This window comes from Poecilia reticulata, chromosome 22 (assembly GCF_904066995.2).
Source record: "Poecilia reticulata chromosome 22, P_reticulata-male-v2, whole genome shotgun sequence".
NCBI lineage: Eukaryota > Metazoa > Chordata > Actinopteri > Cyprinodontiformes > Poeciliidae > Poecilia > Poecilia reticulata.
The window spans coordinates 18,642,007-18,893,582 of record NC_088851.1 but is presented as its reverse complement, the minus strand read 5'-3'; the positions used below and the strand labels follow the sequence as shown (position 1 = coordinate 18,893,582).

General features: G+C 38.8%; 7 protein-coding genes across 12 annotated transcripts; 5 read left to right on the top strand and 2 right to left on the bottom strand.

The window, feature by feature from the left end:
• Nucleotides 1-16,046: 16,046 nt before the first annotated feature.
• LOC103458496 (latent-transforming growth factor beta-binding protein 2) lies at nucleotides 16,047-122,747 on the top strand. The gene is made up of 39 exons (XM_008399342.3): nucleotides 16,047-16,857; nucleotides 22,341-22,414; nucleotides 36,056-36,326; nucleotides 57,226-57,491; nucleotides 58,682-58,936; nucleotides 62,824-63,030; nucleotides 64,958-65,241; nucleotides 66,377-66,479; nucleotides 77,000-77,074; nucleotides 82,249-82,371; nucleotides 82,485-82,649; nucleotides 84,582-84,863; nucleotides 85,669-85,688; nucleotides 85,898-85,934; nucleotides 86,786-86,860; nucleotides 87,691-87,816; nucleotides 88,783-88,911; nucleotides 89,089-89,208; nucleotides 89,487-89,606; nucleotides 93,634-93,753; nucleotides 93,904-94,026; nucleotides 94,140-94,265; nucleotides 94,376-94,501; nucleotides 94,681-94,806; nucleotides 97,721-97,846; nucleotides 98,104-98,223; nucleotides 98,334-98,459; nucleotides 102,527-102,649; nucleotides 103,261-103,380; nucleotides 108,953-109,081; nucleotides 112,483-112,617; nucleotides 114,141-114,338; nucleotides 114,421-114,513; nucleotides 114,653-114,781; nucleotides 116,299-116,439; nucleotides 116,577-116,750; nucleotides 116,842-117,087; nucleotides 117,446-117,598; nucleotides 119,413-122,747. Exons 1-39 carry the CDS (start codon nucleotides 16,463-16,465, stop codon nucleotides 119,586-119,588), a joined length of 5,937 nt encoding a protein of 1,978 aa, XP_008397564.1. The 5' UTR covers nucleotides 16,047-16,462; the 3' UTR covers nucleotides 119,589-122,747.
• Nucleotides 122,748-122,879: 132 nt separating this feature from the next.
• Nucleotides 122,880-131,614, top strand: pomt2 (protein-O-mannosyltransferase 2). The gene is made up of 20 exons (XM_008399344.3): nucleotides 122,880-124,059; nucleotides 124,137-124,221; nucleotides 124,879-124,983; nucleotides 125,074-125,182; nucleotides 125,398-125,666; nucleotides 125,759-125,865; nucleotides 125,953-126,035; nucleotides 126,902-127,011; nucleotides 127,086-127,149; nucleotides 127,327-127,387; nucleotides 127,463-127,541; nucleotides 128,302-128,453; nucleotides 128,539-128,630; nucleotides 128,738-128,814; nucleotides 128,896-128,967; nucleotides 129,053-129,112; nucleotides 129,190-129,295; nucleotides 129,373-129,513; nucleotides 130,174-130,285; nucleotides 130,755-131,614. Exons 1-20 carry the CDS (start codon nucleotides 123,782-123,784, stop codon nucleotides 130,858-130,860), a joined length of 2,268 nt encoding a protein of 755 aa, XP_008397566.2. The 5' UTR covers nucleotides 122,880-123,781; the 3' UTR covers nucleotides 130,861-131,614.
• A 786-nt stretch (nucleotides 131,615-132,400) lies between these two features.
• On the top strand, nucleotides 132,401-143,971 carry lin52 (lin-52 DREAM MuvB core complex component). Its single transcript, XM_008399346.3, has 6 exons — nucleotides 132,401-132,527; nucleotides 133,747-133,821; nucleotides 133,907-133,944; nucleotides 134,061-134,127; nucleotides 134,215-134,298; nucleotides 143,625-143,971. The coding sequence occupies exons 1-6, from the start codon at nucleotides 132,509-132,511 to the stop codon at nucleotides 143,678-143,680; spliced, it is 339 nt and encodes a 112-aa protein (XP_008397568.1). The 5' UTR covers nucleotides 132,401-132,508; the 3' UTR covers nucleotides 143,681-143,971.
• A 3,881-nt stretch (nucleotides 143,972-147,852) lies between these two features.
• Nucleotides 147,853-156,289, top strand: vsx2 (visual system homeobox 2). 2 transcript variants are annotated; one of them, XM_008399348.3, is made up of 5 exons: nucleotides 147,853-149,175; nucleotides 149,424-149,508; nucleotides 149,935-150,058; nucleotides 154,932-155,112; nucleotides 155,317-156,289. In XM_008399348.3, exons 1-5 carry the CDS (start codon nucleotides 148,752-148,754, stop codon nucleotides 155,694-155,696), a joined length of 1,194 nt encoding a protein of 397 aa, XP_008397570.1. In that variant the 5' UTR covers nucleotides 147,853-148,751; the 3' UTR covers nucleotides 155,697-156,289. The 2 variants fall into 2 exon arrangements, with proteins under 2 accessions (XP_008397570.1, XP_008397571.1); XM_008399349.3 differs by having other exon boundaries at nucleotides 147,854-149,175; nucleotides 155,380-156,289.
• Nucleotides 156,290-175,553: 19,264 nt separating this feature from the next.
• Nucleotides 175,554-187,060, bottom strand: LOC103458501 (synapse differentiation-inducing gene protein 1-like). Of its 2 annotated transcripts, none has more exons than XM_008399350.3 (4): nucleotides 186,489-187,060; nucleotides 182,787-183,322; nucleotides 177,207-177,344; nucleotides 175,554-176,325 (listed from the first exon to the last, which is right to left on the bottom strand). In XM_008399350.3, exons 2-4 carry the CDS (start codon nucleotides 183,258-183,260, stop codon nucleotides 176,167-176,169), a joined length of 771 nt encoding a protein of 256 aa, XP_008397572.1. In that variant the 5' UTR covers nucleotides 183,261-183,322; nucleotides 186,489-187,060; the 3' UTR covers nucleotides 175,554-176,166. The 2 variants fall into 2 exon arrangements, with proteins under 2 accessions (XP_008397572.1, XP_008397573.1); XM_008399351.3 differs by having other exon boundaries at nucleotides 182,832-183,322; nucleotides 186,489-187,050.
• Nucleotides 187,061-210,900: 23,840 nt separating this feature from the next.
• On the bottom strand, nucleotides 210,901-235,486 carry LOC103458502 (RAS guanyl-releasing protein 1). Its single transcript, XM_008399353.3, has 17 exons — nucleotides 235,120-235,486; nucleotides 233,947-234,122; nucleotides 225,494-225,599; nucleotides 223,308-223,370; nucleotides 223,091-223,222; nucleotides 221,925-222,078; nucleotides 221,583-221,756; nucleotides 219,757-219,873; nucleotides 217,248-217,523; nucleotides 216,774-216,854; nucleotides 215,856-215,960; nucleotides 215,627-215,736; nucleotides 215,150-215,294; nucleotides 214,996-215,032; nucleotides 214,464-214,595; nucleotides 213,506-213,831; nucleotides 210,901-213,410 (listed from the first exon to the last, which is right to left on the bottom strand). Exons 1-17 carry the CDS (start codon nucleotides 235,251-235,253, stop codon nucleotides 213,276-213,278), a joined length of 2,403 nt encoding a protein of 800 aa, XP_008397575.2. The 5' UTR covers nucleotides 235,254-235,486; the 3' UTR covers nucleotides 210,901-213,275.
• A 4,701-nt stretch (nucleotides 235,487-240,187) lies between these two features.
• Nucleotides 240,188-245,455, top strand: exd1 (exonuclease 3'-5' domain containing 1). Of its 4 annotated transcripts, none has more exons than XM_008399354.3 (11): nucleotides 240,189-240,628; nucleotides 240,719-240,784; nucleotides 240,866-240,896; nucleotides 241,652-241,728; nucleotides 241,794-241,885; nucleotides 242,368-242,454; nucleotides 242,531-242,635; nucleotides 242,721-242,801; nucleotides 243,245-243,388; nucleotides 243,874-244,065; nucleotides 244,413-245,455. In XM_008399354.3, the coding sequence occupies exons 1-11, from the start codon at nucleotides 240,499-240,501 to the stop codon at nucleotides 244,986-244,988; spliced, it is 1,581 nt and encodes a 526-aa protein (XP_008397576.2). In that variant the 5' UTR covers nucleotides 240,189-240,498; the 3' UTR covers nucleotides 244,989-245,455. The 4 variants fall into 4 exon arrangements, with proteins under 4 accessions (XP_008397578.2, XP_008397576.2, XP_008397579.2 ...); XM_008399355.2 differs by having other exon boundaries at nucleotides 240,190-240,628; nucleotides 241,812-241,885; XM_008399356.3 differs by lacking the exon at nucleotides 242,368-242,454 and having other exon boundaries at nucleotides 240,188-240,628.
• Nucleotides 245,456-251,576: the final 6,121 nt, after the last annotated feature.

The following is a 251,576-nucleotide window of genomic DNA, read 5'->3' as shown; positions in this document are numbered from 1 at the left end:
CAACAACAGGAACTGAATGGAGCTTAAATAGTATCCATGAAGGAATCCAAAGGGTGAAAACCACTGCTATCCAAAACAAACACAGACATATCGCAAAATGCCCAAATTTTTCCAAAACCCTTTTTCGAGACATTTCTTTAAACCGATGAAATAAAAGTGTAACTTTTGCAAGGTGTACACCCAGTTACAGCTGGTGTGAAATTAGTAAAATACCAACAGGGGGAGGATCTGGAACTGCCTTGCTTTTTCAGGAAATGAACAAATTGCTATAATTGATGGAACGGTGAATTCTTATCTCTAGTAAAAGATTCTGAACGTTATCAGTTCATGGCTTTAAGCTGAAGCAGGACAATGATGCAAAGCACAGCAGCAAAATATTTTGGAGGAGCCTCATAAAACTCGGATAGAAAATTCCCTTTGAGATTCTATGGGATAATTTTAAATGTGCTTTGAATGCTCGGAAACCTCATAATTTGTCTGAATTACAACAATTCAAAGTGATTCATTGCCAGTTATTCCTATCAATAGGGTGTAAAAACTAGGTATTATGTCGAGGGGCTAAATATTTGTAAAAAAAATAAAATAAGACCAGCTTGATTTGAACAGGTTTTTTTCCCCCATCAGTAAAACCACAATTTATATTTATTCAGATCATCTTTGTGTGATATTAACATTTCTTTGATTACCTGAACATTTAGGAACAACAAAGCGGCTAAAAACGAATATATTTGTCAGGAGACCTGTGTCTTTATCTCAGTACTGCATTATTGGATAATGATTTGCTAAATGTTGCTAACCAACCAAATGTATAACAAGGAGAATTTAAATTCAGAATTAAGAGCCAAAATACATTTTTGAATTCTAACTTTATGTATTTTTATGCTTACAATACAATCTGGAAGCTAAACCAATGATGTTACACCCATAAAATAACATCAAACATAACGTGTGCAATAAGATGGAATTTTCACTATTTTTAGTTCATTATTAAAATATTCGACCCAGAGTATTTCAGAGAACCCATCCCCCACCCAACGTCTTGGTTTTGTGGTTCAGGCCAATTACATTCTAAAGTTTTTATTGCTTTGGCTGGAAAGTGATTTGAAGTTTGTTTTCCCTAAGTCTAACGAGGATTTGTTCATTCATACTTTCATCACATTGAGGATAAGGTTGGAGGAGAGATTTCACAGACCACAAAGTTGCAAAATACAACAATAGTAGCCACATCTGGTCAGCACATGCGCAACCTTTCAGTGTCTACATCAGCAGGAAAAAAAACCCAGCAATGTGTGTTTACAGTCCACAGATACATAATGCCTTCACCTCTGCACTGTGAGATAAAAATGATATGATGAAAGCTACAAATATTGGACAAATCACAATTTATTTTTTTTAATTTACACACATACAGTGCTGAGGCTATGTATCGAAGCTCGATACATTTCTTTTTTCTTATTTTGCCATATTTAAATATTTCTTGTCAATAAACTAAATTTGATATCTATCAAAATTAACCGGAGTAATTTTGATAGATGACGATTATGTTTATTGAAGAAAAAAAATACTAATGAACCAAACTTTGTATTATGTGAAAAAGTAATTAAATTCTAAATCTAATAACTCTGCCACCTTTGGTGAGCAACAACTGTTGTGAAACAATCCCAACTGACAACCTGCATGACAGAATGCAGAGGAAGTTTGACCCACACCTCTCTTCAGATTTGCTCAGCGCCCTGTTCTTGCACAAATAGGACCAATATCATGTTGAATAACCCAACATGACCTTGCTTTTCTGATGCATGGCTCCTCAACATGTTTTTCAACCAATTTTTGTCCTGCTTTTCTTACTCCTGAAACTAAAAACTGGTCTTAACTGGAGCAAATGAGGCTTCAGTTCTTAAAATGTTATTCTGGGTTCTTTTGTGACCTCCTGAATGAATTGTTGATGCACTCTTGGAGTAGTTTTGGTAGGAAAGTCGGTTCTGTTCCATGTATTCCTCCAGGCTCACACTGTGGTTCATTTAGTCCAAAACTTTTTAGCCCTTTCCAGCCAAATAGATTTCAGTGTCTTTCTTATCTGTTCCTGTATTTCTTCATATGCAGGCATGATGTTTTGTTTTTGAGACCTTTTAACCTACTTCCTGCTGTCTAGAGGATTTGTTTAAGCCATTTCTTGACTTTACAGGTCTGTGATAATCATGCCTATGAAATTGAAGACAGCTTTCTAAAAATTTGGTCAGTCACAGTTCAATCACAAAATATTAGTGCGGAAAATATTTTTGGCATGAAGGTAGGTTGGTTTGGAGACTTTTTTATTTTTATTTAATTTTTTTCCCTCTCAGCTGAAAAGGAAAGTAGGAAAACTAGTCTTTGACTTGGGTTACATTTTCCTGATATTAGCACATATTTGATTAATTAAAAGAAGGGAGAGGTATGGCACACCTGCCGACAACTGCTGATTGAGGGGAAGCGTGTTCCTGTCTGCCACGGTGAACTCTGCCAAGTCGCTCCGAACGGAGCGGCTCCGCTCAACAGGGACCACCCTGTTCAGAGAGAGGAACAGGGCGAGGCTCTGTTTAGACTGACAGGAAGATCGACTGAATCCTATTAGCTGTTGCTTCCCAAACATGACCAGCTCTCACTTCAGATAATGGCTGGCTGCCGGATGAACTCTTTGAGGAAGAGAATGCATGTTTTCACGCTCATTTAATCTCAGCAATGCTATTTGGAAGCCCCAGCATAATGTGGTTCTTCTTCAAATTAAAAATTTGTCTTCAAATAAATCCTCTATGGACATCATGTGTGACGCTGCGATAATGTCGGTCAGGCAGAGGTTCTATTCCTGTTTGAGAAGACCCAGTGGGATGATGGGCACTCGGGGACAGACACAGAATCATATAAGGACACGAGGGAGGCCACGGCTTGAAGAGGAAACCAACTGAAACAAACCTCTGTTTCCAAGGGGAAGCACTGAAATAAACGTAAATTTTCAACTGCAGGTCACCTCTAAAGATCCCTCTTTTAACATCTAATTCATAAATGTAATTAGTTTTTGTGAGCATAGGAATAATTTGTCCCTTAAAGTAAGACATAGCGAGTCATGTGATACTGAAACAAAGAATGCATTCATGCTGTACATGAACAGGAAAAAAAAAAATGCAGCCGATTCTTTAAAAGGGAAAATTCTTCCAAGAAAGATCAAGCTTGTTGCTGTAAAACGTTTGCATGAGGTCAGTCAACGAACGATTCCCTGCTCTGGTCTGACTGACAGAGCCGGGAAATGCTGACACGCTTGTGATTTAGATGTTTCATTTGGACCACGCTGAAGACGAAGGGGAGAAACGAGAAATTCACTGAACGCACAGAAAAAAATGTACATTTATCACATCCTTTGCCACTGAGCTGTCGTCACAGTGATACAGATTGACTGTGAGCATGAGCTTAGCTTCATTCCTTGTTTCTTTTCCTGCATCGCCACGGCCAGTTAGTCAACATTTCAACATTTTTCTAAGAGCAGATACAATCCTCCAACTTTTTAAGGTTATCCAGTTCAGAATACTGTTGTTGTTTCAAAAAATGTACAGCATGGGCCAGCTACTCATCGTGAACAAATTCAGAGGAAAGCATTCATATCCTGTGAACATTTTCTCACTTAGTCATATTAAAAATTTAAACTTCACTGTTTTTTTCTGGGATTTCATGTGACAGACCCACACAGAGTACAACATAATTATGAAGTGGAAGGAAATGAACACTTTTAAAGTTGTTTTACAAATAAAAACTTGAAATGTGTGGCATGTGAATCAACATTTTAAATCTGATCCTGCTAAATAAAATGAATGCAGAACTCACCTTAATACTTAACAGAGTCAGTATGTATGAAATGTATCCAGTTGCTCTGTGAAGACCTCAGAGGTTGGTTAAAAAACATCAGAAAACAAACGGCATCATGAAGACCAAGGGGCAAAGGAGACGCATCAGGGAGAAAGCTGTGGAGACGTTTACAGCAAAGTTAGGTTATAAAGCAATTTTCAAAGTGTTTTACAAGTAGCTCATCCACAGCTATGAATGGCACATCTGTAAATGTCCATATGCACCAAAAGGTCAGCTAGAGAGAACAAACATTAGAGAAGCAGAGAACAGTTTGGAGGAGCTGCAGAGCTCCACAATTGGATAAAGAACTTTCTGGCAATTTATCTATCAATTATACACTTGTTGGAGTTGAGAAGATGTGCGAAGAAAAACACAATCCTGGATTATTGTCCAGGATGGCGATAACCCCAAACATGCAACCAGAGCTAGAGTAGAATGGCTTGTTCATGTTTTACAATGGCCCAGTCAAAGTTCACACCAAAATGAGTCTTAGAATTTGTTGCCAGATTCCCTCGAGCTTGAGCCATTTTCTGAAGATGAAATGACAAATTTAACTTTTCCATGTGCCCAGGCTTGTGGCTTAACCAGACACTGGACCCAACTCTGTGACAAGACATCATTTATGATGTTTTCCATCTGGGATCCTGTTACAGTCATTAGAAAGTTTAGCAACAACATTTTGAGGGCAGAATAAACACTACATTATCCGGGAAGCATTTGTGTGGAAAATAAATACATAGCACAACACTTTTTACTTACAACTCAACCACGCCCTTTATTCATTAACTCTTCGTCTTCCACCTTTATGCACAAATCGAACATGAAATATCGTATCAGGCTGTTATGCAGCTACAATGTTTCTGGTTGTTTGCAGCAAAGAGACTGAGCTATTTTGTGTTTAGGTTTGTGATTAGCAGCACCCAGGTTGCTTCCAGATGTGGCCTCATGCACACACACACACACACACACACACACACACACACGCACACACACACACCTACACACACACACACACACACACACACACACACACACAAGCACGCACGCACGCACGCACACACACGCACACTTGCGCACACTTGCGCACAGAGGGATTTTCGATCAGTTGACCAATAAATAAGTGAACCTACACAACATTCCTTGTTGGAAACATGGAATCGCTCTTTGTGCTGAATACTGGACAGAAATGCCTCTGCAAGTAATCACAGGGGGGTGTTTACCATACTAGTAAAATGGTGAGATAAAAACACTCAGAAGGTCGATAAACAGTAGCTGAACAAGGAGAAATGTCGCCATTGTAACCTTTGATAGAAGAGGTTTTGTGCAAAATCTCATCAGCTTTCTGTGTTTGTTACCTAAACCCCAAGGAATGTGTTTATTTTCGGTGGGAGACTTAACATTTTCTGGATCAATCTACATAACAACAAACCGACTGGCTTGTTTATCATGCATCAGTTACACCCTTCTGTTTCATGCTGCATTTGCCACAAATAAAACCCCTGCAAAGATGGACAAGTTTCAAACACAAAATGAGGCACAAGATGAAATATTCAAGACTTTGAGGCCAGTTTAACACTGGGTAGATGAAAACATCTCACAGGTCAATTATGCAATACGTGCAGCTTATGAGTGTTTCCCAATCATATCTGTAGTTAGGTCAGAAATCGTTGAAGTCAGGTTTATAAGTTTATTGTTTTGTTAAGCCCTATTGATGATTGTTACTGCTGTCATCTGGTACTTTTTTTTTCTATCCAGCTGTCATCTTGTTTTTATTCATTCATTAATTTACTGATTCTTCGGATAAACATTATTCTTAACTGTGCCAAGAGAGTCCACAGAGAAAATAAGAGGCTGGGGGCTGATTCTGCAGAATTTTGCAGAAACAGTTTAGGGTCAGTTGTATTTCAATCTAATGACAAAGTGATAAAGAATAAGCTTGATAATGTGTCTGTGTATTGATTTACATAATTAATTACAGTGCATTTTTTAGGAAAACCAAGCATCCAATAGTCCCAGTACAGAAATAACTAGCTGGAGGGTGTCATTTAAAACAAGTACAATGTTGAAGGTTGATAAACAGTACAGTGTGAACACATGAGAAACAGTCGTGAGAGTATCACCATCTGTCAATGTCGATTTATTAGTAAGGCATGTTTAAAACCACATAAAGTGCTGCACGACAAAGTCAAACAATGCATATCAGAAAGAAAAACAATACAACATAAACAGCTAAACTGAGGTCCAAAATAAAATAAAATAAAAACAAAGTTTGAATAATAATTCAATTCTTTGGAAGGAAATAAACCACAGGAAGATTTACATCAGGATGATAAACTTTAACTTTGACTAAAAGCCAAAGAATATAGACACATTTTCCAGAGAGTGCATCCTGCCACAGCAAAGCCAGGACCATTCCTGTTTTTGAGTTTGTTTTGAGGAACATGGAAGAACATCTGGTTAGTAGATCAGGGTGGCCCAGTTAGAGTATGGTGGGATATAGGTTCTTTAGCAAGGTTATCATTTTTCACTCTAGTAATTAGATGGGTGTTGGTATTTTGGGCCAGTTGGAAGTGACGACTTGACGGCTGATCTAAATCTTTTATTACCATCCAATCTAATGGGTCTACAATTCCGGCCTGATCCAAATTTTATTGAATAGACATGGAAAAAGATAAGATTGCTTTCTGTCTATTAATGTGAAATTTTAGTTGAAAAATAAAGGTGAAAAGAAATCCTCAAAAAGAAGTAAAATTACCCAGGAAATTGGACTTACCTTTCCTGGGTACTGATGGGGTTGGCCTTCTAAGGAAGGTTGGTCTAATCAAGCCTGATTTTTGACATTTCTTTTTTATTTCATGCTTCATTTCAACATTTTATTGGCAAGTTAAAATTATAGACTGGTCCTAAAAAAAAGATGCAATAGCTGCTCAGTAGTATTTGTAAGGTATGCTCATACATAGTTTGCCTGCAATCCTATTAAAACCTTGTCAGTAGTTGGAGCTCAAACTATTTTTGAATCATTATTGCAAGAGCAAAATCTTTTGAAAGAGAGTCTTCTAGAAGATGATAAGGTCCACAGTCTGAACATTTTTGACGCAGAAGGATCTGAAATGATGAAGTTTAACTGCCATGAATTTCCTGGGTAATTGGACATTTAAAACATGCAGATCTGTTTCTCGGTGTGAGATAATAAGATAAATGTGTCTTAGTGGTGGAATGCTGTTGTTGGTATCTCTAAGGTACATACTTCAGCTTTATTTATTTGTTTATTTTGGCAATCGTGATGGAGAAAAATTGTTTTTCTATGGCAGTACATTGTTTAAACTTTGTGAACAACCCCATGAACCTGTTCAGTCCTGTATTCCAAACTTTGTGAATTATCTAATGTAATTTATATAATTTTATCCTGATTAGGACTAATTAAGATATATGAAATTTGGTTCTTCAGTGTGTTGCTAATGATGGAAACTAAAGTCCTAAAGATCAGGAGAATAAGTAAGCTTACATCCTCTGGCACTTGAGGCTGTTCAACAGCATGTCTGTCTGCAGGCTTATTAAAACTCAGCTCCCTAATGAACATTTGCCCTTAAAGCCTGCTGAGTACTTAGTGCTGCTCCGGAGATGGGGCTCTGGGGCTCTTCAAGGCCTCTCTTCCGGCTCCCTACTGAGCACTTGGTATAAAACTTAACAGTATGAGCAAGCTTAGGAGTCAGATGAATATTTTCTACATTGCAACGAACTGGAATGTTCACAAAATGCATAATAATTAGCTTGATCCTCCGCTTTTTTTAAGTAGTTTTGCAAGCTGTTTCCTATTGTCTTGTCCCTGTCGTTTTTGCCTTGGGTGATGCATGACTTAACACTCCAACGTGCCAATTTACATGTCTGCATGAAAACTATGGCCTGAAAGCTAAGTGGGGTTTTGGATTGTAGACAGAGTTGCACAATAATGAGTCCAGCCCAAAGGCTCCCAAAGGGGTGTGATTTATGAGCTGGGCAGTGACAGAGACATTCAGGAAGTAAGGCCTATTAACAATCACAGAAACCTATCTATCTATCTATCTATCTATCTATCTATCTATCTATCTATCTATCTATCTATCTATCTATCTATCTATCTATCTATCTATCTATCTATCTATCTATCTATCTATCTATCTATCTATCTATCTATCTATCTATCTATCTATCTATCTATCTATCTATCTATCTATCTATCTATCTATCTATCTATCTATCTATCTATCTATCTATCTATCTATCTATCTATCTATCTATCTATCTATCTATCTATCTATCTATCTATCTATCTATCTATCTATCTATCTATCTATCTATCTATCTATCTATCTATCTATCTATCTATCTATCTATCTATCTATCTATCTATCTATCTATCTATCTATCTATCTATCTATCTATCTATCTATCTATCTATCTATCTATCTATCTATCTATCTATCTATCTATCTATCTATCTATCTATCTATCTATCTATCTATCTATCTATCTATCTATATCTATCTATCTATCTATCTATCTATCTATCTATCTATCTATCTATCTATCTATCTATCTATCTATCTATCTATCTAAGATAAAAACTACTTTCACCAACACAAATTATAAAATTTGATTTCACATTGTGAGTGTGTGTGTGCATGGTTGTGTGTCCTGTGTGTCTCTGTGTTGCCCTGGCGACCTGTCCAGGGTGACCCCGCCTCTCGCCCGGAACGTTAGCTGGAGATGGGCACCAGCAACCCTCCCGACCCCACTGAGGGACAAGGGTGAAAGAAAATGGATGGATGGATGGACTTCACTTCAGTTGTGATATTTCACTTCACAATTTAACGCCTTTAAATTGGGCGTCTGTCTCTTTAAGAAACTCCTGCTCCTTAAAGAGACAGATGTGCTCCGACTTCAGCTCCTCATCATAACATTTGCTTCTAAGATTTTTATTTATTTATTTATTGTATTTTTTTTAACCAGAAGTAGCTTATATAATGAGCTGAACAGACGCTCAGTTCCACCAGGTGTTTGCTAATTGCTGCTGCTGTTCTTCTGGCGGACCAGAGTGGGGTGCTCTGTGGGGCGGAAACTCACCTTGGAAACTGCAGCCCCGAAGAAGAGTTTCGTGGAAAAGGCAGCGCCCGGTGAGACCATGGAAGATTGAACAATTTCTCTAGCGTGGATGAAAAAGTCAAAGAAACACCCCAGGTATATTTTTGATGAGGGAATTACATTATAGCATGATGTACAGCTCAATTAAGTCAATTTTACATAATGCTGCCCCTTTAACGTTTAATAATCAGCTTGAACTTGGCTAAAAAAAAAATTGGAAGCTTAAAAACATAAGAAGGGATTTATCGCTGTACTGCCAATAAAACTGGAAAGATAATTAGCTACATATTTTATGATGGCTAGCTAGAATAATGAACTAGAATTGAATTTAACAACCTAGAACTCCCTATTCTTTTCTATATATTGATTAGTTTTATCAGACTATTTTATAGATATAGCTGTCTTGCTGTGTTGCTATTAGCCAGTTGTCTGTCAATAATTTATCCGTTTATGCTGGAGATAAATGATACACAAAATGTAAGAGCAGTTCAAAGAGATTCCAACAAAAATGTCATGATGAATGGGGCTGTTTTCCCTAACATCTGTAGGAGGCCTTAGCTTCTGTCTGCCCTCGGGGCTCTTTCAAGCAGGTCATAATTGTCAAAGAGACTTCCTCCTTGCCTATTAATCTTCTCTTTATTACTATTTCTTGTATGCCATGCTAACAGAGTTTCATTGGCAAAATTAATTTTAGTTGAAGCATGATGCCTGCTTTACCTCATTGACCTCTGTGCTTGGCAGATTGCCCACCCAAAGTTGGGGATGGATATTTAGTTCAAGTATGTTGGAAAAAAAAAAGAAAACAAACCTGGAAGTCGTCTCAACTATTTTTCTGATTTTCTTGGTCTTTTTTTGTTAATATTTGCTTGATAAATAGAACAGGCCAAGGGGGGTCTGTTCTGATTAAATGGTCTATAAGAAAATGTTTAATGGAATGAAAAATAACAAATTTATCATGCTTAATATGAAGCAATTCAGGTTAAATTGACCTCATGTGGAGGGTTAAATCACATCAAAACTTTCTGGGCACTTGATCTTCACAGTTAATTGGGATCTTCACAGTTAATTGGAGGAAGTGAAGAAGATTATTTATTCTTAAAGCTGTTGCTAAAGAGAGCACATGATTCCCTGCTGGAGTTTAGTGCAGTGGGAGCAGAAGAGAGTGAAAACAGCCACTGCATGAGCAGTGGTAAAAGCCAAGTTAAAAACAGTACTAGGAATCACTTTGATTCAGTTACATACCAAGTAGTAATGTCATTTCAAAGACGCACGTGTCAGTGGTGAGTCATTTCTCAAATGAGGTTCATCCCTCAACTGTTCCCAGAAGTAGCAGAAAAATCACACACCAAAATCTGTGTTGCTCAACTGTCTGCAGACTAATAGCAAAACAACTGGCTCTTTGGCAAATCCCTTCTTGGTGGGGTATGTGGGCAGAGTGGGTGGGTGGCTGACTTAAAAATCAAACAAGCAAAAAAGCTCTGCACATTCCACACTATTAAATGTTCAATGAGCGTTTTGCTTTATTAAAGTCATTCTATTTTGAATGTGAAAACAAAATAATTTTAAAAACACATAAATAATGCATTTGCATATAAATTGTGGCACTCCTTTAGTAATTACTATATTTATTGGATGCTGCATAACTCAAAAAATTAATCCAGTGGAGGCTGTTCCGAATCCTAAAAATCTTGTTTAAAATATGGTTGAGTTATGGTAGAGATTTTATACATAATAAATGAATAACTGTGTAGAGATGTTTTGTGCCAGAAGCCTTGCATAAAATTCTTTAGTGACTGTAACACCTTTGCCCCAATTTTTAAATTACAGCTTCTAATGCTTACTTGGCATTAATATTGCTGTCTCTTATGAAAGAATGCTTAAGACAGTCATCAATTTTTGGATATAATGTGTGTTTGGCAATTAGTTTGTCCATGGTGGTTTTGTGGGAGGAAGAGTAATTGCTGCATATATCAATTTCTGTCCTCCTGGTGAAGCTGCTAATGTGGAAAATGCTTGACCCTTAACTTTCCAGAGTGGGCTGGTTCAGAACCTATGAAAATGACACAATGTCCAGTGGGTCTCTATTGCCAGGTCAGAGCCAGGCGGTTGAGGAGGAAGAGGATGATGCATGTTGGGAATGGTTGGTGAAAGGATACAGAATTAGAAACTGAAGTGGAGTGAGGTAATAAATAGGGAGAAAGAGGGAAAACATCTCTCGCTGATCATAAATATTAACTTTATCATACAGGATTCTCTAAATCTTTCGTCCACGTTACAGTTTTCAAACTTTAAGACAGCCTTTATTCAACAACTCACACCCAAAAACTGTGACTTGATCTCTTAGCCTTAAAAAGGCATGCAAAGTGGACATTTTGCCAGCGTTGTGACATGTGTCAGAGATGTTGCCAGTACTCCTGAAGCCAGTTTGAATCTGACAAGTTTTTGGATCTCTCTTCTGTTTGAAAGATGAATTGTTGCTTTGTTCTGTGTCTAATAGTGCTGTGCAATGCTAGAATTTGCAGTGGTTTGCAAAATGTGTTCACACTTTGAGGATCTTCTAAATATTCATATTTAGATCTATAATGAATTGATCTAAATACAGATACAGACTTTACTAACCTGTCCATTGCCTTCCTATGCAATTCTTTTCCAGCACAGTCTGGGCTTTCTCCCCTTGACTTGGGTTTTCTCCGGTCAGTTTTTGACCAGACCAATCAGTGAACAGAAGGAGAAGTTGTGAACGATGTTTTTGTTTTAGAATTGTAGTCTGGCTGTAGTTTTAGCAATGGCAGTGGAGGAAGGGAACAAAGCCATTTAGCCTGTGTTGTCTAGGCTTCAAAATTGAATTAACATTAACAGCCGCCTCGTAAGAACTTCTCTCTTCACAGAGGATGCTGGTTGTTTACAGGTAATTTTTGGTAAGCTTCTTTTCGTCAAACTGGCGCTTTACAGGTGTCACAGACAAATGTTAGCGATTGGGTAAAATTTTAAATATCCACACAGTCCATGCCCCCAGGGCTAACTCGATTCTCAACATCCAAGAGACCAGGTCCTCTGTGAGAAGCAAGTAACATAGGACAAGGGACTGTTTTCCATCAGGCTAAGACTGTAAAATAGAGGTGTATTACTGTCTTCATTCAGGCTTAAACAAGCCTCCAGTCACTAGGTGGCAGCAGTGCTCAAACTAATCAACAGGCTGCCTGTTCTACCCAGTAGAAAAAGTACGACTGGGGCAGAGCTGAGAAGGAGCTCGGTATGCCTCTGTGTTTTCACAACTTCAAGTTCAACAAAATATGAGATGGGGGTAATATAACATATGCAGGCACTTTTATTATTTTCTTATGTAAAATAATTTGGAAAGGTTTGAATTCATGGCAGTCTGCCTTTCCATCCCAAACAAACACTTTCTTGAAAAAAAATCTCACAAGAAAACAAATAACTTTTGCATTTTGCAAAGTATATCTATGCCAAAAGTAATTTCTTTTCCACATTTCCCCCCAGCCTAGAACAAACAATGTCAGCATTATGTTAGCTCCAGGAAAAAGAAAGGAGAGCTTAGGGCCTTTGATACAAACAGCGAAAAGGTAATGAGGAGATTGACATTCCTTGTTGGTGCTCTCCATTGAAAGTCATCACAGAGACTGATTCACACAGGTCACTTGAAATTCTGGTGGTGAGGCTAAAAATGTGCTGTTGATTTGTACTTATAATAGGAGCCCTACATTCTGGCTGTATTGATACTGTTTGGCTTTCTAATGGATACGCTCGAACTATGACCTTCTACCTGCTCAGTGACGATAGGCCACTTTGTCCAGATTGAGTGGATGTAAATGTGAGAGTCACATTGACAAGTAAGCAGGTGGTGATTGTTCCAGCTTCAAAAACTCTGCATCAAATGACTCAAACCTGTCTAATAAAATAAAAAATGAAGGTATTATAATCAATGGACACAAAGCCAGTCCAACTTTAGTTGTTTTTGTAGCAAACACACACACAGAAATTTAAAGCTTAAGTTTTGTTATTGTTACTGCGCAGTCCTTTGCCTCGTGAGAAACTGTGCGGTGTAATGCACTTATATTTCTGCAGCGTTTGAAAAACGATAGGAGTGGCTTAGTCGTCATGCCAGAGTTTTCAAAGACCTCTTTGTGTAGAAGTGTTGGTCATGGCCAGAGACATCCAACTAGCATTTATTCTAAAGTTCCTCCAGATGCTGCAAATTGTATCAGCTGGGACTATGTTAATATGCATTTTTATAACATGGATGGTTGCGTCACAGATCATTAGTGATTCCCAAAAAAGGCGTACTTGTGAATGAAAGGTAACTCTTGAGCTTTTCAGTAGCACAGTCAGGAATGTCGACCAGCTGCATTAGTTAGTCTAAGAAACGTTAGTACCTTTAAATGATCCTCATCTCAACGTGGCAATATGAAATACTACATGGAGCAACAATGTTTTTAAGAAATGGATTTTGTAAGCTGTACTGTTATTAAATGTTTGTTCATGTGTTTCCCTGCAGCTGCACTTGAGACCAGGAAAATACCCAAGTTCATGTTGCCAAATACATCACATTCTTTGGCAAAATAATCCTCATCAAAGGGACAAAAACCTTCAGAATGAACATAGATGTAGCTCTCCAGAGCATTGGCCCAACAAACTTATTTAAGGATACAAAGTTATTTTCCTCCCAGGTAATTTCTTTTAAGGTCAGATTTTATTTCCAGGGATGCTTGTAATAGCTCTAAGGTAGTTTAAGGAAGAATGGAGATTTCCAAGTTATGCCAATACTTTCACAAGTTAAGTAATATATTGAATTAAATAAGCAAACAATTGGTTATTGTTGGAAGTACTTAAAAGCTGAGATGAATCTTGAACCTTTTCACATAATTTAGTGTGTTTTATTGGGATCTGATGTGATATACCAACAGTTTTTTTTAAGTTATTAGTCTGTTAGAAAACTTTGTCCTTCTCAAAGTATCAGCTCAAATTAGATTTCCTGATTTGTAGAGTAAACACACATATCTATCCTTAGGACAGACTCCCCCACTTAAGCTCTTGATCTCCACTGCTTCTCCAGAGTAAGGTCTCAACTTTTTATCATGTTTTATTAATGGACTATAAAGTGCTCTGTGGCATGATAAGGGAAAATTGCTCAACATATTACCACAACACAAGAGTAAGCCTAAAACTTTTCTGTAAAGCGATTATTATTGGGTCACACTGTAGACAGGTTTTCTATTGGACAGATGTTAACACCAAAGTTCTGATTATTGTAATGAAATATTCTCAGGGCCGGAAAACATAAATCTTCCTGTTGAATGTTGTTCTTAATATGACTGTTCATCCATCTCAGACCTTAAGAGTCTCCTTCACTTATCACCTCGGGATCCTCCAGAATGAGCTGGAAAGTGCTGGTGTGGAAAGGGATGCTCGGGTCTCCAGAACTGGAGATGTCCGATATGAGAATAAGAGTAAAACAATGGATGAATGGATGGATCCAACAATTAATTAATCCCAAGTGAATAGAAGAAGTATTTCCTAAAAGTCAGACGACGTGACCTGATATCTCTAAAAGCCCAACAGAAAACACAAAATTTTAGCTCATTGTTAATAAATGAAACTCTCTTGTTTTAAATAAATAAAGTGGCAATGGAGTGTGAAAATTTTGAATTTGTCAATTCACACTTGCGGGGAAAGCTACAGTTACTGTCCAGGTCACAGGTCTATCATTTTGAGCTTATGCGCACTAAATTTCAATTTGTTTTCAGAATGTATTGGTGTTAATCTAAGTGTCTAGGGGCTGGATCGCCGAAATCTCCACGTTCGACTGCCACCCCATCCTTTTGGCACCGGTCTTTCGTGGATATCCCTGCAAATGGTAGACCCACTGAGGATAGCCTAACACCATTCCTATTGGCTTGGCCCTGTGAGGAGTGGCCAGATCACCAGCCACTCATGACAAACCCCAGTCCCAGGACTGGCTCCAGAGTGGGGTTCTGGCTCCACCGTACTGGGTGATGTCTGATGTCTCCGTCTTCCGGTTATCATGGGGAATGTTGAATCACTCTTTGTCTGACCCTTCACCCGGAGCCTATTTGTCATGGGAGAACCTAAGGGGCAATTAAGATTGCAGCCCTATGTAATAGCGCACACTGATGATGAGTACATGTAAACCTCTGACTAGCCCTGTGCATCTTTAAGAATTATATTGCATGGTCACTCTCATGGATGTTGCAGTTTAGCTGACAATTCCGCTTTCAAAGGCAAGACCACTGCAACCTCAATATCCTGTGTTTGTTTTATTTTGTATTTTACTTTTAGAGATATTCTTCTCAGGATAAGTCACCTTGAAAGGTCCACTCTGTGGGATTTATTCAAGTGAAGAGAGAGAATGGATGCAATACATTTTGTGTTTTTAATCTGATAAAAAAATCTGATAAAAAAGAGAGGAAACCATGCGTCTTTGTGGGCTAAATGAAAGGAACATGCCAATTGTCTCTGGGCTGTTTATGATCTTGTGGGAGAGGAGAAATGTGTTGTTTCCAGTCAGTCAGAGGGAAAATGATGATGCAGCATGGATGAGAGGGGATGGGAAACGTGATCTGTTACATAACTTGACCAGTTTTCCAACATTTAGGTTAGAGTTTGATCTGTGTGAGCTACCAAAATACAGTATAAAGGTATATAATAAAAAAAAGAAAACCTCTGATAGCAGCGGGGTACATTTGTACATAAAATCCATAGCCTTACTAAAACTAATCCAGCAATCAGAAACGCAAACTCTCACAGGGAAACATCTGGAAGTTGTGGTAATCTGAAATTTTATGACATTGTAATAGTTTGTCAGTTCAAATATAAATTGACGGTAATGATCGAAGCAGCTGCATCCGCGCTCATTCCAACTGCGTTCAAAAGAGTTGCAGTAAGAAACCCATCATGTAACTTGGCAGAGGGAAAAATGTGTGGCCACATGGACTTGTGTGTGGATGCAACACAAGGGGGTGTTACTTCTTGCGGAGCGCATGCAATCCCCTGCAAAAAATTCCCAGTGACTTCAGATCCAAGGAGGAGGTGATATTCATGGGAGCACGGTTCAAACTCTCACTTGGAGCACAGCTTCAGCAGCCTTTCAGCCGCTGCTCTCTCTGCGCTACTTTTCCTCTTGAACATAACCTAAAGCAGATTGAATAATGTTTGCTTAAAATAATAATAATAAAAAAAAAACATTCTGGAGAATTTTTTTCTACCCTTGGACAGATTTCAGGAGGTGATTTGAGAACTTGAAGACATTCTGTATGAGTGTTACCTGGGCATTATGAAAAGGTATCCAGGCGTCTTTCACTGCTGGGAGAGGATGCTTGTTTTGTAAAAAAAAACAAAAAAAAATTATAATTGCTTATATTTTTGTGACTCTTGATAAAAACTGTAACGCGATCTGCAACATTTTTGCGCGCTACTTTTAAGACTTTGCATGACCGAAATGGAGCGCACCGGATTAGCTGTTTTAATGGTTTTAAGTTTTGCGCTCATGCGGGTTGGCGAATGTCACCAGGACGGAACAGGTGGGAGGACCGGGGCAAGCCAGGTGGTCCCCGACCAGCAGATCAGTCAGGGTCACTCTCCCAAAGAAGCTCTGGACCTCTCGAAAACACCTACCACCGGCCAGTCGGCAACTCTGCACCGCATGTCCAGGGGAGCGTCAGCATCCAGAGATGAAACGGCTCACGCTGCTGGCGCATCCGGGGAAGACTTCGTCTCATCGTCGCACGACAGAGCGCAGCGCACAGCTAGACACCCGCAAACGAGCAGAGTGAACCGCAGGCAAAGCAGCAAGCCCGGCTCCTCCAGCACAAGACGACTGGCTGGGTAAGAGTGACAGCTTTCTGCTCCATAATAAACACCCAAACATTTTGTTTTCAAGCCATGCGGAGCAACAGGAGCAGGAATTTGAGTGACCTATTTTACTCTAGCAAGCATGAGTCCCTGTGGTTTACAGCACTGCGGTTGTGGCCCGGTTTTGCAGATTTTTTCTTCCAGTAATGGAAACCAGCAAATGATGTAACAAGAGCTACGAAGTTTTGTGTATATGCTCTTCAATATATTGCAGCTTTGCTGCGAATTTAGCTATGGAGTCAAATCAAAATAATTCATTGTAATTTCATTGTGTGCTAATACAATGTCCTTCCAAATGATTGAAATGTGAAAAGTCCATTTATTTCAGTACGTCAGAAAACGCACATATAGATTTCACACAGTGATTTCAAGTATGCACTTCTGTCAATCTAGATGATTTTGGAATTTGTCTGGTAAAACCCCAAATTATAGTGTCTTTGACATACAAAATACAATAAAATGCCAATAAATAAATGAATAGACAATCATGGGGAATACCGCTGACTTGACAGTTTTTCAGCAGTGATTGCTGCCCTCCATAAGGAGAATCGAGTCATTGCTTTCAAAACTGGCTCTTCATAGAGTCATATCCAGGAATATGAGAACGTTTAATGGTAGGAAAAAATATGGTAGTAAAAAGATGCACAGTCGATAGGAAAACCCTCAACAATGAGAGAACTGTCAAACAATTCCCATTCAACAGGAGATTTACAAGGCGTGGACTGCATCTGGAGTCATTGCTTCCAGAGTCACCACTCACAACGTAGCCAAGACATGGGCCATCTGTAGCACTCCTTGTGTTAAGTCACATGATATTGTCAAGTTTCTCAACTGGATTCGGGAGAAAAGAAGATTGTTCTTCTACTTTCAAATGGGAGTACATTTTACAAGTCCCACGGGGAATCTATGTGGCGTTGTCACGAGCAAGATGCCAGACACCAAACCAATCAATTCAGAGAAGCTAATGGATGTTATTATAGAACTTGGCCTTCCTTAGGTTTTCAACAGAACCACTAACTGATCACGCAAATGCCCCAAAGCACCGCTCCAGTAATTCATCCAAAATGAGTATAGCAATTATTGGGTGCATATACTGTACAGTACATGGGCATATATTTCAGGAGGCAGACATTTCGGTAATAAATTGTTACATTTTAAGAGAAACTGAACCACAAGATTGTCAAAATGAACAGAAATAAATGCTTGAAATATATATCTGCATAATAAGAGTCGATCAGTATTTTAATATGTTTAAGGCAGGAAGCTGTGTGTAGTGATAGTACAGTTTATGGTTGTAAGGAGTGTCTATATTCCCTCACTATCCTTTGCAGAACCTTCTTGTTTTCCGTAGTGTAACTTGAACACCACACTGGGTGATGGCAGTTTTTTTTTACCAGCTATCGGTGTGAAGATAAATGGATCATGTGTGTTTGTGCTGTTTGACATGGGATTATCACACTGCCATTACTACACCTTACTATATATTTACATTAATCACAGCAATAGAGCGGCAGCACTTCTGTAGTCTGTGGGCCTCCGTTCTGTGTTCCTGCTGTGACCATTTATTATAGTTGCTCAGCCAGAGTTTTGGCTCATGAGCATTTGCAAATTTGCACCATGATCAGAAACACCTGTTTCTCCAGTGGCTCTTTCTTTTTTGGTTTCTGCTTAACTCTAAAAGGATGATGGGTTGTTTCCACAATGGAGCACTTTTCATTTTGTTAAATGAAGCCTTCTGTATCCTCTCCTCCATGCTCCACAGGGACATGGCTTGAACTCAACTAGATGGTGAATATTTATATAATAATCAGAACGGGATTATAATGGCTCACCTTAGGCTGCAGACAGTGAAGTATAAATGTTTCATTACAGAGCTGTTTTTGGGTTGAGGAAACTGTCTATGTGACTAGCTTATCGAAGGTTTATTTTAACAGCAAGCAGGAGGATTCAGATAATAGGTTAGGAGAAACATGAATATCATGCTTGGTTTCAAGCTAAACCTTGACAGACGCAGCTCCTTACTTTAAAAAATTTGGTGTGCATAATGTTGCGTTTATCTCTGTGTTTTATTTTTACGTAGGGACTGGATAACTGGATGATAACATGTGACCTAAATTATTTTAAAACTAGATTTGAATGGACAAGCTTACATTATGGATTTATTGTGAATTTTGCCTCATCCACATATGGTCTTAATCAGGGATGCCCAAGTCCAGCCCTGGAGAGCTACTGTCCTGCAACTTTGACGCAACCCTGAAAGTTTGCAACACAACCTCGACACACTTCTGTTACAATTCTGGCAGGATTTTATTTAATTTTTTTTTCAGAATTACTTTCATTCAACAATACTAAAGTTTTTTTTTTTTTCCAACGTCACGGCACAGGATGTCTACCGGATTTAAATTATAATCCTCCTCTAGATCATTTTCCTGTTGAATCCTCCAAGTGAGCTGACCTCAGGTTAACAAACTGATGGTGGACATTCTCCATCAGGTCTTTCTGCTAGAGAATGTCAATTCAGCCAAATGCTGAATCAGCAAATCAGCCTCAGATCATCACAATACCACCAGCATGTTTTGACTGTTGGTATGAATTTTTTTCTGGAATGCTTTGTTAATTTTACACCAAGCCTAACTCTATAACAAGACCCACATCTTCCTAAAAGCTCCACTTTCTTCTCATCACTCCACAGAATATCTTCCCCCAACTCTTAATGAGATAATCAAACTGTTCTCTTTTTTGGTTTGCAGATCTTCGCTAATCAGTATTTTTCCCACACATACTACTTTATCCTCTGTCTTTAATGTTGTTCTGGGTTATTTTGTGACCTCCCAATTGAGGCATTGTTGAGCTCTTGCATTAATTGTGGTGGGGTGACCACCTCTGGGGAGGTTCACCACTGTTCCTTGTTTTCTCTGTTGAGGATAATAGCTCTCATCGTGGTTAACTGGAGTCAACAACACTGAGACGAGGGTAGTGGTTAATATTTTTTAAAACAAGGCTTGGATGCACAAGCTTGCATTGTAGATTTATTGGAAATTTTGCCTCATGCACATATGGTGGACTGATAGATGTTTATACAGTGTGGAACAGACATTAATCAGTTTGCTCCAGACTGATTGACTTTGATTCCCGTCTCCTCTGTTCTCTAATTTCGTTAGATCAGATCACATTATGTGGCCTTTTGAGTTTCTTTTGTGTACTTTATGATGTCACACAGCTTCTATACGTGATTTCTTGATTAATTGGGATAATTAGGTGTAGGTATGGCTACTGAAGTTGATCGCAGCTGTCTAAAAAATGTGGTTAATTAAAGCAAAATCATGATTCAGTTTTGGAGTGATTTACTTTTTCACCAAATCAGGCTAATTGAAAAAATAAAACAACTTTATTTCCATTAATAAACTGCTTTCTGTAGTTACGCAGGTATTCTTCACTTGATAGCAACATTTTGTCGATAATTTGAAACATTTAAGTGTTATTGCAAAGCAAAGTCAGAGGAAAATGGTTTGTACTCTTACAGATTATCACAGGGCAAACCATTTTTCACACCTCTGTAAACACTTGAGCCAGCATGTGTCACTTTAAGTCTCTTCAGATTAGAGAAAATCCACCAAAACTTTAAATGAATCCACCCACCTTCACTTAACTTGGTCATTTTATAGTAATGCCACCTCTCAAAAAGAACTGTATCATCACAAGCTTAATTAGTTAGATATGAATCTATGTGTGAACCATAGGTTCTATAGTGTGAATTAAAGTTATTTATATTCCAACACAGCCAATAAGGACAACTTTCTTGAACTCTAATTACAATGAGGCATACTTAAATTATCTGTCTATTTCAATCTCTGTGCAAAGTAAAATACCCAGCCTCAATATTAGATTCCTCAAAAAAAAAGCACATCGTAAGCGTTTTGCTTGATTTTCTCCTCAAAAATACATAGAATGAACGGGTTTCCTTTAGTCCTGGGAACCATAAAAGAAGTGTTACATAAATCTGGGAAACACTGCCTTAAAGTAGTCTGCACGGTGAGTTTTATGGTTCTTATTCAAGCGTTTTCAGATGAATCATCTGCAGCCGGTTAGCAAAAGTGAATGTGTGACACATTTCCTCTTGGAATTCCCACTCCAATTCTCCTGTTTACTGGATTTCATACTCTGGCAGATCTGGGTACACTTAACTCTTAATCACATCCAAGTTGACTCAGTTGGACTCATGTTTTTTTTTTCTCTCAGCGCACATTACAGATTTCAGGTTGCTTCGGATAGCCCTCCACATCAAGTATGGAATAGGTGTAACTGCCTATACATATTGTTCCGTGGAGCCTAGTAGTATTGTTGCATTAGCGTCTCTATTACATACAGAAATCCCTTGATGGAATTTGAATGTGATGACTGATATCTTTGGCACGGGCTTGGCCTGATGTGCTTGATTAATGACAAAGCTGAGCTTGCCAGAGGGCCCAAACGACTGCATGTTATCCCCGTGACGCCTCAGAAACACTTGCAGCATCTAATAAGCGCAATCCATCTGAGGTCAACGAGTCAATCCCTGTTATCTTCTCAAATCACCATGAGTCAGACATCCACTTACTGTAATATCTTGTGAAAGGATGATGGGGCGCAGATCCATCTCAGCACGTTAACTGCTGCTCTGGAGTTGCTTTTGCGGTCTGGTGCCTTTTTAATCTGCCTTGCTACAAAAATTTGGCCTGGGCTCCAGGTGTGGATTAGAGAGTGCAAAGAATCCAGTTCAGACTGTTTAAAACTTGCCATCTCTTATTTGCTGAGTGATTTATAGAAAATGTGAGGTGTTTTTCATGTCCCGCGTGTCTCAGATAATCCCTGCAAGGTTCAAATAACACTGTTTGTGTTCACTTTGGATTCTCATCTAATAGAACAGGACCTTGTTGGTCCACAGTAAGACAGGGATTTCTGAAAAATTAATTAAAAAAAAGTTTGGTACAGCTTATTCTCAAAAGTGTTATAGCTGCAGGCCAGTCATACCAGAAGGATTAGAAGTACATCATTATTAAAGAGACATTTTTTTTTAGAATCCTCACTAACTCACAGTTATCCTTTGACTCTGTTGCCTCACAGCAAGAAGATCCAGTCTGGGGCCTTCTGCCTGGAGATAGCAATGTTCTTCCTGTGCATGTCTAGATTTCACGGATGTTCAGTTAATTGGAGATACTAAATTGTCCTTAGGTAAGAATTTATGCATGGTTGTTCTACTTGTTTGTCTCTCTTTGATGGACTGGTGACTTCTCTATAGTGTACCCCACCGTTTTTTTCATTTTCTGATGGTGATTGGGACTGCTACCCCAACAATCTTGCACAAAATCAACTTTGCACTAAAGAAAGTAGATGAATTATAAAGTGTGTAAGGGGATATATTTCTTAAGTACTATCAAACTTTTAAGTCACTCTGTTTTTTGTACATGTGCTTTCAGGCCAAATGTCTGTGGAGGTCAGCAGTGCTGCTCTGGTTGGGCAGTGGCTCCTGGAACCAACCGCTGCATAAAACGTAAGTATTATTCACAGTTTTGCACTTTATGGAAACTTTAAAACCTTTAAAGTTTATCACTGTATGAAAGTTGGTTTTCATCCCAGTCTGGGTTGAAAACCACAGTGAGTTGGTAGAATAATGATTATTGTTCAAATTTGTTTGTGAAAGTTTTCACATCAGTATTTTTTCTATTTGAACTTTTTCCCATTTTCTAGTTACAACACTGCACATATTTGTAAAAAGAAACTAAATTACCCCTTTCCAAATGTTTTTACAAATGACAATTTAAAAAGTATCATGCGCAGTTCCTGTTACCCTCTTCGTCCTCAGCTTAGTTATTTGCAGAACCACCTGTTGTTACATTTAGAGCTGCAATCTTTTCTAGAGAGTTTGGTTAATTTTTATTGCCATCTGAGTCAGGTTGGATGGAGAGAGTCTGTGGTAAGCAGTTTAACTCAGGCTGTTTGTTTATAGTCATTCTTCTGTTGGAAGGTGAAATTATGCCTCAGCCCAAAGACTTTACTAAGATCCCCTCTTCAATGATTGCCCCATCTTTAGCTGCATGTAGCTTCTCATCAACTGTGTTCCAGAAGACAAAACCTTCCTCACATGAGAACGTGGGGGCAGCAGCTGTGGACGACTCTGATGATATTTGCAATGACACTCAACAGTGAGGTTGTGGTTCTGATGGACTCAAATAAACCCAGATATTTCATTTTGTCTTATAGACATTTTTTGCTGGCTAAAATATGACAAAGACTCAGATCAGCCGATTATCTTGCTTTACCTATAAATATAATTATATTTCGGCCCTTTATTTTTTTTAAATGTACAACCTTTGAATTTAGGTAATGCAGTCGAAAGATGTAAACCAATACCCATTAATGAACTTAAAAAAATATATATATATGCAAGCAAACAATAAAATGCACATCATACAAAGCTAATATGTATTTTCAGTGTTTCACACCATCCGAGTAAAACTGCAGTTCCAACAGAAAGCTGACCACAGCTGCACTTTTTCTCTCTTCTTCATTGCTGCTCGTTCTGCAGCGAGAGACAGACAGAGACGAGATACTTGCAGGTCTGCTAAGTCACGGTCATTCCGCTCCAAAACACAACGCATGTGTTCCTGGTGCTGCTCATGATTAAACTCATATAATTACACTCCTTCACACTGAACGACTCTCTGATAGCAGTCGGCGTGTCAATGGTCCACTGCTAAACTATATGAGAAATGTTGTTTGGAGTTTGCTGTGTGGTACTCATGAGCCAATCAATAAATGTAATCAGCTGTAAATCAGATCGTTCCCACGTAGTACTCGGATGTACAACAATCTGAAAACAGCCAGGCTGAGCCAGGCTGGTTCTGCTAATGGAAACAAATCTGGCTGGTGCGAACGGAGACCGAACCTCAAGTGGAAAAGCGCCAGTAGTGTTTTGCATGTAGGCCAAAAAGTTCAACATCTAACCAGACTCCATTAACCATGTGTTTGATGTGTCCCTTATATGACTTTTGACAAACTGCAGATGGGACCTCTTATGAATTTATTATTTCTTTCTCTTCCCACTCTTCCATATAGGCCATTTTTTGTGGTATGCATGACTAATAGTTGTCCTATGAAGAGATTCTCCCACCTGAACTGAGAATCTCTGGAGCTACCTTGGGCCTCTTGGCCCCTTCTTTGGTTTATCCTATGGTGTATAGCTATGTGTTACTTTGTGTTGGTCTATTCCCATAAGACGAATTGCATTAAGCGTTGGTTTAGTTCTTCAACATAGGCATTTGTGATTTCACTTTCTAGACCTATCTAAAAAAACTGATTACCCAAGGGTTAGTGTTTGGATGCCATGTTTTAATTTTATGTTAAACGCCGCCATAGTTTTCTGTAGACTGTAATAAGAGGTTGAAATAAGGACATTTTTCTCATTAAAAGTTATCTTTGAATTTTACAAGTGAAGAAAAACACTACACTGCAAGCGACATCTCTGTTGAGCAGCAAGAGAATGTGCCTACTGCTTCTCCGGTCCTTTTCAGATAATTATTTCCTCCTCACACATGCAAACACTTTTCACACACACTTTTTCACTGGTCAATTACACAATAGGCTTGAGTGACCCGGCAGTCTTCCTATTAGGCCTGCTTCTCTCTTTCACAGTCCATATATTGCACAATCTCACATAGACATGCTGCACAAACTGTGTATTGCATCCAACATAAAGACACAGACTGAAAGAGTAAATTTCATCTACCTGGACAAGTTCTGCCTAACGCTTCTGTGTTAAGGAAGAGAGTACACTTTAGTAGGCCAGGGGTCTGTCCAATCATCCGGGCCCCCTTAGAGCTTGGCCGTCACCAGAGTCTGACTGGAGGCTATGTTACTGGCTCCATTTTTGGCAAAGTGCCAGAACGTAGGCCACAGACTGGAATAGAGACTTGCGAATACCCCACTTAGAAGAATTTAGTGGACAGCTTGATTCGGTCCCTCCCCGAGTCCCAGGATACTTTTTAAGGAGATGCCAGTATGGGAAAACATTTTCACAGTGGGGGAAAGAAAAGGAACAAATCTGTCACATCTGAGAATAAGCGAGAACATAAATTTGCTGAGTTATATTTAAGAACTTCCTACTTGAGTGGATGATGTAATGTCTAACGTCCAAAGTGTCAACTGTGGGCTTTATAGCAATGCCTTCCTATCTAAGCAAATATATGTGAGGAACTGATTGCTGTTTTCTACCCAGGAAGCCCGCCGGTGTTTCTATTGAAACACATTTAGTAAAATGGAATACATCCGTGTGCGTGGGCTGATGCTGAAAATGTTGTTGTTGAGAACTTAACCCCCATGTATGTCCTGACAAGCTGAGGATAGATTATTACCAGACGTGTTTGTTTATGAAGTAATTTCTGAAAATAGCCAGTGTTGCCAAATACTATAAGTTTTTATTTACTTTGATTTACTTGACTTTTCTGTCGTTTGGTTAAGTTATGATACTGATTAAGGATTAAAGTTGATACGTTTATGTAATGTCATATATTTTAAGTGGCTGAAAAACAGTTTTTCTTTTGCCTTGTGTCGGTACATGAATGAAGTGTTTTGGCTCAGCCTTAGTGTTTCAGTTTTCTATATTATTTTAGGTTGCTTCAGATGCTTTGCAAAAGTATTCATACCACTTGAACTTTTTCACATTTTTTCACAATATAACTACAATCCTCAATGTGCTCTGACTAAAATTTTACTTTTTAGCCAAAAACACTGTGAGGTGGAAAATAAATACCCTAAATAACTCTGAAAACAAAATCCCATTGTTGAAATTTAGTGTTGGCAGCATCATGCTGTAGGGGTGCTTTACTTCTGCAGTGACAATGAAGTTGTTAGGAAGACAGATGCATCTAAGTACAGGGCAATTATAAACCCTGCTAGAGGCTTCAAAAGAGTTGAGTCTGGATTTCAACCTTTCAGCTGCACAACAATCGTCAACATATAACCAGAGCTACAATGGATCAAATTCAATCAAGTTACAATTGTGTGTTGGAATGAGCCAGGCAAAGTCCAGGCCTAAATCCAACTGAGAATCTGTAAGACTTTAAAATAGATGATCATAGATGCTCTCCATCCAGTCTGCTACAAGCTTTCTCTATTTTGCATAAATAAAACCAGTTGGAGTTTAATATGTTGACGTTTGTGGTTGCAATGTGACCAACTTTTAAAATGTTCAAGTAAAACACATTTAAAATCGCTGTATGTTTACCAAACATTTGGTAGGTTTTATAACATCAGATGGTTCAGAAACGGGGTGTTCTGCTATCTGCGCTAATGTTCATGCCAGTGTCTCAAAGACATGCTTTTCTGGAACACTGCAGATGTCAGTTCATTATTAGTTTAGATAACATTAATCACTAGATACGATTTAAATACATTTTATCCTGCCAGTAATGGTTAGCCATGGGATGTTGTACAGCTGCCAAAACAGTAATTTTCCAAAATGAGGAAGCGGTACGTTGGTTTACTACCAGCACATTTTCTATCAATGGGCAGCTTGTGTTGAGGATGGCTTCTGTTTACAAAATAATAATTTACTTAGATGTGGAATTGGAGTGTAAGTTAAAATTTCTGCCCTGTTTGATGGTAAATACAGTAACCATCAATTATGCGTCTTGTACATCAGTATGTAATTACAAATTGGAGACTCTTAAAACTCCTATTACTCTAGAGAAGATTTAGATTATATATTTCCTCATTTGTATCTGCCTGCAGAAAATTCCTTAAGATGTGTAGACTCTTGAATGAGGCTTTCAGTCACACCAGCATTAGCTACGGGTAATCTCACCAAGGGATCTTGTTTCAGTATCACTATTCATAATCTGAATTACAATTACCCACTGATATAGCTCACTGATCACATGAGTCGTTTTGGATTTGGTTGCCTAGACACAAAGCCTGTGACTTTGACCTAATGGAAAAGGCCCAACTCTCAAATCTTTACATCTGGTTTTTGATCTGATTTTTTTCTGATCAGGAGTTTCGGTTTGTGTTTCTGTTGAATTGGCACATTTTTCAGGTTTCTCTTGTATTTTAAAAAATCTTTCCTTTCTTTAATCTAGAAAATCTATTTACTTTGATTGTCATATTTAATATACTTTGCCTTATTTTTGATGAAGTCTCATGCTCATCTACACCATGTAGAAAGTAAATCAGTGGAATTTAAATCAGAGAGAGACAGAGGGCTGTTAATTGTTCATCTGAGAAACAACCTGGGGTAGTAAACTGTTCCCATGACTGCTGGTTGCTTTGAGATACTTTACTGTGTCATAGCCAAGATTTGTTGGGTCTACGGTGATGATAGCTGATGCTCGAAACCAGACAGTGATTGATTTGCGCAAGACAGACTGAATATAATATGTACCTGTGTATTCACACCCATAGCTTAATATTTTTGGAACATCTTTAGCATTAATAACAGCCTGAATTGCTTTTGAGACTGTAGGTTTCATCATACATATGGCCAATTGATTTCTGTCATCGCTACAAAACCGTTCAGACATAATTTACCTCTACCCCGGTTTTACCCTCTATTTTTGGGTATTTTCTCCCTGCATATCCTCTCAAACTTAATCAGCTTTGATGGGTATTGTTGGTAAACAGCCATTTTCTTTATATTTTTCTGAGGTAGTTTATTAGGCTTTAAGTTAGACAAGTTTGAAATAATCCAGTCCCCATTTGAAGGTCTGAGTTACAAAACCCTGTTTACTGTGCATATTTTTTGGTTTTTGTGCATATCTAAGTGTAAAAGGCCCCACTGGCAAAAAATAAAAGCTATTTGGAAATACTCTGCAATAAAGGTTGCACAAATCAAAACTGTTGTTTAAAAAATCTCTATTTGGTGTAGAAGTATCCAATTCTGGTTCAACTAGTTCATGTGTTTTAGACAATAAACCAGAGGCAATCAAATATGGTCCAGACTCACAGTAGATTCCAACTTTCATCATTAGTGACTAACGAGTAGCCAGTAACAGTATTCTCACAGTGCCGCATATTGTATCTGATGTTTCTTTTTCTTGTTGCATTTTGAATATAGGAACTAACTGTATACCTTAAAAGGTTGTGTATGGTTACATATGATGGAAAAAAGTGAGAAATTTAGAAAATAATTCTATTGGTGTGCAAGTCTTTTGCTTGTAAGTTTAGCATCAGTGCTGAGGAAATGTTGAAACACAGCTTTACGATTTCCTCTCTGCCTTTGGACATCCTAGTGAGTGTTAAAGGGTTAATGCCCACATTTTACTCTTCCATGTGGGAGGCAGCTGCAGAAGTATCATAACATGTGTGAGCATTTTCTGACCTCAAAAACAACCTCCAAATATTTAGGTCCACCATCTTATAGATGGCTCAAACCATTTCAGTTTACTTTTTCTTCCCCATTATGACCACACTATGAAACATAAATATTTTGACGCTATCTTTTGCAGTCTTTACTGTGACCAAATCTCACCAGTCAGCCTTCTAAATTCATATTCACGGTGCAGGGATATTTTCTCCTTCTGCATTTTAACAAAAATCACATGGATTGAGAATATTTGCTGCTGGAGACTTTGACGTGATTTGATAAATTCAAGGAACTGACCTTACGTCAATGCGAACCAAGTCGACATGGCTGCATTCTCTGATTTACGAGAACAGGAGGAGATTTTAAAGAATCTGTTGTTTCTGGTGATGTCATTTAGCCAGAGCTGAAAATCATGCAATGAAGACAGCCGCTGCGTCCTCCTTGGCTTTTAAATGTCCAGTGTGGATTTGTAGGGGTTGCACAGTTTACAGTTTAGAGGTCTTGATACTCCTTTTGAGAGAGTTATAGTTTATTTGGCAGATCCTGTAATCAATACACACTCTATAGTTTAAACCCCATCATTAACACAAAGGTTGGACAGTTCTTTCTGGGTTTTCCTTCCAAAACTAGGAATGCTACTTTCGACGCTCCAGCTGGTGCGTCTGCTTGTAGGTTGCAATTGAGATCTGTTTTGATGTCCTGACCCACATATTTTTCCAATTGCCACTGCTGACAAAGACGCATTGGAAAGGAGGTCTATAATTAATAACAATTAAATGTAAGACCTTTTAAGACCACACAGAATCATGCATATAAGCAAAACTGTTCAACGGCGGTTTTGAAGTTTCAAAATGCAATCATTATTTTGAGAAACCAGCTTATTAATTTAAGAATCCAATGGGTAAATAAAGTGCTACATTTGTACTTGACTAGAAGTATAAAACATTCTTTGATAATGTTTTTTTTATTTTTTATTTATTTTATAAGCTCTTGTCTAGGCAGCAATAATTATGAGCAGAATCATCTCAAAGAATCTCTAGAAGAAGATCAAGCTTGATTGACACTTCCTGTGCAACATAAACAACAAGCAACCTTCTCTTTCTGCAGCACATGCACTCACCCAGGCCTCTGTGTTGTTAGGGTACCATATATCATCACGCCCTTCTTTTTTAAGACCATATGGAAGCTGTTGGGAGGTGACCGCCCTCTTCCAGCAACCTCCCCCCCTCTAGGAGGATGGGATTTGTGGGGTTTTCTGGTGAACACCACTTCTCTCAGAGTTGAGGCTTACAAGTTTGTCGGCGCACTCCCCCGAAAATCCAGATATTATCCATGGAGCGTCCCAGCATGTGGCCCATTAAGAGCCAAATGCTGGAGTTTGTGGGTAGTGGTGGAGGCACGGTATGGAATGCCTGAAAGTAATGTTATGTGTGTCATGGGTCGGATGTGGGTTATCAAAATTCCCTCACAGACATGAGGTGGGTTCAGAGAGTAAAAACTCTGACTACTGTATTGGACCGAAAAGCCTATATTGTTGCTGCTGACAGAGACATCTTAATTTGGTAAAACATCCAATTAAACTTGTGAGATTTTCCACAAAGGGCAAGTGAAAGATCACTCAAGCACTCAAATAGTGCCTCTTTTCTCTCTGGCTCTGATTAGAAAGAAAAGCTGTGTTTGTTGTGGAGTTTTTGTGTGTGTGTGCGTGTGTGTGTGTGTGTGTGTGCGTGCGTGCGTGCGTGTGTGTGTGAAAGCTTGCAGAGTTGCAGACAGTAAAGTTAATATTTTTCTGGCCTGAACTGATAGTTCTTGCGCTGCATGCCATGTGGAAATCACATGTTGGAAAGAGATTTATACTCACTTGAAATGATTAGCATTGAGGAGCAATTGTATTAACTGCTCAATAGACCAATTCTTACTTCCTCAGTGGACAGTGTGCATGGATGAAAGGCAAATTTTCGAGCTAGTCTCTCCGCTTTGCCTCCCACAATCCTGAACACTTGACCTCCTTCTTGAGATCTGTCAGGTTCTTTGGTGACCCCTAAAGAAAAGCTCCTGCTGTCATCGCAGGAGGTCTGCCAGACTTAATATTCTGCCTCAGAACCTTTTGCTCTCTCATGTTATGTTTGACTGTGAAAGTTTGAAAAGCATATTTATGTTTGCTAAGTAAATATATTTACTTAGCACTAGAGTTCCATAATAACCCAGGTCATCCATCCATTTTGAGAAATCAATAATTTGAACAATAAAACCCCAGCTTCATTGATTTTAACGCACTCTTTAGTACAAACAGTCTTAAGATATTCTGTTGCCTTTTGTAATGTCACACTGGAAATTTTAGACAAATGAAAGGTTTTTTATTTTGATCATACGTTTTGTGGAGAATGTCTTTCAGCATTAGAAATATTTTTTGTCACTAGAACAATGGAGCCAACAACTCGTAATCTATAATATCCTGTTTTCTTGTTGCATAGATAGGATTTCTTTTAGCCGCTCTTCGAAATGGGAAAGAACACGATATTCAAGTTATGGGGTTATGCTACTGAAAAAAAATACTTTTGATGGTAATCTTTACCAGTAGTGGCAAGAATTGTGGACTACCACCTGTATAGTTTGTAATGCAGCTCAATCAAAATACCAAAAATCTTATCTTTTACCTGAACTTCCTGTTTTGGTGTCAAGGTTTTGTTGCCATAAATCACACCTTCAGTCATATTCAACTACATTTTAATCTCTAGAAAAGCTTCTAGCTGCTAAATCTCATGAATATGTGCAATGCATTCAGTCAGAGAAGAGATCTTTGTTATACTTTCATGAATAATATAATTTTCAGAACCGCTGAGTTACATTTGGCAGCACTGGTGACATATGGGGTATTTCTGTCCAGGTTTGAATTAAGTCTGGTTTTGGTTTCAGATTGCCCCTTCCTCAATGGTCGGGCTGTAAAGATTTTATGGTTTGTATTACCTCTGACTCAGAAAGCAGGTAAAGGAAACCTCTGGTGGGCTGTAATGAAGTAGAAACAAGTACAAGTACAGAATCAGAATTAGAATCCAGTGGTAGAGGGAAAGATTTGAAATCTTAATTGGATGCAAATACTTCAACTCGGATAACTATAGCCAAATTGAGAAATGTGTAAATATTCCAACAGTAATAAAGCCCAAATCACTGCCGCGAGGTAAACACCCACTTAACAAACATTGCCCAGTATTTATTATTAATATTACCTGTGTTTTGCAGAATGTAGACATATTTGTATCAGTACATCTCAGGGTTGGCCTGAACAATGATACTTAAGCGATAAAGTGTCCCATTTGTATTTTAACACAGACTTAGCTATTAAGACTAAAAGCAAAATTATGTTCATTAGAAAAACATTCACTATAAAATGTATCCAATTTTCCTACAAATGACTAGGTCTACACAAAGTTACATTATTCTCATATAGATCTTAGTCATGCTAAATTAAAACAAAAAAATCTATTCCATTAATTTCAGAATACAGTACATATGTAGAATAAACTGACCACAAATGTCACATCAAGAAAAGACATTGTACTCAAAACTCCAATTCAAGTAATTCACTCCATGCAGTTAATGTGAATCAATATATAAACGTTTAAACAACTGAACAAATTCAGCTCATTGTCTAATGCCGTCTGTATAAAAGATTTATATTAAAGGCAGCACAGCCAATTGCATTGCACTGCTGGCTCTGCAGCAGTTCCTCATATTGAGGAATTGTTGGTAAGAATAGAAAGGGACAATATGAAGAAGCCTCCAACAGAGCAAGGCTTAATGAAAAGGAACAAAACAAAGCAGCTTTAAAGCTGGTTTAATTTGTTTAAACCTGATATCAGCCCAGTTTGTCCTGACATGCTTTGTGTTTCACGTAGGCTCCTGTAGGTGTTTAAAGTTGGATTTAGCAGTGTGCATTTGTCTCGAGATGTGAAAACAGATTGGATGTTAAAAAAAGGATGCAGTGGCTTATTATCCAAAGAGAAGCTGCAAAGTGAAATAACTCAGCGCTGACTCCAGAATGTCTCAGACTTTATTACACTATATTTAAAAAAACCATAAACTTTTATAATGGAGTTTTCCCGCTTGTCAGAATGATGTCATTAGCTAGATTATGCTCTCCTCCGTGTACTGGTTGGCATTTTTAATAACCATCTGTGGGCATAGACATCCTCTATAATGTAGACATGAGCCTTTAAATATATGCATTTTTGTTGAAACAAAATCATAATTATCGTTCTTCTTCTCCACGTTTGTAAAATATTTCCATTTTTACAGCAGAAAATCAAGATGGTAAAAAGGTTGTTAGCATAACAATCATTCACTGAGCTTTCTTCCTTATGGATGATGAAAAGTGTGCTTTTTTCACACAGAGAAGGAAATGCATACTTAAAGCTTCTCTTAGCATATTTATGTTTTCTGAGAAAACGGCGATTCCCTCTACAAGAAGAGGCCAGCATATTCTAATGGGTTTTCTGGAGAAGCCTCACTTCTAACTCTGGATTATTTTGAGAAAATACGCATTGCAATTTTGCGATAATACTGTAGGAAAGACAACTAAACTTATAAAAAGTAATCATCTTCCTTGGTTATGTGAAATTTTATTTAATCTTTAAACAAAACAAGTGTAAGATCTGATATAATTGTGATGTATAATGCATCACACTTAAATGCTGAATTAAATTTTTACAAAAATGTTATCAGTATCAGAATGTTGACAGAATAAGGAAACAGTCAGGAAGTTTGAACTTGTCGGTCTTTAAAAGTTTTATAGAAAGATCACTGTGGTTATTGAGAGGGCACAGGGTCAAAAGCAGGCATGAAACTAAGGCCTAAAATAGAAAACATATTGTCAATGTACATTTAGGTATTTCAAAACAATCTACAACAAATGTTTTGGACATTTGATGTAGAACATGTAAATCATTATGTTGGCAGCATCATTATCTGGGGATGCTGTTCTTCCCATTACACCCCTAAAAGATGATGCCAGCGAAATAAATAATTATTGAAGAATGAAAGATTTAGATATTTTTGTGTAGTTATTGGTCAGTAATGAATTGTTATTGCCACACGCTTATGTGCTGAGACTGAACTCAGAGTTTCAGTCTGATAGTCTCCTCTTTTCAGATGACTGGATGTAGCCTTCTTTCCAGAAAACGTAGCCAATTTGACTCAGTCATAATTAAGGCTGAAGTGGCAATGCCAGGAATGTTTGCCATTTCTCCTCTTTTATTTCTGATGGATTTTCATTTTATGATTACTCTTGCAAAGTAATAATTGCTGCACATATTTCTGAAATGGGTGGAATGTGAGGCAATTAGTTTTAATGATGTGCAAGACAAATCTGCACGACAGCAATTACTGTGACAATGTGTTCAGCAGCCCAGAGGCAGGACCCAGAGACAAACAGAGATAGTCAACGGCAATGTACGCCACTGGCGCACATGCTGCATGTGAGGCCATATGTCAGGCCTTGAGTCACTGACCTGTCTGCTTAGTTATCAGCACAGGCGACATGTTTGTCTCCTGTCATCACCGGGACTCACAGATGAAACAGGTCATTGAACATATACCATCGCCGACCAGTTCTGGATTGTTTCTCACTTCAGTTCGGACAGTTTTATTGGAGGAATTCGTTCTCACACGTTGTCCCCCTTTCACCATAATACCCAAGGAATCTATGACCTTTTTGATCTAATTCTGCATTTAGGGCTTGAGTTTGAGCAGACATCGGGTTCAAGTCGGCAGCGTTTAGACAGCCCATACTTTAGCTAACTAGGGTATTTTACTTCTTGCCAAAACAAAATACAGGCAATCCCTACTTTATCCCATAATGGAAAATTCGGATCACTTACCAAGATGTACAATTCCCAACCACATCTCTCTAAATGTGTACAATTAATAATAATAAAACAAAACAAAAAAAAAACGGTTATGTTTCCAAAAGTGTAGTTAAATGTCATATTTTTAAGACTTAGATGATGTGAATCATGTTTGCTTATTACATTTCTTTTGTCATAGGTTGATGCTGCACAGAAGAAGACTTTAATGTAGTCATAGAAGGGAAACTTATCTGGCCATTGTTTGTAGGATCCATATCATAACAAGCGACCAGAGTCTGAGCAGCAATGCAATAACAGGAAGTGTTGGGCAGGTATGGAGTGCTGTTCTCAACCAGTGCAGTCCCTTTTGGCTGCCAGTTCGAGCCGTGGCAGCGATCCTGCCTGCGATCTGTCAGCGTTCACAGCATCTGTGTCAATAGCATTCCATAGCTGTTGACAGAGCGCCGCTGTTTGCTTTAGCCACCGCAGACCAGTGGCCTAATGTACTGTTTGAGGACAGTGTCGTAAATCCTCAAGTGCTGTACGCTCCAGTCATTGGTGACACTAGGTCAGCTTGCTTGTTTTAAAATGGGTGCCACAGTGTCTTTTCTGATTTAAAGTAAATGGAGTGTAAAGGCAGGCCCCAGTAGAGAGATACTGATTATCTTCCTTTGGCTGTGAGGTACCTTGATCACTCTGTGTTTTCAGACAGGTGGACATATCACACACTAAGTACAAGCTTTGTCTGAGGTGCTTTATAAAGTATTCTTGAAAAATCTTTAGACATTAGGAGTATGGAAAAATGACCATCCTACCAACATATGGCCATTCATTTCAACTAGCAGGCTTGGTAAAGACTGCATAAATCAGAGAAGCAGTCAAGATGCTGATGGCAACTCTGGAGGATAGGAGAACTCTTCTATGTAAGATAATATATTGCCATTATAACTATTAGTTGTGCTCTCCCCAAATCTGGTTTTTATGGAAGAGATATGTTTTTCTTGTCTGGGAAGCTGGTTAGAGCTGAAGGGGGAAACATGAATGGAGTCAATATTGGGATTTGCCAGAAGAAAATCTGCAAAACTCTTGAGAATGGAGCAAAGATTAACTTTCTAGCATAAGGCTACTATTAAATGGTTTAGCTCAAAGCTTATTTGTGTTTTATTATGGTTCAGTGAAAGTCCAGATCCAAAAATCCATTCAAGAATCTGTAGCATCCATCCAACCTGACTGAGCCTCAATTACTTTGCAAAGACAAATGCGAAACCACTCAGTCTCTAAACGTACAAAATTGATTAAGACGCCAAAAGACTAACTGAGGTAACAGCAGTGAAGGGTGATTATACAAAGTATTGTTTCGGGGTTGTTGAATACCAATGCATTCCACACTTTTCAGAGTGTTTTTGTGCATACTTGTAAATCACATCCATTATTTCCCCTTTACTTCACAATTTTGTGCTGTTTTGGATTGGTCCTTCCCATAAAGTCCCATTAAAATTCCTTAGGGTAGTTGGATATTCTGAGTCTGCCTCCAGCAAACAGTGTTACTTTTTTTAACCTATTTATGACCTCTGTATTTTTATGGCCTGTTTTTAAACGGCCATTCATTACAGCGAAAGAACGCGCTTTATTCTTGATTAGAAGCAAAACTGACAGAGTAGACCTGCCAGCAGCAATAAACTAATCCACAAGCTTGTTTTACAGCTGTACCTCCTGCAGAATTAATGTAAGTGATCATTTACATTTAGACTAAACAAGGCTGGCTAAAACCTCAGGACTAACAGAACCAGACAACCCCGCCATGATCTTTACAAAATGGAAAGCATCAAAATGACTCAAAGGTTAAATAAGAGGCCTTTTTATTGAATCACCTCACTATGAGACACCATGCTGCGATCAGGAAAAGCCATTTCTCCTTCATACAAGGGGCCATACGCGCCGATGTGTGCTGCTGAGAACATGATCCCCCTCTGTGCTCTCTCTCCCCCAGCTGACTGCCAGCCCCCCTGTCAGAACCGCGGCTCCTGCAGCCGACCACATACTTGTGTGTGCCGCTCAGGCTTTCAGGGTCCCCGCTGTGAGGAGGTGGCCCCCGAGCAGGTGTACATTCGTGAGCGGGGCACTCTGAGACGCATTCAGCCAGGCACCAAACCCTTCCAGAGAGACCCACCACAAAGAAGACCCTCGGAGAGGAAGGCCGCAGACACCACCAAGCTCCAAACCCCGCGACCTGTGACCACCAAGCAGCCTACCCAGACTGTGTAAGTAGTTCCACAAATGTTTCTCGTCATACCCAGAAGGGCTTTCACACTCGTGTCATATATGTTGGTCTATGTAAGTTGTCACAATCTAAAGTGTATTTACAGAGTACGTAAAGCTTTCTTTTGGTAAATTGCTTTAATTTGCTTCCTAAACATGCTGTATTTGTTAACTCTGCAAGCAAATTCACAGATGGGAGTTATTCCACTGAAATCAACAGATTTTTTTTTTAGCTGTTGAAATTGGCTGAACATTTGTGCTTTCATTTGCTCTTAATGAGAGTTTGGATTAGTTCTGATCCAAAAATATGATGAACAATCCATTTCAACGTGCAGTTTCTTTTTATTTTGCATGATATATTCATTTTTATAGCTACCATAACTTTTCATGAAATGCTGTCATGCTGAAAGAAAACATACCATATGAAACAAAGTTTTTATTAAAAAGTACTGCAGGACACTTACACTCATGATCTGCTTGTGTTTATTCCTTTAAATCATAGATAGATCGATCAGAATTTTGTCTCCCATTTCCATTCCCCGGCCTTTGTACAAAATTTTACCATCCATGTATATTTCTGAAATTATTTTAGTATAATCCTGTTCTTCTGTTGGGCCCAGAACTCCGTGGAAGAAGAAATGTTGAAAACCTCTCGATATGGTTTGAATGTTATGATTCCATACATTTTGCGCTCCAATGTAAAATAAAACATTCCACAAAGCAGGTAATCCTTCGCTGCTTTTAAAAAGTTATACTTAAAAATCTCTTAGTTTTAATCTTCAAAACATTAAAAAATGTTGTGGCTTTCCAGACAGACATACTAATCCATGCTGCTTGATGGAAAAAGTTGTTTTGAAATGCAATTTTTTTTTGGTTTATGACTGCTACAGTTTTTCTTTGATTTTTTGGAGCAATGGTGACTGTTATGTATCCAACTAATAATTGCCCAGACAAAGGTTTCTTTCAGTGCGTTCAGCTTATTCTCCAAAGACTGCTAATCAGACAAGCTTAATAGTTTCTTGGCCTGGATGTCTGATTGTTTAAGATTCAGTCTTGTTGGAAATTGCATTTTTGGTTTGATTAATAACTCTGCCGTGGTCACAACCATATTTCCGATTAAGGAAAAGCCAGGGTAATTGATTTCGGAAGTATTTTGATGGAGATTCTTATTGCTTACAAGCCCTGACTTATCTTGTCAAATAGTTCTCTGTTTTGACCTCGGGCCCAGTGGTTTTCTAGTTGTTTATGTGCTACAATTTATTTATTTATTTACAATTTATATTTCTACCAAACCACAGACACATTTTTAATTATTTCTGACATTTATGATGATTCTCCTGCTAATTAGCAAAAGTCTTATGTCATTTTAAGCTCTTGCTGGTGTTGTGGAATGATGATGGCAAAGGCAACCACGTGCTTGTGGTAGCTCAGTAAAACGCGGCTAAATATCTTGGCACCCGCTTCACAAAAATGCATTTTCTACATCCTCCTTTCCTAAACAATTATCTCGAAGTCATAGTAAATCTTCTAATCAATACAAGATCTCTGGAGAGTGCACAGTTGCTATGCATATGTTTTCTTTGTTCTCGACTCACAGGACATATTTGTGTTCTGAGTCACGGATCTGGGGTAAATAGAAGTAGACTGGACTGCAGGCATAACACTCCGAGGAGCAGACAGTGATTCTGAATCACAAATACCACCACAATGACTCTGTTTGCTGTCATGTTTCTGCTGAAGCTGACTAATCCCGTAGTCCGTCCGATTCAGTCTTTCCAGCTAACTGAAGAATAAACTGCAGTAATCAGTGTACTTAATCATTTTCAGGTCTGAGTAAAAACTTCAGCTCAAATTGTCTGCACTTTAACACTAATCTGATATTTATTTGAACACTTGCCCTGCTCTTTCCAGTAAGGTACTGGAGCCCTTGTGAACTACCGTGGTTTTTTTTTTTTTTTTTTTTTCACATTCCCTCAGTCCATAACGATCTTTCAGGGGTGGAACCGTGCTCCCTCGGGGTACACAGCGGATGCAACCCGTGGTTTCAAATATCAGGTTGAAGATCCACCGCTTCCAAAGCCTGGAAAGCACGAGCGATGTGAGGTCACGGAGACTAAGAGTCAGAAAGCGAGACCAGTGCCAAGACCTAATAAAGGAGTCTGAGTAGGCGATTAGGGAGGTTAGGTGCTCGAGAAAAGATAGATTATACTGGCTTTGCATCCTACTTTTTTTTTTTAATCGACAAGCAAAAGTTGCATAATGTATTCAGCAACTATTTATTTTCTTTTGTTCCAGAGACACTAAGAGGTACAATGCATGTCTTGTTTACAAGAGAATTGGTTTATTATGTCAGCAGCATTTTCAAAATTACTCAGCTTGGCAAGTGGTATCAGGTAGGTCACAATAAATAGTGGAGTGAAGGACAAACCAGAAGGAAGAAAATAGAATGATGACATGTTTTTTTTTTATTTTATTTATTTATTTTTGATCGTGTGGGTTTGTTCTGCTGTTACATCTGAATTTCCTCAGTGTGAGACAATAAAGGACATTTCTTCTCTGTTCTATTGGAACATTTTGAGAAACTATTCTGAATATAGTTTAAACTATCTTTTCACTCTTATTATATCGTAGTTTTAATCTTGACTGTGGAGAGGAAGTCAGGTTTTTTAATCAAGCTTTAGGTTTTTCTTTGTTGATGAAAAGGTTGTCTCAACCTTAAGAAAATTATTCAACATCATTTACTCCTGATGCAACAAAAAGTAAATGTTTTAGTCCTTTTAGTAAGATGTGAGAGAAATTAGCTGAGTGATTTGAGTTTTCTCTAGTTTAATGAAGCATAGTGTGAAACATATTGTTGCCCCTCCTCCATTTGTGGCTCTGCATACAAATCAGCTGACTGAATAAAAAGGCAGCTACACTTTTACCTCAGTTTCAAGAAATACAATTTCGGCTGTTTGGTAATATTTTCAATTAGAGCTGCACAACCTACTGAATCACAATCATCAAAATATATTTTTTGTCAGTATATGAATCGGAGAATACTGACTTGACTCCAATATTTGCCTTGAAGTCATATTTTTTAAGTTTAATGCATTTGCACTTTCCATGCAAACTACATATTTGAATGGTCTCAAACCTCCTTTGCTCACAGTTTACAAAAAAAGTGGAAAATCTGTAATGATGGAAAAGATAGAAAAGCTAAGGAAAATGTAGGTTGGTCATAATCAAGATCATCATCGCGATATTCACCATTATTTTTAGGCTAAATGTTTTTCTAGCATTGTGTCACCCTGTTTTTGGTGATAAAAATAAGGGGCAACAATAATTTAAAGCTAAAGAATTGCCACCTAGAACTGTGGTTCAGAACTACAGCTTGCAAGCTATGAGAGGCATTTCTGTTCATCAGCCAACCCAAGCCGAGAGAATGACTGATTAACTAGTTAATATCAGCTCTTAAAACTTATTTTGTACAGAGCATAACAGTAAAAATTGATTATATTCTGTGCACTTGGAAATGACCTCAAAATTCACATTTGTTCGTTATTTTTACTTTTTACCTCTGTACCAGCATCAAAATGCTAAATAAAATTGTCATAACTAGCAATTAGATCATGGTATACATTTTAAGTGCTGGAAGCTAAACAGTGGTGAATGAGCCAAACTCATTCTGATTCCCTGACACCAAACAAAACCAGGATTCACAAAAAGTAACACAACACCTCAAGTCTTCAAAGAAAAGAAAACAAAAATCGAATTTCTTTTGAGATTTTAAATCAGTTTCTCCTCTGGCTTCTTTTATGTTTTTGTCAGTCGTCCAAATATGCTTGTTTGATCAATGAGGAACAACAGAATGATTTATAAGGAAGTTCCAGGCCGGAGTTTCAAAACCCCAACAAGTGAGGAACAAGTACTATGAAATTCTGAGGCATCGACTTTAACTGTTTTTCCAGTGTCACACGTTGTTTCTGTGATGTCTTTGATGTGATTTAAAAAAAAATCCTTTTGATGATTTACATCTGGCCACCAAAGAGCATTTTTGACCTTCGACTTAAACATCTTGTGATTCCTAAAGCTCAGCAATAAAGGGTTTGTGGTCCCTGTCAACTCCAGATCCTGCAAAATTCAGTGTGAAGGTCGGGGGTTAGTGGTGGACACTCCTGGTTCAGCTGAAACGGTGATAATTCACACAGGATGTACTCGCCACCTGAGCCCCTCATATCATCTCCACTCTCCCCGCTGTTCTCTGACATCAGCTCTCTGCAGGAAACAGAAATGGGCAGAACAGGATGTGTCAGCCTGCTAAGGTCATCACTGGTCTTGCTTACATAACCACTCAGGACGGCTGCCAGCTGGTACCTGAATAACAGAGCCGTGCTTCTGATAGTTGATGTTCAAGTCATTACACTAAACTTTGACTATCTTTACTATTTTCTGTGACCTCTCTTTGAATACTGTTTATTTTATTTGGTTTGATGGAAACAGCATTATTCAGACAGGGAAGCTTGAAATTGTCCTACATATAAAACACCAATCGCTTTCAGTATCAGAGTCAGCATGTTCCAAAATCAGATCAGTGTGTTGGCAGTTGTTTGCAAAGTAGTTCTTTGGACATTTTTAGTGCTACTGCCACATCCTTCACTGCTGATAGTTAAACAACTGATTGAAACTCAGGGTTATAAAAAGTTCATATGAACATGGGAGTCGTGGAAGAAAACCGTTTTTCAAAGTTTCTTACAAATAAAAACCAGAAAAGGATGGCGTGACCTCAGTCCCCCATACAACAATTTGCATTTCTTTGGAGTTACAGCCATTAGTCTGTGACTCTATCAGCTTTACTCATCTGTAAACTGAAATTTCTGCCAAAGTAGTTGGAGTGTGACCATAGGGATCAATATTTAAGTCTTTTCACAGATTAATGAACCTATTTACATCTGGGCTTTGACTAGACATTTCTAAAACATGAATAAGGTTTGATTTAAATCATCCCATTGCAGCTCCGTCTGTATGTTCAGCATTTCTGTCCTTTTGGAAGCGGAACTTCATCTGCAGGTGTTAAGGTTTTCTTTCTTAATTTTCCTGTATTTAGCTTTATCCATCTTCTTGTTAACTTTAATCTGCTTCCTTTTCACTGCTGAAGAAAAGTCTGGTTGAGTCTTTTTAATGATTTGCCAGTGGATTCAGCGTGGGCTGCTCTGTCAGCTATGGATCTCTGGCGTTCCTCCAGAATCACACAGGGCTTCTTGGCTCTTGCCTAATGTTCTCCTTGCTCAGACTTTCAATTTAGGTGGACAGCCAAGTTATTTATACCACAATCTGACCGTTTTCAAAAGATGAGTTGAACAGCGCTTTATGAGATGTCTAAAACTTGGGACATTATTTTAAAGTCGAAGCCTGCTTTAAACGTCCCCATAACTTCCTCCAGGACCAATGTAAAATTACGCTCTAAATTTGCAAAAACAATGGTTGACTTATGCTGATTACATCTGTAAAAAAAATCCTCCATCAGTTTAACATCTGTGACCAGTTTCATTTGTCTCACTTGATCTCTTCTAACACTTAATTTTGAGGCCTACTCTATTCTTTCTACTGACATTGCACTAAAGTGTCTGTGAGCAAACATACACCGAGAACATGCATCTTCATTAAATGGATGCAGTTTGCAACATTATTTAAATAGGCTTCCTAGTTATTTAAAGTGAACTTTAAATAAGGCAGCTTCTGTTTCATCTGTGAACAAGGATGAAACAGAAGTTGTCTTGGCATTATAACCAAAGATGCTTTATTTCCAGCTGAGCTGTCTCTCTTGATACATTCCTTATGTGTTTTTCAAACTGTGTGCTGACACACAGTGGCGCAACTACACATTATTCAGGTGGATGCGAAAACATAGATCGGCGCCCCCCTTCCCCCCGAGGGAAGGAACGTCAGGGTGAAGGAGCGACGCTCACTCAACAACCCCCCCCCCCCCACCCCCCCCGAGGCGACGATACGTGAAAGGTAAAACTCGCTACATTTACCTCGTTATGTGCGCGAGGTAAGGCGCGCTGAAGTGTATGGGAGAACATTGGCGTGCCGCCCCCTCCAGACGGGGTTTTGGCGCCCCCTCTGGTGCTGCGCCCCTATGCGTTGCATTCCCTGCATACCCACTTTTTGCGCCACTGCTGACACATCAGACTGCTGCAGGCATGTTGCTGGTGTATAGAGAGGATGTACATACTGGTGCGTTCGTTGCTCCATAGACCCGGCTTTACTTCAGCTTGTATTTTAAATCAGACGTTTCTTGCTCTTGGTGTGAGTTTGCATATCTCTGGAGAGTTTTTATTTGCGCTGATTTCCAGTTTTACTTGTGTTGTTTCACAAGGAAAATTGCTTCCTTGTGGGTCACTAATAGTTACTAATTACTAAACTATCTAATAATGCCAGCTTGTCAAAAAATTTTACAGCAGGTTTTACTGAGCCAATTAATAGTTGGGAACACTGACTTTTATATAGCACATTATATGTTCGAATGGTAGCAGTTAACAAGGTAAAATCCTACCAATGTTCACTTTCATCTCATCAAGGTCTCAAACTAAATTATGGAGCTTTTAAAGATTCTAATTGCCCCTGACAAATATGAAATTAACCAAGTTCATTTCATATTTGAAAGACTAAAACATTAGTCTACTTTTCCTCCCCATTGAAGAAAAAAATCAAGTGCAGAGAGATTCTGTAAGCCCATTACATTTGTATCACTCAGGGAGGTACACCAATCAGGATTTTGTGAAACATTTCTGAAGCTTAGAGGAAATCTGAAGCAGGAACAAAGCCAAGCTGCAAAAGAATACAGAACTGTCATTTTAAATTGTCTTTGGTACTTTAAGCAGTTAGAACAGTTAGCTGTATTCACCTAATCGGAGATCTTGGTGTGCATTTGTTAGACAAAAATGTTAGTCCTGACTTCAAGACTGAGATTTCCAATTTCCTTTTTTTCCTGCATGCTCAAAAAGATAAAGCGGCAACTTTGCTATATACTCTTGAGCCTTCCCGGAATCTGCTGGAAGTGTTGATCTCTCTCACTTTCCTGCAGCCTGATTGAATCACAGATCTAAACCTGCCATAGAAAAATAATTTCAGTATGTATCTGCAAACGAGTTAACTCAACCTGTTAGTACTAACGCATTGTGGATTCTCCGATTGAAAATGTTTGGATTTATGAGTTTGTGACCAGCTGGTCAGTGGGCAAACTCAAAATGAAAATCATTTGCCAGTTCCTCAACGAATCTCGTCTTTTATTGCTGATCCCAAGTGGCAACAACAATGTGAAATGCATGTCAGAGTTCACACACTGCCATGTTTTTTGCTGGGTACTTTTTCTAAGACTTGAACAACTGTGTCCAAAGTTTGTCACAGAACTCTGGCTTAAAACCACAGCCAGAGAAACGAAAGCATGCAGAGAAATAGGAATAAAAATTGATTGAACCTGGCCACACAAAAAAACAATAAAAAACACCCAGTTAGAACAACAATACACGCAGTTTTCTCTACATCAACTGTTATGCTTGTGTCAGTCCTGCCGCTTTACTGGTGACTAATGCGGCTGGTGGTTCTGCCGCTTGTTGACTCAAGGCTTTGCACATAGCCACCCAGCTGTTTTTCAGAGGAAACTGTGGTCATGGTGGGAGTTCTTGATGTTTATCATGGATCACTAGTCACTTTCAGACAAACCACACCACCGTCTGCCATGGGCTCAAGTCAAAATGTTTGGCAGCAGATGATCTTTGCACCTGCAGGATTTTTGAAGAAGCAGTGATATTACTCTTGGTAGCTTTGATTAAGATCAAATATACATCTTGTACTCTCTAAAATTAAAGTTTTCTTACGGTACTAGCTGGCTGCCTGGTTTTCTACCCAAAAGTGATGTCCAGAATCATCCCCTTTTTTTTCTGTTTGACTGCTACTTAAACAGAGCAGGTCTTTGTTGATGAAGAGGCTGGTAAAGGGGAAAAGGATAAGGTAATTCCCCAGGGTCGTACAGTACTGTATGCTCTTCTCTGAACAGGGCTCTATGCTTTTTATAAACAGTTATAATTAGTATCCTTGCATTGATGGACTGGGAATGAACTGGAACAAGGTCAAGGCCCTAGCTTTGGTCGTACTTGAACCAAAGAGCCTTACTTTTATTTATTTATGTTTTGAGCAGCTTCTTTTGTGACATTAACAAGATTGTGGCTGGAAGTTTTGCGTCCTAAATTTGTAGCAGGGGTGTAATCCGGTACATTTTTTTACCTTGGGCTTACTATCAAACGTCGTGTTGAGGATTTACAAAAGCTTCCCTGTCCTTAAGTGATCTGTATGTTGGACAAGAAAAGGAAATGTTGGGCTTAAGTGTATCACATATCACTGAAAAAGCCAATCAAGTCTGAGTACATTTTGTTTTTAGTGTGAGCCTAGATTTACTATAGAGTTTTGAATATCAGCAAAGTTAATACTGACTGAGCCTGGTATCCTCTTAAATAGATAGAGCCAAATGAGTCCCATGAGTGTTTGGCTTCCTGCGAGACCAGGCGAAACAAAGGAGCATAGACATCTCCGGCCAAAACATTGGACTTATATGTCTGTCTATTGAAACTTTCTTAAAGCCTCAGCACAGTCTGCATCCAAAGCCAAATCCCTCTCACCGCCAAGGATTCTGCAGCTGTTGTACAGTCAAAATACTGCACAATGCTTTTAGACGGTAAGGTAGCTGTCCCAGAATGCACAGCGGTTTTAGTGCTAAGGCAGATGGATATGACATTAATCAAACTCTTGAATGAAGCACGGTGCTGACATGAATCAAAGCATGGCTGTGTGTGGGACCATTTTGTTCATTCTAGTTTTTCAGTGCAGGGTTCCCTGTGAGGATGAACTCAGGAGTGCATTTGAAAAAGGAGTCATCCAACAAGCTTAAGGAACATGCATAAATAATTTAGTATCTCTTCCACTTTTAGTTTACTTAAAATTTTTTTATGCTCCTTTTGGGAAATTGATTTTCTGGCCCGACAGCAAGGCTTCTTACAAATCACTATCACAGACATTCACAATATTTAACACACCTTAGAGAGCCTATTTTGAAAATCATACAGCTTTTTCTTTTTAATTGTGCTTAAGTTTATTGTTTTATACCTACCTCTTTAAGCGAAGTAGTCCAATGTGCTAAAAAAATGACAGAAAAGAGATAACAGGGCAGTTGAGGACTCACGAAAAACGTTGACAAATAATGTTAACAAACGTCAGACTCATACAACATTACATAACACAATGGGCCCCCAAACACAATTTAGAGATTTCAAAGTGCAATTTAATTTTATGATCTGGAAGTGAAGATTTATGGCGATATATGTAGTGAGAAGGAAATAGATCTAACATACTGGCACTCTATAGAAGAATTTAAAAGCTCTGTGGTCTGTTTGTAATTCAACACAGTGATGAATGACTGCTTTATTTCCAAACTCTGCTTGAAAAATATTTTCTAGCAGTTTGTTACATATTGCAATTCTGGCATACTTAGTTCATTATGAAAAAATTTGCATCAACTTGCCAATAAGTGTGGCACCAAAATTATCTACTTTATCTGTGCAAAAATGCAATGACTGTGCAAGCCTAAACTTTGGCCACATAGGGTTAGGGTTAGGGTTACACAGTTTAGCTGTGTAAATGTTGAAATTTAGGGTTCAGCATTTGCACTTGCATGAAATGATGGAACATCTCCTTGGTCTTGACTGTATTTAGCACAAGGTTCACATCATTCTGAAAGCAACTACAGTAGTGTACTTTGTTCTTACTCCTTATCCTTGCATCAGCCTACTCTGTGCCTTCACTCTGAGCCTTATGTTCTTTGTGAAACTCTACTAAAGTTTAAAAATCAGTGCTTTATCCCTCTTCAAAAAAGAAATCCCTCCACCTACTCTCTTGTTGGAAGCTGTTTTTGGCTTGCCGTCAAAGCAGACTGACACATGACGCTGACCAGCAAATAGACATAGCCTCAGTCAGCACTTTGTAATGGCTCTTCCTGCTGACCTGTCTTGTGGCATTTCACTAAGTGAATGATCAGAGCAACTACAATAAACCGGAGAATATTAAATGGCCTCTCTGCTAACCACGTCTCCGGGCATTTTGAATCAAACCCCTGAACCGCAGTTACCACAGTGTGCTGCTTCTATCCAGAATTGAAACTTTCTGGGTTCCTTCAACTTTGAAAACCAAACTTTATAAATACTTAGGTGAAAATAGACATATTAGCAGTATATTTTATCCCTTAGAGATAAGAAATGGCCTGGTTTATTTATATATTTTTTTACAGTTCTTTTGATAGACTAGAATGTTTGGGCATATGTTTTGATCATGTTGTGTCTGCTAAGCTACGGGTGGTTAAATTTACTGCAAATCTGTTTTCATGCTGGTGAGGAAAGCAATACCTTCAAAATTAAAGGAAACATTATCTTGTGTTTTGTCTACGTATCACTCTGCCAGATCCAAATAACAGTCGTTGGTTAGTACATTTCTAAAGAACGTTCTCTGTTTTTCATTTCCATTCACTGTGATTTATTTCATCCATACTTTAGCTGCTACTAGCCAACTCTGAGGGAGAACAGACAGGGAGAACATGATTTAGTCCAGTGTATGTCGTCGGTGCGATAAACCCTTGAACACACCCAGTTTTTCACAAGGGGGAATATTCTGCCAAGACCCACAATTAAACAAGTCGTAATGACTGGAGATTTTATCAGAGGCTTGACCTTAATAGCTCTCTGATGTTTGACCGTACAAGACCAGATGTACAAGGAAAGCTTGTTTTAGTGGAGTCCAGTTTATATAGTTTAATGACTGTTTCTATGACGAGGAAAGTTTGTTTTATTCCAATTAAACTAATTTGAGAAAAGTGACACTAGGTTTGTATGTTATGTCTTTGATTTCTTCAAGTGGCCAAATTTTTCTGCAAAACAAGTGGTGAGAAAAGCTCTGCCAGAGATTACACATTTACCAAAAGTTGTAATTTAGGGTAGGACTTTAATGTGTCAGTGGCTGCTGTGGAGTTATTTTTGAATTTTCAATAAACACAAACTTTACCACTGCCATCCTGTTGCATGATCTTGTTGCCATGAGGAACTCACAACAGTATAGCCTAAGTCTCCCTGCCACTGGATATTATAGTTACCGGTGCATGCTCTGGATCCGTCTTGGGGGTTTTATTGGCAGAAATGCATGATCTATGGATGTGGTTGTACTGCATAGAGCCAGAGGAATGAAATGACCACTTTGGGATTTGACCACAGGTGGTACAGATGGTTGAGTGCCCTGACTGAGTGAAAGGATTTATATTCTTTTTCTTGCTGAGACTTCTTTCACTTACTGAAAACTTCAGTTTCTTTTTCTTTTGGTATAGTAGTAAACAGAAACCTCAGATCTTAATTTTCTTTCACAAGAACGGCTTTTCACTAAGTAATTTCAAAGCATCCTTCAAAGACCACATAATTAGTCTCTGCAGTTCTAGCAGTAAAAAAAAACTTATAAAAGAATCCCTAATTACTTCATAAACAGTTCACTTTAAATGTTGAGGAATGTGTTGACTCTGAGCATGAATTAGTCCATAAATGAGCAACATGTTTGAAACCTTGAACATGAAAACAACTTCTAGTCGAGAGTTTTGTGTACCAGGATAGATTGGTTACTTCTCATGTGTCTCTCTTGTTGTTTCAAGACTGTGGTAAAACACAAACTGGAATATATTTATCTGTGAATGTACAATGCGGTTTAGGCTGGATGTTGTGATGACTTCTCCTGGAAAAGCCCACGGGTCCCAAAACAAGTTCTGAGACTCAGAAAATGGCAAAAGTCAACACTAGAATCAGCAGGAAGTTATTCCCAACTGAGTCAATAACCTAATCAACTTGTCAAGAGTAATATGAGACATGTTTCTGCTTGCATTATATTGAATACCGCTCTATAATTTGATGTAAAAATCCTACAAGATGTCTATGATTTCCTTTGTAACAACTGGTTCTGAATCCAAAGTAGGGAATCTTTAATCAGCTGGACCAGGACCACCAGCAACCAGAGTTAGTATAGTTAACTAAAACTGACAAAATAATGAAACCTGAAATTGAGAAAACATTTTTGTTAATTGAAATAAATAAATGATTATTTATTACCATTTATAAATAATTACAAATGGTAAATTGTAATTACAAATGTTTTCTCAATTTTAAACCTGAAATTGAGAAAAAAAATTAACTGAAATAAATAAATGGAAGTAATGGGAAAAAAAACTGACTGAATCTATATAGTGTGTTTATAAATCTAAAACATACTGAAATTATGGATATTATATCCTTCGTTTTTATGAATTTATTTATTGGCCTTTCAAATTGATGTGAAATAGATTTTTCTACCTATACAAGCAGTTTACATCAGCTGTGAGCAAATTATGGTACTCCATGCTCCTCCTGGCAGCACTTCCACAAAATGGTGACAGCAAACGTTCATTCTGCAAATCTTTCTGCACATTTAAATGATCCAAGGTATATATATAGAAAAACTAGAATTACTATTCCAACTAAGAAAAATGTAACAATATTTAACTAATAACTAATAAAAACTAGCAAGCACACTCTAAAAACAAACTAAAACTAGATAAACAAAGAGTCACAATGAAATAAAACTAAACTACAATGAAAAACCCCAAAACTAATATAACCCTGGCAGCAACCTGTGGGAACATGTCAGTCCTGTAAAGTCCCTTCTCCACGGGTGTGGTTTTTACCGGTTCCACCACAGTCAGCCCCGGCCACATCCATCTCCATTTGGAGATTCTGCGTGGTTCCTCACCCTTTTTCGTGACCACTTCAAGTGTAATAAAACCCTGGCCAAGCCCTGTATTGCGTCCAAGCGTTGTGATTCATAGTAGACTGAATTTGTTGATTGGATTAGGCTGTAATCTTAGATACTTGACAATTTTGGCTGTTAAGACTAAATGAAATATCTAGGTTTTATTTGAGTCAGCCATGATAACACCCAGACAGAAGATGACATGTATCATAATTTTAGGCTTTAATCTTTAATAATATTAATAACTGTCAAATGACTAAATAAAAAAAGAAATATTGCATATGCAGTACAAGTGCGCAAGATAATGCGTCCTGAAGCCTGAAGCCGCCTTTCGGATGCATTTATCCATATTACTACTCGATATAAATACGACCTCAAAGTTCTTCATTATTAAGTGTTGCTACTGCACTCTTATGGCCCGCAAATGTTTCTGCCCATGTTCACACTCACAATAATGAAACACTCAGAATAGAAGTAACATTAGCAGTTAAATTTCCGCCAGAAGCAGAAGTTTCAATTTGGATTGATGCTTTATTAATGTTGATTTAAAAAATACACAGGACCTCTTTTTTAATTCAGTGATACGAAATTCTTTTCAGGATAATTTTTAATTTCTACTAAAACTGACTTATTTGTTTTTATGTAGTCACACTGGTACCACCAAGAAGGAAAACAAGCAAGGTATAGATAAAACATGTTTGGTTTTTAGTGTGTGTGCTGTCTGGCATGTTTTTACTTTTAAAAACTTCACTTTTGTTAATGTCTTGGACATCATAGAGATTCATAACACCACTGGGCTTTTGATAGCATAACATGAACAAGAGTCAAGTGTGTATGCATTTGTTCATGCTCTCAAATAACGCCTGTGGGGAAAAGTTTCAACAGTCTGCACTCCCCCTGCTTGTCTGCGAACCTCGGAGCTCCATCTGTTGCTGAAACGATTACAGAGGAATATCTCTCTTGTCATTCATGAACATTAAATCTTGAGTAATAGATGAACTGCCTCTGCAGATTTCACGTTTCCTGGTTTAACGTTGTCTATCCTGATAAATTCAGGTTTTTTTGGGGGTTTTTTTTGCAAATATGGTTTGTTCTTTCACAATAAACCCTCTGGATCCAAACCTCTTAACTGTTGATCATCCTCTTTGTAGGAAATACCTAAAATCTTTGGAACAGTAAAATATTAATGCATCCAAATTGCTTTGTATCCTGCACATGATGGTCCCTCACTGACTACAAAAGTTTGCGTCCCAAATGCATTCGTAAATCTCGACTCTTCAGTCTTGCCAGTGTTTGCAGTGATTGAGCAGCATAAGGTTTTCATTGTTTCTGCTGCTGTTTGCAAAGTTTTTTTTTTTTTTAGATTTCTACTGTTCACCGCAGTTAGATTGATGATACGCCAATTTAAACAGTCTTTGTAGCAAGCAACATTCTCTTTGAAAAAGAGAAATGTGTGCAAACTTTAATTTGCATTTGGTGTTTGATTGCTATCATTTATGCACCCACAAGCAAGACTTAAATTGCTCCTAATGTGTTCAGTTCTTCTGTAATTTAGAGTTTTGGCTTTATGCTGGAGAGACAATAAAGAAACATTTAAGCATTTTACTAAAAATAAAAAAGTAGGTCTAATGAATCAAAGAGTTAAATGATGGTCACGTTGATTGGTTGTAAACCTTTCAGTGCTTCAAAGTTTTCCATTTGCCATTCTGGAGGTTGTGACCAGTCCAACACAAAGAAAACTGTGATGGATAAAGTGACAAGCTGGGGAGCTATCAGGTGTTACAGTGCGACCCAGACTGGGATGCTTTACGCCAGAAACCTGCCTGCTGTCACAAAGTTCTGTTTAGACAGCTCGTTTGAAGCCACATTGCTCCATCCAGCCACGTCATATTAGTCTATTTTCGGCTTTAGCCACTATAAAGAAACAATCCAAACCTTTGGATGGCTGTTCAAACTTCGCTTTTCTCAAACAAATCCAAATGAAAAATGAGCTCTGTATAGCTGGAACTGTGCTGGGCTTTAGGTGCTGAAAGAGCTGGTTAAAAACCATTTAATATCACTGTAATGACCGTTTTTGTAGGCTTTAAGGTATTCTAAGCCCAGAAGTAGGTTCTCAGCTTGGAATACATCAAATGTCAAGAGTGCTTTATTTCTTTGCGAGATTTACGCACACTGAGAATCATAAACGCACCTCAGAGACAGAACTGTTAGTGAATGAATCAGCTGTGGCCCATACGTCTCTGAGCAATGCTCCACATAAACACCGCTCTGGCCTCGTCATGCAGAGTGGGCTAAGGAGACAGTTTAAGATGTAAACAGTTCCTTAGGATCTGGGTCACTATGTGTGTGTATGCATGTGAGGTTGATCTGATAAATCCAGAATTCCCCTGTCTGTCTGAGAAGTACTAGCTTCCCAGTGGAACGCTTACAGGAACACCTCTTAAACGATTGGAGTTGGTGCTTTCCAAGTCTCCACTACAGGGGTTTATTGGCGGTTAAACGAGGACGCCTTACAAAATTTCACCCAAAACCCTGAAGCTTCAGTGTGCACCTGGCATTTTGCTTGGCAGTGTAATTCAAAGCTCTTAAGATCAACAGGGTTTATGTGCAGCATCAACAGAAGTACAGACATCAGAGGATTTCAATTCCTTTTGACCATCTTCCAGCTTTTTATACTGACTTGTGTTTTTGCACTTCTCGCCTGTGTGCTGTTTGTGCTCCTCAAAAGTCCCCCTCTTCAACTCATCTAGATCAACGTGATGTGAAGTTGGAACTACCGTTCAAGCTGTCTTGTCAGAATTTTTGGAGAATGAATGCTCGCGTGTTGTAATGCAGAAAGGAGTTCATAGATTGCCAGCTAAATGCAAAGTAAAACTTTAGCAATTCTTGGAAGCTTTTTTTTAAAAATAATTTCAGCTTGGTGTCGATTCTTGGCCATGGCTTTTTGTGATTGTAATTTTCTCCATTGTGGTGTGATGAGATCTTTTTCCACATGTATATGTGAAATGAACAATATTAATGGGAGTTGTTTTGTGCCAGTAACTTATGTCTTACTTGGAAGCTTCTATTGCTGATGCTTTGATCAAACATTTGGCCTGAGATTTATCAGAATGTGATTCTTTTGGGAAAAAAAATGTTAACATGTAAATGCTCAGTAGGAAGATTTCTTATATGAAACTAAATCTTTCTTATGCAATAAATATTCCACAGTTTTATTTCTTTTTTTCAGTAGGAGTCCCAGGGCCTATCCGGGCGCAATATATCACAGTCACAAAAATTAATTGGTACTTTTTCATATCTCCTTTGTCTTACACTAGAGTGTTTGTCCTTGAAAATATCAGCCTTAGTCAAACCTGACCAAAACAAACAGTTGCAGTTAAAGCTCACTTGTGTGAGGCAGTTCTTTACTTTTATGTGTGTAACGGTAAGTTGAACAAAACCGGTTGTTTTTGCTCTGGCAAGCCTCCAAAACAATTGGTTGGGGTTTAGATAACATCTGTTTGTTGTTATGGAGACTTCTGATTGGAACTGCGCAGGTTGGTGCAATTCAGTCAGCAATTTTGTCTGTTTTCACAGTAGAAATGGTCCATATAACTGACTCAGACTCCACTATTCCTGGGCCCCTTTCAGTTGTTGGTCCATCAGACAATGAGACTCTACGGTGAAAGTGGTGCTACCGGCGTAACACAACACAGTTCATTGATTGGGGCAGCGAAAAATGTCACGGCTCGCGACAAACAAGATATACTATTATGTTACTTATTTGTACCTGCATGATTCCACATAAAGTGTTAGGGTTCAACCCTGGAATTGGAAACACTTTCTGGAATATGCTAGATAATAAACAAGTGTACCGAATCTGACTGGAAACAAGGCGTGCCACTCTTTACTGCAGTTTTCTAACAGTGAGGGTCTTTTTTTTTTTTTTTTACAATTCTTATCATCCTTTGTCTGCTTGTGCAACTTTATTTTTTACAGTTTTAGTTCATTTAAACTTTTAAACTATCAGTAGCTCTTGGCAAGTAGCAGTTTTCTTAAACCTTATTTTTTAGAGTATTGAAGATAAATTCACATCTGTCTTGATTGACATGTTCTGTTGAGTTTCCCAATTAGGGAAGGCAAATAGAAATGTTAGATTTTGTTAAGACCTCATAGAAATACTAAAGGGGCATTATATATGGCAAACATTCAACTGTGCATAAGCCTGGGTAGGCCTTTGACGCACTGTTCCTCCTCTGAGTTGCAGCCTCGCAGAGTATCCCTCCATCACGACATCCCCACTGAGCTCCTTCAGACTAGCCAGCATCAATTAGCAAACACCTAGTGGAACTGGCCATCAGCTGAGCTCATTATCCAAACTGCTTATCAGTGCAACTCTGGTAAAAATTTTGTTGAAGTGTTGATGGAAGAGCATTGTTGTGATGACTTCAGAAAAAGCTAGAGTTTTAAAAGAGACAGAGGCCCAATTTTAAGGCATTAAATTATAAAGTCAATTTTCTTTTAAGTCATATTTGATAGTAATAACATTTGTGCAGCAGCTGAAGGTAAGATAGTTACTTGATAGTGCTATAAAATTGCACTATGTGCCTGGAAAGTACACGGTACTGCCCTTTTCAGTCATGATTCACTATTTTACGATTCAACCATCAAAAAACATATAAAACACTTGAGTAACTTTTAGTTTAGAGAAATTATCAGTGGCGTCACCAAGTTGGCCAAGGGTGATTTTGTTAAAAACAAGTTCTAACATTCTTTTTTTTCTAATTGGAAAAGTACTCAAGTCAAAGATTGGATTTCTATAAATATTTTCATGATAGATTTAGCTGCTGCAATAAAAGGAGAATGTATTAAAAGACACCTTTTTGTTCTGCCCTGTCCAAACGTTGGACGGAGAGGTAAAATGTCAAGTCAAAAGTATTTTTTTGTGTAGATATAGAAAATAAGCCTGTGTCTCAGCAAGTCTGTCGTTTTCAGTGCAACATCTTCATTTTATTCACTAAACATCTAGCTTCAGTTAGAGGTATATAACATGGTCCATATTCACAAAATACTAAAGCAAAACTTGTTTTAATGATTAGTTTCTGACTAAATTGTTCCTCTCCTTAAAGTGAGCTTTAAATTCTTGTTAAGATAAAAGTAATTATCTACACATTAAAGCCCTCAAGAGAAATCTGAAGCTGAAAAACCATTGGGAGTGGCTATTGGACTTTTATGAGGCTTTCGAGTTTCTCGAGGAAAAGGGAAAATAGGGAAATTGCTTCAAATTAGATCATGCTGCAGGGATCAGGTTTGTGGTTGAGCTCATTAGATATGTTCTCACATCTCCCACCCAGTGTTATAAAGCTTGAAATAAATGTGATCACAGCACTAATACTTTCAGCATATGGAAAACTGCAACACTCCACATGTGGGACTCCCCTCTTACATATATCATCAGTTTTACAACTTCTTTTTAATTGTGTTTAGGCTTGTCGCACGTAATAGGTAAAATCATTTACTTGACAAGAAATGTGTAAAAAAAACACAAAAGAGTAAACATGAACAACGCAGATGAAAACTCAACTATAACACAATTTTTACCTAAGATAAGAGAAAAGTTTTTTAGTTTAAAAGAGTAAAGATTTATATCAAGATTTTTCTTTTGAGAATAAAAGCTTTCTTAGAATAATAGCTTGAAAAACTAGCCAAATAGCACCCCATAAACCTTACATGATGCTCAGTGGTGTGCAGAGTCTGCCTTGAATTAGTCTCTATTGTGCAAGTCTCACTTTTCTCCACATAACCAGTCCCTGTTTTAGTAATTACGTATAGTAATGCAGTTCTCAAAACATTATGATGACACACTCGATCTTACCAGTCACTTCAAGCTAATGAATCTCAAGTTGAAGGGACATTCTAATTTTGACATAAAATCACAATACAGCCCAAGTAAAATGGTCTCCTTTCTTTGGCCTGGACCGAGACAAAAACATTTGCAGCTGAAGCTAATTACATAAATGTAGAAGAATTGTTTGGAATAAGCCATAATTGATTTAATGTGATCTGCAGACATCAGGAGACGTTTTGTACTAACTGAGAACACAAGAAGTGAAAAACAGAGCACCCAACTCAGCTCCTCCAGAAGAGCAGCAGGAGTGGCAATTGAAGGCAGCGAGTCGGAAAGAGCAGAAGCTTCTTAAAGAGACAATGGCTTTAAAGTCAAATGCCTTTGAAGTCATATTTGATATATACAGCATTTTCATAGCAATTGAAGATGACATAGTTACTTGATTGTCCAAGTAACTATGACTTAGGTTGTCCAATTCAAATTGACTTACTTTTTTCTCATCTGAACCCATAGTAGCTCTTTTTGGCAAAGTCATTTGATTATTTAAAGCTGTACATGTACCACTTGACACCACACATGATGTTTTCCATTATACCATAGTATGATGGAAAACATCACCAGAGGACTCCCAAATGCCATCTAAGTAACCCAGAACCATTGAGGGGCTAGATAATCTTTATGAATGTAGGTGGACAACATCATCATATCCCTACTCCTGTTTCCCCTGCTTGCCTTCTGATCAAAAGTCTGGGTGGACAATGATGAGCTCATGCTGTGCGGAAGTGACTTTGCCATTTGAATGCGTCTGCATCGGAAGGAACAACATCTGGCTAAGCCCAGGAAGCCAGGCAGGATGCTTGCAGGCCAGGTGTCAGCATTAGCAATGGAACTGAGCCAACCAAAACTTGGATTGGAAACTGTATCTGGGTTTAGTATATCTGTCCATCCTTTTACCACCATAAACATCAGAGCCTCTTGTTTCCTTGTCATTCTAAACGCTTAGGACCGACCCTTTAGACTCAGCATCTGGGTGAGCAGCTGGCAGCTGTGTGTGCTGCCTGGAGTCTTTTGAAATGATGACGTGACAGACCATTATCAAATGTTTGCCTCCTTTTCCCCCTTTTCATTTGGTGTCCTGTCTTTATTAACAACAGGAATGTTCTCTTTAAAAAAAAGAAAGACTTGCACAGGCTTGTGCACAGCTGGGACGGGGTGTGTGTGCGTGTATGTGTGTGTCTACTTTTGTTTTTGAAAGTGTGTGGGCATGTGGATATTTTTGTCCAATATGCTTATTGCCAGAAAATTGCTTTGTGTCTGTAGTTCAATTGAACGTATTCACTGTGTACATATGTAATTTGTGGCTTCATAACCACATGTAATAAAGTAATGAATGGCTTGTATCCTCACTTGGGCTTTGATTACAACTTTAAGTAGCTTGTAAGATCGCAGGTGTGTTTTGTGGACCGGCTCCTCTGATCTGTCCGGCAGGGTTTGTCTTTGTCTCACTCTGTCTGTCAGGGCAGATCACTGTGATCCAGATGTTTTGGCGTGGGGCGGAACCCCGCATTCCACAATCAATCCCAAACTCCAGGTAGGCCTGTCTGCCTCCTCCTTTCAGGTCACATGAACCCGATCTTCGAAGTTGTGCAACTGACCCAAAATCAAATGCTCACTGGGACACAATATGCCCTTTTCGGCATATTGTGTTTAATATTTCCTCCCCTCCAGTGGAAGTTTCAGGACGTTCCCCTTTAGGTGGCCACAGGAGTTCCTAATCTAGACAAGCATACCCTGGGGGTGATGGAACGATCTAATCCAGACACCTTTTTAGACGCACAAGTACATACACAGACAAAGTGGGAGTAGTAATTCTTTTCCCTTTTGGCTGCCTGTTACGGTGTACTGTCTAGTCTTGCGAAATGTTGTTACTGTCTAGCTGAGTCTCAGTGATTGGTGGGGCTCTTTGCAGCAGATGTCCTGTGAGCTTAAAGAATTTTATGGTGTTATTAAATTCATTAAAACAAAAGAGCCTTAAATTTGTTTTACCTCATCTATAAAATCAGCTTGACAATGCTATGACCTATGCAGCATCTCTCAAGAGTTCATTTAATTTGATTTCACAGAGATCAACATACAATACGTTTTGATGGGTGTGTCTTCCTTCACTGTGTTTATTTGTTGGAAGTTAATCAGAGTTTTTTTTTCTGTTTTGATTATGTGATCTGCAGAACCCAAGCAAGACAAGGACCTGCGTACTCCTCGCCTCAGCAGAGCGGGACTTCCCGTACCGTGAAGCGTTATCCATCGTCCTCTGAGCCCATAACCTCCAATGCTCTGCCCAACGGCAACGGCTTTGCAAATGGCCACGGCAGTGAGAATAGAAACTGGTACTCCCACAGGAACAGACAAAGCAACACCCCGTCCCTTAACGGTCAAAGGTCTCCTAGTGACAGCCATTTGCAGGGACAGTTCAACCATGTGTTGCATCCAGCAGGTAAGATCAAGAAACTAATCATTTCTATACCGTTTCTGTTCTAAGAATATTTCTTTTTAGTCTTCCTATTTTACCAGGTTATTAATGACCAGAAAAAAGAAGCAACATCATAATGTATGTGTAAGACACAGAGGAGATGTTTTAGAAGGAAAAACTAAAAGATTACAGAGTCAACATTTTAAACGGTGTATTCTCTTGATAATGGAGATTCTTACCTCAACTGTGACGTTTGCAAAAGCTTTCAAACATTTCCAAATTCATCAGAATTCCTAGAGACGTGGATCGAAAGCTCCAAAGGATAAATTAGAGCAATTTTGCTGAAATATGTGCCGCCTGAACATTTAGACGTCTCACAGAAAAATCTTTTTAAGAATGCTTCTTCTGATTTCATTTTAGATACCTTACTTAAAATAGTCTTCATCACTCAGCTACAGAGTCCACAGGGAAGAGTGTTACTGTCAACAGCTCTTAATAGATTTGTTTTTCTAAGTTTAGAACAGGCTAGAGCAAAGAGAGCTAAAAATCATCTTATACTGGTCTCCAGACAACTTTTATAAGACAAACACACTCTCATAAACTGGAAGCCCATTAGCCTCTGTGGTCTGCAGGACTCAGGCAGATGTTTTGTATCATTGCTGCATTCATTGTATATCTTTGCACTAACCTCTCTGTAATAACAAGCAATGATCTCTGGTGCTTCTTCTTGCAGCAGAAACAATTTGACCTTTTTATTTCTACTTTTTACTCTCAAATATGTTATCCAGTGCAAACAGCTGTCTGAAGATCTGGCTTCTGTTCTTTTTCTTGTTTTGTGCCAGGTCTGCGGCTGTTGAGCATATTCCCACCATTACACCATGTTCACATGCACTTACTCTCTCTTTGTCTCCATGACACATACACACATCCACAACACCTTCTACTAAAGATAAAGTGCTCTGGAGCCTCGCCCAACACCTAGCAGTTCTCTCCTCCAGCCCCTTTCCCCGGCTTGTGCCACATTGCTCATTCGCCTGTAGCGTGCCACTGGCCGACCGTCAGCACACACCCTTTCGCTCTTAAAAACCGTCTGTTTGCCTGGATGAAGAGTGTGTCTCTGTGAGGCTGGAGTGGAGGAAAGATGCAGCTCTTCTTAAGCCCATTTCATCTCCTGTCGCTGCTTTTTCTCAAGCAGATGTGCTGGTGTCTTCCAGGGGCTAATCTCACCTCCAACCTCGACCGGATTAAGATCGTCTTCACACCTATGCTCTGCCGAAGGGTGTGCAATGGCGGGCGCTGCTACAACAGCTGCGAGAAGGGAGATGTTACCACTGTATACAGCGACAACTCGCAGCAGCAGCAGCAGCAGCAGCACCAGCACCAGCAGCAGCACCAGCAGCAGCACCAGCAGCAGCACCAGCAGCAGCAGCAGCAGCAACAACAGCCAAAGAACCAAGGCTTCAGACTCTGTAAGTTTTGAATCCCGGGCCTCAACTCCTGCGTCTCTTCTCTCTCATATACGTGTTTTGTTTTTGGGGGTTTTTGGGGTTTTTTGTTTCTTTTTTCTTTTGCCTGTCTCTTTCCATTACACACACACTTTACATGTGTCTCCATTCTGATATCTCATTCCTCTTTTATGAGGTGGGTTTGACAAAATGGATTCGCAGTAGCATGCTGTCTGTTCCGAACACTAAGCGCAAAGAACAAGGAGAGTGGCGTAGATTAAACTTGAGCTCTAAATTAAAAACTTACTTTAAAGGAGAAAAAAACTGAGAAAGCAGTAGAAAAGCACTGTAAAATGGGGCTAATCTCTCTTCATAGACACACACGTGGAGTTGGTGGTCCCACGCTCCCAGCACTTAGCCCCATCTCTCTGTGGTTTGCACCTTGTGGTTGGCCCTGCTGTTAACCATTTAACGTGCTCCCTGGGAGAGCAGAAGCGAGTGAAAGAATCAACGGAGAGGCAGAAGGAGAGAAAGAGTAGCAGCATGAACAGGATTTTATGGGGATTACATTAAACCTGCCATTTATCCAGAGGGCTTTGTTCCAAATTCACACAGAACGGTGTCCATGGGAAGGGAGGGGGTGGTCAGTGCCAGCAGGGCAAGGGAGACCCAAACCCTGCAAGCTTCTTGTTTTTTTTCATCAGTTTTAGGGATCTTGCTAAGAATAATTTAGGAGGAGATTAGTTGAAAAAGCTGTTTGTGTCTCAGACAAGTGGTATTTTTATTTGTGCCACGTCTTAAGTTTCTGAGTTCAATTGATTTTTTTTCTTTGTTTTATGAGTATGCAGTCATCTGGGAGTTGGTACACCCATGTGTTGACTAGGTGTCCCCTGATTGATCTTGATAATAGTGAGAGTATCTTATGTGCTTTGTGCAACACTGCCCAGCATTTAATCTCTCGATTTGTTTTTTATTTTAATTGGTTGGAGGAGGAAGGCAGCACATACTTTATGTTTTACTCACCAATTTCAATGTATTTAATCAAGATTTTGTGTGATGGATCAACACACAGTTGTGTATTATTGTGAAATCTGAAAAGTGAGGCTTCATAGGTTTATTGTATGTCTTTAGTCTATTAGGTTTGCACATTATTTTGCTCATTTTTGTTTGCAAAAATGGCTTAATCCCAGTCAGATTAAATGGAGCACACCTCTAAACATTAGATTTCAAGTCTTTCCATGGATTCATTATTATATTTAAGCATGTACGTGGCATTCTGATATTTATGGTGCATTTATTGGGGCCATTGTCTTGCTGGAAGGTGAACCTTCACCCCAGTTTCAAGTTTCTAGCATCCTCGACCAAGGTTTCTTCTAATACTGGTATTTATATCCATCCCCGTCTTTTCTGTATTGATCAGTTTACCTGATCCCTAGCTGAAGAACACGCAGGATCCTGTTGCCCCGTTTTTTTATGATAGTGATTGCTTGGTCAGGAGGATGTGTGATTAGTTTTAGTCTCATCTGACAAGATCACCTTCTTCCACATGTTTACTGTGTCCTCTAAGTGGCTCATTGCAAATTTCCAATGGCTTTTGTTAAACAATAGCTTTTTTTCTTTCCACTCTTCCATGGAATCCAGATGTACTGTGTTTGGGTCGCAGCCAATGGTTCTACTATGAACTGATTTGTCTGCCTGAACTGTGAATCTCTGCAGTTCCTCCAGACCCAACATGAGCCTCTTGACAGCTTTGCATATCGATGATTTTCTCTCCTTTCCCATCCTGTCAGTTCAGGTCGATGGGCTTATCTTGGTATGCTTACAGAGGTGTCACACTCATATTCCATTATCAGATGATGGATTAAACAGTGCTATTTTATAGACGAGCTTCCCTTTAATCTTCTCCACAACTTCATTCCTGACCTTTCTGGGTGGTTCGTTGGTCTTCATGAGTTACTTATTCACTAGTGTTCTCTAGACCTTTGACTTTTGAGGTCTTCACAGAACAGCTTTAATTATAATAAGGTGAAATTACACACAGGTGGACTGTGAAAGCAATTGGTTACACTTTTGTTCATGGGTGTCATTGTCAAAGGGACTGAATACAAATGCACATAGCAGCTTTTTAAAAACGTATTTTCAGTTGTTCAAAAATAAAAAAGAAAGAAAACCATCAATATTTTTCCATTCATTTCACAATTATGGACTACCTTGTGCTGGACTAACATACAACTGGAAAGAAGGATTTTTATTTGAGAAAAATAATAAATAGATCAATGTTTATTAAGGGTTTCGCAATGTGTTTAATTTATGCAAACAGGTAGTAAACCAGTCCTCAATTTAAGATCTTAACTGCAAATCTTGCTGGCTTATGAAGTACAAACAGCCTGTTGCTGTAGATTTACAGTCCCATTAAAAGGATTATAGTATAAGGCATTGATATTCCAAATACTTTTAACAGAAGCCTCCCAAAATATTACATTCCCCACGCCTCAGCAACCTCCCTCAACAGTGTGCTTATATCCGCCCCTGCCGAATTTCCAGAAATCTCCTTTGATTACATAAAGGCACGTGTTAAAAGAGCATAAGCTCAAATGCTGTAATTACTTGGGGTGTGCATGGATGTCCAGGAATGTCAACTATTTCATCTTGTTGTTATGTTTGATGCATGGTGCAATAAACTCTGCTTGCACAATTACAACAGGCTAACAGGCTTTCTTGATTCATTCCCTCTTCCTTTAAGAGATAGACTCTCTGGAAATCTGGTTGAAAAGTGAAAAGTGTTTTTGTTTAGAGACTCCTGAATGGTCAGACAGAGTCGTCAGCACTATGTTGGTCCAAAAATAGTTAATGCCAGGCTGGAACTGGTCTGGCACAGAACAGAGCAGCACAAACACATTGCCTTTTAATGGCCTCCTTCAGCTGATAATTTAGCCAGCATGTTGAATCGCAGGAGGCCTTCCTGTGTGTCTGACCTGCGTTAGCCTTGACGTCTGGCTCTCTTTTTGACTGTTGTGAATTTCCTAACGCAATGTTCTTTTTTCTGTTTAAACATTCCATTCTAAGCCCTGATATTTGTTGATATTTTTCTATTTTTATGCCATTGCCCGCTCTTGGATACCCCTGCAGTGTCACTGCTGTTAATCTTGGTTGACAGGGAGCTCATTTCCCTGCATGCCATCAAGACTGTCCAGACTCTCTATAGTCCCTGTTTACACCTTGTTAATGTGGGACTGGCTGCCTCAAAGAGACAGAGAGGATGCGGTTCACAGCAGGATTCTGCTGCAATGAGACTCTTTCATCTCGTAATATGTGGATACAGTCCTTAAAGGCGACCCACAGATTTCCTTACTGTAGAACTGAAAAATGTCCCTTTTACACTTATTTATATCCTAGTTTGTTCTTTGTTCATTATGGATGAATGGATTTTTAAATTTTGACTTTCTTTGATGTTTTGAGGTTGTGTCAGAGCAAATCTGTAGGTGGGAGCAGGTCCGGGTAAGCAGAGGGTTTACAAGGCTCTCATCCCTTAAGCCAAAAGACAAAAGGGTTTGAGAAAGAAGCACATCTGGCAAGGGCTGGATTTTTTTTCTCTTCATGAAGAATTGCAACCAATAAATCAAACTGCAGACAGAGTATTATTCAGGATCCTATACGAAAGGAGAGGCATGAGGGACAAAGTTGAGATTTTATAAATGTCACCTGAAATGAGGCGCCTGGTGGGAAACAGCATGACTACTGCCTACTGTTTGCAAACAAATCCTACCAAGTGGAAACCTTAGGAACATGCCCTTCCTATTAGTGCTGCCCCTTCCCTTTCCTATTACCTAATCTTTGTGGTTGAAAATCATCCAATTAAAATTTAGAGTGTTGTAATTTCTTGTCATTCACTTTGTGCTCCTTCTCCGCAGTCTTCTGTCAAATCCCCTGCATGAACGGAGGCCGATGCATTGGCAGGAACCTGTGTTGGTGCCCATCAAATTCAACGGGGAAGTTTTGCCACCTACCAGCACCGCCGCCTCCCAGACCCTCTCCTCACAGCCGCAAGGATGCGAGCCGCCAGGCAGCGAAATCACCTTCCCATTCCACGTACACTTTGCCACTCTCCAATCAGCATGGTAAACATACTTTCAAAAAGATGACATTGTGTTCTGTTTGAATTCATTTTAAGATGGACTTCAAAGAGATAGTTTTGAATCTTTTAAGCAAGAGTCTGTTTAAAGATTATGACCAGTTGATATGTAGTAGTAGACTAGTCTCTTGGCATCTCTGTTTAGTGCGATTACAGTTTATCTCAGCGGCTTTATTGTGAACTCTATGTAATGAACATTTAATCCAATATCACATCTGCATTGGTTGGTATTTTGAGATCATCTAATGGTTCTTTCCATCGGAGTTGAAAGAGGATAACAGTGAGATACCTACTGTGAACAGAAAATATTAAATATTTCTAGTCAAAGTAACGCTTGATAAATGGAGATACAAAGCAAAACTTTGATAGCAGTTGAAGACAATTATATTTCTAACGCTGCCTCACTTTTAATTAGAACTGTTAATCTGACTTAAAACACTTTCTTGTTTATAATTGTCCAGTTCAAATCAAATTGTGGCTAAAATAAAAACTTTTCTTGGTGATTTTCACCAGCAGCACTGAGAGGAAAACTAACTGTAACATCAGGAAGCGACTGAGTAAGATACTGTCAAATAGCTCAAAGGGAATTTGCTATTTCAGTGTAAAGAAAGTCAAGTCAAGAAATACCTTTTATTTTACATTTTCCAACAGATAAAGTCAACAAAATATTATAGCTGTATTTTTAAAAACTGTTTTAACTACTTTTATTGACAATTATTGCTCTTATTGAGGTTAAGAGCTATATAGTATCCAACTCTTGCTGAATTTTCTATTTTGCAAACATTCGTTACCTTAGAGCCATTCAACATTTTGTGATGTCACTGCAAACGCCCAGCCACACAGGGCTATGGCATCTGGACCAGTCGCCTTCAACCCAATATCTGATCCAGGAATGACATCAGTCTGGGGTGCAATATAATATTGGATCAAATCGGTCGTATCTCGGCTATCATCACTAAGTTTGACGCAAACACTTCTCTTTTAAATTCTCGGAGGGCTCATTTTTGATTTTCAGCACTGCTTACAGTGTGGAGCTCTGCTTCTGTGGGACAGCTGTGGAGGCCAGACTCTATTTTAAGCAAATGAACTAATGGATGACTCAGTGGAAGTCCTCACATAGTTTGGATAAGGCTTCTTTTATCATAACAGCAGTGGTTATCAGTAACAGAGCTGAGACATTGTGATCTTTTAAATATATAAATAAAGATTTGCTTCTTCACTATCCCCTCTTTGGAGTTAGGAGGGTTTTTTTTCTCCCCCATTTAATAATGTTATCTCTGTTGGTATCTCAATCTGCTGAACAGTAAATAGAAGCATATTAAGTTAATTAAAGAGACAAATGTCCATGTTGTTTTGTCACTGCACATAAATTTTCCATTTTGTGTGTGCGCTTATTCAAACAGAGGCAGAGGCTTGTTAAGGACGCTTGATAAAATCTGCGTCTTTTACTTGGACGTTGCACTCTGTCTGGAAGATTATGATTTATGAGAGTGGGTCAGGATTCTGGGAAAAAACCCTGGCACTCCCTGAAGATAGATGCTTCCCCTTCTGTCAGAAAGACAAAAGGGCTCGTTCTAGACATTGCAACGTCTTCTAAGCTCTACAGTAAATCTGTTTTTGGTATTTAAATTGATTTGATTTAAACCAGAAAATCCCAAACTCTTTGTGTTCTCCTTGTTGCGTAGTTGTTCACTGCCAGAAATTCTCGGTCTACTCTAGATCTCATAATTTGCAGATGAAGCAAGTGTTTGTTGAACAAGTTTGTGGTCGATGTTAGCTTATAGCTCAAAAATTGGAGAATGTAAATACAAGTGGTATGCTTTGGATGTTTATGCTTCTACTTATAATATTGTACATTTTAAAATGTAAACTATCCAATCTTTTGTGTAAACTCTGGGAATCTCTGTCCCAAGTGTCTCTCCACCCGTCGCTGGTGAACGTCCACATACAACACCCGCCAGAGGCCGAGGTCCAGGTTCACCAAGTAGCTCGAGTCCAGCCTGGACAGAGACCAGCCACCACAGATGGAGCTCACTCTGTCCAGCAGCGCTCCCAGCCTGGAAACGGACACGAACACACGAGTGAACATAACGGCAGACTCGCCCACGGCAATGGCCACTGGAATGGCCACAGTACAACGTCCATCCTCCAGAATGGACACGTTGGCAGATGCTTTCAGGAAACAGTAGATGGACAGGTATTATGTTAAACCTTAGAAAAGCAGTGTTTAAACTGTCATCACTTGGGCATCTTGGAGCATTACCCTCTTGTTGCAGAGGTCAGAAGGGAAAAATTATTTTATTTTCACATTTTTTTGCATTCTCTGAGATCTGTGGAATGAAAAAGACAGACAACCCATGAGAAGGATTTATTTTGGTTATCAAGGTCTTATGTACACTGGCCAATAACTTGGTAGACAGGAGATGGCTTGAACTTTGTCCTTCTCATTCTTCTCTTTGGTCCTCCTCTGCATCCATGAAACCTTCGTTAGCTAAGAATGAGAACAGCTAATGGTTGAACAACCTTTTGCAAAAATGGAAATCATTTTGGTGGGAATTGTTACCATCAAACATAGCCGATGTTATTAGAATTGAACAATTATTGAATTTTATGTTAACCATCTAATAAGCCTAAAGTAAGAAATAAAGAAAAAAGCCTGAAAAGCCTAGAGCCTAAATAAGAATAAAGTATGGAAGTTGCAAATGTAACCCAGATAAGAAAAGTAGATGCATTACTATCACTATCTAATGTGATGGCTAGTATAGCATTTATTCACTTTGATGCACTTTGCTTTGTAGCTATGCAGTTGCAACAAAGTATTGGTCCATAATGAAGTCTTTTCTTTTTCTTTTTTTTTTTCCCAGTATTAGATCCCATTTTCTCTAATTGGGTTTAATGGGAGCTTGAAATTGAACTTTCGAGTCATAATGTCAAAAAAGAAGCAGAATCTGGGCATAAAAGAAGCACAAGAAAGCATTTGAATAAAGTTTTCCCCTTCTTTCTGCCAGAAAGAAATCATGTTTCCCAAAGGAAATCTTCCGTGTTACATCACAGGTATTAGCTAAAAATCTAATAACTACACTTTGGGAGTCTCTCTCTCTTTTTTTTTTTTTACCAAATACCTTAATGAGGCACACAAAGAGGTTCATAGATGGCTTATGTATCCAGTTCACTATGAACTTGGAGAAATGTTTTCATCAAGCACATTCTGAATCAGATACACATATAACCTTGCCAGTGCACAAACACGCAGGCATAAACAATCACGCATGCTCAAACGTGATCCTATCAAACTTGCTTCACAGATCTAACACAGCTGTATGTCATTGCAGTGTGGCAAACCTCTGCCAGGCCTAACCAAACAGGATGATTGCTGTGGAAGTGTGGGGGCGTCATGGGGTTTGAACAAGTGCCAAAAGTGCCCAACCAAACCAGGTAATCCTTTAGTTTCAAATAAGTCCAAATGACAGTGTTTTCATTTTTAGAGCTTGGTTGTATAACATGTTAAAATCTGATGCATAACCTGTTTTCTATACACTTTCTATACTCCTGTTTGTCTTGCTTGTTTCTCTAGTTTTCAGAAATTAACTAACAACTATTTTTAATAAACTTTTCGATGCCAATGTCTATCCTTCAAAAATCGTTTATCAAAACCCTTAATTTAATATAATATAAATTAATGATAATTGAGTTTAAGTCTCTTAAATAACTTGACTTTGATTCTAAGCTTGAACTTCTCCCTCAAGGACTAAAAACTTGTGTTGGATTTGTAGTTTAAAGACTTGGCACATGACTTGGGCAAGATTAGAAACCAGATTTGGACTTTCCACTAAAGACTGAAGAATTGACCGCTAATGGACTTGGTGTTACCCTTTAGAATTGAGACCATTTGAACTTAGCCATCAAAAAATTGAGACTTTACTTGGACTTGCGCCTCAGAGACTGGAGACCTTACTTTGACTTGGCTTTTAAAGACTCATAACTTGACTTGGACTTGCCTCTTAAAAACCCGAGATTTAATTTGGACTTGTTCATTGAAGAATTAAGTTTTGAAATCAACCTGCTCTTCAAAGATGTGAGATAACTTGGAGTTACCCCTTCATAACTTGGGACTCAACTTTTAACCTTAGACTCTACATGTATTTGCTCTTTAAAAATCAATTTTCAACTTTGATTTACCCTTCCTCATCAGACTTAAGACTTGACCTGGACTTCCCAGACTTGTGCTCCACATACTTGAAATTTGAGTTGGTCTTCACCCTGAACAGGCTGTAACTTGATTTTGACTTATTCTTGAAAGACTTAATTTGGACTTAGCCTCTTAGAGTTGAGATTTGACATGGACTCGCCCCACAAAATCATGAGTCTTAATTTGGACTTACCCTTTATATACTTTAGATTTGACTTGGACTTATACCTCGAAGATTTGAGACTCAAATTAACTTTGATGATCATACATAGAAAACAATCTTTCTGAGAACGGTTCTCACTCTTGCATCCAGGGGTTCAAACTGAAATGGTTTTCACTTTCATAAAACCAAACCCTGGCTGCAAATAAAAACACATTTAGCATACTGATGAGGTCCTGGCAGGCACACCACCCATCTTGTGGGCAGAAAGATCCAGTGTGGCCTTTAACAGTGAGGAAATGAAGGACTCTCCAACTCGAGTTGTGGTAGGTTTGAGGAAAAGCAGCTGGGTGGCTGCATGCCGGCACACTGGGTGGGTGGCAACTCTGTCCACATTAGACGATTGCTGGCCACTCGATCTGACAGCTCCAAACGGCATTGGGATTCACTATTTGTCCTTGCACTGGAGATTCATTTGTCTTACAGTAGTCTTAATCATATGGCAATGCCCACATATGCACCATGCTTGAACCGTGTTTGACTGGACCTTAATCAGAAGCAGATACACACTCTCTCAGTCTCCTCCATCAATAATAGATGTCTATCCGTTCCTTTTTGGCTCCCCCTCAGCCTGCCTCATTCCCGCTCTTTCTGTGTCTTCAGTGTGATCTCTTTTGGCTCCCAGATGTTTTCCTCTCCCTCTTTCTTTGATGTTTTGGGGGTGAAGAAAGAGCGAATACCCTGATTGCTCCTTTTTGTGGCTGTTTTTGGGGAGGTAACATGCTGTAGGCTGAAGGGTCACACGCAGGAAGACACAAAAAGAATAAAGGGAATGTTAGAAAGGAAAACATTTAAGTCAAGATGAAGTCATGTACCGTGTCCCAAAGACCTTAAAGGAAAATTAACATGATAAATACTTTGAATTTCCTCTGTGTTATTGCTCTCAGTTTAGTGCTTGGATTTATTATTAAGCTCTGGTGCATTGTTCTCGAACCAATCAGGGTTTTTCAGAAATTGTGTAGTTTGGACACTAGAGCAGCCTCTGAAAAATGATCATATTCCTTTGTTTTTTTTTTTTACTCTGAATGTGTCAGCTGAGCTGTGAGCTTTTAGCATTGAGAGAAGTCTTATAGCCTTATACAAGCCTCATGCGTCTCCCATTGAGTATGTGATAATTATGCCATAAAAGCCCAGCTTGTGTCTAGGCGTGCAATGCTGCCATTGACCAGTTTATTGCCAGTCGCAAAATGTACCACTGACTGAGGGCACATCATCTTTTTATACGCAAAGAAGATGCCGGTGTAAGCACAGTTTAATAGAGTTTGGGGATTTAGTTCTTCTTTCCTGTCTCCATATTAAAGTCTGTATATTTACGTGGGTTTCATTTGACCCACTGTTAGAAACTCATTGCTTCTGTTGCAGTCTGGGTGTGTCTGGGAAGTTTTGTACAGGCATTTCACTGCTCTTTGTTACGAAGCAGGACATTTTTCACCATTACAGAACAAGGATTTTATGTTGTATTTGTGGCAATTGCTGTGGGTTTGTGTACGTGAAGGAGAGTGGCCATTCTGGAGGTAAGAATGCCAGTCTGTCCCGTCTTACTGGGAGACGAAGCCTTCAGGAGCCAGGACCTTTAAAAGTCACATGCTGAGGATTCCTGCAGTAATGAGATCCAGATCAAGCAGAACAAGCTGTAGTTAAAGCCATCCTTCTGGCTGACATGAAGAGGTGGAGTAACAAAACAGGCCTGCACTTAGTTCCAAGCTAGTTGTATAATTGCAATTTATGAAACTAGTGTAGAGATTCTTGGACTTGGATACTAATAAAACATTTTTAGCAGTACCATCAAATTGCTTTGGCCCAAGTCTGACCGAGCCTGACTTCCTGTAAGCACACTGGCAACCCCTCCCTTACTGTACGTTATTGGAGCTTCACAAGCTATTTGTTTCTGCATCTGTCAGTGATGAGTAGCATCCTCCCTGTGACTCTCCCTGGAGGAGAGTCACAGCATTAGTGGGAGGTTTCACATCAGATGTATTCAAGGCAAAAGGTAGCGTAACCTACCCACAGGAGCGCTCGATTTTTCTAGCTCTGTAACTGAGAGTCATGGGGTTTATATTTTGCTCTCTTCTTTTTGTGCCTTTTTGCAGTGAGGATGAAGTAAATTGGCTCTTTTCCAATTTGTACACTTCTGTCATACTCACCCATTGTTGTTTTGCACCTAAAAATAAAGATTCTTATTGTTTCTTGTTCTTATGTAAGAAAATATCTGTCAATATGAAACTTTCTGTCAACATTTCAGAGGAAAAATCTGTAGTGGGGACTCTGTTCACTATGAGGTTCAGTTGTGATCAGTCAGATGAAGCTGATGTAAGGGTCAAAGGAGTGCCGCCACTTCCAGATTTTCCCCATGAACTTATCCTTATGAGATGTTCCATCAATTCCCAAAACATCCAATTTACCTCCACAGAGGGCCAGAGCTTGTGCTTCCTAATTCTATTAGCTATGATCAAACATGAATACTTGTTAACAGCCAAATAAGCTAAAAAAAAAAAGAAGAAGGGATTACTTGGCCTCTGAAACAGAACACATGCGTTGGAACAACTCCACGACAGCTTCTCATTGTAATTTGATAGAGACGTCACATGCCTCTGACAATATTTTATCCACTGATGTTGACATAGTGACATTCCTTCACAGCTCGAATGATGAGGCTATTAGCTGGGCAGCAGCATGGCTAATCACGGTTGAGGAGACCTAATCGAGATGAGAAATTAATCCCAGTTGGAGGAAGATGAATATGAAATTTGCAAGCCATATCTTAATTGGAGCCAAGCTAAGTTAAGGAACAGGAATGCACTGTGGTATGCTTTCTCCTGGAAGGATCCCAGGTGGTTAATATTCCACAGTGAGTTGGAGATTATAAAGGAATGTGTGTCTGGTTCAAATGTGTTTGATGTGGCTCACACTGTCATCAGTATCTCTGATGCTCTTAAACTAAATTGTCAAACTATGTGCAAAAGGTGACAATGCATAACTTAATAAAAAGAAAAATAGCATGTTTTAGGTAAAGAGTTGTGTTGCTTATCAAAGACCGTTTGCTTATGTCGTACATGTGTTGTAGGTTGACTCCACTGAATATGTTAGTATTGAAATGATCAAACTAAAGTGGCCTTTTGTAGGTTTTAGATTGTCAGTGTCATCAAGGTTGTTAATGTTAACTCCGTGTGTTTATTCAACAGATGAACCTCAATTAGTTTCATTAGCAGGGACTCATTAAACACATTTCATATTATGTGGCTCCACCTGTTTGGTAAGTGCTGCCTGTGTCAGTAATTTCTGTTTTTGGAGTAAAAAACTTTCTCCTGCACTTTTTTGTTCTAAAGAAAGTTCTGGCTAAAACTCCAAGAAACGAAACATTTTCTAGACGAGCTGTATTTGACCTTCATTCTGTAATAGCTTGTTGGAGATCAAATCTTTGGATTGGATTCTAAGTATGTCTTGGCTTTGGGGGTTGATGACTTTCCTACAAAGTTGCCCCCGCTAGGATGGGTAAACGAGTATCTCCTGTTTCTGTCCTGTGTTTTTATCCCGTCTCCTTCCTTCTTCTACACATTCTCAAGTTTTCCATCCTGCTAAGTGAGAAAGTGTGGTTGTCTGCAAGCAAGTCTCCTGAAAAGCTGGCAAAAAGCCCTCAGGCCTCTGATTGATGGACCAAGGCGCTCCGTCGTCTTAGAAGAACAGCCTAAAATCTGGGAGGTCTACAGATACATTGCAATAAATTCAACTATTAACGATTTCTGGACCGCTCGGGAGCACAAATTACCTGAATTCCCATCTCCCGTCTCAGTTTTCTGGTTTTCCCACCCATATATTTCTTCTTTCAGTGTGTATAGGCTGTCTTTTCATTCATAATAAGGTTCAGGGCCATTTATTGAAAAAAAAAAATTCATATCAAAGCAAGAAATAAAGGATTTCTCCTCATTCAAGTTAGTACATCACATGCAATCCTGACACATGCCCCTGAAGGAATTTATAACACTTTCAGGTCAGAGAATTTAAGCAAATATTATTGAATATTCTCCAGTGGAATGCACAACACAATTGAATGGAGACGAGAAATTAGTGAGGGGTGACAACATCTTTTGTTGGGCAAGGCTAAATGGATAGACAAGAATTGGTAGATTTTTGTCTGTCCTCTAAGTGACAGACACAAATGAGCGACCCTAATGATGCACAGCTTGAGCTCACTCTTGCAAACCACTGCCCGAGCAGCTCTACATTTTCTACACAAATGATTTTAGATTGAAGCATGGGAACCATCGTCAGGCTCAAGACTCAGCAACAGGTTTTTATTTGGTTTAAAGCAGCGCTTGTCAAACTATGGTGGAAGTGCCACTTGTGGCATTTTGTTTACCATTGGTGGTATTCATGGGCCCAATTTAGCATAATTGTTTTTAAAATAAATGTGCCATGTGTGTGCTGGCCATAAAGAAACCACAACGATTAGTTTTTCGATCATGTAGATCTTTGCTTCTCAAAAGTATGTTGTGGCATTTTGAAAACTCCCTGTATTTACTGTAGTCTTTACGTAGATCTGGGAATGACATCAAGCCCAGTTCAACAGTAGTCCAGTTCCAAATTCAGAAAGGTGTTGTAATTTGCCAATTTGTTATTGCCAGAGACCCAGCTAGATGACATATCTTTCTGCATTTGTAGACAATAGCAGCATTAGGTCTTAAAGGTGATGGACATGGTCAGCAAACTATTTCAGTAGGTTGTAGCATTTGAAACAATGCCCATTGTATTCCATGAAAGAAAATATCCCCCTCAACATTATACTACCACAACCAGCTTAAAATGTTGGTGCAATGTGGAATTGGGCCGTACTTTTGTGTTGTTTATGTCAAACTCTGACCGTACCATCTGAATGTTACAGCTGCCATCGAGATGCATTGAAGCAGGAAAGGTTTTTGCAATTTGATATTGTCCAATTTTGGTAAGCCTGTCTACTGTAGTTGACGGGATGAGCTCCTTTGTCTTCATGCATTTAAAGAGGGTCTTCTACATATGTAGACTAACAGGTAATCATTTGACCTACTGTTGGCTTTCTATCATCACCATCCAGTCTGCCCATTTGTCCTCTAAACTCTGACATGAACAAGGGATATTTGTCTTTAACAAATGTCATTCATTGGATATTTCTCTCTCTATACCAGTAGATCTGCCGGTGCTAAATCAATCAGGCCAGCCCATCTGGCACCAACAGCCATGCCACAGTGAAAGTCAATTTCAATTTCTTCTCCATGCTGAAGTTCGCTTGAACTTCTTCATTACAATTTGCTATTTGTGTTAATAATCAGTTGAATAGATATACCTTATAAACTGGCCAGAGAGTGTATGTTATAATTTGATTACTGAAAAAAAAATTCCTCAGCACCACAATTAAGTTATACCTGTGGGTACATAATGCAGCCATATTGGATTTTAATGTTAGGTTTGGCAAGAAACCTCAGGGTCTCCCTCTTGGTTTTCGACTTCATGGGGCCTTTCTTTTGTTTCCCTCAAGTTGAAATTGGGAAATTTTAGCTTCTCAGTAAAATGGTTTACATGACTCATGCAGTTCATGCAGTTCAATTTTTTTACTCTCATACTGCAACAGAGCAAACTGAGAAAGGCCAAGTCCTACTATGCCAGTATGGTGGTACTTGGAGAACCTAGTTTTTACTGCGGGGATTTGCCATATAAGTTTGAGAACCATTGCTTTAAAGCACTTGTGTAATTGAAAACAGCAAGAACCCTGTATGTTTTAGTAAAAAAAAGAAAGGCAGCCAGTTTGAAGTCAGGTCATTGATGGCATCTGTGTGCTGAAGCTCAGCAGCTGGTTTTTGACACTCTGCAAACAAATTGCCCCCGGGGAGCAATAAATATGTACCAAACTGAACTCCAGTAACAGCCACTCTTAGGGCACACATGAGGAAATGTTAAGCTCATCTGCCAAATAATATATGGAAAGAAATTTTAGGAAGCCTCTTGCTTCCTAAAAATTAGGATCAAGTTTTTCTCTTAAAACATTGAAGTTCCCACTGCCTGCAAAGGTCTTTTTCTGCTTGCTAATAAGCTTTATTGAGACACAGCGGCCTCCCCTACTGGGCTTCCCTTGGCACATGCATATTTCTGTCACTCAGGTCTGAATTTCCCTGATCCCATCGCTGCAGGAAGACATGCCCGTCGCTCCAACACAACAACTAATTACTCTGAATCCTCTGAGTAGGATTATCAGGGTGTTGAGGATGATGAGGGGATGGACGGACAGGATGAGAGGCATTACTTTGACACATCCGCCCCCACCTCTCACTCGCTTTTCAGGCTGCCTCCCTCATCCTGACCCATTTCTGCTCCGTCAGTCCTCAGGTACACTGACCCTGCTTGGTCGACCGGGTCACAGCAGGACCATAACACAACTTCCAGGACCCTATTTCCAAAGAGCCTCCGTGTGCCAGACATTCCAGTAAGCCCTGGTAAAATGAGACAGCATTGTGACAGATTGCAGGGTGTTATTTTACTCAAACGTGTTTGAAAAGGCTCAAAAAGCACTGATTGTTTGCTGTAAACAGTGTTTCTTTTAATGTGTAATGATGAAAGAGAATATGCCATTCTGTCTGGACTTGTTAAGGATCCAGATGGCCCTTTACATCATTTAGATCCACCTTTCTGTCAACATGTAGTCACAAACGCCGTCTAACTCTCCCTGAAGACTCCAAAAGGGAAGAGTTGCGTTCTTTTTGCTGGTAAATCAGTGATTGCGTCGTTTATGGCATACGTCAAGTTTGTTTTCTCACTTTCGTTGCCCTGGCATCAGATTCAAAGCAAGGCATTATTTTTGGTCCAGTCTGTCATGGATGGGTGTGGTGGATACTGAGGGTGGGCTTTCAGAAAAAAAGCAGGAATGTGAGGACTAAGAAAACCACATGACGTAGCCAGCCTAAAACTAAATAGTACATGCAGAATAAAGCGGACAAAAACCAAAAGGAGAACATAAAATCTGTGTTATATAAGATTGGATTATAGATACATTTACTGTAATTTTCATTTAGGAAATTAAAGGAAATGTATTGACTTGATGCAATTCCTCAGAAGCATAGATGTTCACTTTTGTCCACAGTATAAATACCAATTCATATTCATGCTATGTAACAGATTAGAAATGTTCACATAAATTTTGTGTTTCTGCAGACTAAATGCATGTAAAGTATGAGGAAAGTTTGATTTTCAGACTTTTTTACAAATGAAAATCTTAAAAAAAAGTAATTAGTTCATAATTTTGAGGTAAAAGAAAGGGGATTAAAAGTTTTCGAGTTTTGAATAAAAGACTAAAAATTGTGACTTGTCTTTGTTTTCAGCCCCCTTTACTCTAACCCTCACAAATAAAATTCAGTGCAATTAGTTGCCTTTAGAAATCAACTAATTGGACTCTAATTAGCAAAATATAAATTACAACATACTGCAAATCATGGTGTTCTATAAAAGCCTAAGACGTTTTTATAGAGCATTAGTGAACAAACATCTTCAGGAAGACTAAGGAAAACAGCAGACATGTCAGGGTAAAGTTGCAGAAGATTTTAAAGTAGTGTTACGTTACATGTAATGGCCTTTCACCTGGCCCATTGTAACTTTTGAGAATCTACTGAGGTTAACAGTTTAGGATACAACTATTAGTTGCGCACACCATAAATTTAGTCTTTCTGCAAAGGAAAATTGTTGCATGAAAATCATAAGAAGAAGAGTTTAAATTTTTCCACAAGCTATGCAGGAGCCGGCAAACGTGGAAAAATGTGCTCTGGTTTACATGACACCAACCAGAAACTGGGGCAGAGGTTCACCTTTCAGCAGGATAAACATGTTGAAAACAATGCATTTGTGTCTTTTTTATATTACCATTTATTTTACTTTTGCTGCTTTTTCTTGGCTTGCCATAGAAAAAGGGTAGAGGTACCGTCCCAAGGCAAAGTCAATACCTGAACTGATCAACAGGAAATCTATGGGTTGCTATGTAAATGTGAACCTTGAGAAACCTTGAGAGAGTAATTATATTAAAACTGATTCTCGTGGTAATATTTTATAAAACAGTGCAGCTAAGCAGCAAACAGATTTAACAATGGTTGACATCATCTACTGGAAAATATCCATTAGTCTTCTTTCGTCAGGAAATATGAAGTTAATGTTTAAGTCAGAAATGTGTTGAGGAAGTCCTGACCTTTATCATCGACCACACTGATGATATACATTAAAATAGTGCTCTAACTCTGAACAGAAAGAATGATGATTGACCTACAGTTTTCTGTAAATTGATTGGCCAGAGCTTATTTTTACTTTTTTTTTGTTTTGTTTTTTGGCCAGAACAGTAAAAATCTAATGGTGTGTGTCATTCTGATGTGTACATTAGAAGTTCACGGAGATGCCAGAGTAAACAACCCAGAGTGCCTGTTGATGCCTCGATGGGGTCGGCTGTCAATGTCAGAGGTCTGAAAACATGTTGTCATGGCTCGCCTGGCGGGCAGTCAAGCCTTGGCACGCTTCATTTAGCTCACAGACCGGTCAATGCGGCTATCATATGGCAAAAACTGACTGTGTTTCAGCAAGAGTGTGTGTGTTTGTGGGGGTGTGCGTGCGTGTGTGCACTTACACTGCGTGTGTGTGTGTGCGTGTGCGTGTGTCTGCATGTTTGACGGGGATTGGTGAATGTGCAGAGTTTTGTGTATCTGTGCAGAAACAGAATCAATATTGGTAGCAGAACCTTCTGTGACATAAACTGAGATGACAGGTTTGTCTGCATTTCATGATAAAATATCCAATGCCTGATTTCTGAGAGGAAAATGTGCACATGGTTGAAGAGTTGAAAGGATTGATGATGGGTTTGTTAGCAAGACAGAAAAGTTTCTCACTGTTATTGTCCATTGATATTACCGTCACAAACTCAGGAGGCTTGAAGATGCTAGTGCTACTCTTGATAGTCGTTTTTATTATTATTTACACCCCCACAAAAGTATTTCTTCTGTATAAAGTAGAACACTCACTGAGAAAGTAGAAAACTAGAAAAGTAGTTTTCCATTTTAGGAAACAATTTTGACAACAGAGTCAAAAGTTGGCACAGGCACTTGAACTCATTAAAATAAAACTTTTCCAGCAGGGGAACGATCAGAAACACAAACACAAAACCAGAACCATAACTTAATGGTTTGGATAAGTGCAATTCATGTGTTAAAATGACCAAGTCAAAGTTCAGGCCTCAATCTAATTGAGAATTTGCGGTGAGACTTAAAATTTTACTATCTCCATCAAGTCTTGCAGTTGTTATTGCAGAAAAAGATGCTTCTGTAGAGTAGATACAAGGGGAGACTGAATACATGTGCATATTTATCTTAGTCTCACATTAAATCACTGTGAAATACACTCTCAAATATAAGGTTGTAATGTGAAATGTGGAAAAGTTCAATGGACTTGAACACTTGTGAAAAGCAGCTGACTGGTACATTATATGTATATATATTATTTTCACTGTGAAGTTTTTACTTTGCTAAGCAATGCGTTTTTTCCTGTATGCAGCATATGCAGTGATTGCTAACGGACAAGTGGAGTGTCCCAAAGGTTTTAAGCGAATGAACATCACACACTGTCAAGGTAAGTCAAAAAATACATTGAAAAAGTTGTTTTGTGAGTGTCGATAGCCATAATTCTAATTGCAATGCCATAGAAAGAATAGGAGCTTCTTAAAGAGACAGAGGCCCAATTTCAAGGTACCAAATTACAAACTCAAATTTCTTTTAAGTCGTGTTTGACATAAACAGCATTTTTATAACATCTGAAGGACATACTTGATTATGTTATAAAAGGACACTATGTGCCTGGAAAATACATACCACCCCTTTAGTAGAGTTTTTGTTGCGTTTGGTTGATCTGCCGTTTATAAATGTTCCAAGAGAATAAAACCAGCGTGAAAGCCAGCAAAGCAATCCATCTGTATGCGGCAACAAACTTCAAAGATCCCTCATGCAGGGTTCTCTCTGAGCATCATGGGGATGGCAAATTATCAGCTGGCTTTATGGTCCGAGAAGCAGTAACCATCCACAGTGTCAGCTCTGTGGATGGTCCCTGGCTGAAGTATTCAGAGCATTTCTGTTTGTTCATTGTCTTAGTAAATAAGCGATGTCCGAAAATCAAAGGAAAAACTGCACAGCCTGATCTAAGGGCCAACTATGACAACTGATGTCGATGTGTAGAATAACAAAAACGGTCTGCTTAGAGCTGTGCCACTGACTTGATTAACAGTGTCATAATCCAAGGGGCAGTGCTTACTGAAGCCTATGGAGTATAATAACATAATGCTTCAGTGGGCAGATTTGGACACCTCCATGACAGATCTCACCATCTGGTTCAGCAAGTTCAACATGCTTCCTCGTCTACCCAGATTTAGGGATGTTTTCTTTGATATCCTGAGCACAGACAACACTCCACATTGCAAGGCCTTGCTTGTACAAGTGCAGATTTATTTTCCAGTAGTTCGTTGTCCAGCCAACATTTGGTGAAATGTGTTTTTGTATTTTTAATACTTTTCTTTTATGATCGTTTCAAGCTGTTTCTTTCTCCCAGTCACTTCTGTTCCAAACAACCCATCGCTGACAGTTAGCCATAATATTTACTGAATTGCTTTAAAGTTTCTATCCTGCATAGCTGTTGTTGTGTTTCAGTTTCTTGTCACCCCCACCAGCCAAAAGGACAGAAAAAATGCTTCATGTGAGAGGTTTTCATTGCTCTCAGAATGGCGTCGAGCATGCCCCAGTGTGGCTTCTATTTTCAGCTGCTTCTTGTGTGTTTTATTGGAACACAATATGTCTCATATTGAATATTAGGCCTCATCTACTGTTGCTACAGGGGCTTGCAAAAGTATTCATGCCTCTTAAAATGTTTCACTTCGTTTCATGTTGGAACCACAAACTTAGTGTTTTTTTTGTTGTTTTTTTACAACCACCTTTTGCTGAAATCACAGCTGCATATCTGCATATACCTAATTTTATTTGCAAAACGACTCAGACTGGATGAAAGGCATCCAGTCTGAAGCAAAACTTCTGGTTGTAATGTGACAAAAATCTGGGAGAATTGATGGGTATGGATTCTTTTTTTAAACAATCTGTATGTGTGCAAATGCTCCAGTCACTGACATCCTGCCTGGAGACGTCCTTCGGGGCCTGTGTGAGCATTCTGACTTCAGAGATGATTCCTTATCCTCAGATGCTGCTATGGGGAAACTTGTCCAGCTGAATTGGCCATTTGTAGCTGTGCTTGTTGGATGAAAGGCCCACAGAAATGCAAGCACAGGCTTTGTTGTGGGTAGTAAACTTGCACTGGTAGATGGTCGTATTACTCATATGCCACATCAAAGGACAGTTTATAGGAGTCTTACATAATTCTTTTGACGTTTTGGATAATCTAAATAAAAGCTAGCAGCAAATTTAAAACACTCACATTTGACATTCATCATCGTAACTACTGCCTGATGTATCAATATTAATTTGCCTGTTATGTTTCCCAACGATGGCTGTTTGTTAACCACTGTTGACAGTCTTTAAATAGATGTCATTTTTGGATCCAGTTGTTTTGTCTGGTTTGAAGCCTGGTCTGGTTCCCTCTTTTCATCTTTTATTCCTTCGCTGATTAATTTCTGCCTTCTACCATCGTAGCCATAGACTCCTTCTGTTTTCCTCTTATCCATCTTCCTTCTTCCCTTCCTTATATATATTGAAGTCCTATAAAGACTTCTATATATAGAAATTTATATATATTCAACTTGCCTAATATTGGACAAGTTCAATATTTAAAACTTGTCCATAGAAATTTATTGCATGATTTTATATGAACCATTTTATATGCATCTTAAAACAGGCGTGAAGAATTGAGACATCTAAAAATTGCTTTCTGGAGTTGTTTTTGTTTTTTTCTTTTATAAAATATGTGCAAGAACCCTGATTACACCTGATACTAGGAAAAAAAGGAGCCTGATGTCAAAAACTTTCCTGCTGCTGTTCTTAAATAATCCTACAAGTGACTGCATTTCCCAAATGTCAAGAGGAGGCGAGATGAAACAAGGTCACAGAAACTGTTTGACACTTGGTGAACATGCCTCTTCACTCGCAATTAGACTGTAAAAACAATCATGTTAAAAGCTACTTACACCAAGCCTGAGCTACCATGCGTGAACTCAAAACACATCTTGAAATTAGTTCTGGCCATGACAGGTTGTCATGAAAGTCAGTTTCAATCCCAGTCTTCCCAGCAGCAGACTGTAACAATAACGCTAATCTGAGACCCGGCTGAACGGCGCATTAAAGACCTCATGTGACGACGGCTGACCTGAACTCTGACCGGATGCTGCTTAAACTTAAAGTCACTGCAGCACCTGCACTCACAACACTGACCAAAGATATTTGTAGATGAAGGGAGGCCATCTCCCTTCTTTAATTGTCTTTACAGCATGTTCTCCATCTGGACTCATCCAAATAGATATCTTATACAATGGTATATTTATGCTGTGATAAAATAGATGCTGGAGGCTCAGGAAGAATAAGGTCACCCTTTGATTGAAAGCTCGGATCTCTGTGGAGATATAAAAAAACAACAACAAAAAAAACAGCGTAAAAGGAAAAGATAGAAAAGAAGAAACCACAAGAAACAAAACGAACTTTGTGGCATTCCTTGGATTTGCTCATTCCTCAGAATTTATCAGCTTCTAATCCCTTATAAGCTCACATTTTCCAGCAGGAAGCAAAACAACCAAACAAGAGCAGATTAATTAGAATTGGGGAAAATCTGCGGTGGCAGGCTGTCGGGTTGCAGTCAGTCATCAGAGCCATGGGAAAAGACCTAATGATATAGTCTTTGTTTAACACAGCAAAACAACAAACTTTGCCTGGTCCCAGTGGGACAGCATGACTAAGCACCTCAAATATGTCCCCCATGCTCCTGCCTGGCATATCAACTGGACTGCATGCATTTCATTTAGTGACTCAAGAACAGACAAGCTCCTCCTTCAACTTTCAATAGTAAATGTAAACTTCAGAAGCTGTTAAAATACTAGACACTTTATTTAAAATGGCCGCCAGACATTAGGTAAAGCTTAGCGCCGATGCAATTTTTTGTGATTAAATTTCTTATATTTTTATCAAACTACATTCAAAAGGGAGTATGGAACATTATTGTACCTCTGATGGCATCAGAAAACGCTGAGGTAAACTTATTAGAGTTATTAGAAATACCTCCATTTTTTGCATGTTTTTACTCGTGATTTGACAGTTTTATATTAAAACGTATCCTTCAGTTGTGTTCTACAGTACACCATCGAAGCTGTATGTGATTTAGGTATAATTTAGTAAGTAAATGCCTATATGTAATTTGTGAGTGGGTTTATAGCTGATTTTATTATCTCCAGACATAATTTTGTCATTACAGCAAAACATGTAGAAAAGAATATATCTTGCCAGTACCAACTACAGGTAAAATCTCAGTAAATCCTAATATTGGCAAAAGGGTATTTTGCCTTAGAAATCCAATCACTCTCTGAAACTCATATACTACTTGGATTCATTACAGACATTGTTTTGTATTTATTTTTGTGCATTTTTTGATTATGATTTACAGTGAAAACTCCAAATTCATTTCTCTGTGGGATGCCTACATAGTATGCATCATTTAACTCACTCCTTGGTCCTTTTGCTGAATCGCTACACCTGGAGTGATAAACTCAGGTTTCAGCTCAGCTTGCTTTAATAATGGTCTTCAGCTCAACTTAATGTTGGCTCCGATGTTTGTCGTCTTCTTTTACATGACTTTGTAGATACAGGGTATTGTTACAGGTGCAGGTGCAGAAAAGGTCACTTTACACCACAAAGCTACAGTCCAGTCCCTTTTTTTTTCCAATACAGCTAAGACACTTGTCAAAATGTCTCCAGGGAGAGAACAAGCATTTGGGAAAGTTCAATTCAGAATTGATCAGAATTTAAATGTTCATTTGTCATTTTAGATACTGGATGTATGACAGTTCCCCTCTAGTAGCATGTCGTGAAGGTAGGTGAAGTGACTCACAGTGTAGCACTTACTAGTGTTATATGGAAACCTATCTAAACAAAATTGTGTTGACTGAATCCTGAAAACCATTCATGTCCTTGTGTGGCCTGGGGAAAAATCAGAGTCAAACTCAACAATTAGCTTGAACTCTCACATCATCAGATCTTCATCATCATCATCTGATTGCTATTGCTCCAAGGATTCATCTCAACCAAAGCTGCCTAGCTCTGATTCTTGCAGGTATCAATGTGGACAACATTTTTTTTTTTATAAATTCCAACAGCATCCATTAATTTTTATTATCCTTGTGCAGCTGTTGATAAAAAGAAATAGACCATAAGTCTGTAATTGTGTTTGAATGTCTCCTCAGATATTCTTTAGAAGAGGTTTTTTTTATTATTATTTTGCTCGTCTCCACCTCATCATCACTCCTTTTTTGATTATAAACAACTGCATAACCTTAATGCTTCCAAGTTTCATCGGCTCTCAACAGACTCAAGATCTGTTGTGAATGTTTTAATGCCTTCAAATGAAGTCTTTTCTTTTACTTTCATCATCTCTGCTGATCTGCAGGCACAAAACTTTGTGTACTCCCAGTGAAGTACAGAGCTCTAAATCTGATGTATAAAGTTTATTTAGGAAGTTCAGTTTGAGTTCAGAAGTGACTTCATGGTTTTTCCAGAATTAGAGCGTGCTCCTTGCTGGATGACTAACGAACTGTGTTTTTCTTTTTGCAGACATCAATGAGTGCTTGTTGCCAGGGATATGTAAGAATGCTGAATGTCTCAACACCAAAGGAAGCTACAGGTGCACTTGTAAGCCAGGTTACATGTTAGATGCTGCCAGAAGCCACTGTGTCTGTAAGCATTGCTTTTTTTTTGTCTTCAATCATTTTTCTGAGTCTAAACGCAAAAAATAAATGTTTCCTGATATGAGTTAGTGGAACCTAACAGATCTTCTGACGTCTCCTCAGCTGACAAGGCAGTGTCTGACCACAGGGCCTCGTGCTACCGGTCAGTGTCATCAGGAACATGCTCTCTGCCTCTTGTCAATCACATCACTAAGCAGATTTGCTGCTGCAGCCGTGTGGGTAAAGCCTGGGGAAATGGATGTGATCGGTGTCCTTTGCCAGGTTCAGGTGAATATGTTTCACGAGATTTTGCTGCACAACTTTCTGCCGTCTGAACATTTTTGGTTTGAACCATTTTTGGTTTTACTGTTCTGACCATAAAACTCTATGCAATGTTGAATTTTTTTTTTCGTAGATATAAAACTTCACATGTAATATTATGCAACGGTTGGTGGAGCACAAGCTAAGAATATTTACCTCTCAGTCACCATTCTTCTGTCTGCCAGGCATGCAAAGTATTTCAAAATAACTAAATGTGTTTGGAGTGGAAAAGGACCAGAAACATAACAGCTTTCATATTTTGGAGGCTACATAATGGTGGGAGTCTGCCATGTGTTATCGCTCCAGCCCTCAAGAGAAACCCCGCTAATGTTGCAAAAGCAAAGCTACTCAGCAGAAATCCACTGATTTGCCAAGTGAAACATGGCAAGTAGTTGTCATCTGCCTCTCCTTCCAGATCTAATCTTCAAAGTCACAGAGAGAAACTGAAGTGGTTTTATGAAGTGTCTGCTCTGCCAAGTGATTCCTGGGGATTGTCGTAGATGAGTTTTTGCACACAGGCCTCCATGCTGCTCATAGTCGGATTATTTTAGGCAATGTCTTCGTGGCCGGACAAGCTGTTAAAGTCATGTTTTGAGCAAAGCACTCGACTTAGTAACAGGAGATCTTTCATATTTACTCTACACTTTAAAGCTGATCTTCATAATATATTTCCTAATTTCCCTCCATTTTAACTTCGTCAGTCAGTAGCCCATCATGTCCACATTTCCTGCATCTACATCGACCGCATATCTGTCATTACTCATATCTCTATTCCAGACTCTTCTGGCACAGAGTTGCCGGTTTCAGGTCAGGTAGGGGACACAGAGTTTCTCACTTGTAATGGATTCACCATTGCTGAGTTTTGTTGGACTCAGACACAAAGAGGTGCAATTTGCCTCCTTTTATCTCGCTCGCCAATCCCCATTAGCCACTCACTCGTCTACCTCTAAACCAGCTCAGTTCAAGGGTCAGTCAGTGTCATATGATCTGCTACCTGCTTCACAATCATGGCTGTGTGCATCAGACTTAGAGTGCAGATTTTACCCCCAATTTTCTAATATAGTTTAAAACCTTTTAGAAGCAACAAACAACTGGGCCTGGGTTGAATTTTCACCTTCCAGTAGGACAGCATCACCTATCATATCGCCAGAGCCAGACCAAAAGCATATTAATGTGTTAAATAATCAAAATCCAGACCTAAATCTAATGGAGAATATGTCACAAGACTACAGTCGTCCTATAAAAATTGTACCGTTGGCGAGAATTTTAAATACACACATCATGGGCTTGAATATTACATTCATCTTTGAATTGATTAAGACTATTTTGAACATATGGCTCCTTTTAACCCTGAAAAGGATTTAGAACAAACTTAGAATTGTGGAGTACTCACTTAAACTCAGAAAAGGAAGTAGATCAGTCACTCTCTAGCTTATTTTATCAGAAACTGTAGAGGACTCACTATTTAGAAATGGAATTAGATACTTAGCAACCCTGAATATGAGCACTTAATTTAGATACTTTAGAACAACACTAGATTAGTTTTCTTTCCTCTTTTTTCCTTTTGGTTTGTTATTTTGTTTGTATTTCCTTTTAATTCATGTAAAGCACTTTGAATTTCCTTGTTGCTGAAATTGTGCTATATAAATAAAATCACCTTACCTTACCTTGTACAAAAATATGAAGAATGTTTGCGCAGCACTGCAGTGAAATACAATTTCATCACATAGGGAGGCCATAAAATATAGAGATGAGTAAAAAAGTATTACCGTCTCTGTTTGGTGAAAGGCTCTTTAATTGACTGTCAGCCAGTTTCTGAGTTTTATTAGTACTAGCTGTTACTGCGGAGATGATGGTTTTTATTGCTTTTTGTTTGTGCTTGTGCTTCCTGTCCTGCAGACCACTTCAAGGAGATCTGCCCAGCTGGTCATGGATACACGTACTCACGCTCAGATGTGCAGATTTCTCTCAGGCAGCTGGAAGATGATGAGCTGCAGAGCACAGGAGTGACTCTGGAGGAGCAGGAGCCCGAGTTCCCATCCTCCCAGCCGTCACGACACAACAACTACCCTCAAATATCCCAGTACCCCGAGTACTCCGAGACACCACGAGTACCTCAGTACACTTTGACTTCACAATATCCCTCAGAATCAGGACAAGAAACGGCTAAACTGCAAGACGGTAACTATTAGTTTGTTTTTTTTTTATGATTGGGCAAAGATCAACACAATGTTTTGATTTTCCCATGTTAATTCTTTTTATACAACCCAGAACATTTTTCGAAGTTGTTTTTATTCTTCCCCATTCATTAAGATGAAAACCTTATGGGCTTCACAGCACCTCACAAATATTATGGACCAAATATTGGATTTTCAGTGAATATATCTTCTTGGCTGAATACTAGAGACTTAGTTTTATTGGCAGTATCAAGATTTTTTTATTTATTTCATGACACAGCTCTATAAGTATTCATGTATTTGTCCTCTTTATCAAGGATCTTCCCTTCCCAACTGTGTTTGCATTTCTTTAACATCTACTCTCTGAAGTATTGCTTAAATCAGACGTTTTTTTATGGCTTGAACAGAAAATATGCAGTCACTGATACCCCCTGAACCTTTTCACTTCGTAACCATAAACTCCATTGTATTTTATTGGAGTTTTATGATCCAGACCAACAAAAGTCAATGTGAAGTGGAAGGAAAATGTTACATATTTTCAGGATGTTTCAAATACTTAACTGTTATGCAATGCTGCTGTTTTGGTCCGTCACATATAAACCAAACAAAAACAATAAAGTTTATAGTTGTAACAAGATAAAATCAAAATATTTACAATTATGCCTGCTTTTACTAGATATTTTGTATGTTGCTCACGTGTTTTAAACAGTAATTAGACATTCAGGAATGTTCCTGTTTAGTCACGATTTGAGACTGATAAACCTGTTTTTCTTTCTTTCTCTATTTTTTTTTATTTTTATTTTTTGCAGATCTGGAAATTCTGATGCCGGTAATTTTTTCCTCTCTTTCAACCCTCTAGCACATAGTTTTGAAATGCTTTTCTGAGGACAATATGCGTATGCTGTGTAAGCTTGTTATGATTATGTAACATATTCGGACCACATTTTGGTAGCTACAGACACACCAACTTAGCAGAGACGGGCATGAATTTGAACACACTCACTTGTCTTCAACTTTTAATATTTGTTTGTTCTCTAGCCGCCCATTGTGACGGAATCGCCACCAAATTATCCAGGTATTTTTTTTCCCCCCTTTTTCGTTTTAATCACTCCAACATAATGGTGAAACCAAACCAAGCTGTTGTTTCAGGCCTCTCCTGGTTTGATTTAGTATTTGAGTCAGGTGCAGACATGTTATGTGCTTGATATAAATTTCCCCTGCTCAGCGGTGGCAGACTCAGTCTTTGCCTCCATGCCAGTGAAAACATTGACATTAGTCTGGAGTTTACCTAAATAGAAGGCGTCATCTTGATTCATTTTAGTTTATTGTTTTTATACATTAAAAATAATAAGCAACTTTTTTACCATCAAGAAATAAGTAGCAACCTGATATTGTAAGAGACAGAAAGTAACACTTTATAATAAAGGTACATATCATAGCATTGATATGTACCTTATGTGGTGGCTTTATGTTTGGTATATAACTTGGCATCTTATCGTTTCTTTGTTTTGATATGACTTGTTGATAATTAAGCACAATGTCTACTTTCAGACCGGAAGCTGCATTAGACAATACTGTCCTTTGTGTAAAAATGTAAATTTTGTAAAATGTGAAAATATTGCCTCTGATTTCTAGTGTGATTTTATAACGTAGCTTCATAATTTTTTTTAAGAATCATTATTATGTTGATAAAACATGGATGATGTGAGGTCACAGATATCTTGTAATGGTGGATGCAATAAAAGACAAAATGTCAGCCTAATTTGACATTTTATCAGTTATTTCTCCTTCAGTAAAGCTATTACTTTATTAATTTATGTTGCGACGCAAGAATGATCTTGTAGATATTTTCTACATTTATCATACAATGGTATCCAGTTATAGTTATGTTGTACAACCTTTTGACTCTCCTCTTATTTTTTGTAGAGAGCTCTCCAGACTCCCCTGATTTCAACATGAGGCCAGATTTAAATGAAACAAGCCCTGGAGTTTCCGTCACTGGTAAGACATGAAGTAAAAAAAATAAAAATACAGAAAGCAGTAAAAAAAAAAAAGCTCTGTCTTACAACAGTACATACATCTTAAATCTAAATATGCTGATGGGAGGAGGGCTGCAGTGCTACCATTTAAAAAAAGAGCCCAATTCTTCATTTTTTATGTTTTATGTCAACAGCTGGCAGACAGCGGGACATCTTATAAGGCATTTTTGTAAGCTTACCCAAAGTAAAGCCGGAGAGAGCTTTATTTGACCCGTATTTCAGAGCCAAGTTGGCTTTGAGCTGATGTGCTGCACAGAGGGTAGGGGAGCAAGAAACCAAGAGAGATTGTGCCTCTTGGAAGGGTCTGTCATCACGAGCAGACAGAGGCCAAATTTATTAAAAGTGGAGGAAGAGACAAGAAAGTGGGAAGAAGTTTATTTTGCGGAAGAAAAATTGTGATCGACAGACCGATTACAGGAGTAAGAAGAATTACAGATGTCATGCAGAGATAGTGCTTTTCTCCTCTGCCAGGAGACAAGTTATGTCTTGGTTTTATCTTGCTCGTTTTGGATGAAAAGAATGAAGCTAACGTCAGGCTCGGTCGTGCATGTTTCTTTGCTCTTAACTCTTTGTAAAAGCTTCACACCACCTGTTAGAACACTACACCGTTGTAAAACCACTCTTCTCATCCAAGACTCCACTTATAAACTAGCAAAATAGTTACCCGCAGAGCACGGCATCTGTTTCTGGAATGCGCTTTTTAATTTTTTACAACCCCATTAATGTCGGGTCAGAAATGTTCTTGTCTGTTTTCTGGGTAACGACCATGTACATCTTTTGTTTTTTTCATAGGCCTTAACAAGTGTGCTACTTCACCAAATATATGTGGGCATGGAAAATGTGTTCCTGTGCAGAATGGATACACTTGCGACTGTGATCCAGGGTTCAAGCTCAGTGTATTGCAGAACAGTTGCATTGGTGAGTAACAGAGAGAGAGGTACGGCTACATCGCTATAGATCTGAATATTTGGATACGTTACTCAGTTATTACAGATTCACAACACAAAATAATATCCAGTCATAGTCAATAAATTAGTTCTGATGAAGCTTGCTGCTCAGATTAAAAGCACCTTTTGAAAATAACAATCTTTAAGCAGGTATTTTCATAAAAGCCACAGTCCCCCAATACGCAGTTTTCTTTTCAATTCTTTCAAAGCAGCAGTTATGTGTGTTGCTTGCTCACATTTGTTCTAGCATTCCTTTTCCTTCCTCCCAACTGTCTTGAATACAACCCTCGTTGAAAAACCAGCTTGTTAAGGAATTATCTTTGTTGGTGCGCCAATAACTTTTGACTGGACAACTGTGAAATCAGCATGATTGTGTTTCCAATAATAAAAAAGCCTTTTAGAAAATCGTTATTACTCCTCTGTAATAATCTAATTTCCTGAGAAATTGGATTTTAAGTTTCATTTCCCCAAATCATAAAAATTGTGCAGAAATAAAAACTTAAGATACATAACTTTTTCTGTCACGAATCTAAATGATACCTGAGCTTAACTTTTTGAATTGAATTACTGAAATAAAGTAACATTTCTATTCAACTATAAATGGTGCTGGGTAGGATTTAAAATGTTTGATTTTTACCAGCATAAAGCCTTGTTGGCTTTGTCCACCAAAATTACAATGAGAGTAAATTCTACAAAACAGTCATGATTTGTAGAAGCCTCGAGAATGCAAGCAAGCCAAAAATGAAAGGAATTTGTTTGTTTATGTTGACGCGTTTCATGATGCCTGTCAACAGCCGACTGAGGTATTGGTCGTTTTTCTGACAAAGGGCTTGGCTGCAGCCCTGGATTCATTGTTGAAGCGCTCCAGTTACAGGGCGCAATGTGTTCACTGCCTCCCACTGTAATCTAATGACCCCTTCACTTTTTCTCTTCATAGACGTGAACGAGTGTGAAATGGACCCATGTGAGGGTAAGGGCCACTGCATAAACAGCTATGGCTCCTACACATGTCAGTGCCACAGCGGCTACAGCCAGGTGATTACCCAGAACAGGAAATTCTGTCAAGGTGAGACACAGTCCAGTCTAGAGTCTTATATAAGGCTTCCAGTCATCATACCCAAGTCAGCTGTTAACTCCCACTTCAGTTTTTCTGTCAGCACTGTTCATTTTTAAAACATCCTCTCATAATGAATGCCCTGGAACATGACAGCCACTTTCTTTTCCGCTCTACTTGATTTGGCAGACATCAACGAGTGCAGCATGCCCAACAAGTGCCAGAACGGCCAGTGCGTCAACACTGAGGGATCTTTCACCTGCGAATGCAACGACGGCTACTCCAAATCATGGCGAGGCCTGTGTGAAGGTGATTTTCATGGATCAGCACAAACTCACGCACGCAAAGTCGAGTTAATTCGTCAACACAAGCAAATCCTTTTCGTGCAACAAAACACGTCTTGTATTTTCCTCTGCTCGAAGCCAGGAGAGCCATTCAGCTCCCTCCGTTTCTGGGGGATTATGTGTGTACTTATTTGTCTTTCTGACCTTACTACCGTTTTCTTCCGTTGATGCCATGCGTTGTTTGAGGAAGCTTGTTGTAGTAACAGCTAAAACGAACAATGTTATGGTTCTTTCCCTGTGCAGACGTAGATGAGTGCAGAGATCACAGCTCCTGTCCCAACGGCATCTGCGTCAACACTCTTGGCTCCTTCCAGTGCCAGACCTGTGGCCCGGGCTTCAGGCCCATCGGTGGGAGATGTGTAGGTAAGGCAACCTAACACCCCATCAAACCAGCAGGACCACCACCAGCCCCCTCCCTCCAGGTTCCTCAGGGCATTTCAAACTGCTTTGTGGAAATAAACCAGGTTTCCCTCTGGTGCAGTAATTCCTTTCCATGTTGGTTTACGATGACGTAACTCCTGGTCTTTGTTGGCATTGACAAAAGCGAAAAAGATCTTAAAAAGCTCTCGACTCCTTGTAACACAGTGCAGTTGACCAAGTAGCGCGAGCTGAATTGAATTTGCAGCTTTGCCGTTTATTGCTCAGAGGGATCCTCTCACTACAGATGTGCATGAAAATTTGAAATTAAATTAAATCTTATGCTTCAGCTGAGTTTATATTGGATATTTTCAGTCCTGTGTGGAACATTCCTGAGCTCATATAACAGCCCGAAACCACAGTGAATGATGGTTATATTGCACGGACTGATCGCAATCCCCCACTTTCCTAGCTCGTTTAGTGATTCCATGCATCCTCCTAGCCTCTGTGTATGCCTGTTATTGCTTAAACTCATTCAGCATGTTATTGCTGATCCTTTTCATATCACCCGTTCCATAAAAAGATTGTTTATAATACTTCAATTTGGGAGAGTCCAAATATTTTCTCTTGGCCAGAACCTTAAATAAACAGCATATTATTGTTGGAGAGCTTTGACCAGTGTAAATGTGAAGCCCAGCAGAGGCAAGCGGTGCTTTGTTACCGCCGTCGGGGTAGGTGAGAGAAGCGAGTAGTCACAGGAGATGTACGAGTGGGCCAGGAGGTCAGGTCCCTACTGCAAAGAGGTCATGGCACGTAAACAAACTTTCCCTCTCACTCACGATGCTGTCTGCGATCCGGTTTAAGGCTCCTACCAGGGATTAGAACGAACGCCAGGCTACACATGGAGCGTGTTTTCTCAAAACTAACACGCTTCGAGCTTCCAACCTGAAAGCGGCGTTATTACATAACAGTCTGACTGGCGTTACTGGTGTTGGCGTTCCCCTCCCAATGACCTTCCACACCTCTAATTTGCTTAGAAACCTAAGCTCCAACTATGTTCCAGAAATATGAAAATATAGACCAAATGAATGATGGAAAATATGAAAGGTAAAAACTATTCCTTGTCATGCATTTATCAGTAGATGTTGCTCATGTTTAAAAGAAAACAACACCTAAGCTGTTTTATTGGGCTAGTTTATTAACATCATTCATTTTGTGTAAGAAATAATGCATATGTAGTCCCACATAGCACATGTAGTTCCTTTGTTACATTACGTAGTTAATATGGATGAAAGAAAAAGGAAACATATCTGAAAAGTGTGCACTTCTAGATGCTTCGATTTTGCAAAACAGCTCAGACATATTTTAAGGTGAACATCTATAAGATGATTATTTTTCCCAACAAATCAGAGTCTTAACAGAAACGTATATTCATCATAAGATAAATTATACACAGGTCTACTCTAGTTACTATATTTAGGTCACTTTTGATGGTAACTGGTTGTACTCCATTTTAATTAGGTGTGGCAGAGCAAAATAAATATCGAAACCACAAATTCCAGATTTATATTTGTAAGAAAAAGTCAACTTGACTATTAAGTCTTTCTTTGCGTTGATCTATAATATAAAACACACTAAAGCTTGTAGTTGTAATATAGCAAAAAAAAAGAAACGGTTCAAAAGTGTGAATATTTTTTCAGTCGCTGTTTATTGTAATTGATAGGAAATCTGTAGATGATTGTTAAATGAAGGCCTGTTGCAATAAACAATAAATCAGCTAATCACATGATAAATTAAAATGAGCTCAATAATATCCATGTGCAAGATTATTTAGTGGTTTTCTCTTTTCTCCCTCTTTCTGCTAAAACTGGTCTTCAGTCTGGTGCATTGGTCTCAACTAGCTCTTTTTTTTTGAAGGGCAATTTTGTTTACAGAGACTTTGGAATTCATTTTACTTGTTGTTTTTCTCATTTTGTTTCTTTATTTTGGATATTTAAAATGTTTTCCAGATCCAGTGTTAAGTGTTTATTAGCTTTTAAAGTTTATTGATCTTTAGGAATGTGTTCTTTCATTGTTATGCCATTACCATTATATTACTTGAAAATGGTCTCAAAACAACAACATTATAATTTATTGTGACAGGCCTAGTTAAGTATAAACATTTTAACTCTGAACATTGACAGGGACAGTGCAAACAGGGCCTTTAGTGCATGTGTGAGCCTGTGGGAGTCACATAAACCAGCCAACCCCAGCACCCAGTTAACAGTATTTGCTTCAGTCAATTGACGACAGCACAAAGCAGCAGTTTAGGCCCAATTGGCCGAATCGAGGATAAACCTAATTGTTGGTGTGATAGGGAAAACAGCTCCCTTCCCTTGTTGGGGCTTATCAGGGGGGTCTGAGTGATGCTGGATGATTGCAGGGAAAAGTGGTGGGTCACAGTGACAGACGTCTGGCACTGCCTGTGGTTGGGGCAACAATACCAGCTTTGTGACTCTTTTACTTTGTCTTCATTGCATTTCAAGGTTTGTATCAGATCTCAGGAACATCCTTCCTTCTCTTTCTTTGCAGGGAAATTACTTGATTTGTCTTCCTCTTTGGACCCTTTTTCCATCTCTCAGCATAGCATAATATAATCCAAAAAAATTTATCTTTTAACACTTTATAAATATTGCTATTAAATAATATGTTTACAACATTAAGGTGTTACACAGATGCATTTTCTGAAGTGGTACAATCGTAAAAAGTTCTTATAATGAGGTCGGTGTGCTGATGTAATTTAATGAGTGCAGCTTGCAGTTATTCTGCAGGGTAGTTACGTTTTTATTGTTTCCCTTTTCCTCTTGAACCATCCACAAACTTCTTTTGAAAAACAAATGTTCAGTCTTGGACAGACCTGTTTTAGCTGATGGAAACCCAAATTATGCATTCTGACCTGGCAGTAACAACAGCTCTTAAGGGTTGGCAAAAACTAGTAGTAAGTCTTTCAGAAATAGCAAGAAATTCTGGCCCACTCTTCTTTGAAGAACTGCTTATCCCAGTAGGAGTATGTTTAAGGTCATACCACATCTTCTTGATCAGGTTTAAGCCCAGGTCTTACCCAGGCAACCTACCATTCTCCAGCAGGATTCACTGACAGGGAGCAGAATTTGTGGTTCTGTAGCAGTAAAACAGCCCCAGATCATCATGCTTCCACCACCATGTTTGGCTGTCAGTGTGAAGTTCTTCTGAATTGCTGTGTTCCAAGTTTGTCTCCTCATATTACAGATTATTTTCCCGTAAGCCTTAGAGATCATTAAATAGGCTTTTCTGGAAGAAGAAAAAAAGGTCTTTGTGTTCTTATTGAACACAACAACAACAACAACACAAAGATGCTTTTCTTGGGTTTGTTGGTATCCTGGAAAAGTTGATTCACTCTTGGAGTAAATCTGATTGGTTAGCCATTCCTAGGAATGTTCATTATTGCTCCATGCTTTCTCTATTTGTAGGCAATAGTTTTCACTGTGATTCACTGGAGTCCCAAAGCTTTACAAATGACTTTGTAACCATTCCCAGACTAAGAGATGTTAATGACTTTGTTTTTCATTTGTTCTTTTACTTCTTTAGCTTGGTGCATGATGCTTTGCATTTTGTGATCTTAGAGGTTTCTTAAGGTTATCAAAAAGATGTCATTTAGATGATTTCTTGATTTTATATGTTTTATAGGGTGTGTGTAATAAATAAAGCTGAACCAAACAATGTGGATAATCACAGCCAATTAATTATTTAATAAATGTGAGTATATTTACGAGTTAATCTCATGTGTTTTACTGAGCAATAACACTGGTGGTTTATAGTCTCTTTAAAAAAATCAAAACAGTTCAAAACAGATCTGTTTACATGTTTGTTTTATTAGTTTGGGAATTGACACTTGAATCACAATGTGTAATTTTGGTGAAATGAACAGATTTATTTATTTATTAAATGTATTTATTTATTAATTTAATTTATTTTATTAATTTATTTATTTCATTTATTAATCCTCTGTTTTCAGATACGAATGAATGCTTGAACCAAACCACGTGCGGTCGTGGTCGGTGTGTCAACACAGAGGGCTCCTATACATGCAACTGTTTCCAAGGCTACATGCTCTCATCAAACAATTTTTGCCAAGGTAACTGTCTGTCAGGAGGTATTTAAACCTCCAAGTTGGAGCTCTGTGACAGTGCTACTACAGAAGCCCTCAGGCACAACTGTAGGCTTATAAAAGTGCTACAAAAGAGTTTGCAGCTGTTTTCTAAGGGACTCTGTATTTTTCCTCCAGATGTGGATGAATGCATGCTTCCGGGGATCTGTCTCCATGGCCGCTGTGTCAATCTGGACGGCACCCACAAGTGCACCTGTAACCTTGGTTACCAAGTCTCGTCAGACAGCAAGTCGTGTGAAGGTCTGTTAGAAATCTTTTGGAGCTATTGAGTGTAAATCACCGATGCATGAGCCTCTCCTAGCGAAGTGCTGCTAGCAGCAACGTAATGTCTGCACATTATTACTTTCCTCTAGACATCAACGAGTGTGAGAGTGGTACAGCGTGCCCAGTGGGGATTTGTATCAACACAGCAGGTTCCTACAGTTGCCAGAACTGCGGGCCTGGTTTTGGACCATCCGCTAATGGGCTGAGATGTGAAGGTAAGGAAATAGCCGCCTAACGATTTACACTAATTTGCAGTGTTGGAGGAACACTGCAGTGTTTTGATGATATATTGGCTTACTTGTGAATTTGTTCTTTCCGTTTCCAGACATTGATGAGTGTGCACAGGAAAGCTTTTGCTTTGGAGGGGTGTGTGCCAACACAGAGGGATCCTTCATTTGCACTCGATGCAAAGCTGGCTATAGAGTGTCTGAGGACAGGCAGAGGTGTGAAGGTAAGTCCAATCTCCAGCTTGTCTTTCAGTGAAACCATTAGTGTTGTTAGAGTTTTTCTCACCCCATCTGTTCACTGTGTAATCATAAATGTTTTGTTGCTATTCAACTGGTTTTACTACAGATATTATTCAATCTCCCTGTAAGCATGAATGCATGTCTATGCGTCGCTCCTCCTCAGATATCGATGAGTGCCAGTACCTGACTACCTGTTCCAATGGGATCTGTCTAAACTCAGAAGGGTCTTATACATGTGAGAACTGCCCTGCAGGGTATCAAGTGTCTTTTGATGGGGAACTCTGTCAAGGTTAGTTTATTTAGCAATTCTTGTTAAAAAATTACTTCTGTGTAATGTACTCTTGATTATAGAGCTAATCTTGGCGGTGAAAAAGTTTATATTCCTTCATGCGTTCGTAATTATATTGTTCTCAACTCTGAAGACAAAAAGTATTTACACCCATAGAAAGGGTTCTGATTATACCAGAATAACTCTTGTTGGTATTTTATGTGACAGATCAATACTAAGTGGTATATATATGTGAAGTGGAAGTAAAATGCTACATGCTTGACAAACAATGTTTGATTTTAGACTTTCTGAATCAATACTTTGTAGAATCATAATCCCTCAATAATATCTGCATGTCCTCTGGTGTTATGGAGTTTGAGCATCTAGAAACTGAAAGGTTTGGCAATTTACCGTTGTAAACTAACTGAAGCTCAGTCACATTGGATAAAGAGTGTTCATAGCAATATCAATTTCGAAGCCCACCCACATGTCTCAACTGGATTTATGTCTAAGCTTTGACTTGTCCATTCTAATACAGGAATCCATCTACCCATAAATCCAATCACTACGTTACTCACTCTTTTCATTTAATAGGCATCCAAAACAACATAAATTAGATTTTTCTCTTCTATGTTTTAGAAATTTTAAATGTGTGAATTATCTCACAACAGATATCAATGAGTGTGCAGTGGCAACCACCTGTCCCCAGGGAAAATGTACAAACACGGAGGGTTCGTTCACGTGTGTCACCTGCCAACCTGGTTTCACAGTTTCTGACAATGGACAAAACTGTGAAAGCAGAGTTGAAGTTGTTACTGTTTGCTTCTGCTGTTTTTATTCAAACATTCCTTTGGGTTTCAGCAAAGGACAAGTTTGTCAAAATCTGTTCCTATTTTGGGACCTGAGTTAGGTTATGTTTATGAAGCATCAGGTGTGACAGCAAGGTGCCAAAATACCATCATTTTAAACCAGTAACTCCCATGCATAACATCATTGCTGGAGACTGGACTTTTTCATCGTTTGGCATCCCTCATCTGATCTCTGCTCAGTGGACTAAACCTCAAATAGAACAAGATGATGTAAGGCTTCTTGCAGATAGCGCCGCTCAAAAGAAATCCACGTTATAATTGATTACAACTGGCAGTCTTCATTTAATTGAAGCCAAAGATGGTCATCTTGTCCTATGGTGTGTATTTGTGTCCAGATGTGGATGAATGCTCAGAGGGTAACTTGTGTCCTGGCCAACTGTGCGTTAACACCCCAGGATTTTACACCTGCAGGAGCTGCAGAGCTGGTTTCCAACTGTCTGAAGACAGACACACACCTGTGAAGGCAAAACACAGTCAACCCAATCAGGTTTCAGCCATGGAAAATGATTAGAGATACTTACAGCACTCTGTGATTTGTCTTGACATAATTTGTAAGATCAATGCGACGCAATGGCAGCTCTGACAAATCCTGTGAGGTTAGATGTGTCATGACTTCATTGGGAGGAAAAGAGGAATGATTATATAAACGAGGTTCAAACACGCTCCGAGTTACTCATATATACCAGAGTGTGGATGTAGCCTGAGAGGAAGATCCCCCACTGATATGTGTCTTTGCAAGGGAAATGATTTCACTAAACAAAGTCCAAGTGAGTCTTTTATGGGATTTTAATGGATGTGTCTGGTGCCATGGAAAATATTAAAGGTTTAATTTAACATGAATTCCACCACCTCCCCCTTTTATTGCAATGCTTTGAGGTACCCTGTTATGGGCAAGCAGAACCATCTCAGTGACAAAAAGGGCACATGCTGTCATCTGTTGTGTGTTTTTCTTTTCAGTCCTTTTGTTTCCACGAGTAAAATCGAGAGATGTTTAATTTGGAATGTCTGAACATAGTTCATCAGTGCATACGGGAAAGTTTAAGACAAAAGGAGGAATAGAAATGTCTCCAACTCAAAATATAGTTTATAAAATGTTGATTTGTTTGGCGATTTATCTAGTGAGGTGGACAAAGTTAGGAGAAATTCCTGAAGGCAGTAGCTTAGATACCTAAAATACCAGCATGCTAAAGAGATATTATAAAGCTCTCTGTGGCAAGCTCAGTCTGCCTGTACATAAACACAGCTTGGAATACCCATGTAAGACATAAACCCATTTGAAACATTATGTTTCTGGCAGCAATCACATAGATGTTGTCATTTTTGCTCTAGTCCAGCCAACTCTGGAAATTCATTTCACTGATTTATGTCCAAGATGTCTTAATCTTGGTTTTATTCCTCAAAGCAAACTGCCCTTTTTCTATGTTGCCAACAAGTGGCTAAGCATCTGTTCTCCTTGAAAAAGTTTTTTTTTTGTTGTTTTTTTTGTGTCCTATTTACCACCATTTCCCATCAGACATCAAGGATCTGAATGTCACATCCTCATCCATATCCACTGCTCACTTCCTGTAGAAAAGATTGCCTACAATGTCTTTTTGTTATGCTTTTAAAACTAGCGATATGCTTTGAAATTGAGATTTTGATTTATCTATGTTTTATTCATTATTCGTTGGTTTTAATGTCTAAACAATCTAATGATATTTGCCCTTTATCAATGGTCCATGCTACTTTAAAGAAATACAGCCTGTTTCTCTACAGAGACTCGAGTGGTCACATATCAGCAAGCTGGTGACTGTTTGTGCTTTTAGTAATTATGTGTCACCTGTAATAACTTGGTACTTCAAATTTAATGACCATTCCACATACTCATCTGTCCACTCTTTTTCATAAACCCACTGTCAGTGCAATCTAATAAAGAAGACTGTGCTTACTGTATGGCAGCATTTTAAGCTGAGTCACACGTATTCAGTAATATTCTTTAAGGAGATAAGACAAAAACCAGACTCTTTGGGGAATTTTCTTCTGATGATAACCTATGTCTAACCCTTTCTTCTCTTACTTTCTCTAAGATATCGACGAGTGCCAGGCTGCAGGTGTTTGCCTCGCAGGTGTTTGTGTTAATACGGAGGGCTCCTTCTCCTGCATGTCCTGCGATCCGGGCTTCAGCGTAGCGCCCAACGGCCTCTCGTGTGAAGGTACAAAACAGTGGGGTTTCTCACTGTGGTCATTGAAATTTATGATTCCCATGAAGTCATTTTCACAGTCATCTGTTCCGACACTGCATGTGACCCCTCCTCTGGTAAGGCGCTGCTGAAGACGATGATGGATGATTTGTTCTCTGTGGTCTGGAAGTTCTTTCTCTAACACGAAAAAGCAAATTTGTAGTGTGATCACATGATTCATAGCTTGTGTAACTGTTGCACTGATCATGTTTCTGCGTATGTAAATGCAGATGTGGATGAATGTGAGGATGCAAGCCTGTGTCTGGGAGGCCAGTGCACCAACACCATCGGCTCCTATAGCTGCTTGTGCCCATCTGGACTGGAGTTGGGAGATGGGACATCTTGCAGGGGTATTTATACATTTGACATATACCATTAGTGGTTTGTTCTTCCTCCTGGGCTACCACAAGCTGGCATGTTGACACAGCTGTGTGAGTCGACTTGTGCTTGTTTGTGACAGACATCAACGAGTGTTTAACCATGGCGGGAATTTGTGGAGAAGGAAACTGTTTGAATACGGAGGGTTCCTACAGATGTATGTGTCCTGATGGATTTACCACTACCGATGAACGCCCTGGCTGCCAAGGTAACGGGACATCATCATTCAAATTTTATTAGCTTTATGTAACAGGGTGAGGCAGATTAACAGATGACCTGAGATGGTTATATGTTTATATTTTTTAGGAGATTTAGCTTAATTCAGTTTTTAACATGCAGTTCCTTTTTAAAAGTAAGTATTGAGTAATGTAAAGATAATTTTTTTTCATATTGTATCCACAGCCCTACATGAATTTCAGTGGAATTTTCTGTGAGAGATCAGCACATGTTAGTGCGTAATTGTGAAACGGAATGACAATGATGCATGTTTTTTAAAGTATTTTAGCTATGCTTGAAGTGCAAAGCTAAAATGTATCTGGCATGCAGTTTAGTTATTGTTTTCTACCTCGTGTTGGAATGTCACATAAAATGTCAGTAAAATGCCTTGAAGTTTGTTTTATGACAAAATGTTTGAAGGTTTGTATAGTTCGTAAAGGCATTATGCAAACTCGCATGTGTTTTCTGATTAAGTGCAGACTGGTTCTTCTCACCAAATAGCTCTGGGTGCAGAGGCTGAGTGTAATGGGCCATGGCTTCATCAACTGTCCCCGTTTGGACATCAGTTTGATGTTTTTCCAGCCGCACCCAGTAACCCACTGGTCATAAGATAGGAAACAAATGGAGCCTGATTGTCAACTGAAAATAAATTTTCAGCAAATTGAAGCTTTTGCTGTAAAAAGACCATGAAATTAATGGACAGGATGTTAGAATTGGATCAATATTTTTTCTGGTGGGTCTTGCAAGAAACAAGTGGAGTTAACTAAATGTAAAATTATCTAGCCTTGCAACATCCAGACATGACCTGAGGCATGTACCTCCCTAAAAACACAGGCGAGGTCCAGCATGATATTTTCCAAGATTTACTTACAGTGGAGATCTATAGTTGGTCCTAAAATGCGGACATCTTTCTACCAAAGTGTTTGCCACACAGCAGCTTCGGTATCCTCTAAACACTGTGAGCAAATTGCCCAGACTGTGTCAGGTACTTTGGCTTGCTGCCACAGCAAATACTGGGGCCTAATTATCCTATAAATCAGCGGGTGTCGTATATTTTCTTGCAGTCTGCCACGGTGTGTACAGTGCTGACACAATGAAAGCCAGACCCCTCTGACATGAACCTACAGGGGGAGGAAAAGGGGAGGACAAGGGTTTGTGAGGTCATTTGAATGAAAGATAGGCTTTGGAATGTAATACCAATATGATTCTTGGTCCCAAAATGGAAAATGTATAATAAAAAGCTGACAACAGACTGAAACCCATTTTAATTTGATCCAGATTAGCAAGTTGCACCATAAACGTTTGAAAAATTTGAAGCCAAATAAATAACTCTATTCCCATGGAGTTACAGCATGTTTGTTTTAACGGTTTATTTTATTTGTTTTTCCTTATTTCTGCTTTAGATGTTTACCTTTTCATTTCTGTAGTCATAATATACCAACCGTTAAGATTTAAAAAAATTTTTACCCAGATGATTAATTCTCTCTATTCATTATTCTCACCCCAAGTGCTTTACTCAATATGTCATTATGCGGCATCCATCTATAGCTAAAGGGGCAGTATTATGTAAAATCTGCTTTTTTGAGGTTTGCATAATGTTATTCCCTCAACAAAATATACCTGGAGTGTTGCTTGATCATGCATGTTTGAGAAATCCTTAAATCTCTCATGGCAACCATTAAGCTGTGCAAAGCATGTGGGGGGACCAAGCGACAAAGCTCCTGCTCAGAGTTGCAGTTTCCAAGCTTCTGAACTTTTGCTTCACAGAGCACTCCTCCCCCACGACTTCCCCATTCAGCTCCTTCAGACTAGCCAGCAGCAATTAGCAAACACCTGGTGAAACCACACATCTGCTGAGCTCATCATACGAGGCACTTCTCAGTGCAACGCTGGTAAAAAGGGATAATAGAGAGGTGATGTTGTGATGACTTCCTGAAGAATCAATTCTTGATTCTTCCTGAAGAGCAGGACTTTGTTAAAGACACAGAGGCCCATTTTCAAGGCATTAAATTACCAAGTCTAATTCCTTTTAAGTCATATTTGATATATTCATAAATATATCAAAGTTTATATAAATTTGTATAACAACTGAACATAGTTACTAGATTGCGCTATAAAATGGCACGATGTGCCTGGAAAATACATAATGCTTCTCTTTTTAGTCTTGATTTTCTATTTTTGATACAACCTCCAAAAAAACACAGATTAAATACCTAAGTAACTTTTAGTTTATAGAAATTCTCAGTCGTGCCACTGACTTGGCCAAGGGTGATTTTGTTTAAAAAACGTAATAACATTAGATTTTTTTTCTCCTATGAGGTAGTTACTTGATTGCACTATAAAGTTTTTCTATGTACCTGGAAAACACATAATATTGCCCCTTTAAGTGTGTACCACTCTTTTTTAGTCTGAGAGAAATGTTCTCTCGGCAGTGGTAAAATAGGTTGGCACCAGACACAGAGGTTCCTGGTTCAAATCCTGCTTGCTCTCTCCCTGGGAATAATCTTGGGCACTGTGTAAGGAAGGGCATTTATCTTAAATTGATAACAAAATGACAAAATTGTTCTCAGCCTGTAAAGTGCCAGTCAGAAGTTTACATACACTCAACATCAAAGTGCATGCCGTATTCATTTAAGCTTTTAAACAATTGGTTATGGGGAGGTATTTCAGGGTAGCTGAATTGAACTTAATGCACTTGTACTCCTGGCAGAAAAACAGACCGTTAGTATGATGCTACTGCAGAAATGCTCGACAGTTGGCACAATGTTCTTAAGATTAAGTACAAACACATGTTTTACTATCCAAATAGCTCATTGTTTTTCATGTCTGAGCAATAAACTTTTCCCCTGAATGCATTTGGCTTGCTTCTATGAGCAGCTGCCAATTTCCGTTGAGGCTGAAGGTGTCAATTTTAAAGCAGTCCTTCGCTCTTGCTCAGCACACTCTGTCCATGGCAAACTTTAATTCATTTCACTATGGATGGACTATGAGATGTTCCTCTTGTTTTTATTGAGGACAAATGATCATAACTCTGTAAAGTGTCTCTACAAAGTATTCACAGTGGTTAACTTTTTTCAAATTTCTTTAGAAAGGAATGTCTTGAGGCACAAATTTGGAGAAGGCTACAGAAAAGTTTCTGCTGCTTTGAAAGTCCCAATTAGCTTTGTAGCCTTCATCATTTATAAATGGAAAACTCTGCCTAGAGCTGGCTGGCTGTCTAAACTGAGCAATCAGGGAAGAAGGACCTTAGTTGTACGTGATTAAGAACCCAATGGTTATTCTGTCATGGTTCCAGCATTCCTCTGTTGACAGAGGACAACCTTCCACAAGGACAGCCATCTCTGCAGCAATCCACAAATCAAGCATCTATAGTAGATTGACTAGATGAAAGCTGGTCCATAGTAAATGCACATGGCAGCCCATCTGAAGTTTGCCAAAAGACATCTAAAGGACTCTCACACCATGAGAAACTAAAGTCTTCTGGTCTGATAATTTTTAAAGGAAACCAGACATGGCTCATCACTAAGCCAATACCTGCTGCTGAGCCCACTTGACCTCAGACTGGGGTGACGGGTAATTTCTCAGCAGGACAAGGAGGCACATGACCAATATCTCAAAGTAGCAGCTTCAGAACTACTCTATGAATGTCCTGGAGTGGCCAAGTCGGAGTCCAGATCTGGATCTGAATCTGATTGAACATTTAGGGAGTGACCTGATTGTCTATATATGAATCCTATCCAACCTGATGGACCTTGAGAAGAACTGCAAAAAAGAATGGAATAAACTGCCTAAAGTTTTGTTAAGCTTTTGGCACCATATTCAAAAACACTTTTGAGGCTGTGTCTGCTGCCAGAGATCAACAAAGTGTTGAGCAAAGTCTCTGACAATGTCATAATAGGGTGTTTGTGTGTTTTGACCAAAGAGATTCATGTAATGGAATATGGAATGAAAAGGTGAAGCAATGTGAACACTTTACGGATGCACTTTATCTCAGTCCACCCTTCCTGCTATTATCTCTCATAATTATTTTCCTTTCTTTTTCCTTTATTCCTATCACAGATGTTGATGAGTGCAGCAGAGATGACGTGTGCATTCGAGGAGAGTGTCTGAACATTGAGGGTTCTTTCTTATGCTTGTGCGAAGCCGGCTTCAAGTACAACACTGATTCAGCTGACTGTGAAGGTACGATGGGCTTAAGCCCAACAGCGTTGGTGTCCAGTTCTGGTGGTCTCATCGTGGTGTTTGTTGACCCCCAGCTCTGCCATGAACTTTGCTCTCCATGTGTAAACCAGCGTGTCAGAGCTGGCCGTTTGATCGTCATGCTACATTAGGGCTTAAGCGTAGTGCTGTTGGCTATGATTGATTATCTATAGCACATGAGGACCTTGTTCCAGTGAAAGTGTCCAAGCCTGGCTTAGAGGCTTCCCTCTATGATCCCCAAGCTGAGAGGTTTGTGTGGCTGGAGCCCTGAACTCCCATTCCCTTGAGGAAAGCATGAATGACCCCATTGTGAGCAAGAGGTGTTTTTTCCCTCTGGAACGTCTCCCTTTTGCTCCTTCACAAGTTCTTTGGTTGCTGTAATAATATTGTTTTTGGCCATTTTTGTTGCCTGCTTCGTTTACTGAGGACAGCTTCACCACAGGCCTCTTGGCCAACTCCTATTGGACAGACATTACATTTTACGCACTAGAGCAGTGGAGGGAATACAAGTTTGCGTGTGGGGTGAATGTAGCTAATTTTAGACCCTTTTTGTGAGATTCCAACAAACATTGTTCTTTTTTTTGTTCTTACAGACCAGGATGAGTGTAAGGAGTTTGGAAGCTCGGTGTGTGGTACATGGAGCTGCAAGAACACCATTGGCTCCTATCAGTGCTTCATGGAGTGCCAGCCTGACATGCTTAGCGGAGACTGTGGTGAGTGATTAAATGACTTCAGGGCATTGTATTGGAATCTTATGTGCCATACCATACCTTAAAGCAGACATAATTGTGAAAGGGAATGAAAGTGAGATGTCCATTTTCATTCCGTCCCTCCTAAGCATTTGTTTACTTTTTCCCCATTCTTCTTGGCAAAATAGCTCATGATCAGTAAGATTGGATGAAGAGTGTCTGTCCACCTCTAAACTGAACAGACACAAAGACCAAAGTACCCTTTGGCCTTTGTAACATTGTAGGAATGTGCAATGTTAATCTTCCTTCATTAACAGTGTTTTGCATGTAGGTATGTTTTGATCTCAAGAGTAATGAACCTTCTTCCATACCAACACACATGGATTACATTGACATATTCATGGTTGAGAAAATCTTATCTATGTAGTCGTCCCATACATAAAGTGCAAGGCAAAATTCCCTTTGGAATCAGGTGCTTTAACTTGCAGAAGAGTCCCATCATTGAAACCTTAGAGTCAAGCTAGAGAGGGATAACAGTCTCTTCTCTTTGACAGTAGAGTTACTGAGCATCTCTGGTAAGCAGAGACAGGAGCTGAAACTTGATCATTTCTGTGGCCTTTTTGGGAAAGAACTGTGAAACCAGAGCTTGTTATCCTCTTTAGTGCCCCCTGTAGAGAGATTTAGCTTTTGCAATATATGAATGAAGAATGCATGAAGAATTGTCTGAGGTTACGGAATTAAACACCTGTTGCACAGAATGATCTTACAATTAGTGAATCCTGCATAGACTCACACATTTTTGATACCAAAGTAATTTAGAATAAGCTGTGACTGCATGATTTTCTGCTTCTCTTCATTACCATCCTAACCATGTTTGGCTGCCTTTCATTTCATTTGTTCACCATGTTGTCTGACTTACACAAGCTGGTAACAGCAGAGACCTTTAGAAGAATAAGAACTACCTGAAACCACGAGCTAACCTCCAGGTCATTAAAATGCATTTTTAGTTTGACTATTTGGAACATCAGTGTCTCACTGTTGCAGAATTTCCTTTTACAAGTGTTCACACTCCTTGAAACAGAAAGGATGACATTTTATGTAATTTATTGGTATTATATGGTACAAATCAACACAAAGTGGTGAATGTTTATGAATGGATGGAAAAATGCATGGTTTATAAAATTGCTTACGAATAAAAATCTTAAAATAATTATGCATGTTTGTCTTCATGTCCATATTTAGCTGCAGGTGTTTTGGGGCATATCCTAACCAGCTTTGCATTGTGCTTTTCAAAATAATAGTAACTTATGTAAGATGGGATTGAGCATTTAAACAGGAAGAGCAATTTCCAGCTCTTCCTGTTTACTCTCAAACGGACATCGGCCTGGGCTTTGATCGGACTATTCTTGCACATTAATATGCTTTGATTTAAACTGTTTCCTTAAAGTTCTGGTTGTATGTCTTGTATCTTTATCCTGCTGGATTATGAACCATGTCTCATTTGATTTGCAACCTCTAACATGATTTCTTCCAGAAATCAAGAATATGATCCAGAATATGATCCAGAATCTGACTAGCGTCCTTTTCATTTATTGTGTGTATTTTTTATTTTTTTGCAGCTTTCTGCTCATCATAATATTTTGCATGTAGATCAAACATTTCCATTTTGGTGTCACTAGACCAAAACAGACTCTTATAGTTCTGTCTTTCTTCTCACCAGTTGTCCTTTAAGATTTTCCTTTTGAGAGACTCTTCCAGCTTAACTGTAGATCTCTGCAGCTTCTTCCAGACTTACCACAGACTTCCAAGCAGCTTTTCTCGTTAATGCTCTCCTTGTTCTGCTCGTCATTTTAAAAAGATGACCTTGGGTTTGCAGTTGAGTGACACACTCTGGGGACTGAATGAGATTCTTGGCAGGATACACGGTGGAGCATCAGGACATTTAGTTTTCTTGCAATGAGGGGTAAAAAAATGGTGTCCAACTCTTTAATATTTTCTGAATGCTACTTGTGTTTTCGTGAGACCTGACACCAAACACTCCCAGTTCAGCACTGACTTGGCGCTCCAGTTAAAGAACTTGACCTCTTACCCCAACACCAAACACAACAGCAGCTTGTTTCACCTCACAACGAGAATATGTGGGAGATGCTGCCGTCACTTCAATAAAAATCCAAGGAGGGGAGCTCACTTACTTCATGGCCTTTTTTGACTGCTTGTAAAAATCAGCCGATATTTAAAATGGGAGCAGACGCTGTAATTTGCTGTTTCTGCAAGGGCCGGTGTTATGCCTTCGGAGGGGACAGCGGTTGTCGTTGGCGCTGCTCCCTGTTCTCATTTAGATTTAGGCGCCATGACATAAAAAAGGAAAAACAAATTTTTTTTCCCCCCACAGCAAACGTCACCCACAATTGTGCTATAATGAGTGCACGCAAGCCCTCCTTGATGCTGTGGTTATTGTTTTTAGTTTTTAGTCACACTCATAGTCATAACTTCCCTGAAGCTATGCCATGTCTTTAATAAGGCTTTCCTTAAATAGGAAATTGTCTGCGGTTACTCTCTTGCCTCGTATAAATGTATAGGACTTGGATGACTTTAACCTATTTCTTACACTTTGATAGCAATTTTTGTCATAGAGGTATGACCACAATATGCCAGATGAGTTTGTTTGTTGTTACCTTAGACAGGTTGTGGCTATTACAGTGAACCTCAGAGATTTACAAATCTCTGTACTTATGAGGTTCAGTAATCTGGTTGCACCTCTATTAAGTTGTCCTTTGTAGGAGTCCTTTTCAAAAGTTATTCAACTCTCTCTTATTAGGACTTTTTTTGCTCACAAGCTTTTAGATAACATTTACTCAGTGTGTTGTCAGGTGTTGCAGAACCTGTTAATCACTCATTCATCTAAGTCAGGTGGGTGGCAGTAGGAAATACTTTAGACATGTAAGAGAGTTGGAAGCCACTGGTCTACAGGATATGTCCCCCATTAAATGTGGAAAAGGTTTTGAAATATTTGATCATGTACTCAGTTTTTACATTATGCTCTGGCACATTATATTCATATGGGCGTGAACAAATTTCCGAGCAACTATTGCCCAGAATATATGGGAAAGTATGGAAAGTGTAGGGTGCATATATGATGACATGTAAGATACATCTCAGTATAATCCCTTTTTATACAGAGATCAGAGCACATCCTGTTCCAGAAACAGGTTTTCCTTGGTCAGATTATAAGGATACATGGTTGTTAATAACATGAGCTTCTCCCATTCCATTAAACTCTTTATTCTATTCTCTTATTTAGTTATTTTTTCCCCTATCAGGCAGTTTACAGCACCAGTAGTATCCTTACATAAGTCATTATTACATAGAAAAATTATTTTAAAAATCATCCCATTTCTGGTGTAAGGTTAGCTCTTGGTGTAGTTATCACATTTTCTTTAAATTTTTCATTTTATTTGCCAAAAAACCATTAGTGCTGTGATTAGCACGCCAAATTCTCCTTAGATGACACATGCAGATGGCCTGTCGAGTGTTCCTGTCACTCAAATATCCAGATACACAAAAGAATAAAGGCTATCATATTTGCTTTGTTCCTGATGCGCGCATTCCTCCAAGTGCAATAACTTGATTGCATCTTGTTGCAGCATATGGTTTGCAGCAGATTCTTTGCTCCGTTTTACACATGAATGAAATGCTGACTTCAGACGCTGATGATTTTGTTTATTAGCCTTCCCTCTCAGACCTCCCAGCTGGCTGCCGGTTTCATTCCAACATTCACAACTCCACTTGAGTTCTGCACAATTTATAAAAATGCTCCACAAACTCTTTACTAATTATTCTATCCTTGACTCAGCCCCAGAAATATTTCTCTGAATTTTCTTTCAGCATCTTCCCCAGTTTAAGTCTCAAGCAAGAATGAAAACCGAGTGGGCTGGCGGTTTTCAGTACAGAATGCATCTGTTCATCGTTCATCTTCTCATCTTGCAGCCAGTCAAGCCCACAAGTATATTCTAGCAATTTTGGTTCTTTAGCATTTCCTGACAAAAGTTCTGCGAACAACAAAGACAATTTTGTCTGTGTGGGTTTATTAGCTTGTGGGAGCCCCTGTCTCTGACCCCGGAGGTATGTTAGAAGCATTTCCAAGTCAGAACAGAAACTGACTCAGGATTACTGTTCCCAAGAGCTCTGAAAAGGCAGTTGTCTGTTCTGCAGGAGAAAACAGAACTCTGGCTGTGTGCACTTTTCATATCAAGCATGTTGTGGTTTCTCTAAACCGCTTTCTATTTTTTCTCAACTCACACAGCAGTTGTAGAGCAAAATAAAAGACCCCCAGCCCTTACCCTTCACTTATGTTTTTGTCCTGCTCTTGTAAAATGTTTTAAACCTATGAATCCCTCTTTCATCGCATAATTAAGCACTGTATCACACAAAATCCCAATAAACTGCACTGTTTATAACGTGAAAAATTCAAACCATGAATACTTTTCCAAGGCTCCACATATAATGAACATTCCATCATTCATTCTATAAATTGTTTCCTTTAAATGTCTGAAATGTTTTGTTGTCATTGTATTTATCATCAGATGTACATGTCTGCTAGTAAACTTGCTCAAATGGCATTTCTTTTCTCATCGTTTTGATGTAATTGTGTTTTTTTCTCGACTTGAGACGAGTTACTAAAACTGGAAACTGACAGAGTTTGCGTCAGCAGGCTTGGCAACTAGTGGGACATCAGACAGAAACCAGTGGCATGCCTAACTGACCAGAGGACAAAATCATGTGACAAAAGTGTGAACAATAAACTCTCTGATTGTTTTTTAAACAATTATAATCAACCTCATGCTTCTGCCGTTTCGATCTTTGGCCTCTCTACTTTTGCAGGAGATGCCAAGAAATACTAAATCATGTATGTAAGAAATTGCTAACAAATGTTGCCGTCAAACAACACTTGGTGGGGAATCACCAGAGCTGTGAGAAGGTCCAATGTTAACAGCCTCAACAAGCCTCCTTTTTACTGACAAACAGCATGTTGTTCTTCACATTTATCAAACTTGCTTTATGATTTACTACTGTACATGTGTTTGATATCTACCAGGTTCTCTAAAAAGCACCTTAAAATCATTAAAGGCTTTTTTGTTGTTTAAAAAGTTGATTGTACCATATTTATTAAAAAGACTGGCTTTGATATTTGACAGGAATATGTAAAAAAAAAAATGTCTTCATGCCAGATCTGAAGTCTGCTTTTCCCAAACAGCATGTAAAGTATCAGCACACTTGGCTGCAGCTTCTTACTTCTTTGCTACAGCGAAGAGGTTGTGGCAGATCCACGCCGCATTCACTGGCTGCAAAGCGAATATTTGAAGTTGAAGGATGACCAGCAGAGTTTGAAAACCTCTGTAAAAAATTACGCCATCCATATACTGTTTCTGACATGTTATGATGGCAGTGATCTGTTGTTAAATAATGGTCCAAGTGGTAGTCTGCATGTGGTACAGCTATTTAGGACAAGCGAGGCATGTGTTTACCGATTCAGTTTGAATGTCTGTTGTGCAGATTGAAAGTGTAAATATTCACGTTGCGCTCACTCTCCTTGCAGATATCGATGAATGCAACAATGAGACCATCTGTGGGAGCCACGGCTTCTGCGAGAACACAGCCGGTTCCTTCCGATGCCACTGTTACCAAGGCTACACCAACCCACCTGGAGATATTACCAGATGTGTTGGTATGTAACTGCTGTCACCTGAATTATTGAGTGGCTAGAAACTGAGATTTTATGTTTGTGCAGTTGTGAGTTCGTGCATTGTTCTACATTTGAATTTAAATGCAAAAGCAGATCTGCTCCTGAAACGGCATTGCTGTTCTGCCTATTTAAACAAGGCATTTTGCATCCTTAGGGGGAAAGTCTGCACATATTTATGTCAGTTTATGTACATCACAACCAAAAAAAGCAATGCATTCTCAAAGAATGAGTGAGCCATGTTGTTACACTGATTGTGATGTAAAAATGACCATCTGCGGAAAGCTGGTGGTAATTTTGGCTCGGATTGTAAAGATGAAAATGTGATTTTCTGCAGTCCTGGTTTTACAAAAACTGGTCAGAAATGTCACAAAAACTAGAACTCATCCTCTCAACTGAGCTTTATTCAATATTTTTGCAAATCAGGCTTGCCACACTAACATCCTTCAGACATTGCCTACTTTCTAGACTAATTTTTTTTTTTTTTAAAGTCCTTTAGATTCATTTTATAATATAAATTCGCAATTAATTCATGGCAGACATTTCTAATTGAGTGGAGAAGAAAGAACAGAAGGAAAAGAGATAAGAGGAGGACTGTAGAAAACCATGTGAAATATTTTTTAATCAAATGAGTAATCTAAATTGTATTTAGTTATTTTTTTTAAGTATATAATAAACTTTTTAGGATTGTGAAAAATGCTAATACTTCCATGTCCACACCCAAGCATTGTAGCTAAAGCTGCTTAAAAGCTCCCACAAACTCAGGCATACAGTGCGTGTTCTGTGAGCTGCTCACACTGTCTGCAAATGGTTACGATTTCATATTCGAGCGTACCCATTGCCTAGATTTCTCGTGAAGGTTTGATGAGCTAGATGGGTTCTCCTCAGACACTGCACACCTATTAGTGCGGCACAGAGTGGCAGTCTGACTGCTGTGCCTCCATTGGACTGTTTGCACATTTCTCTTTATTTCTTAAATAATTTACTGCATCTGGTTTTTGTGGTTGATGAACTGTAACATGATAGGCACAAACAAGTGAAAATCATTAACTTCTGCTGGACTTACCATGTGTGTTTGAATCTGCATATACTTAGTGCAGCCTGTTATTGAATCTGATACATGTGCAATGAAGTTGTAGAACATTTAGGAGCTTTGTGTTCTCTAAAGCTGTGGTTTTCAACCCTCATCATGTTTTAGATGTTTCTCTGCCTCATCTGAATCAAAGACATTAAATGCATTACCGCCTCAGCATGCGATTAAGTGCTGCAAAAACCTGGCAATTACCCAATTATTTTCCTGTGGAGGCAGAGAAACACCTAAAATATGCAGGTATCATGCTGGATTCTAGTTTATTGACCCAAATGCAGACTCACAAGAAACTGAGGACCAGATGCTGGGAAGATGTATGTACAGTGAATCTGGACAATGAGACATATATATACAATGATGCGCTCTGGGTTTCAGGGGGTTTGCCCAGCTCAGATTCTGAGGAGAAGCAAGAGGTTAATTAGGAACCAGTATATAGGGAATCTGCAGGATGAATGCAGTGAGGGGCTTACAGTATGGCTTATGGTTGAGGTGAGCTCTGAAGGAGAGGCGTGGCTCTGGGTAAGCTCAGAAATGAGCTCAAGACAAGATGTGGAAAAAGTCAAAACAACATGCATAAACAGTAATCTGACCAACAAGTGGGACCAAATGATTGATCCACCTCTCCTTAACGCTCCTGCAGCCGATTGCTGGAATCAGCTGCCTAAACTCTCCCACATAGATCCTCTCAACAAGAAGAGCACTCACATTGAATACAAATCTGAATCCTAACAGCAGGACAATTTTTCCAGAGAACCAGGATTAAAAACCATCAATTTGTGTTCATTCATTTCAACAGCAGGGGTTGTTGTGTTTTAGCTAGAAATGATTCTTAACAAACAAAATCCAATTTAAGTCTTTGGAAGCAAAGACATAATTAGGTGTCATTCACACTTTTTGCACACTGTATACAAATGTATATATATTTTCTAAAAAAATGTTACAAAATGTTGTGCTTATTTTGAATTGTCTTTATTTCTGTGTAAATGTGAGCTAAAATGCCATACACTGTTTCCCAAATCCTGAAAGTTGAAATAAATAGGCAAAACAATCTTCTATCCAGTCATTTATTCTCTATGGAAAATGGTTCAGTATTCCATTAGTGAGTGCCAAGAGCATGCTGGCAGCATGTTGTGTGACACCTTGCAGCAATTACTGAAAATAAAGATTTCCAGTAACTGTTGATCAGCCATGCCAGTCATTTGAAAGAGCTTTAAACAAACACTCAAACAAAATATCTTCAGCGCTGGAATTCTGACATATTTCTTCCGATATTACATAGTAGAGGACATGATTTGCGCTGTGTCCTTTTCTAATCAGTTTTAACTGATTGCATTGTCCAATCAAGATTGTTGTGTGACTGCTGGATGCTAGATACTGAGTAAATATACATTTATATGTCAACAAGAATCACATCTAGTCCCAGGGTAGGATATTAAGGCATGTTCTGTACTTGTTGGTGGAGCAAGACTTGGATCTGGGGAGAAGAGAGTGTATGTATGTAGGCAAATATGGTAGAGAATTTTTCTTAGGCTGTCAAGTGTACAAAAAAATTTACATCTAGCAAAGAGAATCCCTGGCAACTATTCTCTGAATATGAGGAGTATGAGTAAGAGAAGTTTGAGTCTCTTTATGGCCTAGTCAAAGTCCAGAAATGATTCCATTAAAAAAAACCACCTCAGCAAGTTTTGAAGATTGATTTTTACAGACACTGTATCCTCTGTGATGGTCAAAAACCTGCTCCTCCACATATGCAAAGCTAATAAAGATACTCTATAATTTGCAGCTGGAATTGCTTTATTTTCACATAGTATGGGTGGTTGTATTGAGACAAAAGTTGAAAAAGGTGAAGAAATCTGAATATTTTTGTAGCTGACTGATTAGACTGGACCAGTGTTGCAGAGGTTGATGGGACATAGACTGTTCTTGAGAAAAAAGTAATTCAGTGGTTGTAGTAAGGTTAAGCTGATATTCAATTCAGGATTTTTCTAAATTTCTCAACCTACTAATGTGTTTTGTAACACTTCCAATTGGCCAGACTTCATTATAATTTCTCAATGTGGCCTTGAGGATTATCTAAATGCTTTCAAAGTTTCTCTGTAGACTTCTGCCATCTTTATTTGTTCCACCATCCTTGTATCTGACCAAGATTGCGCCTTGCTCACTCCATACTTTCTCTAAGGCCAATTTGTTGCTAAGTTGTCTGCTTCAATTAGACAGATCGCCACAGTTATTTGTACTGTGATTGTGTGCCAGTCATGCCTACAGCATGCTTAACTCTCTTACTCTGCGTTTTCAGACCTGAACGAGTGTGAGATGAGCTCGGCGCTGTGCGGAGAGACCCTGTGTGAGAACGTTGACGGAAGCTTCCTGTGCATCTGCCCCAATGACAATGAGGAATTTGATCCTGAAACCAACCAGTGCCGCTCCATGGGTATGAGTAGTCAGAGGACTTAATTCTCTATCCTATCGTCGGGAGACGGAGTTTTCCCTGGTTTAATGAGCCGTCTCTTATTATGCAAACAAGGGTGACAAGGAGGACATAGCCTCCTCTGTAAATGTTTTTTTTAAATCTGTCTGTATCCATTCGTTTTAAAGGCTGCGACTGACTTTGGGTGGTTCACCTCCAAAAAATCTGCATTAGCCTAATCCCTGAGATAGATAATGATGCAAGTCCTACACAAAGCTCAAAGAAGACCTAATTCCTTTATTTAGAAGACAAACAAAGATAGCGTTCTTCTTACTTTCTTCTTCTTTTACATAAATTGACCTTAAGTAACCTTAAGAAACAGATGAGGCCTTTTGAACAATTCAAATACAGTGGGTATACACAAAATTGAACACATTTACGGTACATTATTGAGTGGCGCGCCCTCATTCGGGATGTTTTTTCTTCTTCTTGGCCACTAAATCCCGGTTATGCCTCTGTATAGCCTTTTGCCACATTCCTCTGTTTGCTTTTGACGTGTGTGAATCAATCATGTGAGTCTGAATTGGTGTGTTGACTCACATGCCAGTGTTTCCATTTGGCTAAGCCAGCAGCTTAGGAGTGAAATGCCTGAGCCCATCACAGTGGACAAATGAGCAGGCGACGGTAACACACGGCCTGCTGATGGATGCAGGGTGAAAGCAGAAGCAGTTTACAGTTATTACAGTGTGATGATGTGCCAATAAAGTGGCGCTTGATCACAATTGGATGTTTTAAGTTCTGCTAATTAGTGTAATTTCAGACAAAAATAAGCTTAGTAAATCCAAAATGATGAAGTAATTCAAACCAATACCCATTGGGTAAAAAGTAATTGGATAAACCTAATAAGTGGCTTTTGTAACATGGTGAATAACTCATTGATTCGCTCCTGGGGGAATTTTGGTAGACCAAACGTTTGTGGGGTTCACCACATGTTTTGTTCACCCGTGGATAATTTGCTTTCGATGTGATTCACTGGAGTCCCAAAGCCTATAAAACAACTCGCATCGCATTTGCAGCACCTTGTCAGCAGCCAAAGCTCGGAAGCATCAGTCTCTAATCAGTCCAGTAATCCTTGAATATTAGTGACTTTGTTTCTCACTTTTCTTAAGTTTTTTTGGATCAGCGTGTGATGTGTTGAATTTTTTAGCCCTTATGTTGTTGGACAGGATTTATTTAGGGGCTTCCTTGATTCTGAATGTCAGCTTTGCAATAAACATGTTCAATCAGACTTTATTCACAATTTAAAAAGGAATCAGTTATTATTAAAATATCTAAATATGGGTATCTGCTCAGGTTATCATTTCCTAATATTAAAATTTGTTTGGTCTGAAATATGTAGTTTGTGACAGAACTGCAGCAGCAGAAGAAATCTGCAAGAGTATGAACAGTGTTGTTTGGCACCATGTCTGTGTAACTGGTTATTTTTCTTACAGTAGTTCTTGTGATGTACTTTGTATACTAATGAAATGCTTTCTTTTTGTCTTCAGCTGCTCCTGACACTAAGCCGATGTCTACATCCACTCACATCACTGAAGAGAGGAAAGATTGCTATTATAACCTAAATGATGTCAACTTGTGCAACAACGTCTTGTCTCATAACACCACCATGCAGGAGTGCTGCTGCACAGCCGGCGCCGGCTGGGGCGACAACTGTGAGATTCACCCCTGTCCACCTGTCGGAAGAGGTACAGCATGAGGTCAACTCTCTGGAAAATTGATGTTTTCCTAATTTCAGCTCTTAGATTGTAACTTTTATGCGTTTTACAGACGATTACAACCAGTTGTGTCCCCATGGCAACGGATTATTAACTTTAACTGGGTCTTCTTTACTGGGTCATAGAGAAGACCTGCGCTACAAAGGTGAGCATATTTACTCGTAACGGGTCAAACTGGTTCAGAAAGGTGAAATATGATCATTGTATTTTTAGATTTATTTTATTTTATTATTTTTTTTTTTTTTTATATTGAGCAGTAACGAGTGAATTTGTCTTTCCTTCAGATGCAAATGAATGTGAAATGTTTGGAAGCGAGATATGCAAGAATGGGCAATGTTCCAATTTCTTTTCTGGGTATACCTGCTACTGTCAGTCTGGATATTTCTACGACAAAATCAGGCTTGAGTGTGTGGGTAAGAATTTACGTTATCTCACTTAGGTAGACTGCATTTCTTATTTATCTCATTCCTTCTATTATCTCATATTATTATCTACAGCTTTTTATCAAGAATTCAGATTTTTTTCCCCACAACTAGAATATCTCTCAAACATCCTAAACAAAAAAATAAGAATTAAGAAAATAAGAAGTGACAGCTAATCTTTTCATGACACATATGCAGGTGCTTGCACGAGATTTTAACACTATGATAACCTCGATTAAAACAGTCGGTGTTATTCAAAGCAAAAATATATAACAATTTAATTTCAGAAATTATTCCTACTGTTGGTTAACAAAAATATGAATTACTACACATGTAATGCAGTCTGTACGAATGTTTGCCAAGGTTCGAAACAGCTGCAGTTTCAAATCCGCTTACACCCGTCATCATTTCTACAGTTTGAGTAATAACAGATCAGACGAAGTGCTGAGGTGACTAAACATTTTCTCCAGCTATAAAACCCACTTGTTGTCTTTATCAGCCGGTGGAGGTCCACCGGCTGATAAAACACTCTGACATTTTTCTCTCATTTACAAAACAAATTTTACTGTTTAGAAATATTTCCCTGTTACTAAAAACATGGGCAGTCACGGTGTGAAAATGAAAAAAGAGCACCACCCACTGGTAGCATTAGTGGGCAACATAGCTTGACATTGTAGTAAATGTTAGCTAGTAACCTGTAAGCATATTAATTAACAAGCCGAGTGCAGCAGGTAGCTTGAACTCTTCATATTGACTGTTATGCTTGTTTTATGCTAAAAAGAATAGAACATTATTAAACAAATCCATTTTTTTCCTATGTTTAAAATCAAACAAGTAAAGGTCATACATCAGATTATTCTAACTGTAATAATAAAGGTGTTATATTATTATTTTTTAGCATCAGCAGTAGAAATTACTGGTTCTTTACAGTTATAAATGAAAGCAAATAGTAAATAGCAACAAGTTTCATTTTTGTGCAAAGACATCCACACCAGCTTAGTTTGTATTTTAAATCTCATTTTTATATATATATGTAAAAATCCCACAATATCACAGCATTCAAACAAAGGTTTAAAATAAAAGTGTGTAAGATAATAAATATAATTAATCTAAAACAGAATGCCAGACCTCTGAGTCTCTTTTCTGTAGCCACTTTATTTTAGACAGCTGAATGGAACTATGAAGAAACATGTAGTAAAGGGACATATTTATTTTTGACTATATTTCCTCTTTCATTGTTCTAACACTGCATCCTTCCTTCTTGGCTTCCTTTTTGTGGTGTTTCCTCATTCTCTCTTCCTTTCCTTCCTGCTGTATGGTGTGATGCCAACCATCTTTCTTTCTTTGTCCATGTTTTTTGCAACTGGAAATATTTCAAGACTGTCAATTTTCCCTTTTTTGTAAATGAGGGAAAAACAATGACAATGTCAAAGCTAATACAATAATATTTTCACTTATTCCGAATCTTCTCTGATGGATTCGTTCCATTCTTGTTCATATGTGGCCAGATTATGATGAGTGTGGATTTGGAAACCCTTGTGAAAACGGAGCGTGTGTGAACACGGCAGGATCGTTCAACTGCTTCTGCAGTCCTCCGCTAGTCCTGGACGGCACACAAAGTCGCTGCGTCAGTCTCAACACAACAGAAGGTCTGACACTCACTAATGCGCAGTATTTCTTTTAGCCCTGGTTCTTTAGGTGTGAAATGTTGTGCCGCTCTGATCTAATCTTTATTTAAACACTTCCTCTACTAATTTTTTGTAAAACCTTCTTCTTTCTCTCCAAGGCATCATAGATTCTGATCAGGATGTGCACGTAGATATTTGCTGGCGCCGACTCGAGGGGGACAACATGTGTGCAGAACCAATTCAGGAGCGCAGGACGACATACACTGAATGCTGCTGCCTGTACGGCGTCGCCTGGAGTGGTCAGTGTGCCTTCTGCCCCAGGAAAGACTCTGGTGAGGAGCAGGACGCGCATTGGACTCTGGTTCTCTCGTAAACCTTTGGTTACTGTAACAAACTAACGTTTTGCTTTGATCCGTCGTGCAGTTGATTATGCTTCGATGTGCAACCTGCCTCGGACGGAAGGCGCAGACAGCCTTCGAGAGCGGATAGGATACGAGTACGGAGTTGAAGAGCCAGAGCTTCCCCCGTACTGGGATAACTATGGCGGTGGCATTCCTGAAAGTGTTCCCATATTTACTGATGGCGACTACAGCAACCCGCAACCACCCTTTCGTGTCCCAGTCCTACGTCCAGGTGGGAGCCAACCCCAACCACTGGATCGCTATACAGGTAAGACATACTTCATCTCCTCCAGATCAACCCTGCTCCTCAAGACCCACTGCCCTTTATGTGCTATATGTTACCCTGCTTCAACACAGATGATTCGCGTGAAGGAACTTCAGCAATGGCCTGTTAATCAGCTGTCAATTGAAATTAAGTGTGCCAAAGCAGGGAAGCATCTAAAACTTGCCAGGAAGTGCTGATCTAGAGTAGAAACCGAAAAGATACTCTAAACATTAAAGTAACTCGTGCTCGCAAATAATTTGCATGCAATGAGCAGAAAGCAAATTACTTTTAGGTAGCTGTTTCTGAAATCTGATGTGATCTATTACTAACAGCCTGTCCGTCCGTCTGTCTGTCTGATCAGAGCGGCGCTACGACAGCTTTGAGGGTCTCCGAGCGGAAGAGTGTGGGATCCTGAACGGATGTGAAAACGGACGCTGCGTTCGTGTTCGAGAAGGCTACACCTGCGACTGCTTCGACGGCTACGAACTTAACCTGGATAAGATGGCCTGCATAGGTGGGTTCTTTCCCTCAGCATCTCATACATTCAGAATTTGAAGGACTGCGTCATAAGAATCTCTTCATCAATGCAGTAAGAAATCACTTTAATTGGGTTACTGTGAAGTTTTCCTGTCGAAGCTGAAAGCAAAATCTGATACTCGGCCTTCGAGCATAAGCTGTTCAGAGTCGTATCTTTTAGATGATTTCAGCATCCTTTACATCATCTAGCTTAAGGAGAAGCTTTGAGCTCAACAACCTTGCATGAGATTAGGTTTTATGTGAAAGTAATGAAAGCAGTGCACTCCTTAAAACATCGCTCACTAGCCTTTTGGTCTTAAATTTGTATGTTGCTCTCTGCCAAGAATGAGGAGACCTTGAATTTTAGCCACACGTATATCACATGAGATATTATATCTCTTTGGAGATATTTTGTTTGTCTTAGAAGAAAGTGAGGCTGTTTAGCAGTCCAGAGGTGCTATGATTGGAGCCTTCTGTTTCTGTATGGGCGTTTTGCCTCCAAGGCCAGTTGTCTTCCCATGCAAAGTGACTGAACTCTGAGGAAACACGTGCAACTTGTGCCATGCGTCCTCTTATAAATACCGCCTCTCGAATTTCCCCAGCAGGACATGACGTAAACAGAACGAGGGTCATTTGAGACCGAATGCTCGGAAAAAGATACTCAGACCTCCCGAGATGAAAAAAGGAAACAGCTGAAGGCCAAAAGGAAACGCTGTCGGATGCATTTTTAATGTAATTTCTAAGCATCCAGCGTTTAACAGTTAAAGCTCAACTGACACACACTTGAGTGTTTTTTTTTTCCTGTGTTTCAGATAAAGTATTGGGCAACACGTAAGAGACGTATTTTTTTCTTAGATAAACATTATTTTAATTGAACCTGGTAAGCCAGAAAGACATTGTCGCTTTAATTTTATGTTTTTTTTTCTTAATTTCTTTATTTTGTGATAAAAATGTTCCCTATATTTATTCGAAAACTTTGTGTTACCTATTGTTCATGCTGTAGTTAAAGGGGAAACTATACCAGTCAGTATATGTCCTGGTAAACAGAGTATCTTGCAAAAGTATTTTACCCCTTCAAGTGTTTTTTTTATAATTGTATCATCTTTAGTTCCATTTTATTTAATGTGAGACCAGCACAATGTAGTGCATAATTGTGATACATCGTTTTAAAAAATTTGGGTAAAGTAAAAATTAGAATTTTATGATGTGTATTTGTATTCCAGTCCCTAGGTCAACACGTTAGAGCCACATTTTTCTGCCTTAGCAGCTGCATTTAAAGAAATCTCTGCCAGTTTTGCATATCTAGAGACTGAAATTTTCTGTAAAAATAAGTTCAGATTGATTTACCTTCATCCATTCTCCCATCAACTCTGCAGCTCTTCTCTGTCCCTATTGAAAAAGAAAGCATCCCCAGAGCATGATGCTGCCTTTCCCAAATTTCAACTCTTTCTGCCTTAACGGAGCTGGTATTAGCAGAATATGCAGGGGTAGGATCTGCAGAAGTACAATTAGTACCCCAGTTTTTTTGTTGTGTTTGGTTTGTTTGCAAGCTGCTATTTAGGTCAACAAAAACTCAGTGGTCAACATCTGCTTGAGTCCTTTGCTTTCGAGAAATTCAGACTAACAGAAAATGCTGGAATTACAGGAAAAGGGAAGGAAGGAAGGGAGGAATTAAAGAAAGCAGGCCAAGGAGTAGGAAATATAAATTATGTTAGCTTTAACACCCACGAGGCCACTCAGCAACAGATGTGCTGCTGGCGGCTGTTGAATCACCCTGCTCACTGGCTTGTTGCGTCTCCCTCTTCCCTGCAGACATAAACGAATGTGAGGACATCAGTGACAAGGTCCCCCTGTGTCAGAACGGCCAGTGCATCAACACGGAGGGGTCCTACCAGTGCACCTGCCTGCCCGGCTTCGTGGCCTCCGCCAAGCCACACAAATGCATCTCAGCAATCCCAGAGTCCACACTCAGGGGGGCAGAAAACTGAAAGAGAAACAAACTTTTCCTGCTTCTTAAAACCATCATCATCCCTGTGCTCTGTCCCCCAGAGAGCCCGGCCGGCACTAAACCTCCAACAGTAACACTGTTCGTCCAAGTTTTCCCCCCCCATATGTTCCTGACAGACACAATCATACACAAGCTTTCTCTAATCCCTTCCCCTATTACACATTCAAGAGGACCAGGAACTGTGCATTGAATGTATTACACAGGATTTATTGTTCACCACATTTCTGTTTGCCTTAAAGGGACTGTTTTTGAGACTGATTCTTTCATATATTCAGTGACCCCAGGCAAATTGATCTGCTCATATATTTTCCACGGTATTTTATCTGTCAATTCACTTTTTTTTCGAAGTTTGTTATTTATTTCAGTGACATGACGGGCCTCTGAACGTTTAGAAAGCATCCAGTTTCAGAGGTTAGACTCGATTCCTCTCGTTTCTCACAGAGACTCCGTGAGGAGATGAATAATGTATTTTTTAAAGAGAAGGAATTTCTAAAGAATTTCTGTCATATATCATCTTATATCTATCTGGGTCAACAAACAGAATTTTTCCCACAGCTGCCTTTCTTCAGGATTTCTGGACCAAGCAGCCAAACTTTCATGTTAAACGCTCCAGCACCGCACAAGCTTTGACAGACTGTACGTGTATATGAGGTTCTGTGAGATGTTCAGAAAATGGTGCTCCGAGTAGACTGTTTAGGACCATTTAAAAAAAAAAAGAAATGTAATACTAACCCCCATTTCTTTCTTTTATAATAGTATTGATCTATTTCACGGTTTTATTTTTTTTTAATTTAAAGAAAAAACAAGCCTTGTTTGCATTTTCTGCAAGAAATTCTGAAATAACAACAAGAAATTGATTTTATTTGCCATTGAATTTATTGACCATTGTCACCGAGAAAAAGGAATACTTCTTCAGACCATGCCCAAGTGTCCTCCGCACTTATTGGCACCCCTTGTAAAGATGTGTAAAAATGCATTTGTATTTTATTCTGCAAGAATTATTTTGGAAATAATTTCTAAAATAAAATACCCTCTCTAATTTGATTGAATACTATTAAAAAGTAATTTTTTAACAAAAATACTAGTGCCACACAAAGTGGTAGCTCTTGTATTTCCTTAAAATAAACATAAATTACTTGTTTTAGCATTTGTACTTTAGTCTACAAAGTTGCTAAGAATGTTTAAGAACTTTTCATATTTTTGAGTAATGACTTTCAGTCAAATGAAGTCTTTGTTATACCCATCAATCCATTTTCTTTACACTCTTGTCCCTTAGTGGGGTCAGGAGGGTTGCTGGTGCCTATCTCCAGCTAACGTTCCGGGCGAGAGGCGGGGTCACCCTGGACAGGTCGCCAGTCTGTCAAAGGGCAACACAGAGACACACAGGACAAACAACCATGCACACACACACTCCCCTTAATTGGAGAGGCCAATTAACCTGACACTCATGTTTTTGGTCTGTGGGAGGAAACCGGAGTACCAGAGAAAACCCACGCATGCACAGGGAGAACATGCAAACTCCATGCAGAAAGACCGGGTCCAGGAATCAAACCCAGAATCTTCTTGCTGCAAGGCAACAGCTCTACCAACTGCGCCACTGTGCAGCCCGTCTTTGTAATACCTTGTTTGAAATTTTTTTTTGTAAATTATGTCATTTACATGTGCCCAAATCAACACAAAAATAGTTCACCTGACAAAAAAAAAATCGTCAACCTCTTTTCATTTTTATTTAGTGAAATTTCAGAGTAGACAGCTGTCGATTGGTGAACCTAAGTCGGGTCCGGATCCAGACATTCGGATACGAGTAGTTTTAGGAGTGATCATCATGGTTCTCTTCTCAAGCTGCCCTTCAACCACTGCACACAAATTTTTCCCTGAACAAATTTTATGTTCCTTATCTGTCAGCAAGATAAGCAACTCTCTTGTTGCTTTGTGGAAGATTGGGTAAAGTAAAGGGCTCTGTAATGCATATTTAAGGAATTTGATCTACCTTTTTATCATTACTAGGTCAGATTTTTAACAGTGTGACTGGTCAGCTCTAATTCTAGACCAAACAGATTTGTGAAAATACATTTTTAATTTTAGTAACCTTTATGCTGACATAAAAAAAATCGAATGTTCCATTATTTTTTCTAAGCAGAACTCACTGTACATTATCCCCACTGAATAAATGTTTTTAAATTAAAGGTTGTATTGTCTAAATGAAATACTGTAACGTCATGCACCCTCAATAAAATATGAATTCATTTGAATATGTTTTACACATCTTTACCAGGCGTTTGTTTGAAAGGTGCTGTATGTAAACTCAAAGGCCTTGTTGGAGAACTTTGGTATATTTTATGCAGATCAGGAGTTACATATACTTTTTTTTTTTTTTTTTTACATATTCTCTCTTTATGCTATCTAGCAAAATCAATACTATATTTGACATCAAATGAAAGAAAAAAAAAGCCACCATTTCTAGCTTTTGTAGATTTATACCTGTTTGTAAAAATGTCGTTAAAGCATTTCTTTTTCTGTATGAGAAGAGTGACACTGTACCATAGGAACTCTGTGTATACCCTGCCCTGTGGAGCAGACTACGAGTTATATAAATATATATATTTTTTGCAAGTGGCACCACTGTTAAGAAATAACAATTTTGTAATGCAAGCACCTGCTTATGTCAATCACAACATTGCAGCATTTTTTGTTATAACAGTAAACATGATTTATTCCCGTTTCTTTTGAATGACTGTGTAATTTATGGTTTATAGACAACATCGTCAGACATAAATGGCTTGTCTGTAATCATTAGCAGGTATTCTCTGTAGCACATTTAGACCTGATAACACCTGGACATGATGATTAAAGCTGATAATTTATGCCACTGGCCATCTTCCTAGATTTCCAATCTGCAGTTTTACAAATGTTTTTTATATGAAGCCAACTGTTCTTTGCTCTGTTGTTCAGATATTTGCCTGAATTGGACTGGAGACTATAAATGTGGTTAACGCTGAGCTATTTAAAGTCTTTCAAACAATATTAACTACAGACAAATTAAATATTGTAAAGCTGTGGTCAGTATCTTGACTGTTCATTTTGTTTACCTCCTGACTGTAATCTGCATCAGTCATCAAAATAAATAACAAAAAACGAACGGTGATGATTTCTTCTGTATGCTGTCATGAACATTCAGACAATTGCTTATGAAGCAGTAACAGTAGTTCACCGTACTCTGCAGTAAGCTATGAGTTTAAATGATCAGAATTCAGTGGTGAAATTATGTCCACTAAATAAAGGCACTAAAGATACAAATTGGGAACAGACGGTGCCATTCAAAGCTTTCTGTATTATGTCACACTACAACCACAAACTTTCACATATTTTATTATGAAACATGGTTTTCATAGATAGATAGATTATGTGATGCTGCCCTCTAGTGGTTGGATTTTAATAATGCGTCTATAACGTTTTCCTGCTGATGTTTATTATTATTGGGGGTTTTTTTTGTTTTGTTTTTTTCAGCCATCAGAATTTATCTCCTTCCTGTCAAATTTAGATTTGTAGATTCGTATAATTAAAAATTTTGGTTTTATTGAGAGCTGGACAGAACCAGTACGGCGAGGGTCTGACAAGGAGCTCCAGAGTTATTCCAACTCTTCCCGCCCCCTTTCGAAATTATCCTCCCGGCTTTCCGTACTGGGAAGAGCGAAGAGGGATTTTGGGAATTAGCGTTTTCTGTTGTGAAACACCGTCAACAAGTAATTTGTTCGCCTCGTTGTTTCAATACATTTCCCAGAAGGCAACGCATTCCATACGCGTTTGTATTTGTAACGTTCCACTGTAGCATTTAGCTCCCTATAACGGTACATTACGGCTATTTGCACCAGCTAACTTGGATTTAATCGCTAGTGATCGAGAAGGACATTTTGCTGGAAAACTAGTTTTCCACACAAAATGTTTTGAAGCTCGGGGATATCATATCTGATGATCATGTCTGCTAATTTGTTGAGTGAGAGAGGTAACATTAAATGCACTGATAGTGTTTACAATAATGAGAGCTGATATTTTCTATTACATTTATTTTTATAGCTGCTATAAGTTGTTTGCCTCTGTTAGCAGGGCATAATAAGAGCCGTATGAGTCTGTAGCTACACATTTGGTGGTCATTTAAAAAGGTGCTATCCGCTAATGGAAAAAGAAGAATGCATTTCTCAGTGGCACAAAACGAGGGACAGTTCAATAGTGCGAAACCGGAAAGTCTTCCCATCTCCAGAGCAGACCCATCAGTCTCCAATCATTCCAGAATCAAAGATCAAACAAGATGACACCCCCTGCTCAAATGGATCATCTGGTGATTTTTCAGCCAGAGGAAGTGCTGATTCCCCAAACCAATTGCTTCTCATTGTAGTAACAGGACTATCTTTCGCTACACGGCTCTATAAGATAACTGAACCCCCTCATGTGTGGTGAGTAAAGGTCTTAACCTCCTCCATGTTAGTACACCACTTCAGCATGTTTGAGTAATGTGCGCTTTGTGTTTTAGTTGGGATGAAACTCACTTTGGAAAGATGGGAAGCTACTACATTAACAGAACTTTCTTTTTTGATGTGCATCCTCCTCTTGGAAAGGTGAGCTGGTTGAGAATTAGTTTTCTAAAGATTTCAGAGATCCCACTTCACCACTTCTCCTTTATTCTTAGCTCTTAGTCCTATATTTGTAAGGACCTGGGTCTCCTAGTTTCTATAGAGCAGCAGGAGAGTAAAAAAAATCAGAGCATTCTTGCATTTAAAAATGGAGATTGTTTTCTGAGGTTAATTCATCCAGTCAGGATTTAGATAGACCAACTCAAGGTGACACGTAATTGTGGAGTGGAAGAAAAACGATTTGAGTCAATATTTTGAAGTACCACCGTTAACTGCGCCTAAAGGTTTGAATCTTTAAAGGCATGTTTCTACCATCTTTGCACATCTAGAAAGTGAACTTTATATCAACTTTTGTTCTCAAAGTATTTGATTTGATGTATTTGTCAGTTGTTCTCCATTAGTAAAGGAAAACGTATATCTTTCTTTAAAATGCGTTGGAGTAAAAAACAAACATAATTTGTCACTGTCACGGAAGGGGGTGATGTATTAGCTTCTTGTAAGGATCTCCTGTTTCTCAGTAGAAGATCTTAACCACAACCTATAGTAAAAATAAGGTGAAGGAAAGTGATTTGGGTAACCCTCAGAAATGGGTTTGGGTCTCCTTGTGAACCTGCTGTGCTAATGTGTCAGTCTGTCTTGCAGATGCTGATTGCTCTTGCTGGTTATATGACTGGCTACGATGGCACCTTTCCTTTTGTAAAGCCGGGAGACAAATATGAACACCACAACTACTGGGGAATGAGAGGGGTATGCCGCCTTTCACATATGCACATATTTAATAAGAAATACGTGTATATTAAAGGTTTGTTTGGTGACATTATGCCTGGTTTTGTACAGTTTTGCGCCATGCTGGGGTCCTTCCTGCCGATCTTTGCTTACCTCATAGTGCAGGAGCTGTCTCGGTCTCACACTGCTGCTCTCATCACAGCCGCCCTGCTCATATTTGGTGAGTGATCATGGTTTGCACCGAACATTGAATGAAATTAACTACACTTTTAAGTTTCCACTTATTTCTTCCCAAATAAAATAAAAACTGAAATGTGATGGTGGGAAAGACAAACGACGTGATTTTAATTATGATCCAAATCTATAACTTAATGAATGAATGTTTATTTGTAATAAACTGAAGACATTCTTCGTCTAATCCCCTTGCTGCCACAGACACAGGCTGCATCACCATCTCTCAGTACATCCTGTTAGACCCCATCCTCATGTTCTTCATCATGGCGGCCGTGCTCGGCATGGTCAAGTTCAACCAGCAGAGCTCCAGGCCTTTTACTGCCCCCTGGTGGCTGTGGCTCGTACTGTGCGGCGCTGCTCTTGCCGGTGCTCTCGGGGTGAAGTTTGTGGGTCTGTTTGTTATCCTCCTGGTGGGTCTGAACACAGCCGGAGATCTCTGGAGGATTTTAGGCGACCTGAGTCTCTCACTGGTAAACTGCAGCATTTCCTTTAGGGAAAATCTGTTTGCACTGATGAAATGAACTGGCGACTTTACTGCCTCATAATCTTGTTCGACCCACAGGTGGATGTTGCAAAGCACTTCCTGGCCCGTGTTGTCGGCCTCATCTTGCTTCCACTATTCCTATACGTGTTAGTATTTGCAGTTCACTTTGCTCTGTTGAATAAAAGGTAAGGGAGAGAGTTCAACACAGTCTGATCACCGTATAACGACGTCTTCCTGATTGAGTCACAACTTTTTTTTTTCTCTTTCGGTAGTGGGCCAGGCGATGGTTTCTTTAGTTCGACTTTCCAGTCGCGTCTCATTGGGAACAACCTGTACAACGTGTCCATGCCAGAGTGTGAGTCCTGAACATAACTGGGAATGAAAGCAAATGTGATTGTACGAAAAAACGGACAAAAATGTTGATATTCCTCTGATTTGTCTGCAAGATGAACTTGGATCAACTTGTTTGAAAACTTGAGCAACGAGGACAAAATTGTTGGTACCCTGCTGTTAAAGAGGCACAAAACTACAATCGTCACCCAAACAGGTTTTCTGCAGAAATTTGAAAATACTGGAATATTCTTTAACAATTTTCCAGGTCCTTATAATTATAGGAAAGATAAAAAATGAGCCATTATTTTTTCTTTACTTTTCTTTGCTTAATAATTACATTGATTTTTTTTTTTTCATTGATGTGTTTTATCTTTAATTTGCCACATCATTGCTTGATTTTAATATTTTACCCAGCAGAATTTCCTTCTTTAACATCGTTGTCAACAATTACAGAACACACTGTAATGCCCCCATGGTTACATTATTTGTGCTCTTTTCTTTACGTACTACTTTCTTATAGAGGCAAGTTACATTAGTTTGTTTTTTTAAGCAACTATTTTTATTACATAGTTGATCCGTTTTCTTTGACAGAGGCGTACCAACATTTTTTTCAAAACCTTTGGTAAAGTTTATCAGAAAGCCTAATTTTTATTTTATTTTTCGAATGGAGAGACACAATCTTGTATTCTATCTATAAGTGCATTTATCCAGAGGAGAAAATGAATAAAAACAAAATATTAATATTTTTGACAGAATCAGCAGAGCTATAATTTTTGGCTCTGCAAATCCTAAAAACCTCTTATAGAAAAAGTCTTACTTTCTGCTCAGTAGATGTTTGTATTTATGTGTTTTTCATAATTTCCTGAGCATGTTGTTTCTCCGACGCAGACCTGGCATATGGCTCCACCGTTACTGTGAAAAATCTCCGTATTGCTGGAGGTTATCTGCACTCCCACTGGCACTTATACCCCGAGGGAGTCGGAGCGAAGCAGCAGCAGGTCAGGCTACAAGTTGAATGTTTCACTTATGTCTGATTGATTTACTTTGATTTAAGCTTTGTTTTCATCAACAGGTGACAGCTTACCTCCACAAAGACTACAACAACATGTGGCTGGTTCACAAACCAGATAATGATAGTAAGAGAATTGTGCTTATTGACTGATTTGTTGTGGACTTCAATGCTCAGTTAGATCCTTCTTTGAGATTTTTATCTGCATTCTCACGATAGTGTCAGTTATATGAGGCAGAAGCAGCTTGTTCATGATGTTTTATAGTTACTTGGGTGTTTCTGTGTATTGTCTATCTTTAATTAGCCCAGTCAGAGACTCCTGATTTGGTTCGTCATGGTGACATCATTCGGCTGGAGCACAAAGAGTGAGTGCCAACCCTGACGTTTGCCAACAGAAGTCCAAACTCTGTGCGGAGCTTTGACTGAACCGTTTCTTTCAGAACAACCCGTAACCTTCACAGCCACCTCCATCAAGCTCCTCTGACCAAGAAGCACTTCCAAGTTACAGGTTATGGAATTGTGAGTGTATCTTTAACGTATGCCTAATAAAAGCATTTATGCACACGATTTGCCATGTTAAGTTCACCAGCTTCATTGTAGTTTATTTTGTGACAGGGCGATTCAGTTTTTTTTGAATGCTTGTAAAGCGACGCCACGGTCTTCCAAAGACTTTACAAATAAAGCTCTGAAAAGCAGAGAATGTTTGTATTCGGCCCCCTTTCTTCTGATATCACCTTATAATGTTGAGTGTGATCAACTGCCTCCACATTTTAGCTATCCAGTAAAAAGAGTCCATCTGCGTGCTTTTCTGTGAAAGCCATAGAGGTTTGTTAGAGAACATCATGGGACAAAAACAGGATTACGAAGACAAAGCAACACAGCAGAAATGTCGGGGATGAAGTTGTGGAGAGGTTTAAAGCAGGATTTGGAGAGCAATGTCTCATCCAACATTTAAATGTGAGGCGTATTGCACATCTGCAAACTCACTAAGACATGGCCATCCACTTAAACTCATAAGCCAACAAGCACACTTTTCTGATTTACATTTTTTTTTTAAATGCGTTAAAAACATGCCTCCTTTTTATCCCAGACTGAAATTAAGAGCTACTATGTATTTATGCCATGATGTAACAGAATGTTGAAAAAGATTCCAGGAATATAAAGTTTTCTACAGATACAGCATTGTAGAACTATTACTTTATTGTATGCAGCTAATAAAAACAACACATTAGATTTGGACTTTTGCATGTCTCCTTAAGCACACTTGTCCCTCTCTTAGAACGGAACAGGCGACACTAACGACCTGTGGCAGGTGGAGGTTTGTGGAGGCCGCAGGGGCGACCTGGTGAAGGTGCTGCGCAGCAAAGTTCGCTTTCTGCACAAAGCCACGGGCTGCGTGCTGTACTCATCTGGCAAGACTCTCCCGAAGTGGTGAATCTTCTCGTATTTTCAGCTCTGATGTGGCCCTGTTTTTCACGAATGACCGACATGCCCATCGAGTTTTGTTTTTCTGCAGGGGCTGGGAGCAGGTGGAGGTGACCTGCAGTCCGTACCTGAAGGAGACTCCAAGCTCTCAGTGGAACATCGAGGATCACATCAATCCCAGACGTACGAGGCACATTTTTCCTACCATACCTAAGCTTTTCTTATTTTTCTTAATAAGGCACACTTTTGAATAATCTTCTAATTTAACTTTATTTGGTTTGTTTTGGCAGTGCCCAACATTAGTCTTTCGCTACTGAAGCCTAATTTTCTGGAAATCTTGCTGGAGTCTCATATAGTCATGATAAGGGTGAGTAACGGTGAGAAGATGATGAACATGATCTAAATGTGCTACTTTCATTTTTTTTTTTTAAAAACCATTTTACTTTAGGGTAATAGTGGCTTGAAACCTAAAGACAATGAAATGAACTCCAAACCTTGGCACTGGCCCATCAACTACCAGGTGTGTACACTTATTTTGCTTTATTTTCATGAAATTCAGTTTGCATTACTCTATGTCAAATGTTTTTTGTTTTTTTTGTGTGAAGGGATTGAGGTTTTCAGGTGTAAATGAGACGGAATATCGTGTTTACTTACTGGGAAACCCTGTAAGTGCTTTAAACTTAGTTTATTTTCCTGCCTTTCTGCTCTTCTGGCTAACATTCCATTCGCTCGTCTTTTTCAGGTGGTCTGGTGGATAAATCTGGCCAGCTTGGGGTTGTATCTCATCATGGTGGCAGTGTCATCTATAGCTATTCAAAGAGGAATATCGCTGCAGCAGAAAAGATTAGGTAAATTTCAAGTATGGGGACGACTTGACGTTTTAAACCTTGACATTTTAAATAAAAAGAAATTGTGCATGTTTTAGAGCATTCCGATATTCTCACGGGAGGAGGGGGACTCCTGCTGCTTGGCTGGCTGCTGCACTACGCCCCCTTCTACGTCATGGGCCGCGTCCTCTACTATCATCACTACTTTCCTGCAATGCTCTTCAGTAGCATGCTGACAGGTGCTAAATTCTCATGTATTTTACCTTATTACCATAGTTAATTATCAGACTGTAAGTGAGAGTTAGAGGAGAGGGCGGAACTGAGTGTTTAGGGTGAGAATGAGCATTGACATCTAGAATTACACAAAGTCTCTGAATCCTAACAGAGTCATTAATGTGGGAATTTTAACGATTTATTTAACAACAAACAGTAAAACTGCTTTTAGAATTAATTATGCAGTATTCCAGAATGGTTCTGACCTTAATGCACAAAAATAGTCTGGATTGGCGCTAGTTGCCAGGAAACCTGCTGATTTGAATGAACTCTGCCGTTTCAAGTGGGCAAATACTCAGGGGGATTTGACCAAATACTTGTGGCGGTGTAAGACTCCATGACTAAAAATCCCATTTTTAATCATTTATCTTATTTAGGTAACCGTTATCAATTGTTTTTCATAAGGAATTTATTTTTAAAATACAAGCAAACTAAAGAGTTATAATTAAGTCAGACCTAAGCATTTATGAAAAAGACTTTTATCCATACCTTATGTTTGAAAAGCATTGTGAGAGTTTTAGTCTCAGAAATTGAATATTTGTGAAGGTGCTACACTGATTGGACAGTGATGTTATGATGTCATGATGGTGGTTGTTTGGTGTTTTGAACTATTTTTTGTTTCACAGGAGTTACATTAGACACTCTGCTGAGAAATGCCGATCTGTTGCTATGCCAACCCTATTCTGATTGGCTGCAGAGAGGAGGGCAGATGGTACTTTTATTTACTGTTCTACACAGGTGAGCTAAGTGAAGCTCTATCTTGTTTGTGTGTGATGTCCACTTTTGAGAGGATGTTTGTGGTTATCCATCTTTGATTTACAGTACCTTGCAAAACTATTCATACCCATTGAATTTTTACACATTTTTTACCATCAGAAGAACTAGTGAATTCTCCTGAAAGGTCAGAGCTACTTGAAAAGTTCAAAGTGTATGCATACTTTTGCAACACACAGTAGCTTGTTCCATTTGATGCTCCTTATATTCCTAAACTTTTTATGTGTAATGGTAAGATTGAAATAAACGGACTTTTTAATTGGCTAGAAGTTATGGTCAATCATTGACGCTTTCCTCTCTACTTTGTTCTGTGATCAGACCAAAATCAAGTTTTAAAATATGGCAGTTCTATTGAGTGTTGCATGGGCTTCTTTTATTATGATTTATTTTGGATATCCCTGCATTTAAATCCCTCTGCTTCTTCTTTTCTCAGTTTCTACATGTTTCATCCACTGTCCTACGGCATGACGGGTCCTCTTGCACACGAGCCGGGCAGCGCCATGGCTGGCCTTAAGTGGATGGACTCCTGGGAGTTTTAGTCACTTTTATAAGATCTTGACTCTAATGTTGTATAGTGTAGGTCAGAAGTTTACATACACTTATTACTGGCATGAATACCATATTAATTAGGGACTACAGTGAGAATTGGATGCTCAGTTTTCAATTTAATTTGGATTTTCCCCTATCTATATGTGTAGATTTTACTATTTGTCCATTAGAAAAGATTCACGTTTAGATTAGAACTTTTGTGTCCAATTCTTGACTGTTATATTTAGACAAATTATTGAAGTTGTTTGTTGTATTGTCTGCTTAAAGGAACAACTCAAATGCATCAATAAAACACCCTTATTATTGTGGCAGTCATCCCCATCAAGAGCGTATGTAAACATTTGATCTGAACTGTTTGCTGCTTTCTAACAAAAATATTTTCTTACGGTACTGACTGAAAACGTACGTGTCCTAGTATTTGTGTCATAGCATTTCTTGTATTGCAGGCTGTGTGTAGATGAAGAACTGTGTGTTGATGTGTGTGAGAATAAAAACTAGAGGCCATTCATCAACAAGAAACCCTTTCTCACACTATGTGTTCCATCTTTATTGAGCTTAGGTACTTATTAACTGATTATGGAAAAGCTGAGTAGCTTAATTTTGCATTGTGTGATTTTTCAGGCGTTTTTTTTTTTTTTTTTCTCCTGATTTTAGAGTTGGCAGTTTGGTAATGAGTGCTTTTGTGAACAACTTCTGAAAGTTTTTTACATTTCTGTGTGACAAATAAACTGTGATATTCTTTTATTCTCTGGTATCTTTATGCTCTCAATTCATCAAGGCATACAAAAATACTAAAGCAAAATGTACCATGAATTGCTGAAAAAACCAAAAGTGGGATTAGATGATTAAAAAATAAAGTTAAGATTATATGTAGCTCATTGGAGATGTAAAGGGATTTACAAAAAAAGCAAACCGGCTCCAATTTTTAAAAAAACCCCAAAATACTTAAATGTAGATTTTATTATCAATAAGAGTCCTTGACATAAACTACAAATTACCATTATTTTAAGATGTGCAGTTAAAAAGTACGTTGCCTTGGCAAAGTATTCACTCTCACTTTTTTCACATTACAGCCAAAGTGTTTGTGAACTTTACTGGGATTTAATGTGACTGATTAAACAAAGTGGTGGATAATTGTAAAGTTGGCAGGAAATTTTTACCTGCTTGACTAAATATTTTACAGATAAAAATGTGAAAATTGTGACATGTACTCAGCCACACCTGAAGTACTACTTGACAGAAACAGATTTTGCTGCAGTAACAACTGCAAGTCTTGGGGGTAAAATCTGTCTATCTGTAAAATCTTTTCACATTTAGAGACCTATTTTAGTTCTGTCTGTTTAGGGTTATTCTATTGCTGGAAGGTCAGATTCTGCATCAGGCTGAATATTGGATGGGGTATAAGATCTCTAATTTTTTTTAAATTATAAATAAATACATAGTTCTAAGTGTCATTTGAAAAAAATCTGTTAAAGACGATGTGAACTTTCACTTACTTTCTAAAAAAACGCTCAAAAGCGTCAGTGTGGTTTAGAAGTGAAAGTGCGACCCCCGGTGGTGTGTTTATAAAATGCTTTGCTACCAGAGTGAATCCCGTTGCAGCCATTGGTTGTAATTCGTCACGGGACTATTCTGAAAATGGCGTCTCCGAATGGAGGTAAATTCTAATTCCTTACACAGATACGTTGCGAATAATTTGTATAATTGGCTTTTCTACGCTCACTAAAAAGCTCATGAATATAATTGTGTTATAGTTCGACGCTCGGAGATGAGAACGGACGGGTATTAGCGGGGTATTCTTGCTGTTTCGAGGGGTTATTCCGTTGGCCAAAGGCTCCACTCACCCCAGAGGTGTTTGTGTCCAGTTTCAAGGAAGCACATAGCTGGTTTAAACCTGCCGGAGAAAAACAACGTTTCAGCTCATATTTTAAGTGCTAGCATATTTCATTATATTTTATTCATCAAACGTTACTGGCTTTAACTACGTTAAACTTTAGAGTTTTTTAAAAACATACGTTATACTCAGTTTTGTTTGACAGTCAAACAAGGCTGGTATAATGACTGTCTCATATAAATGTTCTTTTTAAAAATCTGTAAGATAAAATCTTACAGATAAAAAATAGGAATTTCCAGATTTAGCCGTTAAAACTAAAATTGTTATGCAGTTTATAATAAATGTAAACACAAGGCACTACAAGAAAACAGGTGTAATTGTTTTCTTACAATTACAGACAATTTAATTATGTATTTTCTTCTATACAGAAATACATGATTAAATTGATACAATAACATTCCTATAATAACATATTAAATTCAGTGGCACAGTCCAGTCTTGTCCTAAATGTGGTAAACAAACCAGCCTAATTCAGATTATGTGAATTGGTCAAAAGCTAAGGAAACCCAGACCTTTCCAAGTTGTATATCCTTCCTCTTAAGAAAGTAAGTGGTCACAGTAGAAAGGAACAACTGTGGGAAACAAATGCCTTGAGCTTGGAGGGCAATTTTTTGGTATTTACTGTGAGGTTATTTGGCCTTATTGTCCATAATAGTTCACATACATGTAGTTGAGAGATCTCATAACAATGTTAATGTTATGTACATGTACTGTAAAAGTTTTAAGTTAAATAATGAATGTGTATATGTCATTTTTTGTTTTAGATTTCATTTATTGAATGAAATCTTCCTAGATAACAAAAGAAAAAGGACAAAAGGAAAGAACGAAACAAAGAAAAATTGTGTGAATAATGTTCTTCTGTTGTGGAAATGTTATGCTGTGAGCAAGTTTCTAAGCCACAGTAAAGTTTAACAAACATTTTTGAATGTTTTCTGACCTGTGTGTGTAATGTAACCAATTGAGAGTTTTTTTGTCTTCTCAGGAGATGATTTTGAATCTTCTTTGCTAAGCTTTGAGAATTTGGACAGAGCATCACCAGACTTGTGGCCAGAGCAGTGTAAGTCGTTCTTTTGCTTTTTCCTTTTCTTTATTTGGTCAGAATTTTTGCATTATGCTTAACCACCTCATAACTTCTCACACAGTGCCTGGAGTTGCAGAATTTGCTGCATCTTACAAAAATGTGGGTTACTTCTGCTACTTCTATTGGTGATATAATAAATTAAATGTATGCATAAAATATGATATAAGTAGCAAGGTTTGTTTCCTGCTTAATTCTGTTTCATCGTTTCACTGTAGCCCATTACAAACTCACCTCCTAAGTGGATGGCTGAACTAGAGAGTGAGGACATTGAAATGTTGAAAGGTAAGACAAATATCAAATCCTGTCAAGCAGAATCTGAATTAGTTACATGTTTCTAAGAGCTTCTAATGTCCTGCCATCTCACTGCAGAGCTGGGCAGTCTGACCACAGCCAACCTGATGGAGAAGGTCAAAGGACTTCAGAATCTCGCTTATCAGCTGGGTCTAGAAGAGTGTAAGTGCAGGAATAACTCAAAAAACACCAGAGCCTTAACATAACTTTGAAAAAATATATCAAAGTTGTGTAAACTGTTCAAATAAGCTTGATTTCCTCTCTTTTTTTAATGCAGTATCACCACTAGGTGGTGCTAAAAGCTTTCACATGTATTGACTTCTTTAATTTCTCCTGAACTCCTTTAGATCAGAGGTTGAGCTCACACATCCATGCTTGTCATCCAAAAACAAGTTATTCAGACTTTGCATTTCAGAATTTGCAATTCTGACAAATGACTGAAAAAAGTCAAAGACAGGGCTTTTAAACAGTGAATGTAGGTCAATCTTGTTAGAAGCAAAAAGTAAGGAAACAGGAGCTGAACGGGAAAAAAGGTTGAAGAATTTGATAGATGCTAAATCTATTTAATCTAGTCCCTCCCACCTCTATTGCCATAATCCTTATGGAGTATGGATTAGAGAGATGTAGCTAAGTGCTCATCTGATGATCCAAAGAGGGGGGAAAACATCAGTATGAGTTTTGCCTGCGAAAGAGCACTTGTAGAAAATTGTATTGCTCTTCGCGCTTACTTTGATGAGGCATATACAGGATATTAATACCATTTTTCACATTTTGTCGTATTACAGCTACAAACTTTAATGTATTTAGTGGGGATTTATGTGATAGAGCTACACAAAGTTGTGCAATGTAGCACGAAGTGGGAGGGAAATGTGATTTTCCAAATGTTTCCCAAATAAAAATGTGGAAATTGCTAAGTGCATTTATCAGGGATACCTCAAAATGAATAAATAAATACTCAAAGCTTTAAATATCTGACTCAGAATCACGGTAGTGGCACCAGCATGCTACGGGGAGGCTTTTCTTTAGCTGGGTCAGGAGATCTCAGAGCTGTTAGGAAATACAAATGGAGATAAATGCAGTGCGGTCCTGGAACAAAATCTGTTGGAGGCTGCAGAAGGTTGTAAGGCGGGATGATGGTTCACCTTCCAGAGGGTTCTAGAAATGCAGCCACGATCTACAGTGGTACAATTTAGATCGCATCACATTCATGTGGTAGAATGCCCCAATCAAATTCCTGAGCTTAATTAAGTTGAGAGCCTAACAAGACATGTAAATTGTTGTTGATGCTGCTTTTCAGAAAGTTCAGATCGGCACAGCTGATAGAAATAATCTGTAGCTGAAGTGAAAAAGCATTAAAAGTGGTTGTTCAAAGTATTGACTCAGATACTGTCTGATGCAAATACAAACCACACTTTTCAGATTTTGATTTGTAAATAATTTCCCTTTCGCTTCTCAAATATTAATTACTTTGTAAACAAAAACCCATTTACATATGTTCAACTTTGTGAATTAAATGTGAAAAACGGTGGATAAAAGATCCATTGTGAGGTACTGGAAGCACACTCGCATGTTTGTACTTTGTACGAGGTGACCTGTTGCAGTAAGAGTGATCATTAACATTTACAGAGAATTATAGATACTATATAAAACCCTCAGAGCTTGCATCATATATATTTGTGGTCTTTTGTGAAATCCATGACTACCTACATGGTACTAATCAGTTCAGAGATGCTTTATAAGTGGTGGAAATGTGTATCCGATTGTAATCCGGAAGGTTTGCGGCAATAGCATAGGATGGGGTCCATCATTTATGTTGCACATGTCGTGGCTGCACGGATCCTTTTTTTTTTTACAAATTCATTTAGTTGAAAAATTATTTAATCTCTTTGACTTTCCTCAACCAGAAGCAGCTTGTAATCTTTCTGGTATAAATATGTTAGCTGTCATGAGTGCAGGGCTGCAGGCTCTGCAATCATGTCATGTTCTTCAGGACGGCGGGACACAATGATAGTTATTATTGGTGTCAGAGCAGCCCTGTAATCGGTGTCTGTTTAATGCTCTCTGGTTTAATTTTCTCCTTTTCCTGGCTGTCAGGGGAGGCCCTGTAAATCTCAGCCACTTTTTCATCATGTTTGTGCACTCTTCACCGCCCGTAAACACACTCGCTCCGGCGAGGCACAGCAGAGGGAGGATAGAGGACAGGATTTACTGCCCCTCCCCCCCTTCAACATGTGGATCATTAAAGAGAAAGCTGGTTAATGGGCAGAGCACAATCAAGCAGGAAAAACTCATCCACCCCACTGCAGAGATGAAAGAGTCCTGAACTGTTCTGCTTTCACTTTCTCTTGCCGTCAGCTGTGTATGTGTAGCGGTACCACGAATGAAGGGCTGAGAAAGCCCATAACCTTTCATTCACCGCCACTTCCTAGACGTGGTGGACCAACGCTGCCCCAGTTTGTCCCTGAGGAGCCTGACGCGTGCCTCGTCCTCAGGCCCCAGCTGTTACTCCACCCCTTGATGAATGCCCCAGCTGTGGACCGCTGAGCGTGGGCATCAAGCCCCGAGTCTCTGGGGAAGACGTAGCGTCCTGATAAGTGCCGCTACTGGAGGTAATTCAAAGCTGACTGATCCCCTGGGACGTGCTGAAGGGCCTCAGCCACTGAGCCGACTGGTTAGGTGCCTGCTGAGTTACTGGGTTCAGGCATTTCCCCACTTGCCAGCTCAGGGCCACCGACTACCATTTAATACTTGTTTCATGTGCTTCTATTTTATGCCAAAAAAACAGAAGAGAAATAACATTTGTCATAGTACAACTGCAGTAAATATGATTTACATTTAATTTGTGTATTGGTAACTATGGATTCCATAAGCCACAAAAAATGCTGCTATATTATATGCAAAAATCATTATTGTATTTCTTTTTCATGTAAAAAATTAATTCAGTAATTATTTATGAATATCAGGGCTTCTCTCCAGTTGGGAAACTATATGATTTCCCAGATCTGGGTGATCAGTAAACGAATAGTTAGTTGAGAAATATTTGTATTTTCTGTTAAATTTGGTTATCCACCCAAATTTTGTGCTTTATGGCAAAACTAAAAATAAATTACTGCCCCAAATTTCATAATGAACTACTTTTTTTCTTTAAAAAATGACATAGAAATGAATGGAGAATACTGTAAATAAAAGTCTGTAAAACATTGGTGGTAATGAATGAAAAATGTGTAATATTCCTAGTTCTGGATTTTGGTATTTTGCCAAAATTGATGCATTTATCAGAAATCGTTTGAGGGTTTCCTGTACATTGCACGAGAAGCCTTCAAATTAAATGTTATTATTGTAAAATGATTTTTTTTCTAAAAACTTTCAGCTCAACATTTAATCAAAAATGTTGACTCAGAAATGATATATTTGTTCAGTGTTTTTTTTCACTAACAAAATAGCTGTTGCCAAATCAAACAATTCCTATAAAAATGTATCATAAAACATTTTTAGTAATTTCTAATTTAATTGTTAAATTTTGTTTAAATGAGCAATGTATACCTTTTTGGTTCTTTGGGATTTAAATATGCATCACAGAAATCAATTTCTCTTTTCAGCTCTTCAAAATAGAAAAGGCAAGAAAACATGCAAAAGTGTCTTTATTTGTTCATTTACTTCAGAACTTGTTTTATATTCTAAAATTTGCGTCAACACCATACCACTGAACATTTACGTGTTGTTGTATTACAACCACTGACTCCAGTGCATGTCCTATCTTAGACCAACATAAAGTAGAAAAAGGACATCTAATTTTTTACAAATAAAAGCCCAGCCCTTCATTTGAATATCTTTCAGCATTGTTGTTGCACCTTTACTCTTTGTGTCCTGGTGTATTATTTTTAAATTTGATGTTCAAAAATAACATCAAAGCGAGGTAGTTTTTAACTATAAATATTAGGAGGAAGAATGATAAATTGTATTCATAAAAAAAAAAAAATCTCTTATTGGTCTTGAAAGTCAACATAATATAGAAAAACTGTCCCTGCAGTTACAGCTGCGAGTCTTTTGGGATATTTCTCTGCCAGTTCTATAGAGACGTTGGGTAAAAATTTTTATCCCTCCATTTTTGCAACAGATTGTGAATTGCATTAGGATCTTGACTTTGACTAGGCCATTCTAAGACATGACTGTACTTTGATTTAAACAGACCCACTGTAGTTCTTGCTGTATGTTCACTGTGGTGCTGCAGGAAGATGAAACTCAGCTTGAACTTTTTCACAGTCTCTAACAAGTTTTCTTCCTGGATTTCTCTGTTCATCAAATTTGATGAGCTTTTCTGTTCCTTATGAAAAGGAGCATGATGATGATGCTGCTACCACCTTGTTTCACTCTTGTGATGGTGCGTTTAGGGTGATGTGAAGTGTCGCATTGCATTTGAATGTTGTCCAAAAGGCTCCGTTTTGGTCTCATCTGACCAGAGCATCTTCTTCTACAGTGGAGTTTGTTGTTGCAGCCCATGAAGAAGTTCAGTGGGTGTAAAAACTTTTGCAAGGTACTGTAGTTATCTTCTAAAAGTTTGATAACGGTTTCAACTTATCTGAGATCTCCTGCCTGTTTTCTTATTGTGAGAAGCTTAGTGTGAAGTGATTCAGTGCATCCAGAGAGCACCTGTTGGGGCTCCAGCCTGCCTCTCCTCTAATCAACTGTACTCTGGTTCCACCCAGCATCCATCCAGTGTGACCCATGCTGCGTCTCCCTGTGTGAAGGGGAGACTGAAGGGCACCCTGCCTTGACAGCTCCTAATGGGCCCGCGTTCTCCATCACCTCCTCCTCACCCTCAGGATCAATCTCCAACCTATTAGGAGTCATGCCGCTGCTGAATATGATTGCATTCACAGGGCCCCATTCGTGCTAATGTGCCTCCATCAATCCATCAGGGCGGGCTGACTGCAGGCCGGCCGGTTATGAAGTGCCTGAGCTGACAGCCGCTGAATGAGAAACAGGGTGTTGCCTCCCTGCCAACGCCGTCCCTTCTCCTCTCTACTTTTCCATGCACTCGTCTCCTTTTTGTCTCTTTGGGCTCAAACGTGGCCTGATCGGACTTGTACTATTGTAATTGTTTTAAAACTATAGATTGCGGTTTCTATTTGTCGTCTCAATCACATCGGATAAACTGAAACGGCTTCACCGACTTTCTGCAGCTGGATCAGAAGAGTTGGATAGAGCGTAACACACACGCGCGCACACACTTCTCCTGAGTCCCGCCTGCCTGCCGCCTCCCTGAGCAGATCGGAAATGACATCTCATTTCCATAAAGGCATTAGGAATTCATTGGATTTTCTTTCCCAGCTAATCATAGCGCGGGTGTAAAACCTTTTAGGCTTTTTAATGAATGATTTTTGACTGATTGCCTATTAATAAGGACACCTCTTGAACAGGCGCCGGCATGGGCAGGGGTTGGGCGGTGCAGATGTGTTTGTTTTGGTGTGTGGATGTGTGTGTGAGCGTGTCAGCCAGGCGAAAACGCATCGGAGGAGGAGAAGGGGGAGGAGGAGGGGTGGGCCTTCTCGGTTGGGACATAAAGAGGAACCAGTGGCTCCCCTGGGAAATCACAGCTCGTGTCTGCATCTTAAATATCCCCGTGAAGTATCAATAAGTGGGTAATTGAATTTTGAACACAAACATGAGCGTCAGGTGTATGTGTTGCGAGGCGGGGGAAGGAGGGGGAATGGGGGGGTGCCGGATGAATATGTGTGCCTTCAAGTGTTTCCACGCTCGAGTGTTTGTGCGTGCCATCTCCTCCGTGTCCCCGGGGACGAGGGTGGTGAAAGAGGATGTTAAATCCATTAAATAAAGCTTACATCCCATAATAGCTGAGCAGCACTCAGAGATGGGCAGTGGGGGTCAGATATGTCCTCTTTACGCTTAATGAAAGTGAATTGGAGCAGTCGGGGCTGGGGCCGGGACTCCACTTAACCCGGTTGGTCATCTGTCTGAGCAGCTGACGGCGAGGGGCAGGGGTGGTGGGGGGTCCGGCAGCTCAGCAGGAGCGTGCCAGAGCGGCAGGGTGGGGCGGTTTTTGGAGACTGCAATGATTACTCTCATTTTATACACAGGGGAGCAGCGGTGGGGGCTGCGAGAGCAACACCCAGATCACTCGGCATAAAAGAGGGGAAAGTAAGATGTTACACAACTGTGTTCCCTCTGCATTTGCATTTTATCCACCTGGGATTTGCTAAATGAAAACGATTCGGCAGCGAGGAGCAGAAAACTCCAGATACATCTGAGCAGCAGCATGAGGCTTCTGGTGATTTCTGTTCAGATTAGGGGAGACGGGCAACATTCGGAACATCCTCCTGGCACCGTCTAGCTGCTGCAGATATAGGTTAATCTTTATTGTTGCTCTACGCCAAGCACCGCCTGAAATCCTCTGCCATGGAGAAATTACTGTGGGAAATTAGGAGTTATCTTGAGCGATTATAAGACATACTTTGTGTTGTTGCTTGGAATTTAACCAGTTAGAGCTAAATGATTATTAGACGGCAACAAATCAGCAGGACAAGGCGATGGCCGGCAGAATCCATGAGGTGTAATTTAGTATGGATGGCAGTCGTTACAAGATGCTGATTAACTTAGTGCAAAATTACTAATTGACCTTTCTAATCAACTAAACAAATCTCTAAGTCCCTCTAATCAGTATTGATCCCTCTGAGTGTATGACAGAATCGGTGTGTTTGTATTTGTGTGTGCCGTTTTAGCGTGGGCGTCTAATTTTAAACCTCTGCATGTGAAACATTTGCTCAAAGAAATCAAACTAACGAAATTTATTTGTAAGATTTTCTCATTTAGTAAAAAACTATATCTTTTTTTAACTTTCATTTTCTCTAGAAATAACAACTCTGACAAAAAGAAACAAAAGAAATATGTACAATAATTTGACTGGACACCAAGCATTGTGTCTCTGGAGAGCAAAAAATGTGTGCATGGTCAAAAATAGGTCAAGCAGAATTAGAATAAGAATTATGCGGTCAGAAATTTATAACTCATAAAAGCAAACAAGCTTCTTATCTGCATTATTGAGTTTACACTGGAGTCATATAAATATTTCTAGCATGTGGGCTTTAGGGCCCAAACCTTTTGTCACATGGGTCAAATTAGTCATTTTTAAAAGCACAGTGTTATTTATTTATTTTTTTTTTACCTATCTGAAAGATAAAAAGGCTGTCAAACATTTGCCTGTTTAAAACAAAAGCATGCTGTTCCTCAATTTATTAGCTAAACTACAAACCGAGTTTCAATTGAGAATCTTTTGCATGGCTTGAAAATTGTCACCATTCCAGTTTAGAATTGTGAAGAATTGAAGGTGGTCTCTCATACTTTTCAGATTGTATTTGATCAAAACTATTAAAAGCCATACTTCCTTTTTAGTTCGCAATTGTGCACAACTTTGTGTAGGTGTATCACATGAAATCCAAGCAAAATGCATTAAAGTTTGTGATTGTAATATGATGTGGAAAACAGGTGTGAATACTTCGTCAAGATACTACATGAGCCCATATTTATTTTAACAATCACTCTTAACAATATTTTGCAGAAATAAATGCACATCGAGTGAGTCAGTTGAGAGTTTGTTTTTTACTTGTGGGATTATAACCTGAACTATCTTTAATGAGCAGCTCAGTTGGGTGACACATCTCAGGAGGTGTGACACAGCTTTGATCTATTTTACAGTTTGGACCCATCAATAGATGGAAAAAGCACCAACAAAAGAGAAGTCATGACCCCCTGGAAATCAAAAATATTGCCCTGCTAATGTTTACGTTTTCTGATTTTAGCACATAAAAAGCTAAGTGACACCGTCGCGCTGACAGTTTTAGGGTCACCCCAGTATAATTGCTTTCCCTCACCTATTTTTAATGACTTCATTTCAATCTAAACCACCTCCTGGATGTCCAGAAGTTGGTAATGAGTTTGTTTAGGGTGATTTGAAGAGACAGCATAGAGCAAAATGAATTCATCCCATTCCAATTAGCATCATCTTTAACCTCATGATGGACACCTCAAGGTGACAAACCCCCACGCCCAGATGCACCATTACCATTCCACCTTGACCGGCTCATCTAAATTAGTAAAAGCTCCGACTTTTTCATCAGCCGCCGTGGGCAGAGCAGGCTGGCAGCGGCCAGTGGAGATCTAATTACAATCCTTGCAGGTTTTATAAAGGTGATTGTTGCTCCAGCTTTAAAGAAATACTCTTAAAAGTTTTTGTGGCAAACAAGAACTGCAAATTGCTAAGAAAAATCCCGTTTTGAAGCCCAATAAAACTGGAAGCGCCTAAATGCTGATCCTCATACGTTTGTTTCTTAAATAAATGCTTAACCCAGATGATGGTTCTCGAAGGTTTATGATGCAGATGCCTTCTAAGCCCCTTCAGTCCCAGTAGACGCAAACGGATTTGTCTTTGCCAGGAAGACATCGATTGCACTTACAAAACGAGACTCATGATGGACGATTCCTTCCATCTGCAACACAGACCTAACTCATTTGTATTAAACCTAAAAATGTTAGATTTCACTGCATTTTTGCTATTTTAACATGACAGTTATCGTTTAAGCTCATAAGTAGAATTTACAGGGTGAGTATCCTTATTAAATAGACATATTTGGAAAAATTAAATATATTTAAACTCATTCAGTGGGTATCTACATGAAACATGAATAAATGTATGCCTCAAAGTTTTCTTCTACTTTTGTCACTCTTGGTGAGAGCAACTCAAGTACGACCTGTTTTAGGTCAAGCTACGGCACCCTAGTAGCTTTTAAGACTGGCTGATGATGAGACTTGTTTAAAAACCCTTTATTGTATTGGTTTTCCAACTTCAAATTTGTACATTTGCACTTCTGATTAAAATTTATTTAATTAAACCATATTCTTTAATCTGTTAATCACACAGTTCCAGCTGATTTTTTTATTTTTGTGTAAATTTTTATGTCAGAACTGCAAACTGAAAGATCTCAAGACCTTAAGACCTTTTGGGACATTGCCTATTTGGGACCCTAACCCTTTCAATAGATTAGAAAACTATTGAAAAGTTAATTTATTTCTATAACTTTATTTCTTTTATGATCATTTTTCACTGGCGCTAAACTGAAACTGCAATCGCAGTATCTAACTACGTCCAATTTTATGTTTTTTATTCCTGAATGAACAGATGTTTGTATTAATTGCATTCCTGTGTGACAGTGCAGACATGAGAAACGTGCTTTGCGTGACTAAACAGCTCTACCGATGTTGGAATTGTAACTAAAAGTTTTAGATTCAATTCAAGCTTTATTAAAGACACAATATTCTGATTCAGAGATTAAAAAATTGAAAAGGAAAATGAAAAAACATTTTCTGTACAAGAATGTCAAGAAATGGTCACATAAATAGTGGTTATATGAAACCTGTTCATCAGTATTATTAATCTCATTGTTGATAATTGATCTTTTGCTTTTTTTCTCCAGCCAGGGAAATGACCAGAGGAAAGTTCCTGAACATACTGGAAAGACCCAAGAAGTGACAATGCATTTTTCAAGCAACAGGACTGACATTTAAGATGACAAAGCACCTCAGATATCTGTGCATTAATATTTTCAGAAAGATATTTGAAAGCCTTTACTGCGTTCAGTTTAACCGGTTAAACCCTCAAACATTTTGTCATCTAGATGTCGTCCCTTTTCACTAATCTTTTTTCTGTCTTAGAAAGTTTGATCAAATCAGATGTTCATTATTTATTCTTCTCTTTTTAAATATTAATTTCATTTTTGTAACTCTTTAACTTGTAAAATAAAGTTTTAAAATGAAAAGGGAATATCTTTTGATCTGTACTTGTTTAACTAGAGCTTCAAAGTTTAATAAATGCAGGGTTTTCGGGATTTTAATTGGAACAATAACGGCGTACGTCAAAGTGCAGCACCTTCCTCCTGTCCTCATTGAAGAGACCCAGATATTGGAGTTCTACCCAGCCCACAAGGCCTTGCTTTCAGTTTAATGAGCATTGGAAGCTGGGTCCTCTACACAAAACATTGCGTAAAAATAATATTACTCATTGTGGCCGTGGTTAATAAGAGTTGACATAATTACGAGGACCATTTCTTTTCTAATTAGCACACTTCAGCGTTGTCTGAGCCTGCGGCCGGGCAAAAAAAGGGAACCAGACAGGCATGGCGAATGGGAAACAAAAAGAAGTCCATCCACTGTAATTAGGTGAGACAATCGCTCGGATTGTTCTCGGCTGGAGATGTCGCCGGTGCTCTGCCTGCTCCCTCCCCAACAACTTACACTTCTCCCTGGGCCGCTAATAAGCCCCTAATCGTCCTTCCGATTCACACGGACAGGAGCCGCTCCGTCCTCTGCAGCTTCACTCCCTGCCTCTCACAATCACCCTGGCTCACCTCTCTGGAAAAACAAATACTTTGAAAAGAAGCTTTATGGATATTTCACATTTTGTCACGTACAAGCAAGAAATTCCAGTGCACTTATTTGGGATCTTTCTTTAAAATAAGTAGTGAAAGTCATGAATATCCACCTAAATAAAGTGCCAGGAGAGAGCAAAGTGACTCTAGGAGCTGCAGAGATCCACAGTTCAAGCGGGACAATCAGTTAAGACAGTTGGTAGTTGTGTATTCCACAATCTGACGTTTTTCATGATTGAAGCCATAGATGCCCCATTTAAAGTTTTCTATCATGATCTAGACGTAGCAAACATGGAAAGTGTTTAGTCAGATGAAACTAAAACTTTTTGGACCCTGTGTGGAGGAAAACTAACACTAGACCTCAACATGAAGAACACAAAACTAAACTTTTAATTTTTATTATCCCAGGCTTGGAAAATATTAATACATAAGAGGCAGTATGGAGGAAGACTAACCCTGCATGTCAGCTTGTATGCACTTTGGTGTGTTTAACATGGTGGTGGTAGTATCATGCTGTGGGGAGCCTTTTCTTCAGTTGGAACAAGGGGAAACTTATAAGTGATGATTGGAAGGTGGATGGAGGATGTTGTGGAAGAGGCTGGGAAAGACCTGATGGGTTGGATTTACCTTCCAGAGCTGCAGTGGAGCGCTTTAGGTAAATGTTGAACGGCCCAGTCAAAGTCTGGACCTAAATCCAACTGATAATTTGGGTTATGATTGGAAAACAAATGTTTTTAGAAGAAAGAATAGGCAATAATTTAATCATCTATGAGCTATGTCTAAATATTATAATGCACTCCAAATGTTCGTTTTTCTGCATAATCCACATACATCTACCTCAAGTACTGGAAGACAGAATTTTCACAAAGGGTCTGTTAATTCAAATAAAACTCTTAGTATTTAGTATATTAAGTCTGCATTAATATACACTGCTCAAAAAAATAAAGGGAACACTTAAACAACACAATATAACTCCAAGTAAATCAAACTTCTGTGAAATTAAACTGTCCACTTAGGAAGCAACACTGATTGACAACGGGGACCCTCGTCGGGTCAATCAGTGTTGCTTCCTAAGTGGACAGTTTGATTTCACAGAAGTTTGATTTACTTGGAGTTATATTGTGTTGTTTAAGTGTTCCCTTTATTTTTTTGAGCAGTATTAAGTCTGCGTGTAAATTATAAACACGCAGTAATTTACGAATCGCTAAAAAAAAATGGTCTTGCTGTCGCCGGAAACCGGTTGAATGTTGACACTTGTTGGCGCTGACTGAGGCGCATTGATCCGTCTGCTTTCTGACATCCCCAATACGTCGCAGGCACCGATTGCTTGTCTGTCACCCGCAGCCAAGCGGCCCCCTTCAGGAAAACGGGTCAGCCCCCGCAGAGCTGGTCATCCATACTGGAGAGAGAAGGAGGGGGGGGGATTAGTCCATCCATCCATATGCAGAGCGTCTGGCCTGACCTCACATGCCACTGTGCCCCGACAAACGTCAATCCGATGTGCCCCGGGCCCTTAAATTAGCTGTCAATTAGTGCAAATTAATCAACTCCTCGCCTAATTAAGCAATGCCAACGGGCAGCTACCAAACATGCCGTTGTCGGGGGACCATGAGAAAGCTGCGGGGCTTGCAAACTCTCTGTAAGTTGTGGAGAGAGGAGAGGAGAGGGGAGGGGAGGGGAGGGGAGGGGAGGGGTCGCATCACATCACGCCCAGCTCATGCTTAGGTTCTTTTCCGCCTGACTCGGCGCTACATGTTGGCTGTCATCAGGTTTCCTGGACACTGTCTCCACACCCAGGGGTTTGACTCAGCGTTCACGTCTTAGCGGAGAGTTTTCTGTTGTTTTTCCGAGCCAGAACGGTGGTATTGTGATCTGCTTAAAATGTGCAGATCTGTGCAGCTTTAACGCGTGACCTTCCCTTGATATATGAAGTTTATTTTCAACGACTCATCAGGCGCTTTCGGCACAGTAAGATACTTGATATGCATTGAAGTGGGCGGCTTTACTCCATGTAGATGACACCTTTTTTTTTTAAAATTATGTTAAAGTTTTCAGGATTCTTTCCCTACTATTCCATCATAACAGGACAGCAGGATGGAGCTGGGAGGAAAAAAAAAAAAAAGTAGCGAAGTTCAAAAGGGGAAGTGGCTTTGGTTCATGGGAGTTAAAAAAAAAAGAAATCAGCAGATGTTTGCTTTTTAATCTGCAGCCGTCCATCAGATCTTACAGATCTTTGATGGGCAACCCAATCTACACGAATGACTGAACTAAATCTCCCCTTAATCTAGAGCCTTATTAGGAAGCCTCTTTTCTGCATGTAAATCAGGCTGCATCCATTTCACAGAAGACGGATTAATAGAAAAGAAAACGGAGGAGAAAGCGTTCCGCCATAAACAAACAAAACAAACAAACAAATAAGCTGTATGGATTGCAGGAAGAGTGATGATGGAGTGAGAGGCCTTCCATTGCACACCCTTCCGTGTTAATAAATGACTCCATCCCAACAGGCTGATGTGTCATTAGCATATCCTAATAACATTGATTTCTTCATTAATAGAATTTCCACTAAATAGGCCCTAATTACTTTCAACTGGCCAAACACTAATTGCAGCAGCAATATTTTTTTCTTCTTGTTAATCAGTTGCTTCTCTCTCACTGAAAATATGACTTTGCCAGGTGAATCAGCTCTGCGTTTGGGCAAAAGCCCTTTTTACAGGCCATTTTAGTGGATTAACAGCTCAAACTGTGTGTGGCGGGGTGAAAGGCTGACTTACGCTAGAAACTGTATGATGCGCATGCGTTGGTTTATCTTTTGCCTTGTGGTATGATTTAACAGCACGACTGTTGTGAGATCTAAATTGTGTGCAGTAACTTAAATTAGTGAGCGTACACAAGGTATGCGGTACATTTTTGTTTAAAAAAAAATAGAAACGTTTATGTTTTATGGTTATTCCATTTTTCAAATCAATGAAAAATACTAACTTTACACCAAGCCGACAATGACGATAATTGTAATTAATTATTATAAGCTAATTAATTATTAGTTTATTATTTTCAGTAGACATGAATGTTTTTGTTTTTATGTTTTTTTATTGGTTTAGATTTTATTTCAGATTTATTTACCATTGTTGCTGAGTTGTTTCCTATTATTATTATTATTATTATTATTATTATTATTATTATTATTATTATAGTAGCAGAATACATTTATATTATTTGATAATTTATTGATATAAATATTATATATATTACTACTATTATGGCTGTGGTTGTGGGCTAACAAATATTTTGGCTTTAGAATTTTGTTTCATTATTGTATATTTAGTGTCTGTTAGTTTATTATTATTATTATTATTATTATTATTATTATTATTATTATTATTATTATTATTATTATTATTATTATTATTATTACTGCTGCAGCTGGTGCTGTGGGATTAGCACTGTGCAGAACCGCGTCCATCTCCACACCAGCTGTCGGTTTCTTTCTTTCTTTTTTTTTTTTTTTTCTTTTTTTGGGGTGGGCCTTTGATTCGCGTGTGATGAGTTTCCCGGAGCATCTGGAGATCAATTATCCATCCGTGTGAGCCGGTGGTTGGGCACATAGATCATAGTAGGCTCTGTCTGTGTGTTTACATGTGTGCGTAATGCATTCCGCGAAAGGCAGATTTAGAGATTGAGGTAATTTTCTATAAACCTGCACCATTTCAAAGACACTGGGTATCGGGAGGAGGGGGGGAAATAGGTTTCATTTGCTCTCATTCACTCACGAGCTTTCAAAGAGTGTCCAATCTATTTAATCTGATGCTGTTTGTTTGTTTGGGTTTATAGTAAGAGTAAGGGTTACTTCAATTTATTTTGCGTTTATATATATTTATTAAACCTTTTTAAAAAAAAATACATTTATCTAGATAATTTAACTGAAGCTGCTCCACGCAGTCCTCAGAAAAAGGCAGCGATGTGTTGGAGAGGGCGTAATACATCCATGATCCACTGGAATCCTGAATCCTGGCAGCTGATTGGCTGCAGGGTGCAGCCTCCAGTTGGGATGGACCTGTTGGATAAAAGGACCATTTTCTAAACGACGGTGTGGGACGCAGAAGATCATGAACAAGGAACCCTCCTGTGAGACGACATAATAAAGAAATATATTTTTCAAGGGCCATCCAAAGCACCATGACGGGGAAAGAGGGCGCAGTGCTGACGGAAAGTTTAAATCACTCAGAGAAAACCTCTCTGGGTGCAAATGGAGGGAGCAACAGCCACCAGCCGAAAAGCAGCGTCAACCACCCACCGACCAGGTGCACCGGCTTCGGCATCCAGGAGATCCTGGGGCTGAATAAAGAGCCGCCCTCCATTCCGAGGAGCCCGCTGAGCTCGCTGCCGGCCGGGGCGCACCTGATCGCCGCCAGGTCTGTGCTGGGCCCCGCAGCCGTCGGTATGGGTGTCGGGATGGGATTAATTGGCCCCGGTGGAATTCCGTCGTTTTACAGCCAACCCGCTTTCCTGGAGACGGTGCTGTCAGACGGTCAGGACGTCCACCTGCAGCACCACAGCAGGAGCGTGAGGCCGCTGGACCCCAGTCAGTCTGCCAGCTCAGGTGATCCACGGACACTCGTGATAAATCCTGCAATTATGCTGCGACACGGATGACAGCTGTATTAGTTATTAAAGGAAAATATCTATTATTATTATTATTATTATTATTATTATTATTATTATTATTATTATTATTATTATTAATAATAATAATAATAATAATAATGGTTTTTTTAAAAGTGTGGTGCAACAATTGATCACAGTTCTCGAAGCTATCCTTAAATACACCTCCCACTGTTTCTAATCCAGACTCCGAGGATTTATCTTCAAATGAACGAAGACACACGAAGTCATCTATAAGCCAGAACAAGAAACGCAAGAAAAGACGCCACCGGTTGGTGTTTTTTTTTTATTTTAAATTTAAATTAAACTATTTATTTATGTTTTCAAATATATATTTTTAAGGCAGACAAGACTGATTTCTGGCTAATTATTCGATTAGGTCAGTTTTATTGTGAATTTACCAAATTAAAGAGAAATTGGTTATAATTTTATGTTAAGCATTATAATAGTTTATTTAAACCATTTCCCAAATAATCTGGCTTTTAAAAAAATCTGGAAGTACCTGGAATCTCTAAACTGCTCTTCTCATATCGAGTTTTATCAAAGTACCTTTTTTTTTTTTACTGTAATTTACAAAGTTTAAAAATAATAATAAAGGAAAACTACAATTTCATGACGTAGACTAACGAAAGATTGGATTTTGCAGAACACAAATGCAATTGCAGCGTATACTGACAAGCATAACGCGTTTCCACAGAACCATATTCACTTCCTATCAGCTGGAGGAGCTGGAAAAGGCCTTTAACGAAGCGCACTACCCGGATGTTTATGCCCGAGAGATGCTGGCCATGAAAACAGAGCTGCCTGAAGACAGAATACAGGTAATAATGTCAGCTATTTCATGGCAGTGTTTATGAATGTTTTTAACAAAAAACAACCTTTATACTTGCTATTTAAACTGTTTTTGTTTTGTCAATAATTAAAAAAAAAAAGGATTTATTTTTATTTCACTGGGGGGGATGAACAAAAAAGCTATTAGAATTGATTGCGAATGTTATTAGACGTGTTAATTTATAATTGAGCTAATAAGTGACAAAAATACATGATCCTTAATACACTTACATGGTGATTTTGTAACTCAGACAATTTTGGCAGAAAAATGTTTATGGTAAAGAAGTAATTTGTAGGCACCTGGAAAATTAGGTACAGAATTCATTAGTTCAAATCACAGTCAATAAAAATAAAATACAGGAGTGGATGTTATATTACATCCAGTACTGAGATGTTATCACTGTGAAAAATTAATTACAGTCATTTTTTCTGTGGAAAAAAAAAATCCAAACCTTACTGTATTTTCTTTACCATTAAATTGTAAATACCTGCTCTAATTTATAAACACATCCTCTTTAAATTCAGGGGAACATATTTATTTGAAACGGATATAGAAATGTGTTCATGTTAAGTCTATGAAAATAAAATTATTTTGTATTTTGAAATTATATGTATCGAGTAAAGTATAATGTAACTTTTTCTCTAGTGATATCACTCAATTTGCTATATTAGTTTGTTATAGTTACAAGCAAAGCATGTCCAGAACTTTGTTATCTATGAATAAAATGTCATTCATAGTCCCAAACCCTATGTCTTTGATGTCTCAATTGCTTCTGAGAAGTCATGAGAGGACAAAGGGTTTGTTGCAATTAAAAAGAAATTCCACAGATTTTCATTGACACACTTTCAAATATGCTCAAAGTGTAAAAAATTTACTTTGTTACCACATTTATATCACATTTGTTCCAGTATATTATTGTCACTGTTCTTGTTAAAAGCAAGCGCATGTAGAAACAATCAAATTTTTCTTAATCCAGCTATTTCTCCAAGAGAACAAACTTTGTAAATTTTAGCTTAACGCACAATTGTCAGTTTTTCTCAATAATTAAAAGCAAATAATGTCAAATTGTATGTCTTTTTAAAATATTGTCACAAGAACTAAATTACTAAAATTGATGTAATTTCTAGTTTGATGTTTTGATACATAATCATAGAGAGAGAAAAAATGTAAGGTTATATAAAATGTGCACACACAATATTTCACTGTATTTAAAGTTTAGTATTCTTAAAGTCATCTGTTTTGAAGGGAACATTTACAATTTGGAACATATTTTTTACAAGAATCTGAATTAAGTTAAATACATTAAAGTAGATATATTTATTAACCAGAAAAACTATAATCATGGTTAGACATCTGCTGTAGGGTCTTAACATGTTTACATACTAGGATTTTAATTCATTAATAAGAGACTTTTAATATAAAGTGATATTGCTCTCCACCCAGGGCGTCACTACCATGTGGATGCCCTGAGCATCTGGAAAGGCAGAAATCATGTAATTTGTTTGCCAAGTGACTTTTCTGTTGCTTTTTTACATGACTTTATGAAGTGTTTTTTTTTTTTTCTTCTATTTGTGAAAAGACCTAAAATACATTTTAAGGCTTCCTTGGTATTAAGAGCACCTCAGATTAAGACAAGGATGACAAACAGTGAAGTTCTACTTTAATTACAGATGCAAATCAGTTTTTGATCTACTAAACATTTTCCTGAAACATGGAACTCTTTATCAAAATTACTGTTGAAATCTCTCTCTTTACCTTTATCTATACATCTCTCTATCCTTAACTATATAACCAGAACAATATCAGATCAATGCTTTTTAGTGGTCAATGTTTCTGATAAGTTACACTGTAACATGTTTGTCTTTCAAGAATGGGCTGCATCAGGAGACTGGGTGTGTGTTTGGTTGTGTCTTGGATTGCAGGAGATGTTTTCCACTTCCACTATTCACATAGAAATGGCTACTGTGTTTGTCTACATGTAATCTGCAAGATCAGATAATGTATCAGGATGTAAAGAAAAGTCCCTTATGCAGTGGACAAGTGGAGGGGCAGCATTGGCTCCTGTGTTAATGCTACCCTGGGTGAGAACCTCAAATTCTACCACCCCACGTACAGCCAGGCACACCACCAACAGCCCTGGCAAAGTCCCTTCTGCAAAGACAAATATATTATATTTACAGAAATGTACAATGTACCTGAGGCACCAAGAGAATCATTTCATCCAAATTTGGCCATTCTGCTTTATATATTTGTACTTAACTGCTTTTCTAAATCTAAAGTGGTCACAGTTATTAAAAAGAAATGATTAAAATTAGGGTGCATACAACAATTAACAATCTAAAAACATGTTTTTTTCAGTGTTTAAGTATCCAGGTCTGATTGGTCAACAGTCTAGGCAATAATGTTTCAATAAAAGAGATTATTAGATATATTCAAAATTCCCTATAAAGACTAGCATTACTCTTTATTCTAGTTTGTATTACAATTTTTGATCAGGCAACTTCAGGGTCATTTGCCATCTTTGCTGATGGGGCTGTTTTTAATAAAGTGCTTGTACTGCACACAACACAATTTAGGCACACATTTCCCTCTGATTGGATAGGAAACCGTTTAGCATGCAACTCACAAAGCTTTGTGTAAAAAGCGCCCCTTGGGCCTTGCCTCCCTGAGTGGTGAGCCATACTGGGCAATATTAACACAGAAAAATGGGACCCAGCCTGTAACATAACCATATTATCTGACATTATTATTTGTAATAATGACTGCGCATACAACACTGCATTAACGTGAAAATGTAAATGCGGAGTTAATTTTTCAATCTTCCTCCTTTAAATCAGTGTTTACGGCATGCTGTTACATTTGTGGAGGGGCACAGGTTCCCTCTCATGCTGCTCTGGTGTTTGAGGGAAAATGGTTCCCCATACAAATCGATCACTTTCGCCCCCTTCCTGCCTGAACAAAGGAGGCTCTCCACCTCCTCCCCCTGCAGCAGCAGCAGCAGCAGCATCTTCGCCAGGACAGATAATCTCTCATCAGGCGCAGTTGGATGTGAAACAATTTGTTCTCGGAGAAGGAGCCGCTAACGACCTAATCAAGCTATCAAGGCGGAAGAAGATTGCGGTGTGACCTGGACCCATCCATCTGCCGGGGCGCCTTTTTTAATCTCATTCTCATTAGGGGGCTGCAACAGTATGGCCGCGAATAAATAATAAAAGGGAAATAAATAAATAAGTCCGGGCCTGCTTCTCTCCTGGATAAAATTAACACCCAATTTTCCTCATTGAGTGTAATTAGTTAAATCAGACCAGCTCGGGAGGCTGGCTCTGCTTCTGCTGCTGTCGATGGAGAGGCGCAGGGAGTTCAAATGAAATAACTACATTGAATTTATTAGCGTGGGTCAATAGCGCTGCTCCCCGGAGTCCCGGTAGTTTAATTTCCCGTGATATTTGCCCGCCTGCCCGCCATCGATTGGGCCTGAAATTAACTTATTTTTCAATCAGCCTCGGCGCGCCCCTGGGTCGCTCCTCCTCGACGCTTTTACGCACTGGCTTCTTTTGAGGAGCAGAGAAGCAATTTCTCAGAGAGAGAGAGAGAGAGAGAAAAAAAATCTTGTATGAAATAAGAGTTATCATCAGAGGTGCTTGGGGAGAAAAAGCTTAGACACGGTTTGATCTGTTTGCAGTTTAATATTAAATGCATGCCCCCTTCTCTGCTTCTTTTCTCGCCTCCTTCCTCTTTTCACAAGAACCATCAAAAGTATATATCGATGTTCAACACATGTGTATTGTCACAGTCCACTCAGGCTCTTTGTCAGCTGACACAGAGCCTGGAGAGCCTTCACCACATGTTGACTGGAGCTGCTAGTGAAGTGTCCAAAACAGGGGTGCCTCCAGAAAGCTTTCAAAGGGCAGCCAGATTGGGACTACTAATAATCTTTGGGTGGCATGAATCACTGTTGTTGCTCTTCAGAGGCTCATCTCATTATAGATGTAAAAGTTTTATGTCACCACTAGTGAGAATGACTTCTCCCTAAGACTTCATTTGTGTGGCATAATGTGGTGTGCCTCAGGGGTCAATACCTGGATCTCTCCTGTTCAGGTATCCAAAAGAGTTTTTTAAGGGACGACCAGATATGGTCCATTTGAGATCTTGAAGTGACTCAGAATCAAACCAAACCAAATGTAATAACAGACGTTTTGCTTTATGGGAGAATTTGAAATTTGTATTCAAATTCGATCAAAAAATTTTGATCCACCTAGGATGTTTCAAATGTAGATTATTTAAAAAATACTTATGAGTTTGGCATAAATATGTGACCCTGTGTCATCTGACACCAGAACCAAATTACAATTAATCTCTTATTGCATTATTATATCATACTAAGAAATTTAGAAGGTAATATTATTAACATAAGTAATTCTTTTTCATGAGGGAAATAAAATCCCATGTTTAGAAATTCTTTTTAGTAATAACACGGTAAACCGGCTGTTAGTTTACACACCCTTTCTGTCAGAAGAACAATCTTCTTCTGTGACAAATCATAAGGATGGAAGACATCGTCCTGTTTTCAAAATCTCTCTAGATTGTACAAATTCCTGGGTCATCTTTTACGTTACCCTCTCTTCAGTTCAACCACACCAGCTTTCTTTAAGATTGAAGTTTGACTCGTGAATCGTTTAGGTGTTGATTTGACAATATGTCTTGGGCCACTGTTCCTATGAAAAATGAATTTTTTTGTTAGATTTTAAATCTTCTTGTCTACACACTCTAGAAAACTTTCCAGAGCCTTTGGAAGAGAAAAATAACCTTCAGATGTACAGGGATGGTAAATATTTATCCACTTGCTACCTTTTCTCTTGTAGGTATGGTTTCAAAACCGCAGAGCTAAGTGGAGGAAGAGGGAGAAATGTTGGGGTCGCAGCACGGTGATGGCTGAGTATGGCCTGTATGGAGCCATGGTGAGGCATTCCATCCCTCTGCCAGAGTCCATCCTCAAGTCTGCTAAGGATGGCATCATGGAGTCCTGTGCTCCCTGGCTTCTGGGTAAAAATCTTCTCTCAAAGTTTCTGATACACCCTTCTCACTACCCTCATCCTGAACTGGAGGTTGTGCTAATTTGAGGCACATTTAATGCACCTCTTTGTTATTTCCACATTACACACAAGCATGACCCCAACTCCAACACCCCAGTAATTCATTGCTGTTATTATATTCTAAACCAGAACTATTTTTGCTTGCTGTTTTCAGTCCAAGATGGCTTACCAGTGAGCAGACGTTATTCTAAATCTGAATACCCGCAACTCTTTACAGGGATGCACAAAAAGTCCATAGAGGGCGCAACTCCCCCGCCAACAGGAAAGTGCGATGCCCCGCAGCAGGCGAACGCTCAGATCCCTGAGGACGCTGAAGTGGAGGAGAAAAGGTCAGAGGGCAAGCCCGTCATTTCTAAAGAGGAACTGAGAGAGAACAGCATTGCTGCACTCAGGGCCAAGGCTCAGGAGCACAGTGCCAAAGTTCTGGGGACAGTTTCTCATGACAGACTGCTGGAGGGCAAACAGGAGATCCAGGTGGCTGAAGAAAAGGCCAGTGATCTGACCAGTCCAGAAAAGGAGCAGAGAAGTCCCTAGAACCGATCCAGAACCTGGAGACTGTTGTGGTCAAAAGTGACTGCAGTGGATAAGCTGCGTTTAGTTTAAATCTGGATTAACGGACTTGGATTTCCGTCCTTCTCTGACTTCTCCAAACTGACCCTCATCTGGACTTGAGACACGAACTTGTTGGTTGCTACCAAGAAGATTCAAATGCACTTTTTTAAAAATGTATTTTCAAACTTACTCCTGTTTCTTCAAGTACTAGAGGATTTGACAGAGTAGCAGCAATAGACAATAATGTAAATAGACGTCAAAGTTAGAAACAGCCAGATGAGCAAAGACTTCTCAACATTAATTGCAACCAGTGACCTGTAATTTATTTCCTGTCTTTTATTCTGACTATGCTTATACAATTATTAAATTGAAGCATTTTAGAGGAACCGTCCCATCGGCAGTAAGAGAAAATTGTTGTCCTATATCATGATGTATATAACTGATATATAAATCTTTAAAATATTGTTCATGTAGTCTTTAAATGTCAGTGTTTTTCCATTTCATTATGTACAAGTCAAAATTGAAGACATAAAATAGAAATTGCTTTATTAAATCTGTTTCTGATGTCTGTTTTATTTCCCTCTTGAAAAATTGTATTTTTCAGTAAAAGACATATTTGCGTCTCTCTTCGCTGACGTGAAGTTATCGCAAGTGTGGAGTAGCTATTTGTTGCCTGCTGCTCTGCTTGCTGTAGTCATTAGGAGACGGTCCACGGCTGCATGCTTGGGTTAGCCCCCTATAATCTGTCGCAGTTGAAAGCCCTCGATTTCAGATTAAATGAGGGGAGCAGTGCTTTTGGGAGATGGGAAAGAGAATAAACGCCTCAAAGCAGGGTCAACATCTGCTTAAATTCAAATGACTTTTTTTTAGATGCTGAAGCACAAGCTGTTCATCCTCTTATCACAATACTTAACCCAAACAGCTTTATTTGTTGGCAGTCTTTACTGTCTTCTGGGTGTTGATAACATTTTGAAGAGGGACTTCTAGGACATGTTTAATTCATAATTGTAGCTAATAGGGCTTCTTAATAGCTCAAAACTGATTTTCTTTTCAATTAAGCAACTGGAAAGGGAGAGATGCTATTAGAGTGTTTCTTCATGTCTCAGGAATTAATCATGCTTAAAGAAAAGAAACATGAAGTTGGCAAATAAGTAACATTTTGGTTTATAATTAATGTTATGAAGGTGCATGGCGCCTGTCTACTCCTGGACAGGTTATCTTATAGATCTCATAAGATCTCATCTGATTAAATGTAATCTCTCCTCATTTTATCATGTCATCTCATTTATTATTGTCTCATGTCACCTTACTCCAAGTCATCTAGACTTATCTCGATCTCATCTTAATCCACTCAGCTCCACTCTTCATTGCATCTAGTCTCTTCTCATTTCATCGCGCCTCATCGTCTCATTGCATCTAATATAATATAATTTTACCTCAGCTCACCTCAAGTTGTTAAATTGTATCTCATTTCATTAAATATTTTCTCATCTCCTCTAAATTCAGTAAATTTTGATCAAGTCTCATCTAATTTCATCTCACCAAGTTGCATCTAATATTATTTAATTTCACTTCAGCTCACCGTTAGTTGTTAAATTGCATTTCATTTCATTCACTCAACTCATTACAGCTAGTCTCAGCTAGCTTTGTCTAATTTTTATCTCACCTCACCCCATTGCATTTAATATCGTCTAATTTCACCTTATGCTACTTGTTAAATTTGATCTCATTTAATCTCATCTCAATTCAGAGCACTGAGTTTTACTATGTTATGTAATTTATTCTCGTCTTGTCTCATCTCGTTACATCTGTTCAGTTCTCATTCGAGCCTCATTTTTTCTCACCACACCTATTCTTTGCTGATCTCACCTCATCTCATCTCATTACATCTAGTTTCATTTTGTCGTATCTCGTCTCCGCTGATCTCACTGCGCCCCATTTCATCTTGTCTCATTGTTTGTATATTGTAAGCACGGCAGTTGTCAGCAGAGCTCTGCTTGTAGATAATGGTTACGTCAGTGTGGTTGTGTATGTGTACCAGAGAAATGCACTTCTCTGGAAGTGCATGGAAACAGACATGACACAGATAGAGCCAAGATGATTGACTCTGTGTAAGAAAAACTAACGCATCCTTTCAGAAAAAGAATATTGTGTGATGGTCTAGGGGAACTTCGTTGCTAGGGAACCTGGATGAATTGCCGTAATTGATGGATTGATGGAATTAGGAGTTCTGTTTCGAACCAGAAAATCCTGAACTTGAATGTTCATCTGTTCATGACCTCTAGAGCAAACAGATTTGGGTTGTACAATGGAACGATGATCAAAAGCAGGTTCAACTCTGAGAGTCTCCAAAAAACACACAAGATTTTGAAGTATTCTAGTCCGAGGCTGGACTTACTAAAATCCAGTTGAGTTTCCATGGTTTGACCTTAAACAGGACTTCCATGCTTAAAAATCATTCAGTGCGACTAAATTAAACAATTTTTAAAATAAGATAATTTTTTTCCCACTGTGATGTTTGGAAAGTATTACAAATTTCAAATTCCAATTGGTAGCAGTTATTGGCTCCAAGGGTGGCGCAACTAGTTATAAGGCTTAATTAAGGGGCAATTATTTTTAACCGAGGGAATTGTTCAAATAATTAATAATTGCAGTGGATATTTAAAATCCACTTCAACCAGTTGTCTCCTGGTTTGCAAAAGAGTGCATCTTTCAGATGTGTTTGTTCATATTCTGTCTTCTGTCCTCCCTTAAGAAATGAAATGATCATTTAAACTTAAGTTTACATTGATATCAATATTTATTTGATGTTTCTGAACATGCAAGTACGATGAAAAACGGTAAAATGCTTTATTGGAGCACTGTAGATATTTAAGCTTTAGCTTTCGCAAGAATTACAAGGAAATAATCTGAAGGTGCACAAACAGCACACAGAGGGCAGAAATCAAGTATTCCCTCACTGGGACCAAGACACATGCAGAGCGAGGATTAAACTCCTAAAAGTGCAAAAGAGCTATTTAATCCTGTGAAAGTGGAATTGAATGCTATGACAGATCAGATTTGCAGAAGATCAAGCTGTTTATACTGAATATGATGAGAAGGTAATTCACAATATCCCTCATTATGGGCAGTCTGCAGCTTCAAGACCACCATAAGATTATCTCAATCTGTGCAAAGTGACTGATGAGCTTTAGGGAAAATTTCGTCTAATGCATTATAAATATTTGGTTTATTTTGAGAAATATGGGTGCATTGATAGTCGTATTCAGATAATAATTTTAAGTCTTTTTTTAAGCTCCAGTCTCACGCTGATTTGAAATCGGCTAGAAGCCCCTGATGTGGAAATATGGTTTTGTTCTGCCCCCTGCTGCACAAATTTATTATTACAACTGAATCCATTTTTCTGCACCTATTTCCACTGATAACCCCATTAATTTAAGATAAAGACTGTGAGAAAAAACAAAAATCAGGAGCCATCGGGGTCTCAGATACTTGAATACTTGAATACTTGTGAGTAATTTGCAATTTTTACTTTCAATGGACTTTGTGTGCTGTTTTTATACCTTTTAAATATGATGTGTGTTTTGCAGACACAAAACACAAATGTTCTGTGGATAGACGACAACATCACCCCTTTTATATTGCATAGAGGTTTAGAGAAAGTCTTTAAATGACTTTAAGTGATGCTGGTAATATCTACAATATTTGACCACGTAAAAGTGATCATCTTCTAAAACTGAACATTTTTCAAAACAGATTATGAAGATAAACATATATTCTTCCCCATCAAGTTTTGCATATGCAGATGAAGTCTTTTCCCCACTAAAAGAACGTAGAAACACCAGAGGATCTTCAAAAGTTCCCAAACACTTTTGGAACAATTCCAGTTGCAGTCTATTACGGAATTTGATGAAGAATCTGAGGAACAGAACAATTGGAAGGATATTTCTCAACCTTAAATGTATGAAATTTGAAGAAGACAAGAACAGAGACAGTGTGTGGTGATACATTTGTCCCTGGAAGCAAAAATTTTTTTATGAAACTTCAAAAGAGAAAAATTGCAAGCTATTTAAAGCACACATTTTAACTCTTTTACAATACCTGGCAGATGAAGTCTGTGTTCAGCTGTTTTTAAAAAATATATTTTGTCTGTTGTGTTTGCTTTATTATTGTGCTTCAGTCACTGTTAGTGTTACATGACAGCTGTATGGATTTGCTCTCCTTTTCAATCTTTCCAGAGTTTAATTAATTTATTAAATTTTTATTAGTCCAACTTTACACTAATACTTCTAAATAAAATCCCCTGTATCCAGTTGTCTCGTGGTTAGTAATAGAGTCCATCATTTAGAGATTTGTTTGAGAACATTATGTGTGTTCTGCCTTTCCGTCTGTTTGGTTTCTGTTATTTATTTTGATCTCCAGCTTTTCTCTCTATGTTGGTTAGTCTCCCACCTGTATCTGGTTCCAACAATCACCTCTGTATTCACGCCCCTCTGGTTCAGGCTGTCCTCATCGGTTCCCATTTGTTTTCATTTGTCTCTGAACTCAGTTTTCTCAGGTTTGTTTCACATTTTTTAAATTGGACGTCAGAGAGTTTTTTTAAAATTTTTTTTACTTTCATAATTTTTTTTCATTTTAATCTACCTGTATTTTGTCTGTATTTGGCTCCTCAAACAAAAACAGCAACACAGACTAACATCCTTGTAGATGCAGCACCATAGAAACCAAGGAACACACCAGACTGGTCACATTTAAAGAGGTGGAGAGGTTTAAAGCAGAATTAGGTAGGAAATCTATTCGGTCAGTAACTGACCAACTTTAGGCTTTGTCTTCTTAGGTTTACAGCTGTGTTATATTCATGGATTCAATGTGTATGACACAACTGTAAACCTAACAAGGCATTGGGTATCCACCACAACTAACATGCAGAGAAAGGAGAAGAATGTAGCAGAAAATGCTTTAAAATGTTTCTGTCTTACATGTGAAACTCTACTGCAGCAAAAAGTAGCTCATCACATCACCCTGACTACAACCTGACTACAACGGGACTTAACAGATTAACCTGTAGATTGTAGAGATATTCTCCACAAACTACAGGTTAATCTGTTAACTCCCCTTTTCTGTATCAAGCAGAAAGCTTTCACCCGTTTGCATTCATCAGCTTTGAATTCTGCCAGAGAACAGCATACTGATCATCCCATTACTATCAGAATAACCTCATGTTGTTTTATTTATCGTAGCAGCCAGGTTTATATTTATAAAATAAATATATCGCTGGTTAACAAGTTGAGAATTATTTTCTTGCACAAGTTTAGTTTATCACCTTCTCATTGTGCATTGGGCATATAGTAAGGATATTTACTTGAAACCATCAAAACATTGACAATTAGATCATAACCACTAGAATGCCAATTACACTTGTGTGTTTATCTGTCAATTTAAATTCATTTATTTGCAAAATACCAAACTACATCAGTGGCAAAGGAAGTTAAATAATACTTAATTTTAAAAGTATTCTTTTAATGGAGAGAAAGCTATATTATTTAATGAGTTTGCTAGTTTAATTCATCCATCCATCCGTTTTCTTACACCCTTGTCCCTTTGTGGGGTCGGGAGGGTTGCTGGTGCCTATCTCCAGAAAACGTTCCGGGCGAGAGGCGGGGTCACCCTGGACAGGTCACCAGTCTTTTGCAGTGTTAGTTTAATAGGTTTATCAATATCTTCTGCTACAACTGGCCCTTTGAGGACGTTCATAATCTTAATGTGGCCCAAAATGTAAATTAATTTGACACCTCTGATGATGTATCATTATGCATAAAAGTGATGGCAGCTCTGTTATTAACTGTTATTGATGAAATATTGATGAACATTTTCCCCTCACATTTCTAAAGGTGAAACAGAGACTGACTTTGATTTCCTACTGTCAACCCACACTTCACGATTGCAGCCACATGGTGGCAGTGTTGTTGTTGTTTTTGTTTGTAATCCTCTGAAAACAAAAGCTTTGTGAATGTTGGTTAGATGTGAAATGAAAACTGTTCCTCAATTCCACATGTGGCATAAATCAGGTTAACTATGACAAAAAAAAGAAAAATGCATCTAGAACGAGATTTTGCAGCTGAACACTGATCACATCATGTTTGAAAATGTGGCTGCCTCCCAAGTTTGAGAGCAGACATAATCTGCTGATCAATACTCAATAATTCCTTCTCACTCAACTACTTCTCTTAATGATCAGACTTTAACTCTACATCGTCCTTTTTCCAAAATCCAAAAATCACTGTTTGCAGGTCACTGTTTGCATTTGCAAAGTTTTTTTTTTGTTGATCAGTACTAATATTAAACATCTGAAAATGTTAGTGGTTTATTGAAAACCTGCCACTACTAAGCAGATCTTAGCTGTGTGAAAGTATCTGCCTCTTCACAGGTTTCTACTGTTTATTGTCCCACACTGTGAAGATGAGTTGTGAGGATTTCTTATTTTTAAAGAAAAAGAATATTCAAAGCAGCCTGACCCTGTGTAGAAATGGAATTACCCCTTTTTAAATCATGAAATGGTGTCAATTAACCACTTTTCTTTTTTTCATTTCACCTGGCCACTCAGGTCTGTTTAATGCCTGACCTGTAAAATAATGAGAAACCTGTCTGGCAATATGAATTAGGGTAAAATATTTCAGTAAAGCAACACATCATGTCCTGATCTAAAGGAATTCAAGGACAGATAAGAAGCAAAGTCACTTGCATCTATCAGTCTGGAAAGAGTAAAAAAACAACAAAAAAAAACATTTGTACAGCTTTAGGACTCACTGTGAGAGCCATTATCCCCAAATGGAGAAAACATAGAACAGTAGTGAACCTCCCCAGGAGTGGCCAGCCGACCAAATTACTCCAAGAACTCATCAGTAACTCATTTCAGAGGTCACAGAAGAGCCAGGAGCTTCAGCTACATCACTGCAGGTCTCACTCACCTCAGTTAAATTTCATGATCCAACAATAGGAAAGAGACTGAGCAAAGTGGCAGCTCAGAGAAAGTTGCAAAGTGAAAACCTCGTTTAACCAAAAAGAAGACACAGACTTGTCTCACATTTAACAAAAACAACAACAAAAAAAACAGTTATACAAGCAAGACAAAGATGACAAATTTGGTGTAAAATTTTATTCATCAGTTTATCAACAGTAACCACTTTGCATCGGGACCTGAATGACTTGCTGTAATTGACGGATTGTTTGTTGATTGATCATGAAGCTCTGTAACAAACGACCCTGAAGGAAAATGTCTTGAGACAAAAGATGTGTGTTGATTTACTTGGGCAAGGACTTGATGACAAGTTTAATCATTTAAATTTTTCATGTTTCCTCACCCCTTGCTCCCCTTGCTCCTTCTCCTTGAGATAATGTGGCATGACCTCAAATATGCTTGAAAGACTTAATTAAAAATAAGTCTGCAAAGAGAGGATCAGCTCTCCACAGCGATGTAAAAACACTCGTTGCCAGTTAACACCAGTGCTTGATTGCAGTCATTTCCAGCAAATCTGGAACAATTATGTTTTCATATAGGCCCAATAGATTTGAATAGCTTTTCCCCTATGAAATGAAACCAGTTACTGAAAACTGTGTTTTGTATTTTCTCAGGTTATCTTTTTCTGATAACTGAAAGTTGTTGAAGTCAAAACAATGATGTGCGGGGGAAAAACAAAAGAAGCAAAAACAGATAAAATAGGGGAACGTTTTTTTATTTAATTTCTTTTTTTTACCAACACTGAAAGCATGTGGTTGATTAAAATCACATGACAGTGGGAGCTAATCTCTTACAGCCTGCTTGTAATGCACCAGTTATCTCTTAAAGTTGTACCTGACAACATGTCCTGGAGAGATTTATGATGGGTGGCATGGCCCCAGCAGCTGTCCACTCAGCAGGCCATCTGCAGGCATGCATGCCTGCTCCACCAATATGTGTCGGAGTGTTTACATTAACCCTATAATACCAACTTTAATTGCTTCCTGTTTCATATTTCTTCAGAAATTGCATCACTCGTCTCCGGGAAGTGTCAGGTACTGCAATTAAAAACCATCACATCTCACTGGGTCTTATCTTTCTGCGGCGTTAAAGGCGTCTGCTGTTGGCATAAGACTAGATTTGAAACAGCGCTGGGAGCCCAGGAGCAATAAAAAAAAAAAAAAAAGACCAGTTTGTTATCAAGAGAAGTGAAACATGAACAGAGAGGCAGTGCTCCCTTGTTGCTAAAGAATGATAAGTGAAGCCACAGGCCAGAAGATGAGGCTGGGAGGACCTTATCAGTGCAGAGTGCTTCCTAGCAAAAGCCTGGCGCCACAGAAGAGTGAGTCTTGTTGATTCAACAAAGGTGTGGGGCAGATAAGGATGTATGTGTGAAATGCTTCGAAGATGAGCTTTACTGTGATGTGAATGACAGGGAGAATAAAGTGGAGAGGGAGGGACAAAGAGAGGTATGTTACCGTAAAGGGACGCAGGTATTTGTTGTGGTGAGAGTGGCTGAGGGAATGTCTTCATTTCTGGAAAGTGCCGCAGGAATCCAGGTGGGAATCCGACTTTAACCCACTGAACGTAAGCAGTGATGGAAGAGGCTTTCAGACCATTTCCCACAACCCAGGGCTGAGGAGCAGCGACAAAACACTCGAAATCAAAAAGTACTTCATGTTCAGGAATCCAGCGTCTAGCAGAAGCAGTCATACCTGTTTATCTTTAACATTTTGTACAGCCACAAGTATTTCATTGCCACTGAAAAAATAACGTAATGTTGTACCAAATTTTGGATATGAAAAAAAAAGATAGTTTTAACAAAGATTTTGCAAGGAAAACAGCTGCAATAAAATAACAAACTTTATTTTAGACATGAATTTACTGTGTTGATATGACGTCCTGGACATTGTTTGGGTAATCATACCTTCCATTTATGTTAGCGCTGTGTGCTAACCCTTAGCTCTTTGAGGACATAACAGTACTGTATTTATTGAATAATGTTAGTACACAAGGGCGTAGGAACAAGTTTATCATTGGGGGGGACACATATCGGAAACTTGAAAGATTCGTAAATAGCTTGAGCAAAAAAGTCAAACAATGGTGTCATCAATGTGTTACTCTAATCTGACCCCTTGTAACGAGTAATCTAACGTGTTACTATTTACAATCCAATAATCAGATTAAAATTACGTATCCAAGTTAAGTATTTGTGATTATCTTTAGAAAACACATATTGTTACTTTCTTCTTTTTCCTTGGGGAGATACGTTTCATATGTAACACCAGCGACACAAACGTAAACGATGGAGGGAAAAGAGATGCACATTTTCTAGCTGATGGATGAATTTTTCATTGAGTGATCAAATTACTCTTTCAAAGTAACTATGCCATCCATGGCAATAAACTAACTACACTATAAATCATATGTGTGTAGACCTGTCACAATAACAAATTTAGATTTTTGATAAACAATATTATTGTTGTTTTTAGACCATTTTTAAGTAATAAATGTTAATGGCAAAATTATAATGCAAGAACACACTCTGAAAGATCAGTAAACTTAAAATTATAATGAACATTTAACACACAACTGGAAGGCATTTCAAATATCCAAAATAAATAAACAAAACGACAAATAGAATTAATTTTTTAAGTCTTTGTAAATAAAATTTTCCTTCAAAAAAAAGGTTTAGCTGAGACCAAAGCACCAACCTGAAAGCTTTTATCATACAGTCTTTTGTAGAAAGAAAGAGAAATAAAAATAAGTGATAAATCATGCCAATGGAAATTATTGAATTTGTTTTAATTTATCATGAGCATGGAGCTCGGTTCATTGTGCGCGTTGAAGCACAATGACTTCCCTCTCTGTCACAAAACATTTTCTGTATATTGGGTGGAAGTTGCTGATTTCTGACCTTAAACATGAATTGTACAGTTTTAATATTTCAGTATTCTGGGACCTTGTTGCTCTGCTTGGGTTCCCCAAGGTTCAGTTTTGGGCCCACTCCTCTTTTTACTGTACATACGCCCAATAGGTTTTATTTTAAATCGCCACAGTAAAGGATTCCAAAAAGGTTTGGTTCCCTCGATTTAGAAAACTCAAGAAATCACCTGCCTTATTTACCTTCCCTGTTCCTCGTTTAGTCAGAATGCTGGATTTGGGGTGGAGCCCTCCATGCATGGTTAGTTGTTTCAGAGTCTTAACATCCGTGGTGTTTATCTCCTCCTTTTGCCAACTAGCTATTCCCGGCAGGATCTCTGATTACTGGTAAGGCATAGCTGTTTATTGCACTGATCTTGTTCTTGCCATTGAGCTGGCTTCTCGGGACTTGCTTTATTCGTTGGAGGTATTTGGCTGCGACTCCTTTCCTTGTGACCTCATCGAGGTTGCCATTTGCTTGTGGTATTCCCAGGTACTTGTAACTGTCCTCAATGTCTGCTATTGTTCCTTCTGGGAGTGAGACCCCTTCTGTGTGGACGACCTTCCCTCCATCCGACCACACTTCTCTAGTCCGAATGACATCCCAATGTCAGTGCTGTAGATCCTGGTGGTGTGTATTAGTGAGTCGATGTCTCGCTCGCTCTTGGCGTACAGCTTAATGTCATCCATGTAGAGGAGGGTTAGGGTAACATTAATGGTGGCCCCATTCTTGAGTCGGTATCCGTAGCCAGTCTTTGTTGGTGATTTGGCTGAGGGGGTTCAGATGCAGAACAGCAGTGGACACTTGTGCAAGTGGTTTGTTTGCAGTTTGCATTATATATAAATAAAAAAATAAAATAAAAAAACAAAACTGCAACTGCAAACCAACTGTGCAAGTGGTTTGCAGTATATATTAAAAAAATAAAAAATAAATAAATAAATACAAAACTGCCCTGCGACAGACTGGCGACCTGTCCAGGGTGACCCCACCTCTCGCCCGGAACGTTAGCTGGAGATAGGCACCAGCACCCCTTCCCAACCCCACTAAGGGACAAGGGTGTAAGAAAATGGATGGATGGATAAAAAACTGCAACTGCAAACCAATTGTGCAGTTTGCAGTATATATATTAAAAAAATAAATAAATTAAAAATTAAAAATTAAAAAAACCCTGCAACTGCAAGCCACCACTTGCACAAGTGTTAATCAAATGGGGCAGAAATCAAAAACTCTGGAAAGAATCATAATTCTTTCCAGGAAACTTTCTGCCCCCACTGCTGTTCTGCATAAGTCTGAATCCCTTCAGCCAAATCTTCAATGCGAGCCATCCCGTCCTTCCAACCAGACTCCAGGATGGTGGCTCATGGGATCCTCCCGGTCAGAGCCGTCATGCACTCCCGCGACATCTGCCCCCGACCCGGAATCGGTTAGGCACCTTCTGTGGGAGTGTAGCGCTGCCGTGGACCTGTGGGCAAAGGCCCGCTCCTTGCAATTCCCATACTTGCCAGCAAGGGAGGTCCTCGACACGCAGCTAGTGCTGCACAGGGTGAGCCACCGGAAAACATAAAAAAAGGGCATCATGGAGATGTGGCTCACCCTAGCCACCATATGGACCTCCAGAAACCTGCTGGTAAGCAGGCGCAGGCAGATGCCCACCCACGTTTCTGTGATCCGAATGGTGGCAAAAAAAAAAGAAAAACATACAGAGCTACAGGTGGCGCGCCTGTAGCTCAAGGACACAGGCACAAAGAAGAATCGCCTCCGCCTCTTTGGACGAAGGAGCCGGCGCTCCACGGACAGAGGTCCCAGCAGCAGCGGCCTGGCTCTCCGGGTGAGGCAGGTGGGAAGGAGCAATGGGGGAGGAAAGCCCCTCTGAGCACCATCGCTGTTTGGAAGAACGGGATGGCTCCAAACTTCAACCAGACTGGCCACGGATACCGACTCAAGAATGCAGCCACCAAAAGTCTCCTCCTCTACATGGATGGCATCAAGCTGTACGCCAAGAGCGAGTGAGACATCGACTCACTAATACACACCACCAGGACCTACAGCACTGACATTGGGATGTCATTCGGACTAGAGAAGTGTGGCAGATGATTACAAAGAGAGGGAAGGTCATCCACACAGAAGGGGTCTCACTCCCAGAAGGAACAATAGCAGACATTGAGGACAGTTATAAGTACCTGGGAATACCACAAGCAAATGGCAACCTTGATGAGGTCACAAGGAAAGGAGTCACAGCCAAATACGAGGGGGTACCCAAAAGTTTCCAGAATGACGCTGCTGCACGCGCAGTTTTCGTAGTACACGATTCTGCCGCTAGGTATTTGTTCAACCACGCCTTCTCAATCAGTGTGCCAAGCTGCGTTGATGTGGAAGGTTTCATCTACCCGCAGTGAATTTTCTTGTAAGAGCTGTTTTGTCCAGCCGTCGTTTTTCTTCATGGAGAAGTTCTATGAGCAGCCCGCGGCTGAAGCTTTGCTTCCTGCTCGGGGAAAAAAGCATTGGAAACCGTTCAAATGTTAAAGACCGCTTACAAGGATGACGTTATGTGTCAAGCTCAAGTTTACTCGTGGTTTACCCGCTTTAAAAATGGTGAAATGTCAATTGATGATCAACCGCTTTTTTCCGGAGCAGGAAGCAAAACTTCACAGCCGCGCTTGTGAAGCCGGAAAAAAGCGGCTGATCATCAATTGACATTTCACCATTTTTTCACCATTTACTTGTGGAGGGATGATGTCCCTCCACGAGTAAACTTGTGGTTCACCCACAAGTTTACTCGTGGGTGAACCATGAGTAAACTTGAGCTTGACACATAGCGTCATCCTTGTAAGCGGTCTTTAACATTTGAACGGTTTCCGATGCTTTTTCCCGAGCAGGAAGCAAAGCTTCAGCCGCGCGCTGCTCATAGAACTTCTCCATGAAGAAAAACGACGGCTGGACAAAACAGCTCTTACAAGAAAATTCACTGCGGGTAGATGAAACCTTCCACATCAATGCCGCTCAGTGTTCCTGCTTCTACGCTTTACCTACTTTCCAGATGGAAAATCTGCGCTTTCTTGTTGGGTTTTGAACGGACACTTATCTATACCTTCACTGCACTAATGTAATCTTTTTGTTTTGTTGGGTTTTCTAGAAAACACATGAAATTGGGTAGCTTAATTATGATCATTCTTAGTTGTTTGACTCCTAAGGATGTTTAAGAGTTTAGAAATTCATTCTTCTAGACATAAGAGAAGTCAATTTAAAATTAACTTTAATGTGTGTAAAAGACTCATGTGTCGTATCTGCCTGGTAGAGTTTTCCATCCAGAATTGCTTCATGATTGATTGTCCTACAAGCTCTCTGTATTGTGCATAATTCATCAATAAACCTGATTGAGTGATTTTACCTGAACAGTGCTTGGTAAGTTTTTTTTTCACAACAATGGACAAAAACATTAAAGGCTCTCAAGTAAAAGGCGTGGCAGTTTTAGCTAATGTTGGACCCATGAGCCAATGCTAACATTAGCATATTAGCCTGCAAAGACTTTTATTTGTCATCTTTTCAAAGAAAAATTAACCTGTAACCAAATATGCGAGTAGTAAAGGCATACATGGCACATGAAAATATACTGAAGACGAATAACTCACCTTTAAAGAAGCTCTGTTTCTTCCAATGGAAGCTTCCCGCACTTTATTGCGCGCCGCTGAGCTGAAGCATTCACTCCAGTGACAAAAAATCCAGTTTACTCAAAATAATGTAGCCTTGTACTTTTCTCAGGCCAAACATGTCCATTTACTTGACATTACTTGAGTTGAATAAACAATTTAGTGAGACTTGAGTAAAGCATACAAACCTAATTTAAGTAAGAATAGGTATTGCCTTTTAGATTTTCTAGGCAAGGGCGTAGGAACGAGTCTGTCATTGGGGGTGTGACAGCTGACCCTACTGTCACACAGACCTGAATGGTAACTGTTTGTTTTGTTCATCCTTAATATTAATTTAGACATTAATTAGTGAATAGTTTAGATTTTTATTTTTGAAAATTATTTTCATTAGCTTGACTCTTTAGTTAACTATTTGAAGTGCACACATTTAGTTATCTTTATTTGTCAGTTCTTTATATTTTTGTTAAAAGCAACAAATTAATTTATTTGTTTTGAGTTACCAGTTTCCTTTGCAGCTGCTGCTGGAGGGTCACAGAAGAGCTCCAGCTAATTGACATCCGTATATGGCTGGCAAACCTCCTCAGCGGGCCGTTCCATTTGTTTGCCAGGGGACGGGGAAATTTGGTTTTCTTTAATTTAATTTGACCATTTCTTTAATGTTTCTTCTATTTGGTAATTTCAGTATATGTTTGTTTAATTTAAAGATTTGGTGTTGTATTGATTAGTATTTGTTTACGTTTTTGTGTGTTTAATAAAAAAATTTTTTTATTCTCCTGTCATTTTTAGCCACAAACATTTAATAAAAAATATCTACAGATATGTGTTTCTGTCTCTGCAGCCTGGTGTTCCTGCATGGATTCATGGATTTACAACAGACACTACAGTAATTTACAGGATCAGAATGTGAACTAAATATAAAAAGTATGTTTTTATCATACAGAATGAGAATTTAAAGGACTTCATTTTCAGATGTATACATTATTATACATCTCAACTCTATTTACTTTGTAGCAAAAATGTTCACTAATTTATTTTTAAACCTCTCCTCAAGCACTTTTCTTATTGTCTTATGTAATTAATATAATTTTTGATATAATTAATATAATTAATTAATATAATTTTTATATCTTCACACTCTGAAACTCCACCTGGCTCTCCTATGCCTGATCTGCTCCTCTCATAATAAAATAATTTAGCTTATTTAATCAAACACTGCTTTAAGCGTCTTCAGAACTTGATTTCTGTTTCTTGGTTGTGATGATGCTGACCAGAACAGCTGAAATTCAACTACGAACGTTTTTTTGACTCTACTTTTTTACTAAATTGAAAACTTCTGGAGACATTTTAACCTTCTGCTAAAGGCAGCATTTTTGCCTATATCAGGATTTCCTATATGCAATTCTGTTTTTTGTCATAGTTTACTAAGGACACGTTTCAGGTATATTGGTGCATTTTAAGCTTTCATCAGCACCAAGACTTTCGTTATGGCGCTGGGCCGTATGCATAAAGTTGCAGACTCCATTACAACTTCTTCAGGAATTTTTCTAGTTTCATTTTTAGTGTCTGTTTAACAAGCTGCTGAAATCTCAAAGGACAGCAGTCACGAGCTTTGTTCCATCTATTGCCAGAGAGACATCACTCATGCTGCTGATGACCTAGAAAGTGTCCCTGGGATAATCAAATATACATAAAATTTATCAGCTTGCTTCAAAAAAAATATATCTCTGCATAAATTTCAAACAGCATGCAAGAGTCTTTAATCTGCCAAATAAATTATAAGGTTTTGATCTGGCGCACAACGAGAGGTTTATCTACTTCTACAAGATAAACATTCGCAATCCAATTTATGTAAATTACCGGGATGCTTCCCCCCCCTTTTTTTAAAATATCTCACTAAAAGTCTGATTTTAAAGGGAAGCTTTAAATATTTTTAGAAAATGTAAATATTGCAGCCACTTCAAAAACAGAAAGCCACAGCACAGATATTGTTCACGTGTCAGTTGTCCTTGAGCAGAGTGACAAGTATGTTATTGCGGTGGCGATAAAAATCTAAACGAGCTCTTCAGTTCTATGAAAAGCATCAAGCTCTTTATTAATGCAGCTCTCAGCTTTTATGCGTTTCCATCTTTCTGTTCTATTCCTGACTCTTATCGGTGTCGTTTCAAGGTGTTCATCATTATAAAGTATCTTTCATACTTTTATTTAGTTTGTGAGATTTCTTTTTTTATTTACTAAGTGGGTTGAGAAGACTAATGACCTTCTCCAGCTGGATAAAGAGATTTTTCAGTAATTCTTTTCTCTAATGACATGCAATAAACATTTATCTGTTTGCTCTTGGTTTATTGCAAATGTGTTATTCGTTCTTATCTCTCTTGGTCAAGCAGCTCGTCGAATTAAGAGTCTGAGAATCAGAGAATCATTCTGAGATTATTCCGCTTTAGACGCTTTTCCTTCAGTTTCTATAAAGCAGTATTTTATCTTTTGACAAACTGCCATGTTATAGGTGATCCACCCTAATGCTGGAAGGAGAAAGGGGTCATCTCATGGTGTTGGAGTAATTTAGTAAAAAAAAAACTTAAGTCTAGAACTCAGAAAAAACAAGTGTCCAACCTGAAATAGAGTCAATAAGTCTAGTCAAGTCAGAGCTCACTGATGTAGCAGATTTAATGAACAAAACACAATGTCTTTCATTCAAAAAGACAAAAACACCCGTTTCTCTTATTTTTTTTGAATATATATCAAATTTACTAACAAGATACACAAAACACCTGCAGCAGCTACAATAAGATGCTTATCAAATACAAATATTTCCTGTAGAAGTCTAATTTTCATATACAAAGCTTATCCATAGAATTGAGAGAAAAGTTGAGTTTTAAATCTAATCAAGTTTTGCCAACAAGAACATCAATGTTGTTTGGTCAGGCAACTTTCATGTTTTTGGTATTAGGATGCCAACCCCAATTTAAGCTTAAAACTAAAGATGACAAAGCTTTAGCAGATGTGGCCATCACACAATCTGGAAATCCTTTTTTTATGCTATTTTGAAGTGAAACACCTTTTGATTTTCCAGTTGAAAGCTATATTTACTGTTTTACTCATTCTATATTAACGTGATACATTTAGAAACTTGGTGTAATGCTGATTTCAAGACAATACCCCAGCTACTTGCACTGAAACTGCACTGGCACACACATTTATAATATATACATTTTACATTCAACCTGCCGCTGCCTCTTGGAAGGTTTTAGTTCACATGGGGGTGGATGACTAATAAAATCGGTTTGCTTCTGGTGGTCTGAGCCAGCGATGGATGCTGTGAGTGCTAGCAAGCGTGGGAGATGCTTCCTATCTACCGAGGGAGAGAAAACACATGCGGGGCCCTGCGCTTTCTTGCAGAGCAAGCCCACTCCAGCACCCCATACAGCTCCCATTGATGAGAGTGGCACTTTCGCCCCCGTCTCCCCCCTCATCGACCCACATTTGGTGCATTAGAGCTTTGCTTGGAGGAACATTACGAAAGAGAAAACGTACAAATTTAGGAGACCATCTTCTTTCCCACCTCTCCATCTCCATCATAGTTTTTATTTTTATTTTCTGATATCAAATGAAGTTCAGTGTATCTTTATGCATTTTTTTTATCGTATAGGAGTCATTGTTTTTCACAGTGAGTTTTTCTCTCAATTACCTAGGAACAGTTTCCTAGGTAATACTGAATGGACACTGAAGGCTCACTGAGTTGTTTAGGAAATTCTACCGTCGGAGGTGAATGCTTTGATTGGATAGCAGGTGGAACAAGAGAACTGGAAATGCATGACAGCTTTCCCCCTGTTGCTGGAGTCCTAAAGTGCTGCTTTCATTTCGTTCTGACATCCTGACTTCTGAGAGCTTGCTTTGTTTCCGCTGCTGGCAGCAAAAGTCACCTCGAGGCTCAGCAATGAGTGATGCCAAAAGACAATAAAGAGGCATGCCAGTTACAAGCTTCTAGATGCGACAGCAAATACCCAATATATTGGTCTGTGGCTGTTCCAACACTGATATTAAACCACATGATTTGTGTCTTTTAGTGGTTTTCAGCATCTGCTGTCTAATACAATTAGAAATGTATTTTAAATGAGTTCTTGCATACTTTTGTCAGCCGTGGGTTGCAGAATAACAACTCGTTTTATAAATAATTTCTGACTTTTGCTCAGCTTGAAAAATTTCAAGTTGATTAAAAGCTTGAAGCCCAGGCCATCAGTCTGTGGTTTTTTCCAGTGAAAATCATAGAATGGGTTTTATTTAATCATTCTGGATGCTGAAGTACGCCTTAAAAATTTTATAAAGTGTTAAAGATGTGATGGATGGTTTTGAAATTATATGAAGATTTGTAATCAGTCCCTTTTAGTACGATACCCCCAAATAAAATTCAGTGCAAAGCAACTGCCTTAAGAAACATGAGATCAAAACCGAACTTTAGGCTAACATGGAAATCTCTACATGTATTGTACGTCACGGCAAACAGACAATCTGCACTGTTGAAACATGGTGTTGGCAGCATCATGCATGGATAGGGAAACGGGCTGAAGCTTGAAAGGAAGATAACTGCAGGGCAATCTTATTCAAATCCATCGGAAAATGTAAAAAGTATTTATGGCGTAGCTGCAAGCCTGCCAAGACATGACTGTTCAAGCCAGGCAGGGACCAAAACATTGCAATGATTATTTACACCATATGTGAAGGTACACCAGCTTACTGGAGTTTACTTTTCTTCGGAGCGAACAGAGAAACTGGTCAGAATTAATATGGAGATTGAAGGAGAAAAGCACAGTGCATTTTGGGAAGAAAAAACTGGTAGTGGTTGCAAAACACTTGATACTGAGATGGGAGTATTTAGGGTTGTTTTCACCTTCCAGCATGAAAACAACCCTAAACATACAGCCTGGGCTACAATGGAAAAACTTAGAATGAAGTCTATTAATGTGCCAGAAATGTCCTGATCTAAATTCAACCAACAATCTGGGTTGAAACTTGATAGTTTTTTCAAAGAAAACCCAAAACACCTGCATCTACCCTGCAATTAAAGTTAATACTAGAAAGTACTGACTCGCAAATGTGAAAAGTGAGAATGAGTACACGGCATTTGAAGACTTTTGAAAGGAAGAATAAGCTCAAGACATTTATTCAGTATGTGTTTTTGACCACCAAAGTTTTGCTGCTCTTTTATATTTAATGTGCAATTTGCCTGGAGCTCAACTATATAAATGAAAACGAGTTCGTTCAGATTTCCCCTCCCAAAGTCTTCCACTTGGATTTTGTGACAGGAAACCCACAATAATATAGTTAATAAAAACCTCTAAGTTATTAAATTACAATTAGATTTATGAGAGTAAGATTAATTCAGTCAGATGGATGTTCACTCCATCCATAAATGTCTAAAAATTTCAAACATTACCAAAGGCTAAGAATTTTTATGATGTGCAGGAGAAATGGGGCATAACATATTCATCAAACCTTTCAGTGATCCATTGTGCCATTAAAAGTGAATGAAGGCCCTTTTATTTGAGGAAAGATCACCCCCCCCCAGGACAGAAATGCTCCATCAAGTAAGTTGATGATCGTTCAGAATGTCTTGATCTGAATTTTAAGTGTCTTGTTCTTCTAAGAAAGAAAATTAGTTCTAATAATTAACAAGAGTAAAATCCTCAACACAAAGGGAGAAATGGTACTTCTCCGGATAAGGTTCCAACTTTTATTACTCTGTAGGTTCACTCCACGCATGTACTCTCACACATTCACTCATTTGCATCTATCTAGTCATCATGGGCATTAGATGCTGAACACCTGACATGTTCTAACTGGAGGTTTTTCTTGAATAATCCCACTAGCGAACCACCACAGGCTCTTTTAGCTGCCATGATGCAGTGAGTTGAGGAGCCTCTCATCAAACGCTACTACAACTAAAGTCTTAGCATTTAAGGCTGTCCAAAAACTGCTTAAATTGTGGTAGCACTTGAAATATTAAGTAGAGGCTCTTAGTGTCTGATGCAGCCACCCAGAGGAAAGTTTCACGCACAACTTCCTGCCTTCTTTCTCTGCTCGTTTTTTAAGTTTGATTATTGTAAAAGAAGCATCCAAGAGCATAACAAAACCCTCTTAAAAGGATTGCTTAGATTTTGTTGAAAAATATAATCTGGAATAATCTGGATTCCACTTTTATAAACTTAATTTTTCATTTCTAGGATGTAAACCCGCAGAGCTGCTCCAGTGAAAATAAGTGACAGCGAGACACGGAAGGTGTTTCATTATTCATGCCAAATGCATTTATTGACTAAATGTACAGCACACAACAGACACAAATTACCATCATGTCCTTTCTGTCTGGTGTCGTCTTCTCACTTTTCCTGTGATGTGATCTGTTTCTGGTCTATTCCCCAAGAAAGGAAAAAACAATCCCATAAAATCTGACTTTCTTACCACTTAACAATAAATCTATTTACAGAGTTGCTAAGACACTGATAAACAGATGAAACACCTTTTCTAAAGTTCACATTAAGTTGTTGTGAAAGCCTAAGAGGATAAAGAGGGGTCGTTTTTTTTTTTCTGAGTTCAGTTTTCAGACAGTTTTCTTTTTCCAACAGTGTTTATTGTTCATATTCCTTTGGTGGAAATGCTGCATACCAGAAATAAAGACTCAGTTGGATCAATACGTGGTTGAAGTAATGCTCCATCCACACATGGAGTATTTTCATCCTCTGCTCTCTCTGTTTTAGACATATTTCTCTGTACAGTTTTCCTTTTCTTCATCACACAGGTTTATCAAAGGCAACAGAGATCTGCCCAGCTTTTCCCCTCCTCTCATGCCGCCTCCTCCTACTAATCTCACCCCTCCAGCAGTTGGGCCCAGTGCTATACATGTCCAGGTTTGGACAGGTAGGCTATGAGGGCAACAACCACCCCCACGTACATCCCTGTTCCAACCGTAATGGACAGGGCGGCCAGGAACAGGGCTCTTCTGGAGCTCATCCCCGCTCTGGAGAAGTCTCCCTTAGCAATGGCCTTGCCTGTCTAAAAAAGCAAAGCAGAGAGTGATATGAGCTGCTGTGTTACTCATCAGCATAGAGTGTATGAGTAGGTGTTAAGCCACAGTTAAAAGAGAAAAAAACAAGAAATGCTCTCAGGGAGCCATTAGTTACCATGGCAATTAGGTCATTATGCCTCTGACAGTGACAAATGTGTTGTTTGGTTGTTTTGGTCATTGAGGGGGGAAAAAAGCAAGACCTCTATTTATTCTTCTGACGCATTAATTTTAGCTCCGGTATTTCTTTTTTCTCCCAATAACTGCAGAAGATGTTGCAAAGCACCAAATGCAGGCAAGCCATACTTTATAATGTCAAAATTCCTACCTTTTCCAGACTCAAATTTCAGAAGTCAGTCTCTCAAAAAAAGGAAGGAAGGAGGGGATTGATGGGTAAACAGACAAATATACTTACAAACTGATGTCAGAGAAATGGATGGATGGCTTTTTATATGAAATAAAAGTGACATTTTCTAATTTTCACAGTATATGCCCAGAAACCTAAACATATACTGGGTTTGCTTTGGGTCCTTTGGAACTGAAAGATAAAGACTAGTCCAATCTAGGATATTGTTTATAACCAAAAAAGGGGGGCCAAACTGACACATACACATAAACATATATGATATATGTTTATGAAGCCCACTGCTCATACCAAGCTCACAGGCGATAAAAAAAATCTGAGTGTTAATGCTTTCTCTGCCTGGTGCATTTCTGAATTTATGTACTCAATCATCCAAAACAATTGCAAACAGGATCACAGGGTGGTAAATGGGTTGCGGCAGACACTTGTTTGAGAGCTTGTGCTTGCTGACCTTAAGAGTGGTGCAATCAGAATTAATGACCCGCTCGAGGTCTCTGGGCCCTGTACCTTGTGAGAGTAATAAAAGGCAACGATGCCCAGTGGCCAGAAGCAGCAGAGCATAGAGAAGATGGCCAGGCCCAAGTAGTCCCGAGGGGGAAGTACGATGAAGTTGTCCTCACTTTCACTATCGCTGGAGCTGTCACTCTGGAAAACAGCACATTTACAAGGATCAATAAAAACAGTAATCAGATTTTATTATGCTTTCAAGTTTACATTTTGAGTTGGCAAAAAAGAAAAAAGCAAAAAAGAAAATGAGGCTTTGATCTTGACTGAGACACCTACAAAATGTATGAGTAAGTTAGACTGACACGCAATAGTCAGATGTACTTTGAACTTCTTCAAAGTGATGTTTCTTGACAAGACGCACCCTCCCACTCCTGAGCTTTCCCACTCCTCCTCTCCCTCCTCAGGACGGGGTCTCTGTCCTTGTTTCCCAAAACCAGCCGTGACAGTCTGAGTTCGGTCAGCTGAAACAGATTTGGTGCTTCTGTCAACACCCATGAGCAGGGTGACAGATAACTCAAGATTAACGGATTGTTCCATCATCACGAGGTGACAGAAGAAACAGCGAGACGACAGTGTCATTTATGTACTAAATTGCTTCTCCAGCCTGAGAGACCTCTACAATCCTCCCCTAATGTGCCAAACATCTTACAAGGCATGGCGCGTTCCGCAGTCAGCAGATACTGTCCCTTAATGCTCAAATTCAAAGCCACAGGCTCTGAGCGGGCTAATGAATGAGGGATCTGACTGACACGAGCCCATCAGGCCTGCAGCAACAATAACAGTGTGACATGTGAGTGACCTTTAAGAGGGGGATGCTACACTTCTTACTGCTGTACCAGAGACTGAGAGGACGGTTTTGTAAATGAATAGCCTCCATAAGGAGCAGGTTTCATTTGTTAGGCGTGTTGTCTGCCTTCAGGGATCCAATGAAACAGGAAGAAGGAAAAAAAGAGAGAGGAAAATAAAAATCAATGCAAGAGGCAGAACTTCTAGCAACCGTTTTACAGGTAATTAAAGCCTGGAAAGCAAGAAGTGAAGCGGCATTCAGGCATGTAAAGTGAAGCTTGTTGTATACATTTTCTCTTGTGTCTTCTGATTTAAACAGGCAGCATCATTTTTGTATTCGGAGCAATTTAGCAAAAAGCCATTGCAGGTGTAGCCCAATACATTTGAATATTTTAGAAATTTGTAAGGTAAAACATTATTTACAGCCTCATTACATAAAGGAGACATTTCAAAATATTTCAGATAGGTTTTACTTTAGTAATTTCTTCCTTTTGTTAATGAAATCTCAAAATTCTGTTTCTCAGGATTTTGCAAAACGGCAATAAAAACTATTTGTAATGCAGAAATATTTTATTTTGGTTATTTTATGGCCAACACAATCCCAGGGAAGACTGCTGCCCAACAACCAGTCACTCGTACTCCACACAAATGTTAAAGAAGATGATTTCTTTTGCATAGTGCTATATCCAAGCATATGAATGGAAATCTGGGTGAAAGGAAAAAAATCTTTTCAAAAAGATGAAAATACACAAGAGCAAGACAAAAAATAATTATCAACACAGAAACGTTGGCCTACTGAAAAATGTCATACGAACGAGATGTGTGGTCGGGATTTTGTTTTCAGCTGATGAAGCGGTGGGTTGGTTGTTACAGAATACCGAAGTTGCCATCATTGGTCTTTTTTAGAATACCCAGTTTGGTGACCAATCAAGTGCAGTGATGTCATGATCACTATACCACATACTGGTACTTTTGGCAGTGTGGGTCGGTGCCAGGTTTTTCTGTGAAAGGAAAATTTTAATTTCGATGAAGCTTGTTCTCTTACACTTGACGACAGATGGCTGATCTGTCTTTGGACGAACACGAGCAGCTGGCCTGACTCCCCAAATGATCACTGACTGTGAAAATCTAACACTGGACCTTAAGCAACTTGGATTCTGTGCCTTTGCTTCATATTACTCTCAAGGATTAGGGCTTGTGCACCTTTCCTTGAACCACACTTTTTTCTTGCGTTCAATTTTCCATAAATATTCATAGATTCACCACTCTGTAAACTTAATATTAATTGTTAATATTACTGATGTTTATGGAGCCTTCTATTGGTCTTAGATAATTTTTTTTTTTTTTTTATAACCAGATTTCAAAGTTTTCATTAGTTGTAAGATATAATCAACATTCACAAGAGATGTATAAACTCTTATATCCCTTTCTCATTACTGAGATGCACCTGTATTTTGAGAAAATCATGAGACGGACGCACAAGATTAACAAGCATTTAACAAATAGCAAGCTTCTCCAAGATAAAATTTAAAAATTCCCTGTTATTTGATTTATGAACACAGCCCACCTGGACAGCCAGGTGTATCCATCAGAACAGCAGCTGGTCATTACCGCATAACTAAACTACAAGCGCGTGTAATCTCCCGTTATCTCTGTGGCAACACTTGATAACAGTCCAGAGTGACCAGAGTGTTCAGTCGAACTGACAGCCTCTTTGATGCCGACTCCTGTCGGCTGGGTTCGCTGCTCCTCCCCAGTCTGCTCTGTCTGGATAACTGATGGAGGCTCCACCGAGACACACTGCCTCTAACAACCCTGTCACTGCTCTCTCCGAGGCCTCGTTAGCCTCAGGAGGGGACAGTCGCCTCAGCACACAGAGACCCTGCTGGCTGGGGCAGTCACAGCGGCATCGTGGAAGGAGGACTTGCTGGTATTTTATTTCTCCCCCGTCACACACATGTCAAACATCTGCCAGTTCAGTTTTCCCTTTCGTTATACAGTACGGCTTCTTCTCCAGGTAAATAAAAATGTACATATGAACATTTTTCTTTTTTTTTTCCCCCATTTTTATTCCCGAAGCTCCGAAACTCTTCCCGTTTGCTGCCGTTTCTCGACACGGCGCAGCTCTGCATTAAGTCTGCTTTCATGATTTATAAAACACATAAATCATGGGTGCACAAGCAGAGAGGCGAGTAAAGAAACACAGCTGCTCGTAATGCAGCTCGAAATCCAGCTTTTCATCAAACATCTATTCGTCAGATTTATTTGCCCTTTTTGAATTGAAATAGAAAAACTTCAGCTGGAGGCTCACCTGCTACGAGGGCCATGCATCAGCCGAGTCCCGCCTAATTCCCTCAAAGCAGGACATTACTTATAGCATTAATGGAGCTTGCTTCAGTGTCTCTATCCATCTGCCAGGCCTCCGAGTGACAGGAGCTGGCGCGATCATCAGCTCGGTTAGGGTGCTATACTTCTTCCTCTGCCAGCTCAGAGCCCTGGGTATTTCATAAGTGTCCTTGCTTAAAATTAGATTTTCTACACTTCTGAAAAGAGTTTCTCTCCATGCTCCTTTTTCTCTTCTCTCTGTCTTTTTTTTTAAGCCGTTATAGCCCTTAGACAAAAAAAAAAGTCTGGACTAATAAGGTCAGATATGAAATTTTCTTTGAAATTAATAAAACAAAAGCCGACTTATATACCGCATAAATTTTTTAGGACCCTGAGTACATAGACCGTTTGGAAAGAAATTTTAATCACATTAAATCACGCCGGCACTCCATAAGAATAGCAAACTAAAAAGGTATTACTGCAGTCTGTGCACCATGACTCATGTTTTTACAAGACGTCATTCTGTGCTGGATAAAAGATCATCTTTAATCACCGAGAACAAATCAGCATCAGAATCAGCCTGTCAAACACTCAAAAAAACCTGTAGTAATAAGATATATACCTAAAACTAACACTGCATCACCAGTGTGGCAAAGTGGTGGCAGCATCATGCTGTGGGGACGCTATCCTTCAGCAGAGACAGGGAAGTCAGTCAGTGTTAATAGGTGATAAATACTAAGTAATGCTAGAAGAAAAACTGTTTTTGGCTGCGAGACTTCAGATCAAGGCAGAGATTCATGTCTAAATAGTCAGAGCTACAATGATCAGAGCATATTCATATGTTAGAATCATAGATGTCAAAGTCCAGATCTGAACTGGGAAGAGTTCATGCCCAAAAACAGTTTCCCCCCCAACATGACTGAACTGGGCAGAACTTCATTCCGTGCACTAGCAAAGAGAGAAATACTACAAAGATCTGTTGCTGTAATTCAAGTTTTACAAACTACTGCCTCAGGGAAAATTAATAAAAATCCACACTTTCAGCTCTTTGTTTAAAAAAAAAAAAAAAATTAAAATCATGTATGCTTGTAGACTGCAGTTGGTGGCACTACTGCCTTAAAGCAAGATCTCCTATTATCTCCCAGCATATCTGATCCTTCCACTTCACAATTACACTCTACTTTTCTTGGTTTATCACATGAAAATCGCTGTGAGAGACATTAAAGTTTGTGGTTGTGATGCAACACAACGTCAAAAACATAAAAGTTTATGACAGCTGTTCAGTGGCACAAAAAGTGGGTATGCAGGGTATGCAACGCATAGGGGCGCAGCACCAGGGGGGTGCCAAAACCCCGTCTGGAGGGGGCGGCGCGCCAATGATGTTCCCCCATACACTTCAGCGCGCCTTACGCTCCTTCACCTCGCGCACATAACGAGGTAAATGTAGCGAGTTTTACACTTCACGTATCGTCGCCTGGGGGGGCGAGTGAGCGTCGCTCCTCTCCTTCACCCTGACCTTCCTTCCCTGGGGGGGAGGAGGGGGCGCCGATCTATGTTTTCGTGGCGAGAGTTGTTATAGTTGCGTGGAAATATATAGTTGCGTCTTATAGTTGCGTGCAAATCTATGTATTTTCATAAAGTTTAGTTGCGCCACTAACATTTATTAGTTTAAATGACTGAATGTGAGAGAAAGCTATGAAGGCAATTAGCAAGTGAGATCTCAACCTATTAACTTTGGCAATCTAAAACATCTATAATTCATATCCTGTGGAAAAAAACCAACATGTTTCACATTCAAATACAAAGATTTACTCCAGTTTAAAAAAGTAGAACCTTAGGCAGTGGTTTTATTGATATGCGTACTCTCTAAGAAACTCGCCTCAGTTTGGATTTTGAAGCCAGGCACCATCTTCACTTCTAAAATTTGAATTAAAACTTTTGGTTTTGGTTAAAAAAATGCAAACCTGGGGGAGCATGACCCATCACTTTAGTCATTATGCTGGACTGCTGGGCTGCCACTGGGACTTTTTCCTCATTCAGCCAAACTTATCTTTAGTTTGGATATAAATTGTTGCTGGCAGTAACTTTGTTGATATTCCTCTTTTTATCTGCCTCGCTGTTCCAAATCAAAATGCTTTTAGACACATTCTTTTCTCTGCCCCTGAGGCAGATGTCCATCTGACTTGAATTTGGTCCTGCTTTTTCTCCATTCCTGTTTCAAGTGCGGTTTTTATATTTTATGAGCTAGAGTTATAGAACGGGTCCTACTGAACTGAAAAGTTTTTCACTACACTCGAATTAACTCGACTTTTGACTTTGAGCAGGAATGAGTTTGATTACAACTTGAACTGGGTTGCATTTAGGTGAATTTAAATGTTTCATTTTTTTTCATTTCCGTGCTTTTTGATCAATTTATGTTGTGGTAACTGCTGAAATAATAACCAAATCAAGCTAATACATGAGGAAAACCTTTGTAGGGATGCAAAGAGGATTTTCTTTGGTGTGATCCCAGACCTCGTACTCGGGACACTGCTCCTCCTCCACCTCGTATGACACCGTCTGGATCTTCAGGTCCTTCTCTCCCTGCAGGCTGATGTCCACAGTGTTTTCTGAGGAAACCCCACATGAAACAGTATCTTTACTCTCTGTGAAAGTGGTCTCAAAGCTCTCGTTTTTAGAGTCCTTGCTGTGAAGGCTGACGTCGTCCTTGAACAGGATGAAGTTGGGCCTGTAAAAAGCCTCCACGGCCAGATGGAGAGACGTGGCGTCCAAGAATTGTGGAGTCTTGTGCTTCCCGCTGGTCCCAGTGTAGTAATAATCGATCAGGCTGTCCTGGTATGGCTGGTTTGAGTAGTCACACTGGTAGCCCTGGTAGTCGTTCTGAACCGCATGCCTGCTGGTTTTGTCCAGCAGGGGGTTTTGAAGCTCGCTGAGGCTCTCCATGATTGATGGGCTGCTTTAAAATCTCGAGGTTGGAGTCCAAAGAATCTCTGTCAGTGTTGTAGCTGTGAAAAGAAAAAAAAGAAAACATAACAAACACATCAAGCAAATATAGTTTCTAAGAAAAATGACAACGGTAGCTTTTCACTGTGGCACATTCTTTTTAAATTAGGCGCAGCATTGCAGGGTAGTTCAAGCCACACATTCTGGTTTAGGTATTTTAAAGGAATTCAGTGCAGGAAATGTTTCATTCTATTGGCAACTGACAGTCCTCTCACAAGCTTGCAGCAGGCAGAGCCATGAAATCACCATCTGCTGTATGTTCTACTGTTGCATCACTTACCCACAGTTTCATACAAACATGTCAGAAAAAAAAAAATCCTTCAAATGTGTCACGCTTGGTTTTACTGAAAACTGGGGGGAAGTGAGGCAGGTGCTTCTGAATTTGGTCTCGTGATTCAATTTATCTTTCTGATATTTCACAATCCCATGGGTTAAATGAGGAAAAAATGGCTAAAGGGACAATTCGAGATTTTTTTCTTCTGTTTTGTTAAAAGAAGCTAAATCTCTCTTGGCATAAATCCATATTAGCTCGTTCAAAAAAATGGACTTAACCGCTAGACCAAAGATGACCTCTAATATCTTAAAACGACTCCAACAATCACCATCTTGTTTGCAGTGGGAGGTTAATTACACAGAAGCCACAGATTATTCACAAGAAAAATTGAGGTATGAGACAATGAGCCACCAATTATCTTTCTGTTGAAGCAGAATAACCTGTTTACTGTCAGATGTCTGAGAAAATGATCTAATGTTTAATAAAACTGTTCAAATCGTTCAGAATTCTTGTACAAAAAACTCAGATGTCGAACCAGAAAAAAAAAAACAAATACTGTCTTTCTTGCCAACATGTGCACATCACATTTGCAAAGTCTGCACTACTTGGTGTGATATGAAGGTAGTTTGCACTTTAAAGTCTCATCTCACTGCTGTTTCACTCGTGAGTTCAACTTCCAATCCAACTTCATCCTCCTCACTCTGTACAGTTACTGGCTGTGAAACATTTCTGACCAAATGGTGTTTCAGGGGAAGATCAGTTACGGTTTTTTTGCATAACAAAATTTGCAATAAATACAGTAGTAGCACTTTCTTCTTGTCAGATTACAGGAAATAAGATTCTGAGTACTGAAACACGTTGTTGAAAATATGCGAATGGAGGATAAGCAATTTCATTGCACATTTGTGATTTTTACATAACTTCACAGTTACTTTATCAGGAAATAGTCCTTCCGTTCTGGAAGATTATTGATGATGCACAGCCTCCAATCTCTACCCCCCATGTAAATGATTGTCAGTCCACTGCAGACAGGAAGATAATTAAAAGATTCTCACTGTAGTGTTTACAAAAACCACTGTGAAGTCTTTAGGAGTGTTTTAAAACAGCAGATCTCCACTTTCAGTCTCGTCCCTTCACGTCTCACACTGGCTGTTTGACTAATGGAGACGGCAAAAGATAATCTGCTGCATGCAATACAGTAAACGGATTCCGCCTTCACATGGTGCCGTTAAACTCATGGTAATAGACTTACTCTGAGTTTAATGACACCATGTAAATGTGAAATCTGTCTCGCAAAACACTCTCCAGTTGATGCCAGCTCAGACGTGAATACGTCTGAGCTTTTGTTATGAGTCCAGAAAATAAAAGTATGTGCTTGAAACTGAACACTTGTATTTATGTTTAAAGTTCTCATTTTGTACTACGAAAGGAAGTAGTTATTGAATTATGTTAACACATTCAGCAATGAAGGATTTTCTGACCCCTGGTGCTTTCAGATTGTTTATAAAGGATTATTTTGGGGGATTTTGAGTGAAAATAAATGGGTAAGGACAAGACAGAAAAAAATAAAACCATTGTGAGAATACCTCAAGTGACTAACTGTTAGCTGCTAATGAGGCTTCTGAGCTTTCCATTGGTGTTAAATGAAAGTGCTATTTTAACGTTTTAGTCATTCTGTATCATATTAGTGAAAATAAAACAGGAGGATTTTTTTATATGTTTTTGGGAAAACAAAGACTTGGATGAATTAAACTTGCATTTGAACTGCAATATAAAAACTCGTTAATCTTGGATAATTCTAAGGTCATTACAGATTATATGTCTTAGATTTGTGAAACGTTTAATCTATTTCTGGAAACCACAAACTGAGGATTAAAATCCAAATCATGTCACGTAACCCAATGCTGGGCAACTCAAACAAACAAACAAAAAAGAGCCTTAAATCCTGAACTAAAAACAGAATTGCATCTAGAGAACAAAACAAAAAGAGTGAGAAAAGGCAGTCACTAAGGCAACAAGTCTGTCAGTAAGATGGTGGGCAATCTGGGCATGTCCTGATTTGAGTACGCAAATGTTGTGCTTTGTGTAGCAAGTGCAGCGCCAATGTGCCAGATCGTCCTAAATCTAGCAAATCCATCTCTCATGGTTTGATTAATAATAAAATTAGATCACATCCAGTGAGGCGGCTGCTGCACTGAATTAGCTGAAAACTGGAAAACAAGGTCCCTCTGACAAAAAAAAAAGAAAAAGAAAACTGTACAAGGCTTGATTTATGAGACAGACGTAGAGGGGCGGAGATGACCTGCAGATCTGCAGGAGACCTTTGAAACCTCTGACCCCAAGAGAGCCAAAGCTCAGGCTGCCACGCTGGATTTCACAGCTGTTTGCTGTGGAGATGCATGACTAATGTAAACTGAATCTGAGCCTAGAGTCACACAAACACAAGCACACAGAAGCCTCAGAATCAATATCTACAACAATGTGTCCATCCTCACACGCCTCCGAGGATGAGCCACAGTCCAGATAAGGGATTCCATTACACACTACATTAGACAAGGAAAACCACATCACACATCCAGGAATAAGTGCACTTGAGTGAGGGCTCCGACTTCAGAATTACTGATGATGCCTGTTTTTGTTTGACCACAGCAGTTTCCCTCCTCTCCTCGAAATGCACGCAACTATAAATATACACTTCCCCACTATTACGTGACATTGCGTAGCTTCACTTAAAAGTGCCGAACTGAATGTATTGAGCAAAAATTTAATGTTTTCACATTTTCTTTGTTCATTTTTTTGTGCGGATTCATGTCTTTCTGTAAAAATCACATGCACATAAAAGCATAGGAACATTGTTGGTATACCAAACATGCCCGATCGCATCGTTATCTTACCTGTCGGAGAAAATCCCGCCGCTGATTTTCTCAGCATCGTTCTTCGGCGCAGCTGAACCGATGGAGAGGGATGGACGAACCCACCATCCTCTACTTCAGATTACGGTCAGTTTCGGAGGAAATGATCATTCCGGTGCTATACATCCGTGCGGACGAGGAGGCTTTTCCGTGGAGTTGGCGCGCGGTGTCCTGCATGTCATGGCACCACTGCTGCGTCTGGTTGGTAGATTTTACGCACGGTCTATCTGTCTGAGCTCCAAGCAACTCCGACGGAGGGCGATCCGACTCCGGCTGAGTGACCGGCTGTGGGCGGCGCGGTGTAAACTCTACTGTCGACTTCACGTTTTCCAAACTTGCTCGCTTGGGCGTCTTCCTCGGTTTATGCGTCTGGCATGCCTGCTGGGGGATTTTTACGCACCCCCGCGCCCAATGGTTCCGGTTGCATAAGCTGAAAGTCCTTTATTGGCTCCTGAGATAGCCACTTGTGCCTGTTTTTGATCATATGAGCCACTTGTGCTGATTTCTTTCACAATCTGCTTGAGTGTTATCCATCCCCACTGAGAACGCCCACTATGTGAAAGAGCCACACAAAACATAAAGCTCCATCACTCCTCTGCATCGTTCTCTTTCTTCACACGTAAGACTTCTTTGGAGTCGATTCTAAACATAGTGAGGCATTAAACCATTGTTATAGTGATTGCATATTTGTATGTGATTAAAGTTTTCTAAACATCTTGTTAATTTATTGTGAGGCTGCCACTATGAATGTATTCTTTTCTCTTGAGCTTTTAATAACATGCAATTTATCATGGCGAACACTGTTTACATAACATACAGTGCTATACATATGCATACATACAAACATGTTTATGTCCCTTGAATGTCTTAACATGTATTACCACTAACTTCAATTAGTGCATAACTGTTAAACTAAAGGACAACGCTTTATGGGTTTAAATATTTTTACAAATAAAAATCTAAACTGGCGACCTGTCCAGGGTGAACCCTGCCCTCTCGCCTGTTGACAGCTGGAGATGGGCACCAGCACCCTGACCCCATGATGAGGGTGTAAGAAAATGGATGAATAAAAATGTAAAAAGTGTGACATAAATTTGTAATTAATATATTTGAGTCAATATACCAAGTTTAATCTATGAATGCTTATACTAAGATTAAATTCATCTGGATCTAGTGACAATATGATGTCAGTTATAAAAATGATTCCAAACTGATTTGTGACAGTGCCCCATAAGCAATTAAATGTCATAGATTTTCCTCCCACTTTTAGAGTTTGTAATGACACAGAAAGGTAACATACTTTATATATTGAATGGTGAACCTCCGTGAACATAATTTTTATGTATTGCTGCAAATTCCTGATTGGATTTAGACAAACAATGGCAAACCCACAGCATGATGCTTCCAAAACCATGTTTCACAGTGAGGATGGTCTGTGCAGAGTGAAAATATGTGTCTACCAACAATGTCACAGTTGCATAGAGGTCTAAAATGTACATTTTAGTGTCATTTTACCAGTTCCCTCTTCCTTCATCTGCATGTCTTTTGGTTCCTACTGTGGTTTCTCATGCTACATGCTAAAAAAACCCCCTGAAATAACGATACAGAAAAACAAACACATGGGCGTATCTTATTCAGAAGAAGGACTGTGTTCCACAGGCTCATAAAAATGCCAGGAGTTAATAATGTGGAAGCCCAGGCTCTGTCACATTCACTGGGCGATGCATTAGGGTGCTGATGGACACTTTATGGGGGAAACATGGGGCTGCATTTATAAGACGCGGCTCACACGAGCCGTGCCGCTCTCTGAGTCACCTTGTGTTCACATGCACACGGCGACGTGGCAAAACATCCCAGCCGTCTTCAATGATGGATACCTCTCCCTGGGGAGATGAGTGTATTAGAAAAGAGAGTGAGGGTGGGAAGTGTGGAGGCAGGAGGGGAACTTGTGACTATTTACCCTCTTGGTACAGCTCCTTCTTTCTCAACTGTCAGTTATTAAAATTACAAAGGATTTTCTTTTATTTGAATTTGCACTAAAATGTCAACATGACCCACAAATGCGATGCAAACCCGGCACCACATTGAGCACAGATCAAATCTTTTAATAAGAACAAACTGTTTTCTGTGCTACTGTAGATGGTCTGTGAATATTCATGGTTCTCCCTGTGCCCCTTTCTTCTGCTCTATTTTCTACTCTATATTTAGGCACCGTGTCACCACATAGTAGATGCACTATTCATCAGCAGTGTTTTCCTCAAAGGTTTGTGATCTAAAGAAACAAAAACATTGCTGGAGCTAACCAGGCAGGCATTAACAGACTTCCTATTAGCTAAAGCAAAGTCAGAGGAGAGTTACCGACAGTTACCTTTTCGCGTTTTTTTTCTTTTTTCTCTCTGACTCTGTGATATTGCGGCCAACTCTGATTCCATGAACCTTCCCCGGGCCCATTAACCGGCTTTAATCATTTGAACACTTTTGGGAATTAATCGGTCTAATCGGATTGGCAGGGAAAGTATCAAACCACTTAATTTGATCTGGCCTGGTTGGGTTTTACACAGAAACAGGAGGGGTGGGGCGAGGGCACTATAAGCAGCTTTTCCCATGTGTCCATCAGTTGTGTTACTTCCTGTTTGACTGAACGCTTCAGCAGTTTGCCAATAGAGACTATTTGATGGGTGAAACAGTCCAACAAACGTCAGTTTAAACAAGGAGTTTAAATCTGACGCACTTACAAAGACCCTACACTTCCACATATCTGATATTTTGGTTTCTTTTGTCTTCTGGTTCTTATCGCCTGCAGCATCCTCAGCTCCACCGCCACTACGTCCACCAGTCACTGCTCTCCTTTCTCCTTTTTCTGAGAGACATTCATAGGGACTGTCACTATCTTCATTGTATAAATATTATACGGTATGCATAAATATATACAGTGACTGTGTCAAGAGTCACACATTTCATCAGTCCATAAAACCTTTGAAAAATTTTGATATACAAAGAAAAAAATATGCCACAAAAATGCCTTAAGTCTGCGTTTTTATTGATTTTGTCACGAACTCAACAAACTGAAGTCTTTCCTTTTGTGATTTATTTTTATCAAGTATGCATGGTCTGCAGTAAAACATTTACCATTTGATGTTTTAATATCGCAAGATGTTATACAGTAATTACCCTTAATTACCAACTGCAGTGCTATTGATTAATTCATAATATTAATACACCTCAAACATGAATGTAAGTAAGGTTTTGTCTTTCTTAGGAGGAAATCTGCTCTATATTTGCATAATCACTGTGGAGCTTCTATAGTGTAGAATTGTCATTACATTTTCTCATCTATTTTCATTTTTATTTTTATTTGTTTAAGTGAGAATTACGATGACACAATTCAAAACCTTCCAATAAACTTTCTAACATTAAATAAAATCAGTGATGAATATAGCAGATGTTGTGCAGCAGCAACCGCAGCCTCCTGTTCAGAGAGGTGGATTGTTTTACTTCACTGTAAATCCTCAGTTTAATAAATGCACACGATTTCTCAATTGACGTCTGATTCGAAGTGGAGCTCTCTGTCCATTTTTGATCCACACGCGTACGGGTCCAATCATCTGGTCCGTCATTCATTTCATGAGTCCATAAGACCTTTGAAAAATTCTGACTTCAGCTATTTCTTGGCTCAGTTTAGATGATTCAGCTTATCTGTCAGATTTCAGCCTTCCTTTCCTCGGCCATGTCTCTGGGCTCTGAACATTTTGTACTTCTCGATTCTCCGGGTTGGTTGCAGTTATGGAATATTTCAGTACCATAAGATAATGGATTCTTGTCAGCTTGACGCTTATTCTTCATAAATCCGTGGCAGTTCATTTGTGTCTTTACTTTCTCACGATCACACCCCAACAAATTAGCAATTTCAAGAGTGCTGCATTCCTCTGGGAGATTTTTGGGAATTTTCAGAGTAAATTAAATCTCTTTTTGACCAATTTTGCCTAAAGAAAGCACATATTGATTTAGGGTGTTGACCATCTTAGGCCACACCCTCTCTCATTACACATCACCTCCTGCTAAATCCATTTAGCATCCAAGTTTATCCAACTTGGAGTTAGAACATATGTCATTTAAAACATGTGTTGTGAACTGTCAGCCCAGCAGGCGACATTGTACACAGAGTGACATACCAGAGATTAATAATACACTAATATACCCTTTACAGAGACCAATATGTAAAAAATACTTCTCAGTAGGTGTCCCTTGTATGCAAGTCTGCAATCAATTAAACTATACATGAAATGGTTAGATTGGCAGCATGGCTCACATACCAAAAATAAAGTGTGACACATTGGGACTCTGGTCAAAATGTGTCTTATTGACGGTTATGTTTAAAATGAAAATTTCACATTTTTAGCTTAGGCAGGGCTGCTGTTTCTCCAGTTTCTGTTTTTCACAAATATTATGATAGTTCCTTGAATCTTATGCTATTTAATTGGATCCATTCTTCACTCTAACAGCGATTTGTTGCCAATGCCATTGGTAGCAGCAAAAACCAATAACATGATTAATTCGTTCCTTTCTCTCACCATCTTGGAGGTGTTTCATTAAATTCTGCACCTTCTTTTTCCTCCATATTCAATAAAAATGCTTTAAGCATCGATGTTATTTTAACGTTAGCCAGTCCAGATAAGACTTATTTCTAATACAAAAACCATTAGTTTTAGTTTTTTTTTGTTCTAACTCTGTATTTTATGTTAGGCATTTAGAGAAAGTTTTGTTTGGATGACTCCTACCTGAGACCTATAACTGTGTAGGCGTTCCTGCACAGAAATGAGCACCACATCTCTAGAGTCCACTAAATCTCTTGTGAAGGACTTGTGCAGTGAAACATAGGGCTTCGATTTGCTTTTCCACTGATCACTTACGTCAAAACACTTTCGTATCCTTATTGATCCTTCTCATGCTTTGTGGGAACCCATTACATACATTTTCCAAGAGCTGGGCAGCTTCCTACTTCCTGCATGCAGATTCAAATCTCAGTTATTCGGATTTTCACAATGCATGTATCTCTACTAAGCCTTGATTTATTAATAATTTGAGCATTCATTGAGCAAAAGTATTAACACCTCTTAAAATTCACATTCTGTCCTTGCCAATACAAAGCAGTCCATTTATTATATAATGCAAGTTTTTTGGAGAACCATACATTCCTTGTTTACCTTTTATTACTAGTATGAGCCATTTTTTTGTTGCTGGTGTAATCTGCAGAGAGCAGACACCAGGTGTTGTGAAAGAAACTCATCCATTTGGTCAAACAGGTCAGTCTGAAGAAAACAGTGGGACTTCAGCCCCCGCAGTGCGAGGCTCAGGTGCAGGAACCGGAGGAAGCTCAACATATGGTGAAGGTTTTTCCTTGAACAGAGGTCAAAAACTCCTCCAGACCCAAAGGCATACTTAAAATTTCACACCAAAACTAAAATAATTGAACGCAAATTCATATTCACTACCTGAAAAAAAAATGCAAAAAGACCTGAATGGTAAGTGAATTTTTTTTTTTTTTCAGTAATGCAGAGGAAGTGATGGTGGGTGAGAGAAGAAAAGATACAGTTCACCTTCACACAGAGACTGTTTCTTTCACAGAAGAACCAAAGAGCATGCAACAGAATCTCTTTTTATATGATTTTCTTTTACCATAAAATGATACAGTGAGCTACCCACAGGAGTAATTTCCTCTGGAAGACTGAGCAGAACTTATTATTCAGTTCTTTCCAAAGGTCTAGCGCTAAATAAAAGCCTTGTACAATGTTAAAGGAAATGGATTTATTGCTCTCTTGCATGTAGAGAAAATGAAAACGAGCTTGAGTCTCACCAAGGGTTGTCATCATGAGAAACATAATAGCAGGTGGAATGCCAGCATTATGCGAGTCAATTTCATTAAAGTGCTCGAAAGTTGCACAGTACGTGACTTTTCAAGGTCCCTCAACAAACGTTCACTTAGTCTATTAGCCCTGTGTGACTGGATGCCCCATGCCAGCGAGGGGTAGGATGGGATCTGCTTGGAGTCCCGAGAGATTCGCATTGGCTTTTGGATCTGCAATTATCCAACAGGCAATTTCAATGTGGACCAAATTAGCTGAAAATGCTCCATCAGTCGGGGGGAAAGGTCAGAATCTGTCATCTGTGTTATCAGACAGAATACCACTTTGTCGTGCTACCTAGGAAGCCTGCAACCTGGGAAGGATCCTCTGTGGAAGCTGTTTCCTATCTTCAGATAAGGATGGGCAATCTGATGATAACGGAGCGTGAAGGATTAGAATGTGTTAAGAGTTGGGCCAAAGCAGAGAAACTCTTATGTCATCAATAGAAACATTTCTCAGACATTTTTTAACAGTCTCTCCACCTTAGTAAATATCAAGTTTTTTTTATAGCTTGCCTAACAACTGGACTTGGACTTATATATAAATCCAAAACAATGGAACATTTTTATCGACTGGCATTGCTGAATCAGCTCACTCATTTAGTTAAATTGTAGATTTTATTATTTGTGGCTATAAGAGTTAAAAGAATGTGTCATAAAGTCTTTATTTCATGGATTTTATTCTAGCTAATTAGCTTTGTAGTAATTGGTTACTGGTTCCAGTATCACAGCACAGTTGGTAATAATATTTAGTAATTTTTATTTTAAAAACGACAAAATGACAAAACTCTACTTTGCTAAATATTTGGTTATTGATCTTTGGAAAACTATCAGTTCAAGGTTTCATCAAATGCCTCACTGCAGAAGGCAGTTAAAGTAAATCTTTGATATTTCTATACGAAGTGTACTAAATGTTTGCGATGTATGTATTTTGAACTTGATAACTCCGCAAGGAAGGCTTTTCGAAAATATTTTTTATGCTCACAATGCAAAAGAAACAGCATGAGTCGTCTTCTGCCTCCAGCAGCTGTTATTGCTGGTGAGTTGTTAATGCTAAGTAAGCACATTTTAAACTGGTTGTAGGCTGCCTTTGCAATATTCTGGTTTGTTTTATAGTATTAAGACAGCAGATGAACTGTGACATCACTTTCTTTTCTAAGAACCTTCGCAATGAAACTTTGCAGGTCATCCACTGTCCATTTTATTAAGTACACCCTTCGAGGCATTGTGATCATGTGATATTTTTCCCATATTCACCGCCCCTGCCTACAGATACTGCTGTCCATGGAAAAATAATCACTTCAGTCAGACTCTGGGGTCTAAATTAATGACATTCTCAATGGCGTAATTTGAAACCTTACATTAATGAAATACCAATGATAATTTGTCTGGACAGGAGAGCTGCCTCTCTGTGAATAATGAAGCAGTTGCAAGATATTTAACATGATGGATTTTCTCTACTACGGGGTGTTGTGCCAAAAGGAAGTAAAGGGGCGGGAAAAGGACTAGGATTGTTAAAGCTACATGAATTGGTGGTGTTACAGTTTTTACTGTCACAATGTCTGTTGTTTCATAGATTTCTTTTTTTTTTTCTGTCAAGAACAACTCAGAGTTAATCCCTAGGAGTGTGTTTGCAGGTAAGCCAGGTGACGAATCATGACTGTGTGCTGTACGTCTTGCAGGGACGTGGTCTTATTCATTCTCCATCCTATCAGCCAAATAAGAAGAATTACCCATCAAGTTCACCAAAATGTGCTGCTAAGCTGCTGTCTCCGGCATGTCATGGGCGCAGCCTGCATATGTTGAGGCTTTGCTCTTTAAGACAGTCATATTAAACCTATTAAGCCACTTATTAGGCGTCAGAGAATTTAGCATTATGCCTCCAATGTGCTTCTGAGCCAAAAGGAGCTCAGTTGAAGACAGATATCTCTGTCTGTCAGTGGTTGTGGGCCTGCTGTGGAAGGTTATAAATAGATAATTGCTCCGGAGCCACTGCTGCAGGTTAAAGCGAGGGAGCTTGCTCAGGGCTCGGGTGACTCATTGCCCTGTCTCCCTGCATCATGTCAGTTACCTGGAGTTTGCACCTGCCAAGGCGCCTTCTAGCACCAGCTCCAAACCCATGTTCTGCACGTCGAAACTTGAAATTGCTGACTTTTCAAATGTAATTTTTTGGTGTCAAAGAGTTCATTACAAGAAAAATATTTGTCCTGTGTAATTTTTTTTAAACTCAAAAATAATTTTGTGATTTTAAAGAAACGTTTTCTGGACACACCTGTTTAGGCCAACCTTCACCAGTTTTATGATGATGGCTTATGCAGATAACTGTTTTCAGCCTATAAAGGCCCCCACCACTAGCACAGACCATACCAACTTTGGTTTCCCACACTGTAGTACAAAATACATTATTTACCACACCTTACAAATAATTTATAATTGTAACTGTAACCAAGAATAGATTTTATTCAGAAACAGACTAATATCCGTCTATTTGATGACTCCCTCTCAGGGATGCTATCAAATTTAAAGGGGAACAGATAAATGGGAGCACATCCTCTGTGAAACCAATGTGAAAAAAATGGTCATATATTGCTGAAAGATGTGAGGATACATTTTGTCAACTCAGTAGCAAGGTCTTGTTCAGGGCAAAATTAATTGGGGGGTCCTTAGGTATGAGTGTGTGTGTGCATGTGTGCGTGTGTGTGTGTGTGCGTGCGTGTGCGTGTGCGTGTGTGTGTGTGTGTGTGCATGACCGTCTCTCTGTGTTGCTCTGTAATGGACTTGTGACCTTTCTAGTGTGTTCCTCAAATGATGACCGCCGGATATAGGAACCGGCCCGAGCGACCCTGCAGGGATGAGTGGATACCATAACTAGCAGACTATTGAGTGTACCTGAATGTAAGTCACACCCACAGGAAAATGTTTTGAAGAGAAAAAAAAGTACTTTTAAAAGACTGCTTAACAAAAAATACAATAGTCTGTAGAAAATGTTATTTATCTCTATCTTCATCTTCCTCCTGCGCACTGAACCCCCTATAACGTTGTCTTCTTCAGCGTCAGAATGGAACATCCTCAAACACACTTCCTCAGTCTTTTTCATTGTCACTTTTGTCTCGAGGTAAATTCGCCCTTCAGCCTGCTCTTCACCCTTGTTCTCCTCTTCATCATGCAGCAGTTCAGCCTTTCGTAATCCGTTGGTAAAAGCCATGTTAGCGCCACCGCTGCTTAAAGCATGTTAACAAAGTTTTAAAAAATGATGGTGTTAACAATGGATGAATGTGTGAAATTTATGGTGCCTTGCAACAATATTTACACTTTGTTCTGGACTGTTGCTAGTTTGTGAAAAACCTTTATGGTAAGTTTTCTGTTAATTTCACTTAATAAACAAGTAGGCTATATATTTTTGGATATTAGATCAGTGGTTCTTAACCTTTTTTGATTTACCGAACCCCCCAGTTGCATATGCGCATTCACCGAACCCTTCTTATTCCAACCCCGACACCCGTCCCCCGACACACAAAATAATTTGCGGTATTCTGATTTAGTAATGTAATTATATTACTTGTGTTACCACCCCCACACCACTAGAGGCAGTACCAACCCCGAAAAGATGCGACTAAGGAGCAGATTTAGACTATAGAATTTGATAAAAACTGAGCTTCGCTGAAGTAATTAAAGACAAAAGTTCAAATCCATGCTGAGAGTGGAGCTCCTTCAATCAGTGCTCCTCCGCAGCACTGATTGGCTAAGCAATGTAACGTGATCCTTTGCAGCAAGTGATGGAAAAGCGGCGCGTCATCACGACTTTACATAAATGTGTCTTTACCTCCGCGGCAGAGGCTCCGCCGAACCCCTGAGACCGACTCACCGAACCCCTGGGGTTCGATCGAACCCAGGTTAAGAACCACTGTATTAGATATTTTGACTTTAACTTCAGCTGAATATGAATTATTTGCCTTTTACAGGTTTCTTACTTATTGTGATTTACACAATAACCTGACTTGACTTTTCTTTGAACTGAGAACTCTTCCTTTGCTCTCTCAGGACTTTCTTGTTTTATTATTATTATTATTATTATTATTATTTTTCTTCAGGCAAGATCTGTGCATCTGCTGCTTTTCATTTGCATAAGCCAACTTGCAAACCAAATATTTGCACAATGCATCCCCTAATAGAATTTACTTTGATATCCAAATTCCAACAAGATGAGATTAGTCAAGAAAACAAAATATGGAGCCACAATCTAAGAACATTAAGGATAAGCCCAATGACTGAGGTGTTATTTTCTTAAATCAAGATTTTCTCTGGCACAGAAATGACTCCACTGCATGCATAAGAAGTGGATTATTGCGGCAGTAACGCAAAGACTGATAGATTTTCACAATCAGCCCCACACAGCTATCTGCTACGGCTGGCAGACAGCAGCCATGAGACGCTAATGATGGCCAGCAGCTTGTTTAAGAACCTGCTGGTTGCTGCTGGCTGACCACCCTCTGTTGCTTTCTCCAATGAACCGAGATATAAGGACATGTTCAGGATGCGCACACAGTCTAGCTTTCATGCCTGGAGGACAAGGTGACATATGAACCCGCTGCATCATAACCGCACAAAACCATCGATTTCACTTATTGCTCAGAGGTAATGCATCACTTAAAGGTCAGAAGTAGAAACGGTTCTGTCGTTCTTTTTCCACCGCTTCGTTCTTTGAAGGTCAACAATCAAATGGGGGTAGTGGAGTGGGGAGTTGGTTTGGGGATGAAAGAGACAGACTGTATTTGTAATTCATCATCTTTAGTCGAAACAAAGGCTGTCTGCTCTATTTTGTGTCCTTGAAACATGGAGGAAATAAGCATTTTTCTTAGAAAGGTAGTGGGTGTTTTATTGTCTTGACAGCTGTAGGGAATTTGTTTCCTGCAGTTACCAGATGTCAAGAAGACAGTTCTACCTAAACCTCTCTTTATCTTAAGGCACATTTTACCAGCGTCATACAGCAGAGCATGCCTGTTGTTTATTGTGAGCCCATCCTCTCTCCATGATTCACTGTAATCACCTTTCTGATCCCGCGTGTGAGCAGTATGATGAGCAAAAGTTAATTTGGGTCAATCTGAGAGAAGTTCGACACATCACACACAACTTTCCACCATCTGTGAGCAGGCAGCCCACCGGGACCATGCAGCCAACTGCTCAGTTAAATGTGATCTGATGCCTTTCTCCCCGAAGGTTTCCCCAGAGAGCATCCATTAGAACTGGAGCGACTGCATCCATGCAGGATGAGGTTATAATAAGAGATCAGCTGTCTTTTTTTTGGGGTGGGGGGGGGGTTCCCTTTAACAGTGGGGCAGATCGGATCAGCAAGAAAAAGCAGACTGACCTCTGCAAAACTATTTTCAGCCCTCAAACTTAGGATTTTATGTGAAAAAAAGAGTATAATTATAAATGATTTTATTTAGAAGTTCTTCATATCTTCATATGGACTTTTTTTTAAAGGAACTCAATTGTCTCAAAACAATGGCTGTCTTCTTGCCACTCTACTTTAAATGACACATTTGTGGGATGCAAAATAGTTGCCCTTTCAGATTTCCCCACTTGAGCTGGTGACCTCAGCAGCTCCTCCAGAGTGATGTTTTGTTGACAGCCACAGCCATACCCTGCTAGCAATAACAGGGCACATAGAAATGAACATAATATGGCAAGACCAAAAGTAAAAACAAACAACAAGGAAGCTTTCAAAAAATAAACTAATGGAAACCAAAACCCAAACATCTACGGATCATAACCGCTGTAGGTGGTGGGAGGACATGTACATGAATGTAGGCCTGCACAGTTCTGACATAGAAAAGAGGGCAACAGCTGTCATTGTGTAAGAGGGCATGTTAAAAAAAGGTTTAGGACACCTGGCGTCACACATGTTTATGTAAAAACTTAATTAAGTGATAGATTACTTATTATTACAGATATATTTAATGACTGCTGTCCTAATCTTTATAAGGCTGTTCACTGATGTTCTCTAATAAATGTTTGATGCCATAATGAACATTTGCATTTATACTGGCACTAAATTGATTTAAGGCAATAGGTTGTAATAGATTTTATTTATTGACATTTGATTAAAGGTGGCTGAAAACGACACACCGTACACTTCTCATATTTTAATTGCAAAAATAATATTAAGACAACAAGTTTTTTTCCTCTTCACAGTTATGTAATCATTTATGTTGGTCTTTCATATGATGAATGCATCTGCATGGCACTTTAACTGCTCTCTTTAACAGTCACATATCTGACGTTTCACCTCTGCTTGTTTCAGCTTCCACTTCTTTGAAATTTGACTGACTCCTGACCTCCGACTCATCAGCCACAAAAGTGATGTGAGCAGACGTCTCTGACCGATGTTGCCAGAGCTCTTCATTTATACATCTCGATCCTGGCATGTCAGAAATCCTCATGCTCTTAAACCTCGGAGGACTTAAGGACTGACTGTACACACTCAGTCAAACCTTGCTGACTCCATGATTTGGAGGATTTCAGACATATTATGATACAGCGCTCCCCATCTGCCAGTCACCGTGGGTTTAGCTCTTGCAGGTTGTAATTTCACAGTCACACAACACAACATTATATAATGCGAGCTGTGTTATTTTGAACTTTAAAGTGCTATATTTGCTTGCAATATTTTCTTATTTGCACGTTAGGAAAAAATAATGACACATGGAGAGTAAATAATGAGCAAAATAATATAAATGTGTTACAGAACAGCGTTGGTAAATCATAGAGATCTGCTTCAAAATAGCAGAAAGTAGCATCAAATGCATCTAGGTGTATTCTTTAACAGAAAGCAAAGTCATCTTTGGAGCTCTAAAACTCAGAGATGTGCATAAATAGCCATGTCTTGTTCAGTAAGATGATCTTGCAATCGCATATTTTTGTCACCTGAAACTGTTGTTCTCAGGTTGAGTGTTGCTTGGTTAGTTGCGAGATCACACATATGAACAATCAAGTCTGTTGATACCCAGGAAAACGCAGCACGGTATAATCATCTTTTCCTGCCTTTGTTGTTTTTTTTTCTTATGGAACACAAATTTGTTTAACCAAATGAAATTGCTTGGTTTTCAGTACTGCAGCTCAGTGGGTTTGCATAATAATGCAGTTTAAAGGTAACTGTACTATTAACTCTACTTGGCCAGGTCTCCAACTCTGATTGAGGTGTTCATGTACAGTATTCAAAGGCAGAGTGAGTGAGAGGAGGATCTCAGGATCTAATCCCTGAGTTTACTGTCTTACTGGTACAGTGGACTGATAAGTTGCGACTGATATGGCATTTTGATACACGCAGCAACAACCCTCAACTACAAATCACTTTTTCCTTTCACATCATACTAGTTGATGTATCAGGATCATGGACCCTGTGTGTTTCCACTGCATGCTGCTGAGATCACAGAACAAAAGGGCCATTGCTTACAACTGACAGCATTCACCTGACCAACACAGTGGGCCAATCTTTACATCTTGATGCAGCCTTTTCAGACACATTCAGTACTTTAAATACAACAAATATTGTTTAGCTAAATAAGATTCTGCTGATCAACATGTTTCTTTATGAAGAACTTTGCTTTCTGCTTTTCCACATGAAAAGGATATGATATCAAAAAGTGAGAAGAATGTCCCCTGGGTGCCGTTTTTCAGCTTTTCCTGGTGCATCCGACTTAAAGGGAAACCCTAGAAAGACCAAGAACTTGTTACATTAGTTCACATTAGTAGGCTAGATCTGTATAAATGGTGTGTTTATAGGTCCCTTGTGGCCAGGGAATGCCTTGAGGTCCATTAAAATGAGCTGGACCTTGAGACTGTCACATGGGGAAAACAGATGTCTTCTTTCACTGACCGGATCTCAGATAAAGGAAAGTTAATGGATGGATGGTACATTCTGCTGTTGTCACAGTATCTGCTAAATTTGTTAAAATAATCTGTCTCCTCCCCAGATTCACATTCCTACTATTCCCTTACTCTTACTGGTAGCAGTGCTTACGCTAGTTATCATTTTTGTGACCTTTTCCAAGAAACCATCATCTTTTACATAAAGTGACATAAACACGTCTTTGCAGGAGGAAGCCAGTCTGTTTGTCACGCTGATGTGTGCAGTTATATAATGCGCACAGCAGGATAATCTCTTTACAGCACATGCAGTGCATACACAGTATGCAAAGCATGTTGTGGTGTTGGTATTAAGGCTTTTGCACTGTGATAAAAAGGTGGTTTGCATATTAACTATATTTAGCCAAAAATTATGTTTTTTAAATATCCTTATGGTGGAGGCTGGCTGGCAACTCGCAACTACTTCTGATAGGTGATATGTGGGATGGAAAGTGAGCACTAAGACAGAGTTCAAGTGCTGACAGGCAGGGGAAGTTTTACTCTTGGAAACATAATACTTTATAAGAAAATGCAAAGACAAATTACACAAACACTGGCAATTAATGCCATCTGTTGACAAATCACAGCTGATAACGTTAATTTCATGCAACAACGCAATATTTCTTGAAACTCCACTCATATACCGTCTCTGACATGGTCCACATTAGTTCACATTAGTAGGCTAGATCTGTATAAATGGTGTGTTCATAAGGAAGCTTGGGACTGAAATAATCAGTTTAACAAACTGAATTATTGGGACACACAGATTAAATTACTACCGTGGCTTCAGACAGTGAGGTAACAATGAGTAATTGCAGGTTATTGCTTAGCATTGAATGGCATAAAATATAAAAATCTAGTATTGATTTAATCTAATGCTTACATTTTTATTTCCTTCACAACCTAACAATATTTCATTAGCTCATTAGAAATTAACCTGACAAAACAGTGGTTTAAATTTCAGGTTTGTAACAGATAGCTAGGCATTAATATTATCAATATAGATTAATATTCAAAATGCAGCAGTTCACGACCAGCCGAACAGCAGTCAACTACTGTTTTCACTGTAATTGATATTTAAATAGGAAATCTTTGAGGTTTCCACTGAGATGTTTTGACAGTTTTTACATTTGTGGCTTAACACAAATTTTGGTACCGACTCCCAGTTCTCATCTAAGATGAATGGTTAGTGCTTGCTGTGCTTGAGTGGCATGCGCACACATACAATATTGATGCGTTTGCCAACAGCCAAAGATGCACTTTGACTTAAGTGCTGTGTCTTCTGTTTTCACAGTGATACAACATATTAAAGTTATAGCAAGAAAAGAAGGAATACTACCTTTAAAAGAATGAAACGAGACAGAAAACAGAGTCGAGAGTTAAAATGCAATTTCTCAAAACTCCACACTATACAAAGCGTCATATTTAACACAAGAGATATCGCAAACAAATAAAAGAGAAAAAGAAAAATCCCAGTAGAAGAAAATCTAAATTAATCATACAAATGTGATTCATTTAATTTCTGTTTTTGTGCTTGAGTTATATTTATTAAATGTAGCCCTTTGAGTCTTACTTTATATGCCCGTTTTGTTCTTTTGTCTCCTTTTCTTTGGGTCATCGAAGAAAATAGAGCTATAATATACAAAAGTTAATATTAAAATGAAAATGTGCTGTATGAAAAATATGCTTAATTCCTGCTTAATGATTATTTTCAGAATCTAAATGTAATCTGACAAACAAGACTCATCAAAATGCAAATTCTAATTTATTAAATTGTAAATCGCCTTTCACACTTGTAAAAGATGTGTAAAAAAAAACCAAAACACTTTAAATAATAATTTCCTATTCAAATTTAGCAGCACAATTTATTTAAAAAGGAAACATAATATGTCTGAATTTTATTACTGTTACTCAGTGTGGAAAAACCTTTTGGCTTCCAAACTATCGCTTATAAAATAAATCTAACTAACTTTAGCATGCATTATTTGCATTTTAAGTTGATCAGAGCGTTAAATAAAGTTTAATTTGTAATCCATGACTTCCTGCTTTCATTCAATTAAAGACAAATATTTTTATTAATGCTTATGGATCTTTACACATCTTTGCACAAAGACAGTCTCAGAAAGTTGTTATAAATATCTAATCTTAGGTAGTCAGATGTAATGCTTTGCATATTTTCCGACTTTGAGATCAACCTGTTTTTTGTTTTGATTTCCAGACATTTAAATCCAGTCTCTGTATTTCATTTTTCTCTCTTTTTCTTCTTGGCTTCAAAGCAGAGAAGCTGGAAACTAATTAAAGGGTCGTCCTATGATAGTTTGTGACGCCACTGTCAAATACTATGTCCACTTTTTGGCTCAATGTCAAGAGAGACAGAGGTCATTAAGAAAAGGCAGAGATTAATGAGCACCTGATTAAATCCCCATCTGAACCATCGCTCAGCCTAATGACCAGTTTTAATGTAATATGAAATAACCAATAAAATACACAAACTCCTGGTAAAACTAACTTGCCCTAACTTCAGAATAATGACTTTTTTGTAAATAAAAGTGCTCAGTGCACAAGGCAAGAGACTGGATGTTTTCATGGATGTTGAGTCAATTTGAGTTACAAGTGAAAAAAGTAAACAACCTGTCCTCTTTCTCTTCACATGCTCTGTTTGTTCTAAATGTGTTGTGATGTTCTCATTAGATCTTGCTGATCGCCTTCCCTTTTACTGATGGGGCCAAGCAACCCGCATAGCCGCTGTGACAATTCTGGCCTTCGAAGGAGGAAAAGAAAGACAAATACTGCATTTCAATGAATTATGGATGGGGAAAGCATCTATTATTCAGCCGAACAGTTGAAAGCAATGTCAATTATGGAGCAGGCATGATGTCAAGAAAGCCTTGAAGTCATACCTGCTATTGGAAAAGATTTAGGTGAAAATTGTATTTTTTTTAATTGATGTAATTTGTGATTTTATTTAACGCCCATTTTGCTCATACTGGGCTCTCCATGTGTTTACCTGTTCTTCTTTTGATTGGAGGGGATAATAATAATCCGGTAATTAATAAAAACATGGCCATGTTGTGAATAATAACACAGGCGAGTCTCACAGCAGAGGCTATTAAAGCTACATCAACCCACAGGACACAGTGTAACTATAAAGGTCAATTCAGCTGAGACGCATTTAGAAAGGGGCCATATTGGGGTCATGTTTTTGAATAAACTGAATGGCTAATTCAAGGTGTGTGGGGAAAAAATAAATTTGAACTTCATGTCATGTGCTAAAACAGTTTTGGATTGTGCATAGGTTTATAAGCTTTATAAGCTTTGGTAAAATGTGTTATCGTGCATGAATAACCCAGTCATTTATGCACAATAATTCTAAATTATTTTATGATCTGTCAAAAATGTGTAGCAAAGACACTTCTTTCTACATTCCATTGGATAACCGTAAAACCACCAGGAAACAACCATTTTTAATCAAAACTAATGTCTACTCTCTAATCCTATTAATTAAAACCTAAAGTAATTCACAAATAGAAATAGGAATTAATTATTTTTCACTGCTACAGCAAATAAAATGACCATTAAAAGTATTACCAAGCTAATTAATTTTTTTCTCTTTTTTTTGCAAATATTTGAGAGGGAAAAGAAGAAAAAGGAGGGGATTCAATGTTAGAGGACTGACTGCATTTTATCAACATTTTATCTCACACCAGAGGAGTCGCTACAGATCAGGAAAAGACACTTGCTTTGTGGTCTGGAGTGAGAATATTGACTGAATGAAGCTCTCAGGTTCCTTCTCTCACCTCTCTCAGATCACTCAGACTGGAGGGTGGTTGAATCTCTTGGTACTTCTTCACTTCAAATTTGGAACTAGGTGAAACAAAGTAGAAGCAAACTGAAAATCTTGATGTAACTTTACAACAAACTAGATGAACAGAGCATGTGGTACAAATAAAAGCATTTGTCACAGAGTTGATAACCTCCAGGGAAGGAGTCTTCACAAGACTTGATCTGCCAATCAGAGGCAGACTCTACATTCACCAAAAGATGCCACCCACCTTTTGGTGCTAATCAATGCTTCTGAGGTCAAAACTGAAACTAACCTATTGCCAAGCAAGCACTGACATTGAACCACCAATGAAACCAGTTTGTCAAAAGAATATTCTTAGCACCAAAGCATACTTCACACTAGACATTAAAAGCGATGGACATCTTAAACATAATGACTGCAGCCACAATTTCTGTGTCTATGAAAGAGGACTTTCCGTTTTCTGCTCCATTTCTTGTCCATAAGGAAGAAGTTAAAGAATACATCATGATGCGTAACTCAATGAATGACAATAAAGACAGAAACAAAATAATCTCACCGTCTTCATCATGAAGCTAGTTATTCTGGGCAAAATAAATTTAGCGCATGCACCTTTTGTTAGCCTGGGTTGTCGGTACCAGCTGACATCTTAGCTTCTTGGCTTCTTGCCTTTTTCTTTCCAGAGCATCAGTCCTTTTCAGCAGAGAGCCATTTGGGAAATGATGACCAAAATGATATAGTGGAGGAAAGTGGCCATTTATAGAACCTCAGACCTTAGAGTGCTTGAATGGATGAGCAGTTACAGATATTCATTTTTCTTCATCTTAGATCCTGATGATTACTTCCCTCTCAGAGGTCACACGTTTGAGAATTGATTCTCTTAAAAGGCTTTCCAAGTCAACATGCATCCTGCCGGGAGGTGTTCAGATGTCACTGAGACAGGGAAAACGATTGTGTGCGACAGAACTTCATGGATTTCTGACAGCCCATAATTATGTCTACATTGGTCTTTCAGCGAGGAAGCAAACTGTACGTCTTCTGCAGGGAGCATGAGAGGCTTTTGCAAATGAATAGCAGAAGGGAACTAACAAACAAGCCGTCGTGGCTGACCTTTTGACACCCACATAAATCCCAGGGAGATATTGTTCATTAGTCTCAGCATCAGCCGATGTGACAGTGTGATCTGAAAATAGCTTTTTAAATAATCACGCCCCCAGAAGCTTGTCTGGACTCAGATAATGAACCCACCTGAAATTACAGCTCAGAACAATAAAGAGGAACATTACAGGGAATGTCTGACTATTGATTCAAATTAGAAGTGGGACCACAGAAGCTGTTTACAGTAACAAGATTATCCAAGCTTTATAAAATGAAAGTTTTTGTTTTAAGCACATTACATCACTGAGAAATCATACATTTTACATTGTTATGTTTTATGCTTCTTAGCACACCAGTATGGTTTTGCTCATGTCAGACATGATTCAATATAAATAACCTTTTAATGACTTAAACACCCTCCTGTTTTACTCCTTTTGTTCAGGTCCCTTCAAAATGTTTTCATAGAATCACTGGTCTTGTCAAAACAGTTTGATTCTGCTGGTATCGACCCCAGGTCTCCAGTTTATCACGTGGTTTTAGTGAAGTTGTTTATCTGAATGTCAGACCTGCAAAGGTTAACTCATCAGTGCTAATCATCATGTTTTGCAAACTTATAAATCTAAAAAGTATCTATATTTATTACATTCATAATATACGTAACTAATGTGTAAAAACTGAGGCTGAGGTTGTTTTAATATATAAAAACAGCCTCAGTCAGTAGAAAATATTGTTAATTGTGTTATATTTTATGTTTGAGTGTTGCATTTTGCTCATGTAATCATTAATTAATATCAGTAGCAGTTCTCGGATAATTGGCACCCTGGGTGAATTCTGCTTTTATGTTGAAACCCCATTTTACTGTTTTAAAAATGGGATAAAATGTTAGAAACGAAAAGACTCTGATCATGTTTTTATGTGGATTCACAAACTAAAGCAGAAATGTACAAATCTTGAATTGGGTTTTAAAGACCCTGCCAGTGTAAGCCGTTTGTAGCTTCGAGTAGAAATAAATAAATGAAGTAAAGAAAAAGAATAGCCCTTTAATTAACCAAGCAATCATGTTTTTGGGCAGTTAAAGGATGGTTAAGGACCTGAAGAAACCCATGGAGAGTGCCACAGAGCGGCACTGTGCTTCTAAATGGCTTTAAAATGATCGTTCTTGTTTACTAAAATCAGTGTTCTCTAGATTCATTGTAATTGCCTTAACATTTTTTGAAGAATTGTCATACTTGCTATAAATTTTTAACAAATTTTGACCCTTTGACTCAAAAACATAAAGCCATAAAAATCACATTTGCTAATAAAATGTTTCCTCGTGTGCCTTCTATGCCTAAAACAAAACAAAAAAAAGACATATATATTAAACCATTGGACTGCATGCAGGGATTTTCTGAAAGCTTTCCAGGCAGGTGGGTGGCTCCAGCTGTGAATTAATGGTCCCTGGAAGCAGAAGAAGATGTTGGATCTGGAGCAAACACAGCCAGGGTCTGACCTGCTCTTTGTTACAAACCTTTTCAGGGAAAATTCCTTCTTATCTCAACACTTCCTCCTCTTTGCGTTACATCTGCAACTTTGCTGCTGCCATTCTTTCTTTCTTTTTTTTTTTTTGCAATAAATTTTAACAATTGCTTGTTTTATATTCCATTTTTTTCTGTAAATTACTGTAGATTCTGCCTTTATTGCATACCTTGTCTTTAGGGTTAGGCATGGCTGTCAGTTCTTGATTGAAGATGTTGCATTTTGCAACTTCCCAACAGCTTTAGTTTGAGTGTTCGCAAACATGAAGCACTCTTTTCAGTCCAATTATAACATTTCGAGCTGCTTTTTGCTTCCTTCTACCCCACTTGGCACTAAAGTACACCTTGAGGAGCAATAATAGGGAATGAAAGTCAATCATAAATCATTCTGACAGCTGCACTGGTGAATTGTGTATTAACATAAATCCCACATTACCGTAACAGTACTCTGCTTCCTTCATTTTAATGTGTGATATTGATTTGGTTAGGACCACACTAACAAGGCTAAATCACAGATGTGTTTACCATGTTTAAATGCATGTGCTACCGTCATTCTTATCATAAATACCTGAGTGAAAGCTTTGTTTGCTACCTCTTCGAGATGAATAACACGAAGCCAGTTCATTGGATTCTCACAGGATATGAATTTCTCTGCCCACAGATGGTTTCATGAGAGTGTGCCGCTTTATGAGAGCTGGAGAGGTGGAATGATATTTCTTTGTGGGTATTCGCACAGTCAGCTGCGTTGCACACATATTTATTACTCCGGCTTTGGCTTCACACCTCCTCATAAGTGTTTTTATTACAGAGGAAAAGCTGGTTGCTTGCTAAGGGGGGAGAGCTGAGTGCTGGAGTTTTTCTTTGTAGTATTCCTGCAAAAATGGGGCTTAATTAAGATGTTCACAGTGACTTTTCTCTTCGCTCCACCAAAGAGTTTGTCGGTTTGTGGACGTTCCTTATTATGTCTGACATAATCAAGTGAATTTTCCTCTCCTTTGGCCATCATTAGCCCATGACTTATCATATTCAGCTTAATAGCCGTTGGGATGCTGTGAGCTTAGCTGACTTTCTTGTGGTAGCTCAACCTTAGGTTTGGAATAAGAAATGCCTGTGTTGTTTTGTCATTGTTTTTTCCCCATGCTCCACTCTTGCTGTCAGGAGTTGGTACACATCTTTGTCTAATTAGTTTTACAGTGTTCATTAGCAGATTTGGTTAGATTGTGGGTATCACACAGTTGCCCCAATTCCTCCTAGACACGGACGTCTGGGCGATAAATCATCCCTGGCTGCCTGCTGTCATTAGTCTGACTGCTGAAGTGTTGTATTTTGCCCTCAGTGTCTGAACCAGAAATACGGTCTGTATCATTTAACCTACATATTATCTGTCTTTTAATCTCGTTCAGGAGTCTTCAGGGATGTGCACAGCAAAATATCTGGCTCCTACCATCTCTGTTAGAATTATTTTATGTAGAAATGTCTTTGCATTCACCATGAATGTCATATCAAAGCTGCTGTCACATTGTTTTCAACCTCGAAATATATGCTGGTTTAATAAAACAATGTAGATTTTGCACAGAAAATTCAGTTGACTTTGTGGAACATCAAGCCCTGTTCCATATTTCAAGTTTGTGGGCCAGTTTTGATGCACTTTTGATTTAAATAATAAGTGTGTATTGGGAGCATTGTGTGGAATTCACAGTCCCAATATCAGGAACATTAGTTGTGCTGGGATTTCACCATCTTGTTGTTTTTTCAAAGGTTAATCTGACTTTCTCTTAATTAAATTATGCTGTAGTCCCCTCTACTGGTCAAATATGTAAGAGGTGAATTAACCAGAAAGTAGATTCATTTTCAAGTATTTGTAATTCCGATGTGAGTTTATCTTTATCAGGAATTGCATTAGTAAGCTAAGTGATTGAAGTAACGTTAGCTGTGGTGCCTGAATAACTGGTGGTCAAATTATATATGTTATCATGCTAAATTATAACATATGTAAAATAGTGCTGGAGCATTATTTTCTTGTGTTAGATGCACAACAGTATAATTTTGTGTATTGTTACTTGTTTTTTCCATTTTTCTTCTCTTTTTAAGAGAGGAATTATTATGCAACATATAAAGTCAGAGATTTCAGAAACAAACAGATAGTGCACAAGTTCCACTTCACCGTAGATTCTAATTTACCCAAGATCAAAATGATGCATCCAGGCTTATGCCCTACTTTACAATATCTGGGCAAAGGTCCCTGAATAATTAAGCTTCTGGTATAATTCTGGTCAGATATTAGATCTCTTTCCTTGGTTGAACTTCTAGAGCTCATATAAATTGGTCGGTTTCCAACATTGGTTGTTCGTATGTGTGTCTCTCCTCACCTTTCACAATGAAAGGTGTGGTTGACAGTTGTGTCCCTTCAGCTGCAGCTCATCAAAACCAATCAGGAGGAGCATAAAGACAATAGATCCCCTGAGGCAGATGTCAGATTGTTTTCCTATCTGGCCAACCTTCTCTTATGTTTCTTCCTCCCTCAAGTTCTGACGGTTATCGCTGCTGCCTTCCTCAACAGGAACCAATATGTTTTATTGCTCTGCTTCCTCACTCCCTTCGATTGTTGGGGAAATGTTTTCAATTTTCCCTCCTTGAATCCCCTCACTGCTCTTCTAGCTGCCGTCCTGAAAGCAGCAGTACGAATCACTCCAAAACGTACTGCTTTCATATCTGCTTATGCAACATTTCTTGTTCCTCAAACAGGAATCTCTGAAAGGAAACAAAAAAAAAGATCACTTACCGTTCACTGTCACCTTCTGATCTCAGACTGTAGATATGCTCTTCTCCTCCTAGACCTGCTTCATCACTGCAACCATTTAGTGAATAAAGCTACAGTGTTATGTCTGGAAGTGTTGAGCCTTGTTTACAAAGCCTTGGATTATGCTCAAAAGAAAGCAATCAACCAATTTAGATCAGGGTTACCACTTCTGATGAGAATAGTCACATGTCCAGATAAAATTATACTAGAAATTTGCTGTTGAATAAAAAAAAATATGGGTTTGAATTTGAGACTTTACAATTTTGATTAGGAACAATTACATGCATTCCTGTTTTTAGAAATTTAAGGTGTGTGTATTATCAGACCAGTCCAATAAAACACATTATTATTATAAGTTATTTAAGGTTTATGTTGGTGACATGCATATAAACTTATGGCTTTAACTGCAACAATACTAGCATATCAGGATGAATTATTTGCTCTTCTACAGCTGATACTGCTGCCTGGTTGGGAGAGAAAAACAGTGTCTCTTTGGGTTGAACATAGGTTCTTTTCTGCCATTCTCTCAGATAGTAATGATGTTGGAAATTATTGAGCCTTTAGTGGGCATGAAGCCTGCTAGGCTGGGGATGTTCCTCTCCAGCAGCTGGGTGTCACATTCAAATAAAAGTAAATTAGCTGTCACCATGGCTCGGCTTGCTATATGCCTCAGAGAGTATCCTTTCTCACTGGGTCTCTGTTCATGCCAATGCAGGAAAACAAGTTATTATGTCAGGAAGACGTAAAGAAGCACAACTTAATTCAAGGGGAATAGGTTTCCTTCATCAGGGTAAGAATTAAAGCTACGGAAATGCTCACACTGATGTACAGCACCAATACAACAAATTGCCAGGTATTTGCAATGAGGCTTTATGGAAATTGGAGGAAACAAACACTTGGTCTGAATCTCTGCTTCTGCCAACCAAAGGGTTGACCTCTCATTATCTGAAGGCCAATATTTGCTGCTGGGTGCAGCAACGATATGGAGACATAGGAGACTGGATATTTCAGTGGGTACAGGCTGCTTTAAAGGCTTTAGTCTCAATAATCCAACAAAATATGCCTCGTGTACAAAATCATAAAATACAAAATCATAAAATACAACTTAATCGTGCTGAATAAATGTAAAAAGGGGTTTTTAAGTTAACTACAAAACAAAATAAAACCACATGAATTTGATTTTGTTGTGCACTTTTGTTTGGTACAATTAGTTAAATACACATACCTCTAATTGGAGAGCCATATATATAAAGAAACTTCCAATTAACAGGTAGAATGAAGGTCAACAAACACAAAGAGGCAAGATGCCTGTTCTCATGGGGTTTTGCTGACCCCCGATGGCCACATGAGGTAACACTGGAGCTACGTTATAATCCAGAGTGCACATTTTTTATTAGAACAATAAGAGAACAATACAGGTTGGGTGGGGGTTAAACTAGACATAACTGATATGGCATAATATGCGTATACCTTGTATTTACAGTACATTAGGCACAATTCAAAAACATGGATCTTGACCATCATTCACAGTACAACACTGCTACAGTAGACCACATAGTAATAAATGATACAGCTACACAACAAAAAAAAGGCAGTTGTGCAGGGGCATAAATAAGTCAGCAAAAGTACCACTATCGTGTACAAAAAGAAATTCTTATGCAGTATAAGAACTAGGTAGTGTTTCAGACAATAAATATTAGCAATGCAATGAAAAGGGAAAAAAATGTAATACAAAGCAACAACAGTTCTGGAGATCGGAGTGGCCCGTTTTTTTTAGAATGGAGATAAAATACGGCAGCCTTTTATTGTCACTGGTAGTAACTTATCTGTCACATGCTTCCTGCTGCACACGTTTTTCTTGATGCAGCAACCGCTTTCTGCTTTATTATGTTTAACATAAATATTTAAGTTCACTAACTGATCAAGAATTGATCAAACACATTTTGCTGTGCTTTCTTAAATACTGCACTTGCTGATAGGATCGTGGCCTGTCTTTCATGGGTTTTGACAGAGGCAAAAAAAAAAACAAAAACAATGAAACGTTTCACCAGATGTGAGAAATACTCGCTCCTATGAGAAAAGAGCTCACCTGTCCTAACTAGGCATGGGCCGGTTACCGCTACCAGGTTTTGAAATCGATGTATTTTTCTGTCCAGTCATTCCTTCTGTTCAAAATCCCCAGAAGTCTTTCTAGTTTGTTTGGAACATAAAGTATCTCTGCACTTCCCTCCCCTCACTTGCTGAGCACTGCTGGTCAGTTAGCTGAAAGAAGGCTACTCCAGTCTTTCCTTGCTTAGCAGAAAGACAAATTCTGCAGTTTGGAAATATCCCAAACAATTATGCAAAATAACAAGAAAGCTAACTTAATAATTTACTTGTTTAAGAACTAATACATATTTGTTTTACAGAAACGCAGGTAGTTAAATCTAACTTTGTCAATAAGTTAGTATTTGACAATTCTGCCATGCAACCCTAGAGCTTTCATGTGTTGTGAACACATGTTTTGCAAATATAATTTAAGTTTTCATGCCAAAGCTCTGCACTTTCCCATGACGAAAGAAATGCTCGTTGATTATGTAACACAAATATCTAAACAAGATGCAATAAGTCAGTTCAGGAGCAGATTTTGAAGGCTGACACAGAGAGGTGACCTCTAGGCATGTAGTTTTGTCGCAGTTAATAACAAAGAAACTCCTGAACCAGAGCTACAACAATGACAAACATTTAAAAACTATTTAAATGTAATTTAAATAGATGGACATATTTCAGATGTTTAAGGATCCAACATGGAGCAATTTTTAACATATCTTTAGGGTCTTTCTCAAACACTGTAATCGATATGTTTCAATATTTTGGCAACAGTAAGAGTGACTGTTGTATTGTTTAAAATGAAGGAAAACATTTTAGATTTTTCTTATCCTGTTTCACAGTTCAGTTCAGTATTTTTTCCCTAATACATTTTTACTCAGCATTAACGTATCAGAATCTCAAACTGGCCCATGCCTGGTCATAACTGTTTAAACTGTTTTCATAATGAAGCTTAATTCTGATGCATGCCACCGAAAATCATTCACAAACTGTTGCTTCATCCTGCAATGTAGTCTCAGACAACCCAAACACGATCAGCACTAAAACTTAATTTCACTTTTCATCACATTATACCAAGTCACCCGACTCTCAGCTCAGAGGTGCATCTCAACAAAATGAAGCACATAATTAGTTCAAAAAGTGAAGCTATATTGCACAGAATATTAAAACACAAAGTGATATGTGTCTGTGTATGGCGGCACAGCATCTCGCAAAACTCTCCAAAGCTTTGAAACAGGCTTTGTGTCTCAGGCCTCCGTTATTTCCTGTTGTTTGTGGACTCACTAGAAATTACATTCAGTGAATTACCTTAAATGTCTCAATGAGTGTCTGTTAGGTAAATGATGGCACATGACTGCTTAAGCCATTCCATAACATTCCTGTTTATAAAAAAAAAAACTTTATTGACAGACACTGAATTTTGGGGGTTTTATTGCCACAATTCCCAAAATTAATAGGTAATATGTGGAAATTCTGTGTATAATTAATCAGTTTCCCTGCCACTTAGATGATTTAAATAAACTTTTCAATGATATTGCAATTTATTGAGATGCACCTTTTCTTGTAAAACACGCTACTGTCCATGATCAATAAATTAAAATTAACATCTTCCACCATAGGGCGTTGGCAACAGTCTCTCATCAGAGGCTTATATCTAAGAGGAGGAGTCCTCCTCCACAGGATGAAGAGCATGTTTCTTCAGATATGACTTCATCTTCTCCACTTCCAACTTCGTCTCCCTGAGTTTCTCACGTAGTGCCTCATTGTCTTGTTGGAGTCTCAGGTTTTCCTGAAAGGAAAAATAAAACGGTAAAGATTGGGTTTTAGCTACATACTATAAATGTCCTGCATTAAAAGTTGGCGAGGCATAAATTTCATACTCACATATTCCAGAGATTCATAAGTGCATTTGCTCTCCTCCACTGGCTCTTTGGGTTTTTGCAAGACGGAGGCTCTGTTCTCCCACTTGGCACAGTATCGTTGTTTTCTCAAAGGCAGGGGGCTGGGGCAGGAGGGGAGGATGGGCGGGACGGGGATTAGGAGAGACGACTGAAGGCGGCTGGCTTCAGGCGTCATCGAGGATAAGTGAGGTCCCTCTGTCTGGGTGTAGCTGTGGACTCTTGCAGGCCTCCAGTTGGGGGTGATTGGAGATTCTGGGCTCCAGTCCCTCCTCCCATCTGACGGGTAAGGGAACGGACACTCTTCTGAACCTAAGGAGAGCCATCTTATTGTTAATTTCTTCAAATAGAAAAATATAAAGTGCAACATTGTCTTTTTTTTTCTTTGTTTTGTGGTGCTATATCACTTTCACATCTTAAAGGACATCAAACACCACAAAACAAAATGACTAAGCTCCGTACGTCACGATTAGCTAGATAAATGTGGCAAAACAGTGCATCAGATACAAGCCCACACATTTTAAAGTTATCTCTTGGCAAGTAAGTTCATATTAAGTAAAACTGAAAGTTAACCTGTTTTGAAAATAGTAGCTTTCTTGCAGAAGGTGGGCAGCTTTAAAAATTACTGTAAGCGAACCAGTTCCCAATGACAGCTGGAGGGAAATTACCTTCACAGCAGACCTTGAACTCAACAGTTGTTTTGTTTCAGTTGCGGGGAACTTAACTCAGAAATGTAAATTGTGACTTTTAGCTTCATATGGAGTCTGGCCGACAGTGATTTCAGGAAATAGTTTGCGTTTTTGAGATAAGAAAATAAGCTGAAAAGTCTTGGCCACCAGATGGCACATGCAGCAGAGCTTTACTTTCACAGTTAGTAGTGAAAGTAAAAACGTGTTATGAAAATTAGACCGCCTCTGCTGGGAACGCAATCAGAAAAAACCCACCCTCTGAGGTGCTTGATGCAATCGGAGTGGAGCTTGGTGTTGGACTGTCCACGGCGTTGGTCGATCGGGTGTTCTTCTTGCACTCGAACGCCACCTGATCCTTGCACAGCTTGTGGCAATTCATGCCGCAGTCTGAGCAGACCAAAACAATGCACATGTCAGAGCAGGAAGTTCACCTCACATCAACGAACTGACATCCCACTTCTCAATGAACACTATCTCTTCTGCAAATGCAACTCTCAGACCGGTGCAAGCCTACAGCCGAGCAAACAAATACTTCTTTCAGATCTTCTGCAGGACGGGGGAGGGGGAAAATCTATTGTTCAGAGTACAAGAGTCTTTCTTTTTTTTTTTTTTTTTTGTACTTTGTTCTTGTGCTGCAGGGTTCAGTTCGCAAAATGCAACTCAAAAAAACCACAGCTCACCTCACCTGCTCCCCACTACAAAAATGCATGCACCTCTGTGTTTCTAAACACGACAGTTAGTCAAAGATAGACATGGTGGAGTGAAACAAGACGGAGATAAAACCTACCCCTGCATCTATATCCTTGTTTGATGACACCCCATAGCTGAAAATATGCAAGAAAGAAAACATATAAATGGATGCAACAAAACAGAGAAAATCACCAAGTTTAGTCATGCTATTAAAAACAAGATTTTGAGTTTTTTTGGTAAAGTTTACTTACAAACCCTGAGCAGTTGTCACAAAAAGTGGGTTTCATGTAAGTTGTTTCCTGAAAGTTGTGAACAAAACCCAGGCCCAGTTTGGAGCAGATAACACTGGCTCGCATGAAATAAGCCGTGATCTCCTCTCTGCTTACAAGACCTTTCCTTTAAAACCAAAAAAAAGAACAAACATCCACGAATGATACAGTGTTTAAAAGTAAACCTCTTTTAAATGTATTTTCCACATAATTCCTTTTATATGCACGTTCTATTAATATCTACACCAACTCATCTACTTCATCTAATATGTTATTAAAAGTAGGAACATGAGCTGCTTGGGTTTTCATGTGACTATTTATAAGGTGTTTATTGGTTCCTTCTGCATCTATTTTACGCTTCCTGTTGCTATGTTCATCAACAGATATCACTTTTGCTTCCTCTTCTCTCTGAAGGAGAAATGAACCAAAAAAAAGAGGTGCAACCTGTCAAATACCCACTTCTCTTTGTCCATGACACAGAAGGAGAAAGGAAAGCTTGCAGCAATTTTCTCAAAGTCGTCATGAGAAATAAATCCGTTCTGGTCTAGATCGTAGTTCTTAAACACAGACTGTAGAAGACGAGAAGAAAGGACGGCTGTTATAATGATGTCAGTGTGCTTTAGCTGCAGCAGTAGACTGCTGAAATGAACGCATGCGGATGTGCAGTTTAAAAAAAAGAAGCACTTACATCTACCATCCTCTGCACATGTTTGCTGATGGTTCTAGGATCGGGTTTAGGAGCCACTCCTGAAGCCCAGTCCACATAAACTGGAGGTTTGGAGGGGGTTGCTGGCTATTAAAAAAAAAAAAGGTTTATGTATATTGTTAAAAAAAATTACTTGAAGAAGGAAACAATATTTGACACATACATTATGCTCACATCGAGCAACAGTTATACATTTTAGTAGTAGCTCCTGGGTGTCTCAGCAGAGGACAGCTAAATGAACACAATGACTGTGCAAACTAATGTGTCCTTTACCAACCAAAAACCTTTATAATATAATATAATCTTATAATATAATAATATATATAATCTTTTGTGTGGCAAAGTAACTTTTAGTTGTCAGACTAAACTAAGCTACTAGTGCTCCACAAAGTTATAAAAAAAACACAAGATTGTTGATTTTCAGGCCAACCTGGTGTCATTCTTCAGTGTTTTCAAAGTAAATTTCTTGGAAATGCATTTTTTAAAAATTTAATTTCACATCAACAATATTCAAACTAGGACCAAGAGATCCTACTTGGACTAGCAATCTCCTTTCCTGGATTAAAGTCCCCAAAGGACAGGATGAATAAATGAAACTGGCTAATATTCTTTTACTTTCATTGGAATATTTGCTAATTAGTTCAAAGATATGAAGGAAGCTTTAAAAATGTGGAGAAAGCGAACACAGAAAATGGTTTATGATTAACTAAATCAAGTTCTTTCCATAAACATTTTAGTTCTCAGATCTAAATCCAGTAGAAAATCAGAAAACTGTGTCGCACACACCTCCAAAGAGAGTGCAAAGAGCTTTTAAGACTTTACCAGTAAGTTCCTGTAAGTTTGACCGCGGCCGTATTTCTAAGTGACGCACCTGAGTAATTAGCATGAGGTGTCACTCACCGGTGCTTTACAGTTCTTTGGTTCCCGTGCGTAAGACAGCTCATAAATCTCATCCTCAGTATAGTAGAGGTCCAAGGACAACTGTGCGAGAGAACAACATGAGCACATGAGAGGTAAACAGAAAAGAATGTGCCCCTACGCCAGGATTTCTCCTTGAATTAAATGCTGTGTTAAGGGGAAATTCGGTTTCACAGGACAATCGTTATGTCTCATGGGCATTCTGTCCTTTGAGTGCGAATAAAACGCAGAGATAACACAACAATACAGCAATCTGAACTCGGTCTCATTCACATTCAGCTCGATACCCACACACTCATAGATCATGGGCTCTCATCACACCCACACATAACAAACTGCATGCTGTAACAGGCTCATTTTCATTTATGTATGTGTCTACAACTTAGTGAATCACATCACACTGCGCAATATTTCACACAGTCTTAATATTCAAAGTTTTGCTGAGAGGTTCATTACCGTCAACAGATGAACGAGGTCCTTATTTGCGTCCAGTTGGGACGGGATCTGCTGCAGCTGAATGAGCTCATTAATGTGGTTGTAGAGTGCCTGGAGCTTCTGGACATTCACTTTGTTGTCGTCCACATAGTCTGGCATGGCTTCGTTGACTGAAATAAGGTCTTTGAGATGGACACCGAGGATTGGGATTTTAAAACCCGTCACTTTGTTATAAGCTTGTCTGTAGTTGTCATAGTTTCTGCAGGAGGACAGCAGGTCCGTCATCTCGTTTAGTACCTGGGGAACAGATTCAGATGTAAAATACACTGGAGTATATTTGAACCTTAAATGTTAAGTAAGAACAATATGATGAACACTAAAAGGGTTTTATTATTTATATTCTGTACACTGTTGGACATTTAATGGACAGGCAACCTGTCCAGGGGCATACCCGATAATGTGCAATGACTGCTGCCCCATGTAAATACAACATAGGCAGATGTACATGGCCATTTTTTTCATGTTTTCGTCTGAATTTGGTATCTCAGGCCCTATTCACTTCATATTAAGACATCCCAATGATTTTCAGGATCTCCCTGTCTGTTCAAACATCACTGAATCACAGCATATTTAGAAAACCTCCTTTCAGTGCTTTGTTCTCACCAAATAGGTTTTTATGCAGCTTTTCCAGATGCTACCATGACGGCTATTGTCACTTCACTAGAATGTTTCCTCAACCTTTACGCACAGGCGCCAAAACCTATTTCCCATATGTGGGGAGTTTCTTTCCATCCATCATCAGCTTGGAGGAAACATCATCAGTATTTTCATGAATGTGTCAGGAAAGATGAAACTGAGCCTTCCTGATAGGCTGACACAGTATTTTCTTTTGTGTCTTTCTTGGTCCCCTTATTCCAAAGACTTCTCTTTGCATTTTTGAACAGCAGAATAAAAAAAAAGATTTACTATCCCTAGTCTTTCAGCAAACGGTGTGTATGCGCAATTTGGGGGTGTGGGCCCTCCTCTCCATCTTGGAGCCCTATTTAATGGGGATCACATGGGATTCCAATCTCTGTGCAGAAAATAACCTGAGCATGGAGGATATTATTTTACCACAGCAGGTAATAAATTTAGTGAGTTTATTTAGCATTTGACTCTTTTTCTGCTATTGGGCGACTTCACGTCGCACACAGGACCCAGATATGCACTATGATAACAACCACCAATTTCTCACCACAGAAGATTTGAGCTTCCTCAAACAGTAAGCAGACTCTCATGCTCCACAGCACGCAATGGAGAGTGAACCTTAGGTTTACAGCACAGAAGAACTTCATAAGACCCGGCAAGCTCCACGTCATGGTAGATTTTGTGGTTATGCTGTGGATTTAATCTGGTGCCTTTTATGGGACATGTCTATTTAGATCTCTAGCTTATCATTGTCTGGAAGAAATTACATCTTTCAAAGTATCGGAGGATTGCTGATATGTTTTGCTAAGTGTTGGTCAAATTCTTCAGTTGTCCCAGAAAGCTCACTCTGTGCCTCCTTTCTTATTTTTTATGTTTAATTTCTGTGGTATTTTTTAACAAAACGTTGTGGTTAGGCTGCTGTTGTTCCTCTGGCAATTTATATAGCAAATACCATGTTTCAGTCATTAACCCTATAAATACAAAAAATATAAAACAAAAATTAATTAGAGCACCATTTGACTGTTTTTCAAAGCAGACAATTTCAAAACCAGTTTTTGATGTTAAAAATGTCTTTGCAGCCACACCTCTCTTAAAAAGAGGAACTTTAACTTTATACCTCGAGATTGAGCTACATTATTGTAGTCAAACCCGTACATGTTAAATATGGAAAAACATGCTCACTCATGCCTGCGCTCACTGGAGTAGTCACTGGTTAGAGCAGAAACAGAAATCACAAAAAGTGATCTAAATGCTGCCATTTTTTAAATACCAGTTTTTTGTTGCATGTGGCCATTTGCTATTGTGGTGAATAACCGTCGAACTGTCTTTGCTAAAACGTGTCTTTAAATTTCTTGTTGGTGTGCCCATATTTTACATCCCTAAGTAACTGATCTCACACATTTCTCCTGATTTTTGTCTTCCTCACCAGTCAAATCCTTGTAGAAATACTTGATTGATTAAAATTCAAGCTGCAGACATTGGTATTATTGTTTGTTTGTTTTTTTCTTGGGTGGACACCGTCAGAAGCTTCCTCGTACTGTCTTTAGCTTTTTTTTGCATATTTTATTTTTCAGTCATGGGAATGAATACCCCTGTTGTGAACTACAATCTGGAAAACTTGCAAAACAGATTAGCAGCTGTGTGATGCAGTATTATGTGCATGCAAGAAGAAATTCAACCTCACTGTGCAATGTTACATGCAATATCACATAAATTTAGCCAAAAGACCGGCGATTTGCATAGTTATTAAATTACAAGTCAGAGCTGTTTTACACAGTTTAGGTTCATGGGAAAACATTTGATCTGAGGCATTTTTTCTTTATGCGCCTTCTTTAAGCATTACCTTGGTGACCTCATTGGGTACATGTGATGTGGTGTCTTTCAATCTTGATATCGAGCTGTGACAAAGCCCTCCCACCACTGCCATTAGTGTGTTGTAGTTGTGCATAAGATGTAGACACTAGGGGAAAAACACACACACACACACACAAAACACACGTATCAGTGAATTCACATCGGCGGATAAAAAACACGCACAATTAAATTTGTTCCAGGTAGCCCTGTTATATAACTCTCAACACTGATGTTACATAAGCCACATATATTGTTGTCTTTTTCTTGCTGCACACTGATATCTCACTCTTTTTTGGAAGCCCTTTTTCTCCCTCTTTTCAGTTTTCTAATTTGTGCTGTCACTGAAGCATTATGGTGTGAAATTCGTTTCCACACCCATGAGTTTCGAGGTTGACAGCAATGAGCAGCAGCAGTCTGGTGCATTACTGTCAGCGTGAGAGGTCCACCAGAGTACAAGGCTGCCTAACGGCTCCCTGATGCTAGTGTATCACTTCTCAGCAGGCTGCAGGCAGCTTCCCTTTGGAAAGCTTTTAACAAGCTCGGTCTGGTGAGCGACAGCAATCACAAGTCGGTTTTCAATTTTTCAGGACACCAAACTCCTTGCCGTGTTAGTTTCGTTTGACTACTTCAGTTACTTAATATTTTTTCTGTTTGTTAAAAATTTTGCTCATTAATATGCTAGATTGATATTATTGTGAAGAATTTGCAGAATACAGAGCCTTTCAAACCCATGAACCTTTCAACATTTTGCCACATCATAACCACATGCCTCCCTGTATTTAATCACTGTATGCGACAGACCAACGCAACATGATGTGCAACCACTGTGAAAACGGCATGGAAATTACACATCATTTTCAAAATGATAAATGTGTAGTTCCATCCTCTTTTCGTTAACCAGCTTCCCTGTTCATGCTGATGAAAAGCCACCCCACAGCATGATGCTGCCACCACCGTGTGTCATGGTATAGACCACGTGTCAAGCTTAAGGCCCAAATCTGGCCCTCTATCCTCCTGACTACCAGGAAAAAAAATATTGTCCAATCACCATTTTTTTAAAATCCCACAGTCTTTCTAAGGTAATAAAAGGTTTTATGCACTTACTTTGTCTCTTCCCATAAAATGTGTAATTACTGATAAACACCATTTTTATGAATTAGAAAAAGGTACGTACAAAAGTCCCACCCCTTCACATGTGGTATCATTGAAAAGCCCTAAATGTCCTCTCCAGATACCACAAGGAATTAATTCAGTAGAATGCAGGGGGTGTGAGATATTCAAGTTTAGAAATGTCCTCTACAGAGGACAAAAATGAACTACTGGTAGTCAGGAGGATATAACTATTTATGTGTCTCTTTAAGTAAATACAATTTCGTCATTCAAAAATAAAGCCAAGTCAAATAAATTTCAATATTTAATTTTAAGGAGTATTCACCAAATGCAGAGATAGCTGTTTATCAATGTTTTAAAAGTTTGTTAATGGTGTAGTTTTATCTATACATTCTGCCACATTTGTGATCTTGATATGGCAGATACGCTTTCCTGCAACAATTCAAATATCTTGCCACTTTTCCATAAGGGCCACATTTGTCCATCAGACAGATTTTCCTACCTGAGGTGTGGATGTCACATCATCCACAGTTAGCAAAGTTCAAAAGCTATTCAAAAGCTATTTACCTGTAGCAACTGCGCTGACTTTTTAATAAAATCACTCATGTCATTCATGTTAACAATAGCAGACCGGATGATGCAAAGAGGAAGTGTCTCGAGTTCTGGTACTATAAAAGTAGCAGTGGGGGTTGAGTTAACCACTACCTTTGCAACGTGGATAAACTTGGTGAAAACCTCAGCTCTCAGCTGAGCTGTTGGCCGACTCAGCACCATCAGCTGAACCCACTGGGAAATCCCATTGCACAGGGCGATGGAACGCTCCAGCACAGGGATGTCCTTCATGCAGCAGCTTCGAATGTAATTTATATAGTCTACAAACTGACAGAGAGAGCAGAGAGAGGACCATCAGTTGCTGTATGGAAACTGTAAGGGATTTCCCACGCGGGGAATTATTTAGGGTTTGCAAAAGAGTATTTTCAATCAAGCTAAAGTGTGAAGCATATAGCCAGAGGGGTAGTTTAAGTTCATATGAGTGCACATACTCACTGATATTCTACAGAAGGATTTAAACTCCAGGAAAGTGAGGTGATCAGCCAACTCACTGGGTTCCAGGTGATCGAAAAGAAGAGAAACTTTCCTCTTTTTACTATAGTTAGCTTGAATCTTCTGGCTGGCTTTCCACGACCGTTCTCGTTCATTTCTAAAACGCCAACACAACATATCCACATCAGTAAGCGTGAAACAGAGGTGGTAACTTTAAAAGTGTGAAAACCACTGCTGATTTAATTAAAAGTGCACTGTTCAATCTAGGCCAGGCCTACTGCTAGCAGTTTTTAGACCAAAACATTTGACACATTTTTCACAAAATAAGTAAATCAAAATGACTAAAATCTCTACAAATAACAAGCAACTTTGTTTTGACTTATTTTCTTGACAGCCATATTTTTAATCTCACTACATGCCACAAAAATGTAGCAAATTACTTATTTGAAATTAAATGAACATTAACCATTTTGTGGATGTCAAATATGAGGAGAATGAAAAGGAGACAAACAGACGTAGGCCTCAATGTGGGGGAGCTATAAAGGAAAAAGAAGCTGTTTTGTTTTAAACCTTTTGTTCACACTGCTTAAAATTGTGCCAGACCCACAGAGAAACTTCAGTCATTTAGTCATGACAGTTGTCTGAAACTAAAAGTGAAACTGACAGCATAACCTACTTCCTAATTAATCTGGCTAATAATTATCTGACAACTTTCTGGAATCACAGATCATTGGAATTTCATTACAAGACGGTCAGTGTATCCTTAAATGTGGAAAATTAAATTAAATTGAAGACCAAATGGTGACGTCTTGGCAAAAATAACCTGCCTTGACCAGCCATACATAGCAGCCCACTTAAAACTAACAGACTCTTGATCCTAAAACAGCACCACAAAAGAGAGCTCTGTGGAGAAAAACATTTTATTTAAGATATAATTATAATTCATGTCATAGTGAATATCGACTAATCATGCTCTAAAGTAATCAGGCTAGAAATGTACTAGTCAGGATGCAGTCACACGCTGCTGGAATTGTGCAGCAACCACAAGGTGAAACTGCTTTCTGTTCCTTGCTCTGGATCGTGACTGATTTCATGACTGCAGCAAACTGACTGGGAGTCGTGTCGGCTTCATGTCGCAGTTGGCCAGCTGGTAAGAAATTAACACTTACATCCATTTGGTCTCTAGGAGAGAGCAAAGATGCTCCTGTCTGTGTTCTCTGAGCAGATCACGAAAGTCGTCCAGGCTGTCGGACAAGCTGTGGGGCAAGCGGAACATCATCCAGAATTCCTGAATCCAATGTCTGCAAGTTAGAAAAGGCAACAATGTAACTGATGGAAAACGAGTTAATTTTTAATCTGAACCTAGAGGGCACGTGCTACACTGACCTGATGAGGTAGCATATCCTCTGGCATTCTGCTGGCTGATCATTGTCCAGAGCTGTTTTAAAAGTAAGCAGCAGATAAGGAACTAACAATTTAATTTTGCTTGTTTTTCAATAGAATATACAGATGCCCAGCATGAGAGGTATGTTTTGAGTAAATACTGAGCACACGGATGATTTACCTGCAGGGGATCAAACTCATTATTATGAACTTAGCCCAGTGAACCAAAATGCAAACACATGTGACATTTGGTCATGTGGGAGGAGGCATCTGTAACTCCAATGAGCATCACCAAATGAATCATTCTGGCATGCAAGGGAACGTGAACAGCAAACTGCACAAAGAAAATACACAGCCCATGTCTAAAGCAACGCAGAATCGCTGAAAGCCATTGTTTGGTGTCAGGACACAGGAGATATTTAAACCAGCAATGTCTGCCCACATTGTAATTATTGTCTCTGTGCTGTGGATAACCTTCACGTTGCACATGTCGCTTACCAAAACAATACGCCATTGATTTATTTACAGGAAACAGCCACCATTCCATTCTCACACCAATGAGCTTTGCAAAAGTATTCACTGCTCATGAACTTGCTGACACTCTGCTGCAGAACGCTGCAAGAGCGTCAGCTTGTTTTACAGGGGGTTTTATGTGGTAGACTAACTCAAAGTAGGGCACATTTCTGCATTAAAAGTTAAATAATAAATGGATTCCTAATTTTTAAACTAATAAAAATTGAAAAGTATAGAGTGCTTTCGTATTTAGCTTCCTTGAGTCAAAATGTTTATAGAGCCACCTTTTCCTGTAATTGCAGCTGCAGGTCCCTAGGGTTAAGTCTTGTCAACTGAATTCTTTGGTGAATCACTCAAGCTCAGTCAGAATGAATAGAGAGCAACTGTCAACATCAATATTCAAGTTAATGACTTTGACTAGGCCATTCTAATGCTTGAATATGCTATAGTAATTACCAATCAATCTCAATTATTCTTGTTGGAAGCTGAATCTCCACCCGAAGGCTCTCCTTGCCTTGTCTTATCAGTTTAGTCACGGATAGTCAGGTTTGCAGCTGTGCCGTACTCTTTTCATTTTCAGATATCCAAAGCTAGAGAAGTTGTTTTATAACCTAACCCTGCTTTGAATATTGTTTTCCACAACTTTCCCCTGCAATCTGTGCGGTGGCTCTTGGTCTCTAAGTTGCGTTTTGTCTATTAATATCCTCTAAAAAAACCTCTGACACCATCACATAACATTAAAAGGTATATTTTTATTTAACAGCATTAAAGTAAAGGAGGCTTCATGTCACATTTTACATATTTTTACTTGCAAACCACATTAAAAACAATGCAGCTGTGGCATATTAAGATGTGAATGAAAAATATGGTGTGTGAGTACTTTTTGTAAGTCACTGGCTCTTTATTGAAATCCCATTGAGAAACATGTAAAGGCTAACTGCATTATTGGAACGGAAGACACTCACACGGTTAGGCAGCGATTGGGACAGTCAATGACCCCCCATGGCTCTTTCTTGATCCAGAATTGATCATTTGTATCTTTTTTGGTCTTTATCCCAGAATGAGAGGGTTTTAAAAGAAACATGTGCGTGTGAACTGATGGAGGGTTTCTGTGACCAGTGGCCTTTTCAAGCAGCAGGGTCTGTGTCTAAATATAGTAGATCAGAGGCAGAGGTAATTAACACCTGAAACCCAAGTAAGGTACTGTTCAGGGGTTTGTGACGCAATTGTCTCTTCTTTGAAGAGAAGCTAAAATTATCGGCACTCCACTACCATCAAAAGACAGAAAAAAATTGTCTTCTGGGTGTGAATGAGTGCAAATGAAAAGAGTGTAATCAAACATATTAAAGGAGACCAACAAGAGTCAGGTAGTATCCTCCCTGTTACTGAATGAATGAGGTGCAAGCCTTAGTGAAGCAAAGTTGCTCTGAGAGAAGAAATGAATGCAAAATGGAGTACAGAGAGAGAAAGCAGGCCACTTGCCCATCAAGCTTTACACTGACAGCTGAAAGATCTGAGCCAGGAATGAGCTTGACTGTGCGTTGCTGTTGACAACCGAGCCCTCAGCGGGTCCAGTGAACCGGTCGTATGCTCACTTTTCTGCTCATACCAAGGACTGTTTGAATCAAGAGACAAAGGCGCAGTGTGCATGCTGCTGGTGGACTGCTAAAGGATATAGATTGATGAGTTTGTTCAGCAGGTCGCTGGAGGACATGAGGAGACGATGCATGGTCAGGGTGATGTTCAGCACGTGGTTGGTCTTCCTCACACAACCATCTGCATCTGAAAAGAGAGAGAAAAAAAAGTGCAATCAGAGAAGACATTTTATCAGTGACGGAGTATGTACCAAACCAGCGTCATAGAATTGGGATGTTGCTAAGTTATGCCTATTCTTAAGCCAAACGAGAGAAGAGAGCACACATGTGTGAACAAATTGCTGTCTGTACAGATGTCAAAAATATTTTTTACTTTGACTGCCATTTGAAGAACATAGAAACAATTTAGGATAGAAATTCAATCCTTTGAAAAAAAATCACCAGTCTATAAGTAATGGTCAACATATTTTTTAAACTAAAAGTTATTTCCCCTTTAAAAGAAGTGCTTACATTATCATAACAAAATGCTGCACCATCATTTCATTTTCATCTCTTACATTGTGGATTTTGTCATCTTCTGCTAAAACCTTCTAATTTTCTCAACTTAATCTTGGTGTACTTCCAATCAGACACCTTTACCATAACACCATATTATCTTCTGGTTTACTTCACTCTCTGCTGCATTTTGCAGAACTAGATCTTCCAGTTAAAAACTAGTTCCTTTCCAACAGGTGACATATGTAACTCACACGGTTCATTAATCATTACAGAACTCTGTAAAAATATTCACACTCATTTTAGCTCATTAGAACCACAAACTACAAATCTATTAAAGTGTTTTTTATGTGATACACACAAAGTAATGCATAATGGTGAAAGGAGAAAGACTTGATTTCACACCCCCCCCCCAAGTGAAAAAAAAAATCTGAAAAGTGTGGCATGCATCGGTATTCACACCCTTCACAGTGTGACTCCTAAATAAAATCAAGTGCAACCAACTGTTTTAAGAAGTCACCTAATTAAGAGTCCAGATGTGTCAGAATTAATCTCAATATAAATTAGGACAGGGAAATAAATCAATAACAATATATATAGCAATAAACATGTGATCAATATTGATAGATAATATGTCAATAGTTCCACTAAACTCTGATCCCGACCTGCACAGTATTCTGGGGGCAGTAGACAAAGCAAAGGCTTTATCTGCTCAACTTCTCAAGATCAGCTACGCAAGATGGGTGACATAACTAACTCACTCACTTATTTGGTTACCTAGCAACAACCTCTTGAGTAACATGTGCAGCAGCAGTTTCAGGTTTTGCCACCATGCCTCATAATTGCTTAAAAATAATAAACAACGGCATGTAGTGAAAGGAGAAAATGAGTGCAACAGAAAAACAGTAAAACAGGTAAGATCACGTCACCGGTATGGCAGTACAGATATTTGAAACGAAAGGCTAATCGATAATTATAATCGATATCGACCAATATGAAATCCTTATATTGTGATACATTTTTTAGCTATGTCGGCCAGCCCTAGAATAAATTCAGCACGTTTGTGTCAACCGCTGACGTTTGTTAAAGAACATTTGTCAACAAACACCATCATGACAATCAAAGAACACAGCATATGGGTCAGGGGTGAAGTTGTGGAGAAGATAAAAAAAAACAGCATCACAAGTTTTAAATGTGTCACACAACATTATTTAATCTGTCATCAGAAACTTGAAAGAGAATTACGTTGCTGCAAATCCTCAAAAGCTGTCAGGCTAAACTGAGCTGTGCAGTACTGAGCTCAAGGTAACTGTGGAGCAGCTGCAGAGATTCACAGCTTAGTGAGAGAATCAGTTGATAGGGAACCATGAGTCATGCACACCACAAATCGTAAGGGGCAATAGGAAAGAAAATGTTTAAAGAAAGCCAAATGAAGTTGAGTTGAAAGTTTAAACTGTGGATGTGTGAATGAATGTGTGCTCGACACGGAAGGACAAAATTTAACTTTCTAACATACATGCAAAATACTACGTACGGAAGAAAACCAACTATGAATACAAATGCACATCACACTATCAAATGTTAATTTGTAAAAAAAAAAAGAAGAAAAAAAAAAGGAAAATACATTATGATGTAGGGTTTCTCTACTGTGGGAGAAGGAGGATTAAGAATTCCATAAAAATAAAACCAAAACAAAACATTACTGGTAATTACAGTATTTCTAAATCTGCACTGTAAATCTTAAACATTTGCCCTGTCCGTGGCTAAAAATGCATCGATGTAATTGCTGTGAACTTTATACATGTTTTGTGTATACTTCATTATTTGACTGAAGAACTATTTACTTACATAAAACAGTATTTTTTTTTAGATCAGATTGACATGCAAATAATTTGACCACAAAACTCAACGTCAACCTCAGTTTTATCAACATAATCATGCTAAACGTTATAGGCAAAAATGAGTTTGATTATTAAGTATTTGGAACGGGAAAAAAGCTTCAGCAGGCTTCTTTGTCAAAACCTTTAACTGGAAGGTTAAATAGCTTTGTATTGAAAAAGATTTACCGCGAAAAAGAACATTTCTTTCCACCAGTGCAAACACTGTTTCACCCAGTTACTTGAACTGGGTAAAACAACAATTCATACACATGCTTTAGTCATACTATCCACAGACCCTGCAGCGGAAGGTTTACCTTTTCCTCTGATTGTGTGAACCTCTGATGCTTGCCTGTCTCACTACCTTTTTCACTTCCTTTTTCCTTGCATGAGCAGAACTTCCTCCCTTTGTGAACAGACCACCTTTCCTTATCTTGACTGTGTGCTACAGCTGACATCTTGAGACACGCATAGACAAAGCGATTCTTTCCCAGCCACAACATAGCATTAAACTGCATGTGAACAAAACATGACACGATTTCATTTAAAAAATCGTTGTAGTGTCTTGCTTAAAGCAGAACACAGCATATCTTCCGGAAATCTTCAAACCGCTAAAACAGGGAATTAGAGGTTAACCACATAGAATCTTTGTTTACTGGGAAAATCATTGATATACTGTGGGACTTTTTCAACCTTGTTCTCTACAGCTTTATAATCAGAAGTCTGTAGAAATGGAAAATCTAGAGAACAAGCTCGAATAAAAAGCTTTGCAGCTGCCTTGGGACCATCAAGGTCATCAGACATCTGAGGGGGCCACGTTTAAACCATATTACCTTGAAAACACCTCAGACACCATGGCAACATGCTTTCTTATCTTTGTTATCTGTAAGCAACTAACCACTCCTGCTGCAGCTGACTAATCTAGCCCGCCATATCCTACATCGGCTGTGTTTCTGTTAGTAACATGCGGCTGCTACCGTCTAAACCAAGCGAGGGGATGATGACCTCATCCATCGAGTTATTGAGAAAGTAAAAGAGATTAATTAAATGATTTCTCAGTTTCAAATGATGTAACCGATGGACAGCTTCAGTGTATTTAAATGGTTGCATTTCTGACAGGTTCTTCTGCCCAAACAAAATGATTAGAAGCTTGTTTTTCTAGAGCTATCACTTCATAAAGAAATCAGCTGCAGTGTCGGCTCTACAACAGGATGTCATGACTTTATCTGGTAAACAATTGCTTCACAGCATTCCAACCACCAACACTCCCTGTGCAGGGTTAATTGCAGGAGGAAATCCTTTCTGGACCGTCTGTTAGTGATGGGAACATTAGGAAAGCTGCCGCCCAGCAAGTTGGAACCACGTGATAGTGGTTGGTGATAAACACTTAGGAGCGCGCGCTCTGACTGGCTCGCTTTTAAGGTTATCTTAAACATTCATCAGCCGCTCCAAACCTGCGTGTTTGCACTTTTCCTTGTTTTGAAAGAGGCTATCAGATGGGATGATCCCTTTGTTTTGTTTTGGTTCAAGTGGGAAAAAGGATATATTTGTGCTCTGAACAAAAATTCTGTGATCAGACAACAAGTTGATGTGAACAGCTTAAATTAGTTTTCAAACATTTATATCTAAAATGTGGCAATTTATTGCACCCGAAAGAAAGGAAGTACTGTTTATTTATTCCTTTTTGTACTGAATACGTTTTGTCAATTACACTAAAAGCAATCTTTTAAATACTTTTTAAGTCAAAACTGCTTCAGAAGCTGCTAGGGTAGATCTGAATTTAAAATGATCTTCCTCCAATTAAGATCACAAACTCTGAGAATTGCAAATTGAGAAAAATAAATTAGAATTGTATATAAAAATAAGAAATAATTAGCTGAAATATATTTAAAATAAGTATCAGTTGCAAGAATGAAAAACCAACTATTGTTTTGTATTAGTGTTTGCACAAAACACAACCACTTGTCTTTTTATTTTGATAGTTACTAATACATATACATACAACTTTGTATAGCTTAATTACCTTAAAAATACTTAAATAATATTGCGCAATAAGCATCAATCAAACTTTACCTGGCTAATCGTACCTGGCTAATTTCTGGTTTCCGTTAAGACTGGGCCTGCTTATTTCTATTTTTTTTTTCTCAAAGGACCCTAAATACAAAAAGGAAAATAATGTGCTGCAGATTTCCTGTCAGAGGTTGAATTGTTATTTTGATTCCAACAGAAAATAAATGAATTACATTTTCCCCTTGTGTGCATAAAGGAATATGCCTTAAACTTTATCAGATTTTCTTTAAATACACAAAAAAGTTACGTACATGGTACTGATTGATTAATTTACAAACGATAATGGTGGGAGTTCTTAGTTTTAATGCATTTAATAAACAGGGAAAACCATTCAGATATTTCAATATTTAAATCACAGATCAGTCAACAAAGGGAAATCATGAATATTCTGGTGTCTTCTTGGTAAATTTCTAATCATGAGTAGACAGAGTTTAAGTAACCTGCTTACAATAAAAAATTATAAATATTTTACCCAATATAGGTGACTTTTATTCTCATGACCTCACTCTCCAATAATTCTCCAATAAGCTCAGCTGACACACATTAGTGATGTATTGTGGTGTCGACAGACCAAAATTTGATTAATTCTAATGAGAGTAATGCAGCACTGCCCTTCCCCCTGCTGCTGAGCACTGCCAGTCAGATGGGTAAAACCCAGCCAGTACAGCGCTATTTTTCTAACAATTAAAACAAACCCAACAGTTTATAAATTCATATCATAAATTCTTCTAGTCTTGAAAACCACAGACAATCATATGGAAACCACAGAAGCACCACCCATCTCTTTCATTAAGGAAACACTGTTTAAAACTACAGCTTTAAGAAAGCAGCAGGACTGCTACCTGAGCAGATAGCCTGACTAATTAGGCAGCCAATATCCTCCTGACATACTACTGTTATTCTATAAAGAAAAGGACAAAAAGACAAAAGGCATAATTTTGTTACCCAAGATGTGAATTCACTGGTAACATGTTTATTCTACGTTTGCTGTTTTTTCCTTTTTCTTATACTGAAATCAAAGAAACAATAAATAAGGGTCATCAATATATAATAATATAATATCATTATTAGAATCAAAATGTTTTGATTTGCAACATCAGGCATATTTGTCACTTTTCTGTTTTAACTAAATTAGGACATGTTGTACATCTTAATTTTTAAATTACATGTTAATACCCCGAGGCCTTGAAGTTTTTGTTCAAGCTTGCTATACATTGAGAATCACATACCGGCATTAACAGCTTTCTTGTGAATGGAAAACAATTCCCAGCTCGCTTTTCACAGATTTCCTTTTGCTGATAACAACAGCACATGGACAATCTCACATTTTCTCTTTTAAAGAAACAGGCTCTCGTGCATTTTGTGAGCGAACAGCTCAGCTCATGGTGCTGTGGGGGTCTGAGGGGAGTGATGATGTCAGCCATTGATCCACACCTCGCAGCGTTCCTGCATTTCAAAGGTTGGTAGGCATCTGAGGGCTACAGTTCAGGGAGCTGACCTTTCAGTTTGGCCAAGCTTGAAGCACTTCTAATGGTAATCTTTTAAACTGCGCTTACGTGTGCTCTCTCACATTTGAAAAAAAAAAAAAAAGAAAAAAAAAGGTGGCAGGACTTGTGGACCGCGGGGGGGTTTATGTGTGATGTGAGCCAAGAGGAAAAGATGTGTTTGCCATTTTACCAGGAAAAGCCATTTGAGGAAAACCCCAACCATAATATACTGCACAAACAGATTATATCCTGTGTAGAGATATATATATATATATTTTTTGTAAACATGTAACATGTTAGCATCTAACATGTTACTAATCTATAAGTCTTTCCATACAGCTTCACTGATAAATTCTCTCTCCCTGATAAACCTGATAAGAGAGAAAGGCTGCTATTACAGCCCACTTCTTCTTTTTCTGCAGATAAATGCAGTTATGAAATGTCATTTAATGTGCAGCCCATCGTAGAACATCTCCACTGCTTTTGCTGCATTTGCGTAACCAGGCAACGGCCATCTGAAAGCTATCTCTTCAGAGACACAATCACCATAACTCTGAGAGCACTCCAGACAACTTGATTGAGACAACGATCTTCGGCTGATCCAACGGCAGCCTACGTAATCAACACTGTCCTTTTTTTGGGGGGCGGGGGGTACAGTAAATCCTCTTTACAACCATGTAATGGACGTAATGCATGAATGGTGCCTGGAGCAAGCTGACCCTTTCCTCTCCAAGACTTCCAATCTCTGAGCACAAAACTTCTTCCCTTTTTCTCAAAAGCGTAATTTTTATTATTACTTGTATCATCATTGCTTAGATACCATTCTTTTGAGATTAAAATAGAAATCCAAAGATTAGATTGTCTAAAAGTGAGATACAATATACTAAAAGAACATTTAACATGTGACAAAAAACAAAATGCAAGTTAAAAACTAAGCTTTTAATCCTATAAGTACTGAAATATATTAGTTTCTATAACAACATTCTGAAATTCTTTTAACCAAGCCAAATTGTTTATAACAGTACTTAACCACCAATTCTGTGATTTCAGTCACTGAATAGGAATTGAAGTCTCAGCTTTCATTCTCTCTTTCAAAATGGATATTTGTACATGTATGTCTTAGAAATCTACAGAAATGCCTATTATGAGAAAATAAAAAAAGTAAAGCCTGAAATTTTATATAAAACATAAGAAAACAATATATTAGTATCAGTTTTGAAAAATAAAATCTTGATCAGTTTTTATTTAAATGTTAAAGCTTTGAGGTTGGAGAACCTCCCTACTAATGTTTAGGTCTCTCCACAGACATTTCAGAGTCAAACCAAGAGAGGAACTCATAAGAAATTTATTGGCCAAATAAAAGAGTTCTTTAAAAATTTTTTACCAAAACAGTACTTACTCTTTACTTTGCCATTAAACTAAGCATTTTGGATGGTCTAATTATTCGAGTGTTACATTTTGAGTTGGAATTCAAACGATCGCAAAACATTATATAATCGTCAAAAAAGATTTACCTTATTACTTTGCATTTTATTCTGACATATTCCACAATTGTGCTCTAATATTATAATCTCTGTCATGTGAGTGTTTGATTCCACCTCTGTTGAAGACTAACCCCGTGTAAGGTGTGACCTCTTGTTCTGACGTCACGCAGTCCAAGTAAAGATGGCTGACAGCACGGAAAAACGGATTACAAATTACATTTTTTGTCAGGTATTTTGAGAGAAGTTTAAACAAGAATTCACATCAAGGTAAGTTTCATGTTTGATTCACCATTTTCCCAAACGGTTGTCATTTGCTTTTAGTAATTCTGGCTAAAAAGAACTATGCAACCATTTTTCACAATCAAAGCACCTGAGGCTGAATACAGGCCTAACCACTGGATCTTAGTGCAACTACATTCAAACAAATATCATCTAACAAAGCAAATCAAAACCAGTCAGTAGGCAGCAAACAAAAAAAGAACAATAGCTTCAGCTTTGGGCATTCAAGTCATCAATCTTCATCACAAAACCTTCAAACACTCCCAGTTCTCGCATTCAGCTTCCCAGTTGGGTGTAGCTAAAGGTTTGCCTTGCTGGAGGCTTAGAAGATGACAGGTAAACTGGTTCACCTCATATGGGTGCAGTTTGATTGACCATAAACACAGCATTGCTTCTTGAAAACCAATAAAAATGCAAGAAATCATCTCAAATTGTGGGTTAGGGGAAAAGGAGGCAAAAATGCAGAAGGTTCCTACGTCAAACAGCTAAACAGGTCTCCCATTTGAGAGCAGCAGGCACTACCCATTGAACGTAAATGCAAATCAGAAATGGAAAAATCATTCATGGCCATTTTCCACATTCCGACTTCTGATGGTATAGTTTTCAACATCAAACAAAATCAAACTAATGGCGGCAAAACAAATATTAGAAATAAAGCAATGCTTTAAACTTAAAGCTCAGAAATTAGGTGTAAAAGAAAGACTGCTTCTGCCCAAAAATAAAATAAAAAATTTAACCATTGTTCCTCCACAACAATCTACCAAAAACATATCCAGTCTGTTACGTTAAGGCGGGATCTCAAACTCTAGAACACAAAGCGATAATAATCAACATGGACTTACCAAACAACTCCAGACAAGCCTGGATGAGTTCTTCCCAGCTTGCTTTGGTGAGATGTCCCAGAGACATTACTGATTTATTTGGAATGATCGGAGACGAGACAGGTTTGTGGAACCTGTGAGGACGGCGAGGAGGAGAAACTCTAGACCTGTTGGGGGTATATCCTGGAGTCACCCTCCTTGGAGAAAAAAAAAAAAGAAAAACAAGTGTAAATCGGTGGAAGAAGAGGACTTCCTATAGTTGTATCTTGCCATCTTATCTATAGCGTGAGTATAGATAAGATAATTACAAACAATAAAAATGTTACGAATAAATGCATGTGTTGGTTTGTGGGGCAGAGGTCAAGATAGGTGAGTGTAAAATTAAAATGTGATTGTCATTCTTTTGTGTTTTTCACATATTTTTAATCACAAACATACAGCTTGTCAAGAACAAATTTAATAAACAATATATGTATAATTAAGATGAGTCTGGACCAGAATAAGATTTAATTTGATCTGCTAGCAAGTCGAGGTATGGAGGGTGTCAGAATTTGAGAAAACTGGCAGCAATTTTATATCTTCCTACCTGGTGATTGTATGTTGAAATTCAAACCAAACTCAGATTTCTGCTTTTCTTATCCTAAATTGCCTTTGTGTGTATTTTAGAGCCTAAATGTAAATAGCTCTTGCTTTTTTTCTTTTCTTTTCTTTTCTTTTGTTATCTTTTAGCACTGCTTTGCGATGTCAAAACCCAAGTATCAAAACATGCAAAGACCATGTTGCCTTAGTGGACACCTGGTGTTATTTTTCAAATATGGTTTGCTTCAGATTCTCCCGTAAGGTTGCATATTGTTCTAATTTCCTTCTTTTAAATCTGGCCAGTACCAAAACAGAGCAGACATCCAGTTAGTTCAAAATCTAAAATGACCAGTAAATACGGAATAATAAGTTTCAAGTTAGGTATAACTAAGCAATCCAGACTGACGCACAGATCTGAGGCTTTATCTGTGCGTAAACAGTCCGCTTCTGTTTTAGGGACATCTTAAGCACCTCTTCAAGCTTCGATAAAAAAAAAAGAAAAGAAAAAAAGATGTTTTACACTTTGTGGTAGAAAGCTTAAAACCCAGACAGTTGGTGGAGAAAAGCTCTCCAGAAACTCCTCTGTAATGTTTCTAAATAAGAGACTGAACTTACATATCGTCTGTCCCCTTTTCGTCTGCCGTTATGCTTTCGTTTTGGTTCTCCTTTGACTGACATCCCATGGCGAGGTACTGGGCGACCAGCGGCTCAACCAAGCTGTCCATCTGCGTCCTCCTCGGTGGGAGCATTTCATCGCTCAGCTCGGTTCGGCTCGGTGCTCCTCCGCGGTCTCAGTAGCATTGTGCTGACTCGTCAATGAACATTACACAATTAAGATTCACCCAGCCTGTCAGAGAGTGGGCGGCCGCTCTGCTGTCGGGCATGTCACTCACCGACTTTCAATGGTCTCTCTCTCTCTCTCTTTTTCTCTCTCTGGTTATTTTCTCTTGAGTCAGCCGTCGTGTTCTAACAGGTGTATATCCTTCTTAACAAGTTTAAACAAGCGAACTGCTCAAGGTTTGCTCCAACAAAATATAGACTTCCATTGTTTTGCGGTTCAGCCAGAAGTGCTGCGCATTTGATTATACAGAGCCTTGCAAAAGTATTCATGCCTCATTTGGGATTTTTCCCGTTGCGTCACGTCATCCGCAAACTTCAAAGCATTTCATTGGGATTCGACGCAATGAAACGACACAGACCGGTGCATAATTGTGAATGGGAAAGAGATGACTCACAGTTTATCGTTTTTCTTGTAAATAAGATAGTTTTACGAGTGTAGTGTGCATTGAGTGGATTTAGAACAGATGCACTTTTTAAAAACTAATTTTAATCCATTTATATGATCCTGTTCGATTTTAGGTCGTTATTCAGGTTCAGGAAAGTTTTTAGGAGATTGCAGACTGTCACATGAAAGATTCTGAGCATGCATGTGGCGACTGTGGAGAGGAAAAACTCCCCATTAACAGGAAGAAACCTCCAGCAGAACCTGGCTCAGTGCAAGCAGCCATTGCCATCACAAAACTTTGAGCATATACACAAGAGGAAACAGAAGAACTGATGTAGGAGTACTTTCTATGTTAAAAAAAGTGAATATGAGACGGAGAACTTTTAGTTGTTGGCAGCGGTATCTCAAGTATCACAGCTAAACCAGACGTAGCTTCTATGGAGAAAAGATGGATGGATGGATGTTTTATTACACTCCTTCCTCAAAGAAAAATATGTTTCCTGTACAACTCTCAACATTTATGCCGAAGACAAACCTTCCAAATTCTTAGAGCAAACAAGAAATTCAAACATGATAAAATTCTGTTTTCACTTAATTTCAAGAGCATAGTAACAATGTCAAACTTCACCTGAGCAAATTTTTATTTCACTTGCTTAAAGTTGTTTTGCTGACTCCAGAGAACGCATCCAATTCCCAATTTTGTCGGTGAGCAAGTTAAATTTAAATACATACAACTAGTTTTGGTGGTATACTATCAAGTCCATAGCATGCAAAAGAGAATCAAAATGGTTAAAAATAAAGCAGCTGCTTTCTTTGGTTTTTAACCAAGCAGGGGTGTGTAAAAAAATAAAAATAAAAAAAAATCTGAAGCTTTTTGGGGGACTTGTGTTTTCACAAGTTGTGTCGGTCCCACCTTTGAAATCAAAATCCCACCCATGTCTGAGGGCTCAGATATAAACACATTATTCTGGAAAATTTGCGTGATGTCATCTCTCCTTTGGTTTATCCAAACTTTATATTTGTTCAGTTGGAACGTCAGGAAAGGGTGGATCTTCCTTTAAAGATAAAAGAAAAAAAAGCTGCAAGTTCCGCAGTAGCCTGTGCTACATCTATCACGTTCGAGATAAATGAGTTGTGTGTGTTTTTTTTTTTTGTTTTTTTTCAGAGATGTTATTCAACTTATTTTAGAAACAAAATAAGTGTTTGTCAGTCATTTAGGCTTATTGGTTTCCATTGATATTTGGGCAAAAAAAATAAAATGTAAAAAAATACTCAATGGCCATATTAAGCTTATGAGTCATTTATCTTCTATACCGAATAATATAAACAGCCACATAAAAAAAGGTTACATTTATTTTAAACACCTACACATTCACTTTTGTTTCCTCAATTTTTTGAGTCTCTTGCTGGCTTCAGGGTATAAATACATGGCCTTAAACTGCACATGTTTCATGCCATTGAATGTCATTATGCTATCTTGAATGGAGATAATTGCATCTTTGTTACAAGCAAAAGAGAACAACTGCACACTGACAAAAAGATGACAGATCTGGACATCTACACCATCCTTTCATCCAAAGCCTTCATTCTTTTTGTTTTTAGATGACCACCAGCCTGAGCTCATATTTTTTTTCCCCCTGGAAAGTTGAAGTCATATTTACAGCTCTCTGTTTTTGATGAGATTGTATGTCTCTCTCTTGTTCCTGTGGCACAGTTGTTCTGAGTGATACCTTGAACCTGCACCCAAGTGCTACTGACTTCATTTTTCCTGCTTTGTTTGTTTTTTTCGCTCTCTGATATTAAGTCTTGAAGTACTATATTACCTAAGATTACATGAGGGAACTGTAAACAATACTCTGTTTTATTATTTGTTTGAACCGCAGTCTCAGCTGATTCTCCTTCAGGCTGACAGGAAAGAAAACTCTTAGTAACAAGCTTTTCAGTGTGAAATGCCCGTTTATATACCTTTTGTAATCTGGAGGTAATTGTACTCTCTGAAATAACGTGTTGTTTTACATCTTCTGCATTTTGTGTATAGACATATTTTGCATATAGATACAGGACGTTGTTAAAATCTGCATGCAATTACTTTACATTTACTACCTTCTAACGCAAAACTGAAATTTGCATGAGTTTTGAATAGAGTGAATCAGAGAGACCTTGGACTGACTCAAGCAGCTCAGTACTTGAGATAAGGTCACCCCCTTGTGGAGGAAATACAGTTTAACCCCTTGCCTCTTTCAGCAAGAATTGCCATTAATTTTTGCTATAATGTACGTCGTGTTCATGAAATATATATAAATATATATATATATATATATATATATATATATATAGCAGCCTAAAATGGTGAATTGAGTGACTACTTACAATTAACTTTTACAAAGAAACTCACCACAAGGTTCTAGAGCCCACACACACACACACATATATATATATATATATATATATATATATATATATATATATATATATATATATATATATATATATATATATATAAAAAAAAATTCCCTTCTCACCCTCCGCGGGTGGTCTGTTTCATCCTCTGAGCTCGGGTCCTCTACCAGAGGCCTGGGAGCTTGAGGGTTCTGCGCAGTATCTTGGCTGTGCCTAGAACTGCACATTTCTGGACTGAGATGTCTGATGTTGTTCCTGGATCTGTTTTAGCCACTGCTCCAGTTTGGGGGTGACTGCCCCGAGGGCCCCGATGACTACAGGCACCACTGTGGTCTTCACCTTCCAGGTCTTTTCCAGTTCCTCCCTGAGGCCCTGGTACTTCTCCAATTTCTCATGCTCCTTTTTCCTGATGTTGTAGTCACTTGGTATTGCTACATCCACCACAACGGCTTTCCTCTGTTCTTTATCCACCACCACAATGTCCGGTTGGTTCGCCATATTCTTTCAGCAAGAATTGCCATTAATTTTTGCTATAATGTACGTCGTGTTCATGAAATATATATAAATATATATATATATATATATATATATATATATATATATATATATATATATATATATATATATATATAGCAGCCTAAAATGGTGAATTGAGTGACTACTTACAATTAACTTTTACAAAGAAACTCACCACAAGGTTCTAGCCCACATATATATAAAATTCCCTTCTCACCCTCCTCGGGTGGTCTGTTTCATCCTCTGAGCTCGGGTCCTCTACCAGAGGCCTGGGAGCTTGAGGGTTCTGCGCAGTATCTTGGCTGTGCCTAGAACTGCACATTTCTGGACTGAGATGTCTGATGTTGTTCCTGGGATCTGTTGTAGCCACTGCTCCAGTTTGGGGGTGACTGCCCCGAGGGCCCCGATGACCACAGGCACCACTGTGGTCTTCACCTTCCAGGTCTTTTCCAGTTCCTCCCTGAGGCCCTGGTACTTCTCCAATTTCTCATGCTCCTTTTTCCTGATGTTGTAGTCACTTGGTATTGCTACATCCACCACAACGGCTTTCCTCTGTTCTTTATCCACCACCACAATGTCCGGTTGGTTCGCCATTACCATCTTGTCTGTCTGGATCTGGAAGTCCCACAGGATCTTAGCTCGGTTATTCTCCACCACTTTTGGGGGTGTTCCCCACTTTGATCTCGGGGCTTCCAGTCCATATTCTGCACAGATGTTCCTGTATACTATGCCTGCCACTTGGTTATGTCGTTCCATGTACGATTTCCCTGCCAGCATCTTGCACCCTGCTATTATGTGCTGGACTGTCTCAGGGGCCTCCTTGCACAACCTACACCTTGGGTCTTCTCTGGTGTGGTAGATCTGAGCCTCTATTGCTCTGGTGTTTAGGGCCTGTTCCTGGGCGGCCAGGATGAGAGCCTCTGTGCTGTCCTTGAGTCCAGCTTTCTCCAGCCATTGGTAGGTTTCCTGACATCAGCCACTTCAGTTATTTGTCGGTGGTACATCCCATGTAGGGGCTTGTCCTCCCATGATGGTACTTCCAGCACCTTGTCTTCTGTTCCCCATTGCCTGAGACATTCGCTGAGCACATCGTCCGTTGAGGCTTTGTCCTTGATGTATTTATGGATCTTGGATGTTTCATCCTGGACAGTGGCTCTCACACTCACTAGTCCTCTGCCTCCTTCCTTACGGCTCGTGTATATATATATATATATATATATATATATATATATATATATATATATATATATATATATATAATCCTTGATCTTTTCTGACATATTTATTATGAAAATATAATTATTGCTCAAATGTGCATCATGCACAGTTACTGTTAGGGGACTAATGATGCATCCAACTCACAAAATATTTATTTATTCAAATATATTTACTAAAATATTGACAATTGTTACCACTTCATTTATTTATTTACTAGATTTATTTTTTTGAATATTATTTATTTTTATTATATCATCTATATTTTATTTATTTAGTTGTTTTTATTTATTTATTTCTACATGAATTGTCACATGTGGAAAAACGTTTAACCATTTGTTTATATGTTGAAGTGAGGGACTTCTGGCTCTTCAAAGTATTGTAAAACATATACCTAAATAACTCTCCATAATTGTCATATTACTATTATTACTATTTATTAATCAATGTTATTTTCCACTCGTGTTTTATGGGTTTTAGGAATTCCGAGTCGTTTTGAACGCAACTTGTGCTCTGCGCCGCTGCGCGCTTAAACCATTACCATACGTCTGATAAGTGAGTGTTAGCAGAGCTAGCTGGTCTTTGGAAGCAACAACTGTGCATTTCTGGCCAACTAATTACCCAGTAGCACTTTCAAGATGGTTCTCGACGACGCCCAGTTCATTTCATTTCTGAAAGGAAAACGTGTTAAGCTGACTCTGAAGACTTCTTCGTACTTTGGCGTTGTCTTTCGCATCAACTCAAACAAGACGCTGGTTTTGGCAGACGGTCAGCTACTGTTTACGACCCCACCAATTCAATTTACTCGATAAGTATGGCATTACTTTAACTTTTTTGAGGTTACATTTGTTGTTCCAGTGAGTGGCAGTAATGGATGCAGATATCCGGGAACTAAACTCTTCTTTGGACGCGAGATTCTGAACGGTGAGTACTCTAAAGGTGAGAAAGTGTTGTCATTTTTGCTGTCGGCAAACATCTAATTGTTTTGTGTAATTAAATCCCAAGTTGAAATCGCCAACGAAGAAAACGATGACAGGTGAGTAGGATATCTCGATGCAACTCAATAAATGAAAAATACATTCATCTATTTACGTTCAAAAAGTGAAACTTATAAATTATATCAACACACAGTGATTCATTTCGACTGCTTATTTGTGTTTATTTCGATAGTTGCGGCTAACCGATAATTATCACCTAAAAATAGACTATTAAATGAGAGGAAAAAAAACAAAAAACATTGTTACAGAAATTGCATTTTATGACTTACACAAAGATGGAGAAGACCATGAACTTGATAGTTGTCCAGTAACCAGTCTATAGTGTTCTCCCAAGCTGTTTAAGGCACAAAGGTTCATTGCAAAACAAAGTGGTTGCTATGCTGTACCCAAGATTTTTTGCGGAAAAGTGACTGGAAAAAGCAAGTTGAGCAACAGAGCCACAGACTGGTTACCTCAATGCCATTCAGCATGAGCAGTTAATTTATGCAAAAAGAGCCCAGACATAAATGAAGAGCATATGTACAGTTGGTGAATGTATTATTTTCACTAGTTTTTTTTTTTTTTTTTTGTATGATATATGTTTACCGGTCTTTTGTAAAATGTACAATTTCTGTAGAAAATGTATAATTTGAGTTCTATTAGCTATAACTTATCTTAAAAAGTGATCTAAAATAAGAACTCAAATTCCCTTTTTATAGATGTGGTACTTTATTGAAATGTACTTGAAGATGATAAAAAAAGTGGGGTCTGTAATGTGGAGATTTATGGTGGGATAAATAAAAATGTTTCCCAGGAAAATTACTCAAGATGTGCCTGAAAAACACCTGGATGTAGAGAAGTTTCAGCCATACAGAAAGTTAATGACATTAGGTGAGTTTATTTTATTTAAATAATCCCACATTCAAGCAAACTCTCTAAGCATAGTCACTTTTGAGGGGGATCCCCACTTCCAGATGATGATGAAGACGAAGCGGAATGCATCAACTTTGTGGTCATAGATGAGATCCATGAGAAGTTTGGACCTGCTGTAAGTTTACTTACTTTTTTTTTTTTAGTATTTAAAAAAACTGAACACATAAAATTATGACCACTGGAAGGTGATGCCATTATCACCGTGCATATTTTCATTGTGGCACCTGCTCTGGGGGAGGGCAGCAGATGCTAATTGAACATCTTCCTCAGGGCAGTTTGTTAAAGCTGTTGAACTGGGTGAGGATTTGACCAAAATTGTAACGGCTAGACGACTCACTCGGTTAGAGGGGGAGAGGGCTATTATGAAAAATGGTCTTTTTTTGAGCTTATATCATGTTATAAAATTACTAACTGCTAACATCTCATGGCAAAATACAATAATGAAATTTTGGGGAGTTTATTGGAGTTTGTGCCTTGACAAGTTAGGGCTGTTTTCTCAATAACGACGGTAACAACATTAGACAGATCATAATGTTGTCATAGGTGTCATTTCCCATGTGCCGATAAAAATGTTAAGTGTCAGGCACTTTGGTGTAGGTGATGCACATCAAGAAGCAGCATGTGATTGGTGTGGGAGGTGAAGGAGTTGAGCTCTTCAAAAATGGAAGATTATGTTGGCTGATGGTGAGAAAGTCTGAACTCTTTAGTTTTTAAGATTTTTTTCATTTTCTCACAAATACTTTAAATACAATTGCTTTAGATTGCCACTAAAAACAAGGTGTACTTGTTTGATATCCTTCTGCTTGGAGCGCTGGCCTTTAAGAATGGTCTCTCCATGATCCTCGAAACTAAACACATACTGAAGGTGAGTTTTGTGTGAACAACAGAACCCAAAGTTACTCAGAGATGAATCGTATCCTGCCATCTTTGCTCATTTGACATCTTTTCAGGTCATTCATGACTGTAGAGCCATTGCTGGAAGTCTGGCAGCTCAGTTCAAGGTGAAACTAACCAATGTATTTGACACACAGGTAAGTACATGTGACCAGATTTTAAATTATTGTTCACTTTTATCAGTATTTCAGTGTAAGGAGAGAATAGATTTTAAGTGTTTAATTTTTATTTACTTTTAATGATTGTCCTCATAGCTGATGAAAACCCACAATTCAGTTTCTCATAAAATTTCAGTGTGTAAGAAATGTATGTAAAGCATATATGTTTCAGTTTTAAAATTCTTACTACATTGACTAATCCTGTTTAATATCCTAATGTAAATAAGTTTTGGGATTTTATTTTTTGAGTAAACACTTTAATTACAGTATATCACTGTAGTGTGTGTAGTAAATTTGTAAGATTATAACAATTGTATTTGCATCAAGTCTGTTCATTTTGTAATCCGTGTTTTGTCTGGCTTGTGTGTCTTTCTGGTGAATATACTGTTTGATTTTCCATTTTTATTTCAATTGATCTAAAGGTGGCAGATGCCATGTGCTTCTACACGAAAACAGGCGGTTTCCTTCCTGACAGAGTCAGCACTCTCCCAGAGGTAGTAAGTCTGCATCTGAAAGTGCCCAACTCCAGGCTGTCATCTCTTCATGTGAGGTCAAAACTCACCAAGGTACAGAGTTCATTCTCCTCGTTTTATTCAGTGTCTCCTCTAATAAGGCAACCATTTAAACCACATCGCAAATATATTTTAGTCTCATATTGTGCTATTAAAATTAAACCTGGTATTACAAACAGTTAATGAACCACCCAACATGTCTTGTTGCATTTACCACTTCGAAGTTTAGTAGAAGATTTTTTTGATTTTCCGTTCAGACTTTTGTTAATTGAACTTGGTTTGATCCAGTTGGTAACCCATATTGAGTTCTCAGAAGCTTAGAGTTTAAGTTATGCATTTTATGTTTATAAAGTGCTATAATGATACAGCAGACCAATGGTTGTGCTGCAGGAGGTATTTTATGTGAAACAAATCTATTCTGTAAGGCGTTTAATGGTTTTACCATTTTATTGTATCAAGAGGATCAATGAAGGTCAGAACAGTCAATAACTAGAATTTTGTGTAGAAGTAATTTGTTTGGATTATTATCTATTTAATAGGAAGAAATGGATATTTGGTACAAGCGGCCTTGCCCTGTACCGCTCCTGAAGGTGATGGCGTTATCTGTGATCCATCTGAAGCCTCTCAGACTGGTACTGCTGGACACACTGATGACCGACTACATGATCCTGGTGGATTCGTACCTCAAAAGTAACCTCGATAAACCCGACGGACTGGAGCATGTCGCTATGGTCAGTCATTCAGAACCAAAAACTGACACAGATGTGAAAAACATGACTCTACACTTGTTGCAGCACAAAAAGCAATAGTGAGCAACATATAAAGTTAGCTGCTACTTAATGTGATATAAAGGTCTTTGTTATCCATAGATACAGTTTTGGGCAGATTTTGGGCAAAGTCCAAATTCTGTTTAAAGGTATACTCTAGAAATAAATCATGATCTGCTGTTTAAACGGGAGTGTTAAACTGAGAAACCGGAAAGTATAGGTGGCTTTCTTGTTGGTGACTCTCATATTCATAGTGTCAGTAACGCAATATATGTACATTAATAAGTAAATTTGCCTGTTTGCACTCACAGGAAAACGTGCTGGAGTTGCCTAAAGAGCTCAGGAAGCTGGATGAAATGCGCCGTGAGCGGCAGGAATGGGCTTGCAATCGCTACCCTGTGACAGAGCGAGGTCTGCTGGCTCGCTTCAACCCGTATCCTAAGTCACAAACCTCACCTGCTGCTGATGGCCACAGCGGTACACAGCGTGACTCCTTGGAAGCTGGAACTCCAGCACCACATCCATCACCAAAAGTGGATAAAAATGCTTCCCTTACCACAAGATTAGACAAAGAATCCCATCAGATGCAAGCGCATGTGATGGGAAGGGGCATGCTGTTGGGGAAAGAGCAGTCATCTGTCCCAAGCTTCTTGTCAAGTGGAAGAGGTTTTCTTCTCCAGAAAGCACAATCTCGGATTCCTGAAGAAGGCGCTGGTGGCATGAAAAGGCAGGAGATGGCTCTCAGAGCCAACAGCTCTACACTCACCAAACCTGGCTCCAATAGTGACGAATCTCCCAAAAACACTTGTGATTTGGGAGAACATCCTTCTCCACCCTGCCCGTCCATCTCCTCACTTATCCAATCATTTCGGTCCTTCAGAAATTAAGAGTCGGGCTGTAAAACCAAAAACCAAAGCTTTACGTACACTGGTTGGTTCATGCTGTGTAATTTTTCTGACCACTAGATGGCAGCAGACGTTCTTTTACAAAAGTTCCTTGTCAGCCTTTCTGAGAAGTTTAGAGCCAAAATGTATTTTAGTTGAGCTTTGTGACTCACTTTAAATGCAGAGCATTTCTGTTGTTTTGTAGTTTTGTGTTCTACTACTTTTCATTTAATCTGAAAATTTCAAGAACTGATGCCATCAACTGAAAGTTCTAAATGTTTGACATACAATACAGCTTTCTTGTGATGTAGAAAGAAATAAAAGTATTTCCCTTGGAAACAAAAATAAACTGCCAGGATTTGTCTTTTACTACTTGCAGCTTGGCTTGCATTGACATATTGTGTTCACTAAGAAAAAACATTTGACTTTTTGTAAATACTCATTGTAAATAAAAAAAAGACCCAATCTGAGTAGTGAGTCCCAGCAGCTTTATTCTTTGTGTAAACTTGTGTAATTGATCACAGGTGGCAAGCACCTGCTGCGTTCTACAAAAGCTGATCATATCCAATTAGTGTGATGCTTTGAGATACCATGCAGATTTCGCAGAGGCGCTCTATAGCCGTTTTTCTTGGGTCATCAGCGACATTGCCGTAGATCAAGGCATGATCACAACAGGAGGGCATTGCTGCATCCTGCAGCGTGAATGGGGGGCTCTGTTGTATAATCACATCTTGCTGGGTGCAGAGGCTTGGGCCCTTTCCAGGGCTTTCAAATTGAAAGCATGAAACGGATAATGTAGGATTTTAATTAACTGGGAGGCAGCCAATCTTAAAGCCCTGCATCTCTCTCTTAGCAACCAGCTCCTCCTCAACTTCTGTTAAACACATGCAGGGTGGAGCCCATCCATATGTTCCCCTTAAACGTTTCAAACAGTGGTATTCCTCAGTCTGTGTGTTTTAGTCCAGCAGGGGACTAAAGAAGTTAAGCGCATCGTAATGCTGATTCAGTTAACATTATCTTTAGTTGTAGAAAATTCAGCAGCTGTGAAACATTGATGCATTTATGGAAACTTTCCGGAACAGAAGGGGGGCTTTATTTATCTGTGTCAGTCAACAGTTAAGTTGTTAGGGAAGAGGTGTGTGTGGTGGTGGGGGTTACAGGTCTCCATGGAGGACAAGCTGCTGTCATTGACCACCAGATTGCAGCTCTTTTTTTAGAGGACCTTGCATTTCCTCTCCGTCACAATAATGCCTTATGTGCTCCACTTCCTGTTTCTCAGGCCTGGGAGGAAGGAACTGTGAGCTTGTCACACGGTAGTCACCATTTCCTCCCTCCCTACATCCCAACTACCAACCCCCCCTCTTCTGCACTCCCTACCCCCAAACTTCAGACAGTGTTATGTCCTTCAGAGGGGAAAGATGTCTGCACCTTCAGCATCATAGCAGGATGTGTCTGAGCTATTTTTAAGTTCAAGTCGGAAAGGTAGTGTACAGACATAAACACAAACTTTAGGATGGCCAGCTGTGTTGATTTAGCATTTGAATATGGAGGCTTAACTGTGTGACCAGTTGTGGTTTTGACTGAGTTGTGCCTTCAAGATGTCTTTCAAAAGAAGGATGAGCATTTTAACATGACTCTTTCATATTCTGAACATTGTAAAAACATTTACAATCCTTGAACTTTTTCACATTTTGTTGTGTTACAAAACAGACTGAGATGCCGTTGCATCCAGTTTAATACCTTGTAGAATCACTTTTGGTTGTGTTTGCAGTGGCAAGTCTTTGGTTGAGGTCTCAACCAGGTTTGCACATCAACGACTGAATGTTGCACCAATTATCAAATGGATTTAAGTTTACATTTCGACTGGACCGTTCTGACAAATTAATGCACTTTGATCTGAATATTTTCATTGTAGTTGTGATCATTCATTTTTAGTTGTTTTCCATCTGGAAGGTGGCTCTTCAAGTTTAACTTTTTGTTTTTGATTGCCCCAAACTCAAGACCTTCTATTTCCTCTGTCTCTGCTGAAAAAAAAAAAAATCCTCCTATACATGACATTCTGTCAATTGGGGTGAACAGCTTCATTGGGGTAGGTTTTCAATTGGACAAAAGTCTTTCCATTTATAAGTAATTAATTGGACAGTGTTTTGTATTGGAATATTTTTTCCTAGCCTAACCTTGCTTTAAACCTCACAGCTTTATCCCTGATGTGTCTGCTGCGGGCCTTTCCTTCATGAGGCTGCTTGTTCTCTGACATTTGCTTTTTTGATTTGGTGACTTCTGAAAGCAGTTGTTTGCAATGATTTTTTATTCACATGTATCAGAGTAAAGGGGTGGATATGAATGCATGCTACTCTTTTCTTTAAAGTTTTTTTAAAATCCAGGGCTCTTCTTCCTCAAATTATAAATTTCACTGTACTTTGTAAAAATTGGAAGGGTATAAATATTTTTTCAAAAGGCATCGTAGATTCATAACACATTACAGTCTTTAATTATTTTTGCCCCACTATTCTGATATGACAGATGAATATGTCAGACTGTATCTCAGATTACCTGCACTCGTGGCGCCCTCCAAAAAGCACCCAAAACAAAGGTGTTGGCTCCCTCCCTCCGTCCTTCTTTATAGAACTACAAAGGAACTCAACAGGTTGATGGTCCTGAGCAACCCCGGTGGGGTTAGGCCTCAGATTTCTCCATAATTAATAGGCTGTCATTAATTATTAAACACCAGGATAACTTACTGAAAACCACTCCCTTTAAATAGCACCTTGTTAAACAAACATGTTGTTAGCTGTTTTTCACTTCTAAGCATGTCATTAAAATTTACTGTCGAGTCGACCTGACTAAGTGTGCACTCAGATCACGGTGCATTTCTTCAGTACTGCTGAAGTTGCGGAAACGTGTCCTATTGGACTGCTGGACCATGGGTAATCTTGTTGTTTGTGTGCATTTTTTTTTAAATTATCCCCATCATTGACTCCTGCTTTAGAGATGCGTCCCCTCTAGCTGCCTTTGGGAACAGCAACAGGATCTGCTGCTCAATTAGTCTTACTAGACTTAGAGCTTGTATTCAGCAGTTCTAGACCTCCCAAGCTACATAAATGTTGACAAAATAACACCGGTTTCATTATTCATGGAACCACATGTAATTCCTTTGTATTCCTAAGAATGAAGGAATATAACCTTATATCAGGTTTCGTGAAGCCGCTGGGCTGTGTCCGTAGACTCTGTCTCCCATCTGCCGATAAAAACCTTTTGTTGAACTCTGCTTACTCCACCAGATCACCTCTATCTTTTCTCACATTACAAAATGGCCCTCTTTTGCTCTCCTCAGTTCATTTTCAACTGGAGAATGAATATTTAATGTGGGAAAGATCGACCTTTCCAGATGGTTTCTAAACTCCAACAAAACTAAGAAACAAATCCATGCATCAATATTTTATCCCCCTTCAGTACCTTTTTTTTTTCTGGAAATCTTATCCCTGAAGAACTCACAAACGTTTATTCAAACATACCCAGATGCTCGGCCACAGTTTGGATCTTTATGAACTGCTGTGCGATGTTTATTCAGCCAGCGTGAAGCGCCGCGACCTGGAGGGGCCTCTCCAAAGGACTCGGACATATTGTGACCTTCAGCTGGTACAGACAGGATGAGTGACAGGTGACGGACCAGATGAGAATGCGACTTATGCGTTTAACGTATTTCTTAGGAATATCACCATCTAGTTTGCCTGAGTTTACATGCTGCACCAATGAGTTTTATTTTTATACCAAACCTACCTTAGGTAGGACATGTAGATTCAAAACAACAACTCTTACAAGTCTAAGCCTTCCAGGTATTTCGGGCATTAAATTAATTTGGTTCCGTTAAACATAAAGTCATGAAAGAGCTAAAGTTGCTGCAGATATCAAGAGCTACCAGAGATTAAACCCAAGGAAAATATTTACTGGAATAAAGATCTCTTCAGATTTAAGTGTTTTTGTTTTTGTGAAATTAAATGATTCAAATTGATAAATATTAATATTAAAAGACAAAGCCAGCTTGAGTAAATACAAAATGTAGCTCTCAAAGGATTTAATTTAACTTAAAAAGATATCCAAAGTGGACCACTGTTCTTTGTACGATTGTTTTTATGCAGCAACATATGAGGACTCTTGTGAATGAATGGCCTGCTTAAGGTCAGGCCACAACATCGTAATCTGATTTAAACCTGGGTTTTGACTATGCCACTTGTGAGCTGTCTTTGTTTTATTTTGGTATCCAGAGTTAAACTTGCTGGTGTGTGTTGCTGAAAGTTTTGCTACATAATCCAAGTGCGCTTGTGCTTAACTTCACAATCTCATTGTTCGACATTCTCCTTCATGATTTATGATTTCATCAATTATGTAAGCATTTCTGGTCTTCTAGGTGTGTTTTTGGTAAATGTAAAACTGGATTTTAGACGTCAATTCTTTTAGACGTCAGTGCTTTTCGCCCTTTTACTCCTCCCTGTATGCCATGATGTCTTTTTTTTTTGTTGAACCATAAACACTGACCTTAACTGAGGTAAATGAGGCGTTCAGTGCTTTAGATGTTCTATGTCCTTTTGTAATTCCTCCTGTTCTGCTTTCCATTTTTGTGGATAATGGGTTTCACTGTGTCTTGCTGAAGTTTCAAATCCTTAGAAATTATATTCGTAGCCGTCCTCCTGAAGAACAGATGTCTCATCTGTTCAAGTCAGTTTTTTAAAATTCTTAAGATCAGGACTTGATATGTTGCCTTTTAAAGTATTTTAGCCTATTTTTAATTCTACACATTATGCAATAAGCAGGCCTGGTGTGACGAATGAAACTGATTTCAAACTTATGACTTAACCAAAAAATGTATGTTTATAGTTGTCTTACTCTGAGATAAGCTACATATTGATCTGGGAAACGTGCTAGCACAAGGTTAAAGATAAAGCTGTATTATTTGTGATGTTGAGATGTAAAATCAATTCTCTTGTGAGTTTAAGACAAAGAAAGACCTCTTTGCTTTAAAAAAGTGCATTTTAAAGGTATAGTTCTAATTTTGGATACCCCACTAAGCTACACATGTCTGATTCAATCAGGTTTTGGCAGGTTCCTCATAATTAAAGCCTGCATTGTGTGATGTGTGGGTGTGCACACAGATGAGCGCTGGCTTCAGTCGCAGCGAGGGCCTGGAAAAAGAAGGGGTGGAGCGGGCTTCTTGTGGTTGGCTGAATTAGTGCCCGATGGATTGGCCTGGCAGCTGCTCTGTGAGCCTGGCACCTGAACAGGCCAGCGCCGGGGTGTTTTGTTGCCAGGGGCCGAACTGCAGACAGCCAGGGAGGTGGAAACACCAGACACATCAAACACAAAACTCTTTCACCAAGTGCAAGCTTTGTCTTTCAAGCAGCTTGCCACGCTTGTGTTGCTTATACCGGCAGTATCATTGGATTAGTATTGGATTAAATTTGGTAATTAAAAAGGGCAAATTCAGTTCAAGTCAACAGGGAAATCATTGAAGCCACACTAAGCTGGTCTAAGAGAAATAAAAAAATTTATTTAGTTTGTTAAATTAACTTCTTTGTGCTTAGCTTAAAGTTTTCAGGAATTGAATTGATGTCTAAATTATTCACTTAAATTAGTCATTCACACTTTATTTCACTTGAAAAGCCCTAAATTGAAAACTGAATGCAAAACACACAGGATTGCCATCTGTTACAGCACCTGCAATAATTGGTCACCATATGGGAGTTATACATCAGCAGAAGCCCAAGTCTGATGTATAAATATACACATAAAGTCTAATGAAGTCGTACATCTGGTTTTGTTTTTGCTGTGAAGTTACCTCATTCATACTGTAGTGACCACAAACACTTCACATTTGACCTTTCACACAGTTTTAGCTAATTTCTTCAAGTAGCTTGAATTACCATGATAGACCTTTTAGATTAGCCAAGAAAAAAATAACTCCAATTCCACACTGGTGGTGAGTATAGTCTTTATACACACCACCAGTGTGTATAAAGCTGTGATATATATATTGTTTTGTATCTTGAGGTGTTTTCTCAGAATAATAATTTTCCAATTGTGATTAATTGCATGTTGGAAACTTGAATAAGAGAGCCACTACAACCAGGAGTGTCTTAACTACAGTGATGTGTATGCTAATGAATTCTCTTTAAGTCAGACAATGTGGAAGGAAAAATGTATTTCGTTTTTTTTTTTTTTTGGCTGTTTAATGTGGCCACATCATCTTGAGATGATCTCTTTTTCTGGAAACTCCAGGTGTTGAGTGTTGACTCAGAGCAAAGCAGACGAAAAGAAACAGAAACTCAGAACCAGCAAAAAGGAAGTTGAGTCACATCAAACCAAGCTTGATCAACTTTCCAGCTTTTGCTACTTTTGTTTACATTTTCATCTAATTTCTATTTGAAACGCTTTTCTACTGTGCTTAATAATGCTCAATGATTTTCTTCACAAGATTTTTTTCTTCCTTCTGAACTATTTGGTTCTGGAGTGATCCAAAGTTGAAAACCATGAAACATCAGAACGACCCCAAAGCCAAGAATACAGGTGTTGCCCACAGAATTGTAGGTTCACATA

Bases quoted from the DNA above. Each gene is read 5' to 3' on its own strand.
- vsx2 (XM_008399348.3), top strand. From the start codon at position 148,752: ATGACGGGGAAAGAGGGCGCAGTGCTGACGGAAAGTTTAAATCACTCA. The intron at 149,509-149,934 runs GTTGGTGTTTTT...GCGTTTCCACAG, and splicing joins CGCAAGAAAAGACGCCACCG to AACCATATTCACTTCCTATC. The intron at 155,113-155,316 runs GTAAAAATCTTC...TGCTGTTTTCAG, and splicing joins CTGTGCTCCCTGGCTTCTGG to TCCAAGATGGCTTACCAGTG.
- LOC103458501 (XM_008399350.3), bottom strand. From the start codon at position 183,260: ATGGAGAGCCTCAGCGAGCTTCAAAACCCCCTGCTGGACAAAACCAGC. The intron at 177,345-182,786 runs GTTTTCCTCATG...GCTGTTTTCCAG, and splicing joins CTCTTTGCATCCCTACAAAG to AGTGACAGCTCCAGCGATAG. The intron at 176,326-177,206 runs GTACAGGGCCCA...TTGCTTTTTTAG, and splicing joins CCTTTTATTACTCTCACAAG to ACAGGCAAGGCCATTGCTAA.
- exd1 (XM_008399354.3), top strand. From the start codon at position 240,499: ATGGTTCTCGACGACGCCCAGTTCATTTCATTTCTGAAAGGAAAACGT. The intron at 240,629-240,718 runs GTCAGCTACTGT...TTGTTGTTCCAG, and splicing joins GACGCTGGTTTTGGCAGACG to TGAGTGGCAGTAATGGATGC. The intron at 243,389-243,873 runs GTACAGAGTTCA...TCTATTTAATAG, and splicing joins TGAGGTCAAAACTCACCAAG to GAAGAAATGGATATTTGGTA.
- pomt2 (XM_008399344.3), top strand. From the start codon at position 123,782: ATGGAAAAAGAAGAATGCATTTCTCAGTGGCACAAAACGAGGGACAGT. The intron at 124,984-125,073 runs GTATGCCGCCTT...GGTTTTGTACAG, and splicing joins ACTACTGGGGAATGAGAGGG to TTTTGCGCCATGCTGGGGTC. The intron at 127,012-127,085 runs GTCAGGCTACAA...TTTCATCAACAG, and splicing joins TCGGAGCGAAGCAGCAGCAG to GTGACAGCTTACCTCCACAA.
- lin52 (XM_008399346.3), top strand. The intron at 133,945-134,060 runs GTGGGTTACTTC...GTTTCACTGTAG, and splicing joins TTGCTGCATCTTACAAAAAT to CCCATTACAAACTCACCTCC. The intron at 134,128-134,214 runs GTAAGACAAATA...ATCTCACTGCAG, and splicing joins GGACATTGAAATGTTGAAAG to AGCTGGGCAGTCTGACCACA.
- LOC103458502 (XM_008399353.3), bottom strand. From the start codon at position 235,253: ATGCTCCCACCGAGGAGGACGCAGATGGACAGCTTGGTTGAGCCGCTG. The intron at 215,737-215,855 runs GTAAGTGCTTCT...CGTCTTCTACAG, and splicing joins ATGTGCAGAGGATGGTAGAT to TCTGTGTTTAAGAACTACGA. The intron at 213,832-214,463 runs GTGGGTTTTTTC...GGCTCTCCTTAG, and splicing joins TGCATCAAGCACCTCAGAGG to GTTCAGAAGAGTGTCCGTTC.
- LOC103458496 (XM_008399342.3), top strand. From the start codon at position 16,463: ATGACCGAAATGGAGCGCACCGGATTAGCTGTTTTAATGGTTTTAAGT. The intron at 94,807-97,720 runs GTTAGTTTATTT...ACTTTCTCTAAG, and splicing joins TGATGGGGAACTCTGTCAAG to ATATCGACGAGTGCCAGGCT. The intron at 116,440-116,576 runs GTCTGACACTCA...TTTCTCTCCAAG, and splicing joins CAGTCTCAACACAACAGAAG to GCATCATAGATTCTGATCAG.